This window comes from Pelecanus crispus, chromosome 11, assembly GCF_030463565.1.
Source record: "Pelecanus crispus isolate bPelCri1 chromosome 11, bPelCri1.pri, whole genome shotgun sequence".
In the NCBI taxonomy this organism is placed as follows: domain Eukaryota; kingdom Metazoa; phylum Chordata; class Aves; order Pelecaniformes; family Pelecanidae; genus Pelecanus; species Pelecanus crispus.
The window spans coordinates 26,607,954-26,830,292 of record NC_134653.1 but is presented as its reverse complement, the minus strand read 5'-3'; the positions used below and the strand labels follow the sequence as shown (position 1 = coordinate 26,830,292).

Sequence of the window (222,339 nt, the reverse complement as noted above, 5' to 3'; positions counted from 1 at the left end):
GGCCCTGTCCCCACACCACATCGCTCAGACACGGCCCTGTCCCCACGCCACATCGCCTCAGACACGGCCCTGTCCCCACGCCACACTCCCCAGAGGATGGCCCTCACCACAGACGACATCCCCCTTTGGGGCACAGCCTCGTACCCGTGTCCCCATTCCATATCTCCCCTGAGCAACGGTCTCGTCCCTACACACCATATTCCCCTCGGGTAACGGCCCCCTCGCACACCGCCCCCGGGAGCGCCCCTCTGCCCTCACACACCGCCCCTCTGCCCTCACACCCCCCCCCCCTCACACACCGCCCCTCTCCCCTCACACACCGCCCCTCTGCCCTCACACACCGCCCCTCTGCCCTCACACACCGCCCCCCACACACCGCCCCTCTCCCCTCACACACCGCCCCTCTCCCCTCACACACCGCCCCTCGCACCCCCCACCCTCTCCCCTCACACCCCCTCCCTCTCCCCTCACACACCGCCCCTCTCCCTTCGCACCCCCCCCCTCCCCCTCGCACCCCCCCTCCCCTCGCACCCCCCCCCTCCCCTCGCACCCCCCCCCTCACACACCCCCCGCGCCGGCCCCGCCCCGCCCCGCCGCCGCCACCTGGCCCCGCCCCCGCCCGTCTCCTGCCCTCACGCGCGGGGCGCAGCAGAGGAAGCGGCGGCGGCGCGGGAAGATGGCGGCGGCCGTAGCGCGGGGCGGCGTGGCCGCGCTGCGGCGGAGCAGGTACGGGCGCGGGCAGGCGGGACGGCACCGCGCTGCCCGGCGGCGAGGGGGCTGTCCCTGTCCCTGTCCCTGTCCGGCCCCGGCAGAGCTGGGGGCGAAGCGGCAGCCGCTGACAGCCGGCACGCCGGGGGCGGGGGGCGTGAGGAGGAGCTGGGCGGCGGCCCGGCCTCCCCCCGGCCGGGGGCCGCAGCCGCCCCCTCCTCTCCGGCTGCCTCGTTCGCTGACGTTTCCCTGCCGGGGTGAAAATGCGGTTGTTTCTGGTGCCTCGGCCCTGCCCCCTGGGCATGTGCGAGGAGTCTTGTCCTCGTTCTCCAAGCTGGAAAGCAAGATGAAGGTTTTACATTTGTTTTTAAGAAAGAAAAGCGTGCGGCCTTGTGTAATTTTAGCTCAGTTTCACAGTCTGTAGTTGTCAGTGTGTAAGCGTTTGGTAGGAATCGGTACGTGGGGGCGGCTGCCGCCCCCACGGTTACGTAATGCCCGGGGGAGGGCGGGCTGTGGGGAGAAGCGCCTGGCGGGGACCCCCACGGCCCAGCCTTCACGGGGGGTGTGCTCTTAAAGCTTAACGCTTCTCGTGGCAATGAGAGAGTTGTAAGAATACTCTTTCTGGGATGCAATTTTACGTTCTTAGGCAGAACACACAACCCCCTTACTCTGCCTTCTCTTTCAAAACCGGGAGAAAGCGTGCCGTTACCGTCTGGCCTCGGTGCCCGGCCGCGGAGCGTTGTCCCTCGTCCCGTGACATGGCTGAAGTCACCGAGGGGCTGAAGTTAACGTGGGATCCCGGCAGGTCCTGCTCCGGTAGCCTCCAGTCTGGTGGCGGAGGCAGGAGGCCAACGCTGTCCTACGCGCTTGGGTGCCATCAAGGTCAGGCTGTCAGGAGCAGGGAAGGTGAGGCTGACAGTAAACTATTTAGTCTTGGTATCTTTACCTGTTTTTAGACAGATTGCAGAGTAAGGAGGGGACTGGTTTTCCCATGTTGGACACAAAAACCAATTTTGGTAAGAGCTTAGGGTCTGCAATTAATTATTGCGTCCTTTCTCTGTGGTGATCTGTCTGCTGAAGTACCAAGCCCCGGTATGCCCTGCCCTACCTTGGCAACATGGACAGCTCCTGGATGCTCCTGTGAAGCCAACGCAGCTAATTTTGTTCTGGCTGTGCCTTTTTTTTTTTAGGTTATTATGTATCAAGACTAATATATGTCTTGAGAATACTAGTGGTTTAGGTTGTAGCTAAGTTTTAATTTTTTTTTTCCCCCAACTTTTTAGGGTTCTAAAACTTTTCTGGTAAATTTAAGTCTAATGCTAACTGGATTAGTTCTTAGTTTTTTTAATACCTTAGAAGTAGCCCACAGGATCCCAGCTTACTGATGGGCAAGTATTCCTTTTATCCGAGGTGTTTTAATATGTTGTAAAGCAGGCCTCGTAATACCGCAAATTACTGTAGGTCTGGTGTATGACCCAAATGGATCAGCTGACTCTCATTGTTCATGATAAAATTACATCATGTTGCTATGTAAAACATACAGGTTCTGCAGCAGTGTGGCATGTTTCTGTGTGGCTTTTTCTGTCTTGCTAAGGAAGTAATATCCTGGGAGATGATGCAGCAGTGTGGCATGTTTAGCACCTGGTTAGAGGAGGCTGTGTTTTGGGGAGGGACTGTCCTGTCACATTTGCATTAATACAGTGGTTTTAATAGAGACTGTGAAGCTGAAGGGCAGAGCGAAACATTACTAACACTGTGTTATGAGGATAAGTGAAAACTATAGCTATTTGTCCTTGGCTACCATTAAAACATTATTAGGAAGGGTCTGCTAGTATTGTTACGTGATTTCTAGACAAGAAATCTGCTCTTTGTAGACTTTCTTTCTAAATAAAGAGATAATGTCTATATGTAACTCGGTAGACACCTGAAATTAATTCTTAAAACTCTTAATAATCACTTCCTGGAATTGAATCACCCTAAATGATGCAGTAGCTTGTAAACTAATGAAGTAATTCTGTACTTTGTGTGTATCTGATCAAGAGCAGATGAAAGGTCACAGGGCCAAATGAAGACATCCCAGCTGTGGCATTTGCATCCCAGAAATGAGTGGGCTGCACAAAGACCTGCCAGACCTGGTTCTTCCCAAGGGACTGAGCCTGTTGGTGTGAGAACACTGCCTTTCTCCTGCCCTGGCTTGGGCCTGTCATCCTGTCTAACAGCAGGATGTGGTGTTGCCATGCCATTTTCAAGTACTTGTCTAAATGTGCTTATTTACAGACTTTGAACAGGAATAGTTCTTGTACAGTTGGATGGATCCTTTTCAGATTTACTAGAAACATTAAATGAAATGTTATATATTAAACATATGAAAAATCCTGGTTGAACCTTTTCCCTGTGTTGGCCAGCTATAATTCTATTTTGCGTGTTTTCAGAGTGGCAGAACCACTCGCATTACAGTTCAACAGCATACAGAGTGGTAAGACAAATTCTAAAGAAGAGCTTCTGTGTTTGGCAGACTTTTTACTTTTCCAGCTATACCAGTTGGTCTAATAAATGACATTACTTCTTCATGGAATTTGTAACTATTCTATGTACTCCTTCTCCCCACCAGCATGGTGAGGAAGAAGACTGAACCCAATTCATAAGTGTCTCTTAAGATAGTTGCTGTTGTAGGAGGTTCCTAAATGACACACCTGTGTAGCAGCCTGGAGGAGATGGAATAATCCCAGCTGCTAAATGATCATTACAAAATTTACCACTGCATTTGCAAGCAGAGTTTGTTTTGATCAGTGTGACTGAATTCATCTTTGTCCATTCTAAACAATACCTTTACCTTTGGATGGAAGTAAATACATTAGCCATGTTGTTACAGACGGTTATGATGCTTGTGCTAGGTACTTTCCCTGTAAGTAGAGAAATCTTGTTTTAAATATTTTTGTTTTCCCCAGCAAAATACAAGTAATTTACTGACCTTAAAGGAGTTGTTTGCATGCTGTTGGATAAAATTGGTCTTTGTTAAACTGGAAGAAGATTTAGAGAGTAGCAACCCTCATCTGTTCTAGAATCACTTTTTTTTTAAAAAAAAAAAGTAACAAATAGATTACTAAATAATATAGGCCAGCACAGTGCATGAAACAAGATGAAATTAGATTATATTAGCTTGCTTTTTTAGAAAGACTGAGATTGTATTCACAGTCTTGCTAGAACTCCAAGCAGGCGAAGATACAGTACATAATGAGGTTACTAGTTGCCCGAAAAGGGTTATTGCCAAGACAAGCACTTAAAATACTCAAGAAGAGTATCACTGTTACAGTAGAATTAAGCTCAAGAGGAACATGTGTCAATATTTGGTGAGAAAAAGAAAAGATAAAATAGATGCAACATTAAATAAATATCTGCAAGAGTGGTTGGATTGTCAGGGTTTTTTGGGTTTTTTTTTAAGGGAAGGAATAGGCCAGAAGGTAAGAGGCTCAGTGGGAATTTCGTGATACTTTGAGGAGACTTTTCCCTCTATGTTACTCACCTTCTGAATATGAGATTATCACTACATTGAACTGCTTATATTTGCGTTATTAAATGTTTGTACTTAAGCAACTGTTTCTTGTTTGTTGTATTTGCAGTTTGCTGACTAGCTGTAACTTCCTTATACATGAGAACCTGTGTTTTAGAACTCAAGTCCTGTGGAAGCAACCACCTTATAGGACATTTTTCAGTGGTAAGTGAAGGCTTGTATCTACCCAGTGTTTTTAAATTCAGGGTTACTCAAAGTTAGGCAAATTATGGTCGTGTATTGGTGAATATGAGGATCTTGAGATTAAAGCAGAAGTGGCAGTCCAGCATCAGAGAGCTATTCAGTTCATGGCATTTCCGTACACACAAGCTTGCAAATTATGCTTTATTCCTTTGATGTTTTCTTTTCCAGAGAGTAAGAGAAGTGTATTTATGTATTTCATAAGATTGGTTTTGAGGTGCTATTCGTTGTTTCTCAGCTATTTTGGAATGCTTGGATAGCAAATGCAGCAATAAAAATAAAATTAAAAAAACCCAGAAATAATTTCCTTTAACAAGAGAAGCATTTTAGAGAAACAGTTTCCCTAGCCAAAGTTGAAAGCTTCTTCTCTGTTCTTTTGGAAGTGCCATCTGTTCCACAATGATTTTATAGGTATGAAGAGCCTTGCAGATGCTATAGTATCCAGAGCAGCATTGCCTAAAACTGGAAAGGCAGAGCTGATCCCCATCTGGGGGACTGTCATCTCCCCTGCCCCCCCCATCTGGAATACCTCTGTGGGGCTTATTAATAGGCCATGCAATTGGGTTTTTTCTGGTTTTTTTTTTTTTTTTTTTGTTCTCATTATTGTTGTTCACTCTCATACTCTGTTATACCTGTGTGTTTACAAGCAAGTAACCCCCTTGCTTTGTCATTGTGACATCTGCTGCCCTAATGGTCTCTTTTAATGTATTCCCTTTGAGGGTATTTGCCTTTTTTTAAGCTGCTTTGATACTTTGACAATCATCCTTTTCACTGGGATTATCACTTCTGAAGAAACCTGTGTAACAGGGCCAATAGAAAAGGAACTAGGATAATAAAGTGAATGGCTGCTACTTTTCTATTTACTCTCTCTCTCCTCCCTCCTCCTCCTCCTCCTCCCCCAAAGGAAATTTATATTTGGATCTGTTTCCATCTTCCTTGGCAATACATGTTTTTTGACAAGTTTGCTTCTAATTAATATGTTCAAACATTACAGTAGCTGAGCAGCTCTGCATCCTTCATATGTGCCTTATTGTATGTAAATACAGTACAAATGCACCTTTGTCATATCACATCCATCTCAGTACACTAATGAATCAAGTTTTTCCCTTTCGAGCATTTTTGTACAACTTAACAACATGCTGTAAAGTAGGAGCTAGTCATTTAACAACAGTGTCACTTTCTTGGCTTCATCAGGTCAGCTGTAAGCAAAATGAGGGATTTCATGTTTCCCTGTACTCCCTACTCTCAACAACTGAGGAAAGTAGAATAATTTGTAAAGCAAATTTAACCAATTAGACTGTGATACTAATAAAAGGTGCTAGAGGAAGAAGGACTCTGGGGAAGACCGTATTTAATGGAATCTCTTTACCCATAGCTTTTAAACTTTTCCAAACATCTACAATTTTCCTAGTGAAGATGGTCTCTCCATAGCAAATTAAAACCCATTAACCACAGTTTTATTTTTCTTAACTAACTTCTGCACATTATTTAGTGTTCTGAGGAGTCTACAGTTGAAAAATTACTTTAAAGACACAATTTAGCAGAGAGATTCATGTTAGGACAGTGTTTTTATATTAAAAAAAAAAAAAACCCAAAACCCTGTAACGAACTTGCTGAGCCAGTGGTTCGTGTACTTCCCACACCTACATTGTATAATTGTCCTTCATTTCAAAATTTGAAACTTTTTTACATCAGTTTAATGGGTTTGCATGTCCTGTGACATTTTTTAAGTATTGTGTTCTTCTAGAGTGTGTCTATCAGGACAGCACAGCCAAGTAGCAGGCCAGGCATGCTTGTATCTTTCTTTTGCTGGGCAATGTCATGAAAGTGATGGGAAGGAGTCTGCATGGATGTTGGCTGAGAGATCTTTGTAATAGCATACTTGTGTATTGCATACATGTAATAGTCATGAATAATGAGCCTGACAGCTAAAATTATATCCGTTGTCAACATGAAAGCCAGTGAAATAACGTTAGATGTGAAGTGACTGACTGAGAAGGGCAACATCAAGCTTCATATGCAACAAATAATAAGAAAGTAACAGCACGTGTCAGGTGGGAATTTGTTGAAAACTGTTCAACTGTATTACCTGCTTTGTAGTACAACTCTTACCAGCTATTCACCGTGAGAAGTCTGAGGAATTCAGACTTCAGCAGTTTAACAGGCTTGTAAGAAAGAAAAGGTATAAGTATCCTGTTATATTTCAGTCTGTACTTGTAACTTTAATACAGGAAATCAAAGCAGGTTTACGTGAAAAGTTTAAGACCTGGTTAAAATGATGCTTGCACTTGGAGTTACTCTAGCTGGGTAATGCTGTGAAGATCTAATATTACTGTTTGGTTTTAATAAATATTTGTTTGTAAACTTAGAGCATACATGCTGTCATATGTTTGTATAACAACTGCATACAGTCTTCAATTTTTGTTTCCTTGCCAGCTGAGGTATTGATCCTATTTTCTATGACCATTTCTTTGGGTTAACTTGCCTGTCCAAATCCTTTGTCTGGCATGTTATATATGGATATTTCGTTATTGAAAAATATGCTTACACAGATTAATAGAAACAGCAGCTCTTTGTTGTCTAGAAGTCAAAGTTAGTCCTTACAGGGAAAAAAAATCTAGGAAGCTGAGACACATAATGCAAAATCGTTGATCACATGGAAGAAAAGGTCATTTGAAGTTAGATTTGAGTTTTGAACAAATTAAATTTTTAGCCAGCCGTTTTCTAATCCGTTCATATTTCAGATTCTGATTTGGATTTATATCTAGATGACTTGCAAATGATGAAATTAGGAAGAGAAGGTAACTCTTCTTTAGTGTTATCTCTGCCCCTTTTAATGGCCTCCTGTAAGTGTTTGTACCCTTTCCTAGAAGAAATTTTTAATTTGGTCAGAGTAACAAAGCAATATTTGTATTGTTGCATCTGATCGCACAGACTAGAGTTTGCCTTCAATTATGGAGCTTGCTTTCTCATCCGGCATTGTTTAATGTTTCTGAGGGAATGAGTCTTTTTCAACTGTTCCAGAAAAGGAAACTTACTTTCTTTTTATTCTCATTTGCTGAATATAGTCAGTGAGAGATCTGAAACAGGTTAGCTTTATCTGTAAGGAGTTCAGATTTAGGGTTCAAAGCATCTAAAAGTATGTTACAGTATGTTAAGTCCTACACCTTTTTCCTCTTGTCCTGGACTGGTTGCTACTGGCTCATGTGCCAAGACATGAGCTTTCCTCACATTCTCATGCTGCTTGCCAGAGAGCTGAAGTAGTGTTAGTATCATTAGAGAACGTGATGTTCAGCTGAAATCTCTTAAACAGCGCCAACTGCCTGAACATGGTATTGTTGCCAGAATCAGGAACTAATCTTTTTGGTTTGGGATTTGTAAACTTCCGTGAATTTCATTCGTGTCTTAAAGGTGTGGAATTTTATTTCATCAGGGCAAAAAAAGTTTAACAGCAGCATGTTGAATGTCTTTGCCAATGATCATGTTTTGGATACAAGTTACAGAAGTGCTGTTGCATTAATGCTGGAGAAGGGGAAAAGTCAACTCTTCAAATTATTTATCAACAGCTTAAATTGTGTTTGCTGTGGCTTGTGGAACATCAAATGGTTTGGTCTCTAGTACAGGAAAAGAAGTGTTTGCATCAGTGTAATCAATAGAGAGGCTCTTGAAGCTGAAACAGCCTCTCCCTGGATACAAAGCAGAAAGAGCTGTTCCCATTGAGAGGTTTTGGTTTGGGAATTTGTTAAGCTCCAGTGAAATAGCTGAGCAGCTTTGCTAACTTGAACCAAAGATGTGGTGGGAAGGGAGTTACAGGCTTTAGTGCTAAAGAGTTTCAGTGGTCTCTGTACAGACATTTCTGTTGAAAAGTGATGCAAAGTTGAAAGGTTGTAGAGTCTTTGTAAATTCAAAATAAATAAAAGACTTTATAAACAAACATTTAGCTGTTCTAAATGATCCCTGTCCTTTACTGAGCATTGTTCTTTAGGGTAGACTATTTTCTGGAATCTTAACTGTAGCTGTAGTGGCTGCCTTGTTTGGTTGTTGTTTTTTTTTCCAGTAAGAATAAAGCTGTTTTCCTATTATGATGTATTTTAAGATGTAATTCAAACAATGTTTTAAATCACATCTGTAGGAAAGAAATGAGCAAAAATACTATTTTGGTAAAACAGAATGTGAGCAAGAATTACTTTTATTGGGCTTTTTTTTTTTTTGCAGCATCATGGATGAAGAATAGCTGAATGCTTCTAATCACTCTACTACTTAGAACTAAAGCTTCCTAGATTGCTAAGCCATTACGCTTTGTCTTTATTCGTGCCTAGAAATAGATCCAGTGTTTACTGAATTCTTTTGGTTGTTAATGCATCCTTTCATAGTCAAACCCTAAGCCTGACATTGATGGAATAAGATATAGTCCATTGTTTTTTTATTCCGGCTCCTCCATGTTAATGATTGTTGTGGAAATTACACCAATCAGTATCCGAGAATTAATTCCTTTGGGCATTTTATCTGGTAGTGACTAGTGACTTAGGCTTATTGCCGAGAACCTTCAGACTGACCGTAACACAGATAGAAGCAGCACAGTCTAATACTTACTTAGCCCATTATGCCTGAAATATTTCTTTTCTCTGAAGGTTTTGCAGCTTCCCACCGCTGTGATTGCCCTGCCTGGCTGTCCTGTTGCTTAGTGGTAGTGCAGTGTACATGTATCTCACAGCTGACATGTGAGGCTTGTGTTACGCAGGAGGAGCTTGGTAGTTCTCTGTAAGAAACAGACATAATACTAAATGTCGCCACTTTTTTTCCATATGGTGACCTGTATTACAGCAGAAATGTGACTATTATCCTGTTTACCAAACCTACACTAGAGCAGGTCATCGTTTCCTTCCCTCTTCCAGTTAGCTGTACAATTTGGGGATTCCCTAACTATAATGAAAGCTTTAATGACTGAGAAGCATTGAAGCTCTGCAGTACTACAGATTGTTTGCCAGCAACTGATTATTCTGTATAGTAACAACATAGAATATCTCATAGTTGGAATGTATGGTGGTGCTTTCAGGCAGTTCATTTTATATATTTTTGGGGGGAAGAATGTTGGAGAGATGTGGGGGAGGGGGGAGGGGATGAGGTTAAAAACACAGGTGACCAGTTAGTGTTTGTCATCTGAGTTTCAGTAACTTGGCAAGCTGCAATAACTGGAATACTTAGGAGCATCAATACGTACCTTCTGTATCATAGATTTCTGACCACATTTTCATTACCTAAGCTGACATCCCTCGCTGCACATAATAGCTTTTTCTTTACTGTGTAGTTGTTCTCTTTCCTGAATTGTTTGGGTTTGGTTTTTTTTTCTGTTACAGACAGGAAGAAACTTCATACTGCTCCGGTAGGGCAAGTGTTCCGCCTGCGCCCCTTCCATGTTCTGGTAGCTACAGGTGGGGGATATGCAGGATACAGAAAATACGAGGATTACAAGTTGGAACAGCTGGAGAAGAGGGGCATAGAGGTGCCTGTGAAGCTTGCAAGTGAGTGGGAGGTAAGAAACTTGAGGCAGTTTTGCTTTTGCCACATTTGATGCGAAGCTCCTTTGCTTTCATTCCAACAAGGGAATGTTTAATTTGTCCTCCACTGGCAATGCATTTTTGACAAATCATGGAACTGAAGTTTCTGTCACTTAAGTAACTCATTTTGGCTGAAGTTAATGTAATGATACGTTAGGAACTGCTGCGTCTTTTTTGTCTTCTAGTACGGCTGACGCTTACCGGAGGATTAACTATTGGGGATAGTTAATCAAGTGATTGTATTATGTATTTTGAATAAAAAGGTGTTTGGTAGGCATTGAATCATTCATATGGAAGTCATGTAATCCAACCTCTTGCTTAAAGCAGAGCCAACACTGAATTCAGAACTCGGGGCTTTGTCCACTTGGGTCTTAAAAATTTCCAAGGACAGAGATTCCACAGTGTCTCTGGGCAGCCTGTTCTAATGCTTAATTATCCCCATAGTGAAAAATATTTTCCTTATATCCAGTTAGAACCTTCCCTGTTTGAATTTATGGCTGTTGCCTCTCCGTCTCCCTCAGAAAAGAGTCTGGTTCCATCTTCTCAGTAACATCTTCTTGGATGTTGGAAGGCTGTTGTTAGGTCCCTCCTAAGTCTTCTCCAGGCTAAACAAGCTCAATACCCTTAGCATATCCTCATAGGCCACGTGCTGCGACCCTTTGGCCATCCTGCTGGCCCTTCACTGGACATGCTCAAGTCTATCAACATCTTTCTTGAGCCTAAGTAAACTGGACACAGTATTCCAGATGTGGTCTAACATGCACAAAGTAAAGGGAATGACCTTGCCTTGACTTCTGCTCTGCTATGCTGTCGGCCTTCATCATTGCCAAGGCATGATGCAGACTCATCTTCAACCTGAGAGAGCACGAGGCATGCGTCTGCCCTAAGTGACGGAGCTGTGGCTCTGCTTAGTACCATGCATTTTCTCATTTTCCCTATCTTGCATTGCAAGGTAGCATATTAGGACATTATGCTATTTACAGAATTAAATATGAAATCAAAATAGGCAAGACTAAAATTACATATCATAAAATTAAAAAAACATTCAGTGCTGAGGTGTTGTTCCCCCTCCCCCAGTAGTTCTAGCTATGGGTGCAGCTTGTGCAGTAGTTGTAGGGTTTATCTTCTCACTGGCTGCTCAATCGGGGCTACTTTTGGCACTTTGCTTACTTCCTCTATGCCTTATATACTTCATGAGGAAGCTGAGATGGAATTAATACCTATTAATAAAAATCTACCTATTTTCTTTGTGAATATATAGCAAGACCTTTTTTTTGTAGGTAACACCTAGGTCTGCAATGGCTCTTGCGGATCCTGAGGGATTTTTGCCTTTTCCTTCTGGATTTCAAGGAGTTTAGAAATTACTGTGGAATTGCAGTATGTATGTCAGATTCGTAGGTCAAAAATCCATTGCAGCATTGAAATAAGAAATATTTCATAACTTCCTATAACGGCTGTATCTCCTTTGAAATACTGAGTATACTGTACCCCTCTGTGTTAGACAGTTTAAAGTATATGTGGTATTCTTCCAAACAGCCAGGTGAGTGCCTGCTTCAGTGCCATTTCTGAAGGTAAGGAGTTAAATTCTAGAATTGTAGGATTGTGTAGGAGATGCTTCAGTGTGACCTTTAGCATCCCATTTCTTTGCATTCCTGAGCACACTGCCAGTTTGTGAATGGTTTGGCCACATGCCTGTTGGAGACTAGGCTAGAATCCCTAAATTCATTTTCACTAGTGACCCGGATCAGATATGATCCAGACAGTCCAGATGCTAATAGCTTAGGCTATGATAGCTCCTGAGGAATTTGTCTGTAAATGTCTCTTCTGTATATTCTTTCCTTGCTGAAGCTTATTTCAAACAGGTTTTATGTTCTGATTAAAAAAGAGACTGATAAGTGTCCATGGAGTATTTATTTTAAAAGGCAATGTCAATTCAGTTTTGATACTGGAAAACAATTTTTTTATTATTATTGTTCATACTTCTAGGTATGAAATTGGGTAATTCCCTTATTAAATTTGCTTTCTTTCACTATACTGATAATACTGCTTTGTTGTTATTTGGTGAAGCTATGAGTATTGCTTTTGATAAAACAGCTCTAAAAGATTTGTTTTTTGCAGTGGGAAATCACACAAAAGAATTTCAAACTGATAAGCAGGGCTCCAAATGCCACAGATACTAGTAGGAGACACTAAGAAGGTTTCCTAGTCCTTCTTGATATGCTTAATTAAGTTCTGTTCAGTACTTCTGTGGGAGGGAAAGGAAGCTTGACAGTTATGAGGAAAAAGAGAAATTGTGTTCAGACATTGCAAGAAATATTCCACACAATGAAGGATTCGAGAAAAATAAGAGCTGCATTGTTCCTTTTTATTGGAAAGTGGGGTGTCTTTTTTGCTGACCTATCATTTTCCATTATTCTGGTTTTTGCATCCCTGGAAGCACACGTAGGAGTGTGGAAAAGAGGGGTGTCACCTTGTTTTTAGAGCAGAATAAGCCTTTGCATAGGCAAAAAGAGACCAAGTGCGATTTGAATGGGCTTTGAAAGAGCAATATATAGAACAAGAAACTGCTGCACATGCCCTCGCTGCCAAGCCTGCTGCTATGAAGTTCTGATTCTACAGCGCCAACCTCATGTTCACGTGAGAACATGCACCATCTTCCACCTGACAGCTCTGTGTGCAAGGCAGATTCCCCTGCTTCTGAGCAGAAGACAGAGATACAAAATAGGTAATGATTGTCATGTTATGCAAGCAGAGAGTCTCTCCCTGTTGCAAAGGTACATATCGGTATCGTCATAGAAGTGTGCATGGGTTTTGATTGAATTAAGAAGAGTATACTCCTGTATGTTTTTGCTTTGCTCAAACTTCATAAAAGAATGGGGGGGGGGGGGGGGAAATGCATCTGGTTTAAGTCAAGTGTCCCTTAAGTTTTTCCACAGGGAAAGGCAAAACTATTGTTTCTTTAGCATAGACCTTTTCTTACTATAATTTTCTTAGAGACGTTATGTAGCTAATAGCTTGAGCCGATTAACGCCTTGGTGTGTCTCCTACTGTGAATACCAGTGAGGATCAGCTTTCATTTAATTAGATAAGGTAAAGCAGAGGGCTTGGAGGGAGACAGGTAGATATTTACCAGATGAATGGAAGCTTATTGTTTCAAATCCTTGCTGTCACAGAATGTTTCCTGGCTGGGATCTGCATGCATAGCATGCCGTTCATATGCTAACTGGAGGCATTTTGCCTCTTTCTCACCTGGGCAGTGGTGATACAGGATGGAAGAATTACTCGGGGAAACCTTAGCCAAAGAGTATGTTTGGATGAACAGAGTGACCCAATGAACAAGAGTTTTTACCTAGCGAGAGGAACTTCTTGTAGCTGTCCTTTACTTCCATAGTTTGTTGTGTTTCGTGTAAGCAAAAAGCAGTGTTTGTTGGAATGACATGCATGAGGAAAAACACAGTCAACCTTTAAGGGATGTGAGCTGTAGTGGCCTCTGATAATACAGATGACAGATTAATACACAGTTCTGTCCTGTTCGAACCTCAGCGTACTGTCATGGGTCACAGTTTTTAAAAACAGCTTAAATCAGTGGGGAAATGCTTGGTTTAGGAACTTGATTCTCAGAGGTAAGAACAACACAGTCTTTCCTATTGATATTAAAAACTGATCGTATTTGTGTAACAGGGGATACTGCATGCTATTTTGGCAGTACAATACAGAAGGTGCTTTTCTTGGCCCGGAGGAGACAGACACTTAGTATTATCACAAGAGGTGTGTATCAAGTTCAGGAAAGAGCTAATAATGGAAAAATCTTTGGGGTTTGTTTGGTTTGGTTTGGTTTTTTCTTTAAATCCAGCTTTGGAAGGATGAACCATGATCTCCAGTTGGTTGGTCTCTTATTCTTCATTCTTGCTCCCATGTTCTGATGTGGAGTTTTATTTGAGGAAACATGCAATTACAAAAAAAATCTCGTCATTGTGCACTGGCACACTCTACAAAGATGGTCAGAAAAATGTTACAAAGGGTGAAATTTCAACACCATCAAAATGTGTGAAGGGTGTGATGGTGTAAATGTTTTTCTCAGCTGTCCTGGAAAATTGAACGGAGCAAAATCAGTATTTTTTTTAATCTGACCAGTGAGATGGCTTTTTGACGGTGTCTGTTCTCTCTCTTACAACTTCCTGAGCGTCTTGCTGGGATTATGGAGCAATTTATCTGAGCGTTTCAGGAGCACTTTGAGACTGCAGCGCACTTTCTTGCTTTGGCCAAAAATGGGTACGCCGGCCTGCGCTACCGCACCGAGAGAGCAGCGGGAAGGCGCGGTCCCCCGGGCCGCCGTGCGCGTACAGCTCTAGCCCGTTGTTCCCGGCGCAGCCGCTCTCCCCGCTGTCGCGGCCGGGGGCTCCTTGGGAAAGCGAGCGGTGGTGCGGGGACCTCCTTGTTCCCCAGGGGTGTGCGAGGCCCAGCCCGGCAGCGCCTGGCTGCCTCCCTCGCCGGGCAGAGCCCTGCTCCGGGGGAGCGCCCGAGCTCCCGCCCGCCGGGCTGCGGGCCCCCGCCCCGCCCTGGGGGGCTGCCGGGCGGCGGCAGGCCGAGACTACCGTGGCACCGCGTTCCGGTCCGCTCCGGTTCCTCTTCCTTCTCGCCTCTCCTGCCCTGGCTCCTCCTCCGAAGGGGGCCGGGGCCCTGCGGGGCGGCCGCCGCTTCGGAGCGCCAGTGGCTGGGAGCCGGGGCGGGGGAGGGCCGCCGGCCCCGCGCCGCTTCCTTAAGGCGAGCAGCGGCCGGCACCGGCACCGGCACCGCCAGCGGCGGGGAGCGAGCGGGAGCGCGGGGCGGCTGCGGGGCCGGCGCTGTCCCCCGGGGTCCTCTGCCCGGGGCAGGTAGGTGGGGGCCTGCGGGGAGGGGGTGCGGGTGGAGCCCCTCCCGCTCCCCTGCCCTGCCGGAGAAGGGGCCCCGGGGGCTTGGCCGGCCCGGCCGGGGCCCCGCGGGGTCCGGGGGCGGGAGAGGCGGCCCGGCCGGCGCGCTGGTGGGGTGTGCAGCCCGCTGCGTGCTCGCGTGTCTGAAAACCGCTTCAGGAGGGCGGGGCAGCACCGCGGGGCAGCGAGGGAAGGCAGAAAGCCGGGAGGGAGGGGGCGCGCTCGGCGGCTGGCGCTGCCGGCCGGCATCGGGTGAGGGCTCCTGGGCGTGCGGGGGCAGGTGCGTGCGGTGAGGTTGATGACCGGAGGGCAATTAACCCTTGGCCTCTGGCCTGCTGGAAGTTTCAGGAGAGATGTTCCAAAGTCTCGACTCTCTCGCGAGTAATCTAGCAAATTTAAACAAAGCCGGTTTCTTGGCCCGGCGTTATCGCAGTTCAGAGTCCCGCTGTTCGCTCCCGCCGCAGCGGTCCCCGGCCGCGGGGAGGGCAGGTGGGGCCGGAGGAGCCGCCGGGAGCTTCAGCTTCTGCCAGCTTCTGCTTTGCTGGGAAGAGGTAACGCGGTTTGCGCTGCCATTAGAGATCCCATACGGAACAGCGAGTTTGCTTTACAGGTATCTTAAGCTAAAATATTGGGGGGGGGGGGGTAAACATGAAATGGAAAATATTACTACAAAGTAGTAAAATAATAGTGTATTTTAGGTGTCATCAGTTTTCATCTCACATGCAAAAGTAAATAAAACTTTTTTTTCTTGCTTCACAGAAGAGATCTTTGAGACTATGTAACAGGCTTTTTGCACAGAATTCGGGTTTACATTTAAAAAACCACGCAACCTTTTATGGCTAGCTTAAAATACCACGTCTTTTTTTTCCACCCCTCTATTTATAGAATGCAGCTAAAACAGCAATGTAAAATTAGAGGAAAATGATGAGAAGTTTTCTCTTAATAAATTAAGAAAAAAAAATATACAAAGTCATCTTCATATGAAAAGTAAAGAATTTTAGAAATCAAGGGTGGATAAAGCAGAGCATGTTACGTTTCATTCGCCAGCGCTGATAAATCTGCGGAAAGCTGTACAGTTGGTCAACTCTTCCGCGGCCGAGCTGGAAGTGAACGCAGTACTCAAAAATCACGTGGCCTTGGCAGATGCTAACTCTGCACTCGGGTTTCCCCAGCAGCATGAGAGCAGTTTTTGTGCTCTCAAGAGTTCCGGAGCTTCTGACTGGGTGTGGAGCATCCAGTGTTTCTCTTGCTGGGCTGGCTCTGAAGGTTGGGTGGGAGCAGGGATTACGTGTCTGAAATGAAAGAGATACTGCTGGGAAAGGAATGGGACCTTTAATAAATGGTCACCGAGTACCTCTCCCCTGATTGCAAGACCTTGTTTTTGCTGGCACTTCAATAGAACACAGCATTTGGATGCATACGGTGCATTTTTTGAATGGTAGTTCTGTTACCAAGTGTAGAAAGTGTGACCAGAGGGCTTTGAGCACTCTGACGAGCGCATTCCATGCCTAACAACTCATGATTTAAAACTGAGGCTGCAGGTTTGAAGTTCAGTTGCATATTAGTCTTTATTGCAAATGCCTTGCTATGTTGTTTTTTAAAACTTGAGGGAAGGGCTTGAGGTAGTAATGAAAAGACAAGTAATTACATGGGCTTAGTGGATGTGATGCTTATTTGAGCTGACAGAGCAGAATGGTGTTGCATAGCTGGCAGATTAGCAGGTCTCTATTAGATAATAATTGTCTAGGGATTTATACCTCCTGGTAACTGCTTCTTTTGTTTACCTAACATGGATTCTGGGTGAGTTCAGACAGGTGGGGGAGTTTGGTACTGGTGTCCAACCTCCTACAAACCAACAATTGTAAGATTCTTGTCTAAGCTAGTAACACAGGCTTTGTGGTGCTGCCTGTGTCTCAAGAAGTCCAGCTACGGAGATGCCATGATATGAGTTCCTCTGTCATGAGCTGGTTGATCACCCATTCTTGTTCCTTTCCCCACAGAAAGTAGGTAAACTCAGGGTGGATTTTTCATTTCAGCCTTCTTACACTATAGGAACTGTATATCACTTTTGGGGTGGCTGCAACAGGGATGGCAACTTGCCATACATGTCAGCGTTTAAGCAGGACTCAGGTTATTTGCATCTTGGTGAATGTAATAAGGTCAGAACAGAACTTAAGAGAACATAGGTGGTCTTACTCATCTGAACTCAGTTTTCTGAAGAAGTAGAGGAAAAAAGCTTTTAACACCAATATTTCTCCCTTCCTGGAGAGGAATCTCTCTTGCACCACATTTTTTGTTTTGAACTGAAGGGTGGTATTTTCTGCTGTAGAACATTTCAATGTCCCGTTTGTTTTTAGGGAGCAGGTGAGCTATTTAACTTGTTCCATGCTTTCATAGAATCAGGCTTATTCAGTCTAGAATATAATAATTTCTTGAAAATGTTTTGGGGGATAAGGTTTAATTTGTACTGAAAGAGCTTGTGGGTTTACTTGCCTTAACCTCAGGGGAAGAGTGCTGAAGAAAATGTAGATAAGGCTTCTGTTTGCTCTGTTGTCTTTCTGCAAAGTCATGCATAGGTGAAGGTTGGAGATTAGACCTTAGACTGGGGAGCAGGGGTGCCAGCCTGGCCTGCAGGAGCTGGGCACGGCCGGGTGCTGCGAGCTGCCCACACAAAGGGCGGGCTGCAGGTTGGGGTACGCTGCCTGCTCCTGCCCGGCTTCACCAGTGCCAAACGAACGCTCGCTCGCTCTCCACGGTGTTGTGAAGGTGCGTGTTCAGTGTGAAAATGATTTTCTTTTTGGTCTAATTAAGTGCCTTTTGAAACGATGTTGTCAATTTAGCTTGTTTCTATGTAAAATTTAGTATTTAATGGTGGTAATTTCTAATGTTCCTGGCAAATCAAGAGAAATAGCTCCCCCGTGCTCCTTGTTGCTTTTCTTTGAATTTTGATGGGGGTTGGGTAACTGCTTTCATCACTTTACTATACAGATGGCTTCATTTTTGTTCTGTAGGAGTTTCTTGTGCCAGCCAGAGAAAGACTGAACGATATTTTAAATAGGAAAACAAAAAAAGCTGGCACAGGGCTCAGGGAGGAAGGAGCATGTTTTGAGTGCTTTCAGTTGATCTTAAATTTACCTTCTTTCAATCAACTGGATTTTTTAAAAATATGCAATTGTTAAAACTCAGCTTAAACAACAACACACAGACAGGTCTTGGAATTTCCTGAGATATAGAATACCATATAGCAGTTTTCTTCCTGGAAAAAAATACTCTAATGCAGGGACTCCAGAGGTGTTTCTAGGGAATATCTGTAATATTTGGAGCTGAAGGCCAGTCAAAATACACAATTCTTGCTAGAATATTTTCCGTTTGAGGCCTGAGTGGGATGCCATTAGCTAGTTAATTCTAGCTTTTCCTGCTGGCCCTCCCACTTCTCCTGCCTTATCCCTAATACAATACAGCCCTTTCCCTCACATCACAGCACCAGTGCTCTTTTTGATCTACTCTATTAGGCATACAGCTTTCATGGTGTTTAGAGAGCTTTGGAAACCAGGAATTTGTTTGGTTTTTTCCTTTTTTTTTAAACCCAGACTTCAACAGAAAATGTAAGTGAAATGGATAGCCATTAGAGAGTTAGCCCCTAAACTGTTCTGGGTATTTGGTTTAATCTCAAGGTGAGGTGTAGCTAGCTGACTTCCACCTTATGAACAGGGGTCCAGTTTCAATCCAAATCCAGAAAACAGGAGATGCGGTCTGCAGGGTCAAAGAGGGAATTTTCCCTCTATGTATATTCAGAATGCTCAGATAAAAATACTGCAGCTTTTTGTCTTTAAAAACCAGAACATAACCAAAACAGTATCCTTTACTTACATTTTGTATTTTAGTTCTACTGGACATAAAAACTGACAGTACTGAGAGTCACATAGTAGATGCGTTAATGCTTCTTTTATACCTGATTCTCAGGCTGGCCCTAAAACTGGATTATTTCATTATGTATTTGGGTATTTGTAGAAGAATGTCCTTTACCTGCTCCCTATGTGAGTCTTTTGAGATGGAAAGAGACTTCAGGAGATGGATGTTGGTGTCTGGCAAGGGTTGTAAAACAGAAAGATGTTCCTTTCCTTTCTGTTTTCTTCTTTCCAAGCTGGACATAAAGAGCAGGAAAGGAGTTTTGGTGCCCAGCAGTCCAGAACTCTTTCAGCAGCAGCTGCTGCACTGCAGAATTGAAGCTGGGAATTATCTCCTCCTCTTCTCCACCCCACTCCTCCTCCCAGCCTCAGATTCAGACTGGCTCTGGGGTTAGCTGTGCAAGGCCAGCTGGCTGCTCATCTGACTGTAGTGCATCGCTGCCCAGCAGCCTGAGACTGCAGGGTGTTTTTTTGGAGAGTTGAGTTTCAATGGCCGTCCTGACGAGTAAGAAGCAAGGACTGCTTGTACGGACAGCTCGTTTTTATCTTGTGCAGAGTCGGCTTTGTAGTGGGATGTTTAAATATGACACAATGCCTGTTTGTTTGCAATAGCTGCAACCCTCGTAGCAGAGATTCAAGTGGGAAACAGAGGGGGAATCCAGAGACAAACCAGCGGGGGAATTAGGAACTGTGACGCCGTGTCCTCTCTCCTGTGCCGGAGCAAGCAAAGGAAAGAGAGGTAGAGGAAAAAAGACTGAGCCTTGCAACCAACCGTCACCCTGACGATGTGTCAGTCAAACACCCTGCAGGGACCAGATCTGCACACAGGGAAATGGTGAGATGCTATAAAGCTTTATCTAACCCTCCACCCTCTTGCTACAACCTCCGCAAAGTTAAAATTCATGTCCGGAGGCTGCGTTCAGGGAACGGCGGCAGCAGCAGCTGTGCCGGGGACCAGCACCCACAACTGGAGAGTCCAGGCCCGGCTGGCTCTGCTGGTGGTACACCAAATAGGAGAACTCGTTTCAGGTACTGTTCAGTATTTTCTGCTTTGCAGGAATGGTGACTGAAGGGAGAAACGAGGGAGGGAGGATGGGAGGGTTTCTGGGCAGAAGGAGCGACAGCCATCTGCAAAGCTTTTGTTTGGCCTAATTACTATAAAGCTCCTTATGCATTGAATTGGCAGAGAAGGGCATGCCATTGTATGACAAGGGGAATGAGGAGGCTTTCATTCCTTTTCTTTCTACTCTCCGTCACTAGGAGAACAGAAAAATTAGCGAGGGACTGCTCTGAAACCAGGCCAAGGCAGTGAGAAGCCTGAGGGCTCTGGAGCGAGCTGCCAGGATGCAGCTCTGCAGGGATTGGTCCAGGAGCGACTGCAGTGAAGGGGGGGGAGAGCGGCGGGAGGGGGAGCGGGACCTCTGTGCTCGATGCTGGCAACCCGGCTGCCGGCCCTGCCAGCCCTCGAGCAGACTGCAGGCTGGTGGATGGTAAGGATGGGAGGAAGAATGTGAAGTGTCCCTTCCTACTCCCATGGCGAGTCAGTCCCGCCTCCTGCTGAGAAAGCTGGCTTTACCTCTGCTGAGACAGCACTAAATCTTCTCGGGGTTTTTTTTTTTCCCCCTTGCATTGTGATGCACAGATCATTCTCTTTTTTTTCCTTATTAATTCTTGGAGGGGAAAGAAGTTGTGCTCACTGCAGAAAAAAATTTCTGGGCCAGAAGCACCATCTTGCATCCCAAAGTGGTGACAGTTGTACCTGCCTGCATGATATTTTAATTCTGATCCAAGTTTTGAAAAGAACATGTTGGCAAGGAAATTTCCTTTTAATTTCCCAGTTTCTTTCCATCTTGGAAAGACATACACGGTATTTTATAGTTCATCCTTTGCATCATATAATCCAGCAAGAGAGCGAGCTGTTCAGAGCAGCTGGAGCGTACCACTTCCAGTTTGTGTGCACGCATAGCTGTATCCTGGTTGCAGGCATACTGCTGCCTTCAGCAGTGTGGGGAGAACAGTCTCTTAGCTGGGATTTAAGTCAGTGCCCAGAAGATTTGAGGGCAGACTTTTCATTTGATAATGGGACCTTGGAAATGCCAATGGTTTCTTCATGAGTAGAAGCCAAAGAATAAATGGGGACCTGAAGGGTCTCATCCAGACCTCCTGTAGAGGTTTGAACTGAAGCCCATGATGTCCTCTGCTGATAAGATGAGCAGCTTTTCTCTCGGAGAGTTACAGGTTCAACTTCTCTCCACGGCCATTTGTGCAAAATGAGTTTGCTCTCAGCCCGGGCAGCCATGTCACAAAAATTGTTATGTTTTTGAGGCAAAGGAGGTGGTTATTGGGCTATGGAGAGTAGATTATCTTGCAGCACTAGCAATATCAGCTTTGTCCGCACGTTCTCTATTCAGAACCAGGGTACTCAGTTGAAGGGTTTAAGACCGAAAGATGTCTTTTGGAATCAGTTATTTGAAAATTGTATTAACTAACTCAGGAGTGCCGCTCCTGTTGTTCCTCAAGTGCTTGTTTCCTGAAGTTAGTAAATGACCAACAGGTCTGTGTAAATTTAACTCCAAGGCACAATCTAGTCAAGATGCCTTCAACACATGAAACCTGAGGGACCTCAGTTTCTTAGGTTTCAAGGATTTCTTTCATCAGAATATCTGTTCTTTCCTTAATATTGCCCCTCCATACAGTTCTTATTAAAGTCCCAGCATCACAGATTCCTAGAATTTCAGAATATTGTTTGCTGTCCACTGTGGCTATCCAACAGCTGGAACAGTCACAAGAAATGTTTTCTGGGGATGTAATCTTCTGATATTTGGAAGAAGAACCTTTGCTCTTTCTTATTTCCACTGTAAACTATGGTGTTAATGTTGTTAGTTGGATGAACCAGCTGTGACTTTGTTTTCAAATGTCACCTGCAAGTGATCTTGCCTTTAATTTTTGAGGGTGTCACTCGTAAAATGTGACCTGTGAGAGCGAACACCATTTTTTGGACAGAGGATTTTTCTTTTTTTAAGGTAAACTGGTCTTCTATTTTGGGAAGGGGAAGAACTGACCAAAATAAAGGAGTAAAGACTTGCAGAATCAATGTTAAAGTAAAGATTAGCAGGAATAAATAACCCCCAGCTATCAGAAGCTGGTGATTCTGAAGCTGAGATGGCTGACCCTCTTATGTTGTGTATGTAATCTTTCAGGTTGCAATTTCCCCAGCTGGCCCTGAGGCGAAGGTTGGGCCAGCTAAGCTGTATGTCTAGGCCTGCTCTGAAACTCCGTTCTTGGCCTCTGACTATTCTCTATTACCTTCTGCCTTTTGGTGCTCTTAAACCCTTGACCAGAGTGGGATGGAGGCCTATGAGCAGGGTAAGTGTGAGCAGGTCTCTCTTGCGCGTCGTGTATGTTAGCTGTTTTATACCGAAGGAGCTGGCAGCAGCTGGTTGGAGAGATCCTTAATATAAAACAGGCTGATGATCGCTAGTATGAAAGCAAAGAGATACAATTCATGTTTCCCTTTAGTTTTTACTGTTCATAGCTGTGTTGACTAATTGCTTCACAGACAAGTGATTTTTTCAGTAGCAGAGAATTTCTGCATCCTCTAATGGTCAAGGGTCTATGCAGGAAAATCAACAGAAACTATTGAATTAATTCAGTCACCTCAAAGTACCAGGGCTAGGATAAGGCAGACCAAACCGCTTCTGCAGTTCCCTTTCTTGGCCACGCTGAAATGGTCTCTTGCTTTCTGTCATTTTTGCACAGAGAGGGTTGTTCCTCAAGTTCTTTGAGCCTTTGTAATCCAGCGTGTCCAAATGATATGCAAATCTCTGCTCTGACACTGGAGAGCAGGGTGTAAGGAAGCCTTGCACGTGGATATTCTCTGCACATCTGCGACTTCAGAATGCACCAGCCACAAATATTTTGATTAAAAACTGCAACAAAATTGTGTTAAGACTATTTCATTGAACAGCTGTTCTGTTTGATCCCATCAACTTGAAACCCAGGCTTTTTTGAAGAGAAGGGGCTACTAGGAAATATCACTTTCACAATTCTTGTGATTTTTACAGTAGTATCTGCACATTCTCAGCATTTGTGGAAAACTGAGCAAAACTGATTTTGGAAATTATAAGGCATGTCAAATAAAATGGCGAAACATTTTTTTCTTCAGTACTTCAGCTTGTATAATCTAAGGTGCTGTTGATTCAGAAGTCTTTATCTGAAGTAAGATTAGGTTGGTGTTTTCTGTCTGAAATATCACTGTATTTTAATGTGATGCAGGATGGTGATTTGTGAGTGAAATCTTAATTCACTGTATTTGATAGGACGGACAGGCTCTCAGCCAGTGTGTGCTTCTGTTTGTGTTTATGGCTGTATTTTGCAAGACTTAATTATGAAGGATATGATTAGTATTGAGACTAAATGATGACTCTCACTAAGAAAAAAACCCCAACTTTTAGGTGGGAGTTGAATATAGCTGAGCTGCACTGTTCAAAAAAATTGTACCAGACTCGGTAGATAACTACTACTTTTGCAAAACTGGTTTCATAGGGTCCAGTTCCCTTGGTCCATGCCCCCTCACCCCCTCAATTGCACCATGGTCATATGAGCTTTTTGGCTGCTACCAAGTACCACAAACCCCAGGAGAGTTACCTGCTGGAAGACACTGTCATCTGTCCAGTTACATCAACAGCATGTACCTCTTACCGACATAGTTCCATTTGTTTTTCTTGCTACTAAAACTTATGCTTTGGTGTAAGCCCAAAGGTATATGTCTGTAGGAATAAAGGCACTTTACTCTTGCAATTAGCAACTCCCATCGTTGCGAGAGGAGCAAGGCTGGTGTAAGTTTATACCTGTGTAGCTGCATTCACATGGGTATGTTTCTTCGATTGTACTACTGTCATTAGAGCAGTAATGTGGAAAACACCCTCATTAGTAGATGCATCCGAGAAGCACATCATCAAACAATTCTTCTTTCTTTAGGTTGCTCTGTACAAATCGGTACCAACTCGACTGCTCTCACGAGCCTGGGGTCGCCTGAACCAGGTGGAGCTGCCTACATGGCTCCGGAAGCCAGTTTACAGCCTGTACATCTGGACGTTTGGAGTGAACATGAAGGAGGCAGCTGTTGAAGATCTGCATCACTATAGAAACCTCAGTGAATTCTTCCGCAGGAAGCTGAAACCACAAGTGCGGCCAGTCTGCTGTTTGCACAGTGTGGTGAGTAAAAGGAAATGAAGGCTTTACACTATGCTACCAGCTTGCCCCCACCCCCCAGAGGAACGTGTCTGCTTTATGACGAATGAATGAATTTCTAATGTGTTTCTTTTTTTTTTTTTTTCTCTTTGCTGTAGATTAGTCCCTCTGATGGAAAGATCCTTAATTTTGGACAGGTAAAAAACTGTGAAGTAGAGCAAGTAAAAGGGGTTACTTATTCTCTGGAATCTTTCTTGGGACCTCGCATCTCCACTGAGGAACTGCATTTTAGCCAGGGTGAGTTCTGCATCAGTTCTGCATTTATTCTGCTCTGTCTTTTCAGTGTTCTCAGAGATTGTGAGAAAAGAGATTACTCCCATTCCTTCTTTCTCACATAGTCAAGAACAAAAGCAGGTGTGATTTTTGTTTTATTTGGGAATAAACATGTCGCTGTTCTAGTTCTTCTCTTTCTCAGAAGCAGCTTTATAGTGTCTTGCCTGGCTCATTCTGATTATCTGAATGTAATTGCTTAACAATTAAGCAACTGTAACAAGATTTATACTCGAGCACTATACTTGTAATGACTTGTGCTATTACTGCTCTGCTGCACCTTGAGCACTGTCTCCAAGGCCTTGAGTTTAGATGAAGGCAGCACACTGTTAACCTGGTGAGGGGACTGGAGAGACTGAGTTCTGCAAATAGCATGGTTATTTTCAGTGAGCACAAATGTAACTAATGCATTTTATAAAACTAGGGACTCTTCACAAACTCTGTCCTTAAAAGTGTTGCTTTGAGAAAAAGTCTGGTTTTGAGAGGGTAGCTTTAAGAAAAACTCGTTTCACTGGATATCAGTTTCTGCTGTTCTGTTTAGGGAAGGGGAGACTCCAAAATGAAGGTATTTCCAAAATTATTAAAACAGTACAGGATCTAATTTTGTTGTAAAGGGAAAAGAACACTTTGAAATATTGGATTCCTGGACAAAGCGTAGCTGCTTATAGTCTGAACAATACTTGTGGCCTGCATTTAGTCCTCTGCTGCTACCACTGGTCCTAATGTAGACTGCTCGGCTGTGGTAGATGACTGCATGAAAAATATCTCTAACCCCTTACTTTCAATGGTTTCTTTGCAGCCCCACCTGGTAACTCTTTTCAGCAACAACTGGTCACAAAGGAGGGGAATGAGCTCTATCATTGTGTAATCTACCTTGCACCAGGGGATTATCACTGCTTCCACTCACCCACTGACTGGAGAGTGTCACACCGACGTCACTTCCCAGGTAGGTTTCTGTTCCTAGAAAACAAATGCAGAGCAGCTGTGGAGGGAAGCACCGGTATGGGGCACTGCCGAATGAGACACACCAGTGGAGCAGTTGTATAGTCATGTGATAGATAATGGTAGAAAAGTGATTTGTCACAAATGGTAGTGAATTTTATAGTAGTATAGTGTACCAGGGGAAATCACATGTAAATGATGAAAGCCAGTAATACTGTATTCAAGCTGGTTTGGTTCTTTGAAATAAGTGTCGATGCGTGCTGAGCTGACTTGTTCCCAAACATGATTTGTTCCGTTTGCACCTGAAATACAGATAGTCTGCAGATCAGAGCAAACAAATATGATCTCTTCCTGTGCTTGGCAAAGAAGGTGCAACTAAATGGTTACACTACTGGAGCTGTCTATCAGTTTGGTGATAGAGCAGGTATGACTGATGCAAGAACAGGCTTCAGCAATGGCAGATATTTTGAAAGGGACTCCCACCCCAGATTTTGCTCCCTACTTCAATGGCAGGCTTTCACTGCCTGGAAATGCAGTCAAGGTGAAGCTGTAGATGGGAATAAGTGAAAGCCGAGGGATGTGGGGGAGTACGGGTCAGCCTGACAAGGACCATTTCCAGGTATGAAAATTTAAACCCTTTGCTCTTTAACAGAGAGAACTGTAGATGGTGCTCCAGATTGTATTCAAGCCTTACAGTGAAGGATGAGCATGGTCTGTAGCGTACCTGGGACTCTGCTAGGAAAAATGCAAAGTAATATGAGCCCTGCCCAAGACTGTTGATCTTTCTGGACAGAAGACTAAAGATTACATCTTTCTATGACCCCTTTGTTTTTACTACAGCCTTGTCTTTCATTCACACCGCCTAGCACTTGCCTCTCTTCCTACAAATAAGTGACAGAATTTCTTACTGGATCAGCTAAAGTTATACTGAAAATACCATTTAGACGGCATTACAATACTGCTACAAACCAGACAACTTAACTTGGAGTATTTTCTCACTGTTGCAGGCTCTCTGATGTCTGTGAATCCTGGAGTTGCTCGGTGGATCAAGGAACTGTTCTGCCACAATGAACGGGTTGTCCTTACAGGTGACTGGAAACATGGCTTTTTCTCTTTAACAGCTGTAGGAGCAACAAATGTGGGCTCTATCCGCATCTACTTTGACCAGGTGAGAGCAAGATAGTAGTAGGCAGCTTTCTGGTTTTGATGGTTGAGGTTGGTACAGTATAATAAAAGAAAATTGCAAAAAAACCTTAAAATCTTACTACCCTGAAATTAAGGTGTTTCACAATATTGATGTTCTAAGACTGACTTAAAGGGAGTCATCTCCAGCATAGGCTTTTTTTTTTTAATATTCCTATTGCACTTTTGAATTGTAAGTAAGTTCCTGCATTAAAAATTCCTGGATATCCACAGTCTACAGCTGTGCTAATGAATACAGAGTACTGAAATCCTCAAGTAACAGTTTCTTCCTTCTCTGTACAGGACTTGCATACCAACAGTCCATGTTACTCTAAAGGTTCCTACAATGACTTCAGCTTCATATCCAACAACAACAAGGAGGGAATCCCCATGAGGAAAGGGGAACATCTAGGGGAATTTAACTTAGGCTCTACAATTGTACTAATCTTTGAGGCACCGAAGGACTTCAAATTCCACCTCAAAGCCGGACAGAAAATCCGCTTTGGAGAAGCACTGGGCTCTCTATAGAACCTCTCTCGGCAAGGTTTTCTATACAAAGGGACTCTTATCACACCACCGAGTGTTTCACTTAACAAGTATGTATCACTCAGCAGGACCTGGGTGAGGAAAACAGATGTCATTGCTATGTTAAACTCAAGAGTATTTGGTCTATATTTACATGCTGCTGAATGCAGAAAGAGAATTGAATGACCATATATGTATCAGGTACAGCTGCCTTTAAAGATGTTGACCATGGAGGTTTCTGTCCCACCCTATGCCTGTAGTCTTTTATGTTCTCCCCTCAGTGTGCCACAGAATAATTAAGTTCTTGGAGCCTGTAAGTCCCTTTTAAGTCCTGGGCTGTGCAGGTGCAATGGGGAGAGGTGGAGGTAGAGATTAGCTGTATTTAAAGGGACATTGACAGGCTGAATCAGACCTTGTACCTTTTATCTGCAGTATCTGTTTTTCAGACCTTGAGTAAAGAATGTGTTCTCCTATTTATTTTATTCTGAGACACTCTGCTGAAGTTCTTATATAAAGGCAGCCTGTGAATGCATAGAGCACCAAACAGTTAAATTGGCTAGTATGGCTTCACAGTCGAAACTAAGCAAAATGTACAGCAGACGGCATCAGTACAATAAATTAGTCATCCAGGTTTTCTACTGCTAGACAACTTTAATTTTACCTGACATTGTCCCTTTAAAAATGGACTTTGCACTGTATTTTGAACCTGAAAACACTATGCCTACATTCCATATGATGAAACTGGTCATCTTGAGATTTTCTTTAAAAAAAAAAAAAAAAAAAAAGCAAGCAAAGCTCTGTGTCCTGATCCTAATCCATGGTTTTATCTTGCTATTCCAGGCCTTAAAGATTTTGTTTGTATGAGACGGTTACTTCACCTCTTGGATTAAGGGGTTAGAAGACATAGGGGATGTTTTTCTCGTGTGATGCAATGAGATGGCAGCCAAAATATGTTTTTATTTTCTGCTATGTATCTTCATTGTTGCTTTGTCAAACAAATTTCTGAAGAATTAATTCCTCTACTTACAGAACAGTTTCAGATACTTCAGGACCAATTTTTATTGCACGGAGTGAAATGCCCTGTGTATTGACTGTGTATAAAAATATTATGGATCTCTGAAGCAATCCTGAGTTGCCTCCCAGGTGCCAACCTCACTGTTTTTACAATGGACTGGCAACAATTTAACCTTACCCAAAATATAAAAAAAACTCACACCTGCTCTGACTTCTGCCCTCATACTTAATGCTAGGAATGTGCTGGGGGCTGAAAGCTCTATGCTGAAGCAGCAAAACTTTAGAGCCGCTTTGCAATTTCATGTCAAGGAGAATTAAAATCTAACACCTTGGATCTGCTGAATGTGGCATTACATGGCACTGACAGAAACTAGTGCCAAAGTGAAGAAAAGGAATTGAGTTTTAAAGCAATGTGTCAATTGTTTTTAGGGAATAAACTGTTCCAACTCCAGGCACTCAAACATTTAGAACTGACTTTGCTGTCCAGAGCTTGTTGGAGTGGACATGCTTATGAAACCTGCCTTTCTGCGTGCTGAAAGATTTCTCATATTACTTCCTTGCTTGAGCCTTGGGTGTGTTTTCTGCTACTTCAAGGAGATGGTAGGCTTTGACCAGCTCTGATTTCCTAAAGAAAAACTTATCTTCTGTGTATGCACTGCAGAAACCAGAATATAATTTTGTTGTACAAATGCCCAGTTTGCCAAGCCCTGTATGCTTGTCATCAGGAAAGACATGATGATAAACTGCCTCTAAGTGATGTAGCCCAGCCATGACTCAGATGATGGTGGCTGTTTGGGTGACAAGCAGGAGAAAGTTCATTTGGCTCTGAGAGTCAGTATTTCCTCACTTTACACAGGGAGGAGTCTGAAAGCTTGAAGTGGCTCTCAGCCACCTTTGTCGTTAAACTTCTTGGCATTAGCAAGTTTACACCTGCAGCAGTACATTACCATATACAGGTTTTAGAAATGTGCACTTTTTTAAACCATTGAGAGTGAGAAAAGACTAAGGCAAATGTCAACCTCAAGAGGATAAAGCTATGACTAGCCTTTTGACTAAACTTCAACATCATGTTAACAGTAGAAAGCAAATTTGTTCCAGTGGATGAGAAAAAAAAAAAAAAATGACTGAATCTTTTGCCCCTTTTCCACTGGGGTCTATGGCATCCAGACACAGCCAAAGCTACTTTAAGCTTTAATTTCTTCCTACTCAGCATCATCATCCACAGTATGTGAAGGTTACTGTTGGCCTAGTAATGTAGGATGGGTTACCTGATGTTTGCTTTATTGGAAATCTAAGGAGGAGAGGATTCAGCATGCAAGTGGCTGTTTCTGTGATGGTCTTAATACTGTGCAGAGCTAGCTGATTAACAAACATTACTTGTTATGCAGTGGTCAGCAACACGCCCTGGAAGTGAAAGCAAAGTTCCTAGAGGGTACTGATAATGCTGTGAATTTCTCCTGCATGGAGAATCCATTTAATTCTTCAACTGTATCAGTAGCACGGTATTTTTGTACATCAAAGTGTATGACTTACTGACATTAACTCATTTAATTGCAAACATTTTGAAATAAAGAGTCTTATCAGTGTTGCTTATCTTTCTGAAATGTCAGGGTAACCTAAACTAGGTATCGTGAGTGCAGCATGAGGTATGTTTAGCTCCTGTTTGGTTTGGTTTTTAACCAGCTGTAGTAACAAAACAAAACAAGCAAAAATATTTAAGTTCATTTATAAAATAAAAATGCCATACATAGACTAAGAGAATGTATACATCTCTTCCATCCTCCCCTGCTATAAAAGGGGCAAAAAGTTCTACCCGTGAGCTGGAGAATTGGTTGAGATGCATTATATATCCAGAGCAATCTGGATATCACGCAGGCGGGCAACCAGTTTCTGCACATGATGTCTCTCTTTGCGTTGTGCTTCAGTGAGTGCGTAGATCCTCACCTGCAGCTGAAAGTGAAGACAATTGCATAAGGTGTTTGTACAGCAAGACAGACAGCATTTAGTCTTCCATCTTTTTGACAGAGGAAGACTGAATGAGCTCTAGCAGCCTTTATATTATCCCACTTAAGAACCATTAAGTGGCAGGATTGTCACTTGGGAAGAGCCAAGTACCAGCTAGAGGTAGCGGTGCAGTACCCATGCACATGGCTGTATGAACCTGGGGACTGAGCAATGCAGGTGCAGTCACTGTAGTGTAGCTACACTGTCCTGAGAAATCACAGAAAAAAGTTTGAGACTGAATCTACTAAAGTCTGCTGTGTAGCTTAGAAATAGCCTTAGAAAGGTCTATTGCAGCTGGAGTTACATTTCTGAACCAATAGGAAGATGCCTCTACACAGCAGTCTGTTCTGCTCAACGGCCCACTTCTGATTAGAAGTTTCCCTTCTCTTGGCATTTTAATAACAGCTTACTATACAATTCCTCACAACTACTATCAGCCTTTAGGCTGATAATCACTTAAGTAACTTCAATTTGTTTGATGTTTACACACCTGATCCAATTCTTCCTCAACTCCTTGTACACCATCTTGGTCCTCTGGTTGCACGCTCATTTCTAGCCACTTCTGTAGAATCTGTGCCTGCTGCTGACAGGACCTGATAAAATGGATTAGAAGGATTCTTATCCCAATTAGGAGCTCAACAGTCTAAGCCAACTTAGACCTGCAATTGATACTTTCAATAAGACCCAATTTTATGTCTGAAACCAGTGAATGATAGAAGTCTAAAATAATTTAAAAGAAAAAAAGATGCTGGAAAGCAGAGAAATCTCTCTGAAAGCTGTTGTCTCCATTTCCTACTCCTAGTCCCTGGTTCCTTCCTTCCCTGACAGTTGAATCCCCTCCAAGCCCCGCTTTCTTTTAAGCATTTTTGTAAATGTCTTCTCGGGGTTGTGAAACCACAGCCTTTTTTTTTTTTTTTTTTTTTTTGACAGTTGAGAAAGCTAAGTCTTCACTCCTCATGATAAAAGAACTAAAAGCTAAATTTCAGCTGCTCTGCCAAGTTCGTTTGTACTGCCTTCAGATTGCACCCAATGATACCCTTGCCATGCTTTCTCCAGTAGCTGCCAAAGGCATAATTAAACCACTTGCTGACTACAAAAGAAGTGCATGTACTCTCTCCCACTTGCAGTGAACTCTGAAAAGGAGAAAGTAAAAATATCTAGAACTTTTCTCTGTTTCACACTTCTGCTGTGAACAGACTAGTTATTTTCAAAGTAGATACATACAAAAAATGCAATATTGAGTTGACAGCATGAAGAAAGGCTGGCTAAAGGCCCTTTGCAACATACTTGAGTTCTTGCTTCCTGCTGAAGTAGTACTGCATCTGCTGTTGGATGTGTTGGAGTTCAACCTCCAGCTTTCTCTGTAACACCATTTCTTCTCTGGAACCGTGCTCCCTTTCTTCCCTTTCAGCTGAATGGAAGATAAAAGGCACAAGCAATGCAAGTAGAGCAGACTTACGCTGTTTCTTCTAATCAAGGAAAGTCAGGTTAGTAGACAGGAAACATGGAACCTTCCCGAGTCCTTTTCACACATTTTGTCACCCTGTGACATGTACCTATTCACCCAGAAGATCAGGTACAGCTAGAGGGCAGGAGCCCTGACAGCATTACAAGCTCTCAAGACTCAGTTTAACATACAAAAAAAAGATAAGAAATGCTCTAGCAAATGGTTTAGTACTACAAATGCTATTTTGGCCTATTCATGATTCAGTGTTTTACATCTACTCTAGAAGTAAGTAGTTGAGTCTAGTCCTGTGGAACACAAATTTTGTGCCCTTGCATCATTAAAAACACCATGTTGAAAGGTGCTTAGACACCCTTTACAACCATACTGTAAGTACAAGGAAAACTTAAAGAGACCTTTGCTGGGTGAATTCTTGCCTCCTGAAGCGAGTTCTGCTGTACCTTCAGCCTTGCATACATGAATGGCCCAGCACTTGAGCACATTCTTGCTAAAAGAAGCCGACCCCTAGCAGTTCTCATCCTTCAATCCCTAGAACAGGGCTTTAGCCTCCTGATTCAGCAGAGTCCATAAAACTATTAGCATCCTGAAAAGGAATGACTGATACTCTTCACCTCCTGATGCAGGCATACAAGACTGCCTTGTCTCCCTTACATTTTGTGGAGTTGACTTGCAGTCTTGCATGTATTGGAGGAGGACACACAACTGCTACAGTTTAGATCTGAGGACCCACCTGCCATTTGGTAACTCCATTTTCCCACCAAGTCTTCAGGTGACAGCAAGTTTGGTCGCAACTTCTCCACAGAGTCCTGTTGAGAGTCTTGGGAATAAGCTCCTTTGTGACCACTTACAGGCTGATGTCTCTACAAGGTCAGAATGATACTGGTTTCTTTTCTCCTCAGAAGGGTTTTCTTGAGTAAGCCCTACGAGTAGGATGCACCTAACCTACTAAGCCCTACTCTCACTCAGACATCCCCCGTATTCGCTGAGCCCCTCTCAAAATACCACAGAAGCAGCAGAGCTTAAGAAATGGGCTCCTCCATTTCTAGCATGGAGATATTTCATCAAGATTAACACCTCCCATTCTGTGTGGAACAGAGGAGTTTAAAATGCAAGCACCTACTTGCAGGTAAAATGAATTTCAATTTTTGAGACTCTTGGCCATAGCCACTGCTACTAAACTGAGTTACTCTTAAATCCCTGTAATCTGGTTGGCAAACTAACTGCTCTGAACTCTTTGAAGAAGCAGCACTCTCAAGTCAATTGCTAGGAAAAGCATCCTGCTAGGAAGGACACAAGACCAGGAAAAAAGGCGTGAATTACAGTACAACACACACATGGGTTGGTCAGCTAGTGAAATACTGCTTCGGACTGGTGGTAAACAGTTCTTGGGCATTCAGAGCCAGTTAATTTGGTCAGCTTTTAAGATGATAGCTAGAACAGGAAAAGAGTAGCTCAACAACCAGATGGGCAGTCTAGGGAGCCATGGGAAAAACCAGCAATAAGCAGCATGCATGTTGACAGTAGCCCAGTAAGTACACTAATTTTTCCTTCAGCAATACGCTCACCATTTCTGCTCCAGCTTTCGTTTGGTGCATGAAAGATGAGGGAGACCATAGCTCTGGCCTCTGAACAGCATGGTGCACATCTTGTGTCCACAGTGGTACAGATGGGAGAGCAGCATGTGTGAGAGATGGATAGGAATGAGTGGTATTGCCCATTTGAGATAGACATTTACAGGTACTTTCTTCCATTTGAGGTGTTAGCTTTAAGTTCCCAGTCTGCGCAGAACATTTGTTCACAGATGTTTGCTGAAAGGGTGCCTCTGATCTGTAAAGGAAGAAGGATGAGGTCCCTGTACATTGCAACCTGTTGGTCTTGTCATTTGCAGCAGTCAGTGCAAAAAAAAAAAAAGGGGGAATCTTGTTATTCCCTTACATACAGCTGTCCAGTTAGCTGCTTTACTATGCAGGGGAAACCCCAGTTTAAAAAAAAAAAAAGGAAAAAAAAAAAAAGAGAAAACCCATCACAATAGTTTAAAAAGCCGCAAAAAGCAGCAAAGCAGTTAAGGTTTCCATTACTCCTACCTGTCCTGCTCCAAATCCTCCACATTAATCCAGGCTGAAACAATTTTTTTGAGAGCTGTGAATTCAACCCATTAACAAAATCCTGCCTTATTTTGGTTTGGGGACAAGAGAGAGAGAGGGGAGCAGAAGCAGTGATGTCAGATTGGTTTTGACAGGAAATGGATAGCTATTTCCCTTCTCTAAAGCTAATTACAGAACAGTTTCACAAAAAAAAAGTTCAGTCTAAACATCTGCTTCAAAGCAATTTCAGCTTCTGTAGCAAGAGCAGTTTCAGCTCCATCACTTTCAGGGCTAAGAAGTGATACCATAACTAAAACAGGTACAGAACACTCAAGACAGTGAAACCATGCTTAGTTTAACAATTTCAGCAGCACCTTTTGGAGAAAGTAAAAATAAAGAAGTAGCTCCTTTTAGAGCAGCAAAGTTGATTCAGCCAAGACAGAGAGAAATATTCAGTTCTGGCTCTGAATTACCAGAATCATTAATGATTCCCCAGTAGATTAGTTAAATCCAGACCCAGACCTGTTGTGGAGCAAATATAATCTATAAGCCAAAAGCACAACCCAAACTTCTGAGTTTATGGCAAGACTGACAGAAAAGGAAACTTTACTTATTAAATAAGCCCATTAATTTTGGAAACAAGTTATGTGCCTTATCTTTCCCTCAAAATCTGTCACTAATGAAAAAAAAGCCTGGGTTGCTATTTAACTTGAAAGTTCCATTATTCTTGTCTGCTTTATATAAGAGACCCGAAGTTTTTAAGGTCACCATGGCCTTTTGATAGTATAGAGTAATGCACAGTCCCATAATTACTGAATGTTCTGTATTATGAAGGTAAGGGGATTTGAGGGGATAAGCACAGCATAAGGCCCACTGTAAGTCACCCTCTTTTTCTTTACTTTTAAAAACAGATTTTCTACCTAGTAAAAGGAGGTCCCAGCAGTTCCTTGCTTTCTCTTGATTCCAGAAGGAAGTCAGGCCTCTGTGGTGGTAACCTTGCTCGAACACCATTTCTGAAAAGAACAAACAGAACCAGTAACGCTCCAGATTCATGATTATTTTAAGTTGGCATAAGCTGGCATTGCAGCTAAAGAACAGTCCTATTCTGTCATTCATCCCTGCTCTGCATCATTCCCCTTGCATACAATAATAATTTTTAGAGATTAATTTTCGATCCATATTAATGTCACAATCTGGTTCACCATATGAATGATTGTGCCAACACGAGGAGTGGTGGAAGGGACAGAACTGAACAAGGCAGAACTACTTTTGGCAGCATATGCTAGCTTAAAGAAATGTGAAGCTGTTGCCTTATTTCCCTGTAAAGCTCCTGTCCCAGACTGAGAAACTTCATGGAAGATTCTTCCTTGCAATTGCCCCATGATCAGTAAGAATTTTTTAAGGAATAGCTTCCCCAAGGCAAAGAAAGGGGCAAGAAGAAAGTTCAGTTTCTACACAGCCAGGATCTTGATGTTTATGATTTCATCAGACCCTATATACAACTTCAGTCAAAAAAAAAGAGCTTCAGTGGCAGCTCTAGGTCACTTGGGCAAGATAAGCTCTCATGATGGTAAAAGTCCCACCACATACATCTTTCAAACGTTTCTCTGCATAACTGTTCCTATGACAAATGACCAACACTCCATGAATTCATAGTTGTATATTGAGAAACGTGTAGTGGAAAGTATATAGCTGAGCTGATTCTACCCATTGCTGATACGTAAGTATGAAGTCACAAATTCTTTCATTATTTGTGGGCTGATGTATGCATTATGCAGCAGCTCTTGCATGACTCTGCAACGCCAACCGTATGATGCAGGGTCAGAGAAAGAGTTAGGGAAGCTGTGTGGAACTAACAGTCATCAGTGTGAAAGCTTGGAAATACAAAAATGACAGAGACACAGACAGATAGACTACATAGATGCAAAACTACATATATGCCAGAGAAATGCAGGAGGGACTAGAACTTTACACTCGCAGATCACTGAGAATTGAGTTCCCATCAGCAAGGTGAAGTGGTAGATGACTGCATTTTGAAGGCCATGGCTCTTCCTCTGCTGAATGTCCTCTTGTCTCAGGGTTAACATCAGGCATTTTAAATGTCACTTGCTTCTTCAGAGGTGGCAGAAAAGAACAAGGCTTATTTATTTTCTTGGAGAGAGCCTTCTGTTTCCACAGCATGGCACAACGATACACTGACTGCTGAAGGTTGTAGGCTGCCTGCCAACACAAAGAACAGTAGAGCATTTGATGCTTAAGAGTAGGAAGCAACAGCACGCCACCCAAGGAGAAGACCACTGCAGAAAGGAACCGAGATTTCTGATGACCTCACAGCCATACCAGCTCTCTAAGCTAAATTAGCAGGTCCACTGTGGTAACATTTGTGTAAGAGAATTAGCTGGGTACTTCTGCAATGAGGCAGGCTGCACATTAGCAAATGGAACAACTAGTGTCTTGAAAACCTGGAAAAGAGCTGGGAAAGCTACCCAGGAGCAGGAAGAGAGAAATCAATACAGGCATTCCTATCTTCCTTTCCACACATAGGGCTGGGCTGATACTCAAGGCAGAAGTGACACTAGCCCATATTTGAAGGTCTAAGTGGTGCTAAAGCTAAGACAGGATTAGGGGCAGCCTCTAATTCTTCATTCTAGCACAGCATTTAGAGCCCAGACCCTACCCACAGGCAAAGGTTTCTTCCAGTTATATTGCCTACGGTAGGAATTGACCAGTTTCGAAATAAGAAAGGTTCATTAAGAAAGGTTCCCAATTAGCAGCACAAGTCTGAAGTGCTCTAGTCTCAGCTGAATGAAAGGACAGGGTGTTTTGCTTTGAACCACAGGTAAAAGTATATGTCGGATCCAAACAGGAGCCGAGATGTAGGGCTCCAAGATACATACATACACACGAACACACACACACAGAGAGGAGGATCAGAGCAGACCAGTCCTGGATGTATCTGAGCAATCGCTTGTCTCTTTCACCTTCAGCGGGTGCTGGGCTTGGAGCTGTCCCAACTGTTCCATGCCAATGGTGTATCTCAAGACCTGGGTTACACCTTCTTTCAGAACAGTAGTGTGGTAAACTCCTGTGGCTTTTTCAATGCGATCTTTCTTCTGCTGTTGCCCCTTGGCAAATCTGAGCCAAGCATCAAATACCTACAACACGAACAGCAGATAGCTGCGAGTGTTACAAAGACAGGCTCCCGACCAGGGACTCCCCCTGCAGACAGGAACACCTTCCCTTCCACTGGAAAGCAATAGACAAGAGCTACAGCAACAGCAGGACACTAACTACCACAAGGACAAAGGGACAGGGATTTAAGTCAGCTGAGGCCAGATGGGGAAAAACGTGCAAATTTTTTAATCTGATAAGAGGATTTAAGGACAGTTTTCCAGCATCCTAAAATAACATATAGCACCCCAAAGATGAAAGGAAACAGATATTCAATGTGCACTCTGCTGATCGCAGTCAAATCTGCACATCTGCAAATTCACTTGTCTGCCCCGACCCTGACACACTCTTACCTTCCTCTGCAATGAAAGGGACCAGTGCCACAATGCTTGCACTGTCTTCCGCTTTTCCCATTGCTGCTGCAACAGCTATCAGGTAAAAAAAATTGCACAGCAACCAGGTTAGGAGTACGTGTGCCACACCAGAAATGCCAGGCAGAGCATCAACCAAACAGGAAATGCTGATGGAGCCAGAGCAGAATAACCTACTCAGTTCACCCACTCACACCAGCAAGGTGTCTCTTGTGAACCAAAAATCCAGAAAAGGTTTAAGCAAACGTTTTTTGTCCTCATGTGTAAATACAGTATGAAGGAGAGGAAGGGATAAGGATCATCAGGGAGCTAGCTACCTACCCAGGGGACAATTCCTTACCTGTGTCTTCCAGCGAGAGAAGGAAGCAGAGCAAAGTCTACGAGTCATTAGCTGATCTCCCTGTCTCTGTAGTAGCTGTAAGGCCATCAAAATAGTGAGTCACTTGCAGACAAACCCCATTTATCTGAGCCAAATGCTGCTAGAGTAGAACATGTACCAAACATCCTTTATCACCCTCCCTTTGTTCTGTTGAGGCCACCCTCAATATCTAAGTGCCCTACCCCATTTGCAAGTATCTATGAGCTCAACAAGGATTTTGTTAACAGTAAATGATCCCACACATGGCAAGCCCAGCTTGTCATCTCGTGTTAAGTTCTATCAAAGCTTCTTCAGGTAAGACACAGGCATATTCCTTCCTTCTCAATGCACAAGGCTGTCATGCTCCTCCTCAGCCAAGAGTACCATTCCCTTCACTAGGGGACATGGCCTGCTCTTCCACACCCACAACTCCCCACCCTGGATACTGGCTGGGGAGGTTGCAGATCCTTCTCACCATTTTCCCAAGGCATCGCTGATGATATTTCTTCCATTTCACCAGGTACTTCTGGAGTAGGTGCTGCTGGTGGTGCTGTCCTGCTGTGTGCTGCTGAGCCCTCAGCATCAGAGACTCCCTAGTTAATTCCTTCCAGTGAAGAAACAGGGTCTGTAAATGCACTGTTAGGAGAGGATAAATGAACTAATGTACCAAAAGGAGACTATTAATCTCAGGAAGTATCAAGCAATCAGCTACTCCTCCAGACTGTTTTAGCAATACTTAACACTAACAATACTCAGCACTAGGAAGAAGGATCGTGAAACACTTCAGGTAACGGACAGTGAGCCATGACAGTGACCTGCTGCCATTGACATATTTACAATCTTTAGGAAATTATTTGCCCTCTTTGTGCTTCAGAGTCCTCATGTCAAGAACATGGCTGCTACCATGAAAATGCTTGCAGAGTTTGAGGGCCTTTCTGTATTAATTACTAGAGAAAGACTGAAGCAGTAATTGATAAGATTACTTGCACTGTCCTCAAAACAGACACATCTGAGCTTCTCAAAATTAGTAATGGAAAATTCCTTTGAGGAAGGAAGTGTTACCATCCCTTATATAGGCAAGGAATCAACAGAGAAGCAAAAGTCACACAAGAAGCCTTCAACAGATCACTGGAGTCTCACATCATTCTCCATTTTATGGGGACGTCCTTTGTAGGCTTAATCCAGTCATTTCATCTGTACAGATGACACAAAAGACTGGCCTGCTAAGCCATGTCTTTCTAAGGATCCTACACAGATAGCTAAGTCTTTTGAGAATTTAGTATCTCCATCAGCTCACCTATATCCAAATGTTTTCTGGCCTCTATCACAGCTGTCATCTTCTGTTGACGATAATACACTTGTAGCGAGGCAGCATATCTCCACTGTAGCAACACCTAAAAATATAATGCAAACAAGAGACAGGATACAGACTGACACTGCAATGTCCTTTGGAAGGGGAAGCAATGTACTCCACAATGCTGACACCATAATAATTTCCATCTCATTTTTCACATAAGGCTCAGCAACACAGTGCAAATTTCCCACAAATTAAATACAGTAGTATTTCAGAAGGTCCCCCTGGCATTTTTCAAGGCATTCTTCTTTTCTGTCCCTCCCTCTGTCTGCCCCCCACCCCCAGCTAATACTACTATGCTGTATCATACTACTGGTTTTCCCTTCCTTCTAGGAAATGGGGAGAAAGAGAGGAAGAGGAAAAACCACGAACTCACTCAGAGACAACAGTTTCAGAGATGCATGTAAAAATAAGATGGGACTCCCACTTCTTAGACCTTTCTTAGTAGTGGCTCTTAGATGAAGTTTCTGGTCCTTCTAATCACGTTACCTGACCCCTGCCTGAACTAGCATCTGTACTTAGACCTTGGTATCTGCTATACAGACCCTACCTTTGACAGGATTGCTCTCCTGTAGTGTTCATCTGCCAGAGTAGTTGCCTTAGCTTCATGTATAAGAGCAAGGACATTTTCTCTCCATGTACACAGAAGCTGCCTGAAGGTAAAATGTATAAAAAAAAAAAACAAAAAACCCCCATTAAGAATGATTCTCACTCATTCATTTGATACCTTCCCATTTGCAGGGGAACCAAAACCAGCTATGTCTATGAACTCAGTCTTGCCAATCAACTTCTGCCCCTTCAGGTCTTTGCTGAAGAGAAGGCAGCACAAAACCAGAACACAGCCTTAAGCCTAGCATCTTAAGCTGAGTCAATTAGGCTCTGCAAGTGGCTCAAGTTGTATAGCACTAAAAACAAATGACACAGTTAAAAATAAAGTAACTACAACAAATACGAAGTGATATTATCTTTAATTGCTCTCCTCACTATAATGCAAGACAATCTCTGCATCCTCCAGGCTTCTTTAATATCATAGCAGTCAGAATCCATGCACTGCAGGGAATGATACAGTTTGCTGTCTGCTTTCTCTCATGGGGCTAAACACAGATTAAAAAAAAAAATTAAAGCAAAACTGAGGGCAATCCAGGAGAGGTTGATTTCTTTTAGCTAGATGACCTGCACAGAAATAGCAATGCACAGAAGAGTCAATTCCCAGCACTGAATACTGAAAAATTTACAATGGTAGCAGTGAAAGAAAAAGAGTAATTTGACTGCAGTGCAGTCACTTCTCTCTCATGCTGCACAAGGAAACACAGGCTTACCATAGCAGTACTCTAGTGTGTTGTTTCTCCTTTTCAGCTACTTGGTATAGAATGCACTGTATGTTATGTTGGTAACTCTGCAAGAAAAGCAGTGAGAGGTAAAATCTCCCTCAACTGCCAACATCTCTGAGGAGAAAAGACATCTGGAAACTCTTAGAAGCAGCTTAGTAGAGTAGTAGCGGCAATAGAGTATAGGGAAAAAAAAATGAGGTTACAGCCACTGAAATCAAATGCTGTTTTTCCAAGATGAACAGTCATTACACACTAGTTAATGCTAGCTATTATATACGTGTCCTGATTTCAGCTGGGATAGAGTTAATTTTCTTCCTAGTAGCAGGCATAGTGCTGTGTTTTGGATTTAGTAGGAGAAGAATGTTGATAACACACTGATGTTTTTAGTTGTTGCTAAGTACTGCTTATGCTAGTCAAGGACTTTTCAGCTTCCCATGCTCTGCCAGGTGCACAAGAAAACTGGGAGGGGGCACAGCCAGAATAGTTGATCCAAACTGACCAAAGGGCTACTCCATACCATATGATGTCATACCATATGATGTCATGCTCAGTATATAAACTGGGGGGGGTTGGCCAGGGAGCTGCGATCGCTGCTCGGGAACTGTCTGGGTATCAGTCGGCGGGTGGTGAGCAATTGCATTGTGCATCACTTGCTTTGTATATTACTATCATTATTATATTGTTATTACTATCATTACTATTTTACTTTATTTCAATTATTAAACTGTTCTTATCTCAAGCCAGGAGTGTTTCTCACTCTTACTCCTCTGATTCTCTCCCCCATCCCATCGGGGTAGGGGGAGTGAGCAAGCGGCTACGTGGTGCTTAGTGGCTGGCTGGGGCTAAACCACGACAATACGCTTCACCAAAGCCACAAGACTACATCGGTTTCTTCTCTCCAAAAAGCAGTGCTAGAGCTTATACAACCCTATCTACAACAGCCTTTGTTCCACCTTGCACACGTGGTGTGTAAGTGCCTAGAGTGAAACAGCATGGCAGCTCTTCAGTTCTCAACGAAACGCTTAAGCATACACAGACAAGTCCCACAAAGTAAAGGGCATTGCCTCCTACCTTCCAGGCTGCCAAGGTCTTGCCAAGTAATGTGTGCTGATAGTGCACATCTGCTTGCACTAACTTCCTCCATTTCTCACGTTGATGTCCCACATACTATAAAGGCAGGGGGAAAGAGGGAGAAAAAAAAAAAAAGATATGTACACATGCTGGACGGAAAACAGGCAATGGCAGAGAGCAGAGGGAAAAGGACCATTCCCAGTCTCTGGAGAAACATCAATCCTTTATCTTGCTAGGTTGCTATCAATCCTATCTTGCTATAGGTTCTCACTCAAACTGGAGCTGCACTCTGCTATTCCTCCAAAAGGCCTAGCTGAGGCTTTTTTTTTTTTTTCCTCTGCCCTGTTTAGGAATCCTACTGAAGACTGATGCAATTCACCCAAGTTAACAGTTCCAGACCAACAGGCTAGTGTCAACTCCAAATTTTCTCACAGATTCTTGAGACATGCTGCAAGGCACATTTGGTACCACACATCATGGTAAGGAAAAGGTGCAGCATAAAAGTGAAGTGCCATCTGATAGGGCCTGCTATGACCTGTACACAACTATGGACCATAGAATGTGGCCTTACTGCAAACTTCTAACTTAAGATTTGAGAAGGACATACACAGTACCAGCGAGTGACAATTTCATCACGCTAACTCTGGTTACATTCCCAGATAAATCTCCTAAACTATAGTCCCATTCTCACTATAAGTGAACGGGTAGTCGAAGAACTCCGCCTCCTCCCTACACAATTCCTGTTCTGCCCACACTCAACTGGTTTTATTCACCTGGAAAGGGAGGAGAGCTTAGGAATGACTAGTGTTTAAAATAAACAATTTAATTTCTAGCCATATGGGTATAAGCAATCTGAACATAACAAAAAGGTTCAAGTTCTTCCCCATCTGTTAACTCTCTCACCTCCCTCCACTTGTTCCAAGTCTGCTGCAGACACTTTGAATAGCGAAATCTTAAGGCTTGCATCTCCTTGAGCCTCCTAAAGGAAAAATAATTTAATTATTTCTCCTACAATGCAATCCATGTTACTGAATCCCTCTAGCACAGGCATGAGTCCATGCTTGCTATTTTCAGTAAGTCATTTACTGAATGAAAGACAATCCAGCAGATTCTAAAGCACAAATAAGGAGTCCAAGTCGTTGTGAATTAAATGCTGCTTTGTCAGAAGTAGGCCACCACAGGACCAATCCAAATAATTCTCCCTTTTAAAAAAAACTTCTTACTCTTTTTTTCTCTCCTGAGTATTTTGCTTCCACACACAGAAAGCCTTTAGCAGCAGCAGGTTACTGTAGTAGTCTCTTGCACGAACCAAGCCCTCTCGCTCCTCCAAACGTGCAGCTGTTCTTCTACACCAGAAGCACCAGAAACAACGCAGTAGTTGCCTTTCAAAATGAAGTACAGCCTATAATGGAAAGAAGGTGGCAATGAATTCATGATACAGGCCAGTTACAAACAACAGAAGACAATTCCTTAAAGGTGGCATGCACAGAACTGTCCAATGCTTGTTTTCCTCTTCTCACATTGAGCAGCAATGGACACATGTCAAAGCCCCTTTGCTGCAAGTTTACGTGAACATGTGCTACAGGTACCTATATGCATCTGGATGGAGAAACTGTTATCAGAAAACAGCAGACCAAAGAGAAGAAAAATACAAGCTGATAAGTAGCATGTGAAAAACTCCCAAGAACCGGTAAGCTCCAGAAACCAGTCTTGTTGAATTCGCAAGAACTGATAATCTCAGAACTCCAAGAGTCAGCCATATCTGCACAAGGCCACCCACACACACTACCATCAACTCTGAGTTGTGTAACTCAGACCACATAAAAGGCGGCAGTGGCTGCTATATATAATGACTACAGGATTATATATACATCTTAGGAAATGAAGGACCCCCTAAGGGACTTTCTGGACACCTACCAAGAAGCAACTAGTTTGTCAGTATAACCCTGCACTTCTTAAAGAGGTTGGGGTTGGCTCTTTATTACTATTATTGTTTCAACCAGGTAACTATGAAACAGAGTGTGAGAGAGAGAGAGAGAGCACACACGTAGTTATCCTCTAATAAGAGGAGTTTGGTTCTATTATTAATAAACAGCTTGTCTTTAAAAATGTGATTAGTAAATATGGGTTGTAATCTGTTTCCCCTGACTTGATCCCCCACCAGGGAAAATGGAATTTACAACACCCAAGTCCAACTCATGCTAACTGGTGTTCACATACAGTGATTAACAAATCATCCCCTCTATTTCCTAAGCAGGGCCAGGTAGAAGAGTTAGATTTACCCTCTTCTCTCCCATTCGGTATTCTTGCTGCTTGCATGCCTTCAGCAACCACGTGTCAAATACCTGTCTCATCAACATCCTCCTGCAAACAAAAAGGAAGAATGTCAGCACAGGAGAAAAATCTTACCCAGAATACATGAGACAAGATTAATGCATTGTCTGAAGTTATTAGAACTCCCTGCTTTCATTCAGATCATTCAAAAAGATTGTTCCAACTTCTGACCAAATATTTTATTTACAAACACACATACAAAAGAATTATATCATAATCTTTCATTTCTTCTCCACTGTAAATATAGTCCACTCCCTCCTCCCTTGGAAATATTTTGAAAATCCTACTCTACTTTTTTATTTAAAAACAACAAAAAAAACCTCAAAAACCAAACCAAACAAACATTATAACTTTTTTCAAGTCCTATTACAACAAAAAAAATAATAAAGAGCAGCGTGGTCTGATCTCAACACTGAAGGGATTCTACCAAAGCTGCCTTTTATGAACAAGGTCAGGTTAGTTGCCCTCATTATCAAAGCTTCTTTCTCTCTAGATGAAGATAATAGTTGCCAGTGTGCTTCCTCCCCAGGGATACACAGGAGTCATTATCAAATAGTATCCCAAAAATGCAACTAATATGTATTTGTGATTGAACACTATACATCTCTCACACAGAACCAGCATATGGTAGAAGCGTCCTAGTCCAGGAGTCTGAGCTACAGCCTAGTGGAATAGCATTTAGTTCAAACTACATCAGTTATTTCCATAACTCAGTCATGTGGGTGTACTAATTAAGACTGTCAGCAAGTCCCAGCTCTTCTCTAGTCTAAAGAGGCCTAAAAGGTATTTGGGGTTTTTACCAGGTAATTTTCAGTAGGTAGCTGTTACAGCTCATTACAAGTTTATAGGTTGGTAAACAACATGAGTTAAGTAAGTCTTCCTGGAGGGTACTGGTAGTTGTCAGCAAGAGTCTTTGATCGGTAGAGTCACAAATCTCAACTGATGGCTCTATGGTGTATCTCCTAGGTCTTACCACCAGACACAGGAACTGGGGTACTGACTTGTGACACAGCACATCTGTGCATCTGAGACCAACAGGGAAGCTGAGTTCTGGCAAACTGCCATGAAAGTTCTACTTAGGTCTGGCTGGAAAGCAGCTCCAGACCTCTGAGCAAGGAACACACTTCTTATTTTTTCTTCTTTTGTGTTCTGGAAATAGGAGTTCATTTATACTCTTTCTAAAGATAAAAGATTGCACACAAAAACATTCCTGACCCATGGAATCAAAATATGGCTACAGAACCAACAAGAGCCTTCAAACCATCTGATCATCCCTTCCCTGGTGAGGGAGGCATAAGCTACACTGCACCAGTTGCATGCAACTCATCTTCCCTAAGCTTAACCTCCTGAGTCTTTGAGCCTTTTCTCTCTCCTTGCCTCCAGAGGGTAAGCTAACGCACCACAGCTGCACACTCACACCAGTTGGAAAAACTCTTAATTGCTTGCAGAAATACAGCTGCCCTCACTACTCAGCCTGCCCTCCAAACCTGTTTGTGAATCTCCCAAAAAGCAAGCCAGTATCCAAAGCAAAATAGACTTTCTGCAGCTTGCTCTTCAACTGTGAAGCCAGGCTTCTGATGACAGAAAGGTATGAGTCTAGAACACAGGGTGTGACCATCCTCTGCCAATGAAAGGTACAAGGTCCCAAGTCTACTAGGAAAGACAATTCAGTGTTAAAAAACAATTTTTTCTCTCAACTTACACAGGAAAAAAGTGTTCCAGGAGGGGACTCATTGTAAGAGCACATTTCCAAGGAAATGTCCTTTCCCAAGGAAAGCAAACTTTTTTTTGTTAGTATTCTAATACAGAAAATGGCAAATAGGTTTTAATAGCATCATAAATCATAACTACCTGAAGAGTCAGCACTGAATCCATGGGTAAGAATATAAGCCCAGGCAAGGCCTTTAAGGCATCTCAAAAAAGGCCTTTTTTTTTTCTCTCTCAATCAATACTCCCCCTCCCCCTGCAATTTCCACAATGAACAAGTACACACTGTTGTAACTCCTATGTGTGTCTGTGCCTCCATAATATGCAGAAGTAGTCAGTAAGATATATCATTACTCTGAGACAAAGGCTAGTGGTTGAATTTTAAGAGGTGATGAGAACCCAGAGCATCCATTTACTTTAACAGAAAACACAAATGCCAAGCGCCTCTAAAGAAGAAAGATTCCCAGTAATTTCACATTGCAAACTTGGAGTAACTCCAGCAGTTGTAATGGATTTATTTTGGCACAACTGCAGTTGTGAAATATAACCAGTATTATGATTTTGAGTCCAGGTTCTTTTCCCATGAGTTCCACATGGGTCTTGGAGCCAAAATTAAAGCTTACAGGCACATCTTGTTTGTTTCATATCAAATCCAACTGCACATACTGCAACTGACTGAGATAGGTAACCAGAGTAATATTTCTTATTTCTTCAGTGACCTCTGAGCAAAACCAAAGTGATCCTGATGCCAAGCCATCAGGCAATTTGAGAGATTTGTGCAATAATTCTGCCCTGAAAATAAAACAAGAAACAACTCTAACTCAGTACCAAGTATATAATTCAGTGTTTTAGTATTAGCCTCTCTTAATCAAGAAAATTTTAATACTTAAAGCAAACTCTGCTGGGAGGATTAAAAGAAATGAGACAGAAATTTTATTGAGCGGAAGATACTGATTAGGCCACAAGGTAGTTCTCTGAGCTGTAGTAAAATCAAGTATCTTTTTGAATACAGGCCATGCTAAGCTGATAAAGAACATCACCCATAAGCTTCATGGCAGAATGAAGCTTCCCTTCCTTCCCTTATTACCCTGCATCTAATTTAAACCAAGCAACTCTGTGTGGCTCATTGCACTAACATACTAACATGGTGAGGTCTCAACAGGTTTAATTTGTTTGAGAGCAACACCATAATACTGTGGTTGAAGTGTTTTCAGTTTCAACTCTAGCCCCAGGATCTGAGCACTGTATTGTACAGCACGCTGTACTGAGTAGCACAGACCCATCTTGTAGAGGTCTCTCTTCTTTCCCTGCTAAGCTTCACCCGAAAATCAAGAAAGTTCTAAGGCAACAAGTTTAGAGTATTTTCACATTCTGCAATTTTGGAACCAACTAAAAGCAGCATTAAGAACCAACAGACAGAGGAAGTATAAGAATCAAATATATACCCTTTCAACTTTGTCATAACAGACATTGTACTCCCCACCAAACTCCACAGGTCAAATTTAAAAGCCTTCTGGCTGCTTTGTTAATGTTGACTTATTCCTAGGATTAAGTAAATTTAGCTTCTACAAAAAAGCCTTACCTCCACTCTAAACAAGCCTCAGAGCTAGGCTTAATCAATCTCCTTCTCACATCTCACAGAGAAGCAGGAGATGTAAATTGTCCATTACTCATAGAAAATACAACAGCAATCATCATCAGGATGGTCATGCCCCCAAAGGTATTACCAGACTTTAAAAGAGAACCAAAGGCCCACAAATCCCACATTTGTACAAATCTGTATTAATATTTCTTTGCATACCTATAACGGGCATGAGCCACTGATGTCAAGGCCTGCTGCTGTTGTTCCTCCTTCTCTTCCATACGGGACTTCCAACGGTTCCAGAACTTCTGCAGCACCTGAAACAAAATAAACAAAGACATGAAAAACATAGATACTGAGGGAGGAGAAGAACGTAAAGAAAGAAATTATTAAATGTCCTACTGAAACCGCATGCTGCAACAGTTGCCTCCTGCACTGCTTCATATACCAAACTTGTTTTATAACCTGCTATGAATTTTTCTGGTAAAAGACAAAGTCACCATAAACATAGGAAAACAGAAAATTAAAATAACATATCTGACAGTTGACTTACACAGTAGATTTTCTGTGAACAAAGCCACTGATTTAGTAAAAAAGTATTTTTTAGGTGAAAGTGGAAGCCAATCTGACAGCTCAAGAAAAATTAACACAAGAACAACAAAAAAAGTCAAACTCACTGTAACTTGATACTGACGGTAAGAGAGATTTTTTCTTATTTGCTGAAGATGAGTGTTCATGACATTCTGCCAAAGACCCTTAAACCCAAGTTTCTGTAACAAGAAAAAATGTACACAACTTTCATGTAATCCAAATCAGCAGGCACTGCTAAGTTTAGAACTGGCTGCTCCTTACAGACAATCCATGTTTGATGCTACTCCTTGCAATAGCTAAGATTTATGAACTTGTCATCAAAGCCATGCATCAATTTCCTCTCAAACTGTCACTTTTCCAGCTAAACTAAAATTCCCTTCTACTTTCCCAGGGTTTTATTGCGAGACACCTAACTCCTTATTCGGCTACCAACACTACTACCCAGGTCCTTTCCCAGTCTATCTCCTCCTTCAGTTCAAGACTCAGAACTTGCTCCATATCAAAAATAGAAGAGATTCACTTCCCTTTTAGGTCTCCTCTGTGCAAGGTTTTCTGGTCTACAATCCCTTGATTCAGGGATGAACATGGTAAATAGCATTATGACAGCATCCTGCCTTAAAGTGCTCTTATAGTCACTAATGTTTTCAATGCATATATGATCCAAATGGGTTTATTGCCATTTTTTTTTTATAATCGGTACTGATCCACACTTGAAAATAATTCAGTTCCGAAAAAGCTGGAGGCTTGTTTGTGCCCACCTTTCAGACAACCTTCAGGGATTTCTCTCTTTAAAAAAAACCCAACCAAACAAAAAAAGACAGACACTTACTCAACTACCTGCATATGCAATAAGCTATCTTTGTAATCATGTGAAAAGAAGCACGTATGCATTACTACAGAGGGAAAAAATAATTATTGTAGCAAAACAGTGTAAGCAGACAGAAACATTTGGGGTAGAACTTGGAGGGGGGGGTGGTGGAATCAGGAAAAATCAAGAGGAAAATCCAATCTCATGGTGAAATGGCAAGGGAGCACAGTAGCCCAATACCATCAAGATTAATCTCCTACTTCACCAGTTTCCCAATTGGAAGAATAACTATTTTTGAGAGCAGCACAGTTTCCCCATTTGGATTCAACTGGCAGATTCCAGAATACTTGGAATTTAGAAACCTGATGCCTGATCCAAACTCACCACGGCAGAAAATGGTGCATACTCCACTTAACACCCACACACAGAGCACTGTTAATACTAAAGGCACACTGCCAGTCAGAAGTATTCAAATTCTCTCCACAGCCTCTTCCACCTGACACATAACGGTACTCTTACCAACAGATGATGCTTGTAGTGTTTTTCAGCCAGCTCACGCTGTCGAGTCTCTTCCACACACAGTACAACATCTGTCACCAAGTTAAAGTATCTTTTACACAGAAACATTCATCCTGATATATACACAACCTTCTCCCACAGAGGGGCACTAGATCTCCATCTAAATTTGCTTCAATATTCGAATTTCCGGCACTGTTACCTGCACAAGTTTTGATTACAGTCAAGTTTTTAGATTTTGCTGGCTTACCACAATACATTTGTGATTCACTGTTAAGAAAGGAATTCCTCCCCAACCTTAAATTATCTTCTGTAGGCTCTTAAGTTGTCAACAGGCTAACATACTGTAATTACAACAGCTTTATTAATTGTTAGTATATGGCCTTACATACATCTTTCTAATGATAATATGTTTGTTGCCACCCACACTACTGCACAACATTCCTGCTTATTAACCAGATCTTTCCCCCGCAGGAATGCTTTTAGCCTGTCCCTGCTAGGGACTAAATACAGATTGGATACAATGCTTCCAGTGTGCAAAGACTCTCCATAAGGCAATCCTTGCTGCTAGTTTTTCAATGTCCTTTCGGTGAGCATGCATTCTTCTCCTGCACTCCCATGAGAGCCGCCAATCAGAGAAACACTGCTGGACTATCCTGCTTCGGTGATGCTCTTGGGCCAGCTCTAGAAAACAAACGCACAAATTACTCAAGACTTGTTCCGTCCTGGGCTCATTTATATCAGAGGAGGCCATGACATTTAAGCCACTGGTTCTGAAGTGACAGAAGCTCTAACACTGAACAATGGTGGTAAGAGTTCATAGTAACACTCAGCTATGGACTATATTCTTCCTATTGATCACAAAGGCAGTTTTAAAGCAGTAACAGTGTACTGACTTAAGAAGGGGAAGTTAAGACACTGTGTCACTTGTTCAACATACACAAGCTTGCTTACATTTCAGCATACTCCTATTACTAGTTCCCAGATATCTAAGACTGATTCTTTTCCACTATCACTGATCAACAGGCAATTCACACAAATGTCTGAACTCATTCCTGTGACTTCAAGGGAAGAAACAAAAGAACTGGTGTAATAATCTTTACCATCCTGTATGACTTGTGATTTGTCTAATTATCAAGAAAATCCACACACAGATTGACTGATAATAGTCCTGAATACGTCCTTCTCACAGATATCTCAGTCAGAATATAACATGCAATGTGCAAGTTTTTGTCAAAGAAACTGTAAAGCATTTTCTTTTAAATCACATGGAAAGCAGTTGATCTTCCTGACAGTTCAGTATACAGCCTTAGCTAGCCAGGCCTGCAACAGCGTACAGTCCAAGTTGCATCTCATCATCTGTTGAGCAAGCAGAAACATTGCAGCACCTCCTATAATAGAAAAAATATCACTGTGCCCTAAGCAAAGGGGCTGAGCCCTGTTCTGTCCTAACTCACCATTTTCACTCACCATTCTTAAGTTTCTTTGTTTTGTGGAGGTTTAAGTATCCCAGCCACACTTCCACGCATCTCTTCAATTCCCAGTGCCGACGGTGAGTTACCGCCCTAGTCTCCTTCTGCTTGTCATTCTGGCTGTATAAATACAGCTCTCGCCACTGCAACCAAGCCTGACAGAACGATGGAGGAGGGAGGGCAGTAAGGGGAAAAAAACCAGACAAGGTTAGGGAAGTAGAACAAAGAAGAGAAAAGGAAGAACACACAGGCAATAGGAAATTCCATGTAAGATCTAAAGGTGAACGCCATGAGCAATGATGTTCCTCCCCACAAGGGGGAAAAAAACCCTAACAAACGCCAAAGGAATGTCAGCATAGAAAAGGTCAAAGACAAAGAATGTCGATATCAAACTTCTTTTTTCCCTTTTTTGATACTTTCACACTTTTTCCATTAAAAGGCCAAAATAATACTTTTTGGACAACAGGCTTTCTTTCAGACAGAGTATTTTCATATAAAAGAGAATCACATCTTGAGATATAACATTTCCCAAGTCGAGTTTATCTCCTTAGCAGAATACTAGCCTCAAACAGGCAGTGTTGCCATCTTACAGCACAAGCCAAATTAAATATCACCACCTGTTTTTAATAAAATGAACAAAAAGCCAGAGTTCCAGTGAAAGAAAGAAAACCATGCTGTTTTCGCTTCAGCTAAGATGAACAATTTACTGGAGGAGCTGACAACCTCTCAAGAATATGAAATGCTGGATTGTGTTTTCTTATCCCAAAATGAAGTTAAGCATGCTCACAGAAATTCGTTAGGACATAGAAATGTTGCCCTACAAAGAGGCAAGGTGCTGTCAAACAGCTGAGCAGTGTAATCTTGCCCCCTAATGGGATAGTGGATTGGACCTCTGTGGAGTTTGGCATTCTAGAGAGCTGGATCCAACTACCCTCCATGCCCTGCTCGAAATGCCACAGCTGCAAACTCAACACACCTGTTTTCTTTTACCTATTATTTACCTGTGGCTAGTTTCTCTGGTAGAGAGAACTCTGATACATTCACTATCATCAAGCATTGTATAAGACAGTAATAATTCCTTTTGACAGTCTGCTGCCTAGCAAATACAAGACATGGATCCAGTTTGCTTTGCCTGGATTCCTTGTAAAGAAATTTTTCATGTAAAAAAACCATCTTGACTGCTTCACAGAATATCTCAAGTTGGAAGGGACCCATAAGGATCAAGTCCAACTTCCTGCTCCTCAGAGGACTAAATCACATGACGTAAAGCACCGTCCAGACACTCCTTGAACTCTGACAGGCTTGGTGCCATGACCACTTCCCTGAGGGGCCTGTTCCACTGACCAACCACCCTCTCAGTGAAAGCCTTTTCCTAATGTCCAATCTGAACTTCCCTTGATGCAGCTTCATTCCATTTCCTCATGTCCTAATACGTTCTTCCATCGTAAGTACTGCAATTTGCAAAACAAAGGAGTATAAGGCCTATTTTTTATTAATCTGCAACATGAGTCACACATGCATGCAACCTAAACATTAGAAGTGGTAGTAGCTGAAGCTCCTGGGACTTACTCGAGATTGCAGGCTCTGGGCCCAATGCTGCAGAGCCAAAATATTCATTTTACGTCCAGTGCAGTTCTGGTAGTGTCGTCTTCTCCACACTGCCCACGATATGCTGCCAAAACAATGTTACAGACATGTTCAAACGCAGCTTCCATAGTTTGGTGCAAGAAATCACCTTCCTCTCACTGGAAAAAGGTATGAACAACAATCTTTTAAATTCACAGTCTATAGGCATACCAGAAGAATTCAGACACACACTCATGAAAAAGGGGGTAGGGGTGGGGAATCAAACATGGAACCAAGTCACTGCAAGAAAAGATAACAGAACACAGGTAAAAAACATCGCCTTATGATCAGTGCCTCTCTGCCTGTTTCCATTCCATTCTTACCGCAAACAGCTTCTTTCCCTGAATGCCAGTGCCACAGACCACATCTCACGTTTTGTCCTTTGAACAGCAACATAAACCAGCCAGTGCTGCCAGGTCCTGAGCAATTTTTGCTTCTTTGCTGCGCACAACAAAAAAATTACAGCATCTTAAGCTCATGCAAGAATCTAGCATTTTTTAACCACTCCATAACACCACTTGTCCCCAGCCTCCAGTCCCCTCAATCCATAGTGACACCTCGTGGGAAACCCTGAAACAACAGCCACCAGAGCCACAGCCACAACCATCCACCCCAGCTGAGACTGTCACACTGACAGGGATCTCTGAAATGCTGACAGCATCATGCCACTTGTTCAGAGCAGCGTAAATTATCAGACAATGACACTGCTTTGTCTTCACTGCTTACAGGGTATATAATTGTATAACAATATTCAGCTTAACAACCTTACTGGGTAAGAATTACAGGATTTTCTTTGGTTCGTTATAAAAAAAAAAAAAGTTCATCAGGTTCATCAGTAGCTTTTCAAGACTTATTCTCTATTACAGCAGAGAACTCAACCAGAAACAAGTCAAGTTTATTTAGCAGGCTAGTCACGCAGCTAAAAACAGAAGTGGTGTCACAAATTCCAGTTTAACACTTTATGCAGTGCGCTGCACTTTCTCCTCACAACAGTCTTGCTTGTCAGAACCGACACTATTAAAAGCAAAGTTATTAGAAAAAACATCATTGATTTTATGCCACTTCACACATTAAAAAAAAAAAAAGGTGTGGACTTTTTTTTAGTGTAAGATTTCCTTGTGATCTGGTGAATCAAGTATTAACCTACCTTAAAACAGGTCACTTTCCTATCTTTTTGGCTAAGTAACACACAGCTGCTTCTGTAAGTACTCTGGCCTCACTCAGTAAGAAAGTAAATCTAGATAGTCTATCAGTTTGTTTCCAAAGGTGCCAGTCCATATAATATTCTGAGGCTACATTCATATGCAAAGAGATCAGTTAACTTATTTTGCAAAATCAGCACAGAACAAAACCACAGTTATCATCTGTAAAAGAGTGTCATCTTCCACTTCAGGGAAACAGATACTCCCTGAAACCAAAGGAAGCTGCAACCAATATAGGCAACTTCATCAGCAGGACAAATCCATTGGCAGATCAAAGAATCTACACAATAAGACAAGAGGCACATCAAAAGCTTGGGCTTTTTTTTAATTGCAAGACACAAGCTGGAAGGAATAGTGAATACAGATAAAATATATGCAGTTAATACCACAGGGAATTATTATCTAGTTTCTATAGCCACAGCTGATAGAGAATTCCAATAACACATTCTATCAAAAAAATATCTATTTGAACACATATTGTGATAAAGTAAGAAAACAAACACAAAACCCAAAAGCCAGCCAAACCACCCCCCCAAAAACAAACAACACAGTCCAGAGCAGATGGAGAGGCCCGTAAGCTTATTCACTGGCATCCCTAAATAACTATACAGCTACAGAGTTAGTGCATCAAACAGAACCCCCCTGCCAGCTTTAGACAGACAACCATCTGTACCTAAAAGCATTACACTTCCATAGGTGGGGGAGGTCAATGTGCAAGCACATACAAGGGACAGAGATTCTGTGTAAATATTTCCCTTGGAAACTCCCATCTCAATATGTCCCTAAATAAAGGTAGTTACCATCACTTCACTTACCATGAGACTCCGCAACATAATATTTGTTCCTCTTTCCTTGTTGCTGACATACATAGGCTCTCCAAGCCTTGAATATCAAATTATGGAGTGAATGCCTGAAAAATGAAAAAAAGCATTATTCAGTGACATAGCTACCAATACCTAGAAGTAGGATTCTTTCAAATTCAGTTGCACTCTAAAGATACGTTAGATAAGAAATTTTTACTTCATCCTAAGACAACAGCAACAAAAAAAAAAAAAAAAACCAAGGAGGGGGGAAGAAAAATATGAAAATAAGCAATGAAGACATTGCTCTTGGCCTAGAGGTACTGTTGATGTAATTTGCTTACTGGTATTCATAACTCCTTCAGAACCTAAGGAAAATTTCTCATACTGCTATATACACACAATAATAGGAAGTAATTTCACAAACCTGTTATGGCTGTCTGCTCTGAGGCTGAGCTTCCTTTCTCTGCAAACAGCCCACCACTCCTTCCACTCTCCAAAAGTTTTTTGAAGAATCTTCTGGTCATAAAAGCATCTAAACAGTTGAAAGATTTGGACATGAGAAACTTCATATAGGTTTCCAGGTTGACCACAAATCAGTTTTAATGAAGATTATGCTACCTCATTTCCAGTCTTGACTGACTAGCCTAACAGCATCTAATTGCATTTAAAAAACCCCTACCCTACTGTGACACTTTATTCCAAGATTCTGTGAAGTATGACAGGAAGCAATCAGCTTACTGACTGTAAATACTTCACCAAAAGTCAAGGAAGGAAAGACAGATGTTAACTGACTTGCCAAATACCAGAGTGCCAGTTGACTTTAGACCTATGAACAACTCGCATCTTTCATCCTCAGTTCTGTGTTTTACTCAGACAACCAGCACAGCTGATAAATAATGATACATCCATTTTCCTTGCTAATTTTGTTTTTTGTTATTTTAACACAAAATATTTTTATGTATAGAAATAACACAAAAGCTACTTCAGATTTTATAATGCTTTGATATTTCCACTGTGTTCTTAGAAACAGCATGCTGATCTTAAGTCATCCCAAATTTAAAATCTTCCCAAAGAACACTTAAATAGGCTTAAGAACTCCTTCAGCAAGTTCCACACCATCTATGCTAAAAATGAAGCTATTCATCTGCTCATGTACCTTCTCCTTCCATGGCTAAGCCATGCACAAAATGGATTCACAAGTCATATATGACCTTCAAATTCTTTAACCCCAGTAGAACAGCTTTTATACCCAGATTTAATTAACACACCTGACCAGGTAAGAAGTGATGCTACATTTCAACTGAATTATGAACAACTCAAAATTCAAATATAGGAGGTTCTGGTGAGGGAATTAGGATTTTGATCACCTAACTAAACATAATGGTCGTAATAGCAATAATAATTGCTATTTCAAGCAATTAAATTTTTTTATTTTAAAATATTCTCTCAAATATTTTTTTATGTGGTCAAGATGACCTGGGCAGCAGCCTAAGAAGCAGAAAGTCTCATCAACTGGAATATGAACACTTTCCGAAAAATTCTCATCTCTTTGTATTTGTGATGGAGAGAAGGAAAATAGGAGGACCCATGAAAACATACAAGCTAACAAACAAAAAGCACACAAGCCCAGACTCACAACCTTTGATCACAACTATCCCACTAGCTTAATGAAATTGGTCATGTCTGTAATAACAACAGGATTAGGCCCAGAATACATCAAGGTCCCTCAGTGAAACACATATGAATCCTCTCACAAGTTGCAATTCATAACTACCTACCCCAAGCCAAGTTGCTAAGTCATTCCAAGCACTCAAGCAGAAAAGGAAAAAAAAAAAAAAAAAAAAAAAAAAGAAATGAGCTATACGTTAATATTTTGGACTTGGTGCATTAACAGAACATTGCAGATAAAAGCTATGGAGAACTGGGGACTCTTAAATCTAAAAAGGCAATTAATTCTTTGCTGAACTTTATAAAAATATATTTCTACTCATTCTCCTAAAATAAAATAAAATAATCATTGTCCTGAATTCACACACAGCCAAAGTAGTACAAATTCAGTACATGGGATAGCAAGAATGGTAAGGTTCACAGGACAACTTCCGTTTACCAACTAAGGCAGATGTAGTCAGAATCTATTTGATACAGTACAAGGAGATTGGAGAACTATGGGCCTGATCTTATCCTGACTATAACAACTGCAGGTCTTTCCACTGGGAACTGCTTCAGTTCCCAAGTGTGTGGTCAAACAAGAATGAACATGCAAATTAAAGCAAGAAAAGAGTATCACAGTGTTGGTTTTCAGTAGCTGATGGAACACTAACAACAGAAATGAATCATCTGCCACAGGTATTTCAAAGTCAGACAGATACAAAGCATATATAAATATACATTAAGAACAATAGTGCAAATGGTAAAATGAACTGAATTTCAAGATCTATCTCTAGTTATAACTTTGAAAAATCATTATATTTAAAGCAGGTGTCACAATCATACCCCATCATTTATATGCACGTACAGTTCACCTTCATCAAGACAACCACAATTCCTACAAATTTAGTCAGTAAAATTTAACCATCATTATTAAAAAAAAACCAAAAAGCAGGAGCAAGAAGGGTATTCAAATGAAATCTTCAAGTGATCCCAAAAGACAACCAAATATTTTCTTGGCAGCTAGTACTCTCTTAGCCTAATGGTACAGCACTAAACCATTAAAAAAAAAAGAAAAACCCAAACCCACAAAAAACCCCACCCTTGATTTCTGTAATTTTATCTACCTGGCTTTGGAGGGGAGAACTTGTCCAAACGTCTTTTTTGCCCACAAATAGAAGAATTTCCTTGCTAGATATCTGGAATATAAAGAAAGGTTAGTTGCCTTTGTACTCTTTCTCTGTTAAGTCCCAGGCAGCAGTAAAAATAGGAACTTTTATGCTAGTTTCAATAATAAAACTAAGGGTCTGGTTTTCAGAGATCAATGCATATACAAAATAATTTACACCCTGAAATTAGTACATTTAACAGGACTATTCACCAAGCACAAATAGAGGCCCAAGCATCACTGCAAGACTTGAATTGGGACATACTTCTTTAGTAAAGCAAGGCAGCTGAAATGTCTTCCAAGCAGCCCACTTACACCCAGTGTAATGAGCTAATGATGCTAATGAGCAGGCTGCTGATTAAATGGGGAACCTTTTTGTGATTCAGAAGCAGTAATATCGCTGTTTGCCTGAAGTCAACCAGCTAAGTCACACTTGTTTCCAGAATACTTGAGCCAATCTAATGTTTACCCCTGCCTGAAACCAGCAGATCTTCCTTCTTCCTACTCCCCCACAGCAGTTCCGCTTCTCAGCAAGCTTCTCCTAGTACCAGTTCAACTCACTAATCTGTGATTGTCATACTATCACCCCTCCCCCCCCTTTTTTCAAACAGATTTAAGAGTTAATTGGCTTACAGAGGGCCCCAGTGAGCACCAAAGCCAACACAATTAATTAAAGCATACAGCCATGAACAGGACCCCCTTCTTTCAGCAAGTCTGAATTGCTAGATCAGTCCCAAATTCAGCAAATATTAGGCTTTTAATCTCTCAACAATTACCATCCTGCGTTTGTCACAATTCCTTCAAAAAACAAAAGTAGTAAAGAAACACAAGAGGAGGGCAAGACTAAATCATTACACCTGGCAGTCCCCTATCAAAGCATATTGTTAAATAGCCATTTTTTAACTTTACATTAGAAAATCAAAAATGTACAAAATCTGACTGAGTCAATGCATGTCCTCAAGTTACCACAAGACATCTTCAGAACTGTCTGGCATGCCTGTGAATAAAACCTTTGCCTTAGCCTGCACTTGTCCAACTAAAACCAGACCTCTTTAGGTCTGATCGTGCTCCATTCAGTGAAAATTATGTTTTGTACTTGTCACCTGATTTGGAAGTCTTTTAACCTTCTTCCTTGATGCCAGGTATATCCAACTTGATCCAGATTGTTGCGACCTCCATCCTGAAATTGATGTTTGGCAGACTGGGGAGCAACAAATTGCCCAGTTGCATGCATTTGATGCCTAGGTAGTTGTTGGATTTCATGCATCTTCAGAGGTTTTGAACTTAAAAGAAGAAACATTTTGTGTAAAACTACATTAACTTCAAAGAAGTGGCATTATTTCAATAAATTAATCTAGAACAAAGGTATACAAGCACATATAGAAGTTGACAGCTACAAGATGTTAAAACACATTTATTGCCTCTTTATCAGGCATTTTTCACTATCTGGAATTTTAAAGTTGTTTCCCCAAGACAAGCAGGAAGACACATTTCAGCACAATCATGTCACAGACAATTCCTTTCTCCTCTAAAGTTGAAATGAAAAGGCACTAAAACGCATTTGTGCTTCCCCTCCCATGCACGTACATACAGTGTGCCCTTACAGGGAAGATTTGAATGTGGTTTTCTGCCTTTTATTCTTGAACATATCAAGGTATTCTGTCTATTGCTAAAAAATTCCCTTGAGGACTAGAGAACTGAAGTAAGAATTTCCATTTTCCATTTTAACATGAAATGCACTTATATGTATAGTTCTTTTACAGGGAACCCTTTCCTAGTTTTGCTCATATTTTAATTAAATAAGTTTCTTCTTTAAAAAAAAAAAAATCCCTTCCTGTTTTTACATATCCATCATTAAAAAGCAAAATTGGGCATATTCTTCCATCATACAGTTTACTTTCACATGTAGTTGTAATCTCAAAAATAACAGGTATGTTTTTATGAATTTAAGTATTTTGTCTCAGTAATTTTCTGAAAACAAGAATGATAAAAAAAAACCTAACCAGATAAAACTTGCTGAACCAGTTGTATTGAAGCTTCTTTCCCAAAACAAATACTGCCACCACCCTGAAAATTTGCACATTAGAACCACAAACACATTCCTGAACTGCGTAACAGGCAACAGAAGAGGATAGTCCGAAGTCTCATCCTAATAATCACCTGAAGTGAGCTAGGAAAAACATGGCTGCAGCCAGAAAAAAATGTTGATTCCACAAAGTTATTGGAACAATCCATACTAGTAAGTTTCAGGAGTTCAGCTGAATAACCTTCATGGTATTAACAACAAATCATTGTGGGGTGGGGGGACAGACAGGACACATCAACAAAACCAAAACCCAAACCCCACAAAAAAAAAAAAAATCATCTCATAGGAGGATATACAGTATTTTTGGCTTGTTCCAGCAAGCTGCAAGGAGATAAAACAAAGCTAATGAAAGAAAACAAGGCCTATATAAATTATTGTTCTCCAATAAAATATTATTTTAATGTTTTCTGACAGAGGTGGGCCCTGTCCAGCAGACAAAAAGATTCTGTTTACGTCAAGATGTGCAGTTGAGGCAACTGTAAGCACTTCTGAAGAGTTTCAGGCACTTTTAAATTTATGCAAAATAGCTTTCAGCACGAGTTCTTGTAAACGTCTGTTAGGCCCAATTCCCTTTAAAACCATCTAATCTGCTCCAAAGGTAACCTGGTCTGATCATATGCAGTGACAATGTAACACAAAATAGCTTAAAAAAAAAACAAAAACCCACTCAGGTAGAACATGTAAAAGCTTTGTATTAAAGTCTAAGGCATGTTGGAAAACCATTAAGTATTCCTATATGTAATTTTTAACAGATTATTCCTAAATTTGAAGCACTTTATGTGCTACACATATGTAGTGATGACAGCCCATGTCCATAAGAATTTATGTAAAGTAACCATGAAAAGTAAGAGTTGAAGGAGGATGTAAAGTTAGAAGATAAAAGCATGGGAAGAATAAGAGAACTAACACCACAAAATAAATCTGTGGTTGGGCCAACAACTATATCCAAACATCTTACATTCTAACATTGTTTTTATATTTGAATGTTATGATAATGTAAACCCACGTAAAGTCATGTTTCATGATGGGTTTGGGAGTGGGGGGGTGTCTTTGTTATTTTTTGTTTTGTTTTTAAGAGGAACGCTTTCTGATTAATAATGTTCCATAAAGACCAATACACCCTCATATGAGAATAACTCAGCTTTGTCCTGTCCCATGGGGAATGCATAAGATGTCATAATTAAAAAAAAAAAAAAAAAATTACAGCTGAGCTCTTTAACAAAGTAGCATCTTATTATTGCTTACCTGCTTTCAGATTTCTCCATTTTGCTACAGTTCCAAGTCTGCAGTAAACAAATGCACTCTTTGCACTGGAATGTTGTATATTAGCTTTGGACAAAGCATAAATTAGTTCCCGTTATTTGTGATGAATCCATCAAATGGATCTATTCTAAATGCAGTCTGTGTCTCAACAGTGACAGGAATTCCACTCACTCAACCTGCATACAAATAGCATAACGCAATTCTAGATGTTTAATGTGAAAAGCATGTCTGCACACCCACAGCCTTGCTGACCTGAATGATACCGTGCTGACACAGTTTATTGGTAATAAAGTCATAACCGTTTGAATCCTAAGACGGCAACTCTGCCTACCCAAATAAAGCTGTGCTAGAAAGATACTAGAGAAAGATGACCCTGTTACGTTCCCCTATTTATAAATAAATTAATAATCAAGGGTGACAAGATCAGTACCTAATCAAACCGACTCCTTTTCGCTAAGCGTCTCTCCCTTCACAAGCACATAGAAATGAAGAAAATAGAGACTTCCACCAGCTCCAGCAACAAGTTCTGTATGCATGGAACCTTTCACCTGCCAAAGGTCTCAGAGGAGATTAAGACTCCGTGAAAGCACCTGGACTTACGACCAGCAATCTCCCTGTGTGAGATCCAACACGGACATTTCTATAAGCAAGGTTTAAAGTGTGACAGAAAAAAAAACCTCCAAAAACTTACTGCAGTCAGTCTGAGTCTGCCTGCACGAAATTCCTTTCGGCAGAGCACAATTATAATCTGCAATTTTTTTGTGCTTATGGACAGACACTCCAGAACCACACGATGCTGCTCTAGAACCCTGCCCTGAGGCGCTGGAGGCCGCGCCCGCCTCCCGAGCCACCCAACACACGGATCCTGCTGCCCCCCGCCGCCGCCGCCGCCGGCTCCTGCCCGCTGAAGGCGCGACGGGCCCCGCAGCCAAGCGGCGCAGCCTCCCCCCGGGACCGGCCGGCGGCGGTAACGGCTGGGCCAAGGCAGCGCCGCCCGGGGCACCGGCCCGGCGGCCGCTCGGGGCGGCCCCGCAGCGCCACACGGAAGCCGGCGGGCAGCAGCGGGAGCCCGGGGGCTCTGCCCTCCCTAACCGCGACGTCCCCGCTGTCGCAGACGCCCGCACGGCCCCATCGGCCTTCGCAAGCCGCGCCGGGAGGGGGGGGCGCCGGGAGGGGAAGGCAGCGGCCAGGCGCGCGCCACCCACCGGCTGCCGGCCCGCCCTCACGCCGAGGGCCACAAGCCCCGCCCACCACCACGGAGAGGGGGCGGAGCGCCCGCCCACCCTCCCTCGGCGGCGGCGGCGGCGGCGAGGCAGCGCCCCCCGGCGGCGGGGAGGGGTCGGCCCGCTGCCCCCGCGCCGGTGCGGGCCGGGCGCGCTGCGCCGGCCTTGAGCCCCCGGGCTGCCCGCGGGGCGCAGCCTCCGCCAGGACAAATATTTGTCGACTTTAGGCGTCAACCGCAGTCCCGAGTAGCGGGAAAGGGGCTAAGTGCGCCATGGCACCGAACTGCCGCTCACGCCGCACTGCAAACGGAGGAGAACAAGAATTTCTGTGCCATTGGGCTTTTCTGCTGCGAGTAGCCAGTAGCCAGCGTCTTACAAAAAAGATGTGCCTTTAGGAACTAAAAAAATAGTATTTCAGCTCACAGTAGCAATGTGTACGAAAGCAACAGTAGAAGACACCACCACTGAGGCCCTCTCAAAGCCAGTGCCTCCAGCATTGTGTAATGGCCGCTTGGCGAGAGGCTCGTGGCCCGCTGGTTGCTACCGTGTCTCACCGTGTATTTCTTCGAAAAGCAAACTCACTAGGAGAAACTTCTTAATGGCTGCAATGCTATCTTATTTATAATCCAGCACTTTGTCATTTAAGCAAAAAATGAGAAGCGTTTATTTCTGTTTCATTCCACAGGTAACTACTTTTTAACACTGGTAGTCAACTCCATTAGAGATCAGGGAGGAAAACATTTTATTTACCAGATCCTGCAAGTACTTCCTTGCTCCTACACAGACCTCTCTGCCAAAGGAATCTGGAAGACCAGGGCCTCCGCTGCCTTTCTGTGTGGCACCGGGGACATGGGTGCCGGAGACACCACTCTCCAACAGCTCTGCTGGCAAACGGAGCAAGTGATCTTGCTCACCAAGCGAATTCCTTAGACTCATGTTGAAATTTCCGCTCCTTATTAGCAGCAACTAAGATTTGTCAGGTGCCTCCAAGCAAGCTACTCTGCTCACTCCTGCTGTCTCGTGGAAATGCCAAATTTCACTTCTGACAGAAGACCCATAAAGGGGGTTTTAAAATCCCTATGACCTGACAGGGCAGCGTGCGTGGGGCACCGCATTTTCACGCTTGCGGTCCCGCTGGCGCCTCACGGCCGGTGCCTCCCGCCAAGGGGCCGAGGCGGCTCGGGCAGCGGCGGGCGGCCCCGTCGGACCCGCCCTCAGGGCTCCGCTCACGGCGGCAGCACCAAGGCGCTCGGCTTCAGGCGGGCGCTGACGGGGAGGCTGCCCCCAGCCCGTAAACGGCTCCGCGCGGACGTGTGCTCCGAGGAGGCGGAGAGCCCCACGAACGCCCTCACGCAGCTGTCAGCCGCGCCGCCCGCCACGGCCGCCGGCGTCGGGCTCGGCCCGAGGGGGCCGCGCTCGCCCCGCCGCTTCCCGCCCTTCTTTCACCCCGCGCCTTCCCCGCAGCGACCGGCGGCGCGGCCCCTGCCCGCCGCGGGGTGGGCCCCGGCCCCGCTGCCGCCCCGGGCCCCGCGCCCGGCACATGGCGCGCACCACGTCCCGCCGCCGCCGCTCCCGGCGGCCGCCTCCCCCGCAGGGCTGCCCGCCGAGAGTGCCTGCGGGCCCTCGGGGCGCCCCGCGCCCTTCCTCACCCACCGCAGCGCTCGCAAGGCGAGACGACGGCTCGGCGGGCCGGCCCGCGGCGAGGGCACGCCGCCGAGCGCGGGAGGGGGGCGGCGCGGCCCCGCCGCCGCCCGCCTTTCCCGGTCAGGCGCCGCGCGGGGGAGCCCCGGCGCGCGCGCCCGCCGCCGCGCCTGCGCGCGGGCCATTAAATGGGTGCGGGGCGGGCGGCGGAAGGCCCCGGTCACGGCGGCTGCGGAGAGGCGGAGTCGGGCGAATAGGGAGAGGGCGCGCGAGCCAGCGCGGAGGGGGCCGGAGCCGCGCGAGCGGAGGCGGGCGGGGGACGGCGCCGGCCCGGTGCGCGTGTGGCGCGTAAGGGGGGGGCGAGCGCGGCGCAGGGCGCCGCCGGGGGGGCGGGCGGGCGGGGGCGAAGCGGAGCCGGTGGCCGGGAGCAGGAAGCGCCGCGGGCGGCGGTAAGGCCTTCAGCGGAGCGGAGCGCCGTCGGGAGACCCGCCGCCGGCGCGGTGAGTGCGAGCGCCTGGGCGCAGGGCGGCGGCGGGGCCGCCGGCGCAGGTGAGGATCCGCTGAGTCACCTGCCCCGCCGCCGTCCTCCCCCTCGGCTCCGGGACTTTGGGACGGGGCCTCGGCCGCGCCGCGGGCCGCGCTGCCCCCGCCGCCACGCGAGCGGCGCCCGTCCCCTCCGGCCGCCGCGGGAAGGGGGGGGGGGGGTGTCCCGGCCGCCCCCCGGCCCTGGCGCTCGCCCCCTCTTCTCCCGGTCGTGCCCGCGGCGGGATCTTTGTTGTGCTGAAGCTGCTTGGGAGCCCGGCTGCGCTGCGGGGCGTGGGGCAGCTCCGGCCGGGCGTCGGGAGCGGGGCCGGTGTTTTCAGCGGGAGCTGCGTAGCCGGGGTCGGGGAAGCCAGAAGTAGGAGGGGGGCAAAAAAGGCACTGCTAGGGAATGCGTCTTACCTGTTGTATCGAAGCACTAACTAGTCTCAGGCTGGAAGGAAAATGTGCCCGCTAGAAACGTCTGCCTCAAAATCTGACGGCTTGTGGTTTTATTTTTTCAATTAGGTCCGTGGTCAAAGGCTTTGAAGTAACCATGGATAAAAGAGGAGGCATAACAGAAACTGAAAACGGTGATGCTTTCCTGGAGTTGAACAGAATTACAACAAAATACTCGCATCGTTACACAAAGGTCAGCGCTCTCCCTTTTCCTCTTGAAGTTGTGCGTGGAGCTGTTGGTCACCGAAGTAGAGTGGGAGGTGGAGGCTTCTGAGGGAGGGAGGCAGTAAGGTGAAGGTAGCAAAGCCTTTGCCTAGATTAGGGCTTGCGAGATAGTATGAAATGAGAACCTTGTTAAATGTGATGTAGCTGTGCAGTGCTGTCCTTGATAGCCTTTTGATTCCCGCCACCTTATTTTAATATCTGGGCACCTCGCAGCATGTGCTGGAGAGATTATGGTAGAGGCTGAAGTATGCTGCTCTACCAGCTTTCTCAAGCACTTGCACTTTGTAGTTGTAGAGTTCTGCTTTACAGCAGTCTTCCTTTAAGAAGATGACCAGAATGTTTCCTTATGTTTACAGAATGCCTCTTCTTTGGAACATATAGCACATCAGATCTTATCAGGACCTTTAATGTGTTTATTATGAGGCCTTTTGTAATCTTGGAATTGCTCATATTTGGCTGCTGGAAGTCTAAGCACTTATGACTCCAACCAGTGCTTAATGTTAAAACTTTAACACAGGTGCTTTTGTTTAGCTGTGATACCTAAATATATGCATGAGTGGCTGTGATACCTAAATACATGCATGAGTGGAACAACAATAACTAAATAACTTGCAAACACAGATTCTTTCAGTATTGAGTTTGATATGCTGTGGGATTTAAGGTTCAAATCTTGTTTGGGGTTTTGGTACCACTGCTGAAACATGCTTTTAGGAGGAGTCTTTAATGGTGGCTGATTTTCCCATTGCTGAAAGCTGTGGGAACAGGTGGTCACTGCTTTGTGGAAATCTATTAAGATACTTTGCAACAAATGGCCTGAAGTGTGGAACAGGGTGAGACAGTGTACTGTTGCTGACTCTGTTATCTTAGTTGAGGAATTCTGAACTGCTAGCTTCCTAGTAGGTTGTTTTTTTAAAAGAAAAAAAATTATCACTGTGGCTCTGTTCCGTTGAGATAGCAGGCCTAGCTTATTTTAACTAGACATCAACAATAAACCAAGTGCTTCAGAATTGGCAAAACTTATATGGGAATAGCATGGCTTTCTAATTCTTTTTAACTTCTTAGAAAAATGTACACTTAACCTTCTAAGATTCAAAGTATACTATTGTTCAGATCTTGTTACTCAATTAACTGTAAAGTGAAGGAGAGGAGCTGTCTTGGCCAAGTCCTCTCAAGAGTAGTAACTGAATGCAGCTTCAAATTCTGCTTGCCTTTTTGGGCAATATTCAGCTAGTGCTGATAGTAGCTGTACACTGAAGCTGATGCATTTGTAGCTTCAGTTTTGTTAATTCAGTACCTATAGTTTCTGATTAGGATAGAGTTGCAGAACTAGTGCCAGAAGGCATCTAGTCGTCTTTATCTGTTGGCTTCCACAGAATCTAAGGTGAAGAAACACCAGAAATCAATGTGTGTTAAAATATCTTGCCTCATATGTTTTTTTTACAAGTAGCATCTTAAATATAGCTGGCTTAAGGTGCTCATGTAATCAATATTGTAAGGCATTTTCACAAGATCCAGTTTCCTACTAATTAGGGATGGGAGGAACACTGTTTCAGGACACGTGCTGCTGATTTGGAGAGGGGATTGATTGCTTTCAACAGTTTATATTCATTTACTATCAGGAGGAAAACAATTGGCTTGTACTATGAATCCTTCTAAACTGTTTAAATAAAACTGTCTAATAACAGCTAAACACACGTTTCCCCCACCCACTTAAAGCACGAGTATGTGAATTAAAAAGAAGAAAAAAACCCCAAAGCACACTCTGGAAGTGCCAGCATTAATCTCCTCTATTATGAGGGTGTTATATAGTCCAAGCTGTGTCTTTTCTAGTTCTTTGGAAGCTGTTGCTCCAAGGGTGCACAGCTAATGAGTGAAAGCCAAGAAACAATTAAAATTTTGCTCACTTCAATGGAAGAATTGCAACAGGATCTGATTGAGAGCCTATGGACTCCCTCTTGTGGCCAACAAAGTAGTCAATTTCCAGGCTGGTGTGATACCTGCATTGGGGTATGATAGTATTACTGCACTGATGTTCCTCATAGATCAAGGTTTATTTTGGGAAGCTGTGGGCAGAGAGGCCAGTCTTCTTCCCTTTAATGGAGCTCTTTTTGCTGAAGACTAGTACAGGGTGATGCTTGGATATGTGTGTGTGTGCGCTTATTAAGGTTTGTCCAGCTACCAGGCTGCCACCTGGAAACTTTCAAATATCAAGCTCACATAGCTACTGAACTGATTTTAATCACATGGGAATAATGATGTAAAAGCTCTAGAGGATATCGTATTCTTGGGGAAAAAGGTAAAGAGATTTCCTTCTTTGGTTTGGCTGATGTGTGGTGTCTGCTGTTAGGATTTCTTTATCCTTCCAGCTGCCCACTGTTTTCTGCGCAGTTCCGAATCAATTCAGTACAGTCGGGAGTGAGGCAGGCTGAAGAAAGGTAATCTAGGGAGAATAAGTAAGTTTAATTAGAAATGTGCATCTTGACTGCAGCCAAGTTGGTGATGATTCAAAGCACTGATGATCACACCATTAATAATGCTTTTTAAATGTAGCAAACTGCAGTGAAACCATAGATTGATTACTAGTCTGCCTCAAATGACTAACTGCTGAGGGGTGTGCAGTAGTAAACTAAGGACTGTATTTGAAAGCTGGTAGAAAGTGGGAAAACTCATGTAATCATTCGGTGTTGATTTCATGTTGGGTAGAGTGGATAATTGTATAATATACATTTAGATATCTTGGAATTGGTGGTGATCAGGAATGGCAAGCTTGTCTGGAATTTCCAGATCTACATTAGTAACTGGTATTGTGGTAATGCTTTTTTTACCTGCCAAATTTTATATAGCATTAAACATAGCAATTTTGATCCCATCTTGAGAACTTACTAGCTCCAGTGTCAATTATGCCTGTCTTCCTTATGAGCTGAAATGTCCAGGGAAGTTAATAGGTAAACATGTATGATATGAATAGCCTTCAAAGTGTTAATGGGGCCTGAACCTGATCTAGTAAGGCTAAGTGCTTCAATAAATGTTTACTCAGTGGCTGCTGGTAGGAGAACTGAAAAATAAACTTGCTGTCTAATGTCAACTTTTCACTGCAGTATTTCACAGGAAATGAAGCAACATATTGGGAAACTTGGGTTGTCAAATTAAAACACTACATTGAGCAGGCAGTCCGGAATAGGTATTTTGTGTCACTTAAATCTTGTCTGGGTGAGAACTGGAATTTTTGCTTTTCCTAGGAGGAACTGCTGGATATTAAAGAGCGTCCCTACTCTAAGCAAAGACCTTCTTGTCTTTCTGAAAAATATGACAGGTATTTTCTTGATTATACAAAAAATATATGCGTTTCTTTCAAAATAAAAGTTTAAATTGCAAAAAATTCTTAGCTAAGAAGTGTGCTTATGTTGATATATAGCAAGATGTATGTGCTCCAGAGTTTAGTGTATGACTGTTTTCAGAAGTACTAATCTGCTAGGGAAGGCTTAATGCTCTGGCTAGGATTTTTGTGCTTTGAACAAAGATTATAACATGAGATCCAGCAGAAAATAACTTCACACAACACAAGTCTTAGAGACTTGCAGGAAAAACTACCAAGAACATAGATGGCTCTATATTGCAGACTGACTAGGTCATGTTGCAACAAGCTGACTTGCTTGATGGATTACTCTCCCATGTTGACAGTGTACCTCATTTAAAAAATGAAGGTGAGAGTATTCTCGGCTTGTGTTTGTAAGTTTGCTAAACAGCAATATCTTTACTTGTACAATAAATTAATCTGAATAGTAAGTATGAGATTGAGGTAAAATTTTCTGAATGCTTAAGAACAGCAGCATATGATCTACTTGAGCTATTTTCAGTGTACCAGGCAAACTTCACCAGTAACTAGTGGGACAACGTGTCTATATGTTGTGCCTTTTATAATCTGATGCTGGGTATTATACTGCCTTACTGTTACAGAAGGGACCCAGAATACCATGTATGAGGTAATAAAGTATAGCAAGGCAAAGATTTAGAAGTTGGTTATGAAAGATGTTTCAATTGTACAGATTGCTAGTCAGTGATTTCTAGGTTTTCAGCACCAGTACTATGAATTATTATGAGACTGCAAGTAGCAAACAATCCTGCAATTTTATTTTCGTAGTGATGGTGTCTGGGATCCAGAGAAGTGGCATGCATCTTTATATCCAAGTTCAGGAAGAACTTCACCAGTGGAAAGCTTTAAAAAAGATTTGGATTCAGACCGGACTTCTCTTATGCGTAGGATAGTAGGTAAGTGTGTTCTTATAGTACAAGACTCAAAACTGAACATAGGCTGTTGGCAAAACCTTTGCTTTCAGATGACACAAATGAGACTAAATGAAGTGTCTCTGAAGATTGTTTGACTGCATAGAATAAGTGTCAAGGAAACCTTGCTTACTCCGACAATAGTCTAGTTTCTGGTAACTGTTATCGAAGAACAAACTTAGGTAGCAGTCAGTGGTTATATCCTACTATTCTTGCTATATAATAGTAATTAGATATGTAATAATGCAAGTGCAGGGGGCAATTTCCCTGCAATCAAGACTGAGTACTTAGAAGGTCTATAGTGGGAAAGCAGGTACTTCCTAGGAGACTGCAATGATTCCTCAATATCCAACTGTAAATTTAATTTTTCCTCTGCGCTTCCTGTGGTCTCAGCTAGATTAGCTTCACAAAAATAAATCATTAATGTTATCCTTGAAAAAGCTCTGGGATAGCAGCAAGGCTATTGTACAGGTAACTAGCTTGTATTTACTAATACATTAAATTCGGTGCTTTTTGTGTGGTCTTTCACTTGTAGATCCAAGAGAGCGAGTAAAAGAAGATGACTTGGATGTAGTCTTAAGTCCACAAAGGCGAAGCTTTGGAGGTGGCTGTCATGTAACTGCAGCTATTAGCTCACGTCGAGCAGGGAGCCCGTTAGAGAAGGAGAATGATGGTGTCCGTGTTATTGGTGGCCGTAGGATTGGCAGTGGAAGAATTATCTCTTCTCGTAACTTTGATAAAGACCACCGGGGTGGTGAAAAAGACATACGTGATTCTAGAGATGCAAGAGACCGAGATCGTGAGAGGGACTACAAAGATAAACGCTTCAGGGTTTGTTCTTTCTTTTCCTGATTGCATATTAAATCAGAGGTTTTGGACACTTTGCGCTAAAAGCAGCAGGGGCAGGTTAACTGCATACAGCAGTTGAGTGTTCCATGCAAGTAGGCCATTTCTTCTTACAAGTACCTTTGTGGTTTAAAGGGTGAGCACTTGGTACTTCACAATCTTAGTCTTCAATCCTTCTGATGGCTCAACTGGGATGCATCTAATCCCGTGTATCTTATAAACCTTGCCTGTGGTAGACTTAATAGCAAGATACTCAAAAGTCTAATAGTTCATTCATAGTTCTTGACCTAGCATTTATCAGTGAGCATTGCCTTTAACCTCAGCAGACGGAAGCTTTCCGTGCTTTCAGGCATTTTTAAGGGGGGGGAGCGGAGAAGAGGAGGAACCACTAGCCTACCTCTCGGGATACAAAACTGAGTTTATATAGGCACTTGCAGACCAATAGCCTTCAGTGTAATAAAGCAGAAATTCAGCTGTGAAGTTTTTAAAACTTAAAAGCCTACTAATTGTGTAAATCTTAACCAAAAAAACCCACTAGAACTGGTGTGAAAAGGTTGACATTTGCTTTGGAGGTCAGGGAGGAATCTTACAAAACAGCATTTAATGGTTAATGTTTTTAATATCCCACATCAGAGGGAATTTGGTGACAGCAAACGTATCTTTGGGGAGCGAAGAAGGAATGACTCTTACACTGAAGAGGAACCTGAGTGGTTCTCTGCTGGTCCTACAAGTCAGTCTGAAACCATTGAGCTTACAGGCTTTGATGATAAAATTTTGGAGGAAGATCACAAAGGGAGAAAACGTACAAGACGACGTACAGCCTCACTAAAAGAAGGTAATGGCAAATTTCACAAAAACTTTGCTTGTCTGCTAGTATGGCGCATTGCTGGATATAGAGGTGTTTGTTATAGATCCAGGCAAGTGTAAAGAACAATGTGGTTTATCAATCTTTAATCTTAAACATGCATAGCTTTTGGTCATCCTGAAGCACAAGATGTAAGGTCCACGATTGATCTTTCAGATTGCATATACCTTGAGTGATAAAATACTATTTTTCTAAAAGAAAGGCAGGACTGAGAGGCAGGAAAAGAAACTCGTATGGATGCTGAATGATATCAGGAATTTGTAGGCTATTAAAAGGGTCTTGTCCTTTTCTTATATCTTGCTGGTTGCTAAAGGCTTGGTTTAAGCTAATGCTCTGAGGTTCTTGAAATATTCTTTTGTTATAGTAATACTAGTATTAGGAACACTGATTTGGACATAGAGCTGCCAGTAATATAGCTTTAAGCTGAATTTGGAGACTGTCTGAATTTGCAGTCATTGGACTTCAAGGGTACCATCATTGTTACCACTGCGAAAGCTGTAGCATTAACTTCTCTGAGGTAAGAGAGAAGATGACTTCTTAATGCTATAAATTCCATAGGTGGACAACATAAACCTGAAGAGTTCAGGTTTAGTTGTGTGTTCACTTAGCTAAAATGTAGTACAGTTTCAAGCATACTAGGTTTGTAGTCATGTCACAGCTTTTTTGCAGCACCTATGCAAGCTTGATAAGTCTTTAATATGACATGTGCTTTGCTCCTGCTGGAGCAGTAGGAGCAATATTTGTCATATCCTGACAATGTTAAGAAAACTTGTGTCGAGTACCAGCTTTCAGGGGGTCTGCTCTCTGGGCCATCCAGGAAGAAGGCAGGAGCTGCCAAAGGATTGTTGATGAAAAACCAGCAGTAGCTGTTAACTTACTGTAACAGCTGTATCTGCTTGGTGTGACACAACATCTGATCTGTGTGCTTCTGGGTTGATCAGGATGCAGTTGTTTATACATGATTTGATGGCAATTCTTATTTCCTTGATGTAGGTAGTCTTAATTGCGGGCTAGAAGATCTGTGCTAGAGTTCTAATGGGCCCTGCTTTGGTCCTGTGCTTCTAATTCCTAGGCAAATGCATTGATTGTTAGGCACTGTTCCTACAGGAAATGGTCAAGTTCAGTGACTCAGCCATCATTTGATTTTTCTTTTTAAGGGATAGAATGCAATGGTGGAGTGGCAGAAGAGGATGAAGTGCAAGCTGTCCTTGCTAATGAAACTCCAGCAGATCAAGAAGTTCCTAGGGAAGCTGTTTTACAAGAACCAGCTCCAGGAGAGTTTGACTTCAATGAGTTCTTTAACTTGGACAAAAGTGTTCCTGGCCTGGCTTCGGTGAGGTGGTGTTTTTGTTGGGGTTTTTTTTAAGACTGGCTGTATGCATGAGAAGCATTTTTGCTGCTGCTGTGTTCAGCGAAAGCTAAAACCTCTTGCTTTGTGATAGTTGCTTTATGTAGCGTGTTAGTTTAAGATGAATTTGCAGAGATTTAGCTTTGGAGTGTTAGGATGTTACTTGTAAAATGTTATCCCTGGGACTGGCTCCATCTCCAAAGAAAGTATATGAGGCAAAGTAGCTGATTATTTTTAATTTCTTTTGATCATTACTTGAAAACTCAAAATGGGCATCTCGGATGTATCTTCTTTGGAAGTATTACAGGTATGTTCAAAGATTAGCTGTACGAAGCTAGTACAGCTGAAAACAACCTTTTGCAGCTAAGTCTGGGAACTGCAGCAAATAGATATTTTGTGCAAGTGTCCTGGAAGGTATTAAGCCTGGAGACACCTGATGAAAACTGTCTCTGAGATATAGTTGTATAGTAGTATAGTACTGAGTTGGAAAAACAAACATAGCCTACTAATTCAGTCAATAGCATGTTTAAACAATGTTATTGATGTGACTAATAGATGCTCTCTGTATCATATGTGGGATGCTACTGATACCTAGAAGCTAGTAACAAGACTATGAAGACTCACAGTTGCACCACAAGTTTCTTCTAATAGGGGATTTTTACCCCCAACCATGATTTGATGGGGATTCTGGTACTTCTGTTGGTAGTGTACAGTTCTTGAACATCTGATCTCTAGAGGTAATAGTGGAGGGTTGGTGTTCACTGTTTTTAGTCTGAAAGCTATAACTGGTCTGTATCTTAGCATGCTTTTTTCTCCTCGCCACAAGAAGGGGTAAGCAGGTCCAGCAAATACTGACTAAGCATGGGCCTAATTAATAAACTGCTGATACTTCTTTTCTGACCTCTCTATCACTAGGATGAAAAGCTATTCTTGACTATTCTAGATGGTATAACTGATTAGTAGAAAGAATTTGAGTAAAAAGGCTTAGTGTTGTAGAAGGGTAAATGTGGGGTTTTTTAGAAAGTATTCTGATAGCAAAGAAACAGACCTGATAATACAGTTTAGAAATGTTAAGGTTTAAAAAATAGAATCCTGACGTAGTCTTTAATGTGGAAAAGCTGCTTGCATTGAAAAATCATATGATGGCAGTAATTCAACAAATACATAGTGGAGTGTTTGTTCTCCCTATAGAAGATGTAAATGATGTCTTTAGACTTGACAATCAGATTTTCGGCATATCTGCAAGACGGTGACTCCTTTCAAAAGCAGAGAATTCCCTGGTCATGAAATATCTGCTGATGAAACTTTAGTGGGCAGATGTTATAATTTGTCAAAAAAGTGAGTTTCAGACTAGCCAGAGCATATTGTAATATTCTTTCTTTGTATTGGTGATATGTCTGTGACAGGTGTTACGGTAGATTTGTACATTTCCTGACATAACTGTCTTAATTCTTCTAACATGTTAGATTCAAACAATTAAAACCAAATGGGTCAATACTGTCTTGTTTTTGCTGTTGGAAATAGTGTTGAGTGCCCCTTCTTTTGGAGAAAACTGTTTCTGTGGCAGAAGGAAGCTGTTCTTACTTTTGTCTAAAAGTAAATGTGCTGCGTGGTGAAATGGCATCTGTGCCTATTGAGCAGGCTTTTAACTGGATACTATCTTGCAAGATAGGAAAAGCTTTGGTCTGAGTTAAATTTTGTAATGCACTGTTTTTGAAATACTTGTAATGATTAGCAAAGAGGTAAACAGTTGCTGTAAACTGTAGTGACTTCTGACAGACTAACTCTATGAAGTACTGCTTAGTGACCTCAGTTCTGCCTGGGGGGAGGAAGTGCTAGCTGCTAGTAGCTTGCTGATGACACAGACTCCGTTGACTTGAACGCAACTATCTTAGTCCCAAATGGTTCAGCATGTGAAGTGCAAGCAAGTAGCCCTTATCTACTGTCCTTCTCCCACAGCCCTTGTGGGCTGCTTGTAAGACAGAGTAGTCTTTGCACTTGATTCCATGCACTATCTTTGGCCAGTGCTGGAACTGAATAGAATCATGGTTGTAGAATATTGAACGGATCAGAGTATTCCTTTTGTACAGTGATAGAGACCAGCCTTGAGCTATCTGGCTGTCAGAATTGTTAGTTTTTATAATTTGTTTTCATTTTTGTGGCAAATGCTTCTCAATTTTTTTGCACACTCACTTTAAAATTGTGTAGTTAGCGGTCTTTGGATGCTCTGATTGTGTTTCAGTTATAGTATTACTCTGAACAAATATTTGGTATAAATAAAAGATGTATTATGGGTTATGCTAACCGACTACACAAATGCTGCCATAGTGGAAGGCAGAAAAAAGCAGTTCAAAGCTGCTAAACTCTGGGAGCAGCATCTAGTTGTCTGTAGCAGAAGAATCTTGGTTGCACAGTACAGCTTAGCAAAGATGTTGCTGGTCTTCTGTTAAGATTATCTATTTTTTTTTCTCCTCTCCATAATCTAGATGATAGAGGATGTGCTGGGGGAAGGTTCAGTGTCTGCCAGCAGGTTCAGCAGGTGGTTTTCTAATCCTAGTCGTTCTGGAAGCCGGTCAAGCAGCTTGAGATCTACACCACATGAGGAACTGGAGAGGCTAGCAGGTAAGACTATAGGACAATACAGGGTCAGATAGCTTCTTTCCATATTCCTTCCTACTCATTCAATAAAAACATGGCAGATAAAGCTTTAGGATAGTGACTTCTCCCACAGTTTAAGCACTTGACGTTCTTTTGGAAGCTCTTAGAGTAAGCAGCTACAAGTTCTTTTTTTATAAATGTTCTTGTCATGCTCCTGATGACTTTCCAGCTGATCTTGGGCAAGGGGTGTGAGGCATAACTTTTCCGTGACATTGAAGTTGGTTACCAGTATATGTTCATCTTGAGACATTGAGTTGGTAAACTGATGTCGCAGTGCTCCTGGTTTTGCTGTTTCAGGTCTAGAGCAAGCCATTCTCTCCCCTGGCCAGAACTCTGGAAACTACTTTGCTCCCATTCCATTGGAAGACCACTCTGAAAACAAAGTGGACATCCTAGAAATGCTACAGAAAGCCAAAGTGGACTTAAAACCTCTTCTCTCAAGTCTTTCAGCCAACAAGGAAAAGCTTAGAGAGAGCAGTAAGTGCCTCTTCAGATATTGTTGAGTTCTTGTGATGCAGTATCTCAAGGCAAGAGGAAACCTCAACTATTCTGGAAACCTCAACTGCCAAGTCCAGGAGTAGGAAGTATTATAGGTTTACTTAGACTACTGAAAACCCAATATTCAACAGATCTTGATTGTGTCAATATCATTACTGGTTCTTTTCATCCTAATCACAGGATGACACCAGGATTCTATCAGACCACTTTACTGGCCAGTAATAATCATAAGTTAAGATGATGCAAGTCTTGATCTGAGCTTCCAGCTTTGTCTATGGCATTTACATATGCTTTTCATACTGGAGACTGGTAATGTCAGCTCTGTGTGGCATTTAAATTCTGGCTTTACCAAAAACTTACCAAAAACTTAATCTAAGTCATTCTTGCAAGCATCTATAATGGATCACATTGAATTAAGTATCAGTATCTAAAAAGATGAACAGTGGCTTGAGGATGTCAGTTTTTTCAAGTGCATGCTGTAGACTTGAACTTGTCAAGATTGTTGCTAGCACTTGAAGCACAGTGGTCTATGTTCACTGTTCAGTTCATTAAATAATATAGAGCTACAACATAGGAACAGATTTGTCTTAGCTATGCTAACTTGGCTAGAATTATGGGATCCCAGGGAACTTAGTCTGTTCGAATTCACTTTTGCTAGCATCAGCTGTTCTAAACAGAGTTCAGGGCTGACTTTAAACTTCATGTTCCAGGGCACATCCAAGTTAGAGACTTGCATGTTTGGGCCCATAGCATGCACAGAGGGTACAAAATGCATGCGTTCTTTGAAATCTTAAACCAATTTGGAATTAGATCTTATCTTTGGCAAGCAGCATGTATTGCCATGTAAACTGGACTGAACAAAAAGTAATGCTACTCCATGATTTGTGAGAAGCTAGGAAGGAAAGCATCCAAGCACTGCAAATATTCTTAAGCATCCAGTCTGGGAGTAGGGAGTGTCAGCTAACATTGGAGAACTTCTTTTTTCTTAATTTGACTTAAAACTACAAGTCTTTTCTGTGTTCTGCTTAGTCTGACTTCCCTACTAAAAGCTTTTTAAACTTTGATCCTCACAAACCAAGGATGAAGGAACAAAATTGTGGGGAAGCTTCCATTCGCTCATGTGCCTGATGTGGATTCTGTATTCCCATAAAATGCTGTACAGTTCTTAGTGTTGTGGAGTTTTCAGGTCAATTCCTCTCCACCAACATCATATTTTTCCTCATGTTTCATACTGCGTGTCTGCATCATTTCTTTTTTCCACCTTCTTGCCCAAATTTCCAGTAAATCTTATTTCTTTGGGCCAATGTCTGCTGCAGCAACCCATGGCATGCTTCTGTCTCTTTCTTTTCTCTTAAGATGTCATCTTGTGATGTGTGTTAGCTGGTCCATGAAGCATGTCTAGCCTTGATGTTGGGTGCTGATAGATATTTATATACGCATACAGAGGAATATAGCTTAATAACACTTGTACCTTATTCTGGTTATGCCAGTTAAATCTTTCTATAGTGGCTTTAATTTCTGAGAAAAAAAAAAATCTACTTTGAACTTTATGCACACCAAACTGTGTGTAACTGAGTCTCCAAAGTATCTAAATTTTCCAGGTATGTATTCTTTCTACGTACAATAGCTTCAGACAATTTGACATTGGTTACACTGCGGCTGTAAGACCATCTGGCCTCCTGGAGTATAAGATAAATGGAACTTTCCTAATTGAAAAAGAACAACTCAGTTGTCAGGTGAATATTCTCTATTAAAAGCAGGTGAAGTTGTAAAATGTAGTAATGATATGTCTTGCAGGATAAATGAAAGCTAGTGAGAACTTAGCAGTTAAGACCTGAACAGGTTCTTACATGCCTATAGTTCCTCATGGCAATACTCCTAAATTAAATATTAGAATATCAGTCTAAACACAGATCAGACATGGTTTGACAGCTATTGTGAATATCGGAAGATAAGTTTTTGTCTGTTCCTTGTTTTCAAACAACTTGTGTTTGTCACCTGCACAAGAATTATTAGCTCACTTGTAAACAGAGAACCATGGTTTATCAGTATTTCTCCTGTATTTCCCAGCACATTCAGGAGTTGTACTTTCAGTGGAAGAAGTCGAAGCTGGGCTAAAAGGCCTGAAAGTGGATCAGGAGGGGAAAATTGCTACTCCATTTATGGCCGAGCAAATGGAGGAAGCATTGAATGTTGCTGGCTCCAGACAGATCAAGAAAGATGGAGATATGACTGCATTTAACAAACTAGTCAGCAGCATGAAGGCAAGTGGGACTCTACCTTCACAGCCCAAAGTCAATGTAAGTAGCAGACACCTGGCTCTTCTGAACTGTAAATGGATCTGTGCCAAGATACGTTATGACTGGAAACCCCTTAAACAACCCTTCTGGTAACATGTGAGCCTTGACTGGGTACAGCAGCATGATATTAAATATAGGCTTACATTTAGAATATTGTTGCTTGGAGGGGAAAGTAAGGGAGGTGCTTTGGTCACTTTTCCCTAGCCAAAGTAACCGAAAGTGGGGCTGCTTTTTTGTTCAGGGTTCACAGGGTTGATTTCATGTTAAGTTTCTGAAAGCCCCAGGACACTAATGCTATGTGAGAAGTCTAATAATTGCCACCTTGAAAGTGGACCTATGTGAATATCTAGTACAATTGATCAATATCTGGACTTGAAGACTGTAAATACTTGTCCTAAAAAGATGCTGTATGATGAAAAGGCTGGATCGTCTACTACAGAGGACATTTTGATTAGTGTCTAAGATTCTCCTACAGTTGAACTCATCCTGTCTGAACCTTATTTAATAAAAACAAATACATCTGTAGAAAAGGTACTGTCTAGATAACATATATCATCAGTCCACTCTTTATGGAAGATGTGCTAGTGTTAGTTTAATGGTTGCCTCAGTGCTGCTATGAAAATGCATCTCTGATAAAATGCTTGTAGCATAGGTATAATTAACACTTACCTGAAGCTCAGATGTCTTGCTTTCGTGACTTTTGTTTTGATAGAGGTATGTCAGTGCCCAATCTAATATTTTTAAACTTGGATTTTAAAATTTTTTGCACTAAGATAAAACTAAACTGAGTACTTCTTAGCTGAAAGATTAGTATTAAACAACAGATGATAACTAATGATAACTAAGCTTTAGACTGGGAGAGATTGTAGTATGAAATTTCATCTTGCCGCTAACTGCCTAAAGAGTATGCTTGACCCTAAGCTGTCGGTAACTACTATCAATAACTGGCACCATAGAATACTTCTAACAACTGAGTAAGTCTAAAGCCTCTGTTTTTCTGGCCAAACTCTTTTGATGAGACTTTTAGTCTCATCCCACTTCACTAAAAGATATTGAAGAATGTAAATTTGGCCTGTGAGAAATTTGCAGACTGATTTCACACTTAAATTGAGACTTTCATTTCTGGCTGTCCCTTTACATTGACATGTAACTTTGATGCATAGAAGAATATCTTAAATTTCTCTAATATACAAACACTTTTCAGTTTGTGCATAGTTTCAGTTGACCACTTGGCCCAGTGTTTCATCTCCAGTTTACACAATTCATATCTTACTCAAACTTGAATAAGGCCCATTGAACTACCTGTATGCAATCTAGCACTAAGCATTTTCTTAGCTGGGGAAGATCTGTGAGACAGCTCAGCCCTTGACTTTGCTGGAATGTTATTTGGCTGATGCATAAAGTATGGTTCTAACAGAACAGGTGAAATTGTTTCTGTCACTGAGACAAATGTGGCTTGTCTCTTAATGAGTCTGGTGCTTGTTGTATCTACATCTAAGTTATAATGTTTTCATTTTCTTAGCAGAGCCTTGAGAGCCACTTAATGTCACCTCCAGAGATGCCAGGCCAGCCTCTATCGAAGAATATTCTACAGGTACTTCTTGGTGGGGGAAAATACTTAAAAGGGCATCCCCAATAGGAAAACAAAAATATTTGAAAAGACATTTAAGGCAATTACGAGATTACTAGTCATATCTGACTCCCTATAGAGGAAAGAGAACTAGTCACTAGTTCAGTTCGCTTAGAAATCTGTCTTGTCATGCTATTTCCCATGATTACAACTTGAAGATGAAAAGCCTGGCTAAGTGCCTAATACTAAGCGCAATCCAGAATTGGTGTATCTAGTTGCACAAGACCACCTTGTCTCTTTAACTTGCTATAAATAGTTTAGTAAAATGAGTTAATTTGTATAAATTGATCATATTCTGAACATTCTTTCATTACTTATTCTAGGAGCTTCTTGGTCCACCCATTACCAGACCTGCTTCATCAAATGTCTTAAGTGGCCTGATAGGTGGCTTGGAACCTGCAGCCTCTTTACTGACACAAAGAGCACCTTCTCCCCCTATTCCACCTGTGTTCCCAACTCGAGCTGCTTCTGCAGATTACCTGCGTCACAGAATATCTTCACCCATTGGTGAGACTGGTTGCAAAACAGTTTTTTCTTTTTTGTTACTTGAGTTTGTTTTAAAGAATGCTTTACAGAACAATAAAAACTTCCTGCTACTTTGTGGGCAACTAAGTCAGTCTCTGCCTCTTGAGTGCAAGATGCCTTTTTACTTACTAGTGTCTAATGTTAAATTAATCTCCAAAAAAAGTAGATGTCTGTGACAGATCAACTAGACCTCACAGTATATTCTGGTGTGGAGTAATGTGCTCAGCTACTGTATAAGAAGCCAATTTTCGGGGACTACTTGACCATTTGTATTGCGAAACACTACCAGTAGCCTCTCTGTAGCTCTCTAGCCTAGTGACAAGGAAAAGACATAGCTCTGTGTAGACTTAAGGGATGAGCTGTGAGTCTTCACAAGGAATCCTTAATTCATGTAGAATTGTTTAACTTAGGGATGTATATTGTATATATTGAAAGAAACTGTTAGTCCTTTTAAATATAACTGTTGAATGTTCTCTAGGTTTTGGACAAGGTTCTCAGCAATTGCTTGGTGATCCATTTCCAGGTGTAAGGAAGCCCATGAGTCCAGTTGCTGCACAGGTTAGATTAAATGCTTGTTGCTTAATGTGTATTCATCTCTTATATTGTGTGGTCTAGAACTAACTGGTGGAAACACATACTTAGCTGTTGCATTCAGATGTTTATGCTTAATTAAGTTCACTCTGTGGGGATGCAGAGTTTAATTTAGTACAGTCTCAAAACATTGCAATTGAACCCATCTGAGAGTACCTCAAGTACAAGATTTTTTGAAACTTCTATTGTCTGTCAATAAAACAGATGGCTGTTGGTGGGCAGACACTCTGTGAAGACACTATACCTATAGCAGTAAATCTTCAGTATCTTAAATGCCCAACCAAATGCAGGCTTTGATTTGTTTGTTTCTTATACAACTCTACTTCAGATAAGTCCCTTGGAAATACAGCAGGCTGCATTAGAGGGACTAGCATTACCACATGACTTAGCCATACAGGCAGCAAACTTCTATCAGCATGGCTTTGGTAAACCACAAATGGACAAAAGCAGAGATGGCTACAGAAATAGGTGAGTATCTGACTGAAAAATGTACAAGTATGCTGTTAACTGATTTTTTTTTTATGTGAGTATTTTCTTTTACTAGATATTAGTACTAGTGACTCAAGCTTGTACTGATTCTTGGCAATCCTGCCTTCCATTCTGTGCCAAGAGTAGAGCTGCTTCTTACTAACTTCCTGTCCATTAACAGGCAGCAGCGAGTGACTAAATCACCTGCACCAGGACACAGAGGGAATGCATCTTCTCCAGCCCCTACAGCATCCATTACTAGCATGGTCAGTACCTAATGTATAATGATTGTAGGAAAAGCTATAAAAGTGTCTGCAGTAACTAGATTATAGCAATTGTAATCAATACGTTATATCAGTGGCCACATGATACAAGAATGCATTACACTTCATACTTAACTGGATGTCTTCACTTTGGAAAACTGCCTTTTCTGACCACTAAAACTGAAGAAGCGTCATTAATATTACCTTGACCTGGTCTTCTGAAACCAAAGGAAGATAACTGAAAACTCAGGCTCTCGTATTTTGGTACTTAGGTTTTCAGAAGACAAGTGCTGAAAGCCATCAGACACTTTAGAGAACACTGGTCTTCAGGTATGAAGTGACTCACTTAAGTGCCTGTAGGTTGAAATATTACCTAGGAGCTTCAGGGTCACTTTGAAAATAAATAAAATCTCAAAGCCACGCTGTTGCCTCATTGCCTTCAGTACTATGTAAAATACTGCTTTGATGTAAATTTTCCAATTAATCAGTCAAGTACTTGCTTGCAGCTCAGGACTAACCACAGGCTATCAGCTGCTAAATCAAACAAGTACTTTTGTTGGTATACCAAATGAGTGGCTTCCACAGATGCTGTGTAACTTCAGGGGAAAAATACAAATGAGGCAATAGTTTTCCAGAGATCTGTCAGCCCTGAGTGAATACAGATAAGGCAGCTCTGTAGAAATTCCTGTTGAGCTGCTGTTCTGAACCAACAGCAAAGAGGAAACAGCTGTAACTTAAAATACAGCTCATCTATTTTGTTTCAAGCCTGTTAAGGTACCTTTAACTTTAAGAACATCTGCTGGTTTTAATAAAGGTATCAGACTTCTGCAAGTGCTTAAACTATAGAATAAAGCTATGAAATGAGGTTATATAAAATCATGGGCACACAGCGGCTGGTTCAAAAGAGCTTTAAATGGAAAGGATGTGCTAGAATTGGTGTCCACCCACAACTATAAGATAGTGTGGCCTAGATAATGAGTACTGAGTAAGGTGTTGCTTCTTACTATGTTCTCTGCAGCTGTCTCCTTCCTTTACACCTACCTCGGTGATTCGCAAGATGTATGAGAGCAAGGAAAAAAGCAAAGAGGAGCCAGTTTCTGGGAAAATGAAAGTCAGTGATGGTAAAGATGAAAATCAGAGGCCAAATGAAGGTATTGTAATGGCTTTAAAATAACACACACAAAAGATTTGGAATAGAATCAAAGAGCTTCAGCACGTAGTATGCCCAGGCTAACTTTAGAGCTTCCTGATTTGTGGAGATGAGGAGGATGTAGAAATGAGCCTACAATAAGAGGAAGGGTTAGAGCTATGGAGGAGATACACTTCCAAGTGCAGTCTTCCAGCAGTGTTGGGTTTAAATCCATTTTTTCTTTTATCTGTCAGTTTGTGATAAATAGTGACACTAAGAGGCCTGGACCAAAACTGTTTGCAACTGGTCTTGATGAACAAGCATATTAACAATAATGCTTCCATATCTCTCTACACCAGTAATTGAATAAAAACAACTTATAGCTCTCTCGAGACATTTTAACTGAACAATCAAAGCTGAGACCAATTAAGCTCTTTTAAATGTAGCAGATCAAGGAAGCATTTTGTCACCCTAACTGATGTAAGTGGCTATTAAAAGGAAATGCTCGATACCAGTTGCCTGACCCAGTAAGACTAACATGCCTAATTGCCATGACGTTGTACTTCAATACTGGTAACTACAGAGGTAGCTTGCAGTTCCTATTACACAGCTGACTCTTTTTTTCCTTTTAGCACTCCAAATATTACTGCTACCTCAATTGGTAGTAGATGACTCTAAGATATTTTAGGCCTTGTCTAACTGATCTGTATGGTCTGTGGAAGCAGCTTCTTGAGGTGCTTTAGTGTTCCAAATCTTGCTAAGCACAGCAGACATAAAAGGCTGCTGCTAACCCCCAAACACATCTAAACTGACAAACGACTTCGGGCTAGATTTCTGGCACAACCCCAAATTATAGTCTTGTTTAGGGAGGAAGGATCCCTTGTACCTCCTGCCTCCTTTGGGACTGACTCATCCGTGCTGCCAGCTCAAAATCTCCAAGAGGAAAAATAAGAATTAAAGGTGGAGTTATTGCTGATTCTGACCTAATTTAAACTTGCTGTCAAGGGATTTCTGTGGAACATATTCCTTTTCATTACTGTTTTGAAATAATTTGGCCAAAAGCATCCAGGAAAGACAGATGCTTACTATTAAACACATATGACTAAAGTTCAGCTAGTCCTGGAATCTAGCTACCAAATCCAGTTATTAGTTGTAATTTTCATTAGATAAAATCTCTAGCTGTGGACTATAATAGTTGTATTCAATTCTAGCTACAGATAACCTACTGTCTAGTTCTGTGGAGAATGCAGATCAAGAAACTTTGCCCACCTTAGGTACCAAACTACCTGCACTGCAGCGCTCTTCATGTTCCACACCTCTTACCCAAGCAAATCGTTGCACCAAAGAGCAAGACTACAGGCCTAAATCAACTGGTAGAAAGACTCCTACAATGGCCTCCCCAGTACCAGGAGGCCCTTTTCTTCGTCCCGTTCATCAAGTACCCCTTGTTCCCCATGTACCAATTGTACGACCTGCTCATCAACTGCATCCAGGATTGGTCCAGAGAATGCTGGCGCAGGGGGTTCATCCGCAACATCTCTCTCTACTGCAAGCAGGTAATCCATACTTCCCCCCCCCCCCCCTTAAGTTAACGTATCTTCTCTGTAAGACAGACTGTGTTAGGAACAGCACAAACTGATACTCATTACTAGTGTAACTATTCTTTTATTACATCAAAACTTACCTTTAAAACCAGGCAATAAATTCCATCCCATCTAAATATTTGTTTTGCTTTAAGTTACTTACGCTTATTAGGTAAGAAGTTTCCTCACTCTTGTTCAACAGGTATGCTTCCTCCTGGAGTGGACCTGCCTCACTTGCAGGGAATATCTGCTCCCATCCTTGGCCAACCTTTTTATCCCCTACCAACAGCCAGCCATCACATCTTAAATCCACGCTCTGGGACGCCTTTGCAGCTAGCGATGATGCAACAGCAACTACAACGATCAGGTAGGCTAAAACAAAACAGGAGTGTGACTTTTAGAACACTGACTATACTTGTTGGCCTGTTTCTGTGTACTGTGCTAACAGAGAGCTACTTTGGTAATTTAGATACCCGCACAAGATTAGTGATTATAAGTATCAGAGCAGTTTGGGCCACTGCAGGCTTGCTCTTATGCCAGAAGAAAGTCCAAGTGAAGCATTCGGTTTCAAGATAGGTGTTGCTATTCACAGATCTGCCCCTTGCAGCATGTGTGCAGTCTTTTTCCTCTCTTGCTGGGTGAGAGGCCACCCACCAACCTGTCTCAAATAAAATGCTGTTTGATGCTGGTGTTCCAGTTAAAACCTGCATGATAACTGTGTCCAGAACTGGCAGTGTCAAGCAGTTTATGGAAGTACTAATGAGAATAAACATGTGGGGTCTGGATTTTCCAGGGCTGATGGAATAAGAGCTGCATTCAGCTCACATGCCTTATCAGGCTATTGCTCTGGGCAAATCTCAGTGTTGGGTGAACATGTTACTCCACCCCTAATAGCTTTATGTTTCACAGGCACTGGAGCACAGGGATCACCCGCTGGTGCACAAACAACCCCTCAGAACGTGCTGTCTCGGACTGGATTATCTCACGGGCACACGCAGCTTGACCATCGCCCCAGCCAGAGAAGTGGCTCTCCCATTGGCCTTGCAAAATGGTTTGGTTCAGATGTCTTGCAGCAGCCTCTCCCTTCCATGCCATCCAAAGTCATCAGTGTAGATGAACTGGAATACCGGCAGTGAACAGTGACCACTGGGTGGGACACTTGCAATTCTTTAGACTGGATAAAAATGTCCATAGTCAGGACTTCACATCTGTTTGTTTTTTTGGGCTTTTATTTTTAGCACTCTGTGCAAAATTTCTTTTTGAGAGACTAAAGCACATGGCACCTGTCCTGGTCTCATGTCTGCATCAAGACTAAAGGATCCATTATGGCTTGAATAGTGAAGCCTGAAGAAATTTAGATGCAAGACAAAGCCAGTTTAATCCTGGAAGTGTCTATTTTTTGTTTTTGTAAGATATGTGAATGAAGTGCTGATATTCTCTAGTGTAGGGGTAGCAGCTATGGATTCCTCCTGCAGAGAACTAAATGTATAGACCCTTGTGTACAGACTTGTGTATAAACAATCTTTTGTATATATACACATAGAATAGCCTTTTTGAATCTATAAAGCTGTACATAAGAGTAGCTGATAACAGTTGAGCTTTAGTTGTGCCTATGGTTTGGCTCTTTCTCCATTGTACATGTGGGACTTTCTTTAAGATTAAAGTTGCATATCCTAAGTGTGAGTGAACAGGATAAAGTTGCTTTGCCTTTTCTTGCTGCTCATCTCCTCTAGGTCTCCCTCTCATTATTCTGTCACATACTGTGCACTCAGTGTAGCTAAAGTGTCAAAGTAAAAAGCCCACATCTTGCTGTCTGTATAACAAAGGTCTGATTCCTTGTGTGTATGACTCTTGCCATCAGATGAGAGAATTGTTTAGTCTTCAAACAGCCTTGAGGATGGGACCTGGTACAGTAATGATAAAGCCACATCTTCAGTCTGCTGTAAGCAAAGAGACTGTAGGTACCTTCTGGTCATAGTCCTTTCCAAAGGGATGGTGCTGGTCCTTGTTTAGCTGCAGTATTTTCCTTGTTTTAATCTTCCAACCCAGTTATAAAGGTCATCAAAATGGAGCCTTTAAATCCTCACCCTTCAACTCCTCAGTCATAGCTGTGGTATGTTCTATACTGCCTTCAGTTCTATTTATAGAAGGGAGTCCCAAGAACTGTCCTAAATCTAGTGTGCATCTATTGATGCAATTACTGTGAAATTTGCCTTTGGGGTCTTGTTCTGTGGCTTGAAAGGGGGAGGATAGGGTAGTTTTGTGATCTTACTGTGTATATTTGGTTTTAAAATACTATGTTCCTTTTAAGCCTGTTTCACTTTCCTGAACAGTTAAGTGTTCTCTTCCATCCTTCTACTGCATGGTTCCTCACTTTCTCACTTGTGCTGAGTCTAGTACTGCTGTCATGTCCTCTATCTAGCTTAGGCCATTGTGCTCTTTTAAAAAAGGTGAAAGCAAAACCAGAATTCTCACGGACTTGCTCTTTCTTAGGTCTCACTGAATGCAAAACCAGCAGCAGAAAAAAAAAAAAAAATCACTTGACTGTATTATAACAATTGCCAGCATGCTGTGGTGGGTTTGTTTCAGTCCAGCAGAGACAATGTTGTACAGAAATAGCAAGCTGAAATCTCCAATGTGGAATCTGTTGGGGGTCACCCATACTTCTAGTGGTTGTTCCTAAAACAATCAGTGTAAAACATGCAATCACCAGCTTGTCCTTGTAAGATTGTTTTCATACTTTTTTAACTTGACACTTTCCCAGTAACATTCTGTAAATAAAGTTGATTCTACCAGCTGTCTGTATCAACTAGTCTTGAACTAAACTCTGTCAATATATTGATTAGTTTTTAGCATTGCTCTTGTGTGTAAGCTAAAACCACAGTTTGAGCTGAATCTGCAGAAAATTTCAACTTGAGTTTATCTTCCACAGGGGGGAGAGGAGCAATCTGCTTTGAAGGTAACTGGCCTCACTGAAGACATACAATGCAATTGCTGCATTTAAATGTTTCTGTACGGCCATGGTTAAGTGTAAGGAATGAGATTTCAGTGTACTAGAAGAACTCATAATATTAATGAGCTCTAAAGAAAGGGTGAATGATATTCACTGTTCATAGCTTCTGCTCTGCCCCCTTCCAGTCAAGGCTGATAACCCCAGCACATCTGCAGCAGTTAAGGTCACTTATGCAGGAATCTACTTCTAAGCATTTTTTCCCCTAGTAGTTTTTGTAAGCTTTCTTCCCAGGCTGAGTAGCAGCCACTGTTGCAAGGATTTAGTGCTTGAGTGGGTGTCTGAAATCACTACTTCTCATTTATATGCCTAGTAATGTATTTTTGATACATTTAAGTAAACATCCTTACTTCCTTTTTGTAGGAGAACAAATGCTAGTGGCTAATGCATTTGATAAGCTTTCTGCTCATGTTAGAGCTCTATTAATTCCTATTAAAAAGCAACAGAACCACTGCTTTTCGAGCAGCCTGCTTCTCTTATGCAACTTATTTGATTTCTCTAAGCAGGAAGTTCTTTTAAGAAAACTTATAAGCTTCTAGTCACTAACACAGTAGAACACAAGCATCTAGTTTACTTCCACTCATGTAAACTGAAAAAGTGACTGCTCATGAGCAGAAGCTACCATCTTTTCCACAACTGCAGGACTATTAATAGCCTTGAAGTATTCAAACAAGAACATTTCAGATTAAGGCAGCCAAAGCTAGAACTCTGTGTCCTCTAGCATTGTTTCATAAGATACAGTTCTCCAGCATCTGCTTTTCATGTTTTGTTCTGATTTAGAACAAAGTAATTCCTGATGTGTGAACTTTTTTCCAATTTGGAAAGACAAGTATATCAAAGCTTCCTTGTGAGATTTTGCCCTTATGAAAGTCACTTAACATGAGTTTCCATGTGTAACTTCTGCCAGAACAGGACACTGCAGTACAAGTTGGCCAGGAACATCAAGTTTACTATGCAGTAGTGTACTACCATAAAACCCCAATACCCATTTGCTGTAGGTTTGATAGAAAGGGCCTGTTCTTTGCCACTTACAACTAATGACAAGTTTCAGGCACAGCAGCAAACCATGTCAGAAAAACTTTATTTCTTCACAATCTGAATAACATCTTCATCTTCAAGAGTATGGTCTTTACCAACTTTTTGAGGGTTGTGTTTAACAGATGAACCCCAGACCAGTGCACTGAAAGGAAAAGAAAGATCAAATTTAAAAGGCTTAGAAGTATAATATGCAAACAGCAGAACAACAGCTATTTCTGTCACAAAGCTAATACAGAAAGCAATGCTTAAGAGCTATTTTTATTCTCCTGCAAGTACCTGGATGAGTGGCCTGCGTGAACCAGAGTACAAGCAGTATAAAAACAAAGTATGAAGTCATCCAAAATACTTGTGCCTACAGGACAATGGCCTGTAATGCTGCATCTAGCACTACTTTCAAATATAAATAAAAACATTTTCCCCATAGAGGAAATTTATCCAGGAAAGAGCATAGCAACATCAAATACAGTAATTTAAGTATTGGGTTTAACAGTCATAGGGAGATCTATTCCATTCAAAAAAAAAAAATAAAAAAAAAATCAAACCCTGTTTTCCAGTCTAGTTTACAAGAGAATGAAAGAATATACCAGGAAGCAGATTATTTTCTATTCTCTATAAATTATTCTTTTACAATACTACTTACTATTTAAAGTCTTTAATGAGATTTTTGTGGATCTTCATGCAAAAATCCTCCACTGTGGTCTTGCAGTAAGGTAGTACCACAGGAGAGGTGTAGTCTGGGAGCTGCCCTTTAGGTTTGGTGTAGCTGTAACACAGATAGAACAGTCAGTCAATACCAAAACCTCCTCTTCTCTTTCAACCCATCATGAAATTTCACAGGTTATTCACACTGTCATCCTAGGTGTTTGTGCCAAGTTCCACTATTTTAGTGGTGACGATAGATATTCTGCAAATCGTCTGGTGTTCTTAAGCTGAAGATGCATCTGGGTAGCCAATGGCTGCAACAGGTTATCCCTTGTAACTGCAAAGGTCTATCCCTAGTGAGCTTTCTGTAGTTACTTAAAAGAAGATGAAACAGGAAGAGTTGACGGAAGATAACACCTGCAGTATTATGGTTCTGATTTGTGGGTTTTTTTTCTGAGAAAAACTCAACGTATATTAGGAAAAAACCGACAAAGCCTATAGCCCAGATATACTAAATCCCTTTTTACAATAGATTTTATATTGTCAAGACAAGAAGATAGACACATGCTTAAAAGATTACAATTACTGCATTATCAGTATTAATAGATCCATGCATAAATTCATCCAAAGAAATGCATTAGTAGTATGAGGTAAACCTGTAATAATTTATAGTAAAAATATCTGAAAGGCTAGATGAAGAACTACAGTTCTGTTAAGAGAGCTGAATGCATGTCACTCATGACAGACTGAAAAGAGGTACCTCTGAAATTCATAACTTTGCACTAAATTTGACCAGCAGTCCTTGTTTTCAGGAATTTTTTAAAACTTATTTTGGACCTGATTTCACAAGGTCTTCATTTAATTCGCCTACAAGAAGTTCAAAACACAGCACTTGTGACTGTTAGGAAACCCTGTCCATCACACAAAAGACAAGAGGAGCACAATCTCCAATTTACAGATTAAACATAGTTCAGTGACAAAAGACATCATCATTTGAAAGCTAGAGTTCTATGCTAGTAGAAAACCATTAGAAAATAATCATAATTCACCCATTCTTGAGACATTCTTCAGTCTCAGCCTTACACTTAACTCCACAGAAGGCAGCAACTGGGACTCACATTCGTACTAGCTTCAAGTAGTCCCAAATTTTCTCCAGCAGATCATCAAAGTTCCAGCGATGATGAGCAGATATTGGTACGCAGTGGGGTACTTTGTAAATAATATCTAGTTCCTCAATGGAAATCTGGTCAATTTTATTTAGGACGTAAATGCATGGGATGTAAACCCTGCAAAGAGAAGGAAATACTTACAGCAGCCTAGCAACAATACACTGCTACCTTTGAAAAAGCTTCATTTTTTAAAAGGACAACAAGGTGCTAAACAGCACTTGTTGATACCACATTGCTAGCTTAGTTTCTGTGGGAAGAAAACCTCAAGAGACAATTATTTTCTTTGGAATATAAATTGCAAGTACGCCAAATGCAGGGTCCAACAGTACCTGTTCCCTTCCACAACGTCAATTAGGTCATCAGCAGTGGCATCGCTGCGCAGTGTGACATCAGCATTGTGAATTTTATACTCTGCTAAGATGCTCTTCACTGTTTCAGTATCCAGCTCACTCTGAGGACACTGAACACAGACATGGCATTAAGGAATGGAAGAGTTTACAGTCAAATCAAGTTATTACAATTAATAATGCTATCACCTAGCAATCGCTGCATATAGATTACTAGAAATAACAGCTCCATTTTAAGTTATTGGACTTGATTATGATTTCACCATAGTTAGCCTCAGGAGAGGCTTTATTTATAGTAATGCCCTACTGATAGCTGCAATCAGACATTTCAGAAGTAGTGTCTCCTGTCAATCTGGGACCAGCTGCAATACAAACCCACATATCTACTAGTTCAGTGCCCAGACAACTACATGTTAGGTACCTAGATCCCAGAGCAGAGTTCTGGGTTTTGGTATCTCTGGCTATTTCTATGCTTTTAAAGATGCAGTGGTAAATGGGAAATGAGGAGTACTCCAGGTTGCAAGGCCTGGAACTCTGAGCAATCTTCTCCAGAAGAATGCTGCAGCCACCAAGTGAGAGGCAGTTTTTGCACACTCTCCTTCGGGCTTCAGAACGTGTATTTGTTGGAAAAAGCAACCTAGCCTCTGATTTGGGGGTGGAGAGGTGGTCACGCTCCTAGGGCAGGTACAGATGGCCTCCAAGAAAAGTAACTGCCTACAGCACAGTACAGCAGTTCAGCCTCTAAAGAAGTCATAGCATAGGAATGGTCCCAGGCACACCATTAACTGCAAATGCCTCCTTCTTCAAGCCATTTTTTTTTTTTAGTTTTGGTTAAAGAAAACTTTCAACTTACTGTGGCTGTAAGGTTAATGCCTCCTTTATCCTTTTTTTTAAAGCCGATATTGGGGGGCTTACTATTCAGACGGATTCCAAATCCCTCCAGTTCATTCTCAATGATTTTCTTGTGACCAAGGGGTTTCAGCACATCCAGAACAATCAGAATGAGATTACAGGTTCGAGCAACTAAGAATCAGAAAAAGAAAGTCATCTCTCAAAAAAGTATACTCACACAATCTGAGACAAAACACCACAAAATACGGCTTAGTGGACTTGGTGACAGTATCAGAAACAGTGTGGCCAGCAGGAGCAGGGAAGTGGTTGTCCCTCTGTACTCGGCACTGGTGTGGCCACACCTCAAATACTGTGTTCAGTTTTGGGGCCCTCAGTACAAGAAAGACATTGAAGTGCTGGAGCATGTCCAGAGAAGGGCAATGAAGCTGGTGAAGGGTCTGGAGCACAGGCCTTATGAGGACAGGCTGAGGGAACTGGGGTTGTTTAGCGTGGAGAAGAGGAGGCTGAGGGGAGACCTTATCACTCTCTACAACTTCCTGAAAGGAGGGTGTAGTGAGGTGGGTCTTGGTCTCTTCTCCCAAGTAGTTAGCGATAGGACAAGAGAAAATGGCCTCAAGTTGCACCAGGGGAGGTTTAGATGGGATACTAGGAAAAATTTCTTCATCAAAAAGGTTGTCAAGCATTGGCATAGGCTGCCCAGGGAAGCGGTTGAGTCTCCATCCCTGGAGGTATTTAAAGGACATGTAGATGTGGTGCTTAGGGACATGATCTAATGGTGGACTTGGCAGTGCTAGGTTAATGGTTGGACTTCATGATCTTAAAGGTCTTCTCCAACCTAAATGATTCTATGATTCTATATTAAACCCCTGAAGGCCAGTACATTGCTTATTTTTAAATTCCGGTATAAGACTGAAGTTCGTAGGGCTGGCCAAGCATCACTGACACAGATCCTTACATGTTACAAGAATCACAGAGACTGGAAAAATCTTCCCTCCTGTCTACATTCATAGCCCAGAATGATGACAATAAACTAGGTAAAGAAATTAAGACAGCAGCCTTGTTTAATATGGGATCACATCTGCCTTCAAAACTGGGAATATACTTTCACTGCAGTGTCAACGCAGAGCACGAACTCAGCAAATGCATAAAGCCAGAACTGAAAACAGAACGACATGAAAACAGCTACTGCTTCACATCAGGCAGCTCAATTCCAGCATACAATTCAGCTTCTTAAAGACATCCGAAATGGTGACTCAGCCCTTCATTCTCATAAGCTGTACTAACTGAACCAGTGATAGGATGCTGCCTCCAGCTCTAATACAATTCTAATATACTCACCTGCAATGACTTGCCGTCCTCTGCCTTTACCATCCTTGGCACCTTCAATAATTCCTGGGAGATCAAGTAGCTATTTGTTCAGAGGAAGGAAAGTAACTCATGAGAAAAATATTTCTCCTCATGGAGAAAATAAATCCTACTTTTACCTTTCTCCTAAACCAGCTGACTACTGCAAATCTGAGTAGAATATAGCAAAACTGTTTCCCCTTTGATTCTTGTATTATCCCTGGTGTCCTATTAGTACAACGGAACAGATTGTCTCATACAGAATATAAGAACTATCACAGGAACTTCTCCCCAGAGCCAAGTGAAAAGCAGGGTAAAATTAGTACCTCATGGAAACATTTCCAACATATTCTCAAGCACTTCTCCATGTCACTTCTAACCTGCTAACGTCAGGCTAGACCATTCAGCCATAACACCACTGCATCTATATATACAATCTTATCCTCACAGACACAAAAAGATCTCACCTGTATCTTTGCTCCTTTGTATCTAATGACTCCAGGCACAGTAGTTAGTGTAGTGAATTCATATGCTGCCACTTCAGAGTATACACCAGCAAGATTACTTAGAAGAGTAGATTTCCCCACTGATGGAAAACCCACAAACCCAATTCGGGCATCACCTGTCTTTGCAACATCAAAACCTGCAAATAAGAAGCAAAAATATTCGTTTAAAGATCAACATTTTCTATCTTCTAAGGTTTTGGACAGCACTCCCACTACTACTTTTAATATTGCCTGAGTGAAAGCCAGGTAAGCTTCCCTAACGAGGAAGATGAGAATATGAATCAGAAAGTTCATCATCTATATTGCCTTGCACCACTTTTTCTGTGTAAGCCTCCATGGCATGTACCTGTCAATAAAGCATAGACTTCCAGGCTTCCCAGTGGGCTATACTTGACTTGGGTACAGGTGGAGCATTCCCTTTAAGCACTGCAGCTTACACAGTTCACACCTTTATATATAAAAATAGATGCCTGCTGCAAGATGCTTCTTCATGTAAAACCCCTAAGACTTCAGCAAATACAAGATTATATTAGCCAAAACGCATAAGGCCTTTCATTTACAATTCAGCAAGGGGCACCCTAAAGCTCTAGAAAGGGCCACAAACCACGGCTAAGGTCCTGTACCGGGAAGGATAAGAGGAAGAGAAGGCGGCTGCTCCAATTTATTCAGCAGAGAGTCTGTGACGATTTAAGCCGACAAGAGCCACCCCCGTCAGATCGATTTCCGCCACACGCCCCTCACTTCAGCAAGGAGGAGCGGCCACTTCTGCAGAGGCCGCCGAGGCGGCCGGAGCCTGCCCGCAGAGCAACACACCTTCCCCGGGGCCGCCGCCGCCGCCTCCCTTGGGGGTGATGAGCTCCCGGCGTAGCTTGGCCAGGCGGGCCTTCAGCAGCCCCAGGTGGTGCGCCGTGGCCTTGTTCTTCTGCGTCCGGGCCATCTGCAAGAGCACGGAACCGAGGACTCACCACCGGGAGAGGCTCTGCCGCGCCGCACCACCCCTCAGCTCCAACGGTGCCAGCAGAGCCCCGTCACCCCCTCACGGAGCGGCGCCGCCGTCGCCCCCCCCGGAGCCCCGCGGCCGCCCCGCCTAGCGCTTCGCGTCTGGCCCATCCCCGTCCGGGGAGAAGGGCGACGCGTTACCTCGGCCTCGATCTCCGCGATCTTCGCCAGCGTGCCGCTCATCTCGGCGGCTGCTCCCGGCCCCGGCCGGCGGCCACCCCGGCAGCTGCCCTCCTCAGGCCCGGCCCGGCAGCGCGCAGGCGCACAGCGGCCTCTCGCGGGAGCGAGGCCAACGCTCGCGAGAAGCAGCGGGCGCGCGCCTTCACCGGCAGGCGGGAAAGAGCCGGCGGCGCGCGCCGCCCGGCCCGCGCGCTGACCTGGCCGGAGGCGCCGCAGCGCCCCCTGGGCGGCCGCCGCCGCAGCAGCCCTCGCGCCGCCTGACAGCAGCGGGCAGCGGTGCGAGGGGAAAGGCGCGGCGGGCTGCGGCGGCAGGAAAAGAGCGCGAGCGGGCGTGACGCGCGTGTGTGTACGAGAGCGCGAGGCTGAGGCAGCTGGGGGGGAGGGTGGGTGGGAATCGACATGAGCCCCCGATGCCGCCTGTGCGAGAGAGCTGGTGACAGGCTCGCGGGGGGGGGGGGGGGGGGAGGGGGCGGGCCGTGGAGGAGAGAAACGGTCTTTGTGAGGCGTCGCGGTGCTGGGCGCGCGGCAGCCGGCGTGAGGCTGGGGCTCTGGGTGCTCGCCTGCGAGGGAAAATGTGCGCGAGGTGTGGCGAGAGCGTGGGCGATGAGAGGGGAAAGGGCTGCGCGGTGAGGCGGGGTGGCTCGCAGGGGCGCGAGCGGGCCTGCCGGTGCAGCCGGGGGCCCGCGCCGCCCGTGAGGGGAGGGGGCGTGCGCCTTGCCCCGGGCTTAAGCTGGGCCTGGCGCTTCGACGTGCGCCGGGAGCCGCCCCTGCCCTGGCGGCGTAGCCCGCTTGCAGTGCTGCTCATCGCCAGGTGTGTAGTGTGCGTGTATCCCACAGCCCCGCTCCGGCGGGTAGGGCTGCTGCGCTGCTCGGAGGGGAGCCTCCCTCAGCTGATGCTTTCTAAAACCGGGACTGGGGTGCTGAGGCTTCCTCACGGCTCCTTTCAGCTGAGCCCAGGCCGTACCGCTTTGCCCCAGGGACATCTGTAACTTTCATTGAATGCAGGCTAATTAAATAGGTAAAGGATTATTTTTTAATGGCCCCTTCAAACTTTAAGTACTCCAAGTATCTCCAGCTTTTGACGGTGTCACAAGAAGCCAAACAGTTGGATTTGGAATAAAAAGCATTTTTATGCCACAAGGAAATATATTTTTGTAAGTTTTCAGGATTTTAGAGTCTCCGAGTCTATTTCCCTGTCCTATTTTGCCTGACTTGCAATAATTTATAGAAACCTTTTTCTCTGTATTCAGTAACCTTCCCACGAAGGCTCTTCTGTCTCGATTACAAAGTCTGGTTTTATATGATGTATATAAATGTAAAACTTAACATATTTTTTTAAACAAAAATATACTCGCCTGGGCCCGTACCATAGAAGCGTTCCTAATGACGCTTGCAGAACCACCTACCGCATCTTCAGACAAGATTCTAAGTATTGTGGGATTGACAAAATTTAACTAGCCTTGTAACAGTTTTAGTAATAGAATTTTTACAGATCATTAAGTCTTCTTTAGCTTACAGTAAAAAGAGAAAAAAAAAGAGAGAGTGCTAGTGCAATGGAAACCACACTGCTATTTGCTATCTCTTTCTACCTCTGCATATCCCCTTCTTGTCTCACCTTAATCAAAAAAGCAGCCTTTAATGTCATAAACTCTACAGTAGGAACTGTCATTAATACAAGTGTATACAGAGCTTACTAAAATAGAATCTCACATCAAATGGGATAACTATTCCTGGTAATGTTAGCGCAGCTAAGCTAGGGTAACTGTAAATGCACCTACCACTGCATATTTGTTCATGGTTTTCTGATTATTCCTTGTGAACAATATCTGTTTTCAGCATAGGACATAGCAGATTTGGCCCTGGTATAATTTTTTTCCTACTTATTTCAGATGGAACTGCACTTGTTTATGCTTCAGCTGAATTCAGCCATACAATCAGTCCATGTTTGTGGTCCCTTCTAGTAACAGGAAAAACACTGAGGAAAATGCAAATTCTGAATGCTCAGTCAGGGTTTAAGACCACCTCTATTTTTGCAGTAGATGTTGGCTAACTTCAGAACTTTTGCTAGCAACAGTAATAGTTGTTCTTACAAACTCACTCCAAATCCCATATATTGAGTCTAACTAAAAATTGTTTTTCCAAGTGTGGGCTGAATGAACAAAGGTGTCAATAAAATATATGGTTTGAAAATTTAGTTACTGGGTGGGTTTTGTTTTCCTGGTTTAGGTATTCACAGTGTTCTTAACGCACAACTGCTCAGTATATGCTCTTAAATCCTTTTTTTCCAGAAAGTTACTCAAGCAAAGATCCTATAACGAATTTAGGCACCTAAAAACTTCTTTCAGTGTTGAGTATTGTCCTTAATGACCTGAAGGGAGTAAGAGTTTAATTAATAAAGATACTTTGATTTTTTTTTTCCCCCTAGCCAAATTAACACTTTCTAATTGGTTAGGATATTTAAAGTAGTTCATATTAGTTTGTAACAGCACCTTCTTTTAAGCTTCAGAAAGGCCTGTTCAATAGAGATTGGTTCCAGGTTGTGAATAGGGTGTCACTCTTTTTATTTACTGTGATGACTGTTGCAAATTTTTTAATATAAAGGTGTTTTATGTTATGTTGCACTTGGAGAACAGGGTGGTTGTGACCATGGGAAGTTAGGTGTGACAACTGGGAAAGTGACTGAAAGGTGGGTAATTGGGAATGGATAGATGATGTCTGCTGAGGACAGCAGTCAAAACTAGAAAATGGAGAGCAAATGATAAAAGTTTATTAAAAAAAGAAAAAAGGTCAGTCAGAGAAGGGAAAAATCAAGGAAAATATTCATAGAAAATTGGATATAATGTCAGAAGAGGAAAAAGCCCCCAATGGAGCCTGAGGGAAAATGAAAGGAGATGCAAAAGGCTGAGATGTACTCAAAAGGTTAATTGAGCTTCATAGTGGGCGCCGGTGGAAGATGGAATATGTGAATTGCTGGTTTTTTCTTAAGATGTATATGTATGGTTTTTAAATTGAGAGAATTCCTTTTGGGAAATCTAGATGAAGTGCAAGAGCGGGTATATTTCCAAAGGTTGTAAATTGCGCAACAGTTGCAGAGTCAGGCTCTCAGGTGGCCAACTGCCTGCTGTGTCAGACAACACAGAATAAAGATTGAAATATGGAGTAAATAAGCCCAAATGATCAAGTAGTCATATGCATTACTAACTGAGAAACTGAAAGTATATAACATAAGCACTTTTCTGATAATATTTTTAATAAGGTAAGGAAAGCAATATACTACAGGGTGTGTAGAAAATGCGGGAAGACTGCATCTGAAATAAAGGCTGTCTCATCAGACAATTAAGAAACATGACACAGTATGGAATCAGTGATTGGGAAAAAATAGGAGTTTGTGTTTCATCAAGCTACAAGGACAGGAATGTGACTGAAATGGCACATACCTCATTAGCAAGATCTGAATGATAGAGGGCTGTAGGGAAAATGGGTTTTAGAAATTCATATTCTACACACTCCGGTCTTGCTGACTCATTGATTTTGAGCAAGTCATTTCCTTTACTTGTGCCTCAGTTTTATTTTTGCACAACAGGAATGTGCAGTTGCCGCAGAATGATTGAAACTTTCATGTTTCCATAGCACTGCCCCGCAAGTATGATAACTGTAGATCCCTTAAATAGGAGAAGCTGAGTAGTTAATGCATTTAGTGTGATTTCTGTTGAACTACCAATTTTAAATAAACTGCTTCATTATGGGCCAAATTCTGAAATTCTTTCTGAAACAGCTATTATTTTAGCTTGAGTAACAGTTTTACTTACGTGAGATGCAAACTAAATATGTTGAGAAGAAGCTTGCAAGTCTTTTGGATAACCATGTAAAATTTACCATTGTAGAATACATGGTAAAAACTGTGAGTATGAAATTAATCGTGATAAGTTGTGTAGTGTATGCTTCATTAAAATCACATAAAGCCCCTTCTTAAACATAAGCAGTGCATGCTCGCTTAGGTATTTTTTTATTCTTTTTTTCTTTTCCCCCTTTTTATGCTAATAAATAACTTCGATGGCAAAATACTTGTTGATATCAAGTCTATTCACAGTGCACTGAGAAGGTTGTTTTAGCTTAAGAGCCAGTCTGGTAGTACAGCACTTGTGGGTTTGGTAATTCACCTTATGACAAAAGCTGTAGAATATACTGGCAAACACCTGTGCTAATGCTACACGTGTGTTTGTGGACTAGCTAGGGACTAAATTTCTAGCTTAGTGGTGGGGATTTCTGCAGGATTTAAAAAAGTGGGAGGGAGGTGACAGGGAGGAAATAAAATCATGACTGCAGGTGAAACAAGGCTCTTGAAATTTCATATCCTCTCAGCAATTATCACCAGCCCAGTGAAAAATAATCTGTATTGACCTGAGTACTTATGATTTTAAGAATTATGGGCATGGGACTGTAACCAACCTGCCAGAGTTCCCTCATGAAAAAAGGGTAACTGGAAGTTAAGTCATATAGAGAATCTGTTCATTTTAAGGTGATTTTTCTGTGGTTTCTTTTTTTTATTTTACAATTTTGCAAACTTACCTTTGGGGTTTTTTTTCCCATGAATTGTACTTTGATTTGAGAACTGGCTGCTAATCAACCCTATTATTGTACTTCAGGGAAGAACCACTCATGCTGAAGAGGAGACAAACCTTTTTAAGGTGGTTATAATGAGCTGACTAAGGGCCAGCCTCAGAGATTTTGAGAACCCGCTGTCAAAAGGTAAGATTTTTGAGGTCCGTAGTACTGAGTCTTCAATGTAACCGTAATACTAATTGCCTGAGGTGAAGTGACTGTGGAAGCTGATGCAATTCACGTCGTCTTTGACTCTTGAGGCAATAGACGGAAAGTTGTGTATCTTTTGAATGTTGTAAGACATACAGATGTATCCATTCTGAGCTGTCTTCCTGATGCCAGTTTACTTGGTCTTTATGGCGAAGTCCTCAGGACAGCACAGTAGTTTAGCTATTAATCTGTAAATACCAAACTTTCGCTACTTGCATTGCATATTTAGGATTGTATTGTAACGTACAGTTGTCTGTCAGGTTTGCTTAGCTAGGCATGGATGCCTAATTCATGGGAAGTCAATTAGATGGAATCCTAGGTTGTACTCCCATTTTGACCAGATCCTTAATGTGGCAATCTTGTTTTGAATGGCTCCGGTTGCTTTGGTTCCAGGCAGTCTAGAATAAGTTAAACTGGGCAGAATGAAGAAATGAGGGGAACAAAAGGGAGATTAAGTATCGCAGGTTGGCTTCCAAGACTGTGTTAAATTAGTTTAACAACAAAAAGTTCTGTAGTTTAGCATCAGCTCCCCAGACTTTGTCGTGGACTGCTGTGCAACAGATGGACTACACAGCACATGAGTGCAGTGAGGAGAGTGATCAAAAAGAAGAAAAGCAAACAGTGCAGTTTTCCCTTTTTAAAATAACTCTTTCTGCATACTTTTCATAGCATCATATACCTCCCTATTAGCAGTTGCTGTCGGTTTTGTGAGCATGCTAGGTATTTTTAAACAAGAGAGTTGTTTGTCTGCTTCTAGTCGAGAAAGATGACAAGTCACTAACCCACGTCTGGATTACAGAAGAAACTCTGCTATCTCAAAGTCTGAGAATCCTTGCTGCTAGGGTTAGCGTTCTCATGGGATGATTCCCCATAAAAAGTTAAGCAAGCTTTAAAAAACTAAGTAATAATCAACCTAACAAGTAACGAATGCTGAATTAATTGCTTGTTAGATCAGTCGCAGTTTTTTTAAAATGCCAGAGAAAGCTCATGACAGCTACTCACTGAAATTGCAAGTGTGCCATGAAGTGTGCAATGTTATATATTTCTGTGGAACACAAATAAAAAGGGAATGGTTCATATGACTGAATTAGCTGGCACAAGTGCTATGCAGAAATGTCTGCTAATGTTATAATCCATGTGAAATAGTGACTAACTAACCTTCTTAAAGAGTATAATAATGGAGACTATTCTGAAAAATTTTAGTAGCCTCAAGACCTACACAGATGCATGAGTTGAGAATGTTCAACAAATAGGTATGACTCAAGTCTAATTAACATACACCCAAATATATTTGAATAGATTAGACTGTAACACAGTCTTTTGTTACCTCATATATATTTGCAGACCAATTTAAGGTCTGCACTTCGGAGTAAGGCCAGTAGCAATTGATCTGCAGTGAAGTGAGCAATGTACAGTGTACGGTCCCAAATGGTACACATATGTTCAGAGCAAAAGAGGATTTTTAATACTATTGAAATACCAATCAAAGTGCTTCAGCGGGGACCAGACAGCTGCAAAACATTTAGGGACAGCTCAGGAATTCCCATGAGCAGAAGTGAGACAGGAAATAGTGAGAAGCTGAATAAAGTAGCTGAGGAAAATGCCTTTCTTTAAAAGAGGTGAATTCCAAAGAAGTTCAGCAGATCCCAGTGCAAAAGATGTCAGAGAAAATAGATCAGGAATCATCTGAAAAGGGGAGGAAATTCTGTATACTGAAAATGTAAAATTTTAAATTAAAACTTAAAACTCTCCTTCACATCATCTGGCACTTTGTCTTCGAGATAGTAACTAGCTAGTTGTGATGATAAATGAGTTCAAAGGTAATCATACGTGTACACTTACATAGTTAAGTATGGGGAAATTACATTTAGTCATCACATTAAATTTAGGGAACTTCATCTTCCAAGTCTGTTTATACTGATGAGCCAGTTTTTGTCTCAGTGTGGCACAAGCTGCTTATTTGCAAATAGAAGAAATTTGGCTACATTGTAACAAATGCTAGTTGAATGACTGCTTTGACAGTCTCCTATTCTGAGACTGGGTAAGTTTGGGATGAGAAAAAGTTGTAAGAAGTGGTCCTTTAAATGTGTTGCTGAAGCCATAAGGTGGGGGAGGCCGGTAGAGTAAGAGTGGAAGTACTAAAAGGAGAGATCGAGCCCTTGCCATGTCTGAGCGCTGAGGAGCTAAGGCGAATGGCTGTGTTGGTCTCCTTGTGATTTCCTTGGGAGCGCAACGTGCTGGCGGTCATCTTTAATGAGCATCCAGTAACGTACTCAGAATATGAGCTCCCAGCACGCTGATCTGGCGTCCTCGTGGCAAGTGTGAATGGGTCACTTGCCAAGAAACAGCCATGCTTTGGGGTGAATACTTAGCTTTTACCTAAAGGAACAGACGGGGTGTGTTGATGGTGCCTTTTAAACAGGAGGGCTGGAAGCTGAAACCAGAACATTCCATGGCAACTGGAGAAAGTTCTGAGGAAAGTGCACTGAGAGCGGCAGGACCCCCCTCCCCCTGCCTAGAGGAGAGACAAAGAACAGGCAAGGAGGGAACTGAAATAGGAAGCAGGAACCATGTCAGGAGGCTGGGGACTAAAAGAAAGCAAATTAATAAACCGCCGGGGGGAAAGGCGCACAACTGACCAAAGCCACTAGGAAAGATAAGCAAATTCCAGATTCTTTAACTGCTCTGTGTGTGCGCGTGCAGCCTGGCTAGTGTGTTTAAATATAATAATTTTCCTCACTGTAGCAAGTACAACTCTTGTGCCTGTGGCACACAGACAGACTTACAGAATGTGAGCACTTTATTATCTATGTAATACAATGTATTTGAGCTGGGTTCGTCAGCATTGCTACCACGCAGACAACCTCAAGTTTCTAAAAATGTTTGTTCGTATCAGAGTGTGTGCATACATAATGCAGCAATAAAAAGTTACCGGTAATATTCTGGCTGCAGTATAGACAAACAGTTCCTGTCAAAAGCAGGAGAAATCCGGCGTCCAGGCTGAGGGCACTGTGTGGCCTTAAGTGTTAATGTAATATTGCATTTTGGAAGTTGGAAGCTCGGTGTGCTCGTTTGCACATCAGTACCCAGAATGCTTTTTCAGTTCCACCACTATTTAATTCGAGTGCTGGGTTCGAGCTCTTGGAAGGCTCTGCAGTTTGTGATGCCCTCGCATGTGCTAAGTTCAGTGTTTTCCACAGAATAGTGTAAATGACGATATTGGATCGTGACTAGGTCATCCAAGGATTCTTAATTAGGCTTGATGTTACAAATGCAAAAAAAGTGCCCTTGAACACTTTAAGTGTTGTCTTTAACAAAACAAAGAACTCTCTTTTGGGAGAGTGTGTGCGCGCGTGTGCCTTGAGGGGGGGGGAATATTTCCTCAAAAGTAGAGACAAATTCTTCCCCGAGACAGACAGAGCGCACGTTTCAGCTGAAAATGAGTAACGATGATGTTGTCGAAATAGCTCTTCACAGAGAGAGCCGGAGCACGCAGGGACGATTCAGCACTAGGACAGCCCAAGCAGCCCCCGGCCGCGGATCCCAGCGGTGCGGCTGGAGCGCTCCGCGGGGGCCCGGGAAGGCTGGCGCTGGCTGCGGGGGAGCGGGAGCCGGGCAGCGCGGGGCGCGGGGCGCCGCGGGCAGCACGAGGCTCAGCGGGGCAGCAGAGTTTCCCCAACATGGAGGCAGGCGCTGGGGGTTGCGCGGTCGCCCGTGCCTCCCGCAGCCCCCGGCCCGCGGGTACCCTTTCTCCCAACTCCTCCCGAGAGGAGGGCATTTTTGCACTGGAAGGATCCCCGCCGTACCCCTTCCCTCCCCCACAATGCCGGCGCCGCGCTCTTTCGGTCAGGCTGAGAGTTGATCCCGGTACGGGGGGTGGGGGTGAGACGTGCAATGGAAGAGCGGGGGGAGGCCGGGCCGCTCTGCAGACCCTGGCCCCTCTGGGATCGGCTCTCCTCAGGCGAGGAGAGGCGGTGGGGGCCGCTCTGCGCCTCTGCAGCTCCGGGAGGGTTTGCATTGGACGGTTTGCGCCTGGGGAGGGGGGGAGGTTGCCTGCAGCCCCCCCCCCCCCCCCCCCCGCCGGCCCCTCCTCCTCTCTCCGGCGGGAGGGGGGCCTGGGGGGCGAGCTGCAGCCCGGATATTTGGGGGAGGGGGCGAGCGCAGCCCCGCCGCCCCCGTGTGCCGCTGGCGGGGGCCTCGCTGCCGGCTCGGCATTGGAGGATCGGCGCTGGGGAAGGGGGAGACTGCAGCCCCCAGCCCCCGCGGGCGGGCGGGGTGGGGGCCGGCCTGCTGGCTCTGGCTGCTCTTGCATTGGCGGATGCGGGGAGGGAGGGGGGCAGGAAGCGGGGGGGCAGGGGGGAGCCCGAGTGGCTGGAGGGGGGGTCTCTATGAATAGGGTGGGGGTCTTCTCGGGCAAAGAAGAGAGGAAAGTTTGCGGCGCCGGTGGTGCGGGTGCGGCGAAGCGGGCGGGGCCGGGACCGGAGCCGGCGGCGGCGGCGCTTGGTCGGGGAGCAGCAGCCGGGGGGCCCCCGCTGGATTTTTGTAGGGGGGGTGGTATCGCCCCCTCCTTCTCCTCCCCCCAGGGGTGAAAGTGCAAGAGGAAGTGCAGCCGCTGCCATCTTTCCTCCGCTCCAAACACACAGGGACGGACGGAGCCGGCAGCCCGGAGCCGCAGCCGCCGGAGCCCCCCTCCCTCCCGGCTCGCTGCAGCCGCGCCGCGCACGCCCCTTCCCGCGGCGGCCTCCGCGGCCGCAGCGCCTCGTGGCGGCCGGGCCCGGGCGGAGCTCGCGCGCCGGCGGCCGCGGCGGCCCCGCGCGGCGCGCGCCCCTCCGCCGCCCGAGCCTTTTGTCTCGCCCCCCCTGCAATCCCCTCGCGCTGTGCAGGGAGCGCAGCGCGCGCCGCCGCCGTCGGCCCGGACAGGGGCGGGGAGGAGGAGGCGGCGCGCGCCGCCGGGCGGCCTGAGAGCGCGCGCCCCCTGCGGGCGCCAGCGGGGCGGCGCAGCCCATGGAGCGGGTGAGCGAGGCCGCCGCCTGCGGCCCCTCGTCGGGCTGCTACACGTACCAGGTGAGCCGGCACAGCGCCGACATGCTGCACAGCCTCAACCAGCAGCGCAAGAACGGCGGCCGCTTCTGCGACGTGCTCCTGCGCGTGGGCGACGAGAGCTTCCCGGCGCACCGGGCGGTGCTGGCCGCTTGCAGCGAGTACTTCGAGTCGGTGTTCAGCGCGCAGCTGGGCGACGGGGCAGGCGGCGGCGGCGGCGGCGGCGGCGCGGAAGGGGGCGCGACGGAGGCGGCGGCGGCGGCCGGCGGGGCGGCGGCGGCCGGCGGGGCCCCCGGGGGCGGGCGGGAGCTGGAGATGCACACCATCAGCTCCAAGGTGTTCGGAGACATCCTGGACTTCGCCTACACGTCGCGCATCGTGGTGCGGCTGGAGAGCTTCCCGGAGCTCATGACGGCCGCCAAGTTCCTGCTGATGCGCTCCGTGATTGACATCTGCCAGGAGGTTATCAAGCAGTCCAATGTGCAGATCCTCGTGCCCCCCGCACGCCCCGACATTATGCTCTTCCGTCCGGGGGCCGCCGACCTCGGCTTCCCTCTTGACATGACCAACGGTGCCGCTTTGGCGCCCAATGGCAACGGCATCGCCGGTATGCCCGAAGACGAGGCCACGCGGGCTGCGCTCACTGCGGCGCAGTCCTCCCTGCCTGTTCTGCAGGGTGTGGACCGCCTGCCCATGGTGGCGGGACCTCTGTCCCCACCGCTGCTGGCCTCACCCTTCCAGAATGTTGCTGCTAGTGCCCCCGCTTTAAGCACCAAGAGGGGCAGAGGGCGTCCCCGTAAAGCCAATCTCTTGGACTCCATGATGTTTGGTACCCCCGGGGGCCTGCGAGAGGCTGGTATCCTGCCTTGTGGCCTCTGCGGGAAAGTATTCACGGATGCTAATCGTCTTCGCCAGCATGAGGCTCAACACGGGGTGACAAGCTTACAGCTGGGCTACATAGACATCCCACCCCCGAGACTGGGTGAAAATGGTGTCCCCGGTCAGGATGACCCCGATGCACCCCGAAAAAGAAGCAGGACGAGGAAACAGGTGGCCTGTGAGATCTGTGGCAAGATTTTTCGGGACGTGTACCACCTGAATCGGCACAAGCTGTCACACTCTGGCGAGAAGCCTTACTCTTGTCCGGTGTGTGGCTTACGGTTCAAGCGGAAAGACAGGATGTCCTATCACGTTCGATCTCACGATGGCTCTGTGGGAAAGCCCTACATCTGCCAGAGCTGTGGAAAAGGCTTTTCCAGGTAAGGGAGTCCTTATAAGGACCGTAGGCACAAACGGAGACCTAGGAAGTTGTCTTTCCTATCCCTTGGGAAACAAGAACAATTTGTACTTAGGATAGTTTGACTGTTCCATTTTAAAACGTCTTGAGAAATGAGACTCCCGTCATTTCCGCTGGGACGCTATTCTACAGTCTCTTGAAAGGGTTTAAAAGTAATTAAGACACAGAACTGGGAGTCAGCTGGCTTCTGGGTAACGTTCCCAGCTTTGTCCCAGGCTTGGTGTATGCGTGTCCTTGGGCAAATCAGTTAGTCTCTCCCTCAAATGACTCTTCTGTGAAATGGGTATTGACATAATTACCTCCCTCACATAAGTGTCTTGAGACTACTGATTTGCAGGTAGTTTGAAGGTGCTGTTGAAGTGCAAAATATTAATACATCTCAAGATTATTATTTTTCTCGTATCCATTTTAAATTTTCTTTTTCTTAACTTCCCTTCATTTCTCTTAGTTCGTAATGTTTTTTATCACCCAAATGTGAAGGAAGAGGTGAGATTTCAAAGGCTGCAGCATCAAGTATCTTTTAATACATGATCTTTGTGTCCTTTGGGTTTACATCCTTCTGAAGGGGATCCTGTTTCTGCCCTGCAACATACGTAAGATCTGTGCATTTAATGTTGCTGATTTTTGTTGTCGCTGTTTGTGGGAGTTAATTTAATAAGTAGTTTGATACACGTAGTTGTGTTAGCGGTATCTTATAGTCTGAGTTAATGAATCTGAAACTTTTTTGGAAGTTTGATGCTCACTTTGAGACTAGAAGTAGTGGGGGGAGGGGGGTGCATACGCTCTGTCTTACTTTTGTAGCAGCAGTCGGTTTTCTACAGCAGTGGATCTGCTCTAACAGGAGGGAAGGAATCGAGGTGCGAAAACAAATCAAAAGGCTACTAGGGCTAGAATTGTCCCAGCTATATAAATATAGGAATTGTGCCCCTGCTAGCTCGCTTTTTGATAGAGGGACTTTTTGTTACTGAAATACATTTTTACAACGTAGACTCTTTCTTTCTCTTTTTAAAAATCAGCAATAATTAGGGGTGCATCTTCATAAGGACTGCAAATTTAGTGACGGAAGGTTGTAAACCAAAGATTTCATCTGTAGCTAGGAGTGAAAGTATTTTTCTCATTATAGTGCTACCTGGGATCATCTGCCATTTTTTATTATTTTTATTCACATGTAAAGATTTCTGCTGTTGCTGTGTCAAGACTTTTGTCAACAAGTGAAAGATACATGTTGAGTTCTTTTTCCCAGTAAGTTAATGTGAACAGGCAGGAATGCTGTTATAAAAGTAACCAACAGGAATGCCTACACACCTTTGTAAAATCAAAGTATGAATGAAAAGTAGAGACTCCTTCTTTTGAGTTTAAGTATTCAGTCGTAGGAGCAGCCAAAGGAAGTTGGAAGCGTGATGTCTAATTTTAGTATCCTTTCCTTCATTCAGTAGCGCAGCACATGAGGTTGCTAGGCTTGAGGTACCTAGAAGGACCCCCAACCAGTCTTTCCGGTTACACCGCTCCAGCCCACTTGCTGGAGCATCAGGTTTAACAGCCTGACTGCAAAGTTCAGTCTATTTTCTGTCTGCAGTGCGTGAATTCCATCCCGCGCCCTCTCATTGGCGCAGCTGGAAAGTTGGGGGAGGAGAGGGTGGAGAACTTGTTTCCAAGCAGTTTTGGCCTCATACAATGAAAAGCTTTCTTCCCACTAGGAGAAACTCCCACCAGGAAAATCTGCAGCTATTCAGTCCTCTCTTCTTCAAAATAGGCTTTACTGATTGTGAGGAATGGTCTAACTTTTCTTCGGTAATAATTTGCTCTTCCATTGCACCTTCTAGTTGGGACCTTCAGAGCACTTTATTTGTATTAATGCAGTCTCCCCACCAGGTTGTGAGTTAGGACAGTATTTTTTCATCTTGCTGGTGGAAAATGTGTCACAGCAACAGAGTTTAGAGTCAGTCTTTTTGCACAGAGGTGCTTAAAGTTGGCTTCTTACATCTGTGTTTGGGACATAAACCAAAAGGGTCTGACTTTCAAATATTCAGCAACTGTAAATCAGAGTGCCCTGATTGTCAAGATCTAAATAGGATTTTGGAAGGGCACATGCAGGCTTGAAAATTGTAGCTTGTATTTCCTGTTTTCTCTGATCGTTCAGTCATAATTTCTTCCTGAGGAAATGCTGCCTTTTTAGCAAGTTGGAGAGGGCACTTATCAAGGTAGAGTCCCAGTTGTTGGTGATATGGTGCTTGGAAAGTTAAATATCACTACATTTGTAATAGTTCCACCACTGGGATCTTTTTTTTTTTTTTTTTTTTTTTTTTTGGTTAAAACTGTAAGTTTATTTTTAGTATTGGTTTTAAGTCTGCTTATGTGTATTTTCTTTTAAGGCCAGACCACTTGAATGGACACATCAAACAGGTGCATACCTCAGAGAGACCTCACAAGTGTCAGGTAGGAGCTGGAGGGGTTTAGACTGATGTATGGGTCATCTTTGGCGTTGCATTTATGCGTGCAGACAATTATGAAATATCAGTAAAAATACCGTGTATGTGTGAATTGGGATAAATGTTTGTAAATAACAGTGTTCAACAGTGACAGCTGCTTTACATCCCTCCCGTCCCCCAGCCCTTTGTGTCATCTACAGCTTTGGTCCTCCTGCCTCCCTGCCCTTCTACCAGATGTTCTTCTACTGCTCTATCCCAGTCTCACCCTGGATCTCTTACCCAGCCACCTTGTCTCTGGGCTTAGAGGCAATGTCACAGATGATTCCCTCTGCCCCCCCCTTTTTTTTTTTTTATTGCAGTTGTTGCCAAGAGGAGGCTCCAATGCTGACTTCATTTTTTTTTTTTTTAGAACAATTTCAAATAAAACTGGTAAATTATCATGATTTGCCAAGATACTCTTTTTTTTTGATCACATAGCCTTCAGAACATTGCACTGAGCAAAATTGGAAGCTTTTTTTTATCCCAGTGAGAATATAAATAACAGCATCACAGTATCCTTTGTAATACAATGTCATAATGTTGTATATAGTTTTTTACAGTTCATAAATTATTCATTAGGGTTTGAAAGATCAAATCAAGAAAGATATTTTGTAATTCATTTATAGAGAGATTTAAAAGGTGCCTGGAAGTATTAATTAAAACTAAAGTTGGGAATCGGCTTCCACTATCACCCACTGCCTTCACATAGTTGTTGGGCAAACTTCTAAAACATTTGTTGGGCTAACAGTTTCCGTGCTTGGTCTCTGAAGAAAGATTTATTTAATTATTTATTTAAAGAAAGTTGGAGCAAGATAATTTTCATTTTCTTTGAAGACAGTGAAGGTTAGAGGATTTTTTTTTCTTCTAAAATTTTTAACCACATTTTCTGAACCTAGTCAATCCTACGTGACGACTGCCTCCCAATCTGCATTTTTTTTCCCCATCTCTTGACACACCTCTCCTGTGTTTCCTCCAAATTGTGAGAGTTTTGAAACATTTTGCACCTTTAATAATCCAGTGAACAGTTTTTCAGACATACGGAGCAATCTAAAGGTTTCTGTTGACTTCTGTATGATCTGTGGAAGTCCAGCACCTTTGAAAATAAGGCCATAGAGCTTTCACATTGGTTTAACTGCATATACTGTATAAAGCCTTAGATTGGTTTAAGCTTCTTAAGATGATTTAGGGGTTATAGATTTATATGAATTGGAAAATTCCACTCATAAAAAGACTTCACAATGTGGGGATAGTAAGGGGTCTGGGTGGGTGAATGGAAGATGGCTACAAATTTTTTTCATAAGCGTGTATTTGTGTGCAAGTGCGAAAATGAATGTTTAGGTCCCAACATAAACAGAAACGCATCAGTCTTTTGCCAGTTGATATCAAGGTACTGAATGAACACAGTTTATGAATAACGTTGTTGGACATGAATTGCCCTTTGCCAGCCGATACCTGATAATTTTTTTCTAGTTTTCTGATTGATTTAAGAATATTAAGTATAAACTCTGTGTGAATCAGAGAATACGCTAAAAGCTGGAAACTAAATAAATATGGAAGCTAAGATTGTACAGCCAAGCTCAACTCCATCTGCTTGCACACATGTATTTTGTGACGGCAATTTCTAAGAACAGTCTTTCCCATTGTGTGTTGTTTAAAGTGCCATAATACTGTATGCACTGTTCATTTTAGTTAAAAGGTATAGGCTATAGGTTACAAGCATCAGGACAGAGTTGAGGCTGTCATTCAGGCTTGGTCTGTTCTTGATTTTTGACTGCTTAACCTTGCAAAGTTAATTTTTCATGAATCTTAAAGTGTAGAAAATTTGTTAAAGAGCTGTCTTGTGTCTTTGCAAAAAAAAACTTCATAATATCCTGTCAGATTTAGAAAGTCTTCTTAAATATGCACAGATCTGATATACATGGTACAAACCACTGAAGGGATGCTATCACGCTGAAAATTTGTTTCAAATCTGAAAGCTGATGTATAAATTGATAAAGTTCTCCTTGTGATTATCTCATAACCAGTAACACTTCTGTTCCATGACGTGTATCTAAACACAGAATCTGGCCACTAAGAAGGAAAATAGCTTAATATTGGCATGTTGTTTCCCCATTTTCCATTCTCATTTTCCATTGATTTTGTTTGGCAAATTAGCTCCCCATGAGAGTAACCTGAACAGTATTGAGCATCCTTTTTGAATCTGTTGGGTTCCTGTTGAAAAGGCCTGTTATTGTCATGCTTTGTTTATGTTTACTGCAAAAGAGAAGTACTCTGTCAGTAAACAGAAAAGCTTTCCAGAATCCTCTGTCATAATGGCATTCTTGGAAGTGGTGCTCTGTTACAATTTAAACAAAATCCACTGGCCATTTACCTGAGCCCACACGTATCTTTGCAAACCAGTGGATATCTGATGTTTTGTTGATGTGGCATCATGGTACGTTTCAGACTACCAAAACAAAAGCATGAAGGTGTCAACCCAACTTCAGAATAAATAAAATGAAACTATGAGAAGCAGGACAACTGTAAGCTGAACATCCCTGCAACAGCTATAGTTTTCAGTGCTCAGCATGTAGTCCTGCGCTCATCCCCCTAAAATAACGGTTGTGCTTCACAGATCTTTGAAAAACTACGCTAAGTTCCAGCACCTGTAGCACCTGATGCCAGATAAAGACCCGATTCCAGCTTTTTCATTACTGTTAAAATAGACTCAGGATAGGGAAGGCCTCCACAGAGCCACAGCAGCTGAGAAATCAGATCCAAGAAGTTGCTTTGGTGTCCAGACAAGACACCAAGTGGCAAGTGGCAGCCTGGATCTTTTCCCCTGGATTGTTGCACTGGTGATTTTTTTTTTTTTTTTTTTTTTTTTTTTTAACCTGACAGTTGAGTTCTGGATGTAGGAGAAGGGGTAAGTCAGTTTTCTGGCCATAATGGGATAGCTCAGTTTGCTGACTCGTCATGGGAAGAGGTGAAGCTGGGTTGTTGGCATTTGAGTGTGAATGGTATGAAAGTTAGGCTGCAGTTTGGGAGGAAATGGTGATCTGAAAATCTGTGGATGCAAAAAAACAAGGGGAGAAAACAGAAGTTTGCTCCTTCTCAGAGACAAGAGACAGGTTGTTCTTCTGGCAGTTTAAATAAAAAAGAGAAAAATGCAGGTTAAATTAAAGCACAGCTTTTGACAAAGAAAAAGATCTAGTTATTTAAGTAAACCTAAAATTGGCATCCCAAGTCCAGTGCTTTTCCCATTGATTTCAATGCAGAATGAGTTTCTTCCTGTCCTAATTTCTCTTACTTCCTGCCTATTAGCAGGAAAATGGCAGCCACCATGGAATAAGCTCAGAGACATCCACATCCATAGAAAAGTTGAAACTTCAAGAGGTATTTCTTAAACAATGTTTTTTAAACTTTATATATATATTCTTTTTGATCTATTTATATACCTGTGCAATGTTTGATAGGAAAGCACTGGAGAGTTTTCTTCTATGATTAACAATTAATGATAAATACTTAGCACTCACTTAGCACTTCACATCTTTTGTAAAATAAAACTTTTTTTTTTTTGCTCTATACCTTTTATAAATATTAACTATTTGAACATTAACTTTGGGGTTTTCTTTAAACCTAGTCCTGTCTCCCATTGTTATGATTCAGCTAAACTGGTTCTTGCTTTCTCCACTGGACTTAATTTTTTTTTTTTTAAGCTTCTTTGCAGATGTGTTTACTATATAGCTTATCCAAAGGTGAACTTTGCACAACTCAGCAGCAAGAGTGAGAAATCAAACACAGAAATGACTATATTGCCTTTCCCTAAGCTTTCGACTTGATAAGTTCAATATGGGACAGATACGGTTTTACTTCTGGCATCCCTGTATTTATGTGGTTTGTCTCTGGTCTGCTTCATCAACTAATGCACTCCCAATGCTTTTGTATGGACGCTTACTGTGGCTCAGTACTTTTAGACTTACGATGATGGATCTCTTGGCTGTCATCTTTGATTGTCTAGTTATATATCTTTAGTTGATATCCAACAGATTGATTAGTATCAGTGCTGGAATCCTGCCTTAAATCAGTGTTTACCTCTAAGATCATTTTAGTAAGTGAAAGCTGCACCTGTTTTGCTCAGCGCTGTGTACTGAGATTTCAAATTAAGAGAAATCTTTCATGTTCAAGAATTTGCCTCTTAATCTTCACTACTTGTAATTTATGAATCTCTGGTGAGCTTAGTTAAACTGTACATATCACGAAATCCAGATAATTTTACTGTTGTCTTTTTAAGTTCATTAAGTCCTGATCCTCTGAGGTGCTAAGTCTTGTGCTTGCCTCAGCTCTATGGGAGTTTACCATACTTAAGCATCTCATAGGATTGAACAAATGTAAAGCCTGTTGAAATTGATAGGTACTTTTCAGATGCCTTCAATGTTTTTTTGATTAAGCTCTTGATTAACTAAATTATATATAATTATATGGGTTATCCTCTTCTGTATTTTCAATTTCACTTAATTGAAGTTATAATTTTGTAATTTTACTAGGATTGTTACTTTAACAAGTCTATCTCTGCTGAAACAGTTGTTTAATTACACACTGATACTGTGTATAACAGAATATATCCAGTTCCCGGGTCACTTAACAGTCTCATCTCCTAGGGGGTTCTGGTTAAACATCTTAAAACTGTGTTATTTTATATAAAGGTGGTATAAACGAAACACTGTACAATCTTGAATGTCACTGTTGCCTGCTTGGTCTGGTCATTCTAGTGTATGCTTGCTTTTGTTTTTCCTCTTGCACTTATGAGCAATGGTTTCAGACTATATCTTTAATAACTTGTACAGTGTATTGCTGGTGATTTATTTTTCTTCACATGTTAGAGATAGAGCAAGCCTTTCAGAACTGGCAGGCTGTTATAGTAGACTATATACACGCATGCCTGCATGCTTGCCAGTTGCTGTGATTATAAAATTGGGAAGGACCCCTCACTCATCATATGGGTTATGTCTGGGAAGTGGGCAAGTAGAATCAATATTGTCTTATGCCAAATCAAGCTTGTTTCACGGTAGTAAGTGGAATATGATACCTTGATCAGGGGTAAGTTATAAACAGATTACAGTGTCATGCAGTTATTTTGATACCTGCACAGTTCTGAGGCTTCACTTCTACAATTTGCACTGCTTCTGTGGATACCAGGATCGCTCTTTTACTGTCTTTTGTCATATTCTCATCCCAGCCAGTTCTCTGATGCTTGCTTTGTATGTCTCCATGCTCCAAAGGGATTCTGTGTACTGAAGTTAGATTGATCAGATCAAAGAGTAAAATTTAGGAAGATGACAGAGAGGACATTTTGAGTGGTCTAAAGTGATTGTAATGGCTCAGTGAAATGGCAGAATTTACTGTAAATGGAATGAAGTGGTTTGTGCTACTTTTGTTAAATATTACTTAAAATTTTAGTATCTTCATCCTCAGTGAGGAGCTAAAGCCTTACAACTCTTTCTTGATTTAAGTTTTACTGTCTGTAGTACGTTAGAGCTGTTTTCTTGCTTTCTTAATTCTTTTGAGTAGTAACTTCACATCTTGTGCAGTATGTTGGTGATCTGAATTTTTTATTTGTGGGAAAATGGCTTGTGCATCATGTCATTTGTGTGTTTGCACAGGGTCTAAGGTATTTACTCTAAAGAATACTAAATATATTCAACAATATCAGTGTTTTTAGCAGAGTTGATGAGTCACATGGTTCTCATTATACCTGCAGACTTGTAATGCTTCCTTTGCCACTCGTGACCGACTGCGCTCACACCTAGCATGTCATGAAGACAAAGTTCCATGCCAGGTGTGTGGGAAGTACTTGCGAGCCGCATATATGGCAGATCATTTGAAGAAACATAGTGAAGGACCAAGCAATTTCTGCACTATCTGTAACCGAGGTAATGAAGAAACTATTTTTTTATTTCAGTGGGACGGGACAACACTTAGGGAGGCTGTAAGGCTACGTGACTCTCTCTGCAACAGGAGGAGGTTATACCGTCTTTGTTTTTCTTATTGAATGCTTAACCTTGCAACTGATGGAGCTATAGGTCTGGCCTTTTTACATGGCTGATAGTTCCTGAAGAAACTCAGTTTAAATCTGAAGCAAATTGTTTCTAGACAGTTTGAATAATTCTATTTGCTAAATAGCCAGATCCCTATAAAATAACCATGATAAGTTGCCTTGCCGCTATTCACCATACACCTTTTTTTCTATACCTGGCTACACTTGAGTCCTTGTGTTCAGTTTGGAAGAAGAATCTTTGAAATACACACCAAGTTGAAAATTAGGCACTGTACATAAAAAAAAAAATCTACATTATATTATCAGTCTTGCTTAACCTCCTGGTGCAGCAGTAGAGTCAAGCTGCTTCTCCCTCTTAACCCAAGAAATTGTTTTGTATTAACATACATTTCTAAAACAGATTTTGTAAAGAGCACTAGAAATGTGCTTTACCTTTATTTGTACAAATACGGCTTTTCATAGAATCACAGAATTTCTCAAGTTGGAAGGGGCCTGTAAACATGTCCAACTCCCTGCTCCTCGCAGGACTACCTAAAACTAAACTGTATGACTAAGAGCTTTTGAAGCTTTTCCATCTGTTTGTGGTACTCTTCAGTTGGAAGAGTTGTAAATTTAGGCTTTGTGGGATGTAAGGCAAGCTGGAAAAATAATTTTCACTTACTGGTGTCTTTTTTTTTTTAATGATTAATACACAACTTCAAAATATATCGTTGTCTCTTGGCTCACACGGGTATATGTACCTAGTAAGTATAGGAAGAGGTTGCTGTTGTGTTTTGGGATCTTGTTTTTTCTGAGTAATTTTATGATGTGAGTTCCATTTTCTAATTTAAGAGAGGTGAAATCTTTTGAGAGAATAAAGCTGTTCTGTATTTAATGTGAGGACTATACAGGGAGCTTTTGGATGACTAGGAGTTGATGAGTAATGAGAGATATTAAATTGCAAGGGAGGTATTTCCAGTAGTTGAACCATCTGTTAGGTCCTGAAAATGAGGTTAACAGTTTGAGTGAAAAAGGTATCTGGGTTGAAAATCGTCAGATTCTGAAGCTCCAGGTAGATGGTACAAAATTGAGCTTGGCCTTCTTTTCAGCTGAGGGCCTATCTTCTGAAAAACTGCTTAAGCTTATCCCGATTCTTTTTGTGGTAACAATGTGGAAGACACTATCCAAGATCCAGGTGCTATCCTGCTCTCCTTCAGTTGAACATTGTGCCAAACAGAAACTCGTATGGGTTGTAAGGAATCCAAGATTTGTAAGCTTGAGTTTCAACTTAACTACCACTGGATGTCACTGCAGCTCTTTCAAAATTCATCCAGCATGACAAAGACAGATCTGGCATTCAAACAATCATAGGAAATGACTAAATGGTTTATTCATATTTTACAGGTTTAAATGTACAGTGGAAATTTAAATAAAATATACACTTCTCTGTAGAAGGATAGGGAACCTGTTGTACAGCAAACTTTAAGCAGCTACTTTCTTCTTACAGTTTGTGTATTTCATATGTGTTGCCAGAATTTAGTCTGCTGTGAATTTCAGTTTACATCAGCACTTAAAAAACATAATTAATCTGGTGAGTTATTGTTAAAAATTTACCCAGTGTTAAAATTCATAGGAAGGGGAAGTTACGGACTGGATTTGTCAAACAACTGTGTTATGAACTCATTGTTATCAAAATTCACAGCATATTATAGATTTATGATCCATGACAGCAGAATTTTTAACCCAGAGTGTTCTAGAATCAAATTATAATGTTAATTGTTTTAAATAGATATCTTTTAAATTGTTGAGCCTGGCAAGGTGAAGTATAGTGGAAAATTTCTGGATTAGAAACATCTATTCCATAGGCATTGGTGGAGTCAGAAGCTGTGCGCCATCCCTCCGACTGTTTGTGCTGTGGCTGTGGTGCTTGTGCAATGGGATTTTGGTTTAGTCTTCCCTCAGCTAACGTGCTGGTGTATTTTTGAATTGGAACTTAGTTAGTGCTGGATATAGTAATTGTCAAACAAGAATGCTCAAGCTGCTTGTAGAGAGAGTTTTGGATGTTGGCCCACCAAAAAAAAAAGTGGATGAAAAGGTGACTCTTATACAGCTGAACATATCCTAGTGTTAAAGACAGCTTAGAATCCCTCAGTTTATCCCATCAGTCTGAGTGCTTTTCTGTGGAACTTAATCAAGAGTCTCACATTCTTTTAAAGGTTTAACAGATTTAGGAGATGGGGAACTCAGTACCTGACTGAAAGCAGTAGCCACTCGTTTGCCATGTCATGCATGCACCCATCTACTGATTTTATTTGTTTATTTATTTTACAAAATGGCAGTATAATGTCCAAAAATTACCATCTGTGATTTGATGTTTTTTCCAGGTTATTTTCTTACTTAGGGTCTTTATGCTTAAAATAATTATGGAAGCTATTAAATCTTGTTAAATCGGGGAAGCTGTGCGATGGGTTTTTTGCTGGGATTTTCTGTTTGGGTTTTTTTTTTTTTAAGAATTCATCTAAAATGTGCTTATGAAAAATAATCCTCACTTTTTAAGACAAATTCTCTTTAATCAGTGTAAATAAAAAAGACCTCCTCCTGCTTTGTTGTTACATAATCTTCTATTACCGTCCTTAGGAATTTTATTTGCTTATGTGGGCTTTTTTGAAGAACTTAAGAGATTAATGACTTTGGCAAGTCTAGAACTTGTACTTTGTAATAACATGTGCAACTCATAAGATACATTTTCTGTTTCAGACACATATGCATTGTTTGCTTCACAGAAATCAAATTAGTTAGGAGAAGGGTAAATATTCCAATCACAAGTTAGATGGAATTTTTTTTTTTTTTTTACAGTAAAATGAATTCTTGTATATTTCATGGTGGATACAGAGTTGATTAAAGCAAGACACGTTCTCTGGATGTTCCAGCTAAATCCAAATTAGAATTTTTGAAAAAGGAGCATCCTGCAATTACTTCTATAGTCTGCCTCCTTATAGATGTTATCTAAGAGATCAAGGGGTAGATCCCATTTATATAAAGCAGATCATTTCCTCTCTATGCATGTTTTTAATGTTGGTTCCTCTGGTATGAAGAGATAATCTGCTCTGCAAAGCTGAGAGATGTGTATGGGTAAAGCAATAAATACCTTCCTTCTTTGAAAAATACTGCCACTTTATCCTCTGCATCAGCCTGACTTTTTAAAGAGATTTTTAAAAGTAAAGGATTATTGTCTATGAATCCCCCATCTTCCTAGGACAGGCATTCATAATTAAAGTCTGGTGTAAAAAAAAAAAAAAAAAAAAGGCCAGTGCTAAGTGCTTCAGAAAAAAAATAGGATAAAACCAACCAACCAAAAAAATCTCACTTTAAACAGTTTCCTATGAAGCAGTTGGCATTCTTACTGCTTTGATGGAAGTTGATGACTCACATGTTCATCTGCCAAGTGCATAAAGGGGAACTAACACACTTTGCAGGCAGTTTTCATTATATAAAACAATGTAGTCTACAAATAGAATTGCAGAGTTCAGAAAAAATATTGTATAGCAGAGATTGCAACTGCAGATTTTCCTGTGTCAATTGTATAGAAAAACACTGAATACCTGTATGTAGTCCTTTTTTAATGGTTGGCAGTGAGATTTTAATGCACTGCTACATAAAGATGCTCATCGCAGCATGCATATGGTTATTAGACACATGTATGAAATAAGGGAAGTACCTTGTAGTTGGAAGTATCACCATTATATTTGTACATTGTGTGCTTTTGTCTGCCAGTCAAACATTGGTTCTTTCCATGTCTACAGTGAATTTTTGGTATTTGGAAAAAATATATTCTCTTGTGGCCCAGTGAGATATTCAGTACAGCATTTTGTGTCTGAGGGTAGGTCTTCCGCTATTTCAGAGGATAATGTCCTTACATTAATTCCCTGGATGACTTGGCCTAGGTGATTCTGCTCCATTGTATTTTGAGAGTCGTATGTTCTTGGTTTCTTCAGTTGTGGTGTATCTACTTTTCTGCACTGTTATCTTCAATTTGGAGGTCTACAGTAACTCTCTCTTGTTCATTCTCAGCAACCTGCCCTTTTTCCCCTTCAGCAGGTTGCTATGGAGTTCTGTCTTGCTCTGCAGGTCCTATATATAATTCTTAATAATCCCTGAATACTCTTTGATTCTGGCTTTGACGAAAAGTCTGGGTAGAGGGATATTCTGTTGGGTAGGCACAGGGAATTCTAGTGTAAAGCCATGTTCATTATTAAATTCAGCACCTGAAACTAACAGCTGCTGTCAGAAGATCCACCCCAGAGAGGTGTGCCAGTATTGGTTTTGCATCCTTCTTAACATATTATATATCGTCATATGTAAATGCAGTTATATCACTATAAAAATGGCTTTACAGTAGTATATCTATTCATATTTAAAATGAAGCATTGGTATGAAAGTTCTCTTGCAAGGGCTTGTGCTGTAAATGCTGTATTGGTTTGAAAAAATCTAGGTCTTGGGTTTTCTCTATCCAGAAAGTAAACCTGCAACTCTGTATCTGTGATGGTGAAACTTGTGTTGTGTTCTCAGTTGTTAAAGGAAAATGTTTCTAACATGAAAGTGCCATAATATTCAGTTCAAAATTTAATAGAAAATTAAGATGGTTGTTGAGGCTTACCTGTGTAGGAAGTCTTTAAAATTCTGTCCTCCTTGTGCCTCGTATATGGTCCAAATGTACTAGTACTAATTAAAATCTGAATTTAAAAACATTCCAAAATATATATGAGATAATTTATTGCATTAAAAGACCATATTTGTGAGACTTCAAAAACAATTTAAAAAAGCACATGCACAAATGTAAAAAACTGTTTTGTTCAGAAATCAGTTGTTTGAAATACATGTTTTTAATTTTAGTGGTTTGGGCTTACAGATCAGAGCTAATAGAAATATTGAAATTTCATTTTAATTTTTTTTTGTTAACTGCAGACAAAATAGGAGATTTTGTATGGTTTTTAAAACTCGGGATGAGCTGATTGGAGGAAATATTTTTCAAAAATTACTATAGAACAAAATTGTACACCTTAAAGACTCAGTAGTTTTAGCTTTCTGCCTTCTAGGAGTCACTATAAATTACAGAAACCTAAGGGGAAAGCACACTAAATACCAAAGAGGGGTGTTACTAAATGGCATTCCTTCAGATCTTAACCGCATAAAATAAACTAATTTGAACTATCTTCCAAAGTATTATCAGACGATGAAGGCATTTTTAATTAAAATAAATAAAACAGCGCAAAAATGGCGAAGAGACATGGGTGCCTTTTTGTATCATGTCTCTTCTGCCTTTTTTTTTTTTTTTTTTTTTTCAGAAAGTTTCATGTCATCTGCTAGGTTTGCTTACATAGGATTTGTTTCTCAAGGAGGCTGTTCTTTCATCATGACTTCCAAAAAGTAAATGAAGTCTAATGAAAGGTATGCATTGCATTCATTGCCTGATTATGTCTAGGAATCCTACTGGGGCATGTTGTGGGTAACCAGAAATCAAGCTAGTATAATGGCAATTTTGTAATAGGGAGTAGGAGCAAGAGAAAGATTAAAAGAACAGGGAAGGCAGATGTGTGTCTTTGCTGGTGGCAGGATCTCATCTCCTTTTATCTTGTTTAGGTTTCTCCTCTGCCTCCTACTTAAAGGTCCATGTTAAAACCCACCACGGTGTTCCCCTTCCCCAGGTCTCCAGGCACCAGGAGTCCATCCCGAATGGGGGAGCAGCGTTCCACTGCGTCAGGACCTATGGCATCAAAGGCAAGAGACTCGCTGCTCTGCACCTTGCTGCTCTGTGCAGAACTTTGTGTTGTGGGATGTTGGGCTGGGCGTGAGAAAGGGGAGGGAGGAAGGTCAGGGAAAATACCGGAAAGAAGCTTAGGGAGATGCAGAGAAATTACATAGCATCACATAGTATGTAATATCTGTCCTTGGATAGCTGATTTAACAAGTCTGGGGGAAGGAGATGGACCCGTAAGGGTATGTGACTTTTTGGCAGTTTCTTTGATTTTAGAGATTGAAAAAGCCAGTTAGTTCATCTCGAGCATCTTCCTAGGAGCAGTCAGTATTTGAACGTTGCCTGAGGGGTGCAGATCCTTGACAGTTCCTTAGTCCTACTATACTTGCATCTCGCGTCAGTCAAACCGTGTTTCTGATTTCCAGTGAAGGAAAGGGGAGCCTCAGAATTTAGTTCATAAAGATTCTTGAGCAGTGAAAGCAATATTCATCCTCAGGTTGATGATGGGCCATGCAACTATCTGTAGTTAAACTTACACTTTTTAATGCTGTTGTTGGGGAGGAGAGGTAGAGGGCGATAATAGTACTGTTACTTTTTTTTGTTTGTTTTTAACCTGCATTTAACTTCCTGGGGAAAAAAGAAAAAAGATATTATTGTAAGAATAGCTAAAGAGTGTTTAACTTTTGAATATGTAGAGCTGTGTGTTAATCTATGTAGAATAGCTTGCTTTTTGCTTCTTGGTTTGAGCTGTCAGTATTCCTGGTGAAGCTGAAACATCAGTAAATTCTTCAGAACTGTGGTTGTCCCAAAAAGTTACATTTTTTTTCTTGCCCAGGAGGACACAGCAGGCTGGGTTAAACAAAGTCTGTGCCAGCGGAAAGCTACAGTTGTGCAATTTTTTTCTGTTGAAGTTCTGATAGAGTTACTACAGAAGCCCTTTGGTTCTGGGTGGTGTGCTCACTTAACAAGAGATTTACTCCAGCTCAGTCGTGTATTGATTTCATGCATATCTTGTTTGGTTTGTAATGCTGAGTCCAGAGCAAATCTGTCTTTTGGGTTGTGCCAAGTGGTTCTTTGGTCTTTTAGAGTTAATAGTAGATACAGCTTATTTGTATTCAGAGAGCTGTTTAGGGAGTACGTCTGGGTTTCCCACGCTCATTCATCTGCGCTTAGCAAAAAGTGTGGACAAACTTTCTTGGCGTACTGCCAGAGGAGAATGGGAACACTCCAAACATATCAATGGCTTTGCCAGGATATGTATCCAAATGACTTAAAATAGTGTCCCTAACCTCTCTCCTGTTTCACACTACAGTATTTAAAGAGGGAACGATTTTAGATTATGAAGTTCACTTCTAACAGTGGTGCACTTAACTTGTAAAAAAAGAGTTCCTCAAGACTAAATGAAATTATGCTTCTTAAATTGCAGTAGCTCACTGCTGTTTTGCCGAGTATTTCCAGGTTTTTTCACATCTTGCTGCAGCCTGTTACACTTTATTATGTTTCTAGGCTCTCCCCCAAAATATCAACAATATTTCAGAAGTGTGGAAGTGACTCGTACAGTTAAAAACTCATCATTAGGTCTATCCTTTTGTAGTGCCTGAGGTATAAACATTGTGAGACATCTTTGGGATTCAAAAGAAGTATTATATGAACCAGAGACTCATTATGGATGCATTCAGTATCATGACAAATCCATAATAAAAACCTGGACGTTGTTCTGATAGCAGCCCGGTGGTTTGTAAAGAGGACCTATGGTCAAGGGCTTTAGATATGAGGGATTGCGATGTTAAGTGTGTATCATTCTGTCATGACAGGCATTAATGAAATCAGGTGGTAACCAATATCATCTATTTGGATGCATGTTAAATAATTTTTTGGGAGATAAGATTCTGAAAACTTCTCTCTCTTCTTTTTCCCGTAGAAGGCCAGAAATGTTCACATTCGGACCCGATTGAGAGTTCTGATTCATACGGAGACCTCTCTGACACCAGTGACCTCAAGACTCCTGAGAAACAGAGCACCAATGGGTCCTTCTCGTGTGACATGGCAGTCAGCAAAAACAAAATGGAGACGGAAGGAGAGAAGAAGTACCCTTGCCCTGAATGTGGCAGCTTTTTCAGATCAAAGTCTTATCTGAACAAACACATACAGAAAGTTCACGTCAGGGCCCTTGGTGGCCCATTGGGGGACCTCGGTCCTGCTCTAGGATCCCCCTTTTCACCCCAACAGAACATGTCTCTTCTGGAGTCATTTGGGTTTCAGATCGTCCAGTCAGCTTTTGCATCATCCCTAGTGGATCCAGAGGTCGACCAGCAACCAATGGGGCCAGAGGGGAAATGAGATCAGTTTGATCTTAACAAAGCAAAGCAGCAGTCTGGCTAGAATGATAAGATGCTGTGAAAGAAAGAGGAAATAATGAAATTTGGTTCTATAGCTGAGAATTTTTTATTCATTTTAGCTTCCCTCTTTGTCTCATGCCCTACCCCACCTTTGAACCTTCACTGGGGAGAGGGAGAAAATGCTTCTTAGCTGATAAATTACAGAAGATGGTGACCTTGAATAGGAGACATGACCTAAAACACCAAATGGAGCTGTAGAGGCTGCTGCTGGTGTTTCGTCATGATCTTCTAGAATAAACAAAAGTTGCCAGCACTGATCTGAGGATTAGACAGTCCTAGTGACCAAGGCACCTGGGGAGCTACAGCTACAGGGAGCTATGCTTTTGTTCTCTCTCTATTCCCCACCTTCCCTAACCTACCCCAGAAAAACAGTAAGTTTTAAAAACAGACCCATTATTGACCCATTATTGAATATAACATTAAGTAAAATGCCCCGTGGTACCTAGCAGGTTACAATGCAGTTGTCCTTTTAAAACCAGAAAAATTTAAAGAAGGTGAGAGAATTTGAACCCCTTCTGCCATTTGTGAGGCTGTGAGTGCTGCAGCAGGACTGAACTGCTGAGAAAAATCACCATTCAGAACAGGTTGTTTTTGTTACTTTTAACTATTAAACTTGCTGTCAGGTTTTTAATTCTCTATTATTATTATTATTTTAGGACCTGTTGTAGTGAATTGCTACTGAAAAGCCAGTCTAAGGCGATACACAGAGCACTCTTAAAGCAGCAGTCACATTAGGGTTAGTATTAATTTTTTTTTAGATGTACCATAATTAATAACTTGGCTAGTTGATTGTTTTAAGTCTATGAAAAAATAGTTTTATGGGGGGAGGGGAAAGGAAGGAAAAATACCATTGCAGTCTGGTTGACTGGTGCTCATTTTTCATGTGGGGACCTAGGGTATAAACACAATCAGCTATCGGGTTAACACTATGTACCACTGACGTGTTTAGTGTGAATAAACCCAGGGGTTCACAGAGTGATTTTGGTTTAATTGGATTGGACGCTATTAAAGAAGTTAGTATGTTACTTTGCATCCCCTTGTTTTGTCTGGTTTTTGAGCAGTTTAGCCACCTGTCCAAAAGGTGTGCAAATGAGAATCAGTAAATGAGACATTAATCCCTCTCTACACTGTACTGCATTCTCAGTGACCTGGGCTTTTTGGCTACAGTCATGCTCTCCTGATTTGCTTCTAGTCAGGTTTGCAAAAGGCAGCCTTACTCCTTTCTTTTCCAAAGAAGAAGGTTTCTGCTGTAAGAGACGGTAATTGCAAACAGCATATCTCTGAGAGAGAGTTGATTACAAAATGCAAAGAAGCTGGGCTCTAGGCTGTTGGAGGTTCCATTTAATCTGAAAAATACCACTTGTGCAGAAATAATGTCCGTTCTTGGCCCTCCCTCTCCTTCCATGTAACTTGTCAAGGTCTTTATGTACCAAATCCAGGTATAAATGTTGTTTAATTAACGCAGGGTTAGGAGTTAGGAATACTCTGAGTTATAATTATGGTTCTGCTGTTGATGCTCAAGGTCACATAGGACAGCTCACTGAATTTATTCCTTAATTGCTGTGAAAAGTTTTCTCACAATTGTTGTGAGGGTTAATGAGCAAAGGTTTAAGCAGTGATTTGGAAAACTTAAGTTGCTACATGTACTGAATGTTTCTAGAAAGGCTACTCTGAAGAGCCCAAGTCCCACACCACACTTGCATTCTATGAAACAATAACTGCTCCAGCACTGTATTAATGATGGAAACAGGATAGACCATCTCAGACCAGGACCGACATCCTCTGCAGGAGATATGTCTGTATTAAATGTGAACATAGCCACAAACTGCTGTTGCACCACAACTCGCATTGCCCAGGTGCTCCTAATCCAAACCCTGCAGCTAATGCATAACTGAAATAAGACACATTCCTGTTTTGTTTTTATGTTAGAAGTATAGAGCCTTTTGTAAGTATATGAATTTTGGAATGACGTTCTAAATTCTACAGACTTAGAAACCCCAGCTTCTCTCTTGTAAGAAGCTACTTTTTTTGTACTTGCTCTCCAGTATTATAAACCAAGGATGAATAATCAATGGCTTTCTCTTTATAGCACCAGCACTTTCTAAACTGAGAGCAAATTGCAGTGGACTTGATGTTTTGCTATTAATCTGTGTTGGGAGACTGAAGGACATGTTCTTCTCCATTCATCTTCCCCCAGAAACCCTGGAATAGGTATGAGTCTCATTTAACAGGGAAAAAAAACCCAACCCAAACCAACCCACCTTCAAACTAGAGCTTCATGGAATTGCTATTGCTTTACTGGTAAGCTTAGTTGACAAGTAGAAACAGGACATTTCAGAAACATAACAAAACATTTTAAAATACCTTACAAATCTAGACCATGATGAGACAATCTTGTAAGCTGCCAGGCAAGTCAAGATAGAGCAGGCTTTCCAGTCAGCATAACAATTCATTGGGATTAGCAAATGCAACTGCAGTCACTCTTATTTACTAATAGCTCGTACTTAAGCCACCAGGAAAATTTCTGTTGAATTGAGGCTGTGTTCTGAAAGATACAGAAGTTTGTGTCCCCAACGTTCCTATATGTGCTCAAAGAGGGTGCAGTAGTCATAAAATTCAACTTCAAAAGCCAAGGCCAGAAAATAGGATATTTTCATCCTACATTTAGCTCCACTGACTTTAGTGTTACTAGTGGGTTGAATTTTGGCCATGTGTATCAGAATGTAATTTTGAATGCTACAGAATTTGACCTGATGAAACAAATGAAAAGCCTTGAACTAAAGAGGAAGCCTTCTGAAACACTAACTGTGCATTTTGCTTGTCAAAGAAAATGCTTACTAAGTTGTCATGAATACATTGAATGAAAGCTACTTAGTTCTCAGTCTAGTGGACAGGGAAACAATTAGGCAGGAAGTTAACAATCCTGAAATGACAGTTCTAGATCATCCTAGTGTAAATGGGAGAGATTTGCAACAACACAAGAGACTGGTGCAGACTAGTGCCAGCAGTAGGTTGGCAGATCTTTAGCAGTGGTGTGTTTTCAGAGCTCTGCTTCTTTGAGGCCATATTCCATTCTGGATAGTAATTTAATCTACATGTAAATTCTTTATATTCTGTACTTTGGGAAATGTCTGCTTCTCATAGAACAGAAGACAGATCCAAACAGAAAACTCAGCCTTGTAAGTTCAGAGGTCCAAGGGAAATACTTAACACGCCCTGAGCTGCAACCTCGCTTAACTTGTTTCTATTACATTTTTAGTTGGCATATCAGTGTATAGATAATAGTTCTCATTTTGGGCCAGCCCTCCTTTCTTTGTCATCTTCTTTGGTGGGACTGCAATCCAAGTTTGAGTCAGTGCACTTCTCTGCCAAGAAGAGAACTTCAGTTCATACAAATTTTGATGATCAGAGTTGTAGTATTTTTTTGTAGTATAGGGAGTCCTTAAACCCCTCAGCTGAGGCTCATACCCTTGTGTATCAGGTATGATGAAAACATCGTCAACCATTTATAATCTAAACCTTAAACATAGACAAGAAAGGACTAAATGCTTATAAGTGAATGAGTGAAATAAAGATGAAGGACTAAAAACCGCTTGCATGCATGCTTAAGTGTTGTGTTGAATGTAGGGGCGCAGACTTACCATCAGGCTTCTTTTGTTGCCTGAAGTAATTTGTCTTTATGTACTGTCAACCCACAACAAATGCAAGGTAAAGGAATTTAATGTGAATTTATTCCATACTGAGTTAAATTAAGTGACGTTACCTTGCATTTGTCATGTGCTAAATGTGTGCAAACAGAATTACTAGTGTGGCTCACCTGATGCATGGTAATGTGGTGTGTGTGAGCTCTCAATCTTAAAGTGATTTACCCATGATGACGTGGGAAATTGATAGCAGAACCAGAAATTGAACACAGATTTTTCCTTCTCTCAATCCAGTGCCTTAACTATAGTAGGGCAAAGTATTATATGTTGGGGGGGATGATTGTTTCGTTTGTTTTTTAAAGCCTAGAACTATAAGATGGTGTGGAGTTGGTCTTCCTACCAATCTTTTGTATAATTGCAAATGCCCAGTCACAATTTTAGACCTGTTTGAGTGCCAGTGACTTAGGGAATATTTGTTATTTCCCACGTATTCCCTGAAATTATTGTTCCTCCCTCAACTGCTGTCAGCAGCAAGGAATGACTTGAATAGAAGAGCTCTGTAACTGAATGTCTATCTAACTCAACTAATTGAATTGATAGTATGAAAGCTAACCTAGATTTTGTAGGCTCTGTTGTAACTTTAGTGTCTTGTTTTTCTACTAAATCTTTGTTCCTAGAAATCAATATCTGAACTTATGTCTTGAGTCTGGAGTGGAGTACCACTTTCAGCTTTAATTTTTTTTAAGGTGCTTGCTTGAGGAAGTAGATGCCAAAGTAAACTTCAGAGGAACTCCAGACTTCAGTGTTGGAAGAATGAATGGAGAGCAAGAGCTCTCTTTGGGTTTCATGAGAGATAAATGGACAAAGTAAAAAACAGCTACCAAAATTTTAAGTAATGGAACAGCAAAGGCTTTTCTTTATCACCCACAAAAATAATCAGATATTTTCAATTGTTCAGCGTGGCAGAAACTCTGAGAGCAAGTGCCAAACAAAACCATGGAATGTGTTGGCTTTTTCAGCATTATGAATATACCTTATGAATACCATGATGAATATTTTAATGTAAATTAAGCCAGCTTTGTACCATTCACCTTTTTTTGCCTGGGCACAGTATCTGAGTTTCAATTGAACAGAACATAAGCTCACAGTGAATCTCTGAGCTTATGCTCTCAGTTCCACCCCGAGAGACAAAACGAGTGAGCAAAGAGGGGAAAAAAACCAATAGGAAACTTAAAAGGGAAAACAGATTCTGGAAGATTCCCATGTCTCCTGAGAGTCACGTTTTTTATTCTGAACATCCTTTTCAAAACAAGATCCTTCAGCAGTTGTGAATGAGCCTTTGGGAACAGATTTGGCTTTCAGCCCAATCTGCTGCTCCGTGTCCCTGTATGAAGGCTGGGTGTTCTGGAGCACTCAGCCTGGGACGCGGAGGGATGCAGTGCTCCTGGGCTGCAGCCCGAGGCCACGTTTACTGTTGCAGTCAGCAGCAGCAACATTGGCATAATGTCTTCCTGCCTGCTCCCTTGACACCTTCACCCTCCACACATTCCTATGCCAGTGTGGTACCCACTCAGATATGTACAGCTCTGCAAATAACTGTGTTAGCTATAAAACAAACCAGAGAACTATTTGGCTAAAAAGAAAAAAAAAAAAAAAAGAAACCACTTAAGAACAGTTATGTGACATAACTGCAAAATGGTGCAGAACAGGCACAGGAACCCTGGCTGTAAGGAGCTGTGGTGGTGGCTGGAATGGCTAAAGCATGTCAGTGAAAAAACACAGTTGTTTCCGCTGTGGTAGCAGATAATGACTGGCTGTAAAGAATTAACACCTTGTGTAATCTCTAGCCTCTTCCTGTGTTTTGTTCCCATCTATAAAATGAGATGATAACCCTTGGGTAAGAATGTTTCAAGATTTGATATATGTACCAAATTGTGCTGCACAATTGTGCTGCTGAACTCTGCTACAAGCGTTTGGCCTCACTGACTTCAGGCGTAATGCAAAGTTAAACATTTGGCCACATTTTTCCTGAAAGGTGAAATATTTAAATTAATTTAAAGGCTGCCTGGCACTATTGATCTGCTCTCAGGGTTTACATGAATGAAGCTTTTCCTGGGTGGCCTCTCTATTTGTACTGCAGTTTTGGAGACCTGGAAGTGCTCTGAGCTGAGTTGTGCTGAAGGAAGTAACTGGTGTCTCACTGATGTTCCAGTGAGTCCCTCCCAGCTCCTGGGTTTCATGTGGACCGTGGGGTCACTTCATACAGCCACTGGCAGCCATAAATGCTCTTGAGCTTCCTGCAGTCACATAGTGAGCTTGGGTAAGTGCTTTTATAATAAATCAGCCTCATGCTTGCTAATAGCTTTTTGGCTGCTGTGTCTACAAACTGGTGCCTTCTCCAGGCAATTTTTACATGCCCTCTGCAAAGCTGTCAGACTGACTGCTGGCTCTTAAATAATCAACCAAGCCTTGCTCTTGGGCTCAGAATTTCTCTTCAGTACTGTTGTAATCTGAAAGTTTGCTGCAATTAGTGCAAATACACTGTAAGAGAGAAAATAAAAGGCTGTTCTCAGATGTCCTGTAGAGTGAACAACTGAAACATGAGTGTGGGATGATCCAGGAAAACTGGCATTTTTCCCTGGCTGCACGCCGTATGGAAGAGACAGTGCCTTGGAAGGGAAGGAGCAGAAAAGTTTGCCATTGGCTCTGATGAATCCCAATCCTGCTTCTACTGAAGTTGTTGGGAATCCTCCCATTGTCTTCAGTGTGAGCAAGAAAGGATCTTAGGTGAGGATGGATGACTCTTTCCCTACTTGAATGAAGTCTCTTGCATATTTATGGGCCTGCTTCTATTGAAACCGAGCCTGTTTTAGCCTTTTTGGGTTCTTAGGGACCTGTTTGTATAAAGCAACTTACCTACCTATCTTTTTTTTTTTTTCTATTGTGTGTATTTTTTGTATGTTCTGTTGGAAGGTGAAGCCTCTGTAGAAGGGGATACAAAAACTGATTTTTAAATAGTAATAAACCAAAAGAGAATTAAACTCTGCAGGCTGCATGCATTCATTTCCTGGAGATGGAGAGTAGAGACCATGAGTGCACAGAGAGAGTGCCTGTATTTCTCATATCTCAAAATCTTCCTCTTTTCAGAGACAGTTCCTGCCTTTGCCTATCTCCACAGCTCTATATGAAAACCCATAGTGTCATGGGCAGGTTGCACATTGTGTATTAGGATGGCCTTATTTTGACTAGAAAATCCTGTCTCTGGTGCTGTGTGATGAAATTTCTTACATTCTTTTAGCATAAGTGTATGGAGTAACAAGTATCTACGTGAAATTCAGTATTGTCCTTATTGAATACCTGGAAGGCAGTGAAAATAAAAATGAGACAGGATATATAAATATATTTTTGCAATGCTTCTGGCCTGCCTACCTCAGCTGCTAGGTCATTAGTCAAATGCACTGTGTTCTAACTCAACACCATTATATTCTAAAGAAGTAAGTGAAGTATGAGGCAAAACTTTACTAAGCCTTTGTCCCTTCCTGGTCTTTTTGCCTCCTTGTGGTGTTACCAGTTTGAGCCTTAACTTTCTAAAAGAATGCCAATCTCAAGACCAAAATAACAACAGAGGTTTGCCCTATTCTGTAAACATACTTAAGGAACAGAGTCTTTGCTTTTGTAAATAGATGTAAAAAAGTCCACATGCATATGAGAGTCATGAAAAAGACTATCTCTGCATGCCCATGGCATGTATGCAACCCAAAGAGAAAATAAAGAGGCTTGCCTTTCTACACAGGAAAGAAAGGGCAACTTCCCAAAATAAAGAACTCCTCCCACAGCCTTCAGGCAAACACCTGTGGAGAGAGGCCTTTCGCAGTACCTATGTGCCAATGGTTTTATCTGCTTTCAGGTCAGCTAAGAAAATAAAATCCAGAGGTGAGAGCTCTGCATTGTAAATGTCCGTGAATCCTGTGCTTTTATGAGGAAACACTAGTAGCTCTGCTGAAAGGTTTGGTCTCTGCTTCTCTGCTCACATGTTGAATTGCAAAGAGACCCATTACAAAATGGGTCTCTGCTCTTATGTTGATGACTCCAATCCTAGTCTTAAAACCCTAGATAGATAAGAAGATATATGTTTGGGTTTTTTTTATGTGTCCAAGTTTATAACCTTATTGCCTGTCTGTTGGCATGGGATATGGGTCACTTGCTTACAGTGAGTGGTTGTGCTATTTAGATGTGGTGTATTTTCCGCAGGAAATGGACGTTTTGCATATTTAAGTGCAACTCTGTAACCTCATGTTTTCCACAATGGAATCTAACTCTTTGATAATATTCCATGATTATTGAAGTCTAAACAGGAGAGGTTTGGGTTATCACTTCTGCTTGACTGTGAAATCGGCTTCCATGGTGAGTGAAAGACTGGTAGAAGGATATTTAATAGTCCCATCCAATTCACTGGAAGTGCATTTGAACAGCTATCAGAACAGAAATCTTTATTCCCTTTGACTCAAATCTCCGGATGTTTTGGTGTTTTGGATGGTTTTTTTTCTTCATGTTTCTCATGTGCAGATAAACCATCATTTTTAGATCGACATTTTTCTAACAAGAATGAATGTCGGTTTATCTGACTGCTTAGCTTTGCTAGTTACTGCTGTGCACAACAGTGAATTAAGAAACAAGAAAGCTACAAAGGTACTTTTATACCTTAAAAAAACAAGCAAACAACACAACACATTCTATTTTTCTTCCTGCATTAATGCTTATTTGTGCTTTTCATCTAAGTCAGCATTACACATGTAGAACTTGAGAACATCTTAAAACCTTCCATGCATATCCCTCTTCATGATTCCTTCCCCTTGAATACTGTTTCATAAGGTATGTATTATATGTCTGAAGCTTTCACAGCACTTTTTGCAGACATTTAATCCTTTCTGCCTCTGTGAAATAAGTAGCGTTAACATGGGAAACTGAGGCAGAAGCTTGCCTAAGATCAAACAACCTATCAGTAAAAGAATTTAGAGTAAGGCTCCTGTTCTTGACTCAAAGACTTACATGCTCTCTGAGTAGATCACAGTATCTTTCAAAATAACTTCTCTTCCTCCACCTTTAAAAATGCATGCTCTGTTTTTTGTCAATAGCAGCCTGCATCCGTAGAAAAACAAAACAAACAAACAAAAAAACAGTGCAAGTGGGGGCTGAAACATCTTTAGACAGCTGTACATTATTCCTAACAATATTGCTACAGTTTTATGGTATCTTGCTAGGAGACACACCCATGGGGTAGCAGGTAAAAGCAGTGTCTGCGGCCCAGATACTGATTCCAAGATGCTCCAGCAGGTGGAAGAGCCAAGGGCCGCGATCCAAGCCGAGTCCTCTCCAACAGCCACAATGGACCAGTGTGAACACAAATGTCTATGGGCAGTTGGGCCCATCAAAACCGCTGAGGGAATTGTGGAAAGGCACTGGGCAGTTCGTGACAAAAAGGGCAAAGAAGCGTTGCTGTTAGAGAGTGTGTGAAATTTCTTAAGTCAGTGATTGCTGAGAGTATTTAGTGCTAATCTCTTAATGCTAGAAAAGTGTAGCTGCAGTGCTTCTCCCCCAGTAAACAATAGGACCCAGATTGCCCTCCTGAGGCCTCTATCCTTTTATTACAGCCCACACAGAAAGCTCATCTGAGAAGGCACTTTGAGTTAGTAGAGCAAACTCTCTGAACCAGTCTGAACCAGTTCAAATATCACATATGGTTGTTTTGCTTCTGCAGACTTCCTTGTTAGTCCTTGGAGGCTGTGGCTGGCATTTACTTAGCAATAGCTCATGCTGTCAGATTGAAGGGGGAGGGGAAGCCTCTCCTTGAACATGTCAGCAGGGGGATGCAACAGCGCAATGAGATATTTCTCTCTATCGCTCCACACTGACTCCTTTATAGCGACTGTCTCTGTCTTGATTTTTGGTTCTACTCAGCTCAGTTTCATAAACTCAACGTCTGATCCTTTTGTTGCAGCCCTGATGTTTTTTTCTTCTATTCAGATTGTTTCTAGGTTAGGAATAAAACGTATTTTTTTCTGACTCCTACATCATTGCTTACAGAAGGCTTTTTATAGGTGAGACCCACTGTTATTTTCATGATCCAGACAGAGGCAACAAAGGAGTAAAAAAACCTGCTTTTGTTGGAGTTGCAAGTACTTAATAGTGTTTAGTAGCATTTGATGCTTAGTTTTTTAAGCTTTAAGCACAAATTGCTCTAATATGCTGTTCATGGTGGATGAGGCCTCAGAGCGTACTATCTTCATTCTCAGGCATTGCAATTTATGAAGGAAGCAGAAAAATGGGAGAAGTGGTGAACTGGAATGAAAAAAGGTTTAGAAAAACTAGTTTTGAGGAAAAATTGGAGGAATTATTTTGGTTTGCCTAGAAAGAAGAAAGGGGAATTTATGGGAACATGACATATACCCTGTTACAAGGAGGGCAGTGGTCAGCTTTTTCCATTTTAAGCAATCCGTGTTAATTTGGCGAGGAAAGAATACTTCGATTAGAAAATTGATTTTGCTTACTCCCCCCCCCCCCAGTATCTTATTTCGTAAGATTAAGTAATAAAGCGTGTTAGTTCTCTCATAGGAGGTTAGATGAACTTTTGCCCGGGAAGATCTGAACATACTTGGTTAGCCATGGCCAGAGAAGGAGGGTGGGTTTGATGGATTCTTGCGGAGTCCTTTCAGAGCTATACATCTGTGGTTGCCTCCCTTTGCACAGCACGCTGTGCTATATGTGAGCTTCCTTGTATTTTTCTTCTTTAAGAAAACTCTCCATACACTTTGAATTTTTCCACAGGTGAAAAAGCAGAACAAACAAATAAGAAAAAGCAGTTGACAGGAGAGAGAAAAAGTGGACATTGTTCATTCTGGAACCTGTATAAAGTAAACAGCAGAAAGGTACCAGCTCACAGCTGAAACTGGTTCACACTGAGTTTAGGAAGGATGCTTAATGTCCCTCTTTCCTAAAAATAGCGTATGTGTTCTCCTGTGAAGTGTTTGTGGGTGTGTGGATGTGTTGTGGTACATATATGTGTATATACATACAGACTTATACATGTAAACTGTGTGAAGGTGTAGTTGCAGAGCTATTAGCTTACTTATAGTTTGGGTAGTTACTTTAAAATCAAGTCCTAGGAAGTAATGTCAGGTTTAATCTCTGAAAGTGTAGCAAGAAGAGCAAACTCATTCCCAAACAGCAGAAAGAGCAATTGAGTCTGCCTTTGACAGCTGCCACCTGGCATCCTATTAAATTGAACTCTGTGAAACTGCCAGGCATAAATCTTCCCTCATCCTGGAGAAAGCTAGAGATGAAAGAGAAAAAATCATGCTTAGAAGTCAGTTGTGGAAAAGACTTTGATCTTTACCATTAATATGAAGGGGTTTGTATTTCTCCCAGATTCCCCGTTGTCCTTCTGTGGACTAGAAACTCAAATTGTGTGCTGGAACTTGGCTGGGTGTAACGAGAAGTGCGAATTTATCTTGTTACATAACAGGAGAGAGAGCTGGGAAGGTCTGAGATTTGTTTCCACAGAGATTACTGCCCAGCCTGCAGTTCTTGGATCAGTATGTACAGGAGGAGGTGCTTTCTGTGCAAGATGGCATGGAAGTGTGTGTTAGTCTCATGAAATGAGCTAAAAGAAATTAATTGTATGGGTTGGCAGCCCTCTGCAAACTCTTTTGGACAGACTGTGCCTCTGGATGCATGTGTGGCCCTGCAGTTTCTGACTGAATGGAATATTTCCCATAAAATCTCTTATGAAGAGCTATTATAAACAGAAGGCCTGATTCAATAGCCCTTATTAAAAATTCTTGCTTTCTCCAGTTAGCCTTGCCTTCACAGAGAGTAACTGGAGAGCATAAGGAATGCAGTAGCTGAGTGTCTCTGAAGACAAAGAGCATAACGCCATAAAGCAGACATCTTAGCTGGTGATGTCAGCCAGGACTGACACACACAGAGTTGTTTTTTTTTTTTACCACCTGGCTGCATTTTTTTTAATCTGACATTATTAAACTAAATTTACTGTAGCGTTAAATCATATTGTTTAAGCATGAATCACACACAAGTGCTAAGGCTTATTGTTTCATGTTCAGTGGTGCTTTAATTGACCTGTTTTCTTCATTACCGCTCTGTCATGCTGGTACAGCTGGTTTTTTGTGGCTCCACTGTGGACTGGACACAGCAGGCAACCTGGCTGTAACGGGTTAAAGTGTGCGTGACCTGGTAAAAACAGGGCAAAAGTTGGGTTGGATCAGCACCTGGAGCCTGCTTGTCGCTCAAGGACCTATAGCAGCCTGACAGAGAGCACTGCCAGGATGGAAACATCTGGGAGTGGAAGGGAAGGACCGCAGCTCCAGTCAGTACTGCTCTGAAAAGTGATTCATCAAACTTGGAATACAACATGCAGCTTCCTGACATAGAAATATTTTTTATGTGTTCAATGGTTTCCACGTGATTTCAAAGCACTTTAAAAGAAGGGAACTTCCCTGTCCGCTTCTGAGAAGGAAGGTTTGATTGTCCCTCATGTAACAGAAAGGAAGGGAAAGCGCAAAGAAGTGAAGCGGACCAAGTGGCCAAGGTCAGAAGGAACCCTGTGGGAAAGCCAGAAATAGCACCTTGTGCTGCAGGCCTGTGCCTTGGCTACAAACCCGTCAGCTGGCCCAGGCCACCTTTGAGAGCTTGCTGTCGAACAGGACCAAGTATTCAGCTGCTTGCTTTTCTCCGGTGTAAAACAGAAGCATTGCTGATGACTCCAGATGCTTGCGTACAGTCACTGGGATTGCAGTATCTGAATACCTCTGCCTGTTGGGAAATGGAAGTGCCTATGGTAACCCATTTGAAGTGTCTGCAGAGAGGATTTATCACAGTGGCTGGATGCCTGCAGTGTAATTACTCTAAAGCATTTTCGGGCTGTTTACCCTGCTTTTCTATAAGCAGGCACAGCTCTTAAGAGTATATGGAGTCAAAGGAAAGCAATCGATTAGCGGAGGCGAGAATGTAAACCTTCAACGTGGAGGTGCGCAGCTTCCATGGTAGCATGGACCCCCACGCACGGTCTCCCTCTGTAGAGCTGAGGGAACCCAAAGGGAGAAACCAGAATCTGGGCAGGAGCATTTAGTCCCTCGTGGTAGTTCTTTAGGGGAGACAGCAATTTTAGGTCCCTGAAGACAACTTTCTCTGCCACAGTCAGCGCTTCAAGCCTAGCCCCGTGCCGGGAGCCTCCTCTCCTGGCACAAGAGTTTGCCGCGGCGGTAGGGGAGCGGCCCGGGGACGCGGAGCTGCGCTTCGGGAACGTGTCCCCGTTCCCCCCACCGCCCCCCAGCCAAACGTCCCCCGCCGTACCGAGCACCCATCGCTGCGCCCGGTCCGGGGCTCCGGGGCGGGGGACGCCCCAGGGAGGCGGGAGAGCAGCGGCAGGTTGCCGAGCCCTGCCCCGCCGCGGCCGCCCCTTTCCCTCCCGGGACTCCCCGCCGGGGCCGGGAGCCGCCCGGGGGCGGGCGGCGGCGGCGGCGGCAGCGTTAGGACCCGGCGGCGGCTGCGGGGCGGGGGGGGAAGCGCAGCCCGGCGGTTGTTTACCGCGGAGGGGAGAGCCGGGGCAGGTCTCGCCGCGGCGCCGAGCGGAGCCGAGCCGAGCCGAGCTGCGCTGCGCGGCCGGGCTGGCGGCGGCTCCTCGCCCTCGGCGCCGAGGATGCTGCGCGGGGGCCCGCGGCGGGCGGTGGGCGCCGTGCTGCTGGGCTCGCTGCTGCTGGCGGCCGCCCGGGGCGCCGAGGGTGAGTGCCCGCCCGCCCCGCGGGGCCCGGCCCGGCTTTGTGGTGGGGGACAAAGGCCGGCCCCGGGGGGGGGAGAGACCCCCGGGGAGGGCGGGGGGCGGCGGGGGGCGCCCGGCCCGCCCTCACGGCCTGGCCTGGTCTCTCCGCAGAGTGCCTCCGCGGCAACGGCGCGTCCTACCGCGGCAGCCGGCAAGTGGCCTCCGGCGGCGCCCCGTGCCTCAGCTGGCGGGCGGTGCGGAGCGGCCCCGGCGCCGCGCTCCCGGCAGGTGGGTCCGGGGGTCCGGGGGGGAGCGGGGGTAGCCGGCGGCGGGGGGTGTTGGGGGAGCGGGGCGCTGGGGGCGGCGGGCCCCGCGCTGACGGCCCGCTACCCTCCAGCAGTCGCCGAGGACCACAACAGCTGCAGGAACCCCGACGGCGACGCCGCGCCCTGGTGCTACATCCGAGGCGCCGGCGGGGCCCCCGAGCGCAGAGCCTGCGACATCGCCCGGTGCCCAGGTAGGAGCTGGCCCAGCCGCCCCCCCCCCCCCCCCGCCCTCCCGGGGCACTGCCTTCCCCGGCCGTGCCTCCTGCTCCGGGCGGCCGCCGCTGTCACCAGGGCGGCCCCCCCCCAAACAACCCCGGGCTGTGGCAGCACATCGTGCCCTCCCCCAGGAACGGAGCGTACCCGGGGCTCCCCTGCAGCCCTCGCCTGTGTGTGCACATCTGCCTCCCAGCTGTGCCTTGCTCCGCCCCTAGAGCTTTGCCATTAGTGCGAGGAAAGGCCTGTGCGAAGCCTTGTCGCCCCCCCCCCCCCCATTTCACTAGTCACTGTACGGCTCTTCAGCTGTGGTGGAAAAGGCTGAGGTCTGGGCATCTAGGAACTGTAGAGATGTTGGTAGACCATTACTGTTGGGCATGTTACCGCTGTCTAAACAAGCGTCCTGCTGCTAAACAAGTGCCGGGGTGAATTTGGGTACAGGTGGGGGCAAAGAACTTGGAGAAAATGAGAATTGGAGGGAGGACAGTAAGAAATTGAAAACCCCAAACACTGGATTTCTCCCGGATAGTCAGGGTGGGAAACAGTTTGCCAAGAGAAGAACTGTAGCTGAAGCCTGTTTCAGGGACAGATGTCAGTATTGACTGAGACCAAAGCAACCGCTTGGGTTTTTTTAACTGTTTACTTATTTCTGAGCTCCTCAAGATTTACGCACTCCGCTGTCCCTCAGGGTTGCTATCTTTGCATGTAAACACTTTCCTCATGCACACACCCTCCCCTTTTCTTCACTTTGCTGGTTTTTTTGCCTGCTTTTCCCTAAAGATGAAGCAAAACAAATGTTCTGCTGCCAAGACCCTTACTCAAAACAGTCCTGCAGCTTTGGGATCAGGATTGTTACCTGACTTTTCAGCCAGTACACCACTTGCATATTTAAGGGGTTTGGCTATTTTTGTGTGTCAGAGCGGGCACCTTTTTATCATAGTCGCGTCCTGCAGCTCCCCTTGGTTCAGCTTCTCTGGCTGACCCTACATAAAGTCACTGTGCAGTGCAGGAGACCTTGATTTCCTGTCTTTAACTCCCCTTCTGTACTTCCATTTCACATCCCACTGAGGACTCAAAATGGCTGCAGATAGCAAGTCCACATGGAGTTATTGCCAGCTGTGGGGTGAGATCCAGGTGGAGGGAGTTTTCAGGTGTGGATGCATGCTGTGCATAGCATTTCCAAAAAGTAGGGGGGTTTTTGTTTAGGACAGGTAATAGATACCTACTTTCCACTGTCATAGCTTTCACTGTGCTACAGCTTCCATTTTAACTTTGTCATGAGAGAAGGAGCTACCTTGAAAATCTTTCAGTGCTGTTGATAAAAAATCCACAGGGCTGGGAAGGAGTCTGTGCTATGAGCATCCATCCTTACGCACCTTTGTTTGGGCTCTGGCTGAGGATGAACTTGCTGTACTGAGGAGGAACTTGCTGTACTTACACTAGTCAGTGGCTGTGCTGCCTGAAGTGTTGCTCTGACTTAGCGTGACCATCATGCGAAAGGAGTTTGCTACATGGCTGCAAAAAGGGGCTGGGTAAGAAGAATGTCCCCAGGTTGTTTTCACACCAGCTGGAGTCTCCTTTTGTCAAATCTTCCTGCTTCAGGAAGATTGAGGCAGAAGAGAGATAAATAGGCTCCTGGGAGATTTGGGATGGAGATTCTCATCATCTTGTTCGTGTCTGTTCAGCACGATTGAAGCTGCAGCCTGTATATCGATCTATACACTAAATGAAGTCATTGTGCATCCCCTGGACTCATGCCCTGAACCTGGGTTTCGTTCTACTGTCTGACTTCTGTCTCGTCTGTTGTGGTGCTTTGCACTCTTAAAATAGGTTCATGTCAAAGGAAAGTGGGGGGAGGAGTACATTTCTTGTCTGCCTTGGTAGGATTTCTGGCAACAACTTAAGAGGGAACAAGTGTTTGTCAGTGTACTTTGAAGGCGGTTCAGTGATACCAGTCTAGATCTGTCCCACTCACAAGGCATGTGTTGTTTTCAAGTATTCATCAATGCTCTGTATTTTCTATGTCTCTTTTTTTCCTCTCAACAGATGCTACAGCTGCCATAGCCCCAGTCTCTACAGCAGAAGTTGGTACTTCTCAGGAGGTCAACCAGGTGTTTGAACCGGCTGATACCTTGCCCTCCCGGAGCGAGGCAGCCGCTGTGCAGCCCGTCATTGGGATCAGCCAGAGAGTGCAGATGAACTCCAAAGAAAAGAAGGACTTAGGGACACCAGGTACAAACCCAGGATCATGTGATGGATCCATTCCTGTAATTCTGGCAGGATGGATTAGTTTTGAAGCTCTGAAAGCAATGCTATAGCTGGATCTACTGCCTCTAATTTTGCCTCTTTCCTTTCTGTCCTCACAGGTTATGTGCTGGGGCTGATGATGACAGTGATAATCATTGCCATCGGAGCTGGCATTGTCCTGGGATACATCTATAAGAGGTCAGTGGCTGTTCTCCTTTGTCCAAAAGCTGGTGTAGGCATGAAGCAACGTATATAGAGCAGGAGTGTCTGAACACCTGCAGACCAAACCAGATCCTAAGAAAAAGGCAGATAGAAGCTTATGTTTCAATGTGGCACATTGTGCAAGGGTTTTGCTTGTCACACTGAGGAAAGAACCATTTAAGAGTTAATCCCATTCTTCTCCATTTCACCCATCAATGTGGTATTCTGACCCATTTAAAGTTTAAAACCGCCCTCTTTATTTTTTGTGTGTTCCTGCACGAGCGCCTTGATGTGGCTTTCTCAGATGCATTCAGGGGAGCTGAATTTTACAGAAGAGCTGGAGAGAGCAGGTCCTAGGTGCCCTCACAGGAAGTTTCTTTTGCGATCAGAAAGAAAACAATCCTTCTAGCAGACCACGTGTTCCCCTGGTTTCTCTAGTCTAGCTAGCTTTAGAAGAAAAACAACTGGCAAATTCTTTGCCACTCGTGCATTGTATCCTATGAAGCTGAATATCAAGTAGCACTTTTTTTTGTCAAACAAAGGTAATTTTACCAGCGCCCTGGTATACTTTAAGGTTAGTTTTGATTCACGCTTAAGTCACGATTTGTTCAGCCACTTCACTCTTGGGCAGAAATGTTTCTGTAGCTCAGCAGCATTTGAGGTTAGCGGTAAAGCAAGCAGCTTAGTTGTAAGAGACAGGGCAGGATTTAACAAATAGCAGTGAATGTCGCTGCAGCAAGTGAAGGCCCAGGCTCCCTCCTCTGGGAGGGTTCTGTATTTTGGCTGTTTGACAGCAGTCTGACACAGCCAAGCAGAAGGAGCCCTTTCCCAAGCTGGGACATGTCCTTATGTAAGTGTTTATAATAAATGCCGACAGAAAAAAACCAGAGGGAGGAGTGTTACATAAGGGGCAAAACACAGAGCGCTGCTTGTCGAGGAATCTGATTTGAGGTGTCGCTTCAGAGAATGCTGTCTCGTGTGCTGGCAGGAACGGCAGCCACTGCTGCACGCTTGTAGGCAGCTTTGAAAAGCAGCCAAAATGCTTATGTGCTGACAGGAAACCCCAGCAGCTCTGCTTGGTTGGGATCACAAGCCCCAGGAGGAGTGAGTGGTGCCTGTCCCACCTCACTCCTGTCTTCATCGGGAAGAAGCAAGAGGCCAGTGTTGAGCTTTGTCCAAATGCAGCTTTGCTGCTTCAATCCCAGAGAGCTCACAGCAGGGCTGCAGTGCAGGTGTACTGTCTGTCTCTCTCTTCTTGCCTTGCTCTCAAAATTGCATGTGCAAGCTGGCAGGGTTGGGTAGGTGTGGTGAGAAACCTTTAATGGGTTTAGTAGCTTTTGGTGTACATAGGTTTTCTGGAGACAACGTGCTATTAATGCCATCCCTTTTTAAAGCAAGGCAGTTCTTCCTCAGTACAAATTACAGAGGTGTTGCCTCCCTTAGCAACAGGCTGAAGAGTGAGGTAGGTTTGGGGAGCTGGTTGTGGTATTAAGCTGTTAGCTGCAGCGGCAGAAGGCAGGGCCAGCTCTGAAGTAAGCTTTAATACTTTCAGGAGCGGCTTAATTTGCTCCACAGGTTTGTTTGCTGCAACAAAAAGCAGAATCTGTCACCACCTCTGGTATTTACTTCTATCAGATGAAGCATGTTACAGAAGCTCTTTTCCACAGCACTGGGCTCTGTGCTGTCTCGCTACTCCCTGGGCCTGCACCAGGCAGGGCTGTGAGACTATAAGGAAACATTTGTCAGCTCCATGGTTTGAAGGAGAAGCCTGGCTTTACAGTCATCATTTAGCTGTAATGATGTCAGTGAATGAGCCGGTTTATGAGGGAGGGACAGACTTCACTTGGCTGCTTTTTTTTTAAAAGATGCTCATATGGAGTTCTGTGCTTGCAGTAGGGAATGTTTCTGGCCCTTTGTTGAAACAATTGTTTCTTAAAAAGCGGAGTCCATTCTTGTCTAGTATATCACCTTTACTGAGACTCTGCCTCCAAGCAGTGGCACTCACCCCATGTGTATATATGTTCTGTGTTTTTTTTTTTTTTTTAATCTAGGGGGAAAGACCTGAAGGAGAAGCACGAACAGAAAGTTTATGAGCGTGAAATGCAGCGCATCACACTGCCACTCTCAGCGTTCACCAATCCTGCCTGTGAGCTCGTAGATGAGAACACAATTGTGGTGCACACCAACCAGACGCCTGTGGAGGACGCGCACGATGGCAGCGGCCCGCTCATGGGGCAGGCGGGTACTCCTGGTGCCTGAGCAGCTCGGGCAGGAGCGATACAGGCTGAGCAAAGCCTCCAGCTTCCCACTGTGAGTGTGGGGGTTGCGTGTGTTCATTTCTATTTTGTTTTCTTTTTGATGAAAGCCAGATGAAGGTGATGCAGAGGGACAGAGCAATGGGCTATTCATCACGATCTGTTTGAGGGACACCATTCAGTGCATGACCAGGTGGGGACTGGTGTGGTGGACCCTGCTGCTTCCTCCCACCTATCTCCATGGTGTGTCAAGGAGCTGGGGGGGAAGATGGGCCAGGCTCATAACTGGCAACAGATCCCATAGCCCAGAGTGTGGTCTTGGCTTCCTCTTTTTCTGTTCCTTTCCTATTTAACGGTGTGCACTGTTACTTAAGTTTCAGCCTGGAACCCCAGGAGGGAGCAGTACTGCAGGGACTGAGGGGAGCTTCACGTCAGACTTAGCTAGATAATTACACTCTGATTATAGTTCCTTCCTTTTTGCTTTAGTGGCTGAGAGCTGGAGACACTGTCCAGAATCCTGCTACCGGATCAGGTATTTTTTTTCCAAGGAGGAGTTTGTTTGAGGGATGGCTTTGGCCAGGAGCAGTATGTTTAGCCCCAGTGTCAATTTGGAAAAGCTCTTCTCAAGCTCTTGACAAATCCAGGTCTTCCAGGGCTGAGGCCACATCTCCATTCCCCTGTGGTGCTACATGCACAGCCACAGTTGTAGGTGTCCAGGTGGTCTGTGCCTCCTGCTCACTTACACAGATCAGGAGACCAAAGGCCAGCAGTAGATAGTTGTGAAGAAAACAAACTGCCCTTCAGGTACCTACAGCAGGTTGAGCACCGAGGACAGGTAACATCCTCTTCTGAATTCCCTTGGCTTTCTACAGAGCCAGCTCTGGACAGAGTGGCTGAGCCAGCTGTGGAGGTCAGCCCAGCCATGATGCGGCAGCTCTTGCTCTAAGGGCTGCTGCTCTTGCAAGATCCCAAAGTTACAGCACGGCTCCTGGCCCAGCCTCCTTCACACACACTGAGCTTGTGCAGCAAGACTACTTGCTTACAGAGCCTGGCCCTATTAGAGAGGTTTTGTAACAACTTTTACTAGCATTTTGGGGCGGGGGGGAGGGGGTTGGAAGGGATGGTTGCTGCAGTGTCTCCCAAACGGCACCAAGGCAAGGCCAGTTCAGGGAAACATCCATCCCCGCCTCAGGGGATTCAAGCCATTCAAGTAAGTTTTTTAGCCATCTGCTTTATAGCTGTGGGCCTAACAGGGAGCAGCACTTGGCAGCAGGGGTTTTAGTGTTAATGTTTGATTCAGAAAAGGGAAACGTTTTATTTTTAAATGCCTTTGAATACCATTTATTTGTAAGATGTTTTAAATACCTCATTATGAGAAGGTGCAGATTGTACTACCTTGTATTAAAGCTTAAAAGAAAAATGCTCTGTAGACCTGTGTGGACTGTAGCTCATCTTCCTCCTGCCAGAGCAGCATCCTTTTGCTTGTTGCAGACTTTGAACTGAGAAGGGAAGATGCCACTTCAGTTTGCCAGGCCCAAAGGTAAATCCCTACAAGCAGTGCCTCTACTCACCAGCACTGACAAGGGGCATGGAGCTTGTCTCCTTGCTGCCAGCAGCTAGTCTTGGACTGGGACACTGTTCCTGAAAAGCAGCTGTGGGTGTGTGAGCTGTGCTGACTAAGCTGGCTGGCCCGTGGGAAGACGCTCTCAGTTATAGCTCCTTCCTGCACTGACACAGGTCAGTTCTGCTTTGGTGCTGCTCAGCAGCAGTTCCGTCCCTCGGGACCTTACATTGGAAAGCACGATGGAGACAGAGCACAGCAGGTTACAGGAGGCACTGACATAGCTAGCATTTTCCTTCAGTTGTTGCCTTAAAAAAATGCCCCTTGAACTACATACTTCAGAATAAGAGGTTTCCAAGAACAGGCTGTATTTTTATCCCTGGATCAGAAAAGGAAAATGGAGAGAGGTTCCATGTTGTGCTGACTCCTGTCTGCCCTTAAAAAAACCCCCAACAACCACCAACCAACAAAACTTGACAACTTCTTCCCTTTCTGTCACTCCAGGTAAATAGTACGATAGAGCACTTGCACTGCACCTCACTAGTTCTGTAAATGTGGCAGAGCCCTTTGGCTCGAGAAAGGGAGTTCTAGATGATACCCGATCTGTGCAGTTCTGATGTTGCCATTTTGTGACAACAATAGAAACCCAAGTAAGTTACAGCTTCCAGCTTCATGTAACACAGAGATAACAAAATCTTGTTTTCATAGCATACATTTACTGCTCTTTAATTTAGTTAGAACATGGAGCTGTGCAAATCACAGTTCATAAACCCCACCCACACACCACCCAGGACTCTCCCCTTCAGGGGGTCCCCTCACAAACCAGCCTGGGAGGGGGAAAGAAAGGGCAAATCCTATTAACAATCCTGAATCCACTGGACCCAGTTTAGAGAGGCTCCTCCGCTGACTCACAGCACAGGGAGTCCCCAGTGTTTCTAGAACACCACTACACAGACTAAAAACATCCCCCCTGCACACCTTTGTCAGGTAATGGCTGGTCCCATGTTATTTTACATAATACTTCAAGCTCATGGGTAGGGGGAGGAAATCAAAGTAACAGCAAAGACAAACACCCGTTCCCCACCATTCAATACTGAAGGGGGGGGGAAGGGGGAGAAAGGAGCACGCTAAAAATCCAGTTAAACCAAGATGTTTGTGAAACTTAAGAGCAGGACTTGAGCCAGCTTTTTTGTTCAGTTCTGCCAACCACATGAGCTACTGCAGCAGTAGCTTTCTTCCTTCTCCCACTGAGGGAGGAAGAAGAGAAGTGCTGGAAGAAAATACACCCCCACCCACTTCCCAATGACTCCAAGCCCTTTTTTCTCCCCAAAAGCAGGGAATGACCCTGAGGAAAGTTTCTGCTTGGAGAATCAGCTCAGGTACTGCAGCAGCAGCTGCAAGAAGGACCTTCAAAGGGAGCAACGTGCACAGCCTGCAGGAAAGGATGAGGTAATGGCGACTGAATTATTAGTTCTCCAGCTGCCACTCCTGGGAGGATGGGACATTCTCCAGCACTTTTCTGTTCATGACAAGTCCATCCTTTAAGTAACCTTGGGCACGTCCCCCTTTGCCATTGTCCATGCACAAAGTCTGAGCCACTTCAGACCTTTGGCTTTCTGAAGAGCACCTTCTGCCACCCTTTCCGTCAGCTCACGTGCTCAAGCAGCTTCAGCACTCCAGGGATGTCCACAGCCAGTGACTAGTGCAGTTCTACACATTCAGGTTCAAATACTTTCACCTAGGTTAAGGCTCTTGGGCAGGTAAACTCACTGTGCAGGCCAGGGTCTGAAGATGCTCAAGTGGCTCATTTGCTGCCTGCCTTGTTCACCATCAGGAGGGGCAAGCAGAGCTCAGTCTTAGTGTTTCTAGGCAGGCTTTTGGAGGTATTCAGAGACGGAGGACGAAAAAAACCCACAAAACCAAACCAAAACAAAAATTCATACACGCTTCCCCACAGACAAGGTATTTTAGGAGAGCTGCCCAATTCCTGGGGCTTTTCACTCCCTCCCCTGATGCACATCAGAGCCCAAAATCTCAGTGGGTTGTTCTGGAAAACAAATGCACAAACATACACGCACACGTTGTCCTGGTGGGGCCTTTTGCTGGATGGCCAATTTCCCCAGCTTTCTGAGCAGGGTAGTCAGTGGGAAAAGCAGTTCCAGAAGTGCTGGTCCTCGCCCAGGAGAGTCTCCTATAGCAATTCCCTCCCTGGCAGACAGGCCAGGGTGGCTTCACAGCTTGCAGCCAAGTTCTAAGGCACCACAGTAAAGAAGCCTGAAAAGGCCAGAGAAACATTTCTCAAGCCAGAAAAATAGTGTTGAGCAGCTTTCCTAGGTGCAGTTGGCAGGAAACAGCCCTTTTTGCTTCTGAAACATGCCAGAAATCCACAGTGAATCAGGATGTCCAAAAGGAGGGGTGTTGGGTGGGGAGAGAGAGGCAATGCAGCAAACGCACAGCGTGGTGCCCCATTAATGCCCTGGAAGTGGCTGAAGTGCATCTCTCTCCCTGTCACTCATCTCAACTCCAATGGAAGTGGTGCAGGCAGCAGGACGAGCTGACTAGGTTGTGTTTTCAGGTAGCTTGTCACGGTTCAGTCCATACTGCACACTCACGTTGTGGTCCAGCTCCTCCAGCTCAGATGGGAGGGGGATGGCAAGTTCTCCCAGGTAGAGAGAGAGCGCTTCAAAGGAATCTTCCAGCTTGGAAAAAGGGGGCCTAGAAGCAGAAGTGAGGAAATGTGAGTTGGAAAGAGGAAGCAGAACAACACTGGGAAAAGCTGAGCCAGTTGTCAATCCAGGCTATTGTCCCATGCACAGAGGTGTGAGCAGGGACATGATCCCTCCCCATTCAGCTTCCAAGATTGCAAAGATCCCATCTGTCTGGGCTACCCATTTTTACAGCCGATGAACAGGGAGGCCCGGCTCTTTTGGAACCTACTTGGCATCCAAGTTCATTGGTTCTGAAGCTACAAGTTTCACAACTGAAATCAAATGAAGTATTCACATTTTGGAGCTGCTGCCAAGGTCTGCCCCTCCTTTTTGTACAAGGGAAATCCTGAACAATCACTCCTCCTTTACCGTCTCTGTCTCGGAAATTGTTTCAGAGACCTACCATATACAGCAGTCTCTCTCCCAAGCTTATGAGTCTTTAATCTCTCCTCATGTGGAAGCCTTTGAGCATTCCTACAAAAGGTTGGAATACAGCCCTCTTCCACCCTCTGTGCAGAGCAATCCTTCCACCAAGGGGGCACAGACATATCCTCCAGGCATACGGAGTCCTCCAGACCCCAAACCTACCTGCTCTCTGGTTCCAGTCTGCAGCAAATGGCAGCCAGAGGGAAAAAGGCTGGAGGACAATCAGCAGGAACAAATTTCTCCCAGAACAGCTTGACATTAAGGCCAAAATCCAGTGTGCGTGGGAGACAGTCCGGGTCAGCATAAACCTGGCCTATGATCTAGGGAAAAATAAGAGGAGCACTTACGTACAGCAACAGTTCCAGAGTGTTAACAAACAGGAAATTTCAGCATTGGGCAGAAGCTCCTTCAAAGTATTAGAGTGCAAGGGAAAGAGCAGAAACACTGTTTCTCCTTTCCAATGGGACTGGTTGCACAGGGGAATGAGCAAGGCACTGCATACAGAGAAACTTCACGTGAAACTTTTTCAAGACCTGGCAATGTGGCCACTGTCGTGAAGGCCCAGACGCCTTCTCTTTCTCCCCAGGGTTTCCCTGCCAGAAGATACAGGACGATGTGCACCTCCCAGAGAGCTCAACAGTGTCTTGCTGCTGCATCAGCTACTGCGCTGTATGCTGCTGGGGATGATGCAGCCCACCCTGATCGCAGGTAAGCAACACAACCTGCATCACCATCCTATCTCTCCCCTCTCACACAATCTTACCACACCACCAGCAAAGCTCCTTGGTCTACAGAGCCTGTCCTAAACGGTGCTGTGAACTCAACAGCACCACAAATTCTGCATTGCTCTGTTACCGGCAGATTCAACCCCACCCACAGCCAGGGCGTAGGGGCAGAGAGAAGAACCATAACCAATGCCCAGGAGGTTGCAGGTGAGAGCCAGTAGAGGAAAGGGATGGGTGGAACAGAGAGAAGCCCTGCCCCAGCACTCCGAAGTCCCAGTGCTCGCCCCCTTCAGCACTAGGGGACTTAAAGTGTAATAAGAGGGAAGGAACCCACAGCGGACAACTGTGGGGTGATCTGGGCTCAGCCAAGGTCAATGTCAATACAAGCTCTCACATGGGAAGAGTATTAGGTTTAAAGCCTCATCAGGTATCACAAAAAAGGTGTTCTATATAACCACGCAGGCTTTTCTATGCCAATCACTCAGCAGGACAACCACATCCTGTAACTAGACAGTGGAACACCCACTATGTATTTTGGCAGGGTTATTTCCTTATCTGTTTGAGTGTGTAACTTCTTTTTTTTAGCATTTTTTTTTGGTGACAAGGCAAATGTTCATATGCTATTACCCCTTTATTTGTCTTTTTTCTAGATGAAACAATTGTTTTAATCCCGCATATGGATTTTTCAAGTTCCTAAATCTATCACTCAGAACCACAACATTGTCCGAGAGGAGGGCCCAGTGTAAACAGAGCTCCAGATGAAGCCACAAAGATTTATGCACAGATATTTTCTTTGTGCCCTTCATCCGAACACTGAAGATGAAACCGTGCTGGTCTCCCCTGGTGTTCCTGTAACTGCTGTGTTATCCGTACACATAACAGCCCACCTTTCATCTGTATTTCCGCTGTCTTACACACCTTTTAAACTGAAAATACCTTGCAGTTTTTGAGTGCTGCTCCTTGCTCTGCAGACAGAAAAGCCTAATATAACAGTAAGGCTGTGCATTGGCTCAGACAAAAACTAAGCCAACAGCCTTCAGGGTGCAAGCTTCATTAATCAACCTGCAAAGAGGTTTCAGTTTCCCCTTCTTTCAAGTGAAGTGCCTTCCTCAGTGGAGGCCCTGCATTTGCTGAGATTATACAACTGATTGTTCTTTTAATGAGGCAGTAGAAAAAGAAAAAAGCATCACAGTTTTAGGGAATATGTCTACTTTCAAATGGACACCAGGGCTCAATCAGAACTTGATGGACATTTTTACAGCTTCTCTCAGTCCAAGAGGAACCCCTGTATTTCTTTCAGTCCAGGAAGAAACTCTCTCTGGGACCAAAAAGTTACAAGACAGTTATCTTCCTTGAGGGAACAGGGGCAGGGTAAGCTTCTACTCCCAGCCTAATTCACTGAGCTATTAGGTCACAGACTGCACACTCAGACACAGAGAACTGGGTGATACAAGGAGATGGCAATGGGGAAGGTGAAGTCCATTAAAGATGCCATGTAATGTCCTGGCCTTACCTCACAGAGAACAATCCCAAATGAAAAGATGTCCACTGTCTCATCGTAGCTCTGCCCTGCAGGAAACATAAGACATTCAGCTCTGTGAGAGGCAGTTCCCCATCCAGCTACTCTAGGAGCTGCCAGTCCAAAGCTTCGCTAAGCCTATTCCCTGGAGGGCCCTAAAACAGGAGACAAAGCAAAGCTTAAATCCCCAAGATATGTATACCAACTGCATCATCCTATACACTGCCATCGCATATTTTAATCCCGCTTCTTTCTTCTACTGAGGAATTACAGGACAACACAGGGAAGCCTTGTGCATCAGAGGTCTGAGCAAACGCTAAGGAAAATTATGGAAGGCTTCTGCCCGTTTCCATTGATTGCTGTTCTAGTGCGTCTCTACAGTGCACTGAGTCAGTGTTCAGCTTCCCCAGCAGCCAGCTACTGCCCAGTCCCTGCTGCAGTGACTGCAGAGATAATAAATTACACACTAGCAGCACTGTGAATCTGGGAAAGCAGACTGGCTCCAGCATGCCATTCTCTGCTTACAGACACTCCCCTCCCAAGCCAATATCTGGTAAACAGCCTTGCTTTGAGAGGCGATGTCAGACTACGCTCTTGCTGCTCTCTTGACAAATGCCAGGTCTAAGAGAGGCTCCAAGAAGTAGCCTCAGGCTCCAGTAGGGCCTGTAGGCCTTGAGAGGAGGAAAACAGAACAGCAGGCAAGAAAGCAACGTGGAGAAGAATTGAGTCAGGGAAGAGAAGCCCAATCCTCTGTTTCCTGGTGGACTATGTTGCACAATACTGATACCATAGCCAGCCAAACTGTCCAGTCTGGTCGGACCCACCAGCTCATTAGGAGGAAACTGTATCCATTATATTTTACCCTTACCTGAACGCCTGCAGGGGCAGTTTTTCCCCTAAGGGAAATAGTTCATCCTTAATGCAATTGAGGGCTGCATGCCAAAACCCAGATTTCCCTGCACTTGGACAACTCCCACCTCAATCCTGAGACTTCAGCAAACCTGGCAGCAGACGCCTTCTCCCTGGATCTACACAACAGCACACATAAGCCTCATCCAGGAGTTTAATGATTCCCTGTCTCAAGGGGCAGTTCCAAAGCATGAGGCTATAACGGAAACTGATCTCAGGTTCAGTCTTATTTCAGGCCTCTTTTGTCTGTTGCCCTCCTGAAGAATCCTGCTGTCAAGCAGAAATATTACCTCAGCTGGTACAAAGGCTTATCAGGTCAGGTACTGCAAGAGAAGTGCAGTTAGGGTACCTGTGTGTATAAATAAGCTTGCATATTAGCGGGTCTAAAACCATAGGCTGTAATAGGTTTGATTGTTATTAGGGGCCAGAAGCTTTTGGTAATCCTATCATCCCTATACCTCGTCAGAGGCTGTCTCCTCACCTGCATCCTGGTATCAGCATCTTACCATTTAGCATCTCTGGGGCCATCCAGTATGGGTTGCCAACCACCGTGTAACGCTTCTTCCTGTCACTCTTGCGTAGGGTTCGTTTCTTGGCAGATGGCTTCTCCAAAGTGGGCTTTTTTCTTTCCTCCACAATCAGCCGAGACAGACCGAAGTCAGCCACCACCACCGTCTTATCCTACACAAGGGATTTAGTACAAGCCACTGATCCTCTCAGCTCCTCTCAGGAGCAAAGAGGCTGCAATTCCTATTCACTATCAATTACAATGTAAGGGCAACTCACAAGGTTTCCTGCAGCCAGATGAGTGTAGCAAGCTGTCTAGACAGGTGTAAGACACCCAATTCACAATCCCAACTCATCATTTCCCTCTCTTTATTGTCTTATTTCCTGTGTGGTCACTAACACTAATCCCATCAATTTGGCTATACTTGCCAGGGCAAACCTGGACCTTTCCTTTCAGACCTTCCTATTCTGCCTGGCTGGGAATTAACTTAGACCTTCATCCTGGGTTGTTTGAAGCCTACATGCTAATCTCATATTCCAGCCAAGTGAACAAGGGCAAGGCTTGAGGGAATGAAGCTACACAAAATTCTTGTGACCTAGCATTTTAAAAAGAGAGAGCACACACATCTGCACAAACCCGTGGACTTGTCTGAATCCTGAGTGCCAATAAAAAAAATCATCAAACGGTTGAAAGAACAGAAGCAGCTGTAGAGAACATTTCATAGTTGAGATGAGGAACAAAGCTGTACTAACCCTTGTAACGTGACTGTTAATAGGAGGTGCTACCACACGAAAGGGGGTAAGAGAACAGAATGAAGAAACGATGAAAGATAGATCAGTCTGGAAAATCCTATGTGAAGGTGAAGCTCCCTTGTTTAGGGCACTAAAAGCCTCTCTGAAATCAGTTCCACCCTGACAAAAGAGGGAACACCATGTGGAGAAAACCAAGGGAGGAAGATGACAAGAAGGGGAGCAGCATGCTGTGGGGAACAGAGGTGTAGCTCACCAACTTGATTAGGCAATTGTGTGAATTCAGGTCTCTGTGAATGATGCACATGGAGTGCAAGTAAGCCTGGAAACAGAGGGAGAAAACTTGGTGTTAGGGGTTCCCAGGCAAGCGTGTCCCTTCACATTTACAGACCTCAACAACCAGTTGCTGTAGTCAGGGAGCATCCACAACCCCTCATACACCACCCTGCTGAAGCAGCTAGCCCTGACCCTGGAGCTTTGCTCTGTGATGAAGGGACAGTCTGACTCACCATTCCAGAGGCAATTCCTTTGGCAAAGCTGACCTTCTGCTGCCAGGGAAACGGGTCCTGAAAGACAAGTCCTCAATGGTCAGGGACTATCTTACCAGCCAGCTTGGTGACAGCAATTCCTCCGCAACAGGGACTCTTGCAGCAGTCAGAGAAAGATAACAGAGCCCCAGGAAGAAGGTGCTTCCTGCCTCAGGCCACCCACAGCTAAGAAGCAGCTTTTCCACACAGCTCCAAAGGAGAAGACTAACCACAAACACTGTAAGGCTGGTACAACCAACAACACGCTGTCAACCTCAGTGAGCAGAGGTCTACCAGGCTTCCATACTCACCGCATTGCGGAGGAAATCCTTCAGGGTGCCCCCCTCAATGTACTCAGTGAGGAGATTGAGCTTCTTGTCCTTGTACAGTACACCAATGAACTTCAGCACATTGGGGTGATCCAGGCTGCGCATCACTTTCACCTGGGAAGCAGAGACATCCCACCCCACAGAAGAGAATGGAACAAGAAAATAGTTTAGCTTAAATACAGCAGGAGTCTTAAATATCTTACAGATATTGGCCCTCATCATTTGTATTTATGCACAAGGCTCACGGGATAAATCCTTTATGTATTGCACAGCTCAAATTGCCTCAGACTCAGGCTGCTTTTTATCACTGAAAAATTAATGAACTGGGAGCTGAAGCCATGTCTATTGCTCAGAGTGAGTGAGTCACACTTCACTGCAGCAAACATTCAGCTCACGTCAGCTTTCCCCCGTGTGGTGTCTGCCTCCTCAGCGTCTTGATTCCTGCCAGGTTGCTGGCATGATCACTCTTCTCTTTAGAGAAGATGGAAGAGATTTCCACCACACTACTGGCTCGGAAGCTTTTTGAAATCTTGCTCCTACCTCTGTCAAGAAAGTCTTCTGTGTTTCCTCATCACAGCGAATCAGCTCCTTCATCACCATCACCTTTCCTGTTGCCTTGTGAGTCACCTGGTGGAAACAGAAACCACAACTACAGGCAAGTTCAAGAATACATAGCTCCAATGCTCTTGCAACTCTTCTGAAAGAGAGGGTAACATTCCCCTCCATCCAGAGAGGAATATAGATGGGAGAAAATTCAGAGCCCAGGGATCTGCAGAAAACTGCATAAAATGCCTCCTTTCAGAATTCAGCAAAGATTCTGTACTTGAAACAGAAACTACCTAAAGCTGACAGAGGATCATACCAAGAGACCAACAGCATCCCAAGAACCAGAGCTGAAGTCTCCATTTTAGGTAGCATAGGGCTGAGCACGCGTACAGGCTGTCAAAGCCTCTGAAGGCATCAGTTCTGTACTTGCGCATGCCTCAAGTTCCCTTACAGAAAGCACTTGCCCAGCGTAATGCTCACATCTTGTACATAGACCCTAACAACTACATTCTGTATCAGCAAAGGAATCAACGTTCAACTTGCATCAGAAACCAAACCAAACAACCCAAAACTACGTTACTACATGCTTTTGTTTTATGGGACTCTGAAGCCTTATGGTTTCTGATGAGCTTATCAAGCTTACTCATGTGCAAGCGGAACTGGGATGTACAGGCTGTTCAGTTAAGGCAGGACGCAGTTATTTTACCATACTCCTTAGGAGCAGTCTATTGCTACCTGCAAGGAATGTCCGAGAATGGTGGCAAACACGTAGAAATCCACCATAAACATCAGGTAATAAATTTGCTGGCTCTCAACATGGAAAGTATTGCCAGTTCCTCAAGAGCTGTTTGCCTGTATCCAGCTAGTTCCTGGCATTTTGCATGGGGTGCATGAGTGAGTAGAAAGGGTCCAAATTCTAATGAGCAGGTTTTCCTGGAAATCCTCTCCCCTTCAGTCGCTTAACTTGGACAGCTCAGTCTCCCTAAGATCTCCAGGTAACTAACCAACCACCTTCTCTCTAGGAACAGAAGGGAACTATTCTGACCAGATACAGTACTTGTTGCATCAAAACCAGGCAATCTGAAGCTCAAGAAAGGTGTCACTTTTTTGCCTCATACCCTTTAAAATAAAAAGCCTTTCAGTAAACCTCCAGAACTGCAATCCAGAATACAAGACCCAGTTATAGTATTTAGGAAGCTTATGAGCTCTTGCAAACACTGTGGCACACTAGTTCTGTTTGGAACCATTGGACGTAGCAAGGCTGATATAAGTGGAATACGAATGCATGGAATAACACAACAGAAGCCAGAGTACAACGTTCTTCTGCTCCCGTTTGAAATCAAGCATCCATATACAAGTAGCGAGCCAGGGAACACTACACATTTCAGCCAGGGACATGAAAGCCAGGGACATCTAATACCCAAAGATAAAGGGAAGAGACAAAGACAAGACAGGGCTAAGTGGAATTCTTAAGCTGACATACCAGCAAAACTGAAACAAGTGTCATCATGAAACTCCAAGAGGGCAATTTTAAGTCCCAGAGCATGCACCAGAACAGGACGGCTATCGGGTAATTTGAGCAGAAAAGAAATGCCTTTGTGCCATTAACTGTGGGGACGCAGATGACAAAAGCATGCGACAGAGGAAAGGTTCTGCTTACCTGAACCTGTTATTTCTCTATGAGCAGAGGAGAAGAGAAATATGCTCATTAGTATGGATCAAAAGCATTGGGTTTGTAGTACTGGCTCACCACCTCCCATAGAAGCATGAGATGAATACGGTGGCTGGACAACTGAAGGTTTATACAGGTGTAAGGACAGAAGTCCCATAACGTGGTGAACAGCAATCTGAGTACTGAGGAGCTCACAGCACCTTCATAAGGCAGAGGAAGCTGCCCCCTGCTGCTGTCAGGGCTGCCAGGACAGGAGCTGCTGAAGCACCCCCAGTCAAGACCAGAGAGCTTAAATACAAGAGAACTGCTATTAATGGAGATTTTAATTGCGAGAGTCATGCAAGACTTGACCACTACCACCACACCAACAAGCCATTTAGGCTCTGCTGGGGGTTCAGAGATGGTCACTACATCAGCCTGGCAAACCCACAAGATGCCACACTAAGGGTAGGTGAGAAATGCAGTACTGGGGAGTTGAATGCACCTCTTCATAAGAAAGATGCTCGTAAGAGAAAAAGTAGCTTGTTCCCCATTCTCCCCACCTCACCCAGGTGGTTGCTGTGACACAGGCACTCTGGAGCTCTAAATCTAACTCAGGAGATGAGTATGTATGGCCAAGGTTGACATTCAAAGGGGACAAAGTCAAAACCGCCTGCAGCCAGAGACACTCAGGGTCAGGGAATGAAACAGAGAAATGGATCTCACTGAGCAAACCAGGTGAGTTCCAAGACTGATCACTATCAGCAGGGCAAAGGCCACCGAGACAGTGGCGAAGGATCCCAAGGTAGGCAGACATTGCTGTAATCAAAGTAAACGATGAATGTTTGGAGACCTCCCTCACCTTGATTGCCTGTCCAAAAAATCCTTTTCCTAGTACTTCACCATGAATCAGGTCACAGGGCCGGAAGATTTGCTGGGAGCAGCTAGAAGAGGAACGTAGGGATTCAGAACGACTGATGTCACGGCTCAGAAGGAGCGGTTCCTTTGGAGAACTGGGGCCAGGAGACTTAGAAATGCTGTTACTTCGCCTAGAAAACAAAGGAGACGGGAAGATCAGGGAAACTGCTAGGAAACTTTTGGTCCAGCATATCCCATCATTAGCCCCTAAGGGACCAGTTTCTAGATGTGCTTCAGTGGTCTTCCTATCTCAAAAGCCAGATGCTCTCCCAGCACCATGGAAGCTCTTTACAAATCTAGTGCAGCTTCCAAGGCAGAGCTGCCTAACACCACCACATCTCCTGCATTGTCAGTCAGAGGTGAGCTCTGTGAACAGGAGGAGGAAGCTGTGAAGACACAGCACTTGCTATCTCTAAAGAAAGATTAAAATACTGGTGAATAACTAAACGAGCAACTCAGTGCCCCAGTCTAGGAAGACAAGATTTTTCCCAAACCCCAATTCTCAGCCATATTCCCTTTAAGGACACATTCTTCCCCAGGCATTTAAGGCTGGTAAAAATCTGACCTTTACGTTTTCTAACTGTAAAACTTGATAGCTTTTCTATGTTAAAAGTAGAGCTCCTTATTTTTATTAAGGAAAGGTTGCCATCCTGAAAGGGAATGGAGAGAGTACATGTCAATAGCAGAAGCTAAAGCTCTCCCACTGCTTCACCAATGGTTTATACCAAGGCTCATATCAGAGATAACTCATGTCTCTGCAGTCATTTGCAATCGCAGGGCCTGGGCACAGAGCAGCCCAGCCAGGTAGCGCAGGGCAAAGGCAAGCTAGGTCAGAGACAGCACTTCCAAATCTTTACCGGAGGGAGCGCCGTCGGAGCGTTCCTTCCAGATTCTCCTTGATGTCCAGTGGAGAGAGGGAGCGTGGGGAAATGGGTGGCTTTATGTGGGTGGGAAAATGGGAGTCCAAACGAAGCCTGTCTAAGCGCTGCGAGACAGGGTCGTGCTCTATCAGTAGCTGAAGCGTCTGGCTTGTCTTGCGAATCAAGTCCTCCACCTGCAATCAAACCAAAGGACTGGATGGTAGCAGACAGGAGGAACACAAATGACAGGATAGAGGAGACACAGCAGAATGCCCTTCAGGAATCACAGTAGAGAGTTCAGTGAGATCACTCCATAGTTGTGGTTTAGTTGCGCACACCACAGCTGTCTACCAGACAAATCAAGTTAGCAACACAGAAGTTCCTTATGCTATCCAAATCCTTTTCCTTCTGGTCAGCTGCAAGTGACCAAACACTTTTTTTTTTTTTTCTTTTCCTGAGAAATGTTCAAAAACTACACGAGTATCCATCCTGAACAGTGCTGCAAAAAACAGCTTTGCAAAAGCTACATGGAGATTTATCTGAGAACTGTCTATTGTGCTCCTAATGTTCTCTTCAGCACCAACAGCAAATAAAACCCTTGTGTAGTGAAGGTAATGGCGGTCTCACTACATTCTGGCAGCATCACCTGATATCCGTATAAAGCATTTACTTGTAAATACAGACATCAAATACTTTTTTTGCAATGGAAAACTCACCCCTAGAATCAGCTGAGCCTTTGTCTATTAGCAGTTGCCTCAAAGGATCAGAACAGTGGACTTCACTAGCAATACTTGAGACGTCTTCACAGCCTCTCTGTCCTCTGAGATGTCACAGCCCTACACTTTCCTTATTACCTCCCTTCATGTTTGAATGCCACAAAATCAGAACCGCATTTCGAACTGCATTTCTATCCGTTACATTTTCCTCTTCAGCTGGAAGGGGTAGCAAAGCTTGTCTTCATGTTTATTCCTACTGTCAGCATGAGTACTATGGGTGTACACACACTGTATGTAAGGTGGGAGAACAGTGCCGAGAAACAGAAATGCTGTAGGAATGCAAATGAGAAGGAGGCTTCAGAACAGAACTGTACCCACCTCCTCCACCTGTAATGTACGAATAGGAGCTCCATTAATCTCCAGGATACGATCTGCAGGGTGGATGGCGTTTCGGACATCTGGGCTGATGTGCATCCTGTTAACTCTAAACATGGGAGTTATAGCGTGTGTGGGAAGTCAGTTTAGCCAAAATTATAAAAAATATTTGATCTCTGATGCTTCCCTTCATATTGGTATTCTGAAATAAAACAATGCTAATCTACCGACACAGGGAACTACCATTAGACCAAGTGCTTAGGTCTGAGCTGGTCTGGGGAGAGCTCTTCATTTGCTCAATGCTGGAAATTGTTAATCCATTACAATTTGCCAAATGTTTTGTGTTCAGTGAAAGAGACAGCACTGAGAAATAAAGTTATCGATTAAGGTCGTCACAAGAGTGAAATGGAGACCAAACACAAATGGCTATTAGCCAACATATGTCCCCGTTGTGCCAAGACAGGTCCCCTCAGCAGTTAAAGCAGCTGGCAGGACAGTAGCGCTGCAGAATTTTTACCAGCTCCCTCCGCACAGACATGTACCTTGCACACAACCTTGTCATACTCACTCTTTCACCTGGACACCAGTGGCGTAGCTGGAGCAGCCACCTTCAACAGACACAGAGAACCCCCTCTTGCCATCAGTAGCTGCCGGCATGGAGATGAGGGTCAGCGTATAAGGCAGCTGCTCACGCAGAGACTCAGTGGAGTGTTTTTCTATCATTGGTGTCAGCACAATCTGGTTATGGCATTTTCCACTAAAAAAAGTGAAGAAAGTCACTATGGCAGCATCCTATCCCTCCCTGCCAAATTCACACTTCTAAGTTCTCTCATTGACCACAAGCTATAGTTTTTAGTGCTTACTCTATTCCTTCCCCCCTCCCTCAAAAGGCAGCTTCCTGGCATTCCTTAGCGTAGCATTCGGCTGAACGACACAGAGCCAGTGAAACATGGCTTACACATTCAGCAGGGAGTAACTCCGTGGCAAAGCATGCAGCTCCGTCTTACCAGTAGAGAGTGGAATGTTGCACGAGTGCATAAGTGTCCCCATCTTCAATGATCACTTTGCAGCTCATACAAGCAAAGCACTCGGGGTGATACTTGTATTCGCCAGCCACCTACAGACAGAAAAGGGAGTAGCTTAGTAGGGCAAAAATCCATCCGCAGATGCAGCTACTGCTTTTCTCTCTAATTAACATGTTCATTCAGATCTCAAAGTCAAGTGGCAGTTTTTTACTGGAGAGTTACATTAGCCCATTCCACCTTACGGAACCCCATCCTTGGCACTTTGTTTGCAAAACTTCTCGGAAACAAACATGTCAACATGCAAAGCAAAGCCTGCATCCCAGGAACCTCTGCTATATTTGGCAGCTGCTCAACTATCAAAAGTAGTTGATAGTCTGCTGCAGACTAGTAAACAAGATATTAAACCTTCCTGTTCGGTTGCTCTTGGCAAGATAACGAATGTTATGCCTGAATTAAAAAAGCTGAAAGGACTTTTTTTTTTTGGCAGACAGGCAATGCACAAATTCAGATACTTTACCAGCTGACAGAAAAAAAAAGCAAGCTGAGACTGAGACAACAAAATACCTTTAAAGAGTATTTTTATTCATTGATCTGTTTTTCTATTTTCCTTATGAGAACTTCCCTTATTGACCATATTTTGCAAAGACTTCTGCAGGCAGTGAGAAATTGTCTGCACTTTTTTCAGTACTTCCTTTTGAGGTAGCAATCATATTACTGAGTACCATGCTGCTTTTATTTAGGCCCTAGAAAAATAATGGTTATGTTTCATTCTTGACAGTTTTAAAGGTTAAATATTTGCAAGGTTGTGGCAAGGAGGGGAACATTTAGGTGAGCCCCATATTGTCCAGGCAGAGTTCAATGTTTCAAAGCAATTGGGGCTACCACTACTTCAAGACACCATGAGCCAGAAAACCACTCTGGCCACAGTCCAGATGGGACTTGGACGGCAACCTTCCCCAAAGCCAGAACCTGCTGCTTATCCTGAGCCGAGAGGTTTGATTCTGCAGTGCAGTGGAAGAATCACCCCATGGAGACACTGAGGCACCGTGCTATAGAAACTGAAGAGATGTCCTCTTAATCACCTTTCTATTTCTCATGCTTGTGCATTTCAGCACCTTATTTTCTTTGTTCATATGCTTGAGATCCTCATAACTCCCTCCTTTAAGAGTTACCCTGTTCAAAATTAATCTCTATCTAGAAGATGCACACACAAGCCTCATTTCTAATCTCTGATTAGAGATTAGCGTAGCAAAGAGACTATTACCTTCAGTTTATTTGGTTATCTGAATAGCTTGGGCAACTCCCAACCAAGTTCGAGGAGTTGGAGACAGGCATGGCCTGCCTCCAGGCAGGAGTCCTTCAGAGTCCTTACCATCACAGGTCCAGTCATCAGCAGAGAGCAGCCATGGCAGGATTCCCCAAACTTCCCCCAGTAGTCTTTGTGACAGTACAGCTTCCCATCTTTCTCATAGTACCAGTTAGTGAGAGGATCCTGACATTCAGAGCACCTTGAAGGAAACAAAGGAACAAGGTTCCAGTTGGCAACAAGTCACAAATCAATGGAAAAGCTCCTCTCCTGTATGGAGAAAATGGACATTCAGCAGCAGCTCACCACCAGCACTTCTAGCAACAGATGTACTAAACCCCTCCACTTCCCAATGCTTTTTCAACTGAAAATTAGCACCAAAACCAAAGTTTGTAAGGAGAAGTGGTATCAACCAGTACAAAGGAAAAGACAAGCTTCCAAATTTTAAAACAAATCCCATCCATTTATTAAACCACATCAGCAGGTTTATAAATTCTGCCTTATAAATTTTGTTCCTCTGTTTTCTCCCTCTTCCAGAGTTGCCCAGCACACAGATAGCTCTGCTACATTTCTACTTAGTGTTTCTATAGCATCACAACCATCTTGTGCCAGAGCATCTGTCTCCTCAGCCAGTTTAGGAAGGGGGACAGAGAGGCAGCATCCACTTCCCTATGCAACACAAAGCCAGTTTTGCACCAACCTTTGTGGAAAGCCTTGCTATTCCTCTGTAAGTAGACCTCTCCCAAAAGGTCAACTGCAGCACTATCCTCCATTTCAGGGAGAGTTTTCAAAGCAGTTCATCCTTTGAGCTCCACATACTTACTGCATCCACCAATTAACTGTGATGAAAGTCCTCCACCTCTCCCCACCAATTGCTCTCTCTTTCCTCCTGCTGGTGACAGCACATGAGAAAAAAAACCCACAACCAACCAACCAACAACAAACCCAAACAAAACTATTTCCCTAATTTCATGAAAGGAGTCTCAAAATCCTTCACATATCAGTGTCAGCTCCCATTTCAACAAGCAACCATTATTAATCCTCTATCTACACCCCCCCAACAACCAACTAACCAATCCCCCCCCCCAAAAACAAATAAAAAGATGCAGCAATTATATTGCAGATATCGTTTTAGCAAATCACAAGCAGAACCCAGATCTTCAGGCTTCCTGAACACAAAATAATCCTGCCACAGAAGGATACACTGGCAAGGGAGTTTAACTTCTGCAGCGCTGAGGTGTGACTTCATGGAGAGAGAAGACACAGACAGCAGTTGCATCACTAAGATTATTCCATTAGCCCTGGGCAGCACGTTCTCATACTTTAAGAGGAAAATTAGTCTGGTATTGGCCATTCCTGAGTGCAGAATCTAAGGTGGGTTAGCCACCCATAACTGGTTCAAAGAAACACCTCACAGATCAATGCTGTCGTCAGTACGATGCTTTTCCAAAGGCAGAATTAAGTTTCTTCTGCCCCTTGCCCCAGCAGTTGTCTCAGTTAGGACATTGGAGGGGAACCCATTGTACTGGGGTGGGGGTTTAGGTGGGCATGTGCCCTCCTGGACAGCAGGCCTCTACAGCACTGAATGCACTGAAGTCAGTTAGGTACTGGAGGTACACTTTTTACATGCTCCCAGGTCTAAGATGAGAGCTACTGCTGACTTCACCTTTCACAAACTTCCTGAAAACTTATTTGTGCCAAAGGCATTCCTTGTAAACTCCACCAGCTTGTAATGAGTGCAATGATATGCGAAGCTGGTCACACTTCAACATGGAGAGAGTTATTTGCTCCATCTCAAGAGACTGCAAAGCAACAAGGTGAAGTTACTTGTAAGCAGCCTATGGTTTTAGGGGAAAACACACCTCATGAGGTATTTAGTGCCGTACCCTGCCCTCAGGAAAGTTGCTCCTTCTAATGTATTTGGCTTTTATAGTGTTTGTTCTCCCAGCTGAGTTGCTCCAAATCCTGCCCCCCACCCCTCCATTCCTCAGTGATGGGAATGAACGCCAGCACATGCAACAAGCCCTGCCAATTTTGTCTGAGGCAGGGGGAGCAGGAACTTAACATTGCTATACATGGTACATGCATCATTACAGCCTCAGCCTTGGGGCACTGTCATGGTTACACCCTGCTCATGGTATGCGAGAGACCTAGAGGGCATTGCAATGCATTTTGCCTTCAACCACTAGCCTTTGGCTTTCATTTGCAGCAAATACCCCATGCTGAATGATCAAGTAGGTGAGTGGGAGGGAGAAAAGAGCAAGTGGAGACTAAAAGCAAAGATTTCTATCACCTTGTGGCAGGAACATCTGGCTCAGCATGGGCAAATCGGATCCCTCAGACTTATCCAACTTCTGCATGCATGCCTGTACCAGTGTGTGCTCCAAGAGTGATTACATCTTCAAACAGGGAGCTGTGACCAGACCTGCACTTGGGATGTAGACAGCAATACCGGAGACTGCTCCACCAGGACCTCAAGGTCTGGCTTTCTGTCTAAGTTCTCTCCAAGCAGGTGGGTTATTTATTTACTTGGTTTTAAGCACACCACCTTCCCTTCCTCACCCCTCTTCAATTTCACCTTCAACCACTCCTTTTTCTCCCTAAGAAAATCTAAAATTTCTGCAAAAGCAACACAACCGCAATTCTGTTTAGATAGGCTGCAGAGGATTGTGTACTCTTGTCTTCCCTTTACCTTTCCCCTACTTCTTCATGGTTTGATTCCAACCTTACAGCACTTTGATTAGTTTGCTTCCACCCGGAAATAAGCACTGGTATCTAATTTGCAACACACCCATAGCAAAATGAAGGTGAGGGGGTGGAGCCAGCAAGCAGTCAGTTCTTTGCTATGCAATTAAACAAATCTGGGCAGGACAAGTTTGCAGCTTAAGGATCAGAACCCCACCCAGGGCAGTGAGGCAACAGGAACAAAGCAACCAGCCCCAGAGAGGCTGGATGCTGGTAATGGGTCTAACTGGCTACTTTATTAATCACTGCCAGCAAGAGGAGGTGGCTATGGCCCATATTCCCAAGCAGCACCTTCTGTTATTTACCATGCATTCTGTAACATAGGAAAGGCTTTAGATTTGTCAGGTGTGCAGAGCTGGCTGACAGCACACAGGTATAGTTTCAAGACCTGCTTCAACTGTTTCAGTGCTTTTGCCCAAATGATAAAGGCATCAGATGATTGTTCCACATGACTCTCATTAAAGAGATACTTCAGAATTAATCACAGAAGATACAAGAGTTACCACTCCTTCCTTTGCCTCCGCACTAGGGTGCATGGCATTGCAGCGCTGCCATTGCCAGGGCTCACATCACTTGAGACAGAAATACAATTACTTCTACAGGCATTAAGCAAGCTAATCTTTGCCAGTCACCACAACCAAAAGAAAGGAAGATTTCTTGCTCCTCTGTCTTCTATAGATTAGAAACCGCTAATCTTCTCCTAGATGATTTGCTATTCTTATTACAGCGTAACAAAGCATGGTAATCAAGTTTCTTGGAGGACTGGTAACAGCCATACTTGACGTGTTTCCTCTTGCTGCCCAGCCACCATTTTCAGAGTTGCAAAGCCCTGCCCTGATTATACAGTCTCATACATTATGATTCTTCGCTTCCCAGCCTCGTCTGTAAAGAATAAATTAATCTGCCTCCCGCAGCCATCCTTCAGGAACCCCAGACAGCATCTGGGTGCAGTGTTCAGCCCTGATGCTCTGAAGCACAGCAGGCGCAGAAAGAGTTCACAAATCACCGCTTCGTTTTGTGAGGAGTGGTAGGAGGATCAGGTCACAACAGGTAACCAGCCTGCTTTTCAGAGAGATGGGAGACTCAATTGATGTGGCATCTCTTTTACATCTAAATGAAAGCCAATACCCTCATGGAAGCAAAGACTTCCTTAGCCCTGAAGAGACAGATCCCTTTGAGAAGGGCTCATTAATAAAATGCACCCCCCCACACACACTGTCAGGCTAGATCAGTTAACGCTAGACAGGTTCGAAAGAGCTATGGTTCCAATTCTGCAGGCAGAGCGGGGGAGAGGACAGTTGTGCAGACAGAAAGCTGCAGAATAAAACATAACGCCAGCCCGTAGCTAACCCAACGGCTTCTCACCCGGACTTAGCAGAATTGTGTGCACTGGCTACGTAAGAGACGCTAGACAAGGAAGAACAGATGCTAGAAAACAGACTAAGTACTAGGAGACAGAGTGCTTAAGCTCTGACTATGCAAAACCATTTCCACACAGTTAGGAGAAGGTGTATCTATGGCTCAACATGATGCCTTACACATATTACAAATAATGAATGATGTCTGCTCACTTTCCTTCTTCTGAAAGCGGATGTTGGTTCAGAAAGTTGCCTAAACAAGTTTAGCAGTTGCGCAGCCGTATTTACGCCCATCCTAGACTGTTTTAACAAAAGGCTCCTTACTCCCAAATCAGTACAAAAGTGTTTGTGGGAACAGGATCAATAATGAGCAAATTCGAGTGGAGGGGATAGGAGGGAGACAATGAAACTGCAAGCTGTGCCTTTCCCCATCCATTCACCTTATCAGCACATCAGCATCAGTCACCATCCTGGCTGTGTTCAGCCCCACTAACAGTTTTCACTATGGAGATGTAATGCAATCAAAGCCTTATTCTGCAGCTATCGCCCTTCTCGAGCCCCATTTGTTCAATTGGGCCAAGAACGTTGTTAATATAAACCAAAATATCACAGAAGAAGAATCCTTTCTACATCAGGGAAGTGTGCTGCTCATCCCTAGTTACCTGCAAAGTACTTGATTTCTTTTCTCAAACAAGATTATGCACCACCTCACAGATTACATCACCTTCTTGAGCTTGCAACAGCAGCACCTCACCTCACCCTGCACTATGCCCAAGCACAAGTAGCTTTGGAAGAGACATAAGCAGCAGCAGTCACAGTAATCTCATTTTTCTGGCAGCGGAGCAAAGCACAGGGGCATGGGGTAAAGTGGCACACGTAGTGCTGCTCCGAGAGGAAGCCTGCTTGCCTGGGCTCTGCAGACACTGCCTCACAACACAGGTGCCGTTCCCGCCTATCAAAGAACCGCGCAGAGGCTGGTAATAAGAATCTTCCCCATCGTCTCCTCAAAGCAAGACAGGATCCCAGTTTGAGGCCAGCTGTTCTGGGCACACAAGCCCTGGACCTCATTCTTCACGCCTCACACGCCAACTGCTTAGGATAGCATTACAGGGGGGAAAACGACACTTTGAAGGTCCACCGCTAATCCTGCACAAGACTTACCGAAAGGGATCCTTGGGAGCGAAGTAAGCTGGGGCAGACAAGTAACTTCCCATCTTCAACACTGGATAAACCGGCTCAGCCACAAACTTGTCCAACTGCCTCTGAACAGCTCTGTTCTGCCAACATGGCAGCAGCCAGTGCTCATTTAATCTTGCGCTGATTCAGATACTTCACCTCTCTTTGAAGCTGCCCAAGGAATGCCAGGTCTCTCGGCTGCTCATTCCTTTTCAGATTTTTCCTGGCTCCCATGGCTATAACCATCTTCTCCTGCACTCAACAGCAGCAGCACCCTTGGGAAGGATAGAATAACTGCTAACCGGGCTAGCTGGACATGCTTCTGCAATGGTTCTTGCGAGCTCCGCTGCCTGCTAACTATTGTCAAGTTTTCCCTTCTCTGGTTCCACCCAAGGGTGGGAGGGGAGGAGGAGCCATTGCAGGAGGACAGCGTGTGGCTACAGGGGCTGAATAAGCACCCCTTCTTCACAAGGGGTGGAGCTTTGATCCAAAGAGGGGCTGTGTTAGTAAGTGCTGAAAGATAGCAGCTTTTGCCAAAGTAAGAGCCAAGTGCATAAACACGAAACTACTCTTTGCAGCAGTGGCACGTTCTGATGGAGAACTCAAGGAAGGCAGAGTCTGACAAGGACAACTAGCCACATCTCCAAACACATCAAATTAACGTGTACTACATACCTTCCCAAATCCCTCATCGTGAGTGGGGTTATACTACCTTCATAGTACCTACAATCTGTTCATCCTCTTGCAGGAGGTAACTCACAGTATGCTTCATCCAAGGAAAAGAGCTTTCTTTCCAATGCTGTTTTAACAGAGATCGTTGCCATCATTTAACCTAATCTTCATCTCCTGAATGGAAGCTGAGAGGTATAAATCAGCACAGACGAGTACTCTCTCGTGCTTGCAGCACATGTAGTTATATCATTTTGCTTGTTCTGAAACCAAGCATGATCTCTAGTGGCATAATCAGCTAAAGCTGTTTGCAAGACACTCAGAAATGTAACAAACATATGCTGCTGCACCGAGCCCTCCCATTTTTGTACAGTCAGCAAAGCCTGGCATGCCTGAACACAGCCTGAAAATCATGCTATGTTCCAGAGGCAAGAGTACTCAAATGTGTTTTTACTGGAGATGCTCATCTCAGCTGGCATATTGTTCAAGGGACGCTCGGGGCTGCGACGAGGCAGTTTTGGCTGCAGATTTGACAGCTGCTGCTCACTGTTGAAGTAAGCAGAAAGCCAGGCAGCCTTTTGGGTCGGTTTTTCTTTTTTTTTTTTTTTTTTTTTTTTACTTTTAATAAGCAGCCACCTTTCTGGGGGAGGGGAGGAATCATAATTTTCACCCATTCAGTGCAGTTTCTAAGCCTGGCTGTAAAAGTGCAGTGAAGCCTAGTGCTGCAGAGCCCGATGTGGTTGTCAATTCCAGCACGGGTCTAATTCCTTCTGACATTTCACACAGCTCTACTGGAAGCAGCAACACGGTGAGTCTGTGTCTAGGAATGCACTCTGGTCTCCCACATTCTCTATATGTTGCGTGCTGAAAATGGGCCAGCGCTCACAATCCAACGCTTCCCTGGCTATCAGCACCACCCCACAACACACACATACCTCCAGTGCATCGCAGAGCCCCTCCCCTGCCCAGTATCACCTACAGACAAAAGCTTTTCCCCACAATTCTGCTGCCATGGGCTGAACTCCCTCCAAGGGGGATTCCACGTGACCTCATAAATCCCAACTCTTCAGACAAAACCTTTGAAGATTTGATCCACAGATGTGATAAGCAGCCAGCTAGTCTGTGAATGAAGCCAGCAGATAAAGCCTAACTTCAAAGTAATAAAAACCACCCAGACAGCTAAGCAACTGGGAAGGGATTTTGTTTGAGACTTCCTTAAAGCCAAAGGACACATAGTCAAATGTCTACTTAAACAGGAAACATCTTATCAAAATGATTTTGCTTTTGCAGCAACCCCCAGCAGCAGCCAGTAAGTTACTTTCTCCTACACACAATTCTCTTGTTACTTCTTGCTTTTTTTTATTGTCTCTATGACCTATTTGAGAACACAATAGCTCTGATAAAAGGGCTCTGGAAAAGGTGTTAATGTGTTCATACATTCTAGATCCGAATTCCTGCCAGAATGACTGTACTTCAAAAATGCTGAAAAACAGGTGTGTAGGGGACCTTTTCTATGTAATTTTACTGATACCATCTCTGAGGGCCAAAATGCACCAAGGCAAATTTCTTTTTCACCAACTGAAGTCAGATATCAGCATCTTCTCTCTTGCAAATGCTGACAGCATTTCCACTACAAACATGTAGCCATCACGGGGGTTGCTTTCCTTACTATGGTTTAGAATTATACAGTAATTTTTGCCAGAAGAAAGCCTGAAAAATATAACTAGCAAATAAAAAGCAACAAATGAAAAACCTCAACAATGACTTAACATGAAATTTATTGCAAACTGAGTTGCAGCCGTCACAGTTTTATCCCCACAGAAATGCATCACATAGCTATTGTGATACTCAAGTGATTAATATCTTAAAACAGCTGGGCTTAGGCTGCACATCTAGACACCCTCTTTACCACATAGTTCATGCTGTCCAACAGCATGTCTACAGACAGATGTACTGCTCAGCACTACCAGCCCTAAGATACACAAATTTATCCTGGCACAGACAGGCACTTTGGTATGTGTGGGACTGGTATAAGCTGGGGAAGAGGCACCTGCTTGATGCCCAAAGAGTCTGCAGCAAGTCTTTGTTTCAGCATGGGCACAGTTTGGAGGCATTCCAAACACTTCAGTACAATCCCAACACCTCGTTGTATTTCCAAGGCACTTACACATAACACATGCTTTGCTGCTGTTGAAAGAGTCAGCTCCTGACATCAGCTACTGAAACTAATACAGTTTTGATACGCACATATCTCTGAGCGAAAGCACTTGTACACAGCTCTTGAGTAAACTAAAACGAACAGCGGAGTTAAGCTCATCTCTATCACTGCATCTTACTTCTAAGCAGCAGCAGAACTTCAGACCAACACGGTGATGCCTCCTTGGTACCTAACATCACTAAGCACAACATTAGGATGGAGACAGAATTTTTATCTCCACCATACTTGCCTAATGGCTGCAGAGCTCCTGAACGTGTGTAGGCTGAGAAGCAAATCAAAGAAATTCAACCTTTTGAAACTTCATAGATTATATATGGTTTTGGAAGCAGTGACTTCTGATCTGTAAAGGCAGCACATAACGGCAGTAAGACCAGTACTTACACCACTGCATCTTCGCTCGCTTTCTAACTTGCTGCTTCTGTCTGTGCAGACCACTAAACTCCTCAGGGAAAGATCCTGTCTCACTCATGTGGAAAGCCTACCACATACTGGGCTGTGTGAGTAATTCTAATTACCTTGATATAATAATGCTCTGATAATAATGCCCTGAAGGACAAGCTGCACAAGTCAACTACAGAAAATTCAGACTGGAATGCCCAACTCCTCCTTAAATATAGAGGGTCATCATTGATGTCCTGTAGCTGATAGGTTTCCCTGAAGAATGTGGCCGTTTCCACCTGCAAAGTGCTTCATTGTTCCTTTAGATTTTTAAACTCTTGAACAGTCATGATGATCTGTGTACAAACAGGCGCTTAGCAACTATTTCTCCCTAAATCTGATAGTGAGCTGGTGAATTTCAATGCTGAGGGAGACACCATCAAAGGACATTCCCAGGAGTCTGCAGGATTAGTGGAGAAGAGCTCTCACCTCTGAGGCCCTACCATTAGCTTTCTGTAACTGCCAGAAACTGGAGAAGACAGGGAAGAAGAGTTTCTTGTCTTCCTGCTTCTACCATAATTCAACTGCCTTTTGTTACTACTGATCTTTCCCTTGCTCTCAAATTCAGCTACTGCGTGTAGAAACCTGACTGTGTTCACAGCTGAAAAGCTGAAGGAAGATTCAAAGCGCCCAACATCCCCACGTTTCCAATTAATCTTAATACATACCTTTGCTTACATCTTTATTTGTCAACATTTGTACATTTGAGCTTCATATCCTGTCACTGTAGATCTGTTTGTCCTGTTGTCTGTGGGGAGGAAGCAGCTTTTGGAAAATGAAGGCCTGTGCCAAGCAGTTTGAACCAACAGAAGCGATCCAAAGTCTAGAAAATACAGTCTGTGAGAAAAAGCTAGGCCCAGGGCTTCTTCAGTCTAGAAGAGACCGATGTGAGACACAATTGCTGCTTTCAAACAGGAGAAGGTTACTTGAATAACAGAAGGGGGGAAAAAAGCTCGTTTTCCATGCCCTTGTGAACATGATTAGAAGAAATTGATTTAAAATGCAACAAGGGGGATTTCTGAAGATAGCAGACAGAAGCTTCTAACACTAAGGATAATTAAGTGCTAGCAGACATAGTCTGGGAGACTGAAAACCTGCAGCGATGGGAGATTGTTAGGTGACCAGGTTCTTGATCATTCCAAAGCCATAGAAATTACTTGCTTCAAACATAAGTTGAATTTAGTAGATATCCTAAGAATCACAGAAAATAGATTTGGAAAATACCTCAGAAGTCATCTAGTTTATCCTGCAAACTACGCCATACAGTATAGAAAAATCACATCTTTGTAAGAAAATCAAATCATTAGAGTTGGCAAATGAATAGTGGTTCTCTTTCTGCTCAGTAGCCTGGAGCTTAGGGCATTGCCTCAATGCGTGGACAGCTAATCCGGTTGTTTCCTGACCATGGACAATTGTCACACTGCAGAGAGCACACAACGGGCGGGCGACGAGGGATTCTGGGAAGAATCTACTTTTAACCTTGTTCCACTACGGAGAAACAGTCGGAAGGAGAATGTTTCAAATTCACTTCAGAATACCAGCAGGAGACAGAGCCAGGAGTTGTTCTGCACTCTGCCAAAGCTGTTCCATTTTTTCAAAGTCTTCATCTACAGAAAACAGCCTTCTGGTGGTTACAACACTCCTTGTGTTTTAGTTTCTAGGTCCAGTAAAGGTTAACAGAAATTGAAATGGAGTAACACATTCAAAAAGAGTGCAAGCACCTGAACCCTAAACAGTCTGTCAGGTGAATTGATTTAACTCTAGGTAATAAGGCAATTTTTATTGCAATTTAAACAAATAAATTGTATTACCTTAGATTTTTTTACAAGTGTAAACAGTTTCTTTATGATTCCAAGACTGTATTTAATTTTAGCCAATACCTTTTACTGGAAAGTCAACTTACTGCTTACAAATACATACATATAATAACGGAATTCCTGATCAGTATAAAAAGATTTAACATATATTTACTCAGATATCAAAAGCTTACACTTTTTAGTCATACAGTTGTTTATATCATTAACTTAGCATCAAGCTATTCCATAATATAATTAAAAAAAAAAAATACAGAAAGCCATGAGAATTTTTCCTGAGGTCAAGCTACATTGCATATGCATAAAAATCTGGTGTATTAAGCAAAAAGGAAATATTTGTCCAAACTGAATTAATAGCTTCTGGTTACCATCATCTCCAGTGGTTTAGAGTTACTAATGAAAAACTTTGGATTCATACAAAATTTCCTTGCTTTCCTTTCCTCTTCCAGAAAAAAAGATGAGCTTTTCCGCTCTTCAAACTCCTGATGAGTTTTCAGCTTTTAATTAACTGGTTTTAGCATAAACCAAATAGTAAATTTTTAAATCTGTAACTGTAACATCATCAGTAATCCATCACCTTCAGTAACTTGAAGATACACTATGAACAGTTTTTCTCTGATGTGGTGGATTTGGCTTTTGTTTGAGATTTCTGCTGCAAGCCTGTGTTGCTTGGCTACTTAAATTAAATTTATTTTATAGACCACAGTAATATACATCCTCTGTTATTTCACAGTTAGGAAGGAACTGAACCTCAGCTGTCTTCCTTCCTAAAAAGTTCTTAAGCACCCTGCTACAAGTAGGAATTCCTACCACCATTTCCAATAATTTTCTTCATATGGATCCAAAAGCATTTTCCACCTGGATGGATTCAACAGGCTTGATCTGAATTAATGATTTTCAAATAATCAAAACTGGATTTTTAACAAATACCGAGTCCTTAAGATTAAACCATGCCGCTATATCTGGGTCTTCTCATCCCATCTACTCCAATTCAAATATGCAATATCTCTACAGAAAGACGGAATTGTCTTTAATTTAATTTGTCTTTGTCTGTGGAAAAAAAGGCCAAACACAAAACACCAAAAAAGGACATAAAAATACCGGGTATCAATACTTTATTCAAAGGTATAATTGAAGGCAGTATCTTCTGTTTTGTAACATGGAAAAAAGTTGGACTGAAAGCAATAAGAACAGCATGCTCTAGGTCAAAAAAAGCTCTTCCAATAACCCCCTCAGGTAAAAGTGATCCAGACCTAGGAAAAAGATACTTTGCCACTTCTCTCTTTCTCTTTCTCGGTGTAGTGTTTGAAGTTCTGTGCAATATAAGTTCCAAATCCAGTGCAACTGTGTATCAGTGAAAAGCAACGACCTTTGATAGCGTATGCTATCTCAACAGACTTCAGAGGCACAAAAGTACATTCAGAGTTAATTCACAACAGACGTTGTGACAGAAACATCTAAGAAACTTCCTCAGCCAGATCCAACCCATCAGATTCAAGCCTAAGGACCAGCTGGCCAAAGAACAGTTTAAAGTATCCAAGATACACGAATAAGGGATTTACTTGTCCCCCCAGCCACACCGAGAAAATACAGGTTTTAGAGACAAAGCTCCTGGACATGCAGTTTGAGGAAGGAGGGAAGTGACAAAAACCGTAAATCCTCAGAGACACGCATGTACGTCAGCTACTGCCAGTGCCAAGCATGATCAGCAGCCTAGCCTGACCAAGAACAAACAGAGCTAACGAGCCTGGAACAGTGCCAAGCAGCATTAGAGAAATTATGTGCCAGGCCAGGGAGTCAGCTAATCCACAGGAAGACTGTAAAAAAACACTCCACAAGAGCTGCCGGAACTCACAGCTACCAGCTGCCAAAGGCTCCTACCCTTAGAGGCTTTTTAAAGTTTGGCTTTGGGATATCAAGCACAAGACTGCTGCTCAGCATGGCTTAGGGATAACAGAAGAAAGCGGAACATAGTGCAAACTGGGAATTTGTTTTCATGTACAGTCCTACCCTGGAACTAGGAAAAAGGGAAGGGCAGCTTCCTTTACTGCAGGTTCCAGTTGTTCATTCAGCATGGCAGCTTAGCTGCGTGCTAGAGCTAGCCAAAAGCACAGAGCACGGGAGAAGTGCATCAGCAAATGCAGAAAAGTTACCACGTATCTCAGGAGAAAAGCTGGCACCTTCACTTGTATAAAACAAAAAAAAAAAACCAACCCAAAACCCCACCAAACTTCCATTTTACAATGTAAACTGTGACATCAAATTCTCTGTAAAGTGTCGTAAGGGCAGGATTTGCCTCCAGCTCAGCTGTTATCCACCTCAACAGCAAGAAGCACCAAGACATTTGCAAATCAAGACCCACAACAGAAATACGTTCAAAGGCATGACAGACAGACTTACTAGCACACACAACTTTGCGTTTGCCTACTGGCAGAATCTAGGGAAGCTCAACAACAGGATACTAGTTCTTTAGGGAGAAGAGCAAGCCACGGTTCAGAAAGGCTGACTCAACATAGCTAAACATGAATACTCAAACCAACAGAAACCCAAAAGACCAGGATTTGCAGTGATATAAAGCTGTAATTGTGATTATCAACAAGTCATTCTAACTTACAGCATTTTCCAAGTCAACAGAACTAGCATTGCTTTGACAGCATGATATGTTTTGGTTTGGTTGTTTTGGGGGTTTTTTGGTGGTGTTGGGTTTGTTTGGTTTTTTTTTAATACACCAATAACCATAATTCTTACTTCAACAAAGTTGGGGTATTTTGTTGGTTTTTTTGTTTTCTTAAACCAGGACAGTAGATGCCTATCTTGGCACAGCAAACACTCCTCCAAAGCCACACTTGGACTTCCTTTTGCCCCCCATTTGCTTTGACAGCATCCAAAATATTAGCCTCTCCAGATTCAAGCCAACACAGAAGCCAGTAGAAGCTGCAGGTACTCAACCCCTCTCAAAAATATAGGCCCCTTCAGAAAGGTGATTCTGGAGCATGGAAACTGGACCAAGTACTCATGAAACACTGCCAGGGAGAAAAGCGTGTCAGAGATCCCTTTTCGCCCTTGCCAACAGCAACATTATCTGACAGATTTCGTAAGGTTGTATGTCTTAATAGTCTGAAAAGGAGAGGAAGTAAAAGGCAAGATCTCCCTCCCCCATATCAGCAGTTTTCCCTAACACCCTGATATCTCCCTTGTACCTACCACAATATGGAAAAAGCAACAGGCTATCCAAATTGCCTGGGCACTACTTTGGAATGCAACTGAAGACAAATATGCAACCCAGGGCTTTTGCCACCACCAGTAAATCAGAGCTTTCATTTGTACTTTATCTGTATTCCCGTTGGCGTCAGCATGGCAACACTTCGCCAGGCAGTGTCAGACTGCTATTGGGACTGGAAGTCAATTCCAAAGTGCTACTGCAAGCACTGAAGTACGGCCACAAACAAGAGCATGCAATCAGTCTGCAAGAGGCTCCGGAACAGGTCAGGCACAGAGATGACAGCAAGAACTCTCTGTTAATATTGGTATTTATCCACCAGGTTCCGAGTCAGCTGAACAACACAAGAAGAGTTTAACAGGCTAAAGTTTTACCTACCGGAAACAGGAAACATGCCAAGCTTCATTTACAGTCTTGTAGAGGCGCTGACCAGCATCAATGCTGTCCCCACATCCTAGACATCTCCAGGCTTCTTCACCTGTACGCAGGAATAAAGTGACATACAGCAACCATTTTACATCAGGGAAAACAAGGATTGCTGCACCCCTGATAAAGAACAACCTTAAGTTACATAACTGACAGAAAAGCCTTCACACAGAAAGTTAAGCCAATACCAGGCAGTCTGTAACCCCAGAGAGTGGAGTTCCCAAATCAAATTCTGACATCTTATATATTAATTTTTTTTTTTCTCCAGACATAACATCTCCATCAGCTCCTTCACATTCTGCAGAAGAAAGCAATATGACTTTTCACAGAAAACAGCTCAGTTACAGCTACGCTAGTCTTCAGAGCAGAGATTTCAGGCAGGCAGATCCACCTAGCGTAACAATTCCCAGAGAGAACCATGCTAGGCCAGGAAGCCATGCTACTATTTCCCCCACGACACTGACTCAGCACATAACGTTTGCAGTCATTTGTATAATTAACTGGATCTCCCAGAGCTGAAAGAAAGGAAAGGCAAACTTTATTCAGTAGAGAACAACTTGACTACCAGGAAGGAATTACACACTTGAATGAATATTCCTGTAGAGACTGTACGGCCAACACCAGACTGCTGTCAGACTTAAGAAGAGGGGTTGGTGCTACTGGCCTATTGTCCCTTCAGAAAACAGTTATAATAGTCTCTGCGAGAGCTGCCATAAAGCCCCAGAGAGAGCTAGTTATTTAGATGCATGCAAGCTAGGAAAAACAGTATGAAAACTTGTGCAGAAAGAGCATTTGGCACACAGATAATTGCTATTCAAAATCTAAACAGCTACACGGGCATATTAAAGCAAGAGTCAAGGACCTGGATGAGCGCAGGATGGCACAAGGAACGTGTCACATAGCTGGGCAGATCTCAAACATGTTTCTTTCTTCCTCCTACCAAAGGTTTACTTGCAGTAAGGTTGCATAAGGAAAGAAGTGCACTCAGAGAAGAAAAACCACTAACCACGGCCTTCCATCTTCCAAAGAACATTAAAACTCGGTAGTTGCTCAGGCAAGTTGATACCAAGGTCAAGTTCCTGGAAGCTATGCAAAACAGAAGCCATCAGCCTTCTATGCCCTTTCACCCCACTGCAAGGGTCAATGACAATGTTTAAAAATAACCAAGGTGAAGAGCTCCCTGTACGTTTTACACAAATAGCTATTTCGGAGAAAAAACTTGTTGTTCAACCACAAGCAAGTACCACCCTCACCAGCAGATCGGCAGTGCCCATAAAGGTCTCCATGCAGACTATAGTGTTAGATAAGATTCATTCATATGTGACACGGTGTAAGTTGCTACTTCAGTTCCCAACTAAGCATCAGCTCCACACCTGGGAGCGTGTCTGCGCCCTCCTCCTATCTGGAACACCAAGAACTGCACCCGGCTTCAGATCTGCACAACAGAGTAAGGGTTAGGAGAAACTTGGAAAAAGCTGGTGCTACCCACCTTTTTCTATAAAGCAAATTGCTTTTCAGCACACCAAACAGACTTGGAAATGAAAGGCAAAGCCACGTGTGCCTGTGCCTCAACGCACAGGCAGCCAACCTTCTCCTCTCCAAGCAGCGCAAGCCCTAGAAGTCAGCTGAACTTCTGGAATTGCTGCCACCACTCTACAGGCCAAGAAAGCCTGCAAACCAGACGTCCTGCAGCTCCATCTCCTCCTCCTTAGTGCCACGAGCACAGGATGCAAATATGAATACAGACAGTGGATCCTGCTTAAAGGAATTTAAAGCCTGGTAACTACAGCACAGCTGACTAAAAGCAACAGCTATTCCTTCACAACGATCACGCAGAGCTTCGCCCATTACCTTCTGAACCCCAGGTAGAAGTCACCTGAGTTTCAGCTGCGGTGCTACACCTGGTTAACTGTACCCAGAGAGGCCGCTCGGCTCACAAATAGAAGCGAATAGTCCTATATTCAACCGAAATTGCTTCAGTATCCAGGAGAAGTGACGGAAGTGAAGAAAAAAAAAAAACGGAGCAGGAAATAGTGTGAAGGAAAAGCAAATGGACGTAATCAATGTAACAGGTCTGTCGAGTCCCTCAGGACAGGAGGAATGTTAGAGGCGGCCAGCGCGGAGAAGCGGCGGCAGCAGCGGCAGCAGCAGCTCCTCCAGCAGCAGCAGCAGCCCCGGCGGGCACCGGCCAACCCCCGCGGCCGGGAGGGCGGCGGAGCCTCGGCGGGGAAGGCAGGACCGGCGCCGAGCGGGACAACAACAGGGACAGGGCGAGTGCGAGCGGCCGGCCCCAGCAGGCAACGGCGCTCAAGGACCCGGTGCCCGGCAGCCGCCCGCCCGCGGGGCAGGAAGGCGCGGCGCAGCCCTACCGCGCCTCTGCACCTTCCCGCGGAGCTCGCTGCGCCGGAGCCCGGGCAGGACCCCCGAGCCGCCCGCAAGCAGCCGCAGGCCGTCCCGCCGGCCGCCTCCCAGAGCGTTCCCTGGGACACAGGCTCACGCCGAGCCACGGCGCAGGTTCAGGAGCCGGCGGCGCGGCGGCCCCGCGGGCGAGGCCCCCCCTCCCCCGAGCGCCGCACCTGCCGCCCCGCCACACCGCCGAGGGACCGGCGCCCGCATAACGGCGGCCGGGCCGGAGGAGCGCCGCGGCCTCGCCTACGCGCTCCCGCCCGGCTGCCGCGGAGGGCGGCACCAGCCCCCGGCGCCCGCGGAGGCGCGGCGCGGCCCGGCCCGGCCCGGCCCGGCGGCCTCACCTGGCAGCCCCTCCATCCCGCGCCGGCCCGGCCGCCGCCCCGGGGCTCGCCCGCGCCTGACGTCAGCCTCTACGGAGCGCGCGGTAGGTCACTCCACACCTGGTCCGGGAGCGCGCTCGCGCGCACGCGCACGCCCCCCGCCCCTCTTCGCCTCGCTGCGATCTCAGCGCCATGCCCCGCCCCGAGGGCAGCTTATCGCCCCGCCCTTTTCCTCGCCGCAGGCCAATCGGCACTCCGCCCCCTCCATCACGGCCGCCGGCCAATCCCCGCGCTAATCCGCGGGTGACCGTCCCGCCCCTTCCGCGGCGAGGACCAATGATAGTGCGGCCGCGCCCCCGGCCCCTCCCACCACGTGCCGTGGCGCGCGGCGGGCGCGGGCGCGGCCGCTGCTGTCGCTGGGCCGCCCGGCTGGGCCTCCGCCTGTGCCAGGCCCGGCCCGGCCCGGCCCGGCCCCGCTGGCCGCTGCCGCTCGCGGAACGGCCCCGCTGCCCCGGCGGGGGAGACGCGAGCCCCCGCCCCTCCCGCTTCCCGAAGCACGGACCAGCAACGGGCTCCTCCGCGCCTCATCCTCGAGGCAGGGCCTGGGCGAGCGCCTCGCCTCAGTCCGTCCGCGAAGCACAAAGGAACAGCGGCGCACTCCGGTCAATGTAAAACCATTTTTTTAATTCTAAATCGCTTTCACAACAGTGAAAATTAGTGAACAGTAATGGTAATGCACTAAACGAGCCGTTATGGGCTGTGTGCGGTCTGAGTACAAGGGGGGGAAGTGGTACCATATGAAAAGCACACCAAGAAAAAGGTAGGAACAAAAGCATTAACACTTTTAGACTATTTCATTCTTGGATTGCCAGAAGATAAGGACTCTCAGTCATGCTTCTGCAGCCACCTCTGACTAAATCCATTACATCTCTCACCAATAGATGGAAAAAAACCCCGAGCCATTAAAACTCTGTATTTTAAAACATTAAGTGTTAGTTAAACCAGTTTCAATACCTCTTGAACCCGTTACAGTCACTTTTCTGTCCTCTTTATCGGAAAAAGGCTTTAAGGGGATACCCTGCTCCTCCCTGGATAACTTCTGCTCTTAGCATCGAGTTTCTCAATACAAAAAGGAGAAGGAAAACCATCCCTTTTAGTATCACACGAACTTTCCCTTTTCATCAGCAGGTGGTGCTGCCTGCTCATGAAAAAAAGTCAACGCTGCGACATTGTACCACAGCCAGTTACTTATAAGAATGCAATAAATTGCCTTTCTCCTAGAAAGGGTCCTAGTTACCAAGTTATGCCCTTGAGAAGAACCATATCCAGAAGTTAAGCTTCTCAAAAGCGCCACACAAAAAAAATCGAAGCACTACTTCAACTATTTATAGTTGTGCAATATATTCTGCCAGATTATCGAGTCAGGTATAAATTTGACCAGATGTGGCAAAACACTGCAGAAGCTTTGCAACATTCTACTTGCCAGATAGAATTTTGGACATAGGCAAGTTAAACTTCAGTCACACTCTGTCTTGATACTAAAAGTGAACAGTTTATAATTACATAAATAAGCTTCTACAACAATTAAGGTGTCCTGCCCAGAAACCTCATCCATACACTAGAAAAACCCTAGCTATTGAAACAAAGTTTCTATGAGTTGATTTATTTTGTCAGTTGTCTGTCTATTGCCAGGGAAGTCACAATATTCATCTTGCAGGAAATCATTATGACTATCACCGATCTGAATCCAAATAATCTAAAAACAGTAAGAGAAAAAAAAAAATGGAATTGCCTAATCAGAGAAATAAGAAAACTGTTCATCTTGCTAGGGAATCTCTCATATCTGGTATTCTGAAGGAATCTACACAAATACGTCAGGAGTACTCTTTAAAGCTGTATACCCAACAGGATTCCAAACCAGCTACAGAACGCTCACCACCTGAAATATTTTCCCCTCAGCACATAAATGATTGTGGTCTCCTCCAGCACTTCAAATTACTATCTTTGGTAGACACTGCAGAGACTTTTGCACTATAGCCATTCTGCTGTGGCATGGAGTAGCTGTATGCACCTGTAGAGAGAAGCTCTTCCAAATGTTCCCTACTGTGGCATGTGCTAGCAAACGCAGGATCTCATTTTTCCTCCTGTATAATTTTACAGTATGACAAGTTTAACCTCAAAACTCACGTAAAGATGCCTTTTTTTTTTTTTCCTCTCCCCAAACAAGCTGATCTCAGATCTCTAATAGGATTTTCTTCGGAGTACATGACCTTGCGTAGGAAGTCTCAAAGCCTCGGGAAGAATAAACGTAGCTACAGTGACAAGGTTGTGAGAGGATTATCCATGAGTGCAGCCATAGGCTGCTGCACAGAACCAAGGAAGACAACACTGCTTTGTCAGTGAGGAACTGGGCTGGGTGAGGCAGACAGGTGCGTCGTACTGTTCGGCAACCCCACCCTGCTCCACAATGAGAGAATCTTCCAGCGTCTGGCTCCAGCAAATTCAGGCTTTAAAAAACTGCAGCATAAATTCATATCCCTTCTTCTAATAGCTGTTAGAACCGCTTCAGGAGGGGTTTTCCATCGTGCCAGGAAATAACAGCAAGAAAAGAAAACAGTCCCCAAACCTGGTTCCATTTGCATCACATGCTGTGCCCGAAGAGTCTCAGCAGTGCTGCACATGATTTCCTGAAGAAGGCTGGATGTTGATGTGAAGACATTAAATAACATCCGCAGCTCTGGCAGATCCATCGTGGTTGCCAAGCATGAGATACTGATCACACTGCAGAAGTTTCCTTACCTGCCCAGTCTGCCTTGGGGCAGCTGTCTTTCACATAAACCTGGTGTCACTGATTGGCACAGGATTTCAAAGCGGCACTCCTTTTAGGAGCAGAGCTCAAAGCTAGGCCCATGGTTTGTGGCAGAAACCTGTTGTACAAGATAGCTCAGCTGAAACAGGCTTTTTAACGAATGTTTAATTCCAACTCTGGTGCAAAATGCAAGATTCCTCATTGTGCTGTGGTACCACCAATTCCTGAAGCCCATAGTTAGCTACGGAACCAGACACCAAGAGGTTTAAAATGGGATGGGGATGCAGTTCGTAACTGTTTCAGTGGCCTTGTTGGCCATGAAGATACAGGATAATGGAAAAGATTTATGCAAGCAACAGCCAGAACATTATCACCAGAGCCACAAACAGGAAGAGGCGGGACAGGAACTGCTCATCCACATATTGAGGAGTCCCTGGAACAGCTGGAAAACAGGAAATAAAAAAAACCAGTTCAGCTCCTTCCTCTTCTCCAGAACTGTGTATATTCTGAATATAGTACATTCATAAATTGAAAGATAAGCAAGGAATATACCTGCTGAGAAACTGTTGCTATTTCCTACCCTCAGACTGGCCAGCCATACTGGAAGATCAGAAGGAAGACAAACATCAGCTCCCTGAAGCAGGACTCGTGGTAAACCTGCTCATGACTAATAGCAGCAGGCAGCTCCAAGTGCTAGAGTATAGGCAGGTCTGCTCAGACTACTTCTGGGGACAGTGCTGAGCTAAGTTCACTGCTTAGTTCACTGTTGAGTGCGGAGCTAAGTTCACTGTTTCCATCCTAAGGAATGTCACCACCTCTACCTGAGTGCTCCTCCCCACTAAGGTGAAACATCTCTGAATAAGGAAATGGTAAAACGGTCAAAGCTGCATGTGTGGCCTTGACCAAGAGAACTAATGAAAAGCACACTTTCTGGAACTGCTGTATTGAATCCACAGACGAAAAGCAGATAAAGGAGTTGGTTAAATTATGGCTGTTACAACAGCATGTATTTACATTCTCCATAGCTCAGTCACACCTCCACACAAATTTTGAGTGGACACTGAAATACAGTTAATAGGCAAGTTAATTTGACCCAAGGACAGCACAGGTCCTTGGCAACACAGGTGTGACACGAAGAATGTGTTTGTTTCTCGTAATTCCTATGCCACATGACATGGTGAAGATTTGCCAGGCACAATCTTTCATAGAGGAAGTCCAGAAAATCCTGGGCAGTAGGTTTTCTTGTTCAAAACAGGTAGACTCAGTTTGTCTACAGTGCACATGGGGAGGAGGTTTTCTGGGGATTACTTAATTTTTAGAGAGCGAGGCCACTACTTGGAGTAACCCAACTGTTTTTTCTTCATTAAAACCAGTCAAATTCTTTCACCAGAAAGGTACTTCTTGTGGAATAGAGATTACTGTCTCAGAGAAATTTCTGAAAAAGGAACAACCTCTGTCATCATTATTTTGTGGTACAGAGCACCAGTTTAAATTTTTCCTTCTCATCTTTCAGGAAAATGGTCCTTTCCTGCTCTTTTCAAAATATGGGTCTCCTTCATACACCCCTACTGACTCGTTTTTATTATTATTAGAACCTCTAGTCCAATTTGTCTCATTTTTCAGAGGGAGTCCACTGCAGTACCAGAGGAGACACTTGAATTAAAGGGGAGAAGTCTCCAGTGCCACTGTCCCTCTCCAGTTCTACTGTTCTCTCAACAGGGCCTTCAGCAAATCACATGGAAGTGACAAACTTGCCTCTTAGAAAAGCACTCGTACAAAACCTGTAAGACATGGACTACGTTCTCTACTGGGTGTTTTCCCTCATTTTGTGTTTCTATATACAACACTGATTTACTTTACCATTCAGAAAGTTTTGTCATTTAGCAGGCTATTGTTTAAAAGCTACAAGGGAGTTTGTAATACATCTGTTTGTGACAGGACTCTTGGAGAAGATAGGATGCATGGTACCTGGAGGAGGTCGCCCGTCGTTTATGTTGAATGCTGTTGCAAATATACCAAAGGGAAACGCCCCAATTCCAAATGACATCTGGAAGCCACCATCGCCAAACCCAAAGCCCTGGAACCCCTGCAGAGAACAAAGCAACAGAAGAGAAAAAAGGTACCAATCATTTAAAGCCTATTTCAGAATATTCTGAAAAAGTGCAGACATTCCCTCTCACTGGCTTTCCTACGGCTGAAGGAGTATCATGCTGGCTGGCAACTTTCAGTCTGCCATGCTATTGTTAAATACCCACTTAGTTCTCCTGGTTTTAGAATGTTTCACACAGTAGCAAACTTGCCAGAGTAACCCAGAAGTTTGAGAAAACAGAAACTAGGAACCGCAGTTCTTGCTTGAAGGCCACAAATTAACAAAAGCATTTCTGTAAGGTTTCTCAACTTAAAATAGTACATATCGGACAATATATAAAAATCAACATTACCAATTTATTCAGAATGTCTTAAAAATGTATTAATTCTGTATTAATAGCTGTTAGCCATATAACTATAAGAAAGGCATTGTAAAAAAATAATCTGCATTAATTTTCATGATACATGTGCATCATTTAAACATTCAGTAAAATGATAAATTGCTAGTGGGATGCACAGAGCATTATAGAGAAGAACAGTACCAAAAAAAAAAAAAAAGTTACCAGGGGGACTCTAATTGAGGTGGCAGATAAAGTCATCTGGGACAGGAATGCAAGACATACGGAAAGGAGGAAAAAAGGAAGAGTTACAATGCAACAACATTGACCCCTACGGGATCTAGACTAAAATTCCACATCAAGTCAAGAGTCTTCTGAATCAAGCTGAATCCTACTGTATAAAAGCAATGCACTATTTGAGAACCAACTGTATATGAATCTAAGTAGTTGCATCATGTTTAAAAACTGTGGAGAGCTCACAGTCGCTATGTTCTGTAATCCAGCAAACTGTCCTCTGGTCTCAGAATTAAAATGGTGATACCAATTCTGAAAAACCCTGTGGTCTACCACCTCCAAACAGTGGGAGGACAAGATGATTTCACTCGTATAATATAAGCCAAACATTTCTGGGTTTATCCTTGATTTCAGGAGTTAGTCTTTTGATTATGACTCTTCTCGAGTGTTTTGCCATTAACTATCAGGGACAGCAAAGCACTCTGCATGGCAGGTCCTGCACCTGTAGGAAACAGGATGGCAGCAGCACTACTGCTACATCTTCATACCAGATTCCTCTGACTTACAGCAGCACCAGCTAAAAGGTTCAAGCAAGGTATAGCAGCTGATTTAATAAGGCGGCAACTCCCCAGTGAGAGAGAACCGCTGAGCTCCCAATACATTCAATACAGAAATGTTCCTTAATCACACCCAGCAGAGTTGTTTGCTTGAAGCATGAGGTATACAAATGCTCTCTGGGGACCCCAGGCTGAGTTACAGGGAAATATGCAATTGTTTCATCAGGTCATGCTCACTGTCATCGTGCTAAAGAACACTGTAGTCTGTCCTACTGGCTACTCCCAAATCTGTTCAAGCTATGCCAGCTGTTTTCATGAAGCACGATTGAAGTTAGCCCATTCTTTGGGATGCTAAAGAGTACTATAGGAATGGAGTTTTCTGCCACACAGCAGCTATCAATTATTCATGAACAACCTACTGGGGATGAGCAAGAAATGTAAGCTATAGCATCCTCACACAGGATCTCATGCACACATTATGTAGGATGAATAAATACCACCATCAATAAAAACAACTTATCTGCTCGAGCTTGTTTTTTCACTTACCCCTCTGTTCTCTGGTTCAGGTCTCTGTCCTTGGGGTCGTGGCGGAGTTTTCTCTCTGCAGGAAGTTACGAAATTAGGTCAAGTGCAAGGATACATGACAACAGTATCTGCAATAGCCTGGCTAATAAGACAGAACAAACACAGAGCATGCTCTCACAGGGCCATGCTGCAGCAGAGCTGGAGGTAGTGCATGAGCGAGTAAACCACCCAGCTGTACAAACCTTCATCATCGCATCGCTGAATTAAGACACTGCACTTTCGAATAACAAAGTCCCATTGCAAAGGCTAGAAACTGAGGATATGAACATTTTATATATGCTTCTCCAGATAACATTCATTGCAACCTGTCAGTTGTAACTGATAATTAACACCCAATTCAAATCAAAATAAATTGCCAGTTGAACAAGAAATGAGGTGTGCAAACCCAGGCCCTGAAAAAGCCAGAAATATTTGGCAGAAATGTCAGTTCTATCTGTCTTTTGACGAAGTATTTCAACTTGTGAATCCAGCACTTTGGTAGTTTCATATTAAGACCTTAAGCTAAAGTTTCATCTTTAGTTTTCACAAAAAAATAGTTGTATTTAGGTTTCTCACCTGGGATCCTGTTGCCCAGTGCTACCTCTTCCATACAGAGGAATAACTTTATCTCGACTGATTCCTGCTTTGCATACAGGACAAACTTGTCTGTTTGGCCTGGTCTCTAGCCACTAAAAGAAAGGAAATTATAAGAAAACTAGTAAAAGACCATGAAAACAACAACATGCAAGTCTCATTTGCAGCCAGGGAGAGACACTTTAGTGATTTCTCAGAAAGCCAGGGAGCAAAATGTTTTAATAAGTGCCAAGTACTCTCCAAAGTGTTGGCATTTTGGCTATTGTTCAGGTATGACCCACTTGCTGATGTGTATACATTCAGAACTGCACTGGAGTAAAATATGAAGAAGTAAACAGTACCGACAGTCCTGCACAGGCCAAGGGGCTAGTGTAGATACTGTCTTTTCATCTATCTTTTCTATAACCGTACCACAATGTAAAACACTACATATGCAAAGAGAAGCACACTTAACACTTAAGCCTGCAAACAAAATCCCTGTGAACTGCCTACAGTAATTCTCCTACCAAAATTGGGAATACTCAGTGTTTTAGAAACTCAAAAGTGGGAGGCAAGTGGAACACAATCTAAGTTTTCTTTTTGCTGAAAGAGCAGATTTCAAGGTGTTCCGCATGAAGTTGCATTAGCACATTGCAGCTGCCCTGGAGAGAAAGAAGTGCATTTGAAAAGAGGGGGATACTCCAGAGAACCAAGGGCTTTATTGAGTAATAGGAGCTGATGAAAGACAAAGTAAAAGGAAACCTGTCTTACCTGGTGTAAACAAGGCCAACTGTGAGCATTCCCAGGACAATTTGTTCAAAGAGCAGAAAAAGAGGGGAAAAAAAGAATTAGTTACTGACAACTCAATCCAACAAATGTATAAAGTGTACCATGGAAAGCACAGCTTGGAGACAACAGAATCCTGGAATCCAGCTGGGCTAGTTCCACAACCTCCCATTAAAATAATTTTTGAAAGCACAGCCCAAGACCGATCTCCACTGGTCTTTTTCAGGTTATGCAATCTGACTAAGTTGTTAACGTGATTCTCTGCATACCACCTTTGATTCTTGGGTCCTCATCCCTACCAAAGGCCCATTCAGAGACGTAATTAATCTTAATGTTTACTGGACAGATTTTCTCTTCTGATACTATGAAAAGGTAACCCTGAGCTAAGATGCAAACGAGGAAGATGACCATAATGAGACTTCAGGACCTTAAAAGAAGTCACGCAAGGGATATTTAGCTAAAACATTGGCCATATTCACAGAATCATGGAATAATTCAAGCTGGACAGTACCTCAGGCAGCCTCTAGTCCAACCTGATGCTCAGAGCAGGGTCAGCTATTGAGATCAGACCCAGTTGCTCAGGGCAGAGAAATTCCCATTATACAGAACTACTCTTGATTAAGTTAATATGGTAACTTAAAAAAGGTCAAAGACAAACGAGCAAGCTACGAGATAAAACTGTTAAGCAGCCATCTGCTTTCAAACTGGTCTTGAGAACGCTATTCAGACAAGATACATGCTATTTTTAAGGTTCCATTCTTCCAAATCCTTTTGTGCAATAATTTAATCTAATCTTTTCTTGACATGCCATCAACAAGTGATTTTTCCGTACCATCCTAGAATAAAATCCTGGGTTTTCAGATGTTACATACATTTACACAGAAAACAAATGCTCTTTCAGGCCTCTTTTTATTAAAAAGCATAATTTAGCCTACTGTGTAAAATAAAGCAAAAAAACCCACCCCACTTGGCCATGTCAATCCTTAGTAACTTCTTAACATTCAAGAAAGAGTATATTCTAGACCAAGTTACCCAAATAAGAAATGCTGCATGCTTATTATGTTTGTGTGATACATTCCCAAGTCAGACCAAAGAACTGAAAAGTTAGTATTACAACTGCAATACCATGGGAAAAAAGAAATAACCCACATGTAAAACTTCTTATCTATTTTTTTTTTTATGGTTTCAAAGGAAAAAAGACCAAGCTCGTAGAAGTATGAAAACTACAATTTGGCTTCTAGAACCTAGTTTCAGATGCAGGTTTAGGTATGAACAGGTTAGAAAGGAATTTGGTCTGAGCAAGATATCTATGCTAGACCAGACAGCACAAATAAAATAATGCACATAACCAAGCAGTATCAATGAACACTGAACTGGCTATGTAGGGCTGCTTGTTTGTTTGCTTTTACAAAATAATCCAGAAGTATAGGAATTTTAAGATGTAAGAAACCCACTCCCTGGAACATGAGCAAAGAAAAACAGTTGAGGAGCAAACCCAAACTGCTCCTAAACCAAAAGCATGGTCCTTATCATTTTAAACAAGACATTTTATTTGACATCTAGAATTATAAAAATCATAGGCTTTTATGTGATCAGAGAGATATATGGTGACCTGCTTTATCTGTGGGGGCTTGAGTACTTACCAGAAGAGATGTCCACACAAGCTGATAACTGCATCCTTGGCAGTGTCTAAACAGATGTTGCATTCAAAAGTGTTGTCCTGATTAGCATTGTCCCCAGCACCATTACTGCTACTACTGCCACTGGTCCCTCCAGTACTGGAGTTCTTTGTTGACGCAGAAGTTGTGGGTCCTTTGCTCGCCATCCTCAACAGCTACCCAGACACAAGGTCAAGAAAATGTTCCTGTTGGAATCCTAGCAGCGAGAAAGGGGAAAAAGAAAAAAAAAGAAAAAAATTTCTTGGCATTATAACATTGCATTCTTGTCCTGTTCCAAACTGGTAGTGATTTATCTAAGACACACTTGAATCCTGTTGTTGATGGTTTTTTGCTTAACATAGTCAAGAGAGATCTTTTTTAAGAAACCAAGCTACTTTAAAGTCCTGTAGTATGACCTGGCTGATATGTGACCTGTATTATAAGTTACTGATAAGCAACTGAGATCCACAGCCAAAACAAAACCATTGTATTTTCTCATAAATACCATTTGCTATAAGAAGAATGAGCTCACCCAGTCATACATGCTCTTCCAAAGATTCAATGCAAGTTATAACTGTGAGTGCAGTCTGAAATAGGATTTAATCATGAAGCAATTGACAGTTTGGACAGACTGACTTAATGCATAGTTTTAAGTTCAATGTTCATTAGTTTGGAATATTAACGATAATAATGGCAAGCAAAGGTGGCTTAGTAGTTGATTTGTCTCATCAGCAGTATATTGCTGCTATCACAGCAGTGTGTTGATGTGACTATCAAACATTTCTAATCTAGTAGTAATGCAGAAGTACTAAAAATTTTACTTTCATGTGCTTTAATTTTATTTACATGCTTTCACCTCTCATTAACATCATCATATTTATCAAAGAACACCATTTATTTTATTTCAGTAGCAGCAACCTCTACAGTCTAATTCCTTGATATGCAAATTCCACAGTACCTAAAACTCTGAGACTCAGCGTAAGGCATTTACATTTCCAGAAACAAACACTTTTACCAGTACAAGATATTCAATCCAAGAACTAAAAGAGTTTCAGCAGTTACAGAACTTAATTCACCAGAACAAAAATGTTTAAAATATTCCACCGTGCTTTTCATGAAACTCCGACATTGTGTTGCTGCTGCAGGGATATGAATACTTAGTTAAGGTTGTGAGAGAGAAACGGTGAATATCTGAACTTTTTGCAAGTGTACAAACAGTTAATCATTTTAAAAGGGCAACCTGAATTTTTCAGAATCTAATTTCTTTGCAAACTTACCCCACAAGCATTAAAGGCTTTCCTTAGTGTTCCCTCTTTGTAGCAGTGCTGAAGCACAGATGCAGGGCAGCAAAATAAAGCCTCAGTATCACTAGCTGTTGCCGTCAACAGCTTTTTTCATACAATACAATCCCACTGCACAGTCAAGAAAGCATCATACTTGAGCCTCATGAAGGTATTGCAGCGAAGATACTCAATTACAGCAAGTGAAATGTATTTTTGCAGAGCTTTTTCACTCAGTTACATCATTTTGCACAGTGTCCCAGAAGGGCAGCTTTGTATTCACAGATGCTGTACTTTGACATACATTGCTTTCAGCACTGCTGACTCTCAGCGTTTCACAGAATGACTTCATTTACACTCAGCAGCAACACAGTTCATTGTACAAAATTAAAATTCATGTTAGTTCAAGGCAGATGGCAATGCTGCCAGCCCACAAACTATACACTAAAGACACTTGCATTTTCCACACATCCTTACTACCAGAATCTTCAGCCTATCTTGTTCAGTAGTTTAATGCTTGAAAACTTACCAATTTGGATCTACATATATTTGCTGGGGATTAATATCAACATCAGGAAAACCTCCTTAAAACTAAGGAGTTCAGCACATTGTAAAAAACTCGAGCATCATTTTATGGAGCAGGCATCGGAAATGTCTGGCTCTTGTATCCTGGCATGTAACACAAGGAAAACATGTAGAAGAGGCAAATAAATTAATTTCTGTGTCCCTAAAACCAATGTGGAAAAAAAGGTCCTTTTTACCAAATTACATTCTCTATATTTAAATACCAGAAATCTGGAGATTCATTAAAAAGATAAAATTTGTATCTTCACAAACACCTACTTAAAAAAACCCTTAGCTTTTAGTAACTATGAAAAATAAATAAATCATTATGTTATGAAGAAGGATAATAGAGAAATCCATAGAAATATCAGTAATGTAATGGAATAAAGATGGCCAAGACAGAAGAAATATCAAAATGATATAACGCAAGAGACACTGAATCTACTCTCCTAGAAGAAGGTCATTCTTTAGTCTGTATTGGGATCCTCACCTAATTATTTCTCCACAGGCTGATTGGGCCTGATGACCTATTAGGATATAACCAATTTAAAATATCAAAAATATATCAAAACACAACAATAAAAATAATCAATTTATTCTGAAAAGCCTTCTCAAACATTTGCTCTTGCCCATGGCATACTGTTTAACATAACTAGGTCTATAACAAGTGCTGTTGGGGTCTGTTCATCTGCAAATCACATTGCACATATACAAAGAAGCAAGCGTGAAACAGCATCCAATGACCAATTTACATTTGATAATCATATATTGTGTCATACTCTGTGAATCCTGAAGTAGAAGTTCAACTGCAAATTCAACTTGTTCTGAGCATAGAGCAAGCTCAAAATTGTTGAAATGTCACTTAAACTCTGAGACAAAACTTTTTTGGGGGGGGGGGGGGGGGGGAAGAAAACAAACCACAAGCCAGCCACAAACTAAAAAAAAAAAAAAACAAACCAAACAAAAACCCCAAACCCAACCAACACAACAAGCCAAACCAACCCCATTTTCATTTCAATGTAGAGTTTAGAAGGAAAACTGTGAGTACACTGGGATATAACATGACTTTTGGGGTTAAATAAACAGAATTTAGAGATGCCAGTCCACGTCTGCTAAACCCTTGTCCTTTAGATCAGATCTCCAAATGAACCCTAGACACATGATGAGTAACAAAGAAAGCAAGTGAAAGGATATAAAAATCAGCTGTGATCTAATGGCAAACATTCAAAGATCTTCTCTTTTTTCTTTCTTGCTTCTTTGCTCTCTAGATATTTACAGGAAAACAGTATCTTTGTTACTTAAAAGTCATCTATATTAGCTGTTTATTTCATTTAAATCATGACCCCTATGATATCCCAACAGGTTGTTCTGAAAATGACTGAATCACTGACGTTTACTACATCCAAGAATCAAGAGTGGCAACAGATGAATGGTTAAGAAACAAAGAACCCATTTTCAAGTAGTCTTCCTAAATAAAAAGTCTGGTGGAGCATGAAGATGACATGGAAGTGAAGATACACGTTTAGGGATCCAGCACAAATCCGAGTTGCGTAAAGAATAAGCATGGCAGAAAGAGCTGGTGAAACTGGACCTCCGAGAAGCAGATGGCACACTGGGACATGCAAGTTTCATGACAATTGAGAGCACAGGAGGTCCGTGAAAGAAGTAAGTACAGGAAACTGGTAAGATCTATGTACTGTGTATAAACACTGTGTATAAATCTCACTAACAAGCAATAAGAAAGAAATTTTACTCAAATACTTTAAAAACTAAATCTATAAATCTAGTGTGAGCAACTGCACAGCAGGAAAATGTGAGCTGAATGGCTACTGCAAAAGATCACATTTCTGAACTCAGCAAATGAAAAATGACCGCATTTGCCAAAGTACACCGACCTGACTCTAACAATACAAGAGAAACACTTCAAGACAGACTGGGAGAGTTTCCACCATAACTTAAAGTATACAAAGAAATCCACTGGAAACAGAGCAGGTGAACAATAATTCAACCTGAGAAAGACAGAGAGGGAATATAAATTAGAAGCTAATGTAATCGGTATGAAACAGTCGTAGAATACATCTTCACAGCACTACAACATTAGGACGTTTGAAGTATTTACTTTTTAATCTTCTTTCATGAGCAATGAGAAAAAATTCTGGTGAGCATATAGGACTCTGGCTACTTCATTAATAAAACCCAAAGGGTTATTCCTCTTTGCGGTATCTAACACATAACAATGAAATAAAAAGAAGAGCATTGCTGGATGTAAAATTCCACTAGAAAGACACTTTTCCATATTTCTGTCCTAATGAATCTTATTTTATCTAGTATTACTGAAATTTAAATAATCCAAATCTAGTTTGTTTCTGAAACAAGTTCTGATTTAGTTTCTGAAATTTTGCTGTTTAAATCAAAAGGAAAACTTGTCAGGTTATTTTTCTTATCGCTACAGTGACAATGTAATTTTCAGACACGTATGACAAATTTTATAAAAGGAATAGTAACATTAGAAATTCTATCTAAATCTAAAAATATTACTCAGAGTTTATATAAATACACCTACTCATAAGTTTAACAAAAATCTGATTCTTAACCTATTACAATTGCCTGGACTTCAAGTAAAACAAACAGGTAACCTTAGCTGATAATTGCTGACAGTGCCTAGAAGAAAGTACGCTTACTTCTTGACAGGCATTTTCAGATGTTCTTAGCAAATACATGACTGAAGTCCCACTGTTAATCATCACTTATCTCTCGCTACCTTTTTACTCTATTCCGTCCCCATTAACACCTCGGAAACATTTTCTGAGTTCACCTTTTCACTTCCTGTAACCTGTACAGCATCACGTACCTGCTTTTTAGTATTACCATAAAGTGGTCCCAACATACAAGTTTGTGTGATCACTGGGTCTTGCAAAATCAGCCATTTGCCTTACAGACTAATGTGCCAATCACTTCATTAACTGGGATTCTGCAACGTACTCTGTGTTACAGTCGCTGCTTCCAGGATAAAAGCCCTGCTGAAAGACTGTTTTGGCAACTCTAAGGATTCAATACACCTCACAAATGCAAGACATTGTTACAAACTATCAAAAAAAGCAAGTAATTAAAGTAATTCTTTTTTTTTAACCACTCCATAAAAGTATAATATAGACTCCAAAAAAATGTTGCACTAATCTTTATAGACAAAGATTTTATCCTCTTACCTCATAGAGTCCAAAGGGAAAAAAAAAAAAAAAAAAAAAGAAAACCGATATAACCAGTTGGGTAATACTGCCTGAGCATTTTCCTGGTTTGGAGTGTTATGTAAAACATTAAATGCCCTTTAAGTGGGCTAGCCAGGTTAGCAGCGAAATGTAAAAATAAAAGAAAATAAAATAGTTACGATCTGGTTTAAGAAGTGACGAGCAATTCCCAACAGAAAAACCCAAAAAAGATAATGGCACGTACCAGAAGCTAACGCTCTGTGGCCATACCTAGCGCCAGACATTTACCTGAGGCGAGCAGGCGCTTCTCCTCGCGGCGGGCAGCAGCTCTGGCGCAGAGCGAGGGGGGCAGGCCCCAGCAGCCCGCTAAAAACGGGGATTTCGAAGAAAAACCCTCGCAGGCGGCGCCGGGCCCTGCGCGCCGCGGCGGCGAGCCCCGGGCTGGAGCTCCGGCAGCGAGGGCGGCACACACCGGGCCTGCCGGGGCGGCACCGGGGCTGCGGCACCGGGACCGGAGCCGGGCCGGCCGAGGCCGGGGCTCCCGCGGCACCCCCGCCCCGCCCCGCCCCGCTCCGACCGCCCCCGCCTCGCTCGTTTCAAAGGGGCGCAGGCGGCTCCGGCCTTCCAGCGGCCCCCGAGCACACCCCGCCCGCTCCCGTCGCGCCTCAAAGCCGCCGCCCTGCCTCGGCTCCCCCCGCCCTCCGCCACTAGCCGGGATCCGCTCGGCTCGGCTCGGCTCGGCTCACCGGCAGGTCTCGCTGCTCCCCCGCAGCAGCCCCGAGCCCCGGAGCCGCTCCCCTGCCAGCGGGCCGCCGTCACCTGATCGCCCGGAAGCCCGGCCCTGACGGAAGGGACCGGCCTCCCCGCCGCCGCGCCGGGCCGCGGGGCCGCGTTCCGCCTTTGCCCGGGGCTCCCCCGCGGGGCAGCGGCGGGGCGGCTCCTTGGAAACGGGGCGGCGGCGCCGCGGGCCGGGCGCGGAGTGCCCCGCGGGGGGCGGCGGGGCTGCCCTTCCTTCCCCCCAGCCCCCGCGGCCCCGTTGTTACCTCAGCGGGGGAGCCGCTTCGGAGCGAACCCCTGGGGCTGGCGGCGCGTTCAGCCCGTGCTCAATCGCCACCAGCGGCACCCCTGCCTGCGCGCCCCGTGTGATTTTTAGCTCTGTTTCTATTGCATTTTTGCCGCCCGCTCATCGTGAGGTGTTGCGGGGGCCGTGTCCAAAGGCCTGCCTCTGAAAAGAGCAAAAACTACAGCAAATGGTCGGCCCAAGCAGGGGAGGGAGGGAGGAAGGTGGCAGCTTTGAGGGAAACAAATTGTTCAAATGTGTGTGCAGAGCGCTAGGATCTGAGCAGAAGAGCATCTCCAGGATGGGAGCAGAGAGCTTAGTAAAGGTATTTACACAGCTGTGAGAAACCGCAAATACGGAGAGAGGGACAAAAGGGAGGGAGAGGAGGGGACCTGGTGCCTGGAGGAGAGGTCAGGGCTGAGAAAGCTGACCAAGGAGGCACCTCTGAAGGGTTTTGTCCCTGCTCTGAGGACACCGAGGCAGAAAACAGCACAAAAGTGCTTGTTGTTCTACACAGTGGAGAATGGGTGTGAATCCTAAACCAAGGTCTCCCATTGCAGGCAAGACTTACGAGGGGATAGTTGAGGTAAGAGGTGGAGGGAGGTTAGTGCCAAGGGAGCCTGTCAGAGAGAGACCAAGGATGTTGTCTGAGGCCCGTGTTCTGACTGAGGCGGCCTGACACTACGCAGCTCTAGTGTGAAGGTTGGAACGTGCAAGCTGGGAAATGCTCAGCAATGTAAAACCACAGCTGCACTGAGCCTTCCTGCCGTTTTCAGTAGCACGGAGGCGTGGCGACAAACACGTCGAAGTGGTCATCCAGCAGCCTTGCTGGAATTGCCATACACATTGATATATCACACTGGAAAAATTGTAGTTGAGGTGAAGATGGAGATAGTATCTGAAAATGATAGTGCTTATGGCATTAGGACACATGTTGTAAAGCTGTCCTACCCACACTAGTGGTGTATTTGCTGTCTGTGAAAATTTCTCTTAACAAAGCAGGCTATCTTGCTTTCAAGAAGACAGTAAAGTAGCGCAGTTTGGCACAGCTTCAGCATTCCAGCAAAAATTTGGCATCTCAGTGCAGTATCAGATTAATAAGACGTTAACAAAGCCCCAAAGGTATAAATGATATCCTCCGGATGCTGATTAAAACAAGGATGAACTTCTGAAATTTGGACTTTAGCTTCAACTAGTCACCATGTATGTCTAGAATCAAAAGAATTTCAGTATAAAAAGTAAAAAAAGGTTGATTTTAGGTATTATAATCATGGGAATAAGTAATGCTCAGGACAGTCTTTATGGTTTGGGTATCATAGGATAACTAAAGCAATCTGAAAAGAAATACAGTTACTGCTGTAGACAACATACCCAAGGAATATTTTCACTGCCCAGTGATAATTTTAACATTTTATTTATGCTTTAAGTCTCAGAAGAATGGAATGATATTATTATGCATTTCTATAGTGACTTATTTGCAGTACCCCTGTTCCACTTCTAGCAAGTGTTTTCTTTTTAAAATGGAAAAGATCCAGAGACAGGCAATGGATAAGATTGGATGAATGGAAAGGATGGTGTACAAGAAGAGAAAATTTTAATTTTGTTTACAGCTAAGGTTAATAGGAGGGGAACAGACTTTCTTAAAACTGTAGGTCAGCTGGAGAATATATGTGGGACATTCAGATTTACTCCCACTGGCAAAGAATAATTACATTGAATGGCAATAATAAGTGATGCAAGGGAATACTTTGCATAAGCAAAGCTAAGAAATCAGCTTTCAAAGAGCTAGCTATCGTGTATAATGGGAATAGAAATATCATTTATATTTCTGTATATTCTAATGGTGATATGTGTATCATTCTTCAGCGTAGCTGGTAGCAATTAATTGCTTAGAGTTAGAAAAACCTTGTGTCCTCGTTGCCAGTTTGTTCTTGTGGTGTGCATGAGAATAAATAATTTTGATTTTTCACTTTTTCATGCTCCAAGTCAGAAAATGTTTATATTTATGGTACACACAAACCCCCTCCTAAAATTCTTAATTACAAAAGTCATATATATATATATATATATATATCTCAGGAATCCAGATCCTTAAATCTCTTATCAGGATTTTTCTCATCAATTCTCCCTGTTTTATTTTCAACCCAATGGTGTCTTAATTCAGTATTAAATCACATTTGGGAATATTCTTCCTTCCTTGAAATCTTCATGTGAAAGAGTTCCTATCTGTGGCCTTTTGCCTTTGTTCAGCAAGAGCCATTTCCAAGAGCTTCTGCTCATTTCACTTTTCTGTTTTCAATACCACACCAGAAAGGTGGGAGACCATACAGCTATTTCTGGTATGTTTCATGCATTCATTTGGCTTTTTCTGCATGGTATCTTTGGAAACTGCCGTATTTCAAAGAGTAGGCCTGTGAGCACACTAAACTTTGCCTGATCTGCTTGAGTAAAACATGCTTTGAAGCATCTGGCGCTTGACATCCGTGAAGGCAAATAATCGAGCTGAAACATAGTCACAATCTGTTAGAGAAACCCCCATGCCTCTAACAGCCGGTTAGAAAGAAATGGCCAGAAGAGTATCGTTAAGCCAAGATGGAAGATCCGCCAAGGCAAGTTGGTTAAGAGCACTAAACAGAACATCTCCCACGCAATCATCAGATTTTTTGAGTTAAAGGTTTAATGCCTTTTTGGAGGTCAGTTTGTTATCCTTGGAACTTGTTGTTCCATATTTATGAACAAAGCAGCTGCAAAAGGCACAGGTAGAGGTGATGCATGTTTTCTTTCCCCTACCAGAGGTGGGGGAATTAGATGCTTTTTGCCTGATACATTTTGCATATCTTTATGAATCCTGTGTGTCTAGTATCTTTTCTCAATGGTGTTGAAAGATAACTTCCTATGGCAGATGGATCCCATCCTACCTCATGCTTTCATGGTAGAAGATCTTTGTGCTCTCTACAACAAAAGAATGTCTGACTCTCCACCAAAAACTTCATTTGAGTGCTGTCAGTCAGTATTTCTGAAGCAGTGAAATTACCATCTCACAAAATGTGGTACTGAGAATTTTATTACAGTAGCTCACCCTTTCCACATCCTTATTCTTTAATGCCAAGTATCCTCTCTTTCTCTACAAACACAAAAGCAGTATGGGCTTTCTAGAATCAATGGTGTATTTTTCATTCTTACTTTGTGTGAGCTGTTGGATCTGAGAAACATTAAGATATTTGCCTGTATGGCACACGTGAAAGGAGGCCATTCAGCAACTGATGGACACGAAAACAAGCCATGTTTACTTTCAGCAATTTCCCATCTGTGGGCACCACTCTTTCCAGTAGCACAAACCCAAAGAATGGGCAGTGGGAGACAGTGGTTGGGCCACCCGGGTCCCCTCACTGCCCTTCTGGGGTTTCTCAACGTGGGCAGCACTGGCACCAGCACTGCTACCGGCCCCGGCAGCACCCGGCAGCACCCTCTGCCTTGCTGTCCTCTGGTATCCTTATCAGCGATCTGGATGAGGGCATTGAGTGCACCCTCAGTAAGTTTGCAGATGACACCAAGCTGGGTGGGAGTGTCGATCTGCTGGAGGGTAGGATGGCCCTGCAGAGGGACCTGGACAGGCTGGATCGATGGGCCGAGGCCAACTGTGTGAGGTTCAACAATGCCAAGTGCCGGGTCCTGCACTTGGGTCACAACAACCCCGTGCAATGCTACAGGCTTGGGGAAGAGTGGCTGGGAAGCTGCCTGGCTGAAAAGGACCTGGGGGTGTTGGTCGACAGCCAGCTGAACATGAGCCAGCAGTGTGCCCAGGTGGCCAAGAAGGCCAACAGCATCCTGGCTTGTATCAGGCACAGTGTGGCCAGCAGGAGCAGGGAGGCGATTGTCCCCCTGTACTCAGCACTGGTGAGGCCACACCTGGAATACTGTGTCCAGTTTTGGGCCCCTCACTACAAGAAAGACATTGAGGTGCTGGAGCGTGTTCAGAGAAGGGCAACGAAGCTGGTGAAGGGTCTGGAGCACAAGTGTTATGAGGAGCAGCTGAGGAAACTGGGATTGTTTAGCCTGGAGAAGAGGAGGCTGAGGGGAGACCTTATCGCTCTCCACAACTACCTGAAAGGAGGTTGTAGTGAGGTGGGTGTTGGTCTCTTCTCCCAAGTAGTTAGCAATAGGACGAGAGGAAATGGGCTCAAGCTGCGCCAGGGGAGGTTTAGATTGGATATTAGGAAAATATTTCTTCACAGAAAGGTAGTCAAGCATTGGACCAGGCTGCCCAGAGAGGTGGTGGAGTCACCATCCCTGGAAGTGTTCAAAAAACGGGTAGACGTGGCACTCTGGGACATGGTTTAGTGGGCATGGTGGTGTTGGGTTGATGGTTGGACTGATGATCTTAGAGATCCTTTCCAATCTTAATGATTCCTAGTTTTTACTTTCATTGTAAATAATCCAGCCACCAAGCCAGGAAGCATGAAATTGCTACTCCACCCTTAATTGGTTTAGTGGTGGACTTGGTAGTGTTAGGTTAATGGTTGGACTGGATGATCTTAAAAGTCTTTTCCAACCTAAACGATTCTATGATTCTGTGATAAATACCCAGCTTAAGGCCTCCTTTTTCACGGCATCTCACAATTCTGCATACAACACCCAGTTCCTCGTGGTTCTTTCCGTTCATAGACTCATTCCCAGGCTTTCTCTGTCTTTGGGAAGACCTGGCCTGCAGCCCACAGGACACCACCGCCCCCCCACTTTTCCCGTGAGCGCAGCCTTCACCCGGCCTCTTTCACGGAGAAGCGAAGAAACCGCATTCGGGAAGACCTGGAGGTGCCCATGCCGGCCCTCGGGGGTTTGCGCTCTCCCGGTGGCGGCCCCGCCGCGGACATCTTGTCGGAGGCTGCCCTGGAGGACTACAGTCCCCAGCGTGCTCCGCGGCCGGCCGGCTGGACTACAGCGCCCAGCGTGCCCCGCGGCTGTCGCGACTTCAAGATGGCGGCGCCCAGGGGCGGCTCGGGCCTGGACACGGACACGGACTCGGACTCGGGCTCGGGCTCGGGCTCGGACAGCAGCGGCGAGGCGGCAGCGCGGTTCCGGGAGGCCGCCTGGGACTGCGCTGCGCAGGCGGCGGCGTCGGTGCGGGCAGAACCGCGCGGCGGTGAGGGTCGGCGGGCAGCTAGGCTCTGCTCTCCCCTCCCGCCTCAGCGGCGGCGTGTCCTGCCTTCCCCTCTCCTCCCCGCCGGTCTGGGCCGGGCACCTCCGCAGCTCCTCCTGCCCTCGGCCGGTGCCGGGGGAGCGGTGGTCAGGCGGGGGCACCTCTCTGCTGCGGTGCCGGTGGCGCCCAGGGGAGCCGAGGCGGGGCTCTAGGAGAGGTGCTGGACCCGGCCCTGCCGGCGGCCGGCTGTGCCGTGGCGATGCGCGGCCTTCTGCCGGGGCCAGAGCCCCTTCCCGGGCAGGTTGTCTGCTACAGCCTGGCCGATGGGAAGTTTCCCTTTCCCCTCATACTAGTTTTCCTCCAAAAGTGCGTGTGGATTGTCTTTCAAGCATGAGTCTTTTTGCTATAAAATCACATGTGACAGAAGGGGGATTAAAGAGGTCCTGGTCACAGGTCTTTTAAACTTGCCTTTACTTCTTACCTTGTTCAGGTGGCTTTAAAAAGGACCGGCTGCAGCCTGCTCAGCCTAGCCTAAGGTATTTTTGCTTCTAGTTTCAGACTTATGTTTCACTGAAGAAAAAAATAATGTATGTTGTACTTGTGCTACTTACAGTTAATGCCTTGTGATACTTTCTAGTGGAAGGGCCTATTCTGTTTTAGGAATTAGTCCAACCTCAATTTGAAAGGATGCTTAAATCTGAAGAAGCTAATAGTTTTTTTAAAGTACATTTCTCATCCCTCTAGCAGCAGGGGATTGTAGAAGTTGAAAACTCACTACTGCTGTCAGTTACAGCATTAGTTCCAAGTATCAGAAATCTCCCAACTCTGCAAGTGTCCCATGAAGGAATTAGTACAGTTACATATAAAAAAAATTCTTTTTCTTCAAAAAGCGTTGCAATTGCAAAGGCAAGCTGTCGTCAGCTGGAAAGCAACACCTGAATTAAGAGCCTTCCAATGGAGATGATGCTGTCCTAAGTTTGTAGCATTTCTGTAGGCTCAGTTTCAAAGGCTGTCAGCCAGGCAACTTAATAAAATTCTCTCTTCTGGGACAGGTTTTGCCTGAATTGTGGCAATATACACAGGAATGACACGCAAGGACGTCCTGACATAATTTATTTGCTTTTGTAGGCTATTTCAATGAGAAAAATCATCCAATTACTAATTATGATGGAGATGGCTAAATAATGTTTAGTGCTCTCTTGGGAACCGAGCTGTTACTGCTGAGCTATTTTCCATCTTTCTTAGCAGTCTTCCCTATCAAGTGTGAATTGATTACTAGAGTGTTAGGAGATTTTACAGTCCCTTATCTCCTGTTTGGGTGAGAGCACTGGATGTTATTTGCCTTGAAAGAGATAACAATCTTATTTTAAACAGGCATGAGGTGAATGGTCATGACGAGGATGGAAATGAGCTACAGACAACACCAGAGTTCAGAGCACATGTTGCGAAGAAACTGGGAGCAATGCTAGATGGGTATGGGCAAGCAATACTAAAAAAATTCTATGGGTCAACTACATGGATACTTTTGTGTGCTAAAACTAGGTAATTCCAGATCTGAGTGCAACCTGGATATGAAGGAGAAGTTGTTTCTTTTCTTGTCTCCTTCATGCCCATATTTAATGCAAACTTCCAGTATTCTGTAAACTAACCTGGCTGAGGTGCTGTGCCCTTCTGGTAAAGACTCCCAGTGCCTTTGCCTCTGTGGTGAATGGGTTGTGGGGAGGAAAAAGTAGAATTTGGGTGCCTTAGCGCTTTCATCATTTAAAGGCCAGCATGAGAGTCTTTCATTTATTCTTACAGCCTAAACCAATACCTGATTCAGGGCTGTGCTGGCAGTATGCCTCTGACTGGGCTCCCACTGTCTGTCTTTATTGTGTAAATATGGTCCTGGAGAACTAGAATTCCTGGCGTTTAGAGTTGACTTTAAGTCATTCTTGGTGGCATGCTTTGCTAAGGAGAGAAGGTATGGTCTGCTCTGAAAGCAGGGGGGTGAGACAGCTTCACTAAGAAAAAAGTAACAAGCTATAAAACATCTTCCTATAGTCTTGTTTCCTAGAAATACCCAACTTCAGCTCAGTTTGCACAAACCTGTTTTAAGATCTGACTGGGGCTTTCTGTTTAGTTTCATCACTGTCTTGAAGGACTCATCAGGACCTTCACAAACTTCTGTGCAACAGTCTGACTCTGCAGATGATGGTGAGTTCTAGTCACAGCCATTGTGGCTGTTTTGTGACATTGTTAGTTAAATGATGACCAGTGGGATGGATCCTGTCCATTGCCAATTGTTCACCCAACTGACTAATAAGCATTTGCAATAGAAGAATTTCTGTTGGCATCTGTGAAGGCTGTTACTTTGAAGCTGTGATCTCTGTGCCCTAACTTCCTCTCAGTCCCAAATAATTGCTGTCAAGCACTATAGCAATACAATAACAGCAGTGAGGCTCCCAGGGAAATTGCCATTGACTGCTTTCACCTCTGTTTTATACCGTGGCTAAAATTCCCTTTTATGTATTTTAGGTTTTCGCCTCTTCTCTTCTTCTGTCCCAGGAGACTCTGGGAAATCAGAGCCTTGCCCTGCAGCAAGGAGGAGACAGCCATCTAGCTCCAGGTGAGGTGTTGTCAGTGGCTTTGCTCCTGAAGTACTATTGCATCCCACATTTCAGAGGCAGCTGGGACTCTCGCAAGGGAATAGGAAGCTGAAGAGCTTGAGAAGTGTGTTATTTATGATTCATATATTTGACAAGAGCAGATTTGTTTGTTTGTTTGTTTGTTTCTTTTTTTAGTGCTGAGAGCTAGAAATGTTTGCGGGAAATGTTCTTTCCCCTCCTAGTATGTGTAAAGAACACCTCAGCCTTCAAACTGGTTAAATGCTAACTTGTATTGGAGTCCCAGAGCCACTGGGTGTTTATCAGGTGTTCTCACCTTAGGTTACTCTGCTGTTTGTGCTTCGGGTGAATTCAAAGCAAAAGTGTAACATAACTTGCTTTCGTTTTGTTACCTTTCCAGTGACATGGATAGTGACCAAGAGTGGCAAAAGTACCAGGAGGCTGCTGTGTCAGCCGCAGACGTTCTGAAGCAAAGTGCTTTTCCTGCACTGTCTTTGGATTCCAGCCAGGGTCAGAGTCAGGGTTATGTAGAGCACAGCCAGAAAAAAAAGAAGAAAAAGAAAATTAGGGGAGAGAACACTATTCAAGAGAAAATAATGGACCCAGCAGAGTGTGACCAGATCAGCAAAGATTTGCCACGGTTAGTGTCTGCAAATGGACAGCATGAGAGACAGGACAGCAATCATACAGAGAACTCAGTGTTGCCAGAAGTTGTGAAGAAGAAAAAGAAGAAGAAAAAAAGAGAATGAAGATTTAGCTCTGCAAACGGCAGGTGACTATGATGGATGAAGAATGCTGGGGGGGAAAAAAAAAAAAGGACAAAAACAGTTGCTGCAGATGAGGGAAAATTAATTGGCAAAGCTTCTGTTCTAAAACCTCAGTGGCCTGAGAGTCTGATTAAGTGACTTCCTACGTTGTTGGCATCCCCTGGGCAAGGGAACGTTGTTCTCCTAGCATAGCAGTTATCTATGCTGCTGCTTATGCAGACCCTGGTGTAAAAGGATTAAATACTGTGCACAGACCTGTGTGACAGAGGGATATAATGATAGCTGCATCCCTCCTGGTCTGTTCCTTCACATCATGAAAACAACTCTTGTGTCCTGGAGAAAGTATACAATTAATTGAATTTGGTTTACATGGCAACAGGTGATCAACTCCTTTTTCTCTTTGCCTCCTCCTAGATTCCTACTAAGAATAACTCCAGCCTGTAGGAGACTCATTTTATCAACAGCATCCTGTCAGATATCAGCCCCCCCCCCTTTTTTTTTCCTGTGATCATTACAACAATCTGTTGTTGAAACCTGCCATGTTGCTAATCCCTCTGTAATCTGCACCTCTCCAGGGCCCCTGTATATAAACAGTGTGCAGTGAGCTTATTTCAGGGTGGTTATAAATAGGTAGTTCTGTTCAAGTTGTGTCCTTTGAAAATTTTTTTCATGTATAGTTTTTTCTATGGCATTTTTTGTTATTAAATTCTACTACACTATTAGTCTTATATACTTTGGCAGGTTTTGTACAACAGTGGCTTTCTTGCTGTATTCAGATGGCTCCCCCAGCAAAGATAAAGATGGCTGAAGATGGCTCTTCAGTTGCTTGGTGATCAGTGCTATGAGATTGCTACAGGAAGGACTTAAGCCTAACTGGAAAGTCACTGCATTTCAGTCCTTATTTGGGTTGATTATGACTTTTGTCTATGGGAAATACAGTGGGTTTTTGTAGTTTTCAGTATGGCTCTTAGTCCATTTATACTTCCGCTCCAGTATTTCAGGAAATGACCTGTTACTGGATAAATACTCTTCTGTTTTTAAGATTGTTGGGTTTCAGTAGCTCTAACTCATTTTTCCTGTTCAAGAGATCAGAAAGCCAGATTAGAGAAATCGAAATAGTGAACTGGTGCTCTTCAAGTGTGGGAAAACCCAAGATGCTTGCTTTCTTACTCTAAGATCCTTGCTGTTTTTTAATCAAGAAAACACAGTTGGCATCCAAAAATGGGAAGGCTAAGTAGAAAATTGGCTTGTAATCTAACTGAATGTGCCAGCAGAAGTTACTTGTCTTATGGCCAGTTAAAACTTCAGTATACTGAAGCTAGCACCTGGGGTTTCAAATGCATAGTGGTCTAAAAATTATCTTTTGACTTGTTTTATGATGATTATTTTTATGCTAACTGGAAGTTATATGTATTGGCAAATGATGTACATGGGAGATTAGGAAACAATTCTAGGATAAAATTCCTCAGATAATCTAGTTACTAAAATTAGTTTCTGATAGTTGATAATATCTAGAGGAAGGTCATATCAATACAAACTGTAATGGACATCTGCAATTTTGAAATTTCCAGATACAATAACTGAAGAGTTCGCTGTTGGGTGGCTTCTTTTTTAATTCCCCCTTATATCTCAACCTTTTAAAGAGTCTTGGGCACTTTCTCGTCTCAAAGATTTTCATCCATTTCACAGTTGAAAGGATAGCTCTGTTTTGGTCACAATAACAAAACCATGTTAACTGGGACTTTTTTCATGTCTGGCTAGTGATGTATCAGTGATGTGAAGTTTGGGAGTGAATAGAGAAGAGAGGAATAATTAGATGAGGAATTACATAAGTAGATCCTTAGGGCTAAACACCTTCACTTAGTGCAAATAAGACTCAGACTGCAGGGTAATTATCTGCATATCAAGAACTACAGAATCTACCCTACAGGGAAGCTAAGAATGAACTATGTTCTGTAAAATGAATCCAAGCTGACATCTTTATAGAGAACAACTGAAGAAACCGCTGCTCTTTGGAGCATGGGAACCTCCCAGGTGTTGTGCAGTGTCAGGGACCTGTGGAGAATGCCATCCCCCAGCTCATTCGGCGAGATGCATGAGATGAGAATCCACATGGTTAATGCAGAGAACTGGGATCTCCTTGCTGCTGTTAAACTTTAATTTCTGCATTTAAAACAAAGCAGAGCTATATCAAAAATAACCAAGCCATTTCCACTAGGATAGCATGATTTTAGAGCAGGTCATTTTAAACTGAGAACGTTTGGTATTTTTGTAGTTAATTAAAGGATTTGTAGCTTGTAGTCAGTGACCCCATACTGACAGGTTTGTGCCAAGCCATTCCTGAATCTGTTTCCTGGTGATTTTCATTGTAGTCAGGAACCAAGTTCTCTCACCCTTGCCTCCAAGATACTATTATTTCTCATAGTTCCCGTTGGTGCTTCTTTACAGCAAAGGAGGTCGGTGTTTTAAAGATGGTGTCCCTTCTTTGTCAGCTCAGCTTTGCTCTTTCCTGCATGGCTTAATCTGGTGTTGGCAGGTTTGTACAGGCCCAGCTCGATGAAGGCTGAGCAGAATGAAAGTCCCATCCATGCCCTGGCACTTTTGCCATATTGCATTCAGATCCCCGTCTTGATGGGATTCCTTCTTGGGCAGCCACAAAAGAACATCTGGTCATTCTAGGCTGGCTCATGGGGTTTGGATTTGCGTGGATTTTAGCAGTGCCAGCATCATCTTTCCATGGCTTCTGTCTTGAGCCTGAGACATCTTCTGTCACGGATGCAGCTGAGTAAGAGGTTTGTATGAGGCAGTAGGGGCTGGAAGTTGGCTGAGCACAGCAGCCTTTCCTTCCTGGGGAAGGCAGTGGTGACAATGATGGCAAATACAGTTGGAGTTGCGCCTGACAGGTTGGTCATGGCAGTTCACCCTTGACCTAGCTGTCTTGATTACTGAGTGGAGGATGCCATCTGTGTGGAGATGAAGGTCTCGATGACATTGTGAGTGGATGGCAGCAGCTGACTGTGGCTGTTGGTGGAGTCAGAGCTTTGGTACAGCACCAGGCTGCTGGAGGACACTGTCAAAGGCATAGGCAGAAGTTAAGTACAAATTCTTACTGGAGTCCCCTTATCGTGTGTGCACACACTCGCATTTTCATCATGACTAAAACCTCCTGGCATAGAGTCATAACTCCTTTTTCTATTTTGGGTGAATGGAGTTAAGTCCAGTTGGTGGCTGGTCACAAGCGGTGTTCCCCAGGGCTCTGTTTTGGGGCCAGCCTTGTTTAATATCTTTATCAATGATCTGGATGAGGGGATTGAGTGTGCCCTCAGTAAGTTTGCAGATGACACCAAGCTGGGTGGGAGTGTCGATCTGCTGGAGGGTAGGATGGCCCTGCAGAGGGATCTGGACAGGCTGGACCCATGGGCCGAGGCCAACTGTATGAGGTTTAACAAGGCCAAGTGCCAGGTCCTGCACTTCGGTCACAACAACCCCATGCAACGCTACAGGCTTGGGGAAGAGTGGCTGGAAAGCTGCCTGGCTGAAAAGGACCTGGGGGTGTTGGTTGACAGCCAGCTGAACATGAGCCAGCAGTGTGCCCAGGTGGCCAAGAAGGCCAACAGCATCCTGGCTTGTATCAGGAATAGTGTGGCCAGCAGGAGCAGGGAGGTGATTGTCCCCCTGTACTCAGCGCTGGTGAGGCCGCACCTCAAATACTGTGTCCAGTTTTGGGCCCCTCAATACAAGAAGGACATTGAGGTGCTGGAGCATGTCCAGAGAAGGGCAACGAAGCTGGTGAAGGGTCTGGAGCACAGGCCTTATGAGGAGCGGCTGAGGGAACTGGGGTTGTTTAGCCTGGAGAAGAGGAGGCTGAGGGGAGACCTTATCGCTCTCTACAACTACCTGAAAGGAGGTTGTAGTGAGGTGGGTGTTGGTCTTCTCTCCCAGGTAGTTAGCGATAGAACAAGAGGAAATGGGCTCAAGCTGTGCCAGGGGAGGTTTAGATTGGATATTAGGAAAAATTTCTTCATGGAAAGGGTAGTCAAGCATTGGACCAGGCTGCCCAGAGAGGTGGTGGAGTCACCATCCCTGGAGGTGTTCAAAAAACAGGTAGATGTGGCACTCTGGGACATGGTTTAGTCTAGTCTACCCTTGATTGGTTTAGTGTGGACTTGGTAGTGTAGGTTATTGGTTGGACTGGATGATCTTAAAAGTCTTTTCCAACCTAAATGATTCTATGATTCTATGATTATATACGTAGCTCAAGTACAAAGCTGGGCTGAAAGCATTGACAATGTCAGGGAGTCCAGATTTGAGGATTCTAGTTCACAGAATCACAGAATGCTTTGGGTTGGAAGGGACCTTTAGAGGTCATCTAGCCCAACCCCCATGCCGTGAGCAGGGACATCTTTAACCAGATCAGGGTGCTCAGAGCCCCATCCAACCTGACCTTCAATGTTTCCAGGGATGGGGCCTCCACTACCTCTCTGGGCAACCTGTTCCAGTGCTTCACCACCCTCATTGTAAAAAAATTCTTCCTTATATCCAGTCTGAATCTATTCTTCTTTAGTTTAAAACCATTATTCCTTGTCCAGTTGATTGTTAATGTCCTAGTTCTTCTCTTAGAACTGGGAAGATCCAACTGGAGTCTCTTCAGGGCTGAAAAAGCCCAAGACTCCCTCATGAAAACTGCTGCCTGCAGGATTGGCTGTGCATGGACACTGATTTTTGTCAATATTTTTAAGGTTATTTTCCTCTCTGGATTCTGAAGAGGGGTCCTATTTCCACAGTCTGGCCTTACAAAGCCTGCACAGACTGTGCTCTGAATCTTTTCCTTGTACCAGCTTTTCAACCCCTCCCAAGACACTGGTAGAGTGCTATTAATAATAATAATATTGTCAAGAGAAATGGCAATATGTGGTTTAAGATAATAGTGGCTGCTGCTCTTACCAGCAGGGCTTGAGGTGAGGCGAGGGCCTGGCTGAAGGTGCTGGATGGTTGTGTCTTGGTTCTGTAAATGTATTGTTGGTGCCTGTGACACTGGTGTATGCATCCCAGATTCTGTGTGAGTCTCCGAGTCAGATGTGAACGCCTAGAGAAAAGAAAGTTAATGGTGCCTGGTTTCTACATCCCTTCTAACAAGCATGAGAGAAGAGTGAGCAGGTGCTGTTTCCAAGGAGATTAAATCCTCCTTGATGATACAGTGAAGAGCTTGCTCTAATGCCTCCAGTATTGCAGCTGGTACCAGCAAGGCAAGGAGATAAGGAAGATCATCCTGCTGGGATGGCATAGACCACACACCCAAAAACTCTTTGACAAGCGAGGAGCTACCTGCAGACTGGTGCAGTTCTAAGGTGGGGGAACAAAGGCACGTGCTAAAGGCTGTTACCTGTTTAGTTGGTGTCAGGTTAGTCAGGGCGCTGAGATTGGCTGTATCTGTTATCACCATGGTTTGTGGTAAGAGGCCTGTATGTGTGTATTGGGCCACTTCAGACTTGGGGCCGTAGAGAGCTGTGCATGAAAGAAAACAAGGTCATGTGGATGCTGGAGCTTTCCATGAGACTAGTTTGGCTGAGTTGTTCTCATGCACGTGGACCTGCTGTCTGTCTCTGAAACAGGGGGAGTGGAGGGACAGGGAGATGAATGCAAGAGAAAAATAATTTCATAATTAAAGCAACAGTAATAGAAGAGGAAAATAGAGTGCTGCAAGCCCAAGGACCCAGCAAATGCTCCAGAACAGAGCCTTTATTTTTTGGTTTGCTTGAGCAAATAGGTTCACGTTCTTACCATGAGGGTTCTGTATCTGGGCCATGGTAGCCATGAAGGGGCTCTGGTTGATGTGGCTCTGGACCTGCTGCATGAGGGGCTGCTGGTAGGATGGGTGCAGTTGCTGGGAGAACTGGACGGGCTGCAGGGTAGTGAGGCTGCTCCCCATGCTGTTTATTACAGGTACGCTCTGGGGCTGGGTTGAAGCCAGGCCTGAAAAACAAGGACTGATGACAGTAGTGTCACACACTATGGGAGGACTGTGTCTGCTCTGCAGTAGGGGCGTCTGAAATAGTCATCGTGGCAGGCCTGTTGTTGCAGGGTGATTTCGGATCCTGCTTTTCAGGTGTTCCGTATGTTATCTGTGATTATGAATAGATCTCATGCCTGTGAAAATTAAGTGGGAGTGTGCAAAATGTACAATGCAGACAGGTACCATAAAACCACCTCTGACTTCTAGTGTTTGTTCCTGTGTACATCCTGTGTACCAGTATAGGTCATTTCCAATCTGGTGATAACCTGATACAAAGTTCCACTGGGGAGGCCTTGCTCAGATGTAAACTCAGAGCATCGTCTCATGTCCAGTTAATTTTATTCTTTTTTTATGAAGCTGTTGGCAACAGAAAGAACTATGCTGTAGCTGTCCAGCCACATGGAACAGAGTTCAAGCTCATTTTGCTTGGCCTGCCAAATTATGGAATTTGGACCAGTGAGAAAGAGGTAGAAGGTTTCACACATTACTACCTGTTTCCCACAACTGTCCAGACCATGTTCCTGTAAATCAGCAAGTCTTTCCAGCACTGAGAGATTTCCACTGTGTAGAAATCTCCAAATTTCTGCACCCCCCAACTCTTTCTTCCTGGGAAGAAAGTGTAAGAGGAGAGTATATGTTTTATTTTCCTTTATGTAATGAGATGCTCTTTGGCAGTAGACTAGTCTTGGAATTAAAAGAAATTTCATACAAGTCCAGAAAAGCTGTCAAAGTGAAAAATATAAAAAAATAGTAATTACTGCTGTGGGTTCCAAAGGCTTATCCTGCTCTTTGCAGGAAGTAGAACAGGATGTTTTGTCTTTCAAGCACTATGAACATGCTTCAATTTTCATGGTTTTAAGGCGGTATTACATTTATATTTCAGAAGATGTAGAGCAGCAAAACAAAACATTGGCATAAGAATAGATTGCAAAAGTCCCTTGCTCTTAAGATGTGGGTTTGTGTGTAACTTAATTCTAACATGAGTAAGGAACATCTGTCCCTTAATTCCATTGGTACTTTTAAGTAGTGCTGCTGAAGATCCTTAGTGTTTGTGACAGTTTCCCCAGGATCGTATCACTGCCAACTTAGTACTTTTGTCTCTGAAAATGAGGCAGGTATTTCTAATGATTACAGGTAGCTCTTCATCAGAATCCTGATAAGCAGAGTCATTACAGAACACTACTCACCTATCACCAGGGTGGAGGCACCTGTGTTGGTGAATGCTGGTGCTAGGGATGAGGTCTCACCAGCTCCAATTGCCATTACACCCGGCAGTGATGCCATGATAAGGTTCTGAGTTTGCTGGCTCAGTGCATGTGGATTTTGCTCTAGGCTATGCAAGGCAGTCAGGGTGCTGACAGGAGGGAGAGTTCCTCCAGGAGCTGAGACCTGTGTGAAAGGAGGACAGTGAAAATGCCATCTGCAGAAGGTTGAGTGTGGCAAGTCCCAAAGCTGTGATAAACGTCCTTCTTCCTGCCTGCTCTGACCACTTGCTAACTAGAAAGACTTCACATTTGCTTGTCCGCGGTTTCCCTGTACTCATCAATTAACTAGCAAAGGTCAGCTGTTGAAATACTAAGAGTAAATCCTTGCTGTTTTAGTTCTTTCATGTTTAAGAAATTGTAAGGCTTTTACAAACAAGAATGAGATTAGTCCCACTGCATTCTCTATAGGGAAAGTTTATCTTCTGTTTTACAGCTGAGGGTAGAAGACGATGTTCAGAGAAATTAGGAGGCTCAGGTAATTTTACATAGTAATTTTAGCTGCAGAGTTCAGCACAGAATCCAGGAGTTCCTCTTTTCTTGTTCACCTGTTCCTCTGAGAAATGCCTGTAATTGCCCTTTCTCCCAGCAAGTGTCTTTTAGTGGCCAGTGAGTTTTTGGAAACCTAAGTTTCCTTAGACCTTTTTCTCATACTGTTCTTCAGGCTGCACTACCTGCCAGTTCCCTGCTGTTAGAGAGGAAATGTACGTGTTAGAACAGGACTGTTCTGTGCTTAGGTGTCTTGCTGATTCAGTCTGTCCCTGAGTCATCAAGAAATTTAATAACCCGACTGTTTCCTCAGCCTCTAAAATGAACCATGTAACTAACCTGTGTCTATGCTCTAACAGGGTTTTGAGTTTGCAAGGCCCTTTGGAGACCTGTAGTTGAAGTACTGTGGAACAGCAAAATAGCATTCTAATAATTTGGCTGATAGAGAAAGTTCAATGCTTTATATTATAATTTTTTTTCTCCCCTCAGACAAAAAAGCTGTAAGGAATCTTTAGTAAGAGTAAGCACCAACAGGTTAAACAGTGGGACAGATCACCTTGATACCATTTTTAGAAGACAGCTGTGGAAGATTTTCAGCATCTTGTGAAAAACTTTTTTTTTTCTTCAGGAAGAGACCAGAAAGTCAGCCAAGTGAGTGACTGACGAGATTTAAATCACACTCATTCGTAGTGACCTTAACTTTGCCTCAGGCCAGTATGCGCTAATGCAAACTTCTGCCAACTGTTTTCTTGTAAGCAAGGGAACATGTGCAAACTGAAAATGATCAGTCATGTAGTTCTAGTGCTTTTTTGCTAATTATGTGGGAACAGGTGTAGTCAAATCTCAAAAGGTAATTTGCTTTGGACGGCAAATTGCTACAATCTAGATATCCAGTAAACGTCTCAATGGTATGTGCTGCATACAGGCTGTTTGGCTTAATTTTTACAGGTAAGATAGATGTAAGTATGGGTCTCTGTTCTGTTAATCCCACTGGTGTCTGATCAACTATCTTGAGATGTGTAGAGTTCAGATAAGAGTTGAAGATGAGATGACGAGAATCTCACTGGGGAAAGTAGAGAATATGGTTTCCTGGTAAGAAGGAAATCATGTCATACCTTGAGCTCTTTTTTTTTCAGAATAGACTGTTTTCATTGATTGTAAGGAAGTGGCTATACTTCTTGCTTTCATGCTCTAATACCCACCCTCACCAGCAGTCTAGAGGGCACGTATATCTTGGGACTGCTCATGTTACATGGTCAGTGCAAAGTGGCTATGTAATATCTCTATAAGAAGGTGGTTTTAAGAGTATTCTAGGAAAAATTACTTCTGAATAGTCCATACTGTGACCACAGACAGAGGACCTCACATCCTCCAGTCACCCGAACTTAAGTATACATTACTTACCAGCTTGGTGTCTGTGTTCAGTAGGTTCTGGCTGGGCTCCAGTCCAGGGGGAGAAACCTGATGCAGGATGGTTTGGGTGGTCACCATGGAGCTGTTCCCATGGTGGTTGCTGCTGGAGGACTCTGCCTCACTGGCTGGCTGCTGGTTGTACCTCACTCCTGCATCATAACAAGAGGGAAACTAGTTGTCAAAAAAGAGAAACTGAGAAACTTTGGCAAGTGCTAAATTCAGTTTCCTTTGCAGGCCCGCTTGCCTTTAGATGTTCGAAGCAGAGACAAGATGGGTAGTAGGGGGACGAAGGGAACAGGCATTCTCGCCACCCTGCCCTGGCTTTCCTCTGTAACTTGGTGCAACTGCTTCCTCAAATACTGACTTTAAGGTATGTCTGTGTGTGCTGCAGGGAGCAAGCTGGGTTCACCAGAAACCACCCCTCGGGATGTGGGTGTAGAGAGGAGAGAGTCTCAGCGAGATCATCTCTTCCCAGAGTGAGAGCAATTACCAGCTCTGGCCTACGAAGCTGGAAAAGCTCTGCTCTTTTTGGATGGAGAATGACCTTTCCTGATGCCTGAAAACTCAGTCACAGAGTCTGATGGTGCTGATATGTGTTGGGAAGAATAGGAGGCACACACATGAGTGGAAAGATACAGAACTGACTTGTGATGGCAGCCAGTGGATGACTCCCTGAAAGAGGATTACTGCTTGCCAGCTGTGAGGGAGTGCAGGATGTCAAAGAGTAAGTGAGGAGATTTGGCTGAAACTTTTGTTACTGAACTTTGTCACCCATGCTATTCTAGCCACTCTCCTCACTCAGAGATGTGGTCTCTGTCACTGGTGCTCTTCCCTTGTAGCAAGTCTGCTTTTTCTACCTGTAGATTCACCTCCTAAAAGGCTGGACTTGGGATATAGTTTTGGTGATTGAGTTTGGGTAGGTTCACTGGTGTCTCTTTCAGATCTCCCTCTAGTTGTTTCTTACCGTGAACTTTGCTGGGTGAGAGAGTAGATGGTGGCTGGAGGGAGGAAGAGTTGTGAGGAGTTAGAGGAGGAGCAGAGGTGGGCTGTGGTCCGCTGAAGGTGTCCATGGCCAGCTTGTGCCGGAAAGCCTCCTCCTTCCTGCGATTGGCAAACCAGTTGTAAACTCTGACCTCTGTCACCAGGTTCGAGCCCAGTCCCTGGGCCTGAGATGGGGAAACGCCTCTCTGAATACACTCTGCTCTGTTGGGGGAAAGCACAAGAAGAGCCTTGCTGAGCCGGGCTTAGTCAGAGAGACTGAGTAAGTGCACAGCCCCAAAGTGGCTGTGGGCTGGCACACTGTGTGGAAGGATCCTGCCAGGTATCGCAAGACAATGAGGCATTACTGATCTTTTGTGGACAGTGAATGCTCAGTTGTGGCATTTCATTCAAACATGGCTGGTGTCAATGGTGACATCCACTGCTGTACTGTTAGCCTGCCTCTCATATGAGCTAGCAAACACCAAGAACACAGAGAGGCCCTGCTGTGCCCCTCTTCCTCAAAGCCAGACACCCATCTTTACCTGTTGCACTCTTCCACCAGCGCCTCTCTCTCTTCTTTGCTGGGGTTTTTCTGTCTCTCATAGGCTTGGAACAGGATCTGTTGTGAGGCAGGACCCCACTTAAAGCGGTTTCTTCTTCCCTTCTTGGTGGGCAGGTCATCTCCCATGGGCTCCTCTGTCAGGATACCCTGGCCAGCATGTGTGAATTCTGCAGGCACAAAGGGGCAAGGGAATTTGCTTTATGGAAGCATTTCCAATAGTTCTGTCTATTTGGGTGCCTAGCAGACCCCATGCAGCTTACCCTTGGAGAATATATCATAGAAGACAGAGGGTTGAATCTAAATGGGGTGGAAATAAAGTTCCATAATCTACTAAAACTGATAAGATGTTCCTGGCAGAACCACATTTACCTGTCCTTTCTCTTGCTTACATTGCATCTCTGCTTCCACCTTGGAAGGTGGAAAATGCAAATGCATTTCATTTGCATAAAAGCAAATGCAGCTGAGTTTAGAGTAAGCATGACTGGAGTCCTGCTTTCCAAAACCATCCAAAGGCCAAATGTCTCATTTTACTTGCAACCCAGCAATAAAAAATTATGTAAGACAGATTCCAGACAGGCTCATGAATGTAGAAGCACATGCTGCAGGGATGGGTTCCCAGTGGGTGCCTGTAATGAAGGGGCTTAGAGGGCATGGGGTGATAGCCCACAGTGGTTTTTCACAGTGAGTACAGCAGCCTGCTGCTTTTTGCAGCTAGAGGAACTGTTGCTTTAGCTGAAATTGCAAAAGCATAGTTGTCGGGCAGAAATTCTGACTCTGTCATCTGTCCACTACGCTGCTTTAGTCTGAGGATGGGTGTAGAACTCTTAATTGCAAATGGAGAGTATTAATTTGCTTCTCTTTAGCCAAATGAGTGGGGTGGGTGACTGCAGGCTGCTTCATGAAGGAGTGTTTTTCCATGTAATGTTTGGTTGACCTCACCGCTGAATACTGACCTTAGACTTCTCTAACCTTCCTGCTAAAAGTGGCTTTTCCTTCCATTTTTCCTTGATAAAAATAGGGAGTAAGGATTAGCAAGGGAGAGCAGAGGCCTTTATGAAATAGAGATAGGAGAACAGTTGTTGTTATACTTACGCTGGGCCACCTCTCGCTGCTTGCGGACATACCAGGTGTAGAGGGCTGCCCTTTTTTGGGTCTTCATGGGAGTGCCCTTATTGAGGTGTTGTGAGAGGTGAGATTGGTTCAGACCAGTAGTGTCCACCACCTCACGCTGAGGGATGTTGTGCTGCTGGAGGTAGGATTTCACCATTTTTGCTACTCGCCAGGGATCCTCTCTGGAAGGAGCAGAAAACACTTCTCAGAAGAGAGATCTAACACCTGCACTCAGCAGACCTGGATTCCAAGGAAGTGCACTAGTACCTCCTGAGGTGCACCTTGTGTATCAGTCATCACCATTGCGTTTGGTGAGGCCAGAGTGTTAACTGGCTGCATAAAGGAAGGCTGTTCCTTGGTGTGGTATCTTGTTCAGTTTTGACTCTGCATTCAGGGTAAAAACTGCATGGTATTAGAAATGAAGTGTAAAAGATGTAGCACTAGCTTCCTTTAAACTAGCCTGTGTAGGTACTTTGATCTCCCCTTAGAAGGGGCTCTTTGGTTATCAAGGGAATTTCTCAATACATGGCCATAGTCTTCGCTGCCTTGTGCTCATTTGGATACAAGGTTTTGGCCTGTTCTGTCTAGGCAATTGTCATCTGTAAATGACAGAAAGTGCTGACCAGTGATGTGAGTGAGGAGTGGACCTTTCTGCTGGAAAGTAATGTGAATGTAAAGCATTTTTGCTGCTAGTGAGAAATGGTATGAGGAGGGAAGTGATGTTGCATTTCAGTATTCAGTTGGATGTTTTATGACTACAGATCTCTTTTTCAGAGTTGACATCTCCCTTCCCTTTCCCTACACAGCTTTTCTTCTCTATCCCGCTTTCTTTAAGGCATAGGTGCTTGGTGTAGATGTACTTAATTTTCCAGGACAGATTCATTGTGATACTAGGCTGAACCTAGCTCATGCCCTGATTCTAGTCCGGGTTGGGTTGCCTTGCAGTGATTCAAGAAATGAAAACAGGTTTTCATCATACTGTCATGTGACAGCTATGTATGCATATGTATACACAGGATTGTGTTCTTACATCTTGCTACATCTTATTCAAACACACTGATTCATATCTAGATCCACTCAAGCTTCTAAATGCAATAGAGAACTACAGGCAAACCACTAATTCCTCCTACCACCACCCTCCTTTGGGATAACAGCTGAGAGAATAGGTCTGTTTGAGACCTACTCACAAAACTTGAGAAGCTAATCTGATTCAGGATTTCATAATGAATGTGAATCTCTGATTTTTAGAATCTCTGGTTAGAATATCCATGAAGGTTCTGAAGGAAAATGGAGAAAACATGACTCTGACTTCTTTGTGTGTATTGATTTCACCAGAGCTGAAAATCACAGTAGAAATAGAAAGATGTGAAACTAGGCAGTCTAGATCCAAACAGTGCAGGAGCCTCTCTACAGAAAAACCTTTGGTTCAGTTTTAACAAAGAGCATCCTTCCGTGTTTTCTGTGTGAAATGTCTGGTGGAAATGGTTTGCATGTTGTAGAAATACGCTGGTGTCACATCCAACGCCAGCGTCAAAGGAGCGATGGGTGCAAAAAAGGTACCTAGGATTGTGCAGAAACTGTCACAAGAACACACCGGTCTGAGCAACAGGCAACAACCGTACTGTTCATTGTTTTGTTGACTCAGGAGGTTGCCAGAGGCTGCAAAGTGATAAGGCGGACAAAGTCCACACCTGTTCTCTCAGTACAAACACCCTTATCTCTGTTCCCCTGCAGCCTCTCTCCCAGTGGCTGGATAGTCCAAGGAGCAAGCTCTGCTGCAGTTAAAGTGTGACAGAAGCAGTCTCAGTTACAGCTTTCTGAAGAAGCTGCTTTCTTAAAATAGGAACATTTATTTCTCTGTTACGATGGGATGCTTGCTATGGAGGCTTCTATTTTCTAGCTTCTTCTCTTAACCATCTTTGTCTTTCAAAACCCTAAAATTGGGCTGAACTTAAGGAAAGCTTTTCTTTCCTCAGTGTGGGTGTTTTGGTTTTTTTCTTTTTCTGCTGTCCAAACCAAGGACCAATCTCTTCCCTTTGTATTTGTGATAGTCTAGCCAGCACCTGCACCCTGAATTCATTATACAAGTCCCTATACAAAGGAGAAAAGGCTCTGACTTGGAACCTCTAGTCTCTCAGATTTGAGTTCTGGCTCAGATGGGAAGAGGAAGGACTGTGTTACCACTGATGGAAACCTCTGTGACATGTTGATTTCCTTCCTGCACCCTAATCATGAATTACGTTTGTCTCCCCTGTTGAGATCCTCACTTCTTTGTGGTAGGAATAAAGCAGGAAGTATCTGTGAGTCTCTTCTCACAGTGGTTAAAGCCCTGTGGTTTTTAAGACAAAGCGGGGAGCTTTGAGGCAACAGAGTGCAGGGGAATCTTAGTACAGTATGATTTCATAGGACAGTTGTATGAAATCCTAGCTACTCTGTATATTGTCAAAGCACAGGCTGTAGTATCAATGCAGCAATTCCTTTAGGCCCAAGGCTACATCACAGAACAAGTGATGGCAGTTGGTCAGCTGAACCCTCGCATGAACCATTGCCCAAATACATAGTTCCACCTGCAGAGCCTTCACCTTTGACTAAGACATCATATGTTGAAACCTTTGCTCTTTCACTGGTGGTAAGACTGTCATTGACTGTCAGAGGGTAGGATTTCACCCTAAGCCTAGTTCTCCTGTTTGTAGTTGCACTAAAATCTCAATTGCTGCAGTGAGTCAGAACTGTGGAAATGGGTCTGCCTTGCTCAAGATCTCCTTCTCTATCTCCAAGCCTGGTTTTCTGCTTTTTAGCTTCCCTTTCTCCCCAGATGCAAGCTGTGTCCCCATTCCTCTCTTGTTCTCCAAGGTCTAATCTTCTCACACAGTTGGTTTTTACTTCCCTTTTCCTAAGTCTTGCTCTTCTGCTGTCAGTTGCTTTTTGCCATCTGAGCATAGCCCCTCTCCCTGGTTCATCTCAACCACAGGGGCCTGGGTCCTCTCCATGCCAGCTTCCCATTTTCTTAGTTCTGAGGTCACTTTTTAAGGGCGTTTTCACCTCCCTTTTGTTACCTGAACAATAAGTAACCCAGGTAGTTAGTTATAAACTCAAAGGGAACAAGAGGCTGGTTGATAATTTATAGCAACATCTCAAATTTAAATGGAAAGTAAATATCAAGTTGTTAGCATTAAAGAAAACCCATTCCAGAGAGCTGGAGATGTAACATTCAGGGGACCTTCTCCCTCCTTCACTCTTCCTGACTTTTCTCTTTCCTTTGTTCCGTTCTTTCCCCTCTTCTTCCTCATTCTCTCTGTCTCTCCTTTCCTTCTTTCCTGTTCTCAGATTCTCAGGCAAGAGAAGCCTTCATTTCTCTGAGGTGGGTTCTGAATTGCTGCTTTGGACCAGACCTTGCTTAAACAGAGGTTCAGAGCTGTGAAGTACTCAGGACCATCCTCTGGCCCTTTCCTCTGGAGCCTGCTAGACAACCCTCGCTGATGTCAGTGCCCAGCCTGGAGCCCAGCTGGGCAGAGAGCAGGGAAGGTAAGACCATTCCGGCAGGGTTCCTTTCTATTGAACTTGGCCTGGTTTGCCTCATCTTGGTTTATATGTGGAAATGAAAGGGGTGTGGCAGCTTCATCTCCAGATTCCCCAGGTAGAGCCATTCTAAGACACTGCTTGCACGGGGAAAAGACTGAACCTTTATCATTGTATCTTTGTTTTCTTTTTTCCTCATGGAAAACATGCTTTTATCCCTGCCTCCAGGGGAAATCTGTTGCTTATCTCAATTTCTCTCTCTCTTTCCTAATGGAATTTCACCCCTTGCCCTACAGGTGAATTGTTGCTATACCTCTCTCCATTTGCTGTACCTGTGGTAGTACGATCTGTCCCTTCCCCCAAGGTCCTCTCTCTTACTCTCTACTCTGCGGAATATCTGGGAATTACTGCACACAGCTCCATCTCCCTACTGAGTTATTTATTATTTATCATAGATGCAATTTGTTTTCTGTGTGGAGTGATATGGAAAGAATGGTTTTATTCAAACTGTGAATCTATGGAAGATCAGTGAGACAGATTAAGGGACAAAATGAAATTATGTTAGTTCCTCACTAGAAAAACCTTTGTCTGAACTGCCTTTTGCCTTTGTTTCTGTAGGGACAAAATCTATAATACCTACAGGTGCACCCAGTCATGTGGGTGTATCTTCTGTACATTCTGTTTTACTCAGCTTTGACTAATGCTTTCCAAATTCTGGTTTAAACTTTAGTGGTCCTGTGAGGACATACCTGGTCTCTTGGTGCTGTATTTTTTTCCTTTCCAGCTCCTGGAAAGCCTAGCAATGGACACTTTCCTGATTCTACTTTATAAGCAATAGCTGCAGCTACCACAAAGACTTCCTTGTATCACTAATAGCTGCCCACAAGTCAACCTCTCTGTTAAAATGTGGTCTACAGTATTAGACCAGGAATTGTTAATAATGCCCAAAGAGTCTTCTGCCTAAAGTCAGAAGTGCCTCCATCTGGCTTCTGGATTTGAAATCTTGTGTAGATGCTGAAATAGCTTTGCAAGCATTGAAGTTTTACTGGGAATCCCTGGGCATGGAGATTCTTGCCTGCCTTCCTTTTATCTATTGCTGGGAGTAATTTCTATTACAGACCATTTCTTACAATACTTATAATACTATTTTAAGGACATTACCTTTAGGCATCTATTAATGGAAAGGTTTGTTCTTAAAAGCAAAAAAGACGTTTATTAGTAGGTAACAACTGCTTACATATTATCAAACCCTGATACTGGTTCAGATGCTTCAAACAGATTCTCAGACATACAGGTGCCTTTTTTTAATCTGACCAGAAATTTGAAACATGTCAATACAGACTTCCTCTTATGTTCATTTTACCTTGACTAATCTTGATCTATTCTATTCCTCTGTAAGTATACTCATAATTTTTTTCTGAAACTGAGGCTTCTGGTCCCCTCATGCTGTCCTCAACAGCAGAAGTGAATTGCTCTGTCCTGTGATACAGGGGACTGATGAAAGAAAACTCTGGTGTTTCAGAATAAAGCTTTGCAATTAAGACCCAGTATGAGGCTTAGGAGATCCTTGCCCAGTCCTCTCTGCGCTATCTTAGGGTTTTTGGTAGGTCATAGAATCTCTCTGTTCCTCAGTTCTCATTTGTTAAATGGGAATGCTGCTCAACTGACTGTCTAGAGAGAGATGTGAGACTGTTCATTGGAAAGCATTAATATCACAGGTTTGCAAGAGAGGTAAGCCTGTTGTGCTGAGGCTGGTAGTAAGCACAGGAAAGACTGTCAGCAAGCTCCTAGAAAGGCAGGGAGAATCAGAAACCAGAATTCATGCTGAAGGGTGGCAGGAAGGAATTCCCTCCATCCGTGTGTCTGTTCTTAGATCACAGTGGATGGCACCTCAGTCCTGCTTCATCCATTCATTACAAAAAATGGGACAAAGCCAGGTGCTGCTCTTCAACTTCCATGGCTTCCTTTGTGGAGAGATACCTGATAAACCATCAGAAGTTAATGATCAAAAAGCTTATCAGGGTCTTTTCATCTATAAATTTATAAGACAAAAGAGAAATAATAAAGCCATTGGATAATTAGTAACTAGCCAGGGCCCGCCCGGTGCCACTGGGCTCAAACTACCCCAAGACCTGTACGCAGACTCAGGAAGATGAGAAGGAGACAAGGATGAGGGGAAGAAAAAGTGGAAGGGAGAGAGAGAATTAGCCAAGAAGACAACAAAATGGGAGGAATAGCAGCAGAGACAAAAGTGAGGAGAGAAGGAAAGTATGTAAAAAGGATGGGAAAGAGGTAAAGGGAACAGAGGAGACTAAAAGATGTGACAGAACTGGAAGTGGGGAAGAGATGGGAGAGATGTACTGGGCCAGAAAAGACTGAATTATTGGGAATGCTTTCCCCACCCAGGTAAGAGCTGATTCAGTGAATTTTCCTCCGTTAGGTACTGCAGAGGCATCAACTCCCAGTCTTCCAGGGAGCTTTCTTCTCCGAAGTATTTACAGTGAATGCTAACTCATGTCGTGCTGTTTTGCTAGCTCTGGCCTTTGGTGGTGGGATTTGATGTTTGCTGCTTCTTGTTACCTTTTATGTTAATTTCCTTTGCACATGAAGGGGAGTGATCAGAAAGCCTGAGAAATTCTTTAGATGGATTTTAGTTTTAGTAAAGATTTTAAATGCAGGATGTTGCTGCATCTTTTTGTCTTCTATCAGCTCGTCATTTCAAAATACCCCCCAAAACAGATGGGCAAGAATCTGGTTCTGGTGTGATTGATAGGTTGCATGGACCTAATCCTTTCTTGGACAAACCTCTTAGGTTGTCCACGGGAATTGTATCCCAGCAAGAATCCCAAATGGGAATCCTGGTGAATGTTTCTCTGAGTCTATCATGAGGCTTATTGGTTCAGGGAACTTTTCCTGCCTTTTGATCTCAAAAATGCTAGGCAAATTTGTGTGGCAGTAAGACCTGTAACTGCATAGGTACTTTGTAGTTGTGATGGGTAGTGGAGGGTAAGAAGCAGAGTGTTCCGCCCAGGTTTTAACCTCTGCGTTTGGTGTGTGCTCTTTCTACAAGAAAAATCCCCACTGAAGTCAGGAGAACTTTGCACTCACAAGAATGACAAGAACAAGTTCTCTTGGTTTGTCTTTGACCGATAATCTATAGCAAAACCCAGTGAAATTAACAATATTAATCTCCTTAAATATAGCAAGGAAGCATTACAGCTTCACTTTACTACACATCCTCAGGCAAATATAGCATCATTTAAAGAGTGACCAGATGTTTTTTCTTTTTCTTTTTTTTTTAATTTCCTGATGACTGAAACTGTGAATCCTATTAAAAATTTAAATCCTAAAAGCTAACATTCAGTCAGAGATGCAAGTTATACGGGCCTCTGACTATTCTGAAGCCCAATGAAATAAATGAAATAAGCACTTCAAATATATAATCAGGCTCTATGGCTCCCTTCATGCATATTAAGTGAGATGAAAAGGAAGGTTTGAGCATTTCTAAAGAATTTGGGGTGTGTTTTGGGAGGCTGGTAGCCCTGGCATGGATGAAGATTGTCTCTGTGCAGCTAGATCAATTGAATACCAGGGACACTGAGCAGAAGGGGAAAGGAGAGATTCAGAGGGAGAGTGCAAGAAAGCAGCAAAGAGAAGCAGCAAATCTGTCCTTACTGTAATAGTCTTTCCACCACAGCCTTCTGGTGAGCAGCCTCCTCAGGGCTCAAGTTTTCCAGCTCCTTCATTATTGGAGGGGTAAATTCCTCCCCATCATCAGAGGTTTCATCTTCTGATAACCTGGACTCCCCCATTCCGTTGGGGATGTCGGGACAGGGTTCCCCTTTCTCTGTCTGGAGGGCATTGATAGCACGCTGACTTTCACTCTGGAGCATGTAGGGTTCCACTTCGCTCAGCGCCTTGATGAGGGTCTCCTTGGTTAGCCCCGACTCCAGCAGTGCTCCCAGCAGCTCCACTTGAAGATGACTCAGCTTCGAGACCATGGTCTTCAGGCTGGTGTCTCTTGGATTTGAATTTCAGGTTATCCTGCTTCCAGCTTCCCTACACCATGTTCCTGAGGTAACACGCCCGATTGTCAGGAGAGTGGGCACAGCACAGCCTCCCGCCTTTATGCCCCCCCCAAAAAAACAAAATACAAAATTGAGCCACTTCAGACCCCCCACGACTGTCCTGAGCCAGTGCTGATAAAGGGACCCTTGGCTATCTGTTTACATTGGAGCAATGTAAATTCTCCAAGGTTCATATTTATCTGTGTGCTTAGCAAGTTACTGAACTTTGGACTTCAGCACTGCAGCAGCAGTTCACAAAGTGCAGAGGGAGAGAAAGCGGGGGGCGGGGGAAAGGGAGGGAAGCAGAAGAGAGAAGGAGAGTAAAATGAAGGGGTAGAAGGTCTGCAGCATGGAAAATAAAAGTAAGCTATAGAAAGAAAAGTAGGAAAATGAGGATGGAGAAAGGTGGCTTATTTCTGGCCCCATTAGTTTTAGAGAAGGAAGGAGGTGGACTACCCAAAAAGAAGAGGTGCGTTTGGCTGTGTGCAGTTCAGGAGAAGGTGCTGCTGTTGGAAGATTGCAGAGCCTGCTCAGAGCTCTGGCAGTGGTGAGGTTCAGCCAGTCTCAGCACCTGCCGAAGGCTTTGGGCTGAGAGAAAGCCACACTGGCAGCTTCAGTAGCCTTTGTGCAACGCCCCAGCAGAGAAGCATGACCACTGGGTAAATATGAATGTTCCAGAGACTCACGGGACGTTCTGGAGCTCCAGCTGACTTCTGTGGCAGAGCACCAAGTGTTAAATGACTTTTTTGCTTCTGGCTTTGGCTTGCTGGGTATCTTGATATGCAAATACTAGTACCTCCATTATAACTTGCTATGTTTATTGCTTAATTGATGAGCAAGAGCAGTGTACCCACATAGTTTGGGGGATTACAGGGCTTGCCCCACTCAACTTGTGATTCAGGCACGTGATAAAGAATAGCCCTGGGTGTTGGTTCATGCTGAAAGTCCCTGCCCTATCATCAGTTGCCCTTGCTTCTGAGAAGTGCTCTGGGCAGGCTTGTGGTTACCATTTATGATCTACCTCCAGCCCCTCTTGATGCCAGCCCTGCTCTAAGGTTCTGCTCCCACCTATTGGGTGACTTCCCTAGCTCGGCTGGAGTTGCTTAGTGCGGTTCTCAGGGAGTCCTTATGACTAAATTGTCTTTTCTGGTCTGAAAACTTATGAAAGAATCTATCTACTTTGAGTGGCTAAATTAGGGAGTAACTTGGTGTGCGCATGTGGACTTGATGCATGAGCATGTCATGCAAATGATTCCTTGTGTGATCAACAGGAGAGGGATTTAAAACTATTGTCTCAATGGAGGCTTCCTAGGGCAGCTACTTGTCTCTCTTTATACACTCCCATCAAGCCTAAGCTTGATGCCTAGTAGAGCCTAGTAGAACTGTCCCCAAACTGAGTAATGTCCCAAGACAATACTGCAGAGTGACCTTGGCTCCTGTTTTCCCTTTGTGGGCACCGTTAGCCAGGCTCATGCAACAACATGCTAAGTCAGCAGCTGAAGGACAGAGCTCCTTCGCCGATTGGACCCCCTCCTCCCTGCAGGCACAGCAAGCTGTGGTGGGGCTGCTGGGCTGACCCTTTCAACCAGGGCTGTTGTTAACTGTTAGCTTTCGTTTCAGATGGCGTCTGCACCAAGAGTACCAGGTCCCCTCACTGCAGTGAGTTCAAAAAGCTCAGATGGATACAGAAGATTCTCTTTGTGTGGCTAAAAAGAAGTAACAATTTGGAGTCCATGTAAAAACATTTAATGTAAGAAATTTTCATATGAACATTAAAGCAAAAGGCCATCTTTCATTTCTAAAGATTTTTTTCCCCGAACTCTTAATAAAGAGTATTTAAAGAATCATGAGCTTTTTTGGCATTGTTCTGTCAATGTTTTGATACAGTTTCCATGCATTTTATTTTTTTATTAGTTTTCCTAATTTCCTGACCCCCCCGGTAGACATGCCAACAATACTGTCCGATAACAGTAATTGTCAATTGTAATTACAGTATGACTATGACATATAGTTTCTGCACGATACGTCCTTATAATTCAAGGACTTTGCAAAGAGAGACAACTGATTGTGGGCCTCCTGCAATATGTGACAGAGAAGGTCCTGTCACACTGTTGCTTACTTCTGTCTGTCTTTGGCATTGTGATTTCTTTTACGTAAACTAAGATGGAAAATATTGCCATTGTTGTTGTTTAAAAGATTGTCCAATCTATGTTCTGTAAGTGTGTATACCTGTTGAATGCTTGAGGGGGGATGGGGACACAGACCACTAAGTTAGACAAAGAACAGCAATATTTGTGAAGGGAAACTGTAAAGAGATGAAAACATAGCAAGAAATTATCTGTCTATATTATGTGGTTTCAAGGATCCCTTATGTACCCAGAAGTCTTGTGCTGTTGTTTCTGCTTGCCTTGAAGACCTTCAGCTGCAGAGGCTCTTAAAACAGCCTGTCTTGAAACCAGTGAACTTTGAAGTCTGTAAAACCAAAAATGAACATCTGTTTGTACATTAGGACCTCACTGAACGCTACAACTGGATGCCATGTGGAGAATCCTTAGCTGATTATGGAAATCTTTCAAATACTGAGGAGGAGGTAAATTATCACTTTATCCTGAAGGGCTTTTTCCCTTGGTTTATTAGAATTGTCCATTTTAAACTGTAGGAGCTGGATAATTAAGAAGTAAACTTCTACACTGTCAACTTTACATTCACGGTAACCTTCCAGACTGTGCTAGTGAATGGTTCAGCACTCCATTAAGTGTCTCGGATTCTTCAGTGCAGGAAAACCAGCAAGCTTTTCAGTGCTTCTTAAATGTTATAAATTGCTAGCACTCAGACTGAACATTTGGGCAGCACGAAGGACACTCCTGCGGCTAATTAACGAGCACCCCTATTTTATACCCTGGCACTAAGGATTGCAATATCATTTTATCAGATTATTACAAGTGCCACAATATGCAGTTGTGAGGTAATGAGAATAGCAGAAGTCAAGGGTGGAAGCTATGAAGATTAACCAGCTAGATTATAGTTCTAGTAGTAGAGCAAGAGCTAAATTGTAGAGTGCCATAATCCAGACAACATTCTCCTGTAACTGAATTGTACTCAGGGATTTTGCCTTGAGGATGAATATTTGGAAAAAAAAAAAAAAAGATGCAAATGGGTGTAACAAACCAAGACCATTACCAGCGCTTAGTATATGTTGATTTCCTTAATTGCAATGATTTGCTGGGCCATGACGTGATTCTGGAGTCACCCTGACTAATGTGGTCTTGGTAATTGTGATAGGAGAAACTTCTGAAGATTGAAGACACCAAGTGATACCTGCTTGGTTTTTCTCATGTTTGCAGTATCTGGTTTTGTGGTTTTTTTCCTGCAGAATTGCTTGTTTTTCCGTAGGTGTAACTAATATGGTGGTTGAGACCCCTCAAATTCAGTGCTTCATTGACAAGACATAAGCAGCTTTACAACATTAAACTGGTCAGCTTAATAGCAGGCTCAGGTACAATGTGACATTAACAAATCGGTTTGGATGCAGATTGGAGAAATATATCAATTAGTAATCACAAGAAATCTGATTTCTATTTTATTTTAATGGGAAATTTAATAAAGATTATTTAAACATGTTGAACTACTTTGCATTGTCCTACATATGCTTAAATACAACTTCTATGCATTTTTAAAAATTATTTTCTTTTTTCCAATGATTTTCTTTTTTTCTCCTGAAGTAGTAGACAGTCTGATAATACTCTGTGACAGCTATCTTGTAAAACTGGGTTCTGTCATTCTCCAATATCCTTCCAGGCAAGGATGTCTTGGGTTCCTCTAATGGCATTCTATTTTATTGCTAAATAATAGTCTGTCTTGATTAACTGTTCCAATGTAATCCCTTCTCCCCTACATGTAATAAAGTAGTTGAATTACTAATTAAGTGGATTACTTAACACTGAGAACAACTGCATGAAAGTATAAATCGGTATATAATAGGAATGTTATTCTTATTTTAGACTTATTGGTCCGTATTCTGCCTGTTATGCTAGGGCAAACCAAAGTAATGGACAGCAGAGTCCTGTGAACAGAATGGAAGGCACAATAGACTCCCAAAGCCTGACTTCTTGTATCAACACTTTTACCTTTGGTGTTTTCATTTTGTGAATTATATCCATTATTAAGTGTACATGATGAAAAATACAGTAATTTGCTGGGATAAAGCCAATGTAATATAGCTTCAAGGAGCATACAGAGAAGGAAAAAACCCTAAATATATTTATGATAAAAGTGCTAGCACAGGGAGCCTGTATAGTTCCCTGAATACTGTGGTAAAATTGCTAGTGGCAAAAGAAACACAGAGAAATGGTTCTTTTAATAATTCTTTACCATTTTACTGTTCTTCCTGCTGAGATTGCTAAATGCTTTATTGGTCTGAATGATATTAACATCATCCCCTCCTTGAAATGTGAGAGCTATTATTATAATGTTCACCCTTATTTATGTGGTTGGGGAAAAGCAAGCTATGCAAGTACCAAAACTGATTATTATTAGTGCATTGGGAGCTTAGTCCCAAATGGCACACAGGAGTGTGAAAAATCTGAGATAATTGTAATTTATATGTTGTTTTCATAGGGTTGGATTTCAGCTATTTGTGCAAACCCTGAGTATCTCAGTGGGGAAGAATTAACTTGAATACATGGTTTTAATGTTCTAAATATATACCCATTTATGTTTTAATTTAGTAGTCTTTGTTGTAAATATATGATTATAATCGAAAATGTGATTTTACAGAGAAGTTGGTGCCTCCTTCTGTACTTTCAGTAGTACAATCAGAAGAACAACCACCTAAACTTTCAGAGCCAAGGGGGCAAGGCTACCTTTTCACTGAGACACTGGAGTAACTTCCCAAGCTTCTCCTTACCACTGTTTGCAGGA

General features: G+C 43.5%; 11 protein-coding genes across 21 annotated transcripts; 5 read left to right on the top strand and 6 right to left on the bottom strand.

Moving 5' to 3' along the window:
- Positions 1-19,667: 19,667 nt before the first annotated feature.
- On the top strand, positions 19,668-27,662 carry PISD (phosphatidylserine decarboxylase). Its single transcript, XM_009488839.2, has 7 exons — positions 19,668-19,864; positions 22,036-22,201; positions 23,816-24,052; positions 24,187-24,325; positions 25,158-25,304; positions 26,308-26,468; positions 26,786-27,662. The coding sequence occupies exons 1-7, from the start codon at positions 19,668-19,670 to the stop codon at positions 27,008-27,010; spliced, it is 1,272 nt and encodes a 423-aa protein (XP_009487114.1). The 3' UTR covers positions 27,011-27,662.
- Positions 27,663-29,843: 2,181 nt separating this feature from the next.
- Positions 29,844-60,038, bottom strand: SFI1 (SFI1 centrin binding protein). Its single transcript, XM_075718684.1, has 30 exons — positions 60,018-60,038; positions 57,790-57,969; positions 56,646-56,717; positions 54,296-54,403; positions 53,884-53,978; positions 52,190-52,307; positions 51,810-51,912; positions 50,239-50,395; positions 49,291-49,452; positions 48,772-48,842; positions 47,531-47,623; positions 47,073-47,170; positions 43,513-43,594; positions 42,454-42,632; positions 42,134-42,209; positions 41,231-41,326; positions 40,148-40,224; positions 39,379-39,481; positions 38,772-38,868; positions 37,950-38,110; positions 37,457-37,531; positions 37,099-37,173; positions 36,556-36,729; positions 35,553-35,686; positions 34,495-34,587; positions 33,056-33,317; positions 32,221-32,350; positions 31,313-31,436; positions 30,516-30,618; positions 29,844-29,971 (listed from the first exon to the last, which is right to left on the bottom strand). The coding sequence occupies exons 1-30, from the start codon at positions 60,035-60,037 to the stop codon at positions 29,864-29,866; spliced, it is 3,426 nt and encodes a 1,141-aa protein (XP_075574799.1). The 5' UTR covers position 60,038; the 3' UTR covers positions 29,844-29,863.
- Positions 60,039-60,469: 431 nt separating this feature from the next.
- EZHIP (EZH inhibitory protein) lies at positions 60,470-61,593 on the bottom strand. Its single transcript, XM_075718948.1, is given in 6 exon segments — positions 60,470-60,583; positions 60,727-61,051; positions 61,053-61,315; positions 61,318-61,375; positions 61,377-61,521; positions 61,524-61,593. Coding segments are annotated over 6 exon segments (975 nt in total).
- Positions 61,594-63,329: 1,736 nt separating this feature from the next.
- Positions 63,330-85,879, top strand: EIF4ENIF1 (eukaryotic translation initiation factor 4E nuclear import factor 1). 5 transcript variants are annotated; one of them, XM_075718272.1, is made up of 19 exons: positions 63,330-63,348; positions 63,947-64,070; positions 67,342-67,415; positions 68,244-68,371; positions 68,922-69,217; positions 69,866-70,067; positions 71,255-71,430; positions 73,932-74,067; positions 74,401-74,580; positions 76,672-76,901; positions 78,424-78,495; positions 78,855-79,038; positions 79,535-79,614; positions 79,976-80,115; positions 80,297-80,381; positions 81,397-81,529; positions 82,719-83,063; positions 83,293-83,457; positions 84,000-85,879. In XM_075718272.1, the coding sequence occupies exons 2-19, from the start codon at positions 63,975-63,977 to the stop codon at positions 84,224-84,226; spliced, it is 2,949 nt and encodes a 982-aa protein (XP_075574387.1). In that variant the 5' UTR covers positions 63,330-63,348; positions 63,947-63,974; the 3' UTR covers positions 84,227-85,879. The 5 variants fall into 5 exon arrangements, with proteins under 5 accessions (XP_075574387.1, XP_075574385.1, XP_075574384.1 ...); XM_075718270.1 differs by lacking the exon at positions 63,330-63,348 and adding an exon at positions 63,373-63,399; XM_075718269.1 differs by lacking the exon at positions 63,330-63,348 and having other exon boundaries at positions 63,936-64,070; positions 82,782-83,063.
- Positions 85,880-87,140: 1,261 nt separating this feature from the next.
- DRG1 (developmentally regulated GTP binding protein 1) lies at positions 87,141-93,180 on the bottom strand. The gene is made up of 9 exons (XM_075718627.1): positions 93,139-93,180; positions 92,812-92,935; positions 91,960-92,135; positions 91,487-91,556; positions 90,150-90,319; positions 89,279-89,409; positions 88,899-89,066; positions 87,779-87,901; positions 87,141-87,280 (listed from the first exon to the last, which is right to left on the bottom strand). Exons 1-9 carry the CDS (start codon positions 93,178-93,180, stop codon positions 87,181-87,183), a joined length of 1,104 nt encoding a protein of 367 aa, XP_075574742.1. The 3' UTR covers positions 87,141-87,180.
- A 9,813-nt stretch (positions 93,181-102,993) lies between these two features.
- On the top strand, positions 102,994-120,905 carry PATZ1 (POZ/BTB and AT hook containing zinc finger 1). Of its 3 annotated transcripts, XM_075719056.1 has the most exons (6): positions 102,994-104,288; positions 106,699-106,762; positions 110,098-110,169; positions 112,535-112,706; positions 118,451-118,588; positions 120,487-120,905. In XM_075719056.1, exons 1-6 carry the CDS (start codon positions 102,994-102,996, stop codon positions 120,903-120,905), a joined length of 2,160 nt encoding a protein of 719 aa, XP_075575171.1. The 3 variants fall into 3 exon arrangements, with proteins under 3 accessions (XP_075575171.1, XP_075575172.1, XP_075575173.1); XM_075719057.1 differs by lacking the exon at positions 110,098-110,169; XM_075719058.1 differs by lacking the exons at positions 110,098-110,169; positions 118,451-118,588.
- A 13,418-nt stretch (positions 120,906-134,323) lies between these two features.
- PIK3IP1 (phosphoinositide-3-kinase interacting protein 1) lies at positions 134,324-140,246 on the top strand. Its single transcript, XM_075718730.1, has 6 exons — positions 134,324-134,405; positions 134,555-134,671; positions 134,781-134,900; positions 136,969-137,154; positions 137,289-137,367; positions 139,422-140,246. Exons 1-6 carry the CDS (start codon positions 134,324-134,326, stop codon positions 139,627-139,629), a joined length of 792 nt encoding a protein of 263 aa, XP_075574845.1. The 3' UTR covers positions 139,630-140,246.
- Positions 140,247-143,744: 3,498 nt separating this feature from the next.
- Positions 143,745-173,813, bottom strand: LIMK2 (LIM domain kinase 2). 2 transcript variants are annotated; one of them, XM_075718537.1, is made up of 16 exons: positions 173,798-173,813; positions 171,000-171,099; positions 157,050-157,185; positions 155,660-155,769; positions 155,221-155,409; positions 154,656-154,761; positions 153,559-153,755; positions 152,646-152,832; positions 150,127-150,213; positions 149,569-149,700; positions 149,240-149,296; positions 148,987-149,052; positions 147,980-148,154; positions 146,559-146,614; positions 144,483-144,640; positions 143,745-143,901 (listed from the first exon to the last, which is right to left on the bottom strand). In XM_075718537.1, the coding sequence occupies exons 1-16, from the start codon at positions 173,811-173,813 to the stop codon at positions 143,745-143,747; spliced, it is 1,929 nt and encodes a 642-aa protein (XP_075574652.1). The 2 variants fall into 2 exon arrangements, with proteins under 2 accessions (XP_075574652.1, XP_009483368.2); XM_009485093.2 differs by lacking the exons at positions 171,000-171,099; positions 173,798-173,813 and adding an exon at positions 162,248-162,300.
- A 705-nt stretch (positions 173,814-174,518) lies between these two features.
- RNF185 (ring finger protein 185) lies at positions 174,519-187,170 on the bottom strand. Of its 2 annotated transcripts, XM_075718355.1 has the most exons (8): positions 187,123-187,170; positions 185,193-185,332; positions 183,369-183,600; positions 181,711-181,729; positions 180,943-181,055; positions 180,349-180,403; positions 178,554-178,671; positions 174,519-177,027 (listed from the first exon to the last, which is right to left on the bottom strand). In XM_075718355.1, the coding sequence occupies exons 3-8, from the start codon at positions 183,548-183,550 to the stop codon at positions 176,930-176,932; spliced, it is 585 nt and encodes a 194-aa protein (XP_075574470.1). In that variant the 5' UTR covers positions 183,551-183,600; positions 185,193-185,332; positions 187,123-187,170; the 3' UTR covers positions 174,519-176,929. The 2 variants fall into 2 exon arrangements, with proteins under 2 accessions (XP_075574470.1, XP_009483866.1); XM_009485591.2 differs by lacking the exons at positions 185,193-185,332; positions 187,123-187,170 and adding an exon at positions 184,661-184,679.
- Positions 187,171-194,431: 7,261 nt separating this feature from the next.
- On the top strand, positions 194,432-198,340 carry C11H12orf43 (chromosome 11 C12orf43 homolog). The gene is made up of 6 exons (XM_075718463.1): positions 194,432-194,633; positions 195,121-195,166; positions 196,005-196,103; positions 196,753-196,826; positions 197,148-197,238; positions 197,637-198,340. The coding sequence occupies exons 1-6, from the start codon at positions 194,468-194,470 to the stop codon at positions 197,983-197,985; spliced, it is 825 nt and encodes a 274-aa protein (XP_075574578.1). The 5' UTR covers positions 194,432-194,467; the 3' UTR covers positions 197,986-198,340.
- Positions 198,341-200,945: 2,605 nt separating this feature from the next.
- On the bottom strand, positions 200,946-217,353 carry HNF1A (HNF1 homeobox A). Of its 3 annotated transcripts, XM_075718460.1 has the most exons (10): positions 217,028-217,353; positions 209,816-210,015; positions 208,704-208,890; positions 208,145-208,383; positions 207,172-207,329; positions 205,204-205,405; positions 203,785-203,976; positions 203,387-203,508; positions 202,948-203,089; positions 200,946-201,073 (listed from the first exon to the last, which is right to left on the bottom strand). In XM_075718460.1, exons 1-10 carry the CDS (start codon positions 217,351-217,353, stop codon positions 200,946-200,948), a joined length of 1,896 nt encoding a protein of 631 aa, XP_075574575.1. The 3 variants fall into 3 exon arrangements, with proteins under 3 accessions (XP_075574575.1, XP_075574577.1, XP_075574576.1); XM_075718462.1 differs by lacking the exons at positions 202,948-203,089; positions 203,387-203,508 and adding an exon at positions 209,497-209,526 and having other exon boundaries at positions 205,264-205,405; positions 208,704-208,919; positions 209,812-210,015; XM_075718461.1 differs by lacking the exon at positions 203,785-203,976.
- Between the last annotated feature and the right edge of the window lie 4,986 nt (positions 217,354-222,339).

Coding starts and splice junctions, on each gene's coding strand:
- C11H12orf43 (XM_075718463.1), top strand. CDS start 194,468: ATGGCGGCGCCCAGGGGCGGCTCGGGCCTGGACACGGACACGGACTCG. Junction 194,634..195,120: donor GCGGGCAGAACCGCGCGGCG/GTGAGGGTCGGC, acceptor TACCTTGTTCAG/GTGGCTTTAAAAAGGACCGG. Junction 195,167..196,004: donor CCTGCTCAGCCTAGCCTAAG/GTATTTTTGCTT, acceptor TATTTTAAACAG/GCATGAGGTGAATGGTCATG.
- DRG1 (XM_075718627.1), bottom strand. CDS start 93,180: ATGAGCGGCACGCTGGCGAAGATCGCGGAGATCGAGGCCGAG. Junction 92,136..92,811: donor CGGCGGCGGCCCCGGGGAAG/GTGTGTTGCTCT, acceptor TCTTATTTGCAG/GTTTTGATGTTGCAAAGACA. Junction 89,410..90,149: donor GCATTAACCTTACAGCCACA/GTAAGTTGAAAG, acceptor GTCTGTGTTCAG/TGTCCTCAGAGTGAGCTGGA.
- RNF185 (XM_075718355.1), bottom strand. CDS start 183,550: ATGGCGAGCAAAGGACCCACAACTTCTGCGTCAACAAAGAACTCCAGT. Junction 180,404..180,942: donor ACTGGGCAACAGGATCCCAG/GTGAGAAACCTA, acceptor AACTTCCTGCAG/AGAGAAAACTCCGCCACGAC. Junction 177,028..178,553: donor CGACGGGCGACCTCCTCCAG/GTACCATGCATC, acceptor CCTGTTTTCCAG/CTGTTCCAGGGACTCCTCAA.
- SFI1 (XM_075718684.1), bottom strand. CDS start 60,037: ATGGAGAAATCTGAAAGCAG. Junction 47,171..47,530: donor ACCGTCAGTATCAAGTTACA/GTGAGTTTGACT, acceptor ATTTTGTTTCAG/GTGCTGCAGAAGTTCTGGAA. Junction 32,351..33,055: donor CGAAAGCTGGAGCAGAAATG/GTGAGCGTATTG, acceptor CTGACCTTGTAG/AGACATCAGCCTGTAAGTGG.
- PISD (XM_009488839.2), top strand. CDS start 19,668: ATGGTGAGATGCTATAAAGCTTTATCTAACCCTCCACCCTCTTGCTAC. Junction 24,053..24,186: donor TCTGCTGTTTGCACAGTGTG/GTGAGTAAAAGG, acceptor TCTTTGCTGTAG/ATTAGTCCCTCTGATGGAAA. Junction 25,305..26,307: donor ACACCGACGTCACTTCCCAG/GTAGGTTTCTGT, acceptor TCACTGTTGCAG/GCTCTCTGATGTCTGTGAAT.
- PIK3IP1 (XM_075718730.1), top strand. CDS start 134,324: ATGCTGCGCGGGGGCCCGCGGCGGGCGGTGGGCGCCGTGCTGCTGGGC. Junction 134,406..134,554: donor GGCCGCCCGGGGCGCCGAGG/GTGAGTGCCCGC, acceptor GTCTCTCCGCAG/AGTGCCTCCGCGGCAACGGC. Junction 134,901..136,968: donor CGACATCGCCCGGTGCCCAG/GTAGGAGCTGGC, acceptor TCCTCTCAACAG/ATGCTACAGCTGCCATAGCC.
- HNF1A (XM_075718460.1), bottom strand. CDS start 217,353: ATGGTCTCGAAGCTGAGTCATCTTCAAGTGGAGCTGCTGGGAGCACTG. Junction 210,016..217,027: donor GTGGTGGAAAGACTATTACA/GTAAGGACAGAT, acceptor TGCTCCTTCCAG/AGAGGATCCCTGGCGAGTAG. Junction 203,090..203,386: donor ACCTGACACCAACTAAACAG/GTAACAGCCTTT, acceptor TCTTTTCTCTAG/GCGTTCACATCTGACTCGGA.
- EIF4ENIF1 (XM_009493049.2), top strand. CDS start 63,975: ATGGATAAAAGAGGAGGCATAACAGAAACTGAAAACGGTGATGCTTTC. Junction 79,615..79,975: donor TGAGTCCAGTTGCTGCACAG/GTTAGATTAAAT, acceptor ACTCTACTTCAG/ATAAGTCCCTTGGAAATACA. Junction 83,458..83,984: donor ACAGCAACTACAACGATCAG/GTAGGCTAAAAC, acceptor CACCCCTAATAG/CTTTATGTTTCACAGGCACT.
- PATZ1 (XM_075719056.1), top strand. CDS start 102,994: ATGGAGCGGGTGAGCGAGGCCGCCGCCTGCGGCCCCTCGTCGGGCTGC. Junction 104,289..106,698: donor TGTGGAAAAGGCTTTTCCAG/GTAAGGGAGTCC, acceptor TTTTCTTTTAAG/GCCAGACCACTTGAATGGAC. Junction 112,707..118,450: donor CTGCACTATCTGTAACCGAG/GTAATGAAGAAA, acceptor TATCTTGTTTAG/GTTTCTCCTCTGCCTCCTAC.
- LIMK2 (XM_075718537.1), bottom strand. Junction 155,770..157,049: donor TGATGACTGGACCTGTGATG/GTAAGGACTCTG, acceptor TTCTGTCTGTAG/GTGGCTGGCGAATACAAGTA. Junction 143,902..144,482: donor AGACTGGAACCAGAGAGCAG/GTAGGTTTGGGG, acceptor TTCTGCTTCTAG/GCCCCCTTTTTCCAAGCTGG.